Below are 251019 nucleotides of genomic sequence, written 5' to 3'. Positions count from 1 at the left end.
TTTTTTTTTTTTTTTTGTGATCGTTCGAGAAAAGCATGTCTAGTGGTGATAAAAATCGTTTCCTGCAGGATGTTGCATATCGTTATGTAAATCATCGGGAATAGAAGATTCGTGCGGAATAAATGAAGCGCACCCGAACTTTGAATAGAATCTGAGGGAATAATACCTGGAAATGCATTTATACACATTAAATGTTAAAAGAATTAGAAGATAATTACTTTTTTTGTGTTTAAATGTTTAAATTTAGAAATTTTATTTTTCAGGAAAACTATTTTATTTTCAAAACTGAAATTTTTTCTTTAAACGACTTTAAATTTGTTTGTTATTGCTGCTATAAATAATAGAGATTAAAGATAATCGCCAGTAAAACCCCTTTTACCATTTAGTGCACCGCAAAATTAACTGCGAACCACCCACCGAGACAGTAAAAACTACTACTTGATTTTCAGCAGAAAGGGAAACTGGACCAGAGTTTTAATCCGGACTTTAAAATATTATTAAGATAGTTCTCTCTCTTCCATTTTATTGCCATCGTTTTTGGACTACATGCGGCGAGGGTTCAAGAAAATCGCGTTTCCTTCTAACCCTTTCCTTTTAATTTTTCTACTCTTAAGCTTCTAATCCGATTGTAAAACGTTATATGTCTCTATTGAAAAGATTTTTTTTATATGCCATTAACATTCACACGAAAACATTTACATTCAATTTACATACAAATATTTTTACTTTGAATGAATACAATCCAGACATTTGTTCTTGGAAAATGTGAAAATATTTGTTACAGATAAATTTACATATTTTCAATTTCATTGCAATGAAAATCATAAGTTTATATTTGGATTAGATTAAAATGCTGAAAACGGATTTATTCAAACGACGTTTTAATTGTTGCGTAATGAAAAGCGGAGCGAAGTTTATTGGGGCAATATTCATGGTAAATTTGTATATTTTCATCGCTTAGTTTAAATTTGTATACATTTGTCGAAATTTATTGAAAATTGATCAAGTTTTTTTGAATTGTCCTAATTTGTAAGTTTTCATCATTTTGTTGAAATTTGTATAAATTTGTTGAAATTTATTGAAAATTGGGGAGACCAAGTTTTTATAGATTATTTTTAAAACTTTAATTGTTTAAGTAATTGTTACATCACAGTTTTTACGTATGTTGTGAATCATTGCATTATGGCATAAAATGACTCTTTTTCAGCGATTTCAGCAATTCTCAATTAAAAATTTATTTTTTTCGTTTCGGTTTTTCAATAGTTACTAAATTATATAAAAACAGAATTAGTTTAAAATTTATTAATCGTTCAAATTAAATTAAACTTTAAATTCATTAATTGATAATTTGAAGACTTGATTTATGTTGACTTCATGTCGAAAATGATTCCTCTTTCATTCTAATTTTGTTGTTAATTAAATTTCAATTGGATTTTTCTTCCAAGATGCGTGGATTAGTTTTCATGCGGGATTTCAATGAAGAAGATTATCTTAATATTGAGAAGTAAAGAGTTTTAGTTAAATCTTAAGAAAATTGAATTATCATTTTCAGTCACTTTTAGAAAACTAAAAGTTTCAGTTAAATTGAAAGTTTTCTTGGAAAAATCTTAAATTTTCATATAGACTTTTAAAATATTGAAAACAGTTCTTAATAATTGAATTATTTTAATTATCACAAACTGTTAACAAATTGAGATTTTCAATATGTCATCAATATTTATATTAGTTAAATCTTAAAAGGAACAAAAATCTAGAATATTTAAGAATAATTTTGATAGAAATACTAAACAAATTATAATAACATACATATATTTCTATTATACAATTAGAATCATTAGATTTGTGATATTTGTTAAAGTTTTTAACTAATTTTAAAAATAATAATTGCAGTATTTCATATTTTTTAAATTGTATTTATATAATTTAAACAGTATGTATTTAAAGGTAATTAAATTAATTTAATTAAATAATTGATAATTTGAAGACTTGATTTATGTTGACTTCACGTCGATAATGATTCCTCTTTCATTCTAATTTTGTTGTTAATTAAATTTCAATTGATTTTTTTTTTCCAAGATGCGTGGATTAGTTTTCATGCGGGATTTCAATGAAGAAGATTATCTTAATATTGAGAAGTAAAGAGTTTTAGTTAAATCTTAAGAAAATTGAATTGTCTTCAGTCATTATCATTTTCAGTCACTTTTAGAAAACTAAAAGTTTCAGTTAAATTAAAAGTTTTCTTGGAAAAATCTTAAATTTTCATATAGACTTTTAAAATATTGAAAACAGTTCTCTTTTTCAGCGATTTCAGCAATTCTCAATTAAAAATTTATTTTTTTTGTTTCGTTTTTTCAATAGTTACTAAATTATATAAAAACAGAATTAGTTTAAAATTTATTAATCGTTCAAATTAAATTAAACTTTAAATTTATTAATTGATAATTTGAAGACTTGATTTATGTTGACTTCATGTCGAAAATGATTCCTCTTTCATTCTAATTCTGTTGTTAATTAAATTTCAATTTGATTTTTTCCCAAGATGCGTGGATTAGTTTTCATGCGGGATTTCAATGAAGGAATTAATAAAAAAATCAATTATCGCCAGTTTCGTTAATTATATGAGTTTCTTTTAGAACTCTTTTTTTTTCTCTCTCTCTCTCTCTGTTGATGATGATGATGAAAGTTAAAGGGGGCTGGGTTTGGGAGAAAAAAGGGTTGGACCATTCGTGGCCTTTCGCACGATATTAATTAGGCATGTAATGATGCATCTATGCATGTGTGTGCTGTAACTTTGTATGTATGTGTGTGTGTATTTGTATGTATGAGGAGATCCGTGATTGCGCAGTTCGTACCTTGGAAATAACTCGATTTCAGGTGTATTTATTACGCACGTGATCGTCGTCCGGCCAATGGGAAAGTGCGTCCTGCGGCGTCGGGCGTGCTCATATTGGAAACTCTGTTACCTGGCCAACAAAGCACAAACACACTTATATAAATACATATATGTATATGGACACAAACACACATACATACATGTAGAGGAGATGCATGTGGGTTCGGTGGGAAGAGAGACGAGATGGATTAGCTCATTTGCTGGGCCGAGATGAGATGAGATTAGATGCGAGAGAGGACATTTTTAGCACTTTACGTAAGCCACGCGAGTTAATTACCATCTTCTTCTTCGCCCATCTTCTTTTTTGCGCAATAGCGCGCACGCTTCTTTTATTTTTAATTTTTTTCTTGGAACGGACAGATTTGGACTTTACTTCTTTTCATCCTCTTCGAATCCTTTTAGTAAGGATAATAGTGAAACAATTAAAAAGAACTGTGTGAAAGGTGCGTGCTGAGGATGGAGGAAGATGGATGGATGGTTGGAGAGATACGAGGAGGATTTTTGGCTCGTGTGCGCGGCGTTTGAAGTTTCCGGCAAAGGATGGATGGAGAAGAAGAGAGAGAGAGGAGAACTTCCTTGATAAGCTCCAGATAAAAGAGTCATAGTGGGTCATTTGATGAGATGCGAGACCTTTGACTATTAGTGTGTGTGTGGAGAGAGGAAGAGATGAAGAGACGACGAAGTTGAAGATGAGATGAGGTGGTGGAGGAGGAGGAAGTGAGTAGAAGAAGAAGAGAGACTTCACCTCGCGTGTACGCGGGCTCTTGACTCACGCTGACCTCTTCACCTCTCTCACATTACCATAGCCCAAGAGAGGTGCTGGACCAGACGGGTCACACGCATATTCCTTACCCGATCCCATCCACAGTCATGACCACTCCTTCACTTGGACCTACAGGACAACACACGTACCTCTGTTCGTTCACAATTAAAACACTTATACGTATAATTACAGCTTAGTTTTATGTATCTGCCCACGCGCGCTCTTCTCTCATCTCTGCTCTCTCATCCTCCTTCACCCCACATCATCATCCTCCTCTGATACTATTCCCTTTTACTATTTTTTTTCTCTTTATTGTTGTTGTTGCCTTTCTTATTAAATCATAATACACCAGATCGTTTTCTCCGTTCTTGTTTCACTCCTTCTCCTTTTTTTCACTCGCTCTGCACGCTTTAATCCATTAATGAGCAATCTCCACTCTCATTCACCCACATCTCGGACACACACACACAGGAACGGGGATCGTCTTCATCCTCATCCTAGTCGTGTCCTCTTCATCTTCATACTTTTGCATCGATCCAACAAGACCCATCCATTTAAAATATAAGATCTGAACGGGTTCAAAGTGAGCCATTAACGAAAACAATGGCGCATTAAGCTCGATTTCATTAGAATTGCTTTGAACCCACTTAAGTATTTATTCTTTATCTTCTTTCTATAATGCACAACTCATCAAACTAATTTTACTTTCGATCACAACTCCAGATACAAACGGTCGTTTTGTCTCACACAACTTAATTTAATGCTTGCTTGAGACAATATTAAGGAATATTATAGTTTAGAAAAGTTTTTGGTAATTTTAAAAACTTAGTACGAGTATATTTCATAATAATAACATTTCAGAATACGACTTTAACACGTTAAGGACGGCGCTTTACTTGTTGCCTGCCCCCAAAAAAATTTCGTGGACGCCTATGGACTGAGAGAAACGTCAAATATCTTACGTCAATTATAACCTTTAAACGTTTAAATTTTTCTTATACATTTTTTAATGATATTGAAGCAATTTATAACAATTGTGAGAAAAATATTGAAATTTTCACAAAGTTGTTACATATTGCGCACAGTGTTATGATCAACCGACACTGTCTAACAAATGTTTTGAAGATCATAAAAATAAATAAACATTTCTATTATTGAATGATCCTATTTTATTTTTGTTATATTCAATAAATATACTCAAAAGGGTTCAAATTTTATTGAAATACGGAAAAATTGCTATAAGTTTTATAATAAGCAATAATAATAATTGAGCATTGCAATTTCTATTCAAGTCGAATATATCATCTTGTGCTCTAAGCTTGTATTGTATTTGAATAAATTAGCAATGTTTTATTTAGAAACAGAAATAATATGTGCTTCTGATAATCATATTGTATTTTCAATGCCTTTGCGCTTCGATTACTTAGGAGCTGAGAAGCGGCAAGTAGCATTGAATGAAAATTTCAAATATGTTTCAAAAGTTAATTTGCAAAGTATGCCTAAATTATGTCACAATATCACGTATTGTTCTATTGTTGCTTCAAGAATTATTAAAATATGTATAAGAAATGTATTGGCGTTTGAAGTTTGTAATTGACTTAAGATATTTGAGGTTATTCTCAGTCAAAGTCAGTGGCGTACATAGCAACAAAACTATTATTTATAATTAATGACCCACCGGTGGGTCATGCCGTCGTCAATGTGTTAAGGATCCGGTAGATAAAAAGCTTATTAATTATTGTTTACGATTATAGTATTTTCTTCATTCTACCAAAACTGACATCTGTCAACTGTCATAGAAACGTATTGTATTGTTTACGAGGTTAATGTTTTCTTTGCATACGTTAATTATTACAAAATTGTGAACGTGATTCTACTTTTTGGACGTAATGTGGACTCATCTAATGTTTAAAGAGTATTTTACGTAACTTTAAGTTTAACAGTATTATGTCTTTAAGGATCCGGTAGATAAAAAGCTTATTAATTATTGTACCAAAACTGACATCTGTCAACTATCATAGAACGTCATTTTACGAGGTTAATGTTTTCTATGGATATCCTGATTATTACAAAACTGTGAGATTGGTAAAGGATAAAGTGTACACTCGTGTCTATGCTTTTCGGACATAGTGGATACACCTATTATGTAAAGAATAACTTATGTAACTTCAACTTAAACAGTATCTAGACGTGAATCATCTAGTTCGGTTATAGTAACCATCATGTTTAGTCATCTTTTGAAGGTCCTAAAAGGTTGAAACCTATTGTACTTAAGTTTTCCCTTGATTTCATTGATTATTACAAAACTGTGATCTTTTGCAATGTTTTGAAAGTAGTCTTGAAAGTTTCGTTCTGAACGCAATGGCTTTCAGTTTAATTAACGAAGTACGTCAATGTCTGCTCGCGTGAGCAGTCTTTTTCAGGCGCATTCTCGCACCGGAAAAACGGGCGAACTGTTTACACATTAATTAAGTCGCAACAGGCCGACCCCGTTTCTCTTTTTTATTTTTTTGGTCGTCCACCCTCAAGAGAAATACAGAGCACGCTTTATCATAAATACATGGCAGGGGACGGTTAGTTGCGAAACGAAACGGCCATTTCCATTCCGAACGTGGAATGCCGGCAGGAGAAATCGTGGAAACTTTTGTTGCTTTTTAATTAATGAAAACGAAAAATATTGTTGTTTACGCCAATCGGCGCGGCGGAAACGGAGCCCAGAAAATAGCGTACATGCAAATGGTCGATTTGCAAAAGAAAAATGCAACAAACCTGTTCTGATCCCGAGATCAAAACTGACTTCCCCTTCATCTCGCTACGAAGAAACGAAACTCGTGCAACAACAATAACTGCAGCAGCAACTATAATAATAATCAAGTAACTATTGTTCGGATTTAATTAACAGTCGTGTTTTAATTGATGCCGTCTTTTGAAACGGAAGCGAAGGCGAACGAACGTTTCATCAGAGCAATTGGAATGCTCCTCGAATCAATTCGTTCGCTTCGTCGCTCCCTGGAGTCCCCCAATTTTCGCCACCTTCTCCTTTTCTCTCCATTCCTTCTTTTATCTCAGCAAAGACTATTACTCTTCGCGCAACTTTCTTCCATGGAAAACGATCCCGGAATCGGCTCCACTTTAATTGAATCGCGTCGCGACCTATGAATGCTGATTACCCGACTGCCATTAATCTTTATTACAGTAATCAACAAAGACCGCCGGCCAAAATTCATTTCGTCGGCCTAAATAGAAACCGCGGGTATTCCAAATCCACAAACATCATTTTAGTATTTAACACTTGTACAATAAGATGAAGCACAATTCAAGGATCACTAACGCCAAGCTTCTTTATAAATAACACGATTTTGCGCTAACACGATCGCTTGTACTCTAATAACACGTTGCATATTAGCATAACACGGTATAGTATTGGTGGAAGATCTACATTTCTATTAATTTCTAATGGATTTATGGATATTTTCATGACTATAATACCAGCAACATTTACATGTGTCCTTATTATAACAAGATTTTACAGTTTACTTAAAACTTCCAAATTTTCAGTTATCTATAAAAGACTAATATCTATTTTGTACCAATATTATAAGTATTATTTTTTTCAATTATTTTATAAAACTGACAATTATAATGTCAATAAAAGTTGTTTCAAATTTTGATTTGTAACTAATCTTTATGAATGAAATTTTTCAATACTTTTGTTACTGTTTATTTAAATCGAACACACCGCCTACGTTTTGGCATTTCTTTTGTTTTTTTGTCCTTTTCAATTTAAATTACCCGCCATTTTAGGTTAATTGACTTGTATATCGAAAAAAGGAATTGGATGAAATTATTCGCGTAGGCACACTTGACCCATATTGCGAACAGCGGGCAGATCATTATTGCATAAGACTTTTGTGAGATTGTCGATTCGATTTTACAAAATAAACGACGATTAATTAGATCCGAGTCGGCGGCGTTAGTGTTGACGAGGTTGTTGACAAACCTTCTCTTCTGATTTCGGACCGACCGGCTATTTATTTTCGGAATCTCAATCTCTCTTGTACGCAGACACACACACACTTTTGATTGCATGGCGCCAGTCAGGTCCTTCAATTCTGCCGATGATAGTAAGATGCTGTCTCCTGCCGTCTTCGGTTTCCATCAGCTCACCAGATATTCTGTTACAAAAGCTGATTCAGGTGGTTTTGCAGCCGGCGAATAATAACTGCAATTATTGCTAAATTAATTATACTGATCCGAGAGCGCGCGGCTCCTATGCCTGCTAATTATTGATCGACATCGATTTTACCATAATTATTCTATCAATTATGGAAACTGGATTATATTCCAAGCACACAATCACCATTTATTATTTAAGCATTAAATCTTAAACACATGCCTCAAATCATTTAAGAAACATACTATTAAAATCCAATACTTTCTATATAACAAATTGTCACAGTGTCAAATGACACTTTTCAAATGACATATGTCAAATGGCACATGTCAATTAGAAAAAGTTACAAAAATGACATCATTGTAATGTTATTATTTATTTTTAGAGTTAGAAGAAAATCTGTAAAAAAAAAACTATAATTCACTTAAATCTTAATAAAGCAAAAATGTATCAAACAGAACTAGTGTATAAATCAAGTAACATTGGACTTTCTAAAAAAAACATGACATTTGACATTGACAAGTCAATAGATACTTACCAATTTGATCAGACTACCAAAATATGACATTGATACAAAATGCAAATAATATTTTAAACCTACAACAACGTGAAATTGAAGAAAGGAAACGTTGTATCTTAAATATTACAATAGCAAGATTTATGAAATGCAATTTTAAAATTCTTTAAGAGCATTGCGTAAATTTCAGAGGCGCAACAGCGCAGCGGAGTGAATATATTCCAAAAAAAGAAAAAGAACGTAATAAAAGCTGCAGGATCTCTCCCTTCACGTAATCTTCTTATCTTTAAACCATCGATGCGCAGTTTTCAGGCGGCAAAAAGACGACTGCGTATATTTCCACCGTGCATTTTCGTTACCGTGAGCTTTACATCATTAGTATTGAGTCTTCCAATTAAAGCTCTTCCTAATTATTTCTCACAAATACCTTCAACGTCAATATTTGCGTTTTTCAACTTCAGTAGGATTTAAACTTTACTTTGATCAAATACACAATTATAATATATAAGATTAAAAATCTTTTCCGTAATTTTCAAATCTAAATTATTAAAAAATGCGTAAATATAATTTATAAAAAGTATTGGCCCAATAGATGGCGCTGCAATAGAATTACTTTAATTCTATTATAAACTTATAAAAATGGTATATTATACATTACTATTTATGGTTATTTTGTGAAAATACTTTGGACATTATTGGAAAAAGGTAATTCCAATCATTTCTAATAAATAATCTATTGAATGTATATGAGTATATAGCTCAAATGTGATGATGTTTTTTTTTTTTTGAAATTTCGATATTGTGCATGGGAATTTTGTACCCGTTAGCAATAAATTCATAGTATAAATAGTTGCAGGGACGGAATATGCGCGCAATTTCAACTGATAAATTTGTTGGATGTGTATGTTCCGACAGCGTAAATAATTTCCGAGCGATTCGTCAAAGCGAATATAGTTTTTGTTTGTAATCACTGTGAAAATATCGCAATTAATTAGGAAAATGGAAAAAGCCCTTTGTGCGTCTCGACTTATGAGCGATTGCGGCATGTTTCATTCATCTTTATTTAGGCGTCGCATGAAAATTGGTAAACACAAACGATAAAGAATTTCAATTATTCTCTCTCTTCCAAGAGAAACCTGGAACGATTTTTGGGAGCGTCCGCCCGCACCTGTGCACGGTAATTTGATGATAAATGGGGCTGCGAATGAATCGACGAGAAGTTTCGTCTCTCCTCTCCTATTACTTTATAATATTGATTTGATTCCTCCAAAGCTTCTCTCCCTTGTTGTGTCCTATTCTGCTCTCCCACGAATCGGGGAATTACATTTCGCATACTGTACACATTCAATTCCAGTTTACGACGAAATGGAATTAGTTTGCATTTTGCACGTGCGTCGATGTTTTCTCATTACTTCTGATTCGCAAATCGAAAAACAATCATCTTCACGTTATTTTTTTTTCTTCTTTTTTTAAATTCTATTTCCTTCGGCGAAACTTGCGGAGGCTCGAATTAATTATATAGTGCGCGTTTCGGCGAATTTCTCCCATGCGAGCGCTGATTTATTAGGGCCTTTCATAATTGAGGTGGCATGTTAAAATTGGGGAGGCTGGTATTATGGAAGCGGGATGCAAAAATCCACGAGACTTTTTAATCAATTCATTATTCAAATTGGAAAAAAAAAATACCATTTTTTTTTCGCTGCGCAATAAATTCGCACTGAGTAATTGCATGCTCGCACTTTAAACTCAACAAACTTTAATCTAATTGCACCCACGAAGTATTTAATTATCTTAGTGAGGGAAAAAATCAACATTGTGTGTTTATACTACCAACATGAAAGTTATTTTTCAAGGTTAGATAAGTTAGGTTAAGTTAGATAAAATTATTCAAACTATTTTTAGTTTATAATAAATATAATAAAAATAAATAAATACAAAGAAAATATAAAGTAAACACATTAAAATTTGTAAAATTCTTCAGTTTAGACTAAATCTAGAATTTATCAATTTAGCAAAAAGTACTTAATTTTGTATTAACTAAATAAACGGTAAAACTCTATAGTTTTTAATTAAATACATATTTTTTTTATTCATATCAAATTTGGCACTTGTTTTAAATTTAAAAAAAAAAACGAATTTTATAAATTAATTATAAACCGGTTTTTTTTAAAGAATTTTTTAGAAATTTATTAAAAACCGACTAACAATGTAAGTAGTGATACCTGCCACAATTCAAATCGAAACAGCAATTGTTGTATTGTTGCTGCACTTCGGCAGATTTCGTATTTAGAAAGTTCCATTATTAAACTTTCGCGTTTCATTTACGCCATTATCATCATTACCTCCTTCCCGCCGAGTGTATATTCAAATGAAGATATCGATGCTTCTTCATAACATCAAATATACAACGAAAGATGTACAAACTTTCTCATATTCCCGATCGAAAACGTATGCATTTAACCACCGCTCACATCTCCTCCGACATTCTTCTCATCTGATTTTCAAATTCCTTGCAAAATAAAAAAAAATGGAATTCAGCGAATAATAATGCACGGGAAGGAGGATTTCGTGCCATTCAAATTGTCATCTCGATTTCGTTCCGCGTATTATTCTCGTCCGAAGAGGATTTCAAGCATTTTTATGTATGCAGAGGGTCCTTGAAAACAATCTTCCAACAACTAGATTATACGTAGAAACTATTTTATTTTTCATTTCCTTTCCACGACTTCTTGGTCTTCGGCTTTGCAAAAGCAGCACGCGTTTGGACAATATTGCATTCTTCGTGTCCGAAAGCAACATTACTTTATCTAAACCAGTGTTTTTTTTTCGTTGTTTTCATTGACGAATTCCAAATTCTGTTGGATTTGACCTGAATCGTCGGCCGGTCTAGAATGTAAACACGCGTAAAATTAGACCCGAAATATTTGCATTTCAAATTCATTCAAAAATCAAATTAAGTAAAAAATACATTATAATCGCTTAGTTTCGATCAGTCCGGATTCACTACAGTACGGTTTTATTGTTTCAAAACAAACTAAATTTTAATTGAATAAAGTAATTGGTTTTCCAAGTCTTCTTGCACGGTTTATTATTTAGTTCCTCGATTAGTCCGGTTTGAAACAATGATGGAATCGATTCAGCACTATGCGAGGTATTGTTGTAGTTAATGCGAGCGCAAAGTCCATAAATTTATTAGTAATATCTTTATAATTGTATACATTTTATACCTGTTATTCTAATTTTGTTTCATAAATTCACTTTTAACTGTAGTAATTAATACTTAAATATTGTTTGTTACATAAAATTTTTATGAATCAATTTATGAAACAGAAAAATTGTGAATAACAAAAATTTATACAAAAATATCGTATTAATCTGAGAACATAAAGAAATATTAGCATTCAGAAACTTCCATCGATTAAGTGAATAATTCTCCGTTGCTATGGAAGTAAATCCGAGCGCAAAGTCCAACAATTTGTTTATTCAAATTCTAACGATTTGCAGTAATCGCGATATCGATTTAGCATTGTTGCTAAATCGATTATGAATGAAATTTTACTTGAAAATTCAACTTATTTTTTTTTCTTTACACAATTTTGCAATCTTGACCTGTGATGCACTCAGATTAAGTGCCAAAGCCATCTGAAGACGCTTAATTTACATTAAATCGATTTAGAAGAAAAAAAATAGATCAAGGTCGTGTCGATTCCTGTATTCACAGGTCACTTGCAAAAGTCAATTTTCTTAATTTTTTTTATAATTTTCACGATAAGATTAACTTATTTTTTTTTTGTTTGTTTTAGGTGAGTCTTCTTCCAAAGTTAATCTGTCATCATCTTCCATTTCGAAAGAGTTACAGTAAGTTTATCTATTATTTGCGCGATGAGCGAACAGTGTAATTCGCTAATTGTTAGATAACGAAATCAAATTTCCAAGGTTTTCGCATCGGATTTTCGCGTGGATAAAAATGTTTGTATATGTGTGTAATATATTTAAATGCCAGTCGGTCGGTTTAATTGTGCGAATGGCATTGGGTAAACGTGTAAACAACACAAAGAATTTTACACTATTCAAAAGCTTTTTCCTGGCGACGCTTCAAAAAATCTTCTCTACACATTTCATTTTCTTGTAATTCTGTAATAAAATCGTGTTAAAAAACAAAATTATAAAAAAAAAATTCAATTAACATATTGTAAAGTTGTTTATGTTATAAATATGTTTACTTATATTTCTGAAAATATTCAATTAACTATTTCTACGCATTAACATTTAACGAGTAAATGTATCATTTTTTTTGTAATGAATGTTTCGAATAGATGAATTTGATTTCAATAAATTAATTGATTTGTATTGAATTTCGAATTTAAACTAACATCATTTGCTTTCACGTTTGACACAAGTATGTGTCATCTGTCACCATTAATATTATCCATGAAATATTTCTTTTTTTTGATGTTTTTATTCTTTATTATGAAACTCTCATTCATGCTTGTTTTGTGGGCATGCAGACAGAAGAAATGGACGAGTCTGGCTGGGGTCCGGTAAAAGAGGCGCTCCATAATGATGCTGGCTGAAAAATGATGAAATATGAGTGTTGTCACGGTAGATTATAGTTATTTTTCAAACGGCCTTCGTCTTCAGCAGGCGTCGAGGCCAGATTTTCTTTTCTCTTCAAATTTGTCTTCAACAAAAAAAAAATTAACACTTTACTTCAAGAATATTTATAACTAAAAGGTTTATAACTAAATTATTATACAATTACGCCTCCTGATTTTCAGGTTTTAAGTGTCTTTGCACGAACATTTTCAGACAATTAGAAACTTTATTCTCCGAGAAACGATTTTCAAATTTTGTTTCCTTAAACAATTTTTTTACTAAATTTTTAACACTTTTCTTCAAGAAGAATATAAACTGTTTGTACGTTTGACAATACAAAAAGGATCATTACTTTACTCCTGACATTGAAATCACATTTTGTTCTTTAAATGTGTCTTCTACAAACATTTCTTTTTAGAAGATTTTTAACACTTTTCTTAAAGTAAAAACTCGAAATTACAATTAGCATTTAATTATTGCGCTACGCTTACATAATGCAAACATATTTCAATCATCTTAAAGTGTTGAGGACACTTTTTTTTTAATTTGACACATTTCGCTTTGCAATTAAATTACAATTAACATTTGATTAATGCGTTACGCAATTCATTTTTTTTAATTCGATGTAATAAACTAATGACTCCGTTTTCTATTGGTTTCTTCCTTTGTCTCCCCGATGCAATTGGATGCAATCGCGCAACTTTAATTAGGAAATGAGTAATTCACCTTCTTCTCGTCCTGGCTTTTCAAGAGCGTCTCTTTTAAAATATTCTTTTTTTTTTCTGGTACTTTCTCTTCGAAAACCAAACATGTTTCAGACTGAATAAACATTCGTCAACTCTCCGCTTTATCTTTCCTACAAAAATAACAAACGAATGGTGAGGATAGATTTGATGGATCGATCATATAGACTGTCTGCGTTTTTATGACTTAACTTGATTTATTTGTGCGGAATGTTAAATGGGATCTTTAAACTCGACTTATCTACCCAAAAACACAGATACATATATCCATACAGCATTACTATTTATACCTTATCTACACGGAAACAACTTTTTCTGTTTTTGCTTTTCCTTCTTATCTTCATTTCTGAATTAATCTTTTCATAATTATACAAGTGCACATGACGTTCTGATGATATAACATTTTGATTCATTATTAATGTGCATTTGATTGTAGTAATTAAAGCTAAACCGATATGTTTTTCATAACAAAAATCCGGATTGATCGAAACCGGCCTATGCGAGGTAATGCTATATTTGTAATAAATCATCATAAATTAAGCTAATTGACGTAATCCGTTCAGAATTACATATTTATATACAGGCATTTGATGCAAATGGATTTTGGCAAATAATTTACATTAAAAAAAAAAGAAAATGAATTAAGAGCCAAAATGTATATTTGCCACTGTTTCTATGGTCTCTATACACGATTTCGCGCGTATGAAAATTTGATTGCAAATTGATGGATTTATTTCCTCCAAAAAAAAAATCCAATTTCCTAAAACCGTCACTATCTTCGCTCGCCTAGCGTCCATTATTGTATGTTCGAATTGCGTAACGTTGACAACCGTCGAAATTCGCATCCAATTGTTTTATATTGATAACAAAATCTCTACTGATCGATAAAAAAACTAAACCGTCGCGTAGCAACAAGGTTGTAATTGATAGTTTGATTAGTTCATTTAATAAATCGTCCTTGCAATCTAAAGTGTTGATAATGAACGAGAATTGCTGATAGAGTACAACATTGATTCATTGCAAAAACCCGAACATCGAATTTAAATGTTACAAAGTGATGTTTGCAACAAGTTTTTATTTTTTATTTGACCTGTAACTTCTACGGACAAATAAATGAAACTTGAATTTGAATAAATGAAAAATGTAAGAAATAACAATACTTTGTTTTTTGTTAAAACATTCAATAAATAATGAAAAATATGATAACTTTCATGAATATGAATACGAAAATTTCTTTGATTTTTTTTTTAAATTTAATTAGTTTTTTCCATTTAATTTGATTGAATTTTGATTGAATCGTTCTAAACATATGTTTTTGTTTTATATTAACGTTCATTTATAGTTACATAATTTTCAATAAACATTAAGTATTAGTTAGTATTAACCCTTTCCAGCCCAAATTTATTTTCAAAAAAAAATATTGTTTTATACAAATCTTTATAAAACTTAACATCTTACCTGTTTTTTTTTATTATTCAATATTACCTGCTATTAAAAATACATCTAGTTTCATTTTACATTAGTTGAATCCAAAAGTTTTAATCGTCGAAAGACAAAATTGCATTTAAAAATTAATTATCCCAATTAGAATCACTGGGTTAAAAGAAAATTGGAACATAAAGTGTTAAAAATTTTATTACACATTCGTTGAAAGTTTAATCTCTGCTCTATTTTAATATATTGTAAATAAAACCAAATGAGTAAATTTGAACGTGTTAATTAAAGTCTAAAAATACGTAATGTTTACTCGTTTATTAAATTTGCTAATGATAAAAAGATTTTTTTTAAATGAAGTTTTGATAGTAAATAATTAGTAAGCGTTTAATCTGTAAAGTAATTATAAAAAGTTCTGTTCTATTAATAGATTGAAATTTGTGACAATAAAATATTTTCACTTGAAGATACAAGGATTATGTTTATTTTTATGATCTTTGTGTGTATGTAAAATAGTTAGTAGCTATGGGATTTCGAAATCTTTTAGCATTAGTTTCGGTACGAGAATGTCTGAATTTTTTTTTTCTTCTTTTGAATCAATGCTTGAGGAGGAAATCGCGAAACCGAGCGTGAACGGTTCTCCTCCACCGTGCGGGTATTTGCGTGTACGAGAGAGATGGAGACTTTATGAAACGGTTAGGAGGTGCGAGCGAGTTGGAGGATAGTGTAGGATATAGGAGAGTGAGAAGGTAGTAAGAGTTTTATAACTGGATGTGTGCAAACATCATCGACGAGGTAAACAGTCCAAAGTCCACAGTTTGTTACCTACCCAGCGCTTCTAAACTAGTCCGCGCGCTCTGTGTGAGTCAGTCATGTAGGTACCACGTGCTCTCAGCCTCGGTCAAAGTCCAACACTCTCCATTCCTCTTTTTTTTTAACACACATACAAATACTTGTACACACACACACACTCTCTCGGCCAGAAATATACGTGAATGTGCACACACATATGGATGTGACATTCAGTCCATGTCTACTGCTGCCATGCTTTTATGCTATCTACGAAATTGGAGAAAATTAACTATTTATTCATTCCGCTCGTTCGTTATCTATTGTACTACCAATCCACAATACAAAAGTTGACTGGAATTAGATATGCGGCAGTTTGAGGAAACAACTGAATGCATTCGGTATTCCCAAACAACGCAAGCTGAGTTTTTTTTTGTAATATCGAGTAGTCATTAGATATACAGCATGCCTCGCATAGTGCTCTTTCAAATCGGACTAATCGAAGACTAAATATGTACATACAAAAACAGGAAAAAAACGATAATTTTTGTATAAAAAAATAGTTTTTACAATTTTACTTTGTATTGAAATTTTCAAAACTGGATTTTAGCGAATCAGGACTGATTGAAGCCGCACAATGCGAGGTATTACTTTAAATAAACCTATTCATTTTATGCAGTTAATACAAAATTTCGATTCAAATAAACCGATTTTATTATTCTGTAATTTGTGAATGCATTGAATATAGAAATAAGTAACATTTCTTTATTTATGAAATTAATAAACTTCTACCAATTTCGACTATTGTATTTGTCAATTCTTGCTTTGTTTTTTGTAGTCAATACAACAATACCTCGCATAATGCTGCTTTAAACCGGACTAATCGAGGACTAAATACATACATAAAAAGTGTCTGTTTAAAGAGAAAAAAAAACGATATTTTTTGTATAAAACAAAAACCTTTTACAATTTATTTGTATTTTGTTTAATTATAATTTTCAAAACCGGACTCTAGTGAATCAGGACTGATCGAAGCCGCACTATGCTAGGTATTCCTGTATTTGAAATAAACCTATTTATTTTATATAGTTAATGCGAAACTTCAATTCAAATCAACCTATTTTATTATGTAATTTGCGTATACAATGAATATTAGTAAGTAGAAAGAAATATTGTGTCATTATTTATGAAATTAATAAACTTCTACCAATTTCGACTATTATATTTGTCAATTCTTGCTTTGATTTTTTTGTAGTCAATACAACAATACCTCGCATAGTGCTGCTTTAAACCGGACTAATCGAGGACTAAATACATACATAAAAAGTGTCTGTTTAAAGAGAAAAAAAACGATAATTTTTGTATAAAACAAAAATCTTTTACAATTTATTTGTATTTTGTTTAATTATAATTTTCAAAACCGGACTCTAGTGAATCAGGACTGATCGAAGCCGCACTATGCGAGGTATTTCTGTATTTGAAATAAACCTATTTATTTTATACAGTTAATGCGAAACTTCAATTCAAATCAACCTATTTTATTATGTAATTTGCGTATACAATGAATATTAGTAAGTAGAAAGAAGTATTGTGTCATTATTTATGAAATTAATAAACTTCTACCAATTTCGACTATTATATTTGTCAATTCTTGCTTTGATTTTTTTGTAGTCAATACAACAATACCTCGCATAGTGCTGCTTTAAACCGGACTAATCGAGGACTAAATACATACATAAAAAGAGTCTGTTTAAAACAGGACTCTAGCGAATCTGGACTGATCTAAGCCGCACTATGCGAGGTATCGCGGTATTTGAAATAAACCTATTCATTTTATACAGTTAATACGAAACTTCGATTCAAATAAATAATTTCTAATAATAGACCTTTTCAAAGTAATAAAGTTTCATTAAAAAAAAAACAATAGTTTGAACTTTGTACATTAATAACAAAAACATCTAATTATATCAATTTGCAATGCCGATCATAATTATGCATATTAATCTAGTTATTCATTAATTTAAAAAAAAATCGTAATAATGATTATAATTATTTTTATTGCAACAATTACAGAAAATAATTGCGTGCAAATAGTATTTAGATAATAGAGATTAAATGAAAAGAAGTGTTATGTGGTTATGAAATAAATCATCTGCAGCTAAATTATTTACTTGCCAAGTAACATGTAAAGTGTATTCATTTGTCAAAATACTCGCTTATATACTCTTAACGTTACTTGACAAGTAAATTATGCAACCGTGTTACGTAACACAACAAATGAAAACACGATTTTGCTTGTCTTAAGTGGGCATTAGTATAAACATTGAAATGCTTTTAAATAACATAAAATATGTTAAATAAATTAAGACTTATTTTTTAATTTATGTAAGACAATTGAATCATATAAATTAATGAATAATGCAACACAATTAGTCTGTATTGCGTCGCCGTAGAAACGGCACGTGTCAATTGTTCTTAATAAACCAAGTGCAGGTAAATAGTAAAAAAAAAATACCAGTTGGCAATGAACGACCTATTTGTTTATTTGATCAAGTCTGGCCACTGAAAAGGTTCATCTGCTGTATTGTTTGTTTGTGTTTTTTTTTTGCTGTTACGTAAGTTCATTAAGTCCACGTACGTATATTTTTAGCATACAATGAATGCATGCGTTGGGTACGTTATTTCTGTAAATGTAGAGTAGAGAAAAATAGCAATTAGTTGCAATGGAAGACGTTGAAAGTCCATTTTTTTTACAAATATATTTTGATTAATTGATTATGTAAACATGACTTATACATATATATAATTAAATCTGTTAAACTGTATTATTTTCTTATTATCGAAGACATATTTTTGTTCTTATAAAATTGTTTGTAAATTCGTTTAGTCGATAAATTGAAGATTGATGATCAAATATTAAGTAGGAAACGTTTTTAATGTATAAATATTTGTCATGTAGAATGTTATCTATATTTTTTTGACATTGAAGTTTGTAAAGATATAATTCAATGTCAACAGCTACTGTTTGTTTTAGTTCAGAGATCATTAGTATGCTTTTATTTATGATTTATCATGGAGTGATTTGTCAACTTTTCTTGATATTTTTCGTGGATAAGTTCTCATTCAAACTGTGCGTCTGAGACACAACGAATCACAACTGCTTTGAACGTTCAAACAATACTTATTGGGCCACGAAAAAAAGGGAGTTTCGAACATTAGATAAGAGAGTAATAAAAACTTAGTTGCAGCTGCGAATCATGAGGCCGAATGCTAAACGACAAGCGGCTTTTTTCGTTCTTGACAATGTTATTGGTTCTATCGTTCGCAAAAACCATTGGTGGTTCATCACTAAACATTTTTTCATTGTAAACAGATATTTATTTTATAGAAATCTAAACCAATAGAGAAATGGCCACGAAATTTAGGGCGTTTCGTGTCAAATTTGTTGAGAATATAAGAAATATAAGTTATTTTAGAAATAATAAAAAAAACAAAACATTTTCTATAGTAAAATCACTTAACTAAGTATCATTAAAAATTGCATAAAGTGAATAATTTCTTGGTAATTAGGTGATTATTGCCCTTATTTGGGCAAGAAAACTTTAAACAATTGCGTCACTATGAATCATTTGCAGTTGCGCACATTTAAACTATCCTTATTTGGACATAAAAATTTGCGTTTCGCACACTCGATAAGTAATGAAAATTAGGCGATTGTTTTAAAAATCGCCTTATATGACGACGAAAACACGAATTGCCGCGAATCGTCACGAAGAATCAATTACAAACGATTGTAAAACCTAGTTCATTCAATATATTTTTCAAAGAAGTCCAAAGTGCTGGGAAAATTGTAGGTTCGAAGATACTGATTAAATAGTACGTTGTATTTTCTGTACAATAACAGATTGTTGATGTTTCTATTAAATAATATATATGAATAATAATTGTAAAATGTACAATGCGAAAGTGCAGGTATGAAAGGAATGTTTACGCATAAATGCATGGCTCAGTTTATTTAAACAAAACGAAAATTATATATTCGCGTCTCGCAAATGCAGCGAGTGAATGCAATGGAAGAAGCATAAATATAAGGAAGGTTATTGAATGTTATTCGAATGCTTCATAAAGAATAATTTTGTATTAAGATTTTAGTATTTTGTTAAATCTTTTCTGCTTAAATTTTTTGTTTCATTGATTAAGCAATAGGAATGTTGACGATTCATGATTTCTGTAGAAGTATATAACGTTACCTCGCATAGTGCGGGTAATCTGCTGTGGCCGGATCAATCGAGTATCATTTTGTGTGCTAATTAAAATTTAGTTTTTTTTTTGAAAATTTCAAACCGGACTGATTGAAGCCTAATTTGTATAATTTAATATGCAATTATTATGAAAAATCTGTAGTATTTTTGTTTGAAATTGGAAAACGTTTGAAATAAATTAATTTATTCGACGAGTCGACTAATTGAGAAAATGTGTAACAATTAAAATTTACAATGTTGTGTAAATATTTGCGTCGGCCATTTTGTTTGCACGGCTCTGTAGATTTAGCATTACAAATGAGAGGCGGCCAAAGTAAACACTTGCAAACCAATATCCTCCCTCCACCTCTTCGATCCTCTCCTTTTGTTATGCTTCCACGTACGTTTCAACCCCCATTTTTTTTGTTGTTGGTCTTGCTCTCTCACCAACCCCTATCTGTGTTTCATATTTAATTAATCTGTTCCATCTATTTGCGGTGTTTACACGCGAAATATTGACACGGTCATCCATCAAACGAAAAAAAAAAAACTATATATACCCGCACCAAATTTGTAACGCTCTTCCGGGTCCACGTTGTTTCGAACGTGTAATTGAAAATTACCATTTTCCTCAATCATCTTCACAGGCGTGAATTGGCCGTAATTAAACCTCATTCGAATTAAGTATTTTTTTATTGGCCACAATCACGATGATGGGAAATGTCATGATCATCATCTTAGAACAACTAAAAATAAATTATTTATTGCCCCTAACATCGTTTGTTTCAATTGTATTTAAATTTATCATATTTTCTGCATTAATAAAATTTTTATTAAATAAAATTCACACAATTTAAACGAAAACTCTTCTCTCTTTACAGAGTATACCAACTGATTGTGCTTTCATAAATATTGTTCAATAAAAAGCTTAAATTTATATTTTATGGTTATTGACACAATATCGAATATTTTAACGTAAGTTACTTTGTAAATGCTATGAATATAAATGCAAAGGTAATGGACAAAATACACATGCTGACCTCTTTCGTATACTTTTTGCAACAAACATAAAAATTGACAGGTAATTGTCACAAGTCATAAAATGAGGTTACGTTATGTAATGCGATTTGATTCAAAATGTCAATATCATAATGTCGTCTGTATCACAAAAATCTGATACGAAAGGTCATTGGTTCGATTCCGAAAAACCAACACAAATTTGTGGGAGCCGAAAAATCCAAAAAAATCCAAATCCGATACGAATGTGGCGAGTTCGAAACTAAGAACAAATATAAAAATAATCAAATAGGCAGTAGGAACGATTAAAAAAATATCATTACGAATACTATTTTTTTTTTTAGAAAACATATGAGTTGGTAACATGTAAAGACTGTTGATGTAAGAGGTAGCATCTGTTGTCAACAAGTTATTAGTTCTGAGCTTATTATCAAAGCCATTACGTACGACTCGTGACAACTTAAAACCTAGTGTACGTTTTCCCTTGAAACGCTCTCTCCCTCTGTAACGAAAATTAAATAACCGCTGAAATATGCTCGTGGAAACTGCTGTATGCAAATGGCGGTGCAGCGTTGCGAATTTCATTAGATAATTCTCACAGACAAAGTGCACTTTGTGTTGTTGTTTTTTTTTTGTGTTCTCCCATTCTTAATGGTCCATTCTCGTTTCGGGTGGAACATCGAAAAGCGAAACAATTCCCCCCTTAATAAAGAAGATGACATAAACAGTTGTTTGCTGCGGCAACCCCACGACGTGTTCGGCCTTTTAACTCCATATTCGCAGCCTCTTTGTTTCCTCGTTGCGAGCAAAATACTCCTCCGAAACTAATCCGTTTGAAATGTTCACATGCAAACACACACACATCCGACCTATAAAAACCATTCGACTCGTCTCATATTTCGGAGATGTTGTACCTTATTAAAATTTTATTGTGTAACTTTATATTCCTTCCTTCCACGCGAAGGGCCTAAACTTTGCCGGCGATAATAGGAGGCCTTTATTATTGACTACATAAACAAAACTTGCACGTATAATTTACCAATTGCTTTGTTAGAGTCTGCAAGAAGTTACGCGTTTCAGGAAACATCATTAAACTTTGAACGTAGATTAAATTGTACCGAGAAACGTTCTTAGTTATTATCGAGACTTCGGTCAGTAGCCTCATTGTTAACTCATTAAAGATAAGATTTTATTGGTAAATAGAACAATAGCATAACAATATGTCTCTCTATTAACAATGAACAATAAAAGTGTTTTTTTTAAGTAAAGTTTACTAATTTGTAAAGTGCAAGTAAACAGATTTTATAAACACAAATAATGCCATAAATCATTTGGAATTATATTTCGCAGTTGTTTTCAGTTTCATGTTTAATTAACAGATGATTGTTTAATTTAATTAATAAATTTACTAGTCATTTTTTTTTGCATTCACAACAATTAAGCTTATTATAATTGATAGCTGATAAATGTTTAAAAAAAACTAATTTAATTTTTATTAGTAAATATACAGAAGCAAAACTGGTAAAAATGTTGTTTGTAAATAAGCAAATAAACCTTCGTTGTTTACATGAACAAAATGTGTTTATTAAGTAAAGTTTACTAACTTTTTACTTGAAAAATCAAGAGTGTTGTTCATGGTTTGCAGTATTCATTCACTTTGTTTTATCATATGCAATACGAAACTGAATTGATTAATTAATAAAATACGATCGATAAACAATAGAATCTTTTGTTTACGTAATTAGATGGAATACGATTAATTAATAACAGTAATGCAATAATTAAAATTGAATTATCTTAAGAAATTTAAAGTTCATTGATCTTAGTGAAAAATTTATTTATTTAAAAAAAAAAGACAGATTTAGTTGATAAAGTTACTTTTTTTTATAAGTAGATTATCAATTTATGAAACAAAAGATTATCTACTTTGATATAAGCGTTGTATTTCAATCAACGCACTTTGTATATTAAAAAAAGAACAAAGAAATATGAGATAGTTTTCTGACAGTTATCTAAGAATATAGTGCGTAAATGTTGTTGTTGGTCATGTTTAAACCTACTATTTACGCGGTTGTTTGGAAGAAACACCTGCGTAAACCTGTTTATTGTTTGCAGTTTTGTTGCATGACTGAAACAACGATTATTTCCATGTGATTAAGGGCCAACTAGATGCAGTGCACATTCGTTAGGTCGGAACATTTGTCAAGTGTGTGCATGCGGGGGATGGATGAGGTGCACACACATGCGATACTCTCATCGGTGGGTGTAGCAGTATCTCATGCGGAAATGATACACGACTGTGGTTCTTGATGATGATGATGGTTCATTGGACCTAGTTCTTGGTCTCGGTGCAAGAACAACAACGCTGCTGCAACCGGTGGATCTGGCACAACGCACCTACCTACCATTACGAGTCCAAAGTCCGAAACCGTTCTCTCCTCCGGACACACGCTAAAAATTCCACTCCCATCCGCGTGTTTTCGTAACTCTGCATACGTTTAACCGCACGTTACGTCTGTGCATTGCGTTTACTTACATATTATACACCTATTGCAATTTCGGTTTCCTGCATCGAACGAACGGACTTTGCGCTTTAACACTCATCTTTGTTGTTAAATTTCTGCCAGAATTCGAAGAAAAGAGTAAATCGTTGTTTAAAAATACGCTGCGAATTTGCGCTGACACAAGACCCTTGGCAATAGGACTGGTGCGCGCTTTTGATTCTGTCCAGGCTGGAAGTTTATGGGCAATATTTATGGACAGACCCGGAGCTGCCTTGTGCTACTCGCAGTAATTTACACTTAAAACTTCGTGGCGGAACTTGCTGGGACCCTTAGCATTTTCTCCGTTTAATAATTCCTGAATTGAGACAAATGGAATTCGCAATTTCTTCTCTGGAGACACGCACCCAAGACAAAAAAAATCAACAACGAATTGCAATTGCTTACGGTCTTATAATAATATTTTCTATTTGCTAAATAATGCTAAATGAATATATGACGTTGACTAGCATTTCCAAAGCAGTCTAAATTTCTAACAGTTTGACTATAAATATTTATCTGTTTATTTACCTAAAATTTCTAACATTTTGTTCATCTCATTGTATTTTCAAATTATCTTAACATCTTACAATTAATTATTTTAAATATTTATTAATAGCATTCCTGGAAACATAAACAAAAAGTATATCTTGAGAATCTAAGATATAATGTGTGATATCATAAAATTCCATAATTTTCGTTAAGCCATTAATTCTAAGGTTAATAAACCCAAAGATTAAGTATTAAATAAAGATTAAATTAAATGTGCGAAATGAAAATACTAGTATTAAGTCATTTCTACATTATTGTTACTGAGAAACATGAAGTTTTCTACCAAATTTTAATTACTTATGTTTTTTTTAAATTATTTATGATATCTGTAGTTTCTAAATAAATGATTATATTTAAAAATAAACACGTTTCATTCAGTGTAGACTAAACAATTGTTGCAGGTATGACTTGGAATGAAGCAACTGGAAAACTGCTTTAGTTTCCTTGCCTGTACTCCCCTGTATACTTATAATCAAAAAATTTCTTACGTTACGCAACATTTTTTTTTTGATTATATGTTATGTTAATTCGCATTTATCATTGAACTAGTATATTTAACAGACCACTTTACATGTGTTTTAAATGAATAACGGTTTATGTTTTATCTTTCTACATTATAGGATTTAGTAAAGTAAAAAGTCAGATCTCTTCAGTTTAAGTCATTTTTATGCGATCGACTGTTCCGAATTAGAATTGAATAAGGTAACGTAGTTATTTCCGATCAGATCAGGCGTTCTACTGGGAAGTATACTGGGACCCCTTCTTTACACTATTTATACATCAGATTTAGCTACGACTGCAAAAACTACAGCTATCACTAGAAAAACAGCTTTGGGGAACAGTTATCACTCAAAGTGAAGGTACTCATCGTGCAAGCACCCTGTATTTGCCTAACAATGATCCACAATGACCTCCAAATGAATACCGTGAAAAGTGAAATCTCTATGTTTAGTGAGCGATATCAAAATCGGTTAGAAAAGCACCCCAATACACTAGCTATAAAGTCATTAGACAATAGTGAAACCCCCATAGACTAAAAAGGTATAACACCCTTGATCTCCCTTATAGATTATAAAATTAGAAGAATGTTTTTAGTTATTTGTTTTTATTGTTAAAATTAATATTTATTTATATTATATTAGATAATTGGAAGGTTTTCAATGGGAAACTATTCCGGTCAGTGTTATATTATGTTGTAGTTCCAAAACTATTAACACGTTGCCAGAATTTGGCAGATCGTGAATAATAAATTTATTAAAAAAAAGTCTACACAAATTGCTTCACGCTAATCGGTGAATTCTCATATAAATGTATAAATTTACGTTATTTGCATACACGTGTCACTTCATTCGCATCAACGTACTCTTTTTAGCCTTGTTTTTAATAGTAGTTTTATTAAATAATACGTGTTTATTGAAATATATGAGATTTATTTTTGGTACATTGGTATCACTTCGTTCGCATTAACGTACATTGTACATAATTTGATATCACTTAATTCGTATGAATGTACTTTATGTTCGTATTCATAAGAAATATTTCAATTTAGTTTGAGACATGTTTTTTTTTCCTGAAATAAGTTTATACGAATATGCTTATATTATTTAGATCAAAGTGAACGCTGACTATGGAATTGAATGAATGTTTCCTTATTTAAATACATTTATTTTTGATAAAGATGTTTTGTAATGTTGTGAACGTAATGATAAAAAAAATACATCAAATTTTCAAAGTCGATGTGCGTTATTTCGCATACTTTATGCCATGCACGAAAATATGAAACAAACGAAAAAAAATAAAATACGCACGCAATATCCGAGCGAAAGTATTTTTTGTTTGTTTGTTTGATGTTACCATGCGAGATAAGATTTGAGTAAGAAGGCAAGGGCATAGAAGATAAAAAAAAATAAGGAGAGAAGTAGGAAGATATATACAGTGCCGAATATATAAGCGAAAGCTCCGCTGAGGGTTGAACTTTATGTAATCTATCTTCCATATGACAACCTTAACTGAAATATATCCTCGGCTGTAGGAAAGCAGCAGCCAGAGCAAACAGACAAACACACACGGGGCACAGTCAGCTAGCTAGCAAGCAAGCAAGCTTCAAATTGATTTTCATTTAGGTACCCTCACCGGTACAAAGTGGCGTTTATTAAATCCTTGCAGTTCCTTTTCCCCCCAACAGCCATTTCATATTTGCTACGTCTCTCTGACATCCATAATTTGCATTTTGAACTAACTTAAATAACTAACTATGTGCCCCTTCCCCCCATCACCGGAAGCAAATTAACTGCGAGGATTTCTCCGATGCGTGAGCTTCTTTGCAGAGGGGAAGTTGAGAATCGTAATTAGTTGCAAGTGCGGAAATGCAGGATGGAATTTTTGAATGATTCACATTTTTGTGAATCATTCAAAACAATTAAAAGAGGACTAAACTCTGCCAAAAAATACAGATTTTTCAGCAATCCTTTTGTGCACGCGATGAATGAGGCCAAGGAAAGAAAAATCGAGAGCGAAACAATAGATGGAGAGAGAAAAGGAAAAAAAAGGGCGAATTTATCGCAATTTCCCTTCGAGAAAATGAAGCACATTTAGCCTTGACAAAGTGGACCAATCGTTTTCCCTCATCAAAATAATTGCTGAAGCACAAAAGCCTCTTTCGTTTCCACAGCCTACACTAGTCATTGAAACATCTATTTTAGTTCGCAAATGAAACAACTAATTTCTAGCTAACCATTAATTCTTAGTTTACAGATTACAGTTATAGTTTACACAAATTGATGCATTCTAACCGAATGTAATGAATTCTCATATAAATCTATGACTTCATTCGTACATTATTTGTTTTTTTTTTAAATAGTAATTGCATCATGGTTTAACCTATCTATTCAAATATTTAAGAAATAACTTATTTTTTTGATACACTAGTGTCACTTAATTCGCACTTTATGTTCATACTAATGATGATTAAAGCATAAAATCTCCTATTTTTCATTTTCCATCATTTAAATGAATATCAATTGATTATCGGTTTTCAAGAAAAGTTATCGATCAGTTGTGGAAATTGAGTCTTCCGCTTTTTTCGGTATACCAATATTTGTTTTTCAATACTTTTGTAAATACTTGGCTCGGGTCGCCGCAAGAATTCGGTGAAACGTTTTAGCTTATTAAATTCCGGCAGGAGTTGCTGATGCTGTATCATTAATACTTTATGAGATGAACGTGGATGGATGGAAAGAGCAAAAGCTCTCGTTTTATTGAAACAGAATTCTCCGAGTGGATCTCCGACGTTCACAAGAAAGTCTGTTCAAAGAGAAACGCATATTCAACGTTTGCATGATACAAATATACATGAATATATACCATTTTATCTGTATAGTAACGTATTTCAGATTTGTTAATTAGTTTAATTGTCGTTCTAATTATATTTAATTAACGATCAAGACTGGGTAATAAACGTGTCTGAAGTGGTCTGAATGCTATTTCTAAAATAGTGTAATAATCAAGTAAATAGAAAACTTTGGCAGATAGACTTCGGGCGTTATTAGTTCTTTGGCACTTAAGATTTAGAAATTAAATAGAAAACTTTGTATATTTTGTATATATACCATACTTTTCAATAATTAAAAAAATAATATATAGTTAAGTACTTTGTAACGAAATTTACTGAGATAATATACTTTATAGAATGTTTTAGTTACCGAAAAATATCTGTTTTTTCTCAGTTTTAAGTAACTTGAAGTAGTTTTTTTTTGAAATTATGTACGAAAATTAAAATACATTCAGGTTTTTAGTGAAAATCTGTGTGAAATCCGTGAAGTGCGAATTACTGAAATCCAATAAGTTTTTGTTCTCTGCGTCCTTCGATTCTCCACCAAACATGTAATCAACTAATCCTTACTGCGGTTGCCATGCAAACCGCAATTTCCATAATAAGGTGTAGTTTTATTATTAATTATGGTTAATTTTCCTAACTGATAAATTAATATATAGTTTTTTTTTAAGTTATTGCATGCAATTCATGTTTTTTCTATACTTCACTTAAAACTTCGTAGATAAATAATAGTTGTTTGCCTGTAGGAAATAAATAAGGAAAAATTGCTCTTCGTTTGGGTCAAGGAAAGACATCGATATTGTCCATCTCGCCGTGGATTGTAGGTCAGGAATTTTCCATTATCCTCACATATTAAAGTGGTGATATTTACTCTATATTTCTTAGACTATCGGGTTTAATTACGGTTCTGGGATGTAATGGGTTTTGTCGATATCCCGCGAATTCAGTCAATTAGCATTTCCGTAATGCCCGAAACGGACGGGCATTCCTTTGTGGGATTAATGTGCAGATGCGCTGCAGAACATGTGCAAATTATCCTTAATATCCTGTCTCGAGAGATATTACACTTGCAATGCACCGCATTATTCTGATAGAAACTGACTCATATCCTCAGTTCAAGTTTCCAACCCCTTTTCGCTGCGTAAGTGTTTACTCTTGGAATCGATCTTGGTATTAAAATGCGCTTCACTTTATGGTTTTCGTCGTGTCTAATATAGTTTAGATTGTAAATTATTCCCGTTGACCAGTTTTACGAGGCACGTTTAAAACTTTTAACATCAACTCCGTATACATGCATGCCCTATATACTATCCATGTCGTATACAATTATTACTTTCGAGCTTTTATAGTTCGTAAAAGTTGCACGAGGTGGAGAAAATTAACTGATAAGTGTTTACGACAACCGCAAAACTGTTTCAATAAATTTCATTGCTACGAATTTATTTTCTTTTCGAATAGTACAATTATATACCTTTGTTTTTGAAGTTTAAAGTTTGGTAAACAAATAAGATGACAATAATTCCTATTGAATGCAATCTAAATATGTTTCCGGTTTTGTTCGAAAGTTGAGCTAAACTTTTGAGCGCCGCAACATTTTATATATATATATATAAAATATTAAATGAAAGTTTTGTTGAGAGAATAATATCGAGGGATGCAATCTTTTCCAAGGCGGATTGAAATATAATATAAAGGATATTGTATTATAAGATGGGATAAAGAGGTTTCGGCGTGGAAAGGAAGGAAGGATATGCTCTAAATATAGAATCCCATCGATCCGCAAATAAATTTAACGTTCAAAGAAACAGCAACAATTATGATTACCGGTACAAAAGAGAAAACCACTGCGTGAAGACAACGTTAATAAATAAATGCACTATTAAAACTGAATTATTCTCGAAATGGAAATGGCGAGTTTCTATCCAGTTGGAATGAGATAAAGGCTGATGGTACGAAGTGTTAAACGCAATTAGCACAGTTTCTTGGCCGAAGTGCAAGCCAACAAAAAAAAAAGTTGCATGAAATTAAAATGGGACAGCCGTTAGGGAATGGGGTTTTTGCTCCCATTCGCATTTAAAAATACGGCCACTTGATACGACTTTTGTTGCATTTACGGTCGGGGATGGAATTAAAGCCATCGGAGGTGGCTGAAGGAAAGGCCGAAAGCAAAAAAAAGAGAATAAAGAGAAGACTGCAGGTTTAGAAATGCAAATTGGCATTCGATGCGAATGGCGGCTGACGCCGAGTGAGTGAGTGAGTGAGTGGCGGAGAGAGGAAGGAATGAGAGAAGAGAAGCGTGTATCGGTCGTGAGAGGAGATTCCGTGTGTGTTTCGCGGTTATTATTACTTTGCAAGTGGGCGCTCGGGTCCAAAGTCCTGCTGGTATTTTAGTCATTGGAAATCCTCCTTTCAATTATCTCCGAGCTTAATTGTTACGTGAATGTAAAAGGAGCAGCATGTACATCATCATCATCACTCGTCGTCCACGTGCTCGTACAATTGAACGTAACGATACATCCGAACATGAAATCAACCGTCACCTTCCTTATTCTACCAGTAGTTTACATTGAAAAAAAAGCATTGGTTATTATACTTGAATAATCTAGTTAAAGCTAATTGCCTTCGATTGAAATCAAAACTTTGTATTCATGTGTGTAATTTAAGAGAAAAGAGTTTAAATCTTAATATTTAAATATAACCAAACTTTAAATACACGATACTTGAGTTACACGAAGTCTCTAATAACACGCTCATTTTTTTTACACTTTAGAGAACAAATCCTGTACAGATAAGAACGTATGTATTAAACGCAAATTTGTATTGAATAGACAATCAAATAACACGATACTCGAGTTACACGGAATCCTAAATAACACGGTAATACAAAATACTTTTCGCCGATCAGAAGAAATCTTGCATTGTTAAGAAAACGTATGATTTGTTAAACCGGGGTATCTAATAACACGGTTTTGAATAGCACGGAATAGATTAATTGTGTTATTCAATATGTATCATACTTTAATCATAAAACTGTTACATACAACTGTTGACTATAGATGACGATTTTTTTTAGTTTTTTACTCATACATTTTAATATTTAAAAGAGCGCATTTCATCATTCATAATACAAATTGATGTAACAGGTAAAAGTTTGACTATTATTATATTAAAAATGATACATTTATATGATCTTTTTTTCGTTTAAATACTAGAAAAATTGGTTCGAATTTCATTACACAAACGAAGACAAATGTGAAAAAGGATACAAAGTGTGTGTGCACGAGGGTCGATGATTTATATTATTATCCTGATGTCGGTGGAGTTATTCCGTGGATGATATATCGGTTCCCGAAATGAAATTTATTTTTAATAAATTAGTTTCACGAGGTTGATCGATGGCGAGCGCGGAAATGCAATTTGATCTCGCGGTCTACGTTTTTTCTTCTTTTCTCTTCTTTTTTTTGTTTGTTTGATGAAGACGAATTCGCTATGGAATTTAATTCATTTCTCTCGCAAAGCAAATATTCCTTTCGATACCGCATTGTTTTCGCTTGCGGTCTGTTTACATTCGCTCGGTATCTGTTTCATCCATTGATTACTAATAACTATATTATATAGATCAGCGATTCTCAACATTTTAGACACAATATATTTGTTTGTAGTTGTACAGCGACCTAAATTCTAACAGTATTTTATCTGTTTCTCGCTGTGACACAAGGTGACAACTGTCATTTCGCGACCCATTACAAATGTAATTTGAGAATCGATAACAACTAGTTGATCATCATTGAAGTACTTAGTGTACGTTTCTTGTATTTGACAAGTACTTTTTGAAGGTGAACCCAGTTACTGCGAGTACTTCATCAGTATATTGCTTTGAAACAAGGTGACAGCTGTCATTTTCAAACCCATTATAAATTTAAGTCGACCCTATACCGTGAGTAATGCTGATATAGTTAACAATTAGTTGATTATCATTGAAGTATTTAGTGTGTTGGTAAACGTTTCTTGTATTTGACAAGTTGGACCCAATTGCTGCAAATATTTCATTAGTTTATCGGTTTGACATAAGGTGACAGCTGTCATTTTCCAACCCATTATAAATTTAAGTCGATCCTATACATTGAGATATGCTGATATACTTAATAATTAGTTGATTATCATTGTAGTAATTAGTGTATTGGCATACGTTTCTTGTATTGGACAAGTTGAACCTAATTGCTGCAAATATTTCATCAGTTTATCGCTTTGACATAAGGTGACAGCTGTCATTTTGCGACCCATTACAAGTCAAAGTCGATTGAGAAACGCTGTTTTTTGTACTGTCGTCTAGTATGTCTAATGACAAATTGCTAATTATGATGACACATGACCCTGAAGTGACAGTTTTAATAAATTAAAAAAAAAAGGCATAAAGATCTAAAACAAATTTGCAAAATTACAACTTCAAACTGTTTGAATGATGAATAAATAATTTATTGAGATGTGCAGATCATAATACATTTGGTTGAAACGAACTCTATAAGATCCTAAAGACGTTTGAACTTTCATCTTTGAATAAATTGCCCGCATGTTCTCAGGGATTTAGGAAGAATCATGTCCGGAACGCTCTTACAATGCGGATGACGGCGAAATTTGCTGGATATCAAAAAAAAAATAACACAAGATCAATGATGTCAGACTGTAATGTCAGCGTTAAACTAATGGCGAATATCCTGCAATCAACCTAACTTTACATAACCCACATTTATACATGATTTTTTTCGCTCATACTTTCCCATTTCCTACGGCCCCAATTACTATAACGCGCTTCTCTGCCCGCATTCGCAAACAATGGACTATTTTGCACATTGTTTTTTCTTTCTTTTTCATACGCTTCTAATTAAGGTTTGGCGAGTTTCGCTCGTTGAATGTTGGTTTCATTCTATTATATTTCTTTAGTTAAGAGAATAAGTCGTCATTGGAACCAATTAAACAACCTCGAGTGTCGTAACAAAAGACACTGCTGCAGTCTTAATACAGTAAAATAAAAGAAATGCAAGGATTACGGAGAGCTTTTATGACGTGGGTTTGCTTAAGTTTTGTGTGAAGCAAGAGATAATCCTGTCAGTGGAACAATGCGTGGTCACGTTTCACGTTTCGTCGTCGAAACCCACCCACGCCAAGATTATTTCGTCATTCAAAGAAGAAAACATAAATAAAAACGTATTAGATTAAAAGACTAGTTAAATTAATTGCAGCGCCGATCTTTATCTGTTGCATTTTTTTTTTATTAACAGAAGGAACGGAAATACAAAAAAAAAGATATTTACGCTCGTATTTCTCGCCGCGTTTATGATTATATCATGATATATGACTGAACTTGCCGTACTCTTGCTTGTAATTGAGACACTCGAGCCTCTTGAGAATTAATGGACTAAGTAGAGGAAAACTGGAAACAAGATGCTACTTCTTTAATTAAAGTTAAATTATGCTTAGTAGAATATTCAACGTACTTCTATAAAACTTCTTTGGCGCTCAAATTGTTAAAATTCAGTAGTTTTTTGTACTTTTGATTTGACAAGTAATATTTCAACATCAATGGAAATTATGATTAAAAAAAAACTAAGTAAATATAGAATATTTTTATTATATCATTTATATTATAGAATACAAATATACTTGTCAGATCTCCTATTTCTATATGTATAGAGGGAAAAAAACCTGTAATTAATCGCGAAAAAAATATGTAAAAAGGCCAATGACCGATTAATTTCAAGCCTTTTTTTAAACAGTTTTTTTGGTAACCACTTGAGTTTCTCTTCCACCGAAATTCCATTAAATATAAACTTGTTTATTTATATCCGTTTGCAATATTATATACAATTTCAAGTATAATTATAAGTTCAAAGTAAAGCTGCAAGAATAATCTAAATAACTTTGAAACTACATACATTTTCACATGTTTTTCAAAAGTTTACACAAATTTAAACTCGAGATTCTAAGTCAATACGTTTACATGTGTACAATTTTGTGTTTTACATGAAAATACATATAATATTGGAAATTTCTCATGTATTCATTATTTAGTAAGTGTGTAGATTTACTAGAAATGAAAAATTAAATTAAATATAAAATATCCGTTTGCAATTGTATATGCAATTTCACGTATAATTATAAGTTCAAATTAAAGCAGCCAAGATAATCTAAATAAACATATTTAATACATAAAGTACTAATAATTTGTTAAAAACCGGACTATAGTGAATCAGACGCGGTCGAAGCCGCACTATTCGAAGTATCGCTAGATACTTTACTCAATTTTGTTCTAGATTTTAAACAAGTTTATACAATTCTTTAGAATCAATATAAAAATTTCAACAAAAAATAGAAACGTTTATCTAATAATTAATTATTGTGTGTATACATTCTAACTTCTCAAGTGAATCGAATGTTGACTTTGAAATTACATACATTTTGACATGTTTTTCAAAAGTTTACACAATATAAAACTTGAGATTCTAAGTAAATACTTTTACCAATAGATTTGTACAATTTTGTGTTTTACTTGAAAATACAAACAATATTGGAAATTTCTCATAAATAATAATGATTAATAACATCTAAATTGTACTACTTACGTAAATATAATCATAGGAAATTCCATTAAATATAAACTTGTATATTTATATCCGTTTGCAATCTAATAAGAGTAAAATTAAAGCTGCAAGAATAATCTAAAAAACTTTGAAACTACATACATTTTCACATGTTTTTCAAAAGTTTACACAAATTTAAACTCGAGATTCTAAGTCAATACGTTTACGTGTGTACAACTTTGTGTTTTATATGAAAATACAAATAATATTGGACATTTCTCATAACTAATAATTATTAATAATTTACTAATTTTCGAAAATGTATTCATTATTTAGTAAGTGTATACATTTTCTAGGAATTGGAAATTCAATTAAATATAAACTTGTGTATTAATTTATCTAAATAAACATATTTAATACATAATTTGTTAAAAACCGGACTATTGTGAATCAGTCGAAGTCGCACTATTCGAGGTATTTTACTACTTTCGCAAATGTAATCATTATTTAGTAAATGTATACATTTACTAGGAATTGGAAATTCCATTAAATATGAACTTCTGTATTTATATCCGTTTGCAATTATATAGACAATTTCACGTATAATTATAAGTTCAAACTAAAGCTGCAAGAATAATCTAAATAAACACGTTTAATTCTATTTATTTTTACATAAAGTACCATTAATTTGTTAAAGTCGGAATAAATGAATGCCGGATTCGTAATAATAGTGGAGTTTTATTTATTTTCCACTGCGAAAATCCATTATCGCTCGTTTCCACTCTGTAGTCGTGTTTTGTTTGCATGGGGAATCGCTAGCTTATTTGCAAACCTGGGCTAATTTAAAGTTTTCCCTGTGCCGACGAACTCGAACTTCTGTGGCTTTTCAGTTTATTTCCTCTACGGATGCTTTCAACAACAAAAAAAAAACATATAACACACATTGACATTGGGATGGATTTGATGTTCTACTTGCACATCGCAAAAGCTCGTTCCATTATTAAAAATGTGTATTGAGAATCCGCATCATTCCAATCCGGAGCTGCAACTGAGTGTATTTGCTGGTATTGTGTGATACATTCACAAGTATTTCAAAGGAAAGGATTTTTCTTAAAGTTAGAATTGCTCACATGTGCTTGGTAGTTCAATTGACAATGCTGGGACCCAGCTGTGGGTGTTTTTGGTGCCGAAACCTGTTTCTTCACCTGGCCAGAACTCATTCTGCTTATATATATATATTGTTGTCCTTTGTGTACTCTCTGTCCATTATTTAAGGCTCACAGCTCAAATAAAGAGAACTAGTTTTTCTTTGAAGCTCACAAGTTTTTACTTATACATATATAAAAAGCTAATTTCTTATTAACATGTCAGGAAAACTTATTTTGAGATATTAAGTTATAGTTTTGATTAACGTATCTAAAGATAATCCTAAATTTGAGATCATAATTAAGGGATTAAAAATATTTATTTATTTCGTACTAAATCCCAAATCTAATTATTATATTGTATTATTTTTTCGTACTTTCATATAAATAACATTTATTTGTTTTACACTAAATTGAAGTTGGGATTAATATTACAAAAATAAAAACAACAAATAATAGGTGTATACTAATTGGATAAATTGGATGCACACGCAATGATACTGGCTGCGACTCGAAATTAAAACGATATTAGTAGCAGTAGAATTAATTTGGAAATATTTCATCGAAATCAATTACAAAATTTTCGCACATTCGTTCTCTCTTATCCGCACGGATAATAATTTGCGCAGCACATAAATTAATTCCTCTCCCAAATGGGAATCATTCAACACTCCCCAATTCCATACATTACATGAATAATTTTAATTGAATTTATGAAATAAACCAATTTTATTATCTTACAATCAGCTATTAATAATATACATATTCTTAGTAGTAGTAGAGTTATATGTACAGCAATACCTCGCATAGTGCGGGTAAATGGTTCAGACAATATCCTGTACTATTGGAAACCGTTTGATTCTATAAGAAAATTATTTTGTATTCTGTTTCTTTTTAGAGAATTTATTTGTATTTTGCTCAATTGAAATTTAGTATGTTTCAAAATTTTCAAGTGAATCCGGATTAATCGATGCCGCACTTTGCGACTAACTTTTTTACTAAATAATCTAGTCAGAGTTCTAGAGACAAATTCTAATTTAATAAAATGAATCAAATATTAACTTTGAAATTACTTACATACTCACATTTTTTTTTTTTCAAATAAAGTTGGAAATTTTTAAGTGAAGATTTTTACTTATAAATTTGTAAAATTTACTACTTTAGCAAATGTATTCATTATTTAGTAAATGTGAACATGTACTAGAAATAGTAAAAAAACGTATATTCATTTGATTCATTTACTAAATTTCTATGATAAATTTATATACTAGTTAATGTACACATTTACTACGCTTTAAGCTTTTTCATCAATATTTATAACAGTTGACAGTCATTTTTCAATCTTCTGGTAAAAGTTTTGAGAGTTCCATTTGATTCTTTCACTAAATTTATATGATAATTGTATATATTGACTAGTAAATGTACAAATTAACTTTGAAACACATGTTTTCAAAAGTTTACACAAAAAAAATGCGAGATTCTGGGTGAATACTTTTACAATTTTCTATTTCACATGAAAATACAAATAAAATTTTCAATATTTCATAAATAATAATTATCAATATCTTTGTTTTCTATTAACTTTTTCTACTGTAATAAAATAATTCATTATTTAGTAAATGTACACATCGACTAGAAATAGTAAAAAACGTATATTAATTTCATTCTTTTACTAAAATTCTATGATAAATGTATATATTGACTAGTAAATGTACACATTTACTACGCTTTAAGCTTTTACATCAAAATTAACTAACATATTTCAATTTTCTGGTTAAAGTTTTGAGAAAAAACAGAATGGGAATCAACAGAATTACAGAATATCTTTTATGTAAGTTAGCAAATTCAATATTATTGAATTTGACATCACTAATAAAAAAAAAAGAGAAATTTTGATTCCATGCGAAGCTGGTGGATTTAAAGGTCCGAGAGAGCCAATACTACATCCGGTAATCCCCGTAACTTTATATTTCCTTCACAAAACTCCTTATCGCTTCTGTGCTCCGTGCATGAGTCCCGGAGTAATCGGATGGAAGAAATGTAACGGTTCGTTCTCTTGTCATCTTCGATATGGAAACGTTCGTTCGGGGGTTTCATACAAACATACACATAAATATACATGCGTGAAGTTCGAAATGTTTGCCTAAACGACGACTTATCTCCGACCCAATTTTGTTCTCTCCTCATCCTTTATTTCTTTACGTTACTGTTGCGGTTGGAAAATCTCGAAATATGTGGGACGACTTTTCGATAAAAATAAAAAATAAATATTGAAGAAGGAAATACACACGATATATTTACTGTTGGCTACGTGACTGAATCCATGTCACCTGCAAGTTTCATTTGATCTATTCGTTAAAGGCCGCAGCATCCTTGATCATCATCTTTAATGGAGCAAGTAACCCCGCTGATAATAAAATTGCATACGTCTCGTGTTCATGACAGGTTTTCCTTAACAAACTTCAATAATTAATTTAAATCATTTGTATTACGTTTTTCAATATAATTATCAAAAAAAAAAACGAGAAATTTTATTCAGTAATTATATTGAAACAAACAAACATATTTATTCATTCGCATTATCGATTCGCACTTGAACTTATCAACAATTGTTATTCAGAGAGATCTGCGATTGAATGCAATACAAAACAAATGAACAAACAAAGCTTTTGTTTAATCCATTCAATCAACGAGGATTATCTTGTCTGGAATGACCATAATTCGCGGACAATCGATGCGCGATTTGTCATCTGCAACAAAGATCCCGTTTTCAGGCGGACATCACAAAAGGGTCCGAGAATATATATATACAAAACACTGCTCCATCATTTCAGTTGGTATTCATTAATTAATTCGGCGGAAATGAAATTTTGAACTGAAGCGACGCAAACAAACAAAAAATGTACATAATATCCACAGAGAGTTTTCGAATTATATCTAGAGGTCCTTTGTTTTTAAACAAAAGAAAATAATACGATAAAATGTTATAAAATTAAACAAACATCTAGTAAACTTTGTTTTTTTTTGCCTTTTTTTTAAACCAATTTTTTATCAATTTAATACCGGTTATTAAATTGGGTTTAGATACTAGAATTAAAATGCTTCAGTTAATTATTTATTTGGATTTGAAATCATTAAGAAAAATAAGTTGCATAAGTTTGTAATTGATTCTGTATACAGTACATTTTATTTTCTTATATAAAAAAACCGGTTATTTTTGGAAATTTTTTTCTTCTTCATGGGTAAATAAATATTTCATAGTTATATTTTTTAACACAAAAACCGGTTAATTCGTAATTCCAAAACCGGTACTTTCAAGTTGTTATTCAGCGTAAAACCTATAATAAACTCTTTTTTGAGCAATTTCAATTTGATTTCTATTGGAAACACACAGCAGTATCTTTCATTGTTACATTTTGATCAATCCAGTTTTCAATTCATTTGTATAACGTACAATATTTTACTCGCATCACTGCAACATTGCAGCCGAGTCACGCGGCTCAATATTTTCGGCGTAATTCAATGTCTGGCTAATTAATAATTACGTTCGAAATCCGCAATTGCATTACCATTGGGTTTATTAAACACAATGCATGATTAAAATTACAGTTGCATGGACGTGGATGAGCTAATTAACATGCATCATCCAATTAAATACTGCAGCTTGTGTATTGATCATTTGTTATTAATTGGAAATTATTATGATACCACATAATTTAAAAGTTAGTTTCTTTTCATATCTAATCGAAAGTTTTTTTTTTCGAGTTTGATCAATAAAAATAATTTAATTAAGTGCGATTTTTTTAATTGGAAATATGTATAGCAAAATGAATTGAAATGAAGTTATTCCAGTTTTTAATTAAAAAGGGGATGATTTCATTAAGTCCGTGGGATTAAGGATTATTTCCTCCGTCAACTCAGTCTTAAGTATAATCGATTTCTTCTGCAGTCGACCTGAATCAGTTCAAAGAAACTACAAACGTGCTTATCCTCATCATCTTGTGACGGCGTTTGGTAATTGCTATAATAGGATCTAAATCACCGTAAATCTTCAGGTCAACTTCTCTCGTTGTACAGCAATACCTCGCGTAGTGCGGATAATCGATTCCGACAATATCCCGGACTGTTTGAAACCAGACTAATTGAATTAAGTTATGCGTCTTAGCAATAAACAATTTCGCGAACCGTTTACATCGCAAATTCTCCTCGATAACAAATACTTTAAACGTAATTGTAACTTATCGTAAAAGTAATTATAACGCAGATTAATTGTGTATAAATCTTTGTGCATTGACAAATTGGTGGTAAACACATAAAGCTGGACACTAAATCTATAATTAGCATAAAAATATGAATTCTTGCATTATCTTCATTGGCTGCTAATGTTATGATATTTTTTTATATTATCATATCAGTGTTATGAGTAATTTTCAAGGAACATTGCAGATATGTTATTGGCGCGTCCAATAAATAAATTAATGTAACTTCTTTTTTTTAAGTACGATCAACAAGTACGCAGTTTTTATTATTATTAAATAATTTGTTTACACGTCTCTTTATCGCTGCATAATTGCAATGTTTATATAACATTTCGTCAGCGGATAAGTAATAATGATGCGATAATAGATGTCGGGGCAGAGGACATTCAATCAATTCGGAAAGATCCATTTATAAATGTTTATATTATATATTTTGTTATGTCAATCACTTATAAATCAACAAGAAATATAAAAAGTTAATATTTTGGAAGTATATTTTTATACAGGCCAGCGTTCCCCAAACGATGCATAGCGTTACATTTTTAATGACAGCTGTCACATTGTGTCAAATGGAGATCTGGTGAAGTACTGTCAGCAATTGAGTTGCAGTACAACTACAAATAAATACGTTAAATCGTAAAATGACAGCTGTCATTTAATGTCAAAACTTGGAATACTCTTAGCAATTGAGTTACAGCACAACTGCCAAATAAATATGTCGAATCGTGAAATGACAGCTGTCACCTTGTGTCAAAGCGAGGAATTCTTGAATTACTCTTAGCAATTGAGTCGCAGTACAACTAGAAACAAAGATGTTGTATCACGAAATGACAGCTGTCATTATCTGTCAAAGGGATGAACTGGTGAATTAATCTTACTTCTTAATATAATTACAACTTGTAATTCAATAATAAGATAAAATTGTTCAAATATCCATCAATATTTAGTTGAATTTCTAAAATAGTATATAAAAATCTCAATAATAAAGTAATTATTAAAGTTTAGAGCGGTTCGGTTTTGCGGCTTCTCTTTCGATTTTAGTTGTGATGAAACATGCATTAAGAGTACTTCTTTAATGTTTTGAGCAGTTTCATTATACAACACTTCACACAATGCAGATTTACTATAGTAGAGTTTAAAATTATCTCTTTGTGTGGTTTTAAAGTTCTCGGTTCACGGAATCGTTCAATCTTGTTTAGCAAGAAACTTTGGAACTTAAAGATTATATGTTTATCCAATATTTTCCATTAGAAAATTACGCATTTCTCTCAACTACCAGATACGAGTATCTTAGGTCATGGTTCAAAATGCATTTACCTTCTGAGAAAGTGCTGCACTTTCCTCCTCGCATGTTAACTAACAAAAAAAAGAAAATAAAGAAATTGTATAACATTAATAATAATAACAATAACTTCCTGGAATGAATGATGGAAAGTGAAAAGTAATTATCGGATAGAATGATCTTAACAAGCTGATACCTATCGGGGGGGAGAGAATAAGAAAAAGTTTCCTTATTGAATAAACCACCCATAAAATTGGGCTCCTATCCGTAACCCGTGTCAATCCTGTGAGAAATGGGTCCGTAGATCTAATTCTCGTCAATACATTTCACTTCTTCCGCACCAAGAAATCCGTTGAATGAGGAAGAAGAAGAAAGATTGGAAGTCAGCCCCAAATGTGGCGTCGACTAATTAGTGAATCTCATCGTTAGGCAATAACGGCTTTAATCAAGTCTATCTAAGAAAGGGGAAGACTGTATAAATAATAAGCTGCTAGTCAAATATTTATTGAGATTTGAATAAATCCAAGGGGGCCGCGCAAGTTACGATGCTCGCTTCTTGTTTATGTGCGAGAAACTTAAGAACTTTACACAACTTCTACGCCAAAGACATTTTCTGCTATTTGTTTAAGAAACTCCAAGCTTCTCTCTTTCTATCTCTCCGTGTCACTAAGCAGTCCATGCATAATAAAAACGGGGAATTTATTATTATTGTCTCGAGCTTTAAAGCACCGCCAGTCTCTTTGCAATTTGGACGCAAACAAATAAAATAAAAAGAGGCAAAATAGAGATTTGGATTGCTTTACGTTAATCAAAACCAATTACTCTTCTTTCGACCCTTTGTTAGTATCGATGGTACAAAGAGCTCGTAAATTCCGCACGCCGCTCTCTAATTAAATAGAATAGTTGCAATCCCTCCTTCTTCTCCTCCTCCATGGGTTAAGGAAATCCAATACAGAGGGCGTCGGAGGAAGTCTAAGTTCATTACGCGACCCTCGGAAATCCATCCCTTATTTACACTTCCATACTTTGTTTTCGAGTATTTCGAATTCAGGCATTTTTATTACGCTCGAGCGACGAACTTGAAGGTGCAAACCATCTACATAAAACGCTACCGGAATTTCTTCGTATAATCGCATTCATTAAGTTTAATTAAAACGGAAAATGCATCATTTGTTTGTTTACGATTTTCAATTTGTTTTTTGTTTTGTTTTCAGGTTTGCGAACAACTTGGTATATCGAAGGAGTCCGACTACTTCGGCCTGAAGTACGTGAGCAAGGGCGAAGAGCTTTGGCTTAACCTGAGGAATTCCATCGATAAGCAGGTGCCCATCCACAATTCGCTGCGTTTTGCGTTGCGCGTCAAATTCTGGGTTCCCCCGCACCTGCTCCTCCAGGAGACGACGAGGTAAACCATTTGTTTACTTAAGAATTAACTTTATTTGTTTATTCTTCTACGTGTAACCTTGGTAATTGCTGTCCAAGGTTACGTGATATTTGTCATACCAAATTGTGGTCAGTTAACCTCCTAAAATACCGACGAAGATTACTACCGTTAAGCAACTTGTATTTCATATTAAGTAATTCTACATAGCAAGTACATAAAATAAAAATAGTAATAAAACCGCATTAAATAAGTCCAACAAAAGACATATACATACAAGTACATATAAATTAAAGCATACAAATTGAAACTTATGCTTGTGACGAAATTTTATAATCTCGTAATTTTTTTAATGGATCGAAAAATGACATTTGACATTTGTCAAATCGAGGAAAACTGTTAGCAATTATATACAGACAGCAAATATATAAAATAGTTGAGAAACGCTGATTTTTTAAACATATATTTGACATTCATATAAATTATTTCAATCAATTATTAACAATAAAATTTAACAACTTTTTAATAAATATTAATTATATGTCTGTGTTGTTGTCATGAGTGAAGATGACTTTTATTTTGTTTATTGGTCTGCGTTTCTTTCTTACAGGCCACAACATTTCGTCTCGTTTATTTTAATTAATAGTTAGTGTGGCTTCGATGCGGCCTCATCAACGAAACACACGATGTACACAAATAATTAAGCAATTTATATTCAAGTCCATAAAGTCCCAGTTAATATTTAAAAGGCGACGCGAAAAAAAAAAAGGATTCGCATGCATCGCAATATTATTTGTTTATGTACACGTGGCAATATTCTAATCGTGACTCTTCGCTTCCGAACATGACAATTTTGCAAATAATGTTGTTTTTCAAGATTTAAATATCATTGATTGCAAATTGTTCATAATTTACATTTGATTTCTCTGAGTTTTCAAAAAACATAAACATAATAAATTTAAATTTGTATCTGATAATCTGTCAATGAAATGTCAAAATTTTATGGTCGAGGGATTTAATTTTCATTTACTAATTTCGCTGAGTTTTTTGAGAATACATGCAGAAAATTAACTTTACTTACGTGATTCTACAAAAAAAGATAATTGAGTACATCTTTGCAAGAAATATCGAATTTGCAGCTGATCAATGAAATGTCAAACTTCTAAAGTCGAGTCTCAACTTTTATAAACGAGGCTCACTTTGATAACATGATAAACCAAATAATTTAGTTTTAAACTAAAAGAAAAATATCATAGTAATATCTCAAAAGTAATTTGTTTGTGTCGTATAAATCACTTCTATAATGTATATCAAATGTGCTTTATAAAATTTCAACAATCCAAATTGAGCGATAAATTTGAAAAAATGGATTGTTGTAGGCAACATTATTTGTTTAGGTAACAGTTGCATGCATAATCATTCAAAAAAAAATGACAATTACGCGAGTCAAAAATCAGTATTTTATAGCTCAAACTATAGAATTATTACTAATAACTTAAATCAGCAATGATTAAATACGAGAACGACGGAAAACTCCTACATATTTATGATTATTCCATAAAGCAAATAAAAATAAAGTAAATTATATATTTGTATATGTGAACTGGTTTAATTGAAGCGATAAATTTCAATGATTGCGCGATCGTTTATACATTGTTCGCCATGTGTGTTTTTTTTTGTTTTTTGTTCCGAGTCCGTCGATGTCGTGTTATTATTTCGTTACTCGCTCAGTTTCATTCCATGTCGCTGTGATTTATCACGGGGAAGGTGGGAGCAATATCATAAAGCATTTATCCAATTTACATTCATAATGAAGTATAATTTAATTTAAAATTATCTCGGCCGCCGCTAAATGATTCCCAGCATTCGAGCTCTGTGTCTCGTGCAGCGAGCATTTATCAAATTACGTAATTACTATAGTTCGGAAACGAACAAGAAGCGGACGAGAGTAACAAAAGATTAAAAAGAAACCTTCGATGGATCCAACGAAATTTGCATGGTTTCTAAGTCTCTTGATGTTACAACAGTTTATTTATTAACAAAAGGATAAATCCGAACTTCATTTACGAACAAAAAAGACACAATTAATTTGATTCCATTGATTATTATTTATTCGTGAGTCACAAAGCGAATCGTTCTCTTTTTCTTTTGTTCTACGAGTTTTATTTCGTAATTGAATTTTGTTATCGAAAATGATGCAGATAATTTGTAACAAAGTGACAATGGCAATGCGAGAATCTATTTTCGCGGTGCTTCTTTTTTAATTGTCGTTTCGATAATGGCCGTCGGAGGAGGAGGAGGAGAATGGCATTTACGGGAGTGGATTTCTGGATCGATACAAACAAAAATAAGCGGCACATTTATTTCTGAACTCGCGAACTTGTTTTAATCAAGAGTGCGGATGGAATTTATTGCCACTGCCATAACGTAAATACGAAACGTTTGTTTGTTTGTTCCTCCACCCTCAACACATACACACACGTTTTATTTCTCGTTTCGATCGATGCACATAGCTCACATTCTTTGATTCGATAATCTACACTGTTTGAAATTTATTGAAGTATTTATTCAGTTTCCATTAAATATACAATCAAAACTATTTCCAAAATTATTTTTTCAACATTTGTTATCTACATTAACTTTTATTAATTAGTTATAAGTGTGCATATGAATAATTTACTACATTTAAATGCGTACATGCTTCAGATGTATCTGCTAAAGTGTAGGCGGATTTGGGTCAACTAAATTATTATCTAATAGTTTAACTCAATGTTTGTTTCGCATTAAACATTCAGTGCACTTACACAATCGCCATTTGCTTGAATCTCAATACAGTCCAAATAACATTATTCCATGATTAACTAAACCGGGGAAACGGTTAACATTAAAGTTTGTATTAAGGTGATACGCAATACTTGCCAAGTAAATAGTACAAGTCATTTAAAAATAACTTGGTTGTCATGGAGACTAAGCGCTTCTTGCAATGAATTAAATCACTATTGAGCCCAAATGTCATTGTGAAGAAACGTTTAACATTAAAGTTACTATTATGGTGATACGTGATACTTGCCAAGTAATATGTCATACTTAGGTAATATGGAGAATAGGTTAACAACAAAGTTATATGATAAGTAAATTGTACAAGTATTTTCGAAACAATGTGGTTGTCATGGAGATAACGCACATGACGTATTATTACGCAATATTTGATAATAATTTAAATCAAACTTTATATAGTTTCCATTAATTTGCTTTCAATAATAATTTACAACACATCCGTCAATTTGACAGTATTACCAAATGCAGATAGATTATGATGCTCATGAATATCTGTCGCATGTGACACTAAAATCCGAAATTCGAGACAAATAAAGACATTGAAATGAATCAATCAATTGGGAATGAAAAGGAAAAATACAACAATTTATTTTTATTGAAAAGGTTTTTCTAAGACTAAAACCGTATTTTGCTTCAAATTCTCTTTAATTTTTTTTCTCCTCCTCATGCAGAAAGCCCTTGAAAGTGGCCGTCCTGCAGAACTATTTGCAGCACGTGTGCGAACGAACATTTGGAACTCAATATCAATAAAATGTAGCGAATTGCCCTACAAAGAGGTTTTCGATTTCTCGGAGGTCAGCGATATCGTAAAATTGAATTACCACAACGCGATTTACAGATTTTCTTTTAGCACTGAAAATTACAAAATCTTCTACCAATAACATTTTTTATCCTTCATAGACTACTTTAATTGTTTTGTTTTTGTTAAGTCTTCTTCTTCTAAGTTTCATTTAGTTAAGTAAATAATGCAGTTGCAATAATGTTTGTCTTTTCGTTGTTGTTTTTGTTTTAAAACAAAATTGAAAGATCAAGGCTTTCTTAAAATAGCTGGCATTCAGCTTATGTTATTGTTTTTAATAATGATATGCACCTGCATTAGCATTCAATAACAACAAAATAATAATCATTGGAATAATCCGGACATCGACCAAATCAAATTTCATTCGTTTTGAAACATAATGTATTTAAAGAATCATATACTATGATAATTGATAAATGTATGGATTGAAATGTTAATTAGTTGTGCTATAATTAAATTGATTGAAGTAGGCGGTGTAATTATAGGGCAAATTGCATAACGGTTGGTAGTAGTAATATGCTTTGGTAACAAGGAATCAAGTAGCTTAGAGTAGAAACAATGTATTCCTTGCGGCTTTTTGCATAGAGCTTTTAAGCTGCCAGATGTTGGAGATGTGGTAGATGTGTAAGCCTGTGCTGGCAAGTATGAATCGATAGGTGTTACAGCGAATAGACGTTAGATGTAATCTAATTCCGTGTTTTCATTCTTATGTTTTCTTTTTGCAGGCATCATTTCTATCTGCATGCCAGATTGGATCTGATCGAGAAACGCTTAATAGCGTCTGACTGGGATACGGTAGCGAAGCTGAGAGCGTTGATAGCTCAAGTGGAGACCGGCGATTACGATCCCTTGCATGTGGCCAACTACAACCAGACCTCGACGATAACAAAGCTGGAGCCGGACGATAAGCCGCAGGATTTGGTGCAACGCGTCATCGCGCATCACAAGAACTGCAAGGACATGAAGGCGTCGACGGCTGAGTACTGGCTGCTGAAGGAAGTCGAGACTCTCGAGGGCTTCGGCCAGGAGATCTTCCAGAGCAAACCGACTGGTAGCGTCTTGGGCGTGGGGCCGCACGGCATCACCGTCTACGAGAACGACAAGAACAACCAGGTCATCCCGTTCACGGCCATCCAGAGCGCCTCCTCGCACAAGCGGATGTTCCGGCTGGAGTACACGGGCCAAGAGGGCGAAGTCACCATCCTCGAGACTAAATTCGATACGAACCACGTTGCGAGCAGCCTCTACCGGTCCATCACCGAGAAGCACGCCTTCTACAGCTGCGAGACAGTACGCAGCGCCGTCACCGACCAATTCATCAGAGATCTGAAGGGCACCATCGTGTCCATCTTCAATGAGGACTCTTCTTTAGGCAAGAAGTACGTGTTTGACATTAGGAGGACCTGCAGGGAGGTGTACGACAATGCTCGCAGGGCGCTCTACCAGGAAGACCAATTGCTCTCGCAGAATATCCACGACTTGGCCAACAGATGCGACGGAGAAAATTGCGAAGTAAGTCTCTTTTTTTTAATTTTTCCTCCGCACATATTATTTCTGCTCGAACATCTGTTTTTCTTTTTGTTCTGTTCTATTAATAGCGACTTCAAGTGCCTTCGCATTCTCTTGTTTATGTAAATAAGAAACTCCGTCGGTGACATTGCCTCATATCTTACATTAAATGCTTATCGTATATAGTGAAAAGTGGACAATTCAATGCCATTTTTTTAACGCATTCAAATTTACTAGAAAATTATAACTAAATTTTTCTAAATGAATACAAATCAGCCTCATTAGTATTAGTAATATAAAACTTAGTAAACAAAATCATTCAATGTTAAAATGGAAAACGGTTCTATATTAAGATTTGCTAAAGTTATAAAATTATCAAGTTTTTTTTTCTAATTTGATTTAATCATTAATTTGTTCGTTAAATTTCTATAATTTAATTGTTTCGTTAAATCTTTTTAATAAAATTTACGTCTTATGGTCCAAATTATAAAAACAAATGCATAAACGTCTTAATTTAACTAATAATGTATACATTCTGACATTGAGGTTAAATTTCATTGAAAATTCTAAATCATGATGCTGTAACCGAAAACGAAATTTAACGAGCCATTACCTTAGTTAACGGACCGGTTGCACTTAACGAGCAACGGAGCGCGAAACTTATGTAAAACGCAAATAATTGCTTACCAATGACATTTTCTGCTTGTTATTATTATGTAGTTTTAAAAAAAACAACAAAAAAAATGGAATAACAAACGAAATTTATGGTCGAAACGTGCCAACTACTTTTTACACAGTTTCTGAAAAAGAAGTATAAAACTGCACGAATCTAATAATATGAATGGAAAATTGTTTTTGTATCTACTGAAAGCGTAATTTATGTTTTTTTTTTGTTACTGAGTAATGAAACTTTACATAATTTTCTAAACTTTCAGTCTTGAAATCGGTGTAGCAATAATGGTCGTAAGATATAAGCGCTCTCTCGAATGGGGACGGCCGTATTTTATGGGTCAAGAAGAATTTATTAAAGAAACGCCCTCCCCACCCATTCTAACTAATTCCAAAGATTTACATAAGAATTCGATATAAACGCATATTCTCGTAAACAGAATCTTCCGTCTCTCAGAGCCAGCGAAAACATCTTCGCGCAGAAATCTATTTTCACGGCAAATATTTATATTTCGGTTTACTAAAAACATGCACGGGCCTGGCACTGCAATTGCCCCATGCACCGTCCAAACTATTCCTAAATCTGTTACATACTCACGCAATTTATCGCCGCTTATATATTTACCATTTTAAATTTCATTAAATAATGATCTCTTTATATCTATTTATATATATATTCTCTGCTTATGTAATGTTTGCATCAACAATTCGATTTGCATTTAATGGAAATTATTTTAATTGGACAACCTTTCAACTGCGGAAATAAACTCATACGATTTACGAGCGCTACATTTTAATTATGTGCGCTCGGATTAAGTTAATAACACGTTGTATAACTATTTAATTTGTTTTTTGAAGTTTGAAATATTTTTAACTTTGTCGCTTTGTGAGAGAGCTTTTCAATGCGAACCGAAAATTGCATTCGAATCAATAACAACATTATGCACTGCTCTTTGACCTCATGTCCAAACGTACACTAATTGAAATTCACAGTTTGAATTGTTAATATATTACTTTTTTTAATATTTTATTTGTATTGACTAATTTACTTTTGTCCTTAAATGGGTCGCGAAATGACAGCTGTCACCTTGCGTCAAAGTGTCAAAAATTTTGTAAAACAATGACTACTATAAACAAACATATTTGCGTAGCAAGGAGGTTGAGAAACGCTGATTTATATTATATTATATAAAAGAAAAATCATTAATTGGAAATCATTTATTTTGAAGAGCAAAATCTTGAAGCTAATTATTAATTAATGCTGTCTCATTATAATAACAACAATATATAAATTTCATTCAAGGTCGAAGTATGCGGATTCAGTTTGTTTATCTTGTATTGAAATAACTAATGATTTTCTTCTCTTTGATTGCAGGACTCCCAAAAATTGGCGCGTCTCTTGGACGCTCTGACCTGTAACATCTGTATGGACTGTCAAATTGACACCGCCTTCCTGCCGTGTTTCCACATGCTGGCCTGTTCCACGTGCGCCTCGAAATGCGAAAGATGTCCTTTGTGCAGAGCGGACATCACGCAGGCTCAAAAGATCTACTTTCCAGGAGAATTCAAACAAGTCTGTTAATTAAGAGCAAAAGATTATAGAGAGAGCAGGACGAGGATAGGAAGAAGAAGAAATAGTGTTTCTGTGCAACCTTTAAAAGGCAAAAAGCTTGATGATATGAAAAAAAAACTAAAACCAAAAACTTGAATTGGATATATACGCAAAAATTGTTCTTTTCGTAACGGCGTTTTCATCGAAGTGTGCATCATTATTATCAAAAAAACAAAATCTTTCTTTAAACATTATTATCTAAACAGACGCTACAACTTTATTATTTTTTTTCCCCTTTTTACTACTATTATTATTTTTATATATTTACCTGTACATTTATAAGAATTGGATCTCAAAATTTATGTTTATTTGTGATTATTATTATTATTTCTACTCTTATTTTGTTTTTGGTTAAATCTTTCTTAGTTTCTAACAAACAAAAAATTATGTAACAAAATGTATGTCTCACATTGAGACAAACCACTTTCATCCTCTTACGTGATTGTTAATTCATTATTTTTTTTTACTTTATTATACAAGATCAACAACAAGGTGAGAGATGGAAACAATATTGATAAGAATATTATTAATAACGACAATAGAAATATAGCTTGTACGATAGCTTGTAAGGAATGTGTTAAGAATTAAGTTTAACTGAAAAAAAAAATACAAACAAATATAGTCAGTATATCAATGCAAGAAAACTTTAGTGTTAGGTATGACGTTAAGTGTAAATAAGCTTAGAGAATATATATATATATTATAGAACGTATACAACAACAAGAAAAATGTAATTAGTATTAGCCGAGAATCGTCGAAGTGCGCCTTCGACGATTCTCGGTGTCTTTGGAAAATGCCTTGGTGATACAGGGAGCCCCTTGTGATAATTTTTTTTTTGTGTAGATGTAAAGAGAATGAAAAAAAAATGAATGATGATGACGAAGAAGAAGAAATATAACTCCCTTGTATTTTAAATGAAAAAATGAAAGAAAATTATGGATTGAATATGAATATATGAATGACAGCAGCCCACCTATCTGTTTAAGGAATTAAGTACATTGTATAAAAGTATAAAAAAAACTTATTATGGACCAAAATTGTTTGAATTTAGATATGGACACGACGTTAGGAAAACAAAGAGATATTTAAAGAATAGAAGACGATAAAAACAAATATGAATAAATAAATAAATAAACGAATACTATAAATATATATATGTCTTATACTATTATTATTATATTGTCATCTTTGTAAACACTCTTGATTTCTTTTCTCTCAGGCGTTCGTTTCTTCCCCCCTCAATATTGTCTTTATTTTATATACATATTGTATAATTTACGAACTGTCTTCGCCTGACAATGCTTAATCCTAAACTGGATACATAAATCTATATTATATATATACGATTAACTGTTGATAATAAATAAATAATAATATTAATAATAATAACAATGAATGTCAGAATTACATCTCTAGTATTTTATTGATAGTATTACGAATATTTTATTAAATAAATGTCTACATTATCAACTTGTTAAAACATGAATACTCCAAATTGTTTACTTTCATTTCTGCATTTCCCGCAACAAAACCTATCCTGAATTAAAGAATCAAAATATAACATTGAACCAGGGCCGTATTCTACTGTAGAAGATTATTCTACTGTTAAACGCCAATAAGATTTTGTAAGACCCATAAAAAATTGAATAAATAAAGATGACGCGAACGTATTAGGATTGGTACAAATGGCCTAAGACAACCTTAAAACGTCCTGTATTTATAACATCAAACATATTAACCCTTAAAAGCCTGATTTTCCAAATTAAATTTAGAAAATATCAATGCATCAATAGCAGTAGGACAATACATATTTTATATATAACTTTTGTTCATTTTATACAATTTAAATAATATTTAAATGTCCGGTATCAAATTTGAAACTTGGAGCATTTAAGCGCAAATGAAAAAAAAAAGCAGCAATTCTTTCTTATTTTTTTATCAATGAATGATAAAGTAATTATGCAAATATATTGTAATACACCAATTAAAGAAGTAATGTTAAAACTATTGCATGACTTTCTTTGATTACAATCGTCAAATTGTATTGGTAAGTCACGTAACTTATTTTATCTGTCAAGCAAATAACAGTCACATTGTTTTCCCACACGTGAGTTTGCTGTAACTGTTTTTCAGATACGTGACAAAAAAATAAGATATAAAGTTATTGGTATGTAATTATTATAATTCAGTTAATTCTTAAAATTTTATGTTTGTTGCTACATATTTTTTTTTCGAACAATGTATGTATTTCATTGAAGAAAAGTAGATGTCGCTAAGTACCAAATAATACAAATTGAAATTGAAATGTAATGAAATGATGGACAAAAATATTTATTAATAATAGTTAATTAAATAATTAACATTTATAAATGCGCATTAATTTACAAACTAATTCGAAATTAGTGATTTCTTAAACATGATTATTTGAAGATAAAACAATATTTGTATAAAAAGTATTACATTTATAAATGGTTGGGTTCTGTTTTTTTTTTTCTGAAAAAGAAAGTAAATAAAATTTTTAAATAATTAAAGTAATTGGTTTAATTTAACCAAATTTGGGGCTTAAACTTGCTTCTTAATTTTTAAAAGACAACTTTGTCTTCGTTATCAGAACATGAGTTTGTTTGAAATCCGAAATCTTCGTTAACCGAAAACTTACTGTATCTGTTTAATTGTTCCTTGTATTATTTGACTATGTGATGCTTTCACGTATCTTTGGTTGTCTACAGCTTGTATTCGTTTACAAAACTTTTGTATAGTTTGATTTTGTTGAATTCTTGAATGAAAATTTTATCTATGAAGGCACGAAGTAAAATTTTCTAATTCATAAATATGCCATGCATACGTAGGATATTTGAAATTTTGAAGTTTCTTTAAAGTTAAGTTTAAAATGTTGGTGTTTTTGAATTTCTCAATATATTGGTGAATTGTCGAATCGAAATAGAAAGTAGTTGCGTTAGCTCATGCTATTGGTAGGGATGGTGATGGTTGGGTTGGTTTGAATGGGGAGCGGTGGGGCAATGGTCGGTTTGGATGCGGATGGACGTCTTCGGAGCGTGTCGGCTGCGCTGGTAACATTTATCGTTAGTAGACTTGTGTTGGCAGCGCGACAGTGCATTGTTGGGAAATGAGGCAAGATGGCTGCTTCTAGTGAAGTAGTATGAAATGGTTACATTTTTACAATGTTTCTTTTATAATTTGTACATTTTAAGCAACCAATTATTTAAATGAAAACAAAGTGGTCGGTCTCCTGAAAAGATATTCACGCAGGTAGATAGTAAGTGTAGTGTGTACATAGTGCGTATTTTATATTTATAGGTAATGATATAGTTAGTGAAGAATATATAGTGAACGTATATAGTGTGCGGTTTATAAGAGGAGATAAGAGAGAACACAGAAGTTATATATTTGTATCTATATATCTCTACATATACACACACGCACACCAAAACGCTAAAGCACACACAGCAGCCACATATTCATTCATATATAGATATAAAATATATATACACATATATAAAACTAGCAATAGAGGAGAAGAAGGGCATTTCGTGTTGCTGTTGGATTCTGGGGAAGGGCAGGGACTACGCGTTTCCTGGATTCCGGTGGAGAAGGTCCGCCGTTGTCATTTCCAAAGGTAAGTTGATCATCAGCTCTCGACGAAACGCTTCAGACCCAAACCCAGAATTTTCGGGACTGTCCTTCCTCTCTTGAGAACGATGATTGGGGGGGCCGCACCGAAAAACCTGGAACGTCATCTGCAAAAGCGATGGCAAGCGTTCGCAGTTTCGAAATGTTATTTAAATTTCTCTTATTGCACACACACACATATCTATATATACATAAAACAGTCTCGGAACGTCGAAAGTTCTCTTTCATAACCAGAAATCAATTCGTAACGTTGCACAAAAACCGGCCACTGTTTACCCACATTCCAATCAGCCAACCCGATCATAAGGGCTTCCATTAACAGCTGTTTCTGGCCAGACTTTTAATTGTGCAATAATACGTCTATTGGTCAACGAATCCGCACTTCACACCTTCAATTTCGCTTTTCTTTAACCCAATTGCGAGTGTGAGGCCCACTTATCAAATCATTGCGAAACCTCTTCGTTTATTTTTTTTTTGGTTAATAATCAATTTCAACTTTTGACCTATTTAATATGTATTGCTCACCATATGATTATTAATGCTGCAAAAACAAGGTCCCAGCTAAAACGGTATTATTCATATTCATTCACCTCTCAAAAGTCTGCTTTCTGCAAAGTACCAAATCCAAAAGATCCACGTTTTCTATTTTGCTCAACCTTGGTTCATTCATATTACATGAAAATTGTACAATTCTGTCACCTATTTAGTAATTATTATAGCCTACCTAAAAAAAATAACAAGTATTGCAACACAAATACTTTATGATCTGTTAAAAAGAATTACAAAAAGCAGTTTTATCTAATTCAAATTCGCTTCCAATGTTAAAAATATCAAATCATTGTTAAGAAATGAATCATCAACAATTTAAAAGTACTTATATTTCTAAAACGAAATAAATATTTTATAATGATTAATTAAATTGACTTTAACTTTAATTAAAATAAAACTTTGCTATAATAAAATCGAGTAAATTATTTATTATTTGCCATACTATATTTAGAATTATATTTATAGAAGAAGAAAGCAATAAGTCTATGTTGATAAATAAATGTTTTAGCCTCAATATTAATCTCTAATGGAACTGAATATCTCCTATTGAAATTTGATTGGAATCTGTTGAACTTTAATAATTACATTTGAAATTTTTAAATTTATCTAGAAGAATATGAAACATTAACATTGCGATTTTTTATATATTTATCTCTGAAATTTATTAAATTTGCTTATTTGATATGTATGGTTTTTGAATCATTAATAACTCGCATAGTCCGGCTTCGATTAGTCCAGATTTACTATATAATAAATTCTAAAAAAATTGTTTCTTTTTATATGGAACTGATTAACCGCACTATACGGGGTATTGCTGTATATAGCATTTGCTTTTTTGCTGTTATTTCGCATTGTCGCTGCATTTCGATTAAATTACGCTTGCAATGGGGAAACACGGTAGGAATGCACGTGCAATTAACGCTAATGCAACTGATTGATTCCGATTGTTGTGATTATTCAGCGATGTCATTCAGGTGACCAGTGGGCACCAAACCGTGTCATAATTACGGACATCCGATAGAATTAATGCGGGAATCGTGCATTTTTAATTGCTTTGGACGAAAATCGATTGAAACGGCCGAACGAAACACATATATTTGTACCCCAATTACGGTAAATCGATGATCCATCTAAATTTAATTGATTTATTGGAAAATTATTTGTTTTTCTTTATTCGTCCTGCGTGAATCATTCAAGTTAGAAAATGTTATATAATTAACAAATCTTGTGGTTCTCGTATGTTATTTCGTAAATGCAGTTCTTAGGCGATACGATCATTAATTATATGTTGAAGTAAACACGTTTTAATTGTTTATAATTTATCAAGTAGAAACAAGTTCAAATGTTTTACAATGTATTTCAATTTTTAGGTGTATATAATCATTTTTTTATATACATCAATACATCGATTAGTCCGGGCTTTGATCTATCCGGATTCACTATAGTCCGGATTGAAAATTTTGAAACAAACTAAATATCAATTGATCAAAATGAAAGCAAAATCTAATTCAAATTAGTACACAAAATGATTTTGTTATACACAAACTTAACGTCTTTTGTATGTACAGTGGAACCTCGCTTAACGAGTAAAATGAATGGTTTAACGAGTGACGATGAGAAGAGATGAGATTGCGCACCCGCTACATCATATCACGTGTATTTTTGAATATGTTTCACTATACGAGTAAAAATGCGGAAATTTTGGAACGGATTAAACTGCGTTAAGCAAGGTTCCACTGTATTTAGTTAATCGATTAGTCCGGTTTCAAACAGTCCGGGATCTTGGTGTAATCATATCAAAACAAATTTCTGAATCGATTACAAATTTTTAGCTGAACCAAAATCTATTATTAACTTCATTGAATCACTTTTAGATATTTGTTGTTGTTGTTCCTAGGACATAGCTATTATTCACTTGAAAACAATGCCTTAAATAAATTGTGATTGTATAATGTCTTTGGCTGTTAAATACAGAGGCAAAAGGAGAGGACATACATATTATTCACTTGCAGAATTGAATTGATTTAAACATAACATAATTGCATAATCGGAAGTTATAAAGAAACATCCATTTATTTTGACCATCTTTTTGACTTTAAACTTCGTACATATTTTGGTTGTATATTTTCAGAAAACTGACGCACAAAACTTTTATTACAAGTCATTCTCTAGTTTGAGCAAAAAAAAAATGATATCATTGAAAGTCATTCAATCGTTACGAGGTTTGTGACCGTCGCTGATTCAATCGAAGATTATAAATTAATTCTGTGAATTCGAGGATTATATATTTTATACTTTCAAGTACATTTGCTTGAAAAACGTTGTATTTTTTGCATTTTGTAAATATTTTGTTTGAAATTAATGCATGAAATTAATGCAAGTTGCAAATTGTTAAAGTGATAAAGACAATAGAAAAAAGTTGAGAATACATGAAACAAACGGAAATAATTAATTACATGATTGTTATAAACGGAAGAGGAAGAAAAACAGAATTATGGAGGTAAATTAAGTAAATATTGTTATTTTACAATTACGTGGAACGCAAAAGAAAAGCTAAAGTTAACGGTGTATATACCGAAACTTGGTTTCCTCTAAATAAATTGAAACATCACCAAAGAGGTTCACTGACCTGAGCTGCTCCGCTAGTTTTTTTTTTGTGCGATAGAAAAAAAAAACCTGATACAATAGGATGAGTGTAATAGCTACCCCTCTTTTATATATATATTTTTTTAATTTCATCCCTTCTGCAGGGGATACACGTCAATGAAAAATAGTATTAACGAAATGAAAAAAAGAAGAGTACATAACCGGTATCGCCCCGAAAAGTATATAACTTATGTATGCACGCTCTTTTGTATATTCCGGCAAATTTCTCTTTTCAATTAAAACCTCCCAAGACCCATTGTTCATTACTATTGGTACATGGTTAACGTTATCCTTGCAGCGGAAAACGCGTGGCCCGACTGAAAAAAAAACAAACTATTTTCGTGTACGTCGAGCGTACAAAGAGAGGCTTTCGCGCACAAAGGCGGTCACGCATTCGACGTTATATTTGGTACGTGAGGTGTGGGTTACAACGTTCAGGTAAAGAGAAGAAAGAAAAAGTGCCTATTCGATACCAGGTGAAAATGATTTTCGTAACTAAGCCCTTCCGGTTCGTAAAAGTCGTCGGACGCACCTTGAATGCGTAGGAGGGTGCCGGCTGCGTTCCGTTTTGGAACCACTGCTTTAACTTCGTGGAATTTCTTTTTTTTTTTTGAAGCGGAAGAGAAGTTGCACAATCTTTCGGCCGTGTCTATATTTGGACTTCGTCGTTCTTGAATATCCAGATTGTAAAGCAACGATTATCGGTATGAATAATGTATATAATCAGGGCAAATATACAAGGTATTATATTTCACTGTTCTGCAACTATGGAGAGAAATTGTCTTTTTTGTGTCTATTTGACAAATTTCTAAACTTCTGGTCATTTCCGTTCCACTACAAATTTAAATATACAGCAATAGTGTGGAAAATTGGTTCAGCCACTGTTTGAACTGGATAAATCGAGGAACTGTAGTGAATCCGGACATTTGCAAATCTTTACAAAAACTATCCACTATGTTTTTTAGCCCGAATATAAATTTTAATAATTCCCGTTAAACGTGTATAACAACGTCACGTGAGTGTAGTCACGTAACAAAAATATGCATGAAATCAGCTTGTATATTTGTTTCATGTAAGAAGCATATGATGCCGAATATATAAAGTACGTTCGTGCGAACGAAAAGACGTATGTTTAAAAAAAATCGCTAATTCGTATTATTGATTGATGCAATTAAGTTCGCTTATATGATTTATGTACGTAAACCGAATTATTTGCTCTTTACTGTAAATTATTCATCATATTAACTGAAAAATTTGATGAAGAGATTTGCTTACACATTTTGTTATTAAATTTAGAATATTTATCTCGGTCAAAATTACGGCCATTGAATAATTACAAGTTTACATTCTGATTTATTTTTAAAACGTTTTCACTCGCAGATGGCTTAAAAAAAAACGCTTTCAAGAATTCCCGACACCTCATAGTAGTAATTCGATCGCAATTGCCTCAATTATCACAAGAAAACAGCAATTACATTCTTCGATTTCATCATTCATCAAATTAAGATGATTGTCTATATCATTAGATTACTGATTTAATGGAGATTTCCTGCATCTAGATGCGCTCGTATTTATAGTAATTACGGCTCGGAATTATCAGTGATCTCCGGTTCCCGTCTAATCTCCGAATTCAATTTACTGGTTTATACTCGAATATTTCGATATCGCGCCTACTACGTAAACAAAAAAAAAACACACACGAGGAAGCTTGCTTGACATCTCACAAAGTAATTACACAGTTTGCTGCAAACTTAATCGACATTTTAGTAACAATGTCCAATTATTTCCATTTTCAAATTAAACGATGGTTAAGAAGAGAAGAGGACTTCATCATCGTAAAGCGACTTCATCTATTGTTATTCCCCCTAAATTAGATTTCGCGAAGCGATTTCATTAATTCGTTGCGTAATTACAAAATTTCACATCCACAATTATTAGTTAATCCCAATTGGATTTCGTGTAGCGTTCTCGATTTAGTAATTTGTATTTATTTTAATTTAACTTAATTGCTAAACAATGTTTACACAATTCATGTAAAAATGTACGAAAAGTAGGGAAATAAAAATGCGCGTGGAATAATTGCCCAAGGTTTATCTGCTCTTGATGTTGACTTTTCGCCCGTACTTTTCCCCTCGGTCTCTCCTCGTAGGTCAGTATTATTTGCAAATGTTTTATGTTTGTATATAATAAACGCGGCCTGTTATCTTTCATTGCGCGCTTTTATACACACACACAATTGAGCAGAGTTCTTAATCTACTCTACTCTCTTGCGATATGTTCCACAATTATCGGCACGGTACAAGAAGTGCACGATCCGCGTGTTGCATGTTCAAGTTAATATTTGTCCCATTCGCCGTCTATTTGCGCATTACGCCGTAAATTCAATATACAAGATATTTTGTAATCATTTTACTGGGAAAATATGAATTATCAATATTTGCATTTAGTATTAATCGAGATCAACGTTACTTCATTTTATATAATTGCGAAAACTAAGCTGATAGTTGACGATTTCATGTAGAAGAAGTATAAAATTGTTAAATGTATATAGAATTTGAAGAATATGATACAAGGAAATTGATTGATTACGCTGATTTTTGTTTTGTGACAATTTCAAAGAAACACATTTTTCTTTGATAATACGCTCTGTGAGTGTGTGTCAGGCGTATGCAGTGAATATGCAGATTTTATCGAATAAGTGGCTTATAGAATATGATTTGCATACGATGAATAATCCCGAATAAATTACCTGTAAGCTGATTGAAGTTGGCGTGGATTAACAACTTCAATATCAGCGATGGATCGAATCGCGATCCGAGCTGACCTTTTGTAGTAGATGTATATATAGTATGTGAGTTGTGAGAGTGTGTATCGATGTTTCAATTTTGGAATTTTCTTGTTCTTGTTTTGCAGCGTGAAATGCAGGCAATGGACAAACTCCCGAAGGATACAGAATCATTCAAGTCAGAAGAAATTTGTTTCGTGTGCGGCAACAGGGGACACCCACAATCGTTTTGGCTCCACATCAAGCCGATACCCAACAAACCACGTGAACCGTACTTTCCGTTCCTCGAGACCCACGAACCTCCGAACGGGTACATCCCTAAAAGCGACTACGCCGTATCCGCCTGCAACCTCTGCTACTCCCTGCTTCTGCAGCAATGGGACGCCTACGAGAGGGCGTCTAGACCGCACGCGGAAAGGCTGTACTGGCTGAAGAGGGTCGACAATGGACCCTACACCGGAGCGGACATGGGCATCCAAGGGGAATACGCGGCCCAAGTTCTTGGTCTGAACAATGAGAGCGGCGTCGTCACGGTACGACCGCCCAGCAGGAGGGACGAGGTCAAATTCAAAGCATCCCCGAGACCATCTCAGGTAAGTTCAGCATTCGCTCATGCTCAATTTGGTTTGCTTGGGAGGAAATCGGTTTGGGTCGATTTTCCTCGCTCGCAATTTTCCCTAATTGCGCCTAGGAGAAAAAAAAACATATATTTTGCAATCTTACGAGAATTTCAACATTAATCATTGCCGCCTGGCGCCTTCCGAGAACATTTAATAAGCACCTGTTGAGCTTCAGGTCAGATTTTAATTTCGCAACTCCAAATTATATTAATGTTCGATATTATTACGCTATATATGTGTGATGTAATCGATCAGTACTCTTTGGCATCACGAGACAAATATTGAATCTCAAATACAGAAATACCTCGTATAGTGCGTGTAACGGGTTCGCAAATATGCTGTATAGACTGTTTGAAATCGGACTAAAAGAGGATCATACAAAAAGAATCGTCACTGTATAAAACAAAATGATTCGAACTGTATAAACAAGTCAAACGTTTGTCATGACTGAAAGACTAATAATAATTAGATATTGTTATTTTTACTCGTATACATTTATTGATTGTTTATTTTTATATGCTAATTACTAGTTGTTGATGCTTGACCACGAAGATTTATATCTTGTCGTGAATCTCTTTTTATTAGATTTATTAAATTATTTGTTTTGTATCTATAATTAGTGATGTAAACGACAAGTACTTTAATAAACATTTGATAGTTTGTCAAGATAATTATTTAGAAATCAAAATTAATAAACCATTCAATAAATGTCTTGTGGTTAAAAAAATTGCTCAACTTAAGATTTCAGTTTCATTTCCACACAATAATGTAAATTGCGAATTACTCCACAAATACATCGTGAACGCGATCGTTTCAACTGAAGCATGAAAATGAGTTAAGTTAAAGGTTTTGTCGATTCGAATCTGGAGGCGATTAGATCTGTATCACGATTATTTTCGTACTAATTGATGGATGTAGTCGAGGATGTTGTTGTAGAGTTGAAACTGTATCGAGCGAGTGCGGACGGCCCAGATGCAAAACCGATTTTCTTTTAATGTGCACGAAAATGTTGTAATATGCTTGGAGGCATTTCGCATGTGACGGTTGAATAATGGCGAGTTTCGTGTGCGTCGCGCAGTTTGACCAACTACTTACACAAGTTCCGAACATTATCGTCATTAAGTGCAAAACTACGTAAGTTAGCGACTCGACAGGCCCCAATATTTAATAACAATGTTAAACAATACATTCTTTCTTCGCAATCGTTCGGCATGGTTTATTATTTAAAATGTTTAGTACTTAAAACAAAAACGTATTTCAATCATTCATAAACTTAAAGCGTATTAATTTGATTAGTAATACTGATTTAATATATTAAGTATACTAAGTCTTTGTTGCAAGCAAGTATAAGAAAATCGAATGCGCTGCAAAACAATGAGCACATGTATAATTCATCGTACGTGTAAGACTTTCCGTTAAGAAAGTCGAACGAAATTGAAACCGTTATCAGTTTATTTCCGATTAATATATTTATGGCTGTTCTATATATATATATAAATACATTTTGTTCATAGTATTTTTTTATATATTACAATTACGAGAAAAAAAATCGTATCCTTGCGCGTTATACTTAAACCCATTGGAGTGTGTATGTGTGTGCTCCATGCTGATAGCCTAATTTTGTCAAGTGATTGCGTCACGCAAGGCCTTATCAAGTCACCCGATTTTGTTCCTAAATACCTTATGTAAACGGACGAATTATCGTGTTCTCTAAAAATGCCAAGAGAGCAGCGTTCTCGGCGTAGCAAGCATATTTTCTTATTCATCATCTTTCATAAATTTGTTTTATTTGTTCATTGAAAATAATTGTGCAAAGCATAGTTATATGCAAAAAAAAGGATGTATTAATGAGTCACGTTCATGTGGAGTTGTCCCAATTCGTCTGGTTACAGTCTCCACCATTTGTGGCAGATCGATGAGCTTGCATTCGTGAACTAAAAAGGAATATGGATAGAGAATATTTCACATTCACGTTATTAAATTAAATTAATAAATTTAACGATTCATTATTTATTTCTGATAAACTTGTTTTATTATGCAACTTGTGAAAGGGCTGTTGCGAAACAATAGTAAAAAAAAATTTAATATTTCAACATTATTGTATTCTTAAATACAATAATGATTTATTTTTTTCTAATCATTTGATTATAACTTGTTGGTAAATCTAATTTTCTAACTTGTTTATTGCGAAAACAGATTAATTCATATGGAAGTTGCGGTTAATGAAAGAAATAACAACAAACAATTACGGCGCTATTTTCGTGAATAATTTATGTTAATTGTTTCTGCTCGAAGAAGAAGTGGTATTATTCCCATAATATATTTTCCAACTTATTAACCGCACGCTAATTATTCAGCAAATATTTATTGCTCAATGTTTATTTATCTTTCGGCGATCTGCATATTTCCAGATTCTCTCATGCTTCGGAATAGATTGTTAAAGAAGAAGAAAAAAAAACAATTTTATTTTTGTCTTCGATCTTCGTTACTCTTTTTTTTTCTTGTATGTTTCGCATTCTCGGACATTCGTTCATCGACGCCCACGCGAGCCTTTTGTGTCCCGTCAAGTCACGGTGTCTGCCGGTCATGAAAAGGTCATAATTATGCTTACGCAATGGGAGAAAGAAAAGTTATCTTGGGTGGCCGTTCAGGTGTACGTAATGAATGCAGCGCTAATTTTAGAAAGGCGCTGGCTGCCATTGTCAGGGAGCTCCTTCTGTCAAGACGGAAGGATCATATTTTAATCGGGTGAAGGAAGGACCTGCTGCGGTTCATGCGACCATTAATCTGTTCGAGGTCGGGATAACTAATGAGATCAGCTCGCAAACCTTTTCAAAGAGTCCGGTTTAGACAAATTGCCCCGGGTTCGCTTCTTTCGCTGCTGCTGCTGTTGTTGTTACCCTACACTCTCTACCCGCACAGCTACAGATGTCATTGTCATATATCTTTGACGTTTTGATAAATACGCGGGCGAGGATCGTTTACATTCCTTTCTTCAGGATTCACCGAATGCTGGCGTTATCTGTGTGAGATATACAGATAATTGGCGAGCTGCTAGTCACGTTGTTTTATTGCTTTAGGACCCCGGGTTATTGTTATCAACTGAGCACTTTGATCTCTACTACATTAAAAGCAGCTTTGTTTTTGTAAATTCTGAACTAATTTATTTTTCGATAATATTTTGGTCAACTCCTCATACAAATATATATATATATATGTAAATGTATTTAGAGATAACACTGTTATGTTAATCTAAAGATCCTCCTGGTACTCTATCAAAAATAAATAAATACAGCTCTGTTTTTATATCAACGAGTTTATTATCAACGATTCAGTACGTCTTGTGTATTTGAACCCTCAAGTTGCTCTCCGTCCGTCCTCTGTATGTATGTATTCATACAAATTACAAATATTAATTCAAATTGAAATACACATTTATTGTATTTATTATAAATTGTATTTGTTTGGTTTCGTAATTAATTAGTTTCGATGCGATGATCCAATCTCATATAAAAAATACATGTATTTACGATTGATCATATAAATTGGTTGTTACAAATCAAAAATAAATATTGTCGATGTTGCATCGGTTAATTTTGGAATAAATATGTTTATCTTTTTATTTATTTAAGTTCCGATTCAATACTAATCTTGGTGGAAATCAAATAAACAATCTATAGATTGCGATTGGAAATGTAATTATAGAGTGCATTTTTTTTTTAAATATTATTTATAGTAAAGCGTTTTTGTGCGTATCATCGTTTATTGAGGTTGCAATTACGGTTATTGGGGAGATGTTAGATGTAAACTGTCTTTAGTTTAATGATGTGAATGATGAGATGGTAATGTTGAGTTTCAGGTATCGACGACTGAGCGAGAAGATCGCGATGTACAGGAGGCCTTAGATCTGCGAAACACATGCACGAGTACGCGCAGTTCGCCGGTAAATACATCAGTTCCTGTTTTTCACAATCAAAATTCCAATTCTTCAACGGGTACGGACATCTTAGACCTGAGTATGCCGGACAAGAATTCCGTGACGGAGGTTTGCTACGTGTGCGGCGATGAGTTCAAGCGCGGCAGCTTGAACTTCATCGCCGCCAAACAACTGCCAGAGACGCCGGGAACGCCTTTCTACCCCAGCCTGATGCTTCACCCCAGGCCGAGCCGTTCCAGACCGATGGACTCCTCGGGTAAGGTGCAGGGCTGCACCGAGTGTCAGCAGCACCTGGTGAAGCAGTGGCACACCTACCAGACTCAAGGAAAGCCTCACTACGAACGCAACTATACGCTTCGGAAGAGGCAGGCGCCCGCCATCGACACCACCACCTTCATATGCTATACCTGCGCCTTGGAGTATCCTTCCAGTAGCATACGGCTGCTCTATTGCTGCCCGAACCCGGAGAAGGAGCCGTATTTTCCATTCATCCAGACCTTAAAGCCTCCACCAGGAGCTAGTCCTATTAGTCCGCAGGGCATGGTTCAAGTGTGTTCAATCTGTTATAAGTCTATACCGCAAAAACATCAAGTGTTCGGTGGTGATCCTAGTGCTTTAGTTAATAACCACGTATCCATTAATGATGTGCAATATCACAACAGCAACTCGTCCAGGCCAAGTACTGTGAAATCGCCAGCGAATAGTGCAGGATCTGATATTAGGTATAAACCGTACGAGATCAATAAGTCTGCAATCGTTACCAGCAAGAAGAAGCAAGCCGCCAATGAACTACGACAATTAGCTAGGGTAAGAAGACACTACTACGATTTTACATCGATTTCCAAAACCCACTAATTACTTCAACATTCATAACCTTCCCTCTTACAACACTACAATATTCACCACAAATACAACACGAAACAAGTATTTATATAATTTTTTCTACCGAGGAAGTTAAAATATTCAAATAATAATAATAATTGGCACTAATTTCAGCCAAAAATCAAAGATATTTTATTTAGGTGATAAAATACAATTTTTACCTATTTAAGAAAAAATAAAATTAGAAATGCTGTAGTTCAACCTTCAAAGTTTTAGACTATGCTATAGCTTCTATTAAGTACTAATACCTTTATCTCAAAGCACTCATCGCTTCAGATAAATGAAATAAATCATTTTTTTTTTAGATATATCCATTGACTAAACTATTGCCCCATTGAGACTGATAGTGGTCTACGTGAAATAATGAAATCCAAATATTACGTTCAGATCATTTAGATTGGGAAATTGATGTTAGACATCAATCATATTAAGTAACACGCGTCTGAGATATACAAGAACCTCGCTTAACGAGTTTAATCCGATCCAAAATTTCCGTATTTTTACTCGTATAATGAAGCATATTCAAAAATACGTGTACATATACATATTCAAAAATATGTGTACACAAGTTTTAAAAATGATGTAGCAAGCGCGGGTTTGGGACTTCTCTTCTCATCGTCACTCGTTATGCGAAACATCGCTCGTTAAGCGAGTCATTTTTCTTACAATTAATTTTGCTCGTTAAGCGAAGTTCCACTGCATTTCTGAAGTCATTCCTTATCCGTCTATGCATACTTAGCACTGGAAAGTTTATTTGCACGTTATAATATGAGTAAAATCCCATTGAAAATATACATAAATCAATTCGTATAATTTTTTATAATTATTTAGAAAAAAATAAAGTAAATAATTTAGATAAAATATATTAAGATATACATCTAAAGATTGCAATAAATTAACGATATGCTTGTTATAAATTAAACGAAAAGTTCTGATTGTCAAGAAACTAATTAATTCAATGTCTTTATATCTAAATTGAATCATCGAAACCGTTAAGTTTTATAGATAGACCTGATTCAAATGATGTCGTTTTATTTTATTCATTACTTTTTTTTATATTTCTGTCTGATTAGATTCATTGACTCCACGAATATCATAATATTAATAGATTCGATTTGATTTTTATTCAAATGCGCGTTATCTATAACAGGCGGTACGGTATTTATCGGCAATAAAAATAATGTTTGGTTCTAAATTTAGGTAAATTGCGTTTCCAATATCGGTCGGCTCCCAGATAAACCGGTTTCAAGCGGAAAAGTTTCATTTGTTGAATCATACGTATCCTGATTATTTGTTGAATTTTTTTTATGTGTTTTAAAACAATGAATATAGGCCGTTTCGAACGTAATTCGGTAGTTAAAAGTTTTATGTATAATTCCCATTCCCTAGATCAAGAAGTTTATATTAGCATGTGGCAGACGATGGACGATATCTACTACATGAACCGTAAGGAAACTTTCATTATTTAAGTGTTTATTGTTCCTTATTCCACATTTCGAAGTTCTTCAATTACTAGCTTAATTGATACTATATTAAAGTCATCAGTGGCATATAAGTATTTCAATGCATAGAAATTCTTATCAATTCTATCATTTTATTACATAGTTTAGTATTATTTATTTCTATTTAAATCACACGTTTTCCAAGTAAAAGATGAAAAATATTTGATCTGTCATTTTTTGCTTAATATCTATTTATTTACGAACTAGTTCCGTTCCAAAGGGTAGTTCGTTAGTTGAATTTGTTCGTAAACCGGGAGAATTTTAAAGATTTCAAATATACTTTATTCACACTTTCTCATGGTTTTACTTTTATATATTAAACTAAATACTTACTTACAAATACTTTTCAATGTAGACATCACAATTATTTACGAGAAAAGAAACAAATACAACGAAACAGATAGTACACCTTCAAAAAATTAACTGTCCACACAAAAATTGATCATTTCTTTGATAAAATATAATCTTTTTGGAAGGTGTACTATCTGTTTTGTAACAAGTTAGAGCTTTTAGAATTTTGTTCGTAAGTCCGGGAGTTCGTAAGTCTGCGGATACCTATATATGATATAAGTGATTCATTTTAAAATTTAGAACATCTTGAGCAGTTTTTGTAGTTGTACTGCTACCCAATTGTTTTTAATATACAAGTTTTGTAGCTTTGACAAACGTGACAGCTGTCAAATCATGACCCATTAAATATTTAACGCGACTCATAGATTTAGAAACGCTGGTCTATTACAAACTTAATGTTTGATTACTAAATTAATATGCATAATATAAAATGCATAGATCAATTTATGTAGTAAACGTATTTATCTATATGCCAAGTTGTCACTTCATAAACAAAGCACACTTTAATTGTACACATAAATTGACACAAAATTATTAATCTGAATGTTACGACCTACTTGATGATTAATTTATAGATTACGATTATAGAATTGAAAAAAATTAAGATTCATGTCATATTAGTTTTCAGTTTAAAGCAATTTTCTAAAGATTTAAAGAAGAATTAATGTCGTAAGTAATCGAGTTTTAGGGCGTAACCGAACTATACATTTCAACATCAGACAAACGATATTGGAAAACGTAATTAGTAAACGCACAATGCGTATTGTAATTATAACAGAAACAATCGACGGCGACGCAAATAAATTAAAAGTTTAATTCTACATATATAATTAATAATAATGCACGCGTTCAAATGGTTTCCAAATAATATTTAGTTAATCACAGCTCATAGTTTAATTAATTTATTACAATTGTTTCAGTTGTAACTTTGTGTTTATGAAAACGATAATATATTATAATAATTATAATTATTATTAAATTAATTACAAATTAAAATATGTATGAAATAAATTACATATAAATTTGTACAAAATTAAGCTAAATGAAAGACGATTTAGTAATTATTTTGTTGTACTGTTGAAGTGCTGTTGTTGTTATATTTATAATTGAAGAAAAACAGAATTATACAAGCCGAGTGTAAAATGGAAGTTGCGTATACGGCGCCTCCGGTCTCAACTTCCTGGAAAGTTTAAATATTTAATGCGATAAATGCATCATTGTTAATTTGTTCGGGCTGTAAGCAAGAAACAAACATAGCAAAGCAAAAAAATAATGAGAGTAAATATTTCAACGCTTCCAGCTTAATGCACAATGATCTAATCGCATTACTTCAATCCTGACGCTGGGTGATCGTGCATGATCCACGTTTTCCTGTTTACTGTTTTCACATCGGCTGCGCATTATTCGTCGAAGGAAAAAAGTAATGGAAAATATGAGTTCGCATTCGAGCAAAGCTTCGAATTAAAAGGGGTCAACCAATTTGGACTTTATGCGGAAACGGAAACGGAGTATTTCGTCCGGGAGTTGTAAATATAGATGGAGCCATGCTATAAATGAAGACCAGTTTTATATGATTTAGATATGACTCTTTTTTTTTTATTAATGTACAAGAGTATAATAATGTACATCGGTCTTGCATTGAACATCGTTCGATCCGCCCTGAAAATACAATATTTAAATCCGAACAGTGCAGATGGTCGAGAATATTTATGAGCTCTTTGAATAGCAGCGCAGCACCAAAAGCAACGATCATGCGATTTAATTGTGGGCGGATTTTTCCGTTCACGATTTATGGGGAGCCAACCTCGACGTTCAGCGACCTCTTCTATTCACCAGGTGAAAGGAAAAACATAACACAATGGTGATAAATATCAATTTTCCGGATATTGTTTCAGAAAATTATTTTTTTTTTCTAAATCAAATTTGCAAATGAAGTGACTTTTCCAACACACGACAGTTGCATTTCTTCAGGCTATACGTTGCAATGTAATTAGTCTTCGTGATTGCAAGTTATTTGTGAATCAGGAAATATTAATTAGTATACCGTGATGAGGTGGTGGTGGACGGACAACGCGTGTAAGAGGAAATCGGGAATTAATCAGTCCTATTAAATCTTCATCGATGCAAATTCCGTGGCGTGGCCCATGTTTTAAGCGCATCAGCCTCTATGAATATGAATTAAGCGAGGACATGCACGATCTCCTAATGAGGCACGCGGCATTAATTATATACCGGGTGAACCAATTTTATCCAATGCTTACGTCAAACGCAGCTACCATATTTGAATTTGTTACCTTCTCACTTCTCCATTAATTTAGATATAAAATGACTCATAATATTGACATACTATTTTAACAGAGATGTCAACTTGAGACTTACAATTATTTTCGTAAAACATATTTTCCATGAAATAGATCGCATAATTCCGCCGATACCGGATTATTCGAGGACTTTAAAATGACACAAACAGAAAAAAAACGATAATTGTATACAAAAATATTTTTATTCAGAAATTTCTTTTTAATTTGCTCAATTTATGTAGCTTTAAACCGGACTATACTGAAGCCGCACTATAGTAGAATTTCCTTATACAAAGCAGTCAAACAATCTAATTGTATATTTTTTAAACTTTACTTTTTTTTGTATTTACTTAAAATAGAAGATGATTTGTTGCATATAAATAATAATGTTGTAATGTATTCGTATTTTACATGATGTTTTGGCACCGACAACTTTTTAGTTTCGGTAAACATATAATAAATATTTCGTCTGTTAAATTTAGTTATTTATAACAAATACTTTTACATTTAACTTGAGTTGAAATTGATAGCCGGTAATTCCATGTTTCCTAATTAACATTAAATTAAGACATCAAACTTATACATCTTCCACATTCTAGAAAACATTATGAAAAAAAAGTATATAGACAAAATCATCTGCAAGAAATTAGATTAATATTTTGCATTTGAAAAAAACAAACAACGTACAAAATAGCTCACACACTTGATTTGAAAGATTACATTTTATATTAATTTTTATATTATATGTTTTAATAGTTCTTAGAAATCGATTGGTTGCAAAAAAAGCACCAAAAGGTTTGAAAGCACATGCTATTTGAAAGATTTAATTAAATCTAATAATTTTTGATAATTTGCGAACATTTTATAGCTTTAAACGACAATATTTCGAGAGATGATGGTACTTTGATGATTTAAAAATTTCTTAATTGAGTAATTCGTGTTCTTATTTGGAAAAGAAAACTTTCAATCAGCGTTTCTCAACATGTTAGCCGCGCAACATATTCGTCTACAGTTGTAATTCCTTATTACATAAAATTGTGTTACAAGGTGACAGCTGTCATTTCGTGATCTGTAAGTTGAGAAAAGTTGTTCTCAAACATGATTCATTATAAATTGTCCGTAAATATGTTATAACTTTATAATTTATATCAACTATTTTTGTTGCAAGATGACTAATGCTTTTAGAAACTATAATTGTAATAGTTTATTCCGAACGTATTTCGTTTCTGCAAATGTTTGAATAATGGATGGGACTTACTGTGCACGTTTCAATGTTAAATAATAAATGTAACCGGCGAATCCACCAAAAAAAAAAAGTAAGAAAGAGAAGAGTTACAACAAACATGCATACATATGTATTGACCCTAGCCTTGTTTATTCCTTCTTGGTATAAGCAGTGATGGGAGAGGAGAGGAGTTTCGCTCGATATAGCCGCTCGCCCGGCGAGGCGATTTCGTTATATTGAGCATAATATAAGTTGCATGGAGGGTAAATGGCGGCAGCTATAAAAATATATTATATTTTTAGCCGAAAGAAAATGTTTGCCGAAAGGAAGTAGAAAGGAATAAGGAGAGGGAACGGCGAAACGAAAACGGGGAAAAAGAAATGCTTTACGCTGCTTTGAAGCTTACGATGGAAATAATAAAACAAAAATGAATAAAAAGAAACGAAACTTTGGCGTAACCGCATTTCCAGCGGGGAAAACGTACATATATAAATAAATACAGAAATAAGAAACGCGTTTGCTTTGCTGAATTAATGTGTTTGTTAAGACACTTTTAATTGCTCAATATCCCCCTTTCACCCATGATGGGTGTTCAAAGCGTCTGGTGCGTTGGGAAACAAAAGCAAGAAACAAGAGATTTCGATCTGTTACGCAAACGCGTTGATCCCAATTTGAATGGTGTTTGGATAGAGGAAGGAAGGAGACACGTTTCGGTTGCTACCGTCTCTATTTTCATTAAGTTCGTACATTTTTCAATCTGCTGATTATTAATTATTAGTCCAAACATTTGTTGTCCTGTCTCTTCCACGTAAATCCCTCCATAAACCCACAGATGTTTGTTCTTCTTCATAACATATTTTTATGTTTTTAATCGTTTGCAGGCGAGCACCTCTCAAATAAGTACGAGAACTTCTTCGCCCGCCCCGGAAGCGAACGGGCAGAGTATGGCCCCTCAGAACTACAGGTGCTACATCTGTGCGGGTCTGTTTCTTCGGACCCAGATGGAATGGTTGAGCACTAGTCCCGAGGGCATGAATTCGCATGCCATGCACTTCCCCATCCTGCGAACCGTCGCCAGGACTTCAGAGAACAGTTGCATGGATTCGCATGGGCGTGTGCTCAGCTGCACCAAATGCGTTAATCATTTGGCACAGCAATGGGACACGCTGGAGGCAGAGCGAGTTCCACTCGAGAGACGAAGGTAATTTATTTATGCGCACTACCATCACCAATCACACACCCATCCCCGCAGGATTCAACAATAAGTCTGCACATCTCCAATAAGTGATCATTTCAACTCTTATCTATCACAGTTAAATATATTAATTCTATCATGAAGAAACCATTATTTTTCAATTCCTATATGCATTTTAAATAAATTTATTTATACGATAAGAATATTAATAACGTTTATTGCATTAATCATACGAAAAAATACTTTTTTTATACAAACCTATATGAAATTACACTTACAGTAAGCGCTTAGAATGCGTTTGCATATAGTAAATATATACATTTAAGGTCTTCAAGTAGACTGCGTTATATGAAATCAATGGAGGAAGTGTTCAAATCTGAACTCACTTAACTCTTCATTTTTCAGTGCCATCAATTTACATGCTCCAATACACAAATATGTAACGATTTTTCATATACGTTGTCATAAACCGAGATATTAAAAATTTCCAGAATTATTTCACTTTAAATTATATTTATTTTTATAACTAAATTTTCGTCTACAAAATGACCATTTTTTTTTAAATAATAATATTTCTTGTTTAAAATTATATAAATAATTATATAATAAGAATATTACGATAATTAAACAAATAATTGTATGCAGCTTACATGCAATGCGTGTGAGCAAATAAAGATGTTTATTATTAATAATATACATTAAAGAGAAAAAAACAATAATTATCTGTTAAACTCCCATAACTAAAATCTGTTATTAGGTATTTTTTTTTTAAAACAGAGATTATTTAGTAATAAATATGTGAAAATTATAGTTTTAAGTCTTGTAAAAATTTCTAGTAAAAATATATTTGTTATTACAGTAAAGCACATTTTCACACTTGTAAATCTTTCATAAAAAGTAATGTATTTAGTGTTGTACGTAAGAAATATGATCAAAGAATAGAATTGTAGAGAGAGCCGTCGTAAGTTGATTTAATTATATACATAAAGAAAGAGATTATTCCATTAGAGGAAGATATCTCGTCTTTTCCATTAGGATAAATTACCTTCTCCGGTATCTTTCCTCTTTCTGGCGTTGAGGTAAATTGACCGTGACGGAGATACAGATGTCAATGTGAAAAAAGCGTCCACGAATGTAAAATCTCTCGCTAATTGAACAATAAATCAATAAAGAAAAGCAATTCGTGTCAGTGCTAATCAAGAACAACTGTTTTATTTATTTATAAAATTTATTAGTTCATTTCGATCAAAAGGGTAACAGTGATAAAAACTGATAAATGATAATAATTGATTGTTAAAATGTTGAAACTATTGCAATTTACGAAATCTTAACAGTTGTAAAAGAAAATCAATAAGACAACGTCATTGTTATTATTGACAGCGTTCTGGGTTGGGTCTCGTCGAGTATATTTATGAATGATGGTTAATAGCAGGTATTTCTACCCGTATATTTTTCTGAAGATTATTGAAATATTCAACTAAGACCATGTGATTTAACACAACAATCATCAGTTTTTTTTTTGGGTGTCATCTTTTTTATTTTGTTTCTCTTCTTCCAGATACGATGTGCCGGCACCAGTCACCGATCCGAATGCTTCTAATGGTGATAGATGCATTCCAACGCCGCCTAGTACAAGCAGTGAACGTACAATGGTTAGTAATCCCTCGGGGAGTAGTATATACTGCTTCCTGTGCGGATTACATTCGGAATTTACGTTAGCAAGAGTTGTTTATAGTAGGCCTCAAGGTAAGCCAATTTGTTCTTTACTTCCTCCTCCTCTTTCCGATACTACTCTTCCAACGAACGAAACAAAGAGCGCACCTCTCCGGCAATTTCGACTATCAAGAATAACGCACATTCCAATTACTATCACGAAAGTTAATTCCAATTCTAAGAGTTGCGGAAATCCAGTTTAATACTCTTAATCCGTTACTTAGGTAACGAACTTTAAACATTATATTTATTGGCCAACGTAGTTTGTGTATCAAAATTAATGAATCATTCAATTCTTATTCATAAGTGGAAACACGAATTTAGAACACAATTCAACTTAAATGTTCTCATAAGATATATTGCAAATATAAAATATTTTAGTTGCTTAATTTAAAGAGGACTTGAAAACAGATTTTATTTTATGTACTCATTTATTTTTCTCTATTAAAATGTAGTTAGTTTTGAATATTTTTAAACCGGATTGATCGAAGCCGGACTAACGACTTTCTGTGTTTTACAGATTTTAATGATTAAATTTTACAATCAATATCTTCAACGATTGATTCTCCTTTAAGTTGATTTATTTTTAATTAATCGAATAACAGCGCTCACTCTGAAAGTAATTACAAAAGTTACTTCCGATCGTGACGAACCGAAATCGGATTATCGTCTAATTAGAAAGCACTTAAAATGTAACAAGGTAACGCACGCATTAAACGACGGTCACATTCATTGTTTGATGTGAGCTGAGCGACTTTGATGCCTCTAATTTTGAGTAGAGTATTTTAATTATATCAAAACTCTGATTACAAATTACGAAAGTTACTTTCGATAGCCGTAACCGATGGGTTCGAGAGAGGTCACAGAATTGACGATATGATTTAAAAAAAAGTAACAGAAATATGTTTGCGTTTATGATATATCAAATTCGAATGTTTTCATTAGGTTTTTCGACTCTAGTAAATTTTAAAAGCATTTGGCTTCTGAAGGTGAAGAACGACGATGACGACGATGGGTGTATCACTATTTGAACTTTGAACGTAAAGTGTGTAATGTGTCAGCGTTTTAATAGGTCAACAATAAATGAAGATTTGTTATTTCTTTTGGAATTCGGGGGGACCTTAAATTATTCACCAATTCGTCGCTTGAGAATGATGGTGGCAAATATTGGTTGCTGCGTGGGTGGACAGTTCATTACACTCCACCATCTGGGTGTATCGCAGATGAACTTTACCTGGCGAGTATTAATCATCGCAAATGTGATTTTACGATTCATTTGATATTTAATGGAGAATACCACCATCATTATCTCATCATGTTTGTTTTTTTTTTTATTATAATATAACATTTGTTTACTTATTTTCCATTCGACAATCGCATTAACGTAAATTACCTCTCGTGGAAGTAAACCGACTGTGACGAGGATGCGAGATGTCCATTAGCGGTAATGGCTGATGGTACCTCATGAATATGAATCTGGAGTAATTGCGAACGCGCTCCGATAACAATCGAATAAACATTTATTACCATTAATGCCAAAGAGAAGGAAAGAAAAATGATATGACAAAATGATAACATTATATGTAAAATATTTGCAACTGTGTCGCTTATAACTATGTTTTGTGTTTTAGGTCGAAACGCGCCGTACTTTCCTGCTTTGCTAAAGCACAAGAGCCCTCCGAATGCTGAACAACTGAGAGAGGATGGCTCGGCGCTGGTCTGCACCTTTTGTTACCACACCTTAGTTAGCCAATACAGAAGATACGAGGGACAGGTGGCCTCCGCGCCTCCAGCTGATCGTAGGGAATACAACACACACGATTACTGTTGCTATGTGTGCGGCGTAACGACGTATCGAAGACGAGTTCGAGCCTTATTGATAAAGGTAAACTATATGTAGCCTTATTGTAAACCATAATCTCTCAATCATAGATTTGATGGTTCACAAAATGACAGTGTGAAAACTGGCAAAAGGATTAAGAAACGCTGATGTAGACAATAAGTTTAAATCCCCTTAGATTATTTAAAATCTATTAAGTATCATCATCAAGCTAAGCGGAATGTTAAACATAAAATTCTTCGATTAACGTGTTTATTTTTAGTATAAATTTATTATTAATGATAACAATTATTATGAAACAAATACTATCTAATTGCATTACTGACATATAGGTCGTAATATCTCGTTAATGCACTTCCATCTCCACGGTTACAACTGTTAATTCAAATTGTGATTATCAATTAAAATTTAGTTTATTTGAATCCGGACTGATTGAAGCCGAAATTAGATGAAAATCTTATATAATGTTATTGATATTATTTTCATCAGATGTAATAGTATCGAAGAGCGGATACATGTATCCAATATTTTCAAAATAATTGTTAACATTTGACCCGAGATAATCTACATGAACTTAGATGAAAGTTAGTTCTTGGTCAAACACATTTCTTTTACATAAATCGTTACGTATTTCTATTAAGATTTGCTCAACTTATTTACTAATATAAATGATATATATATACACATACATAAAAAATGAATATCATTTATCATCAATTAATAGTCTGTTAATTTTATAAATAACGTTCGTGTAAATCAGTTTATTTGTTTGAAATAGATATAGAAATTGCACGAGTTGATAGCGCGTTATTCAGTAATGTTCGATTAAATATTCGAAATAGTTTACATTTTCCGATGTGCCAGACACAACTGGAAGGAAGAGATAAATATTAGTCCACTTCGGTTAGGTTATCAAATACCCAAACGTGGATCGTCTCGTATGATTTTTTTTTGTTGTTTCAACCTACGTGATTCATAAGGTCACACGGGCTAAAGAGATACCGTTTCTTTTTCGCAGATTTGAACGGATGTTTGTTTTCGATGCATCTCCAAAATGTTGGTCCTTTTTTTTTGCAGGATTTTCCTTTTCTGAAATTCCATCCTCAGCCGGATATGTCGTTGCTGCTTGAGAATGGGGACTACTCGGTGGTGTGTTTAGACTGCTACGAGACGTTGCGCACCCAGAGCCTCGAATACGAGCGCTGGGGTCTTCCGCTTGATAAGAGACAGTACAACTGGATAACGCAGCCGCCGCCACCAGAGGATAGCCCCGAAGCGACCATCGCGAGACTGCCCAGCGGACAAAGAAGTGATAAAGTAGTAAGTGCTCTGGAATTCCGTACCAAAGTGTTGAATAATCGTTTTTCGTTTCCGCAGGTGCCTCAGACGTTCGTTTCCAGACCGGCCAGGAAGAACAACTCCCCAAAGACTGCCGATAGAAAACCGATCAATGCATCTACCTCCAACAAACCTGATCTTCCCGGTAAGTTTAAATAATCTAATCAATCTACCTCAATGTTACCGTCATATAAATTACTACTGTAATCAAAATATGCTTATACATTTATTATATCTGGTGCACGTATTATGAGCTTTTTCAGTCATATGTAATATTAATAATTTCAACTTTAATAATAGCGACATCTACTACAGTTTTTTGTGTTTGATAATTCCATTATCTATACAACTAAATACATTTAGTTAATTTAGTGAATTTCTTGTACATTCAATTTTGAAAAGAATTTAAAAAAATATTAATTTATCAAAAAGAATAAGTTAATTTTCAAGCTACTTTACACTCTATTCGTTTCACGGTTTTATTATCTCAATTTCTTTAATACTTGTAATCTTCTTGTATTTTCTTACTGATATTTGCAAAAATTAGCATAAATTATCAAAAATTTATTTATTTTTGATTTGGTAAATCTAATCTATATTAATTATCTTCTACCGATTACAATTTATCAATTAATTATGGAATGTTCAACTGAAATCGAAATTGTTTCTAAAACAGTAATATCTGTTTTATTATCTTAATCACAAGAAAATAATAACAAAAAAAAAAATACAAATGATCTGAAATTAATTAATCCAATAGTTATGGAAATTTCAAATAAAATTGGTAAATTCCAAACGGAAATAATAAAAATTGAAAAAAATACCATTTAGTTATTATCACAAATTTTTAAGAGGAAAATTTAATTTCGCTTGTCCACGAAGACTGCACTCTCGCTAATACGAAAACTACGGACGAATCAAAAGTATAAAAGAAATAAAATCCGAATAAATGCGAGTCGTTGAAACAACATCCGTTCCGTTCGTTTGTGCGAAAACAAAAAAAATCGGGACGCCCGTCGGTTGGTTGGAAATAGAATTGCGGAGGTTTCATCAATTATTCCGCGAGACCGGAACGCGCCATTTCCAAATTTGTTTCGATTCGTTGTTGAATACTTGCAATTCGTTTATGTATCAACAACAACAACAAAAAATAAACAATGCAGGATGAAAGCAGTGGCCTGAATTGATTTTCTTTCTCTCTTTCAAACAAACACTCTTTCAATAGTCTATGTCTGCATCCTAAGCAACTCAATTGTTTACGTAAGAATGTTCTTTGGTGAAAGGAAGTACACTTTGTATTTACAAATTTTCGAATGTTAAACAGGGAACAATGATTTTCCATATTGATTTTTGAAAAAGATATTTTTGGTTTCTATCTACCTCATGCGATGTATAGCAATTATATTTATTATTTTTATAAAAAAAAAACAGTTAATACCTCTTTTCTAATTTGTAAGTAGTTATAAGCAAAATGTTTACAAAAAAAAACAAGCATTATCGATTGTTGCTATTAATAACGTTAATGGCTTTTGTTTAATTAAAGAAATCACTTTAAATGTTTACGATTGATTGTATTTTGTTACTTTTTTAATTGAAGCACATGAAAACAAAAACATTGTATTGATATTGTTTAAATGAAGAAAACACGTTTATGTTTTAAGTGCAAATTTAAGGTTTTATGTACAGATATGTGCATTTTTACTAAATCGCTTTTTATTTGATAGATTGGACAATTTTTAGTGTTTTCAGGTTTATACAAATTGATGATTTATTATTATACATTGAAGATGTACATCGATCATTAAATAAATTTTAATAAATTGTTAAAAATATGATTCAAAATGTTGTGGACAAATAAATAATTGATTTAACTTAATGTTTCTTTATTTAACTAATCTCAATTAATCGATTTTAACTTTAAAAAAAAAAGGTGAAGGAAGTTTACGCATATCCTTTGTAAACATTAAATTAATTTCGAAACATTTTTAATGCAAAGTTTATAATGCTTGGTATTAATTTGCGAACCGTTTCATAAGTGATACATCCATTAGTTGTATATAGTAGGGAATTATGTTTATATTTCCATGGGTAACGTTCTCTACTTTTAGGTTTAATTGGAAATGTTAAATTAATAACGTTCCCAAATGGGAAATGCATTGCGATAAAATTTGATTACGTTGATAACTGGTACAGGGATGACATGAATTTCATATGGAGATATACACACGTACACGCTAGATTTCAGATCTGCTTCTAATTATTTATAAATGGATGCAGTCATGGTTTAATTGAATCGCACGGAGACAGAAAGTGAGTTAACGTTATGCTGAGGGAGGGATGGAGGTTGTTTGGTAACAACGTGCAAAAAAAGCGAAGGGAAATTGAGCCGCATTTGGATGCGGGAGGGCACTTTTTTTTAAATATGCAGAACGGTTTTATGTGGGTGTGCGGAAAGAGAGAGGATATGTGCGTGGAACGCGTTCGGATCCCCCCTTGGTAATAGTGTAGGAGTTTAGAAGAACACATGCGCCGTCACTACGTTACAAAAAGGGTAGATCCCTCCCCCGCGGCAGTCGAGTGCAGCGGTTTTTGGGGGGCGAAAGGCGCCGGCGGTTTGAGGGGTCAGGGGCAGAGTCAAAGCCACCCCCGTCGCAGCGGCGGCTCGAAATCAAGTATCGCCAGACGCGCGAGAGAGGGTAGATCCTGTCAATAAACGCCTTTTTGTGCTTCATCTGCTGCTGTTAGCGTCGCCGCCTCCGCCACTGATGTAGTCGTCGCCGCCTCTCACGCCCAGAACGTCATCGCTTTTGTTGTTTATAACATTGCTAACGGACGACATCGGACACAATCGTGGCAGAGCTCGCCACCAAAGTTGGCACTTCCTGTTGACATTAAGAACTTTGCCCAAAGCCCTCTTCCTCGGGACAGTTTGCTCGGTGGCCGTGAACGTCGCGCGCGCGTTGCTAAACCAATTCTCTCTCCTCTCTTCTTCAACTAATGTAATGTCATTCGACGTGTTACTGCGACATGGATTTTAAATATCCACCTTTCTTGCCGAACCATCAACATCCTCATCCCTACTACAACTACCCTTCTCTAGGTAAGGGCTTTACTTGCTTCTATTTACATTCCTACATACATCACAACACACATATATTACACAGTTCAAGCATGCTTGCACGAAGTATCAAACAGAAACAAAAAATATATAAACTTTCATTACATTTAACGAAATTAAAAATATTGTCACAATCTTCAAAATTACTCCTACAATGTTTTTTTTTCAGATTAAAGTAATTGCCTATAATATTGTTTACTAAATGAATTATTTTTGTATATTAATTAATATAACGATAATAATTACCTCAAGCATACTTTTATCAAGTTTAGTATAATATGCAAAAATTGTTTAGTTTTTACCAGAATAACGGTATTTTGCTCTTCCCATTCTCGAGTATCTCATTATATTCACGTTGTATAAAGTTGTTCTTTATATAATTAATGTTTTCAACTGAATATGATCAAACTTTGTAGCTAAACAAGAACTTTACAACGTTTAGACTAATTATTTTCAAATTTAGTTTTTCTTTCAAATTTTTTATTTTATTACCAAAAAACGTATTATATAATTCATATTAATAAAGTTAATAATAGAGTAAAACGAAATATTTTTACAATATGATACGTGTTTTATATTTTTTAAAGAATTACTTAGCAATAATTTGTAGTTTAAAATGTATAGTAAGAGACTATAAAAAATCTTAAGATTTTCACATATATTGTTTGAACATTAATTCTGTAAAATGCAACAAATTCTATACTATGTGTATTTTTTTGTAGATATCCCCTTTTAATATGTACGTTAAAAACGAAGTAATTTATATTCCGTTCCATATAAAAAAAAAAACAGATTTTTCCATCAATTATTTAAGCATATAATTTCGTCTGAAGGCTGCTCCAGATTTTGCAGGGCCTAAAGAGAAATTAATTTCGTTTTAATTGAAATGCCATTCGAAATGAATTAGTTTAGATGTCGACTAACAAAAAAAACTGTGCACCATCAACAAGAGAGAGAGAGAAAAATGAACGATTGTTAAACAAACGATCAATCAAAATTTAAATTTCATGTGCAAGGATTTCCCATTTACGCGATTCACATATTATTTTTTTCCTTCCTTCTTTTTTTTTATTACGTTTCTCCATTGGTTTTATGCGATGTGTGCACATTCGGGGGGAGGGTGAAAAAAAATCGATGGCCAATTTGAATGAAACGAATAGCGCGTGGGCGCAATACAGTTGGAAGAAATGAAAGGAATTTTTTTTTGTCTGATTCGTTTCCTTAAGATGTTTTCTGCATGTGTCTTTGACGTCATCCTCAGTGTTGGTTTCTATAACAACAGAAAATGATATGAAACTCTTTTGTTACCCAATATTTATGTACTTTAGATTATGATTACAATGTGAATTACATTTAAATGAAAAAGTAATAATAGTAATTTACACGAAAAACTTAATCGAAATGCTAGTAAATCTTGTTTTATTGGAGCGTTTTACAATATCTTAATGTGTAAAAGTTATATTTCCATTCCTCAGACTTGGTTGCGAAAACTTCTACTAATGGTTTTAATTGAAAAGTCTTTGAGTAATCTCTTATTTGCATAGTGCTTGAAAAATCTTTGACGTGGAACTGTTTAATCCAAGTTAAACTTGGTTTTAATATAATTGTAAACATTACTTACTTATTTACTGCATAGTAAACGTTAGTTTTTCAGTTTTATACTTCCTTTAGCTAAACATTAAAATATGGTAAATTTATAACGTTTACTCCAATTGCTTCGTATATAAATTGTGATACAACTATTGGATTTTCATCTAATATTAAAATATTTTCATATTCGCAATCTGTTTTGTAAATCGATTTTTTTTAGTTTTATTAGAAGGTAGTTTACTAGACTTTAAACTTTGTTTTCGCTCTTTGAAAATAATCGAATATTTCATATATTATTGGTTACAATTTATTTATAATTACAAATTATATTAAAAATAAGCTCTTTGATGTTATTTGTATTCATTATTTAGGAATTATTGCGTGAACAAGGCAATTTTCCATTGAATATTTATTAATATTCTCATATTATATTTATATGAATTCGCCAATTTTAATAACATGGTACAAGTATATAAAATTTCATAAATTATATTTTATATTTTAATTAAATATTTTCAACCGATTGAATAATTGGCTCAACGATTGATTTTCTTTACGAAATTTTTTGCATTTGTTGTTTTCTTTGTGTTAAAATCTACCATGCTTATGATGCGTATCAGACAAAATAAAGGTCTTTGTACAGTTTGTACCATTGTGTTAAGACTGAAAAACAAAACATAGTTTTCTTTCTTTCGAGCTTTCCCTTGCTCTCGTTTCTAAGAGGGCTTCAATCTTGAGTTCTTCCACGTGTTCTTCTTCAAAAACAAAAAGATGATTTACATCCGGTAGCAAGAAGCGAACGTTACGCTTCTGCATTCTATTTTCTAACTGTATTCTCACAAAACCATTCGAATTTGAAGTCAAAAGAAAGAATACACTTTGTTTCGAGTAAAAACAAAATTAAAATTCCCGTCGAGAGGATTCACGGAATTGGGAATGCGGAATTAAATGTTCGTTTCATGCTGATTTATGTGAATTCGAATTTTCTTACGTAGTTAAAATGTAAATTCCGGATTGATTTATCTTCCTTTGGCAAAGAAATATATATGTACCAATAACCGAGGCGAATGCAATATTTCTGCGATTTTTTTATTGCCTCGTAAATGCGAAACTCGAGCAGAAACTGTATGCGGAAGAGGAAAAATATGTTTCAGGCCAACACGGACATAACAACAACAACAAAACACGCGAAGAGATAAAATAAGAAATACTATAAGCTTTTAGTTTGTTTATTGGTTTCAATTCTTTAAAAACAAACTTGATTTTTGTAATTACTCTTTTTGAATGACAAAGCACTTCAAGCTCATTTCATATTTATATTAATAATATAATACCCCGTATAGTGCGGATAATTCAAATCTTGGTGTTTAAAACCGGACTAATTGAGGAAACAAAAATATTTATTTTACTCAATTATAATTTGATTTGTTTTGAAATTTTCAAACCGGACTATAGTGAATACGAACTCATCGAAGCCGCACTTTGCGAGGTATAAATACATAAGTCTTTATACATTTATGTTTTCATACATTTATATTATATACTTATCTTGTTTGCTGCAATCTTAACTTGATTGGAAAGATGCTGTTCGATATATAAACATAATATATGCTCTTAAATCTAAGCTCCATGTAATACGCTTCAAACTCGATGTAAAGTTTACTTCCTTTTTTTGCATTTGCATAATTATGATTGCAAGTATAACATCAATATTCGTGGATTGTCAAAGGTTTCTTTTTTTTTTCTAATTAATACCAGGAAATAAGAACTTGTGTTATAGCTCACTTTTTTTTAGATATAATTAATTAGACAGTCTAATTACGTGTAAGATGCAAAACGTAATGAGAAAATTATACGGCGAACGTTAATTAATATGTTTGTAAAGGAGCAACCGGTTTTTGGTTTGAAATTAAATCATAAATGCTGAAACGTTATACGCGTGTCGCAGCCGCCTTTGATATTATATAAATATATAGAGTATACCTAAAATGCAAATAGCCTGAAACATATATATATTTTCTTTTACCATTTCTTTCATTTCGATAGCCGTGGAAATGGATTCTTTTTATTTTTGCTTCACCATTCCGTGAACTGGAAAAAGCAAAGCGTGCAACGTCTATATTTTTTTCTTGCAATTCGATAGAAGCGATATTCTGGATCATGAATATTTGATACTTTGGCTTTGTGCGCCAATCCGCAAACACACGCATACCCTTTCCATGTACCACCACTCTTTGCCACACCATCAAAGAACTTGTCCCTAAAACCGCTTCGTTTCCATAGAAATGACGGTGTAAATGCGCTCGGCCCTGCAAATATTGGTAATGGAGGGTGGGTGATGGTGATGGTCGTAACTTTGTTATTCAAATGGCCAATGTATTTATTTTTATTTTGCGAGTATGGCCTATTACAGTCGACGCGCGGTAATGCGACGAGGGTGGAAAGTGATACGAACCGGATACCAGCTCAAACAGACATGTCGACCCCTCCAGCAGCTCGGTCTTTGAGGGTGAGCAGCAATACCACCCTCAACCGCATACGCTGATGGCAGCCACTTATACTACACTTTGGAAGACGCACTTTCAATATCTATATATAGACTAAGACCACAAGATCAAGAAGCCCACCTCTTAATATTTTAACACATTTTCTATCAATTTTCAATCAATATTATTAAATTATAGTAGAACAATTCTGTATCCACATACTTCGTTATTTGATTCATAAATGTCCATCAGGCGTACCAATTAGTAGAGACTACTAATATTAATTTGTACGTGGTTGTCATGGCAACCACAATAGTAATCTAGCTTATTTAGATTACTGTGGTTGCCATGGGATTTCGGATAATACTTAAAAAATACATGTGAATATACCGTTCAAGTATGATTTACCACCATAAAACAAATGTTAATGCTGTAACCACACTATTCGAGATCTGAAACTTTTGAAAATTTTAACGTACGTTATAGAAATCACGATTATTATAAGGCATTATTTTACAATAAAATAAATTGACTTGAAAAAATAAAGACTGTATTACTACAAAATATTAAGGCTTTAGTCGAAATTGCTCAATCGATTTTGTAAATAAAATATTGTGTAAAGTTTCGCCAGCAAATGTATTAATAAATTATGTTGAAAAGTCACACGGATTCTCGCTAAAAAAAATGGTTGCTGGGATTTCCATTTCTCATCAATTCCAAAACTAATCCTTTCTTTTTAACTGAATCACATGGATATGTAACGCACACGCTGCACTGCTATATTGGATTTGATGTGCGATTGCGGCGAACTTTCAAAGGATAGAAGAGAGAGAGAGAGAGAGTTCAATTACAATGTGCGAGGTCGTAAATTTTTCCGGTTTCCTTGCGGATCGATCGTTTTCCCTTACACGTCGCGTTGGCTTCTTCATCTTCCGCCGAGGACAACCCCTCTTGCATATTATCGACCGGCATCATCCTCCGAAAATTTGCAACTCTCAGCCGTTAACGAAACGTGAAGACCGTTCTTTTAATTCAGATATTCGGTTTGCAATTATATTTCATCAAAGGCTTTGCTCCTTATTCCACCGCGGTGACGTTTGCAGAAAATTGTGTTAAAGATCATTCGCATGTCAATGTTTGCATCACAGCTGATTCAATTATGCAGTGAATGTTTGTTATAGCGACATGTTTGTACTAATTATTAACAGATTTTTCTCTAATGCATAAATAACTTAACAATTATATGAATACATATGATAGCTGCTGTCAATACATTAAGTTTCAATTTAGTTTTTTTTTTAATTAAATGAAAATCGCATATTTTTGTTATTTAACATTGTTTACAAGATCTCTTTCTACTTTTTCTAGGTATAGATCTACGATGCTCTAGCCTAGGTATTTATAATTAATTATTTTTATTAACCTTTGAAGCTTTATACTAATACGATATGGCGAAATTAATTAATTTGATTTGCTCAATCCTTAATTGCAATTACATGTCTATAGAAAGATTTATATTTACCAAAGATAATTACGTTATATTCTTGTTAATTAAGATGTCGTAACATCAATGGATTGATGTTAATACGAGAGTTGTTGTTCAACTTTTAATGGTTTGATGAATATGTAATGCGCGCAGAAAGGTGACGTAACAAGATTGAATGAATTCCATACAGATAAACAGTTTCTTTTTGCTAAATATGATTAGTGTAAGTTGTCAACGTTGAGTAAGGTATTGCAATGATCAAATTCATTTATTTTATTGTAAGTTTAACGACTTGATGTATATAGGAAATTCGAAGAAGGTGATGTAACTAAATTGAATGTTCGCGAGGCGAGAATCTCATTGCATTTCGTACGTCACTTACGTTTGACTGGGGAGAAGAGCTGTATGAAGGAAATAAGGAAAAGAATGCACAAATGCCAGCGAAAATGAAGAAGCGAGGTGCTGAAAGAGCGATGACGCGTTGTATGCGAGCTTTCTGTAATTCCATTTCCGGGCAGTGCGGAAATGACGCAGGAATGAGTTGGGAAGGGTGCAAATAGAGATACATGTTTGCCACCCACTAGCAACGTGATGGACAGGTGCAAAACGAGATTCCATAGATTACATTTATAAAAAAAAAAATATATATATAAATCGAAATGAATCACGTATGAACACAAGCGCGCTCCAATTAAAGCCTTTAATTGCAAATCCCCGCATCTCCCTCGTTCCCACGTACTCATTAAATCATAACATCGAAAATGTATATGGTTTTAATTTAATTAATTAATTACTAGATTTACAGTGGTCGAATACAACTTCGGTTGAGATGATTTTAACAAAATCACAGTCTCTAGAATGAGTCTTATTATTAAGATAGTAAAGTTTAAATTAAGCATCTAGTGTATTAAATTGAAAACAATTTATAAAAAAAAGTAAAATTGGGGTTTTCTTACAAAACTTCGTACTTTTAGACTAAATAAAAGATGTCTGTATGCAAATAGTGAATGAAAATATTCAAATAGAGTTTAATAGCTTATGGAACAAAATCAATCAATTTGGAATTATTTATTATGTGGCAGTAATGATCTTTCCCAAGCTTTGCGCTTTGAACATTTGTAAAAATATTTATGTTTTTTCTTATTTGCATAAAGTGAGTGAGTATATGTGTAATCAGCACTGCCTGAGGGAATATAGCTTTTGTTTTAATGTCTATCGTTTGGTACGTTTTGGATTCCGTGCTTAATGATCCTTAACGACTTGTTTACTACATGCTGGGGAATTATCAATCCGCGATAGATCGCGCTCGCATTTCGCACAGAATCTGTACGAACCCGAAAACTCGTGCCGTTTATTTATTATCGATAATATTTATTAACACCGCGCATACCGCTCATGTTTATTGCACAAGTTTCAAATTAATTTTAGCAAAATATTTACTCCTTTTTATTTCATTCATTATTAGATCTAATTAATTAATTGCAGCTGCTTTAACATAATGAGTGTATAATTATAAACAAGATTTCAATAGCAAAATATGTACATTAATAATGGATATAAGGAAACAATGGGTCGTTGCGGTGATTTATGTTTTAGCGTTATTTAAGTTAGTAAAATGTATTAAATGAATGAAACAACGGCGAATAATAGTTTATAATTGATGTTTCATATGTGAAATTCATATGATTAAAACGATTGTGCACAAATATTTTGGTAATTAGAGGCGTTCCAATTAATTCCGCCTCACCAATCGAGGGTAATATAATTACGGATTATAATTTGAATGGGACAATTTAATTTCCTATTCGCTAATTATAGCCTATACCCATTAACGCTTAATTGGTTTTGCGTGTAGAGAGCGCGAATCAATTGTTTTGCGGAAGAAGAAAAAAAAAAGCGAAAGAAAGAAAAACGCAAACAGTGACTGCGATTTGTTGTGCATAATAATATTATTATTTTCGTGTCGTTATTATTTTTGTTGTTTTCTTTTCTTTTTTATTCATTCAACAACAATGAAATATAAATGACGAAGAATCTAGAGCCGGCGGCGAGATACCGAGTCCGGGGTTAACATTTTTAACGCCACTTGGCCGCGGGTTATCTGGACCGCCTTTAATGGACCTTTTATATGTATATGTGTGGAAATTGGTAACCTTGACTTCTGACCTTATTGACTTGTGATCTGGCCGTTGCGAGGGATCACGGGAGCGGGACCCGCGAGACCCCTGAGACCTGTTATATCATAAAACAGTCGACCCCGTAAAATTGAGTTCAACATGTAATAATAAAAACAAATTAATGTTTAGCTGTGCGTGCGTACGTTCGTTCGAACAAGTATCGGTGACGATCGAAACAACCAATTCCTACAGACTGATAAAGAAACACTAACCATCAGATTTCATTTATTCATTTTCCGGGAACGGAAATCGATTATTTTCTTTGATGTACAATAAAAAAATCCAATAACTCACGTATCCCGTATAAAAAAAAACATATCGATATTAAAATGTACAATTTTTGTATTCACGTCTATATTTACTACCGATTGACAAACCTTCATAATGCGTTTGAGCAATCAGGGAAATTGTAATCAATATAGCAGACGAGTTTGTAACTAACTTTCTCCATTGTTTGTATTATTTTGTTACATTGGTTGTTATGGAGAATTTTATTTATAATTGTAGTGAATAGCACAAAACCGAAACTATATTATTCACATCAATAAACAGGAATATACAAAACTTTATTGAATAAAGTTGCATGCATGCGTATCGTACCAAGTTAATAAATCATTTTCTCTTGCTTTGCAGGTTCATCTCAGAATGCGAAAATAGCGGGTTCTACAAATGGCAGTGCGAAGCAGAGGACAACGACGGGACATGCGGTCCCAGGTCCAGGACCCGGTGTTCAGGCTCAGGGCACGTCCCATTCTTTTGCGGCCGCCTTGAGGAATCTTGCGCAACAGTCGACTCCTGGGACCGTGGAACATACCTCCACTTCCGGCAATGACGCCCATCGTGCTGGTACTTTACAACACCAAATTCAGGACATTTGCGTTTATTGATCCTATGTTTTTCTCTCCACCTTTTCTTTTTTTTGGGGGGTTTCCCGATATCAACAGCGCCCGCAGTTAACGACAAATCCGGTAAAGTGTCCTCGGAGTTACCAATGTACGGAGCGAGCAGCAGTTCGGCGGTGCGATCCGCAGATGCACGGCTCGCCAATTCCTCGGCTGAGAGATATCAGCCTACTGATTTGCGTAGCGGATTTCAGCCCTATCGACCAGAAGATAGGTAACTAAGTGCAATACAAGCCTTATCTTTTGTGATTAAGAATTTCAATTTTATTGTTTCTATTTGCATAATACAAAACAATCATTTTATAAACAATTTCTATTATAGTCAAAATAAATTAAGATTAATTCGGGTCATTTGCAAAGGGCAAAGACAAAATGTATACATGAATTATATTTAGGATTATAAAATAATATGTTGAATTAAATTTAGTTGTAGAATTCCACAAATGGCTGTACCTTTGGATATACCTGGATATCCGCCGTACGCGTACTCTCATGTATCTCTGATGGACGAACAGATGTATTTCGAAAGGATGGGACTTTTGCGACCGCAATGGCCGCCAATGGGCCATGCCTATCTACCGTACATGTTACCAGGAGCAACGATGCCGCTGTATCTGCACGAACGGTGAGAATAGAAAAACGGAAATGGTTATATGATTACTAATTAAATATGCGTAGGTACAAATTGGAGGAAGAGCACAGAAGACTGGCGTCTCGCAAGGACGAGCACGTGGAGCGGGAGATCCTGGAGAAGAGAGAACTGCTGCAACATCAGAGGGAAATGGAGCAGAGAGAGAAGGAAAGAGCTCTACGCGATCGTGAGAAGGTCGCGATGTCTCGCATCTCTCCAGCGCATCCCTCGGTCCAGTCACCCATGATGTTGCCGATGGTACACGGAGGGGCGATGCTTCCGCCCCCTAAGGACATCTATCCCAACCCGTACGGCCTATCCAGTCGCCAATCTCCGATGAATGCTTCCCTCCTTCCGCCGAGTCCGCAACCTTATTCCACGATACCACGATCAAGTCCGCAGTCGCTCCAAAGACATTCGCCACATTCTAACATTCATAGCGCATCGATGTCCGGGAGTAACGCCTACTCGCTGAACCTGTCGCAGCCGCGCCAATCGCCGATCATTCAGCCATCGGGACCGCTCATCAACAACTCACTGGCTCCGCCCACCAGCACATCTCAGAGCAGGCAGTCCCCGAAACCGCCAACACCTAAACCTAGTCCCAAACCTATTCCATTGAATAGCACGCCAAGCCCGAGTCCAATAAACGCGGCAACGCCGACATCGCCTTCTTCATTGAGCGAGGTTTCGCCTGTCGTTACACCCATCATGCCTCCAACCTCGAGGCCAAACTCCACAATCGAGGAAGTCTCGAGCGCAGGTGAGGGGAATCGGGACAACGGAGAAAATGCCTGACATCTCCCCATTGCTTGTCGTTTGTCACTATCCCCAACTTTCGGTAATAATCGTGGTTTATGTTTATTATTTCTTTAAATTCACATATATACACATAAAAAAAAGTAACAACTAAAATGAAACATCCAATGATCGACGCAATGGCTATTAAATTTCTCTTGACTGCTTTCTGTGTTACACACATTCTGTCATTATCCATCATTTCCTCGATTGCTGGATTTTTGTATTCAAACAACAACAATAACAGAGCTGTAATCTGTTAAGCATATGTTACAATAGTATGATTGAATGTCTTTGTTTTAGCCAGGAAGCCTACTATAATAGATAAAGAGTTACCTCAATCCCAAAACAGTGCAATGTCAAATGAAAGTCCATCTTGCAGCGGTAGTCAACAGAACAAGAGCAACAATAGCATGAAACCATTATCGCTTAAAAGCAAATTATACAGTATTGATGCACTTGTGAATAGTGACAATAATAAGCAAGCAACTGCAAAGGACGATCCGCATGCAGATGCAGAACATCAACAACAGAAGCAGCAGCAAAACCGCTCCATTGATTACCATCCACAAGAAAGTATTCCAGTCATGCAGCAGGGACACAATGAATTGTTGATATCGCAAGAAGACTTGTACAGAGTCTCGAATAGTAATGGTGCTTCCAATAATAATAATAATGATGATGATCATCATAACCATGTTGATGGAGTTGTCGAGGATGATGATGTAGATAATGACATTGACGAAGTTGATAAATATGATGATGAATCGCCGCTGCCCATAACGAATCAAAATAATAATAATAATAGTAATCTGAATCAAAAGGTGGAAATGATGATGTACAACAACACGGATTTGAGCTCCGAAGTGAAACACGCCTGCACGCCACTGTTAGACGCAATCGAGCAGACCCACAGCCCTCAACTGCCCATCCCATCCCCTAATTATCCGATCCAAACGCAAATCAACACAGATTCCTTCAGCAACCCATCGAAACAAGAGTGTAAATCTGCTCCTAAAATGCGTAGCGTATCTACGCAAGTACCAAATAACTATGTTCCTACCATAATTAATAATTACATAAATACACCTCATACTACTAGTCAAATTGAGTTAAAATACCCACATTCCGCAATGAGCAGCTCCCTTGCTAATAATAATGATCAAGAACAATGTAACGAAGAGAGAAGAAGAAACACTGTTGTAAACAATAACCGCATAGACTATATCAATAATAATAATAAACATAAGAATAATAACGATAATATTAATGTGAACTCCGACTATGGGATAATTGTAATTGATAATAGTGAAAAAAGAACGAGTTTTGAGAATATATTAAGTGCCAACCATATTTTAAATATAAACGCGATAAATCAAATAGTGAATAATAACGAAATAACCTTTGAAGTCATGCCGCATGCGAATCCCAACGGGACGAACACTGCTTTTACCGTACTTAAAGTTCCAATGCCACCGAAGAAGAAGCAGAAATTCAGCAAAATCGATTTGGCCACAATCAAACGTAAAGTCAGAAGGCGGCGTCAGGAACGTCAACAGCAACGACACCTCCGCCAATCGTCTTCGCCGATTCCGCCACCGCCTCCTCCTTCTGCCATATCGCCACTCCCACTCCATCGCAGCAATAACGACAACCAACAACAAGAAGAGAAGACTAATAATACCGAATCTGTGATCATGGACTGCGGGGTACCCGTCTACGGTTACTCCGACAGTTCAGCTACGAGCAACTGCAGTTCAGACTCTGAAAGCGACTGCTGTGACATCGACACTTGGATCAAGTCCGGTCCGCCCTCGAAAACGGTCATCACTCCCGATAAATTGAGACTTCTACGAGCCATCGGATTAACCACACACGTAGGAAACAATGGTGAGAACGAAATTCTTTATAAATAATTCAACAATGTAATATATTTATTACTAATTATTATACTTTCAGTACTCGAGTTAAGTAAATTAGAAAAATCCATATGGAAACCGAAAGTCGACCTAATCATAACGGAAGAGAACTACGACAGTATTCCAATTGATTTACCAGTGCCTTCTGAATCACCATCCATTCTTAACTTTACGGATGACTTCCCACACAAGATGGGATTCTTACAATTACTAGGATTAAAAACTGTGCAAAAGAAACACAGACACGGTAAGATTAATACGTTCGTTAAAAAAAAATCATTTGCTAAAACAAAAAGTTTTCTGTAGAACTCGAAAACAACTGGATGAAAGTCGTGGAGCAACGGCTCAAGCGAAATTCGCTTCTCTCGTATTCGAGGTATTACATCGAGTCGCACAGCAAGTTCAAGAATTATCACGAGGATGAAAGCAATTTCGAGAACATAACTACGTTGGCGTGCCTGCAACCTCATCAGTTGTTGTACCCCAGGGTATCCGCGCAGAGGAGGTTCGACGAGTATTATCCGTCGCAGCAGGATTACGTGTACAGCAGAGAGATGCATTCCAGTCTCGAGAACTTCTTATTGGGAGAGGACAACAATAAGCTTGCAACCGTCAGCACGAATCCATTTCAATGGCCCGACATCGAGCAGGCCATGCTTTCCTATCAAACCTACGCCAATGGTAAGTTGGCTCGTGTAAGAGATTCTACGAGATAAATGCGTGTGGGTTTAACAGTTTTTCGGTTTCAGATAGGGATATGGAAATAGCTTCGCTGCGGAAGAAGTGCGAGGAGGAGAAACGCAAGATGTCCGAGCATCGAGCGGCCGTCCGGACGAATGCACACGCCGTGGAGAATCTGCGTTGCATCAGCATGACGTGCAAGCAGAACAAGATGCATCTCATCAAGAAGATCGATCATTTGACCAAAATTATTAACGACTTCAAGTCATATAGGTAGCATTTATTCTCATCCAATTTCTACACTGCGTTGAGAGTGTGTGTGTACTGCTGCTACGTCTGTTTTCTGTGTGCGAGATTTATTTATATTTGCGATTGGCTCAACAGATATTTTGTTTTCTTCGGAATATAATATTTTTTGTACGGGAAACAACGTCGTTTCCCCCCTTAGAGTTATTTTATACTCCTTACCATAATTCGATGAAAGAAAAGAAAAACAACATAAAGATCTACACTGTTATTATTATTATTATGAATACTACTTCAACAAATACTATTACTATTATTACTATTTCTGGGATGTACAACAAACAATCGATTGCCTTAATATTTAATTTATCCTTTATTTTATAAACGCAAAAAAAATGTATCGATTAACCTTTAGTATAATTTGTATCTAGGTTTTAATATTTATTTTAATATTTTATTTAGACCGAAAAGAAAAAAATGTAAAAAAAAATTATAACAAACTTTGATTTCACAGTCGAAAATAATTTAATTATGAGAGTGAAGCACTGTGATGGACATGAAGAAAAAAGGAACACAAAAATCTTGTTTTCTTCTAAAAACGCAAAATAAATAACAAAAACAAACAAAAAAATAAATGGTAATAACAGCTACAACAAAAAAGAATACACACGTTGATTAGTTTATTTAATTTTTCTTTATTTTCTAAAGACAAGTATTATTCGTTTAATGTTGATTATTAACGAGGATTACCTTTTACTGTTCGATTATAATATTATATTTTTTTTAGTCAATAATTTATTAAGGGGAAACGATTATTAATGAATTCATTACCATTCTCCCTTTGTTTCTTTATAATTTTATTTAATTTTTATTTTATTATTTTTTTTTTTTGTCATTTTATCATTACACTTTCGTTGTTTCGATGAAGCGTACATGTATATTTTATATTCATTTTACGGGTGATTAGATATTTAGAGAGTGGTGTTCACTGATTCTGTGATAAATACAATTTTAGTAACCCTGACATAAACATTGTTTCTAGCATATGACTACTTAATAAATGTACATAACAATTAAAACTAAACGACGAAAAAAAAAACAAACATTTTTAATCAATTTATTTTTATTTGTTCCCCTCCACTGTTCTAATATTCTATCATAGCAATCGCTAACTTTCTTTTTATCATACACAACCAATCAAAATCTGTTCCTAAAAACAATATATGTTACCTTGGTGATGATAACATTCCATGCAATCAATTTTAAATTCCGGTCGTGTTTTATTGTCGGTGCAAATTTATCGTTAGTGTGTACAAATTAAATTCATTTAAGAAATATTTTCAAACTCTAGTTTAATTATCAAACTATACAAAGAAATACGTAAAACTTTACGCGTGTGTGAAAAACATTTTATTAAAAAGTGTTAAGTGAAAATGAAGGGTTTTGACAACAATGACGTAAAATTCATGGCCGACTACAATAAAAGAAAATATATTAAGTAAGTGAAATTAATAGATAAAGTTTATTTAAAATGAAATAACACAATTTAAATTTTAAAAAATGCTTATTATAATGAATATTTAAAAGTTTGGGTTGTTTTCAATAAATTTATTCCAAAATATAAAAATTTCTTACAAAAATTTCGATTAGTTTTCAAACCTTACATGTCTCATACAAAGTTTTCATATATACTTATCACTCGTTTTACACGGTAATTTCTATACAAATTTTCTCTTTAACACGGTTTATTTTTTGCATACTTATACAGCAATTTCGATTTAGATCTGTTTCTGAAGAACCAATCTATAGTGTAAATTGGGAGATACGTGTACTTTTTATATCTTCAAATTGCTGTAAATCTTACATCACCGCGCATAATAATTTTGTCTTAATATAATATCAAATCCATTAAAACATACTTTTCAGTCAAAATGTAATTATGAATCAAATTTTATGCCATTTTCGAGTTCAGAGTCTGTAAGAATAAGCATCTTTCACAGTCACTTTTCATAATTGAGAACGCAATTATTCTAAAAACTATTTACGGAAATATGTTTTAATTGATATTTACAATACTCTACATTAAATTGAGTATAAATGATAGAATAAAATTATAAAACTGAACTAAATACATATTCATTCATTCATTAATTAAATATCCTTAATTACAATGTAAAAATGTAAGCGAATATAGTGTTTCGTTTTATGTCAGCCTCAAATTATTTTAACAATAAGTAATAATAAATATTTAGGCCAAAGTGTACATCAATAATATAAATACGTATTTGCTCTTCACAAATATACAATACAATTAAAATTGTTCTTATAAAAATATATGATATAAATATATATATATATATAATTGTATTTATTATCAATAAATAATACCGTTAATTATGATAAAAGCTAAAAGCAATACTTTTTTTCTGAAAAAAAAAGTTGTATACACCAATAAGACGCAATTAGGAGTCTTTATGCATTTTCAGATGCCTAACCAGATGAGCCTTCTGTGAAAATCTCTTGTTGCAATATTCGCAGAGAAAGGCCTTTTCCCCTGTATGGACTAGCATGTGCTGATAAAGCTGACCTTTGGTGGAGAACGCCTTTGCGCACTGATCGCAATGGTAGTTCTTCTCGCCGGTGTGAATTTTGATATGAGTATTTAGATTACTGGAACTTGCGAACCGTTTAGGACAGTATGTGCACCCGTACGGCCTCTCCGACGTGTGTATCGCAATGGTGTGTTTAGTCAACTGCTGGGCCGTCGCGAAAGCTTTGTTGCAGGCCGAACAAACGTGGTTCTTTTCGCCCGTGTGTGTCCTCATGTGAGTGTGCAGATGACCACCATTCATAAACCTCTTATCACACAAATGACACACGTACGGTCTCTCCCCGGTGTGTATTCTAATATGATGCACCAGTCCCGGCTTCGTCCTGAATATCTTTCCGCACGTATCGCACTGATGATCTTTCGGCGGCCGTCGCGTCTTCGTGCTGGCCGCATTCTCATCGATCATAAGATTTATATCCTCCGCTTTTAATGGAGTTTGCTCATCTAAATCAATCTTCAGTTCAGTCAACTGTGTCTTCTCCAGCACCTGCAATGAAGTCCCAGGTTCCAACTGATCCTTCTGCAATGGTTGCAACTCAATTTCCTCCAACTGATCATTTGTCTGTAGTATAGCACTGAACTGCACAGTGTGCACAGTCTCCACTGTATTTGTCTGCTGTATCTGAAGTGTTTCATGTCCATCTTGATTATCGCTCTGTAAAATAATAGAGGTCTCCCCTTTCTTGATCTCAATGTAGTTGGAGAGATCTGTTGTGTCTGATATCTCAGTCAACTTCCCCAAACATTCCCTCAGTTTTGCATCAGCCCTCTCAAACTGTGTCTTAAATTGATATGCTGAATTCAGTTTCTGAATGCACTTCGGGCATATGTACGATGGAAGTCCATCTCCTTCAACAACCTGCAAAGGTTATATAGCAGAATCTTATATGAAATCTGTTTGTAAACAAATGAATTACAAACCTGAACAGTGGAGCAGGCCATGATCAGTATAGAAAAGTGTGGTGGTTTTATTGGATCAAATATAGGCATCAGTTTGTTGTCTCTTTGCAGGCACAGCCTGCATATATCATTTATGTTGTTTATTATATAATAATCCAGAAGTTCCAGTGGTTCCATGTTCTTGATGTTGTATGCCATGTATCATAAAACTTGTTTCCACAACTATATAATTTAAGCAAACCTACTCTCCGTGCTTGACAACAAACATTTCGCGACCATTCCGACTTCTTATTATTCATCAGCTAACGCCAACTACCTGTCAGGGTCACTGGCTTTGATTGATCAAAATAAGAAAATTCATTAAAACATTTCTCAATTATTGGTAATCTAATTGAATGCACTTTATGCATACATATTATTATTTATTTATTAAAAAAAAATAACATAATTTCATCTATCTATTAGCTCCATCTACATTGCAAATGTTAGTTTCTTGAAAGCAGTGGTGTAACTAAAAAAAACTGTATTGATAGTAAATATAGTTAATACTCTATTAATACTAAATATAGTTAATTTATACAAAAAACAGGTCTTTACAAGAAATTTATAATTTTCTATACTGGATTTTGTTTTAATATGTGATTATGCCAAAATCAAATATTCTTAAATCAAAGTACCGCCTATGTCTTCTCTTTAAATGGCTTAAAGTAGTTCTTTCATCTGTCTGTGTTTTTGTAGTTAGCGCTTTTGGCGTTCGTTAATAATATTTACAAGATTTGTTTCCTTCCTTTGAATGTTGAATATCACAATTATAATTTGTGTGATTTCTAATGGACGCAAAAATCATTAAAGAACCGCTCCGAAACCTGGGCGTCTATCGTTTAAATAGGTTATGTGATGTGTTTGTTCTTTGTTTACTAAATAACAATGGAATTAACGTTGGATACCAACTCGAAGATGACTCGAAATGTGGTCGACGTTTTCTGCGATATGAACTCTATATGCAGATTATGCTTAGAAAAGAATGAACTGGATAAGAACCTTTACAACATATTTGAGGCTAAAATTCAATTGGATTTGATCAGCAATTTCATCATGGCCTGTGCTTCTGTACAGGTAATACCTATGACCTACTTAAGATCACCACATGAAGTGAACTTTTATTCTGTAGATTGCAGAAGGAGATGGTCTACCCATTTTCATATGCCAGCATTGCATGTCCAGGTTAACCAATGTGTGGGAATTTAGGATGCAATGCCAAGAGTCTGATGCAAAACTCAGAGAGATTTACAATTCACAATTGCAGCTCAATACATTTACTGAATTCAGTTTGGTTGTAAAGGATCAATTTGAGCTGAAGCAAATTGATGATAATGATGATGATAAACAGGTTGATGCAGCTATTGTTCAGATAGAAGTTGATGTATGTTTATAGAATTATGAATCAATTTTGTGCATTACAACAACAACTAGTATTAGATGATTTCAGGCTATTGAGAATGGCTCAGAGGAGAAGGCTGATAATGAGAGGAAGGAGTGCAATAAATTAGAGAAACCCAAGGAGGCAAAGTTGCACCAATGCCATACATGTGGGAAGACTTTTAATAGGAGGGAATATTTAACTCAGCACATTCGAATACACACTGGTACTTTTTAACGTGATTATTGTCATCTTAATTCTCTGCTTTCTTGCAGGAGAGAAACCGTATCATTGTCATCTGTGCGAGAAGAGGTTCGTGAATTCCGGTCATCTTACTACGCACATGAGGACGCACACTGGTGAGAAACCGCACGCTTGTAGTTTGTGTCCGAAAGCATTCAGCACCAGACAAGAACTGCACAAGCACACTATGGTAGAATCTAAAAGCTTCGAGTTCGGCAAAGGTGTCACCAATTGTAATTTTGCTTGTAGGTGCACAATGGCGAGAGGCCGTTCATATGCAAATTGTGCGAGAAGAGGTTCGGAAGTTCTAGCAATCTGTATTCGCATTTGAAGCACCATACCGGCGAGAAGAACTTCACCTGCGAAAATTGCGGAAAAGCGTTTTTCACAAAGCAGGAACTCAAGCAGCACCAAGTTGTACACACGGGAGAGAAAGCTTTTCTATGTGAATTCTGCAACAAACGATTTTCGCAGATTGCACATTTGAAAAGACATTCCAAACTACACAGAAGTTAACTGTTGCTTGTATAATTTGTTTGTGAACCAGATTATTATTTTTTGTTTACGGAAACTTAGAGAATTTAATGTAACTAGTGCAATAATCTTATATATTGTTGATGTATCACGCGCAAATGGTTCTAAACTTTATTTAGATTGAGATACATTCTGAACATATATCTAATAATTATTAGTAAAGTTCTTGAAATATGCATTAAATGTATGTGGATACGTGAAAGAATAGGAATCTGAATCTGATAATACTTTATATTCTTAATGTAATTTAACTGATGTGAATTTAAGTAAATAGGTCGTGGGCACAAAAATGAAGAGTTGAGAATCAAACCAGTCGTAGACTGCGTATACTAAAAGTTATTTGGATATTAGTACTAATTACATAAATAAAAGCTTTTATGTAATATTTGCATTTAATTTAAAGATTTCGTTATTACTTGGAGTTAATCAAATATTTTTGGACGTGTAAATGCATTTTCGAAAATCAAATTTCTACCATACAATAAAGGATTTGTTAAATAATAGTTTATTTTCTAAAATTGATTTTATTACCATGTAGATATAAACAAAAAAAAAAGTATAATATATATAATATACAAGTACTTCCAAAATACGTAAGAAAGTTTTACAATTTTAAGTACAAATTTTGTTGCCGGCCGAAATCTGTGTTCGCCGCAATAATAATACTTGTGCTCTAAATTTCTTAAAATGTATACATACAAACACAAACGAGTAAGGAAAGGGGGTCGGAGTTGGTCGGTGCAAAAATACATATTTCTCATTGAAGAGTCTCTCTATTTGGATAAGGCATAACATTTTGATCATTCCCATATATTCTCTAAATGTATATTAAGGCTTCTCTCTATTGCTTTAATTCCAATAATCGGAATTTGCATAACAGGTTTATCACACAGAACCGTTCTTCTTCCCATTTAGTTTTCCTTTCTTAGCTGCAGCTTTTTTGATGTTTAATTGTTGGTTAACAGAAGAAACGAAAACGGGAAGAATAAAGTAAATGGAGTTAATCGACAATAAATACATATTTATAATATATAAATAGGAATAAACACCGTTCGACGGTTTTGCTACGTGTTTTGGCACGATCGTGTGTGTGTGCGCGCATTCGAACAAAACGATCAATCGTAGTAATAATTGTCACAACAGATTGTTACATTGCAAATATAAGAGATAATTGGATATTATTTACATAATGGATATTTGTAAAAAATATATTTATATATAGATGACGAAAAAAAAGTACATTAAAAAACGGTATATAGTTATTATTAAAAGTACATATTCACAACAACAACAAAAGGAAAACGAATGCACGATATGAGCTAAAGCCGATATATACAAAAGGGCTCGATTATGACTTTGATTACATCTATAGTGTTCGGTGCGTATAACTTGATCAATTGTTCGCTAGTTGTGTGGGGGCACCTCAATAGTAATAAATATAAAACAAATGCTTCTTCTATTATTATTTTTTTGTAATTAAATAATTGTTCACTTGCAAATGCCAAGAAGAAAAAAATACTTAATACTTATTCTATATATATATGTAATATGTATAATATTTATAAATATTGTTAAAATGAATGAGCGATTCCTCCATTTCTTCCTATCAGTTGCACCAGTCTGGATCCTGAAACAAGACAAGAATACAAGATTAGTTATTAAGTATTTTCATAAGTGCAGGTTAACAAGTACGTGTAGTTTATAGTTTGACTTGTTCATGTACCTTACATATATACAGGCTACTTGAGAAGCTTTGTGTAATGTATTAATGTTCATTCAACAAAGTTCTACAGTTACATGTTGAAAAGTGCAGAGTAATTGAAGTGTGTTATTAGAATAATGAAGAGCAAAGAAACTGAAAGAATTCAGTAAACAACAGTATAAAAACAAACAGCGTAATTGAAGGAGTGCATTCGTTTAATTAGCTAAAAGAAACTTCAATGATTTCATGCTATAAAAGTCCAGTTTATTGCTGGTAAAAAAAACTATCTTAACGAGATGAAATATTTACAGACGAGCTATAAGATTTCGTTTTAATTGAAAATCTTAGATGTAGAATCCGTAAATGTCCGATATGAATAAGAATTTCTCTTGTAGATTCAATTATTAACGTAATTGATTTCGAACAGTGAAAAGAATGTGATGTGGAGGAAGGTATTATTTCGTTCAGTATCAAGACTAGCAAAATATAAGTATGTAAACAAGCGTATCTTAACCATTTTGCCACGCGATCGAACATATTTGTTTCTAGTTGTACTGCGACCCATTTGCTAATAGTATTTCGCTTTGGCACAAGGTGACAGTTGTCATTTCGACACCTAATTTTGGACTACGACCCATAGGTTGAGAAACGCTGATGTAGACTATTCTGGATATACTGAAAACGTTCATTATAGTCACAAATGGTCAACCGCTAGTTAATTGTAAAGAAAAATAAAATGCAACGAGCATAATAAAAACATGCTCGTATAATAGAATTTGGTATTGGAGAAAACAGGTTCTCCCCGAAGCCGCCTTCCTCCATATTTCCCTCAGCGTTGACGGAAGTCAAGGGAACGACTTTTTCTTTACTACAGAGAGACGTTCTAGTAAATTCGCAACATTTTTGCTTGTTTTCTTTGAGTTTTCAAGATTCCATTCAGATGCTCCGCACTGCAGTCCTTCAGACTTGAAACCGCAGCGTTGACGACGACGAAGAATAAATCAGTTCGGTCCGTCGCATACTCGATGCACGAAATGACGCAAATTTTAATCCTCAATTCAACTCTGCCTCTACGGAGGACGTGAATCATCATCATGATCGTCTTGATTTCTATGCGTCTCTCGGCGACACAAAGCTTCCACACTTAACTCAATTGAAGAACTGACATTAGAGTTGGCATTCGTTTAGTTCATCCTCGTCTTTTTCGTTCGCGTCGAGTATTTAACAACGCAAACTTATTTCTTTATTAATTAAAAATAATTTCATAAAGTCATCAACCCAAATTGCTTAACTTTTGTAAAATTCTTTTTAACGTAAAATTTAATATGAAGTAATTGTTACAATTTATAACAATATTTATCTAAATAAAAAGATAAATTAAAAAAATATTTGTTTGAACATTCGCAAATCAGGAAATGAAAAAACAAGTAAAATTTATTAAACAATACTGCTAAAATTGAGTCGTTAAAAAATTGTTTGTATATACATTTTGTTGTTACTTGTATAAACACTGTAACTTATATACATTAATACAATTTTTCGACAAATCATATTTTTCATAAAATTATGCAACTCGGCATACAGTATAATGATACTTCACTATTAGTCAAACTAACAAATCTCTATAGCATAAATAATTCTACAACATTACAATATGATTTGTAAAGGTCTAGCATAGAAAACAAACAATAAATCAGACTTGACATATTGCAACCACGCCGACATTGATTAAATTCTTCGGCGAAATTGATTTTCAGAAGAATTCCGACCACACGGTTAGTGATTGGATATTAATATCCAATTTTTTTTCTATATAATTGAAAATATCCACCCTAATAATGGGGTGCGAAACGTGAAACGACTCGCAAAAGCAATCTGGCCAAATGTCACATCGGATTCCGAGCCAACTGTGCACATTAATATAGGAAACAGATTATATCCTGAGCAAACATCTTTTTCGCCGTTAAACTAGATTAAGTCTGGAAACACAATAGACCTCAATTTTACAGCAAACTTCGCTCAGAACGACCTACAAATGAAATACGGCAATAAAATTATCGCATTGTTGCTCAGAAAGCGATCAATTTCGATCCGATTAATGGATCTTAGAACATTTGTCGCGAGACCGACAATTACAACTGAAATTCGCAATAAGCAGTTTAATTTAGTTTCACAAACAAGTCACGTATTTGCCAATAAAGTATCATCTTCTTATCTAATATTAATTTACACTGAATAATTTTTTTGTTTACAAATTTGAATGCAAATATATAAATTATACTGTTTTATTAACTTAATATAGAATTAATGTTAAGTTACTTAAGCTTAACTAATAATAATAATTCTAATGCACCTTTCTTCATCTTTTTTTGTAGCAACTAGATTGGAATTTGAATGCTTATTTATATATTGAATTTTCACGCATTTGCTAATTTTGTGCTATTGTTAGTTCGTATGTCTACTAAACAGAGCAGATAAATAATAAATGTATGAACGACAAAAGTCTTGATTTATAGTGCAAGTTTTAAAAAGTGGTTTTTAAGTTAACACAAATTTCTCAGGTCTTTGTCACCCTTTATAAGTTATAAAGCTGTTTTTGGAGATTGTGGCATGAATTATTGGATGATTAGATAACATAATTTATTAGATAACAATTTAGTGCTGTTTGTCATTAGAACGTTTATTGTGCACATGAGATAAACAATGGAACCTAATACATTTTCCTGCAGAATGCTTCATGTAATTTAACATTTTTCAACAAGTTTTAGAAAAAGAATCTTACTAGTTTTTTATAATATTTGTGCGTGATTTAGTTTGTACTTTTAAAGATTATTAATGAAATTTTAGTATTTTTCAGATAGTGTGTCCTAGTATCTTTAATTATTATACTAAGAAAGATTGAGTTATTTTCTAGCAATTTTTAATAAGCTTTTTTCATCTATTCTGAGGATTGATTCATCATTTTTGTAGTTATTTATGTATTCATTTCCTGTATTCGTGCAACATATAATTAATGTATAAACATTTTGGTGTAATTGGGTCAGCCATGGACCATGGATGGAAGAGATTAATTATAGTCGTAAGGTTTGCTATTGCGACCTTCCTCCGAAACTTTTAGATTTTCGTTTCAGGATTGCACACGTACAAAAATTACGAAATTAGATCAGGTGCGGACTTACTTTAAACGAAGATTCGTAGCCCCCTTTACTCCGCATCTGCATCTGCAGAGCCGTTAATTGATCGTTGGGCATTTCTACGTCTCTGCTCCCTATGTGTGCAGTGTGTTGGAAGTTCGTCGGTTCACCGATCATCGATCTAAAATTACAAGAAAAAAAAATATAGCAATTACTGGTTGTACAACAATTAACAAATCTACGCCGTCTATGACGGCAGTCGTAAACACTGCGATGATTATGAGCATGGAATCAGATTATGTTTCATATATAAGAAAGACAGCAAAAATGATGATGATCTGGCGATGATGTCATGCAAAACAATTAAAACTTAATCAAGCGAATCAGCTTACAAGATGCGTATTCAATTGAAAAATATGGTAACAAATTGTCCAAAACTCTAAGAGTAATGGAATAAATGATGTTATAAAATAGTGCTTTCAAATTGATGTAATCACTGAAATTCATGTGAAATAGCTTAAACATTTGCAGCAAAGAAGTTCAAAATATCTACATTAAGAAAAATATCTGACAATTTTGTTAATGAAATCATAATAACTTTTACAAGTACATGACAAGTATAAGACAATACATTTGAAACAAGATACTAGAAAAGTTACTTGGCAATTTTATATGAAATATTTCAATATTGTATAAATATGAGATGGAAGTCGTCCAAATAATAAAATTATATTAAAACTTTGCACAGAATACAACAACATTGTGCAATGGGTTTTCTTAAAGTTGGAAACGTTTCAAATTGAAAGAAATTCCAATAGTTCAAGTTTACATAATAACAAAAATCAACAAAAAAAAAACGTATACATTGTTCAATTGATGAAATATCTACAATTTTTGAGAGGCCTTGTTATTTACGATGGACGAATTGTTTACACTGTAAAATTTTACTCGGTAGAAACACGTGGACACTTAATCTCTGGCTCTTATCTTCCGTTTGAAAGATTTATCTAATTCTGTTTTTACAAGGAGCTGCACCATCGTGTAAATAAACATTGCGGTGCAAAGCTAGTAGCAGCAGCAGCGATATATATATAACAAAAAGAAAGAAGGGAATGTGTAATTGCCGAACGATGCTGGAAGATGAAACAAATAAAACTGTGGAGAAGCAACGCAAGAGTCAGCAGAATTCGGGTCAAATAAACAAATTCCAGAAAATTATTGGTTATTGCTCACTATAAATAGGATTTAATGTGTTTCAAGCATGATTTTTAGATGTGTTTCTTTTCTCCTTCTCACTTTTCCTTCTCGTGATTTACTGCATATTATATTTCGTATGCTTTCACAAAATTATCATTATCGGAGGAGGCGGGAAAAAGTATCTTGGGAACAGAAACGTATCAAATGTATTATAGAAAGCTTCACAATTTATTCCCTCAGTTTGCACCAAAAGCAAAATCGAAAATTTAGCTACAGTTTAAAACTAATCTGATATGGTAATTGTAATGTTACTGCTGTCAATACGTAAAAACAATTCATTGTTCATGATTAGTCAATAGTTGATAGTTGTAATATGCATGATACAAAATTACAAGGTATGATTTCACGTATGAATAAACTATTGATAAACATATCTTGATTTTCCTAAAAAATGATAATATTGGAACAGTGATTTATTGTTTACTCTACATTAAATGTAAATCCTGTTTAGATTTGTTAATTCTCATATTTTATAATTTCATTGCCCAGAATACTTGTATTCACTTTAAAACTCAATTGTAATGATATTTTTATGATACAAAATTAGTAAAAAAAATGACATAATTATCACTAACAAAATAATTACGGAAAACCTAAATTGATGGTTACAATTCGATAATGTTACATTTTCTATCTCAATAAATGCATTCAATGATATTTCATTGAACAATTTACAAAAACAAGTAAATATATTCATGTCATTTTGTAATTTAATATTCCTTGAATCAAAATAAAACGGCAAACAAGCAAGCGGAATTAATTTGCTTTTAGAAATTTCCATCTTTTAATACTAAATTTTTAGTTTATTTTTACATATCGAAAGTGCGTGGATCGATGGAAATGGCTTGTCTCACTTTCGGTTTTAGTTGTCCTTTATTCGCGCTTTCGCGAATCCGCGGAGCGAGTCCTTTATTCCTCCTCGCTCGATTAGCATTGCGGGCATGTTTCCACCGTTTGCGAGAGCAGGAAGATATTAAGATCGCAGTCCGAGTTTATACGCTCGACTCAGATGTGTGTACATATTTTATTGCCTTCCATCACATACAAAAACATGTTCTCCGAGCCTTTGGTTTTGGATCGCATTTGCATTTTTCGACTGCTTCAAACGGTTTAACGAGAAACAGTTCCAGCATATCGCTAGCTATTCAATGCAACAGTTTTAAATAAAATAATCATCTCAATGTGACACAGAAAAGATGCTTTCTATTCGATTGTAATTACAGTCGAACGTTAAATTTCTTTGAACAAACGTTAGATAACACCGCTCTGTCTAACGTACAATTTTTTTACGAACGTACAATGGTGTTAGTTATTGGTCGACTGAACTGTTCAAGCCGCTTTTTCAAGGAGATTCCATTTATTTAAGGAATTAAATTTGTTCAATATATTTTTGAACTGAAACAAACAAAATAGACAACTTTTAAATTGATTTAAAAAATACGTTTACATACCTCGAATTGCTTTAGTTTTGAGTAATTTTTTGTAATTTTATTTTTAGACTAAAAAACCTTAATATTTGTAGACAAGTTTTAAACATAACATTATTTATTAATAACACGTATACGTTTTACCGACTAACTTAATACCAATTTCAAAAATAGATTCAATAAAAGTCTTAACGACAGAGCTTTTTAGATTTATTACATGCACGCATTTGATCTCCACTGTGCATCTATTTCCACGTGCACTTCAGTGGATGATTCAGAACCACCGTAAAGCCCCTGAAATTCTAATTTATGATTATACGACGAGAGAATCCCTTAGAGGGGATGATTCGCATCATAAAAACCCCCAAAGCTTGTCGACTTTAAATCCTCTGCACTAAAGTAAAAAAAAATAAACCTCCAAATTGTAAATAATCATTTTAGCCTAGTTCCAACTGAGTTAAGATATAGAATTGAACCAAATAATATTTACAAATGTAAACTGATATTAAATAATATTAAGTCTTATTTGCAATGTCTAAAAGCGAAGATGAATGAATAACAATTATATTATAACGCAACACCTATTTTCTCCTTTTAGAAACGTAACGAAATTACAGTAAACAAGAAAACAATTGGATCGAACAACAACAACAAAAAAAAAACAAGAGAGCACATACACAACCTTTAATTAGAAACAATCGCCTTTTGCAACGATAAACGTTTGCAATTACTTAATCGAGAGTGCTTAGCCAGCGGAAAACGCTGAACGAAATTCAATTTTATTTAGCACGGACGTTTCCATTAATTACATTACTGAATGCGTTATGCGTATTTTTATTATTACGATTTACGGTTAGAGGTGGAAACGCACACGCGCCTCTTCTCACACTGGCTATGAAATGAAATTTGAATAAAATGCCGTGCAAAGAAGGTATGTGAAAATAGTCCGGTTCTTGCTTCTTGGTTCATTCGCTTGGGAACAATGTCATAATTATTTTGTAACACCTTCTTTATTTTCCTTATTTTTTTTTTCTTCCTCTTCGTTTGTATTAATTAACAAAGTCGGAACGAAAACATGAAGAGAGTGGAACAACTTCGAAGGTGTTTTTGACCGATTTATCCATGAAAATTGAAAATCAATGGTTGTGGATTAATTTAATTCATTTAAATTATCAAAGTTGACAGCGTTTATTATCTCAATGACTGGAAGCTTTCTTCTTTAATTTCCCGATGACTAAGGAGTTTGGCACCATGGAGATCGATGTCTAGACGATGTTACTATGCTAATAAAGCTCGTTTCATTCTTTTATAGATACAGCCTTTACTTTTTTTATTCAGACTCGCCAAACATATTCAAATATCGATTTTATTTTGTCTGCGCTGATTTCAACGATGATGCCTTTTCAATTCAAAAGTGATCTAAGATTACACATTGTGTTTGAAGGCCTTTAAACGCAATGAACTTTGAACCAGCAAAAATGCAAGAAAAATAATCTTTTCTTGCTGATAAGTTACTAAGATATATATATTCTAAAGAAAATTAAAATTTTCTAGTTAAAATAGATAACTTATCTATAGATACAATGCAATGAGCATAATTATAAAATGCGGATGCTTGTATGTATAATAATAATTATTATTAAATAATTAAAACATACAAACATGCATTTGTTTATATTATCTGCACGTGCCAGAGACAAACACGCGCACTTCGTTTTTTTTAAGGAATAAGGAACTTCTCCATGTATGCGAGTGAAACAAGACGAATGAATGCATGAACATTTAGGGCTTTGTCATATAAGTAGACTATTTGTTACTAATTATCTATGCGACAAAATGTTTGATAACAAGTTTGTAGTTAACATTACTGTTTCTAGAATTATATTAGGTTAATCAATATTGAATAGTAAACAAAAATAAATGCACAACATCAGTTTCATTGTCATTGATATCTTCAACTTGCATTATCTACTAACTGCAACATGTTGTATAAAATGTAACTACTTAAAATTGGTGCACCTGCCAAGTAATTGCACACGTGGTCACAGACAAAAAAAACTGCATGTCGATTATAGAGTATGCAGTAATTCTTGGACAAAAAACGTAATTTATTTTAAATCAAATTAATCTACTTTTTTTACAGTATAAACGTTTAAAAATTGCAAAATAATAATCAATGATCACTACAATCCTAAAAATTTAAATATTAGATGTGTTTTATATGAATAACATTAAGAATACATCAACAACAACAAAAAACTATTGTTCAGTATATGGAAATACCGATGAGGTGAACCCGCATTGCGGTAACGATTATTTCCATAACTTATTTCATGTCATATGGTGGTGGTAGTGAAGTTAACCCATTTTACGCACCTGCCACTTTTACCAGCACGAAATTCCTATTGAATTTCAGTTCTCCCCAAACTTATTCTCCCATAAATATTTCATTGGATGAACACGGCAGTAGTAAGTTATATAATTAGCTTTAAGCTTGCAAAAAAAAATGTTTTATAAGAATTTAAAACTTTCTTATACTATAACAAAATAAATATATCACTAGACAAGTCTACTTATTCATATGAAAAGTTGGCCTGTATTATTAATTACTAAAAATTTCTAATAAAAATTCTCACACTCACAAATGCAGTGTACATTTACAGCCTATTCTTTAAATAAAATGAAGACAAATAAATTTATATTAAATTTGATCATTATTTAAGTTCTTGTACTAGATTTCTTTTTAATGTTCACGGCTCTTTTTCGTCCCCCAATTACTTCTAATTTCACTAAGTTGTTATAATCTTTTATATTTTAGATTCTGATGAATATTGTCAAGAATAATTTCAAGAAAATAATAATAATTTTACACCAAAATGACATCTTCAACATCAACCTCCAAAGCAAATTCTGAAGCAATAGACCATCTCGATTTATGGAGGAGTGATCAAGTTTTTACTAAATATGAATAATGCGCCTTTTCTCATACAATATTATTTCGCAATCTTCAAACCCACGGTTTTCCAATAATCCTAACTGCATAAAAATCTCCAAAAAACCGTTCTCTTTGTTTACGTAATTACGTGGAAATATAATGAGCATATATAGTAAACGTATTTCGGGTCAAAAACAACAATTTTAACTAGATGATCAAGCCGTTATAGTTGTTCTACATGTTTTATAATCATATTCAATTAAATTTTATCGGTAATCAATTAATTACAACTAATGTTCGATATTGTAATGTGTTTATATATAGACATGTTGCAATCCCACAGTTTATAGCCGATTGCAAAATTATTTATTATTGTATTATGTTATTGTATTTTTTACATGTGCTATTTTTATTACATGTTTAGTTTAATTTTTCTCAGTTATGTTTAACTGGAGCTTCTAATTGCAAATTTGTATGATAGAAAGGAATTTTCCTTTACTGCAAGTAAAAACACTCTGACATTATTTAGCTGCACCTTAGAATCAAACGATTAAACATAAATGAAACCTTTTACTATACTGATTTTAATGTCTCTAATGGATTAAATTAGTGCTTTCTGATTATGATTTTCTTACACATTAATCGTTCAAACACATTTATAACTAAATTAAATAAATGTAAATTAGAAGTGAGTTAAATGGATTAAATTTATGTTAATTTACAAATATTAATTAATGTAATATAAATTAATATAAATTTTCTTTAATAATTTCCATTTTACTGGAGTTTTAACCATTGCGTTATAATTAACCGGTTAGTTAAATAAATTAACAAATAATTCTGCCTCATGGGAAATTAGTTGCAACGTATCAATTGTGGAGACAATGAGAACCCTTTGAAAGCGAATATTATCGCAACGATAATTTCCCTAATGATCATTATGATGATGATGTTAACGTTAACGAAAAGAGGTTTCGCACCGTTGCATTACACGTCCCGGAACCTTGAGGATATGCAAATAGTCCTGTGAACTCGAACGCCTTTTCACTACTTGTCTCTCTTTTTCTCACATACACACACACTCACTCTCTCGCACGTCACGATGCGGGTAACAATAGATAAAGCTTAAATACACAGACACACAGAATTACGAATCAAGATAAAAAGAAGCATTGCGAACGTGCAAAACGGTCCTGAAGGAAATCAGAATCGTAATCGAAAAAAAAAATAGCGGAGGAAGAAAGAAAGAATGATCGTCAAAAGACGACGGCTAATGGCAGCTTCGATAACGAAACTGAACTACTGCTTGTCGTGACTTTGAAATATGGATCAGGGTGTGCCTCTCGCCTCTGTGGTCATTACCACCGGTCAATTCGGATTTCAAGAAGGCAGGGAAACAAAAGAAAAATAAGACGAAAGTACGATCGACCTCATAAATAGTATATATATATATATATCTGCATGTATATAATGTAATAGATATGTCGTGTTTCGAGATTTTGAATCTAGGCAGAGACACCGTTATTTGTTACGTTGATCAACTCTACATCCCTTTGGTCATCTATAAAGGAATAGAGATCATAAATCATTATATTTATATAACGCGATTTCAATATTTTTTTATTATAAGTTTGCTCGATTATAAAATATAATACTTCCTCTATCCGAAAATATGGTATAAATTTGAAAGAAAATCTTAGATTATCTAGAGTTTCGAAAGCAACTGTCAATACTCATTATATTGGTATTGTTTACATTGATAACTAAATAAAATAACGTATTTGACAGTCCTAGCATTTGAGTTAAGTTGGAATTTGAAGAACAAAAATTAGTAACGTGAATTTACAACAAAGAGATGCCAAATCGAAGCAACTGACTAATGAACAACATTAGAAAATGATTCTACTGATGGTTGGATTATTCAATTTAAGTCAAAACCACTACCGATTTAAACGTTCTCGATTTGGGTTTTTTTACTCTATTTAATCACAACATGAAGCTTCGCCAAACACAATTGATGAATTGATTGAATGTGTTCCAGATGCATTTAGTAAATTAAAGAGAAATTCTCTTAATAACGTTTTTATAACATTATAAAAGTGTATGGAATCAATTATGTTAACAGGATGAGGAAATTCCAATTTCCTCATATAAATAAGGTAAAACTTCTTCGTGAGAGTCAATTAACTGAAATATATACAAAATGTATTTGGTCAAAATAAGCGTTCAACGAGGCTAAATCTCACTTTAACTAAATTTGGATTACACTCAAATTATTTGTATTTAGTTATATTGTGATAATAAAATGAATTTAATAATTTTTGTATTTAATTTTAGTTATATTTCATTTTTTTCGCAAATGTATACTATATTTTCGGACAGAGGAAGTATGAATTACAGCATTTACAAATTTCTAACATTTTGCATCTTTTTGAATAAAATTGATTCTGATATAAAGAAAATTCACTGTAATATTACATAAAACAGTTGTGAATCACGTTAAAACTATAAATAACAAAATTTTACATTTTTAAAATATGTGTCGATGAAACACGAGTGACTCATAAAATATGGAGAATGGGAATTTTATTTTGAACTGTGGATGAACAAAAATTTAAAATAATCTAGATTTGACGGTTCAAAATAAAATTCTAAGAGAGGAACTTGACTATCAAGTACGCACTGTAAGTTTATTGTAGATAAATAATGATTTCATATAGTAAATAAAATATAAAATATCAAGCTTTACTATCATATATAAGGATATGTAACTGATTGATGATCAAATTTATTTATTTAAAAGTTAACATTAATGAAAATATTGTTTATTTTCATAATATTTGTAACGTTTGCTTTATACGTATTGTTACATAAGTTATAAAGAAATGTTCATTGGTTTGGGAGGTTTCAGAATTTCAATAGTTTATAGTTTATGTTCTCTATATATAAACTCTCCATACTATTTGTATTTGTATTTTCCTTATAAATTCGATATTGATAATTGTTTCTCATAATGTGTACGTATATTGTTTATCAAAATAGGAAATTTGCTTTCACGTAATTCAAGACTCAATGCTATTGTTATTCTACATTACCATATAAATATTTGCATTGAATATGAAACGGTTTATGCATATGATAATAGTAATTATTATTATAAAATACAAATAAAATTTGTTGAAAAAAAAGAAATGTATAAATAATAATTATATGTAGATATTAATGAAACTGTATACAATTTAATACTGAAGAAAACGTAAATTACCACTATTTAACGAATTCTTGGCCGACATAGCTTGAAACACTACTCACAATACGAATATTGATTTACAAAGTGTTGTCACGAAAGGAGACCACAAACCCATTCTTGATTGCAATGACAAAAAAAAAACAAGAAACACACAAACTCGTTTCAATGGAAATTTCATTTCATGATTCGTGGAATAAAAATATTTTTCTTTAGAAATTCTATTTTATATTTTCTTTGCAAATGCAATCACTTCGAAGATCAAAGGAAACTCGGTCCTGGCATGAATGCTCTAAGCAAAATACATTTTCTTTAGAAATTCATTTCTCTGTTGGCATGAAACTTACGTTCACATTTTTTTTGTTTGATTCATTATTAAATGTACAAAGCTTGATTGATTATCAAAAATAATAGATTATTCCTTGATGAAATTAAAAAAAAAAACATATTTCATTTTATTACCTTGCATGGATTAGTGCAGTTACTAGTTCCTTTTACAGATAATTTTAATACCATACAATGTTAGATAACCTCTTGGTAGACATATACAGTGGAACCTCGCTTAACGAGTTTAATCCGTTCCAAACTCGTATAGTGAAACATATTCAACAATACAAATAATATGTGTACACAAGTTTTAAAAATGATGTAGCAAGGACTTCCCTTCTCATCGTCACTCGTTATGCGAAACGTCGCTCGTTAAGCGAGTCATTTTTCTTACAATTAATTTTGCTCGTTAAGCTAACTAATTTATTAAGAAAGAAAAAGAACATTTGTGAAAAAAAGTAAATGAAAACACATCAACAATTGTCTATATTTTTAGATCGTTCGGCTTCATTTTATAAACACATATTATTTGTTTTATTCAGAGCAGCGTGACGTTCAATGCCAATGCAGCTCATTTTATATATAATTTTTACATGCTATTATCATCTATTTTGTATTATTGCTGTGACGACTTTTGCGCCGAGCGAAATACACAAACGATTTATTTTTACATACACATTTACTTGACCCATTTGCTCCATACAGACGCATTTTTGTAGACTACCATCATATTTTTTAATCTGCAACTTTGTAATTATAGTTTTATTGAAGATGTACGTAAAAGGAACTGTATTCTCAGAAATAAGAAGCAAATAAATTTATATCAAAAAGTTAGTTGTCTTTAAAATATATTATAATAATATTACATTATTGCAATAAAAATATTTTTCACAATTAGTAATATGTAATTTAATTATCTCAGGACATAAAGACTAATTAATGTGGTTGTTAGCACTCTGTAAAGACTTGTTAACGTGTAAGCTTTCACTAATGTCTATATTATCTCTGAAGTAGTTTATATAAATAGTAACGTCTTGGTGCTTGGTACAATATGAGTGTTCTTTAGTACACGTATTAAACTGTAAAATTAAATAATTAAGAATAGAAAAATTGTTAAAATTACTTATTTTTTATTCAATATCGTAGAATGACTATGAATATCAACGCTATAAAACTTTAAATATTCTTGTTTTTATAGCGTGTTATTATATATCGACCGTTCAGTAATAAATATGCTACTAACTAAATAAAATACAAATTAAATTGATATAAAATCTTTACTGTGAAATACAGTAATATTTTTAATGTTTAATTAAAATGAAATTGTAAATGCAACATAAATATTCATTGTTCTGTAACAATTGAAAATCTCGAACGAAAAATTTAGGTCATAAACCTGTTCACTAGTTGCATTCTTCAATTTTTAATAATAATGTTACATTGCTATAAAGATCCAAGTGTGCTATTGACCCACCGCACCCTTAAAACTCATTACGTATTCTGGGTGGAGCATAACAGTAATCATACTAAGTGAATGCATAAAAATAATAAAAAAAAAATCATGTTTTCCAACATACAATTAATACATTTTAAGGTAAAATTAATGGAAGTATATCACTTTTTAGATAAAACTGGAGAAACAAAATTTTATTAGAAAACCGAATTTAAATAAACTAAACTAACTATTATATATTAATTATCCAATTAAATTGTAATTATTACTACTTTATGTAATTAGTACAAGATAAGTTAAAAACAGGGAACTTTCGTTATATTTGAATTGGAACCAAAGTCTTTAAATAATTTGACCATTATGTATAATTTAAGATAAATGCTTCGCAAAATCAAATAACAGTAGCGTAGATGAAAAGATAAGTTATTGTAATAAATTTGTTCTTTTTAAAATAACATAAAAATAAAAGTATGAAGTAATGCGTTGCCCAAGCATTTTAACTACATATACTTTACTACTATACGCATCACGTTGATTTATGAACGTGTTAGTCCATTAAACAAGATTGCAGATTTTTCTTTCCTACCGCCGATGGAAAACATTAAACAGGTGGACCTATTTTTATGATCTCCGGTTATCAACCGCAAGGTCTTTGCTAAAATCTTCACCACACGCGATTCTTTCTATGATATACTGATTGATATGTGCAAATTGAACGAGGTCATAAAAAAACATATAATAATTTCCAGTAGTCAAGTGCTTCAAGTGCTCGATTTACGTAACTATCTGAAAAAATAAAAATTAACGAGTCAGAAAATTCTTTATTATTCCATTCAAATCAATGATGTTTGGGTTATGGCTAATGCTTATACCATGTATATGAAGATTTCGAAGGTTACTCCTCGCAAAGGACAACAACCACAATTATATGTAATTATCTACCACGCGAACGGCACCACCTATTGTGCAATAATAATTCGCTCCTCATCGCAACACACATTACGCAACATTAAACGGTATTTATTTCAAGATCAATTGCATCCTAGAAACATAGTAAAAACATGAATGCAACTGATGAAATCGTGTTAAATCAATTGCATCTAGGATGATAGAACGTATTTGAAACATCTCACGCTGCGCTCGTTGTTTTCGTTGAATTTCTCAATTGACCTTTGGCCATAAAAAAAATACATCTTGTACGAATCGCACAAAAATAGTTTTATTTGTGTGTAACTCTTTTTTTTTTTTGCAACATCTTAAACACTCTCAGTTTGTAAGCGAAATGAGTTCTCGATCGATTGGTAATATTGCCTTAAAAGAAAAATAAATCGCGCATTTCTGTTTATTTTGATACGGTTGTACAACAATAAACCTTTTACGGGCCAACGAAAATAAACCATTTCGAAGTGGCCTATTTCAAGAAAGTCGCGGCCCCGTGATTCATTTAAAAAGTTCACTTTTTTGTACCAACGAGTAGATGTTAAAAAAAAGGTAGAGCAATTTAAGCGGATCGAAAAAAGGAAAAATAATATAAAGCGACAAACACATTTGGAGTTGACAATTTTAACTGTTTCTCGGCCATGGGTTTACAATGGATACAATGTGTAGTTTTGTCGAACACAAAAAAAAATTATACAATAATATGAAACTGGTCTGAATTGGCACAAAATGTAAAACGAAAATATAGGACGTTTTGCAAACGCCGCATTTCGTGTTTCCGTTCCATTCAAATGATTACTAATGTTGTTGCTTTCCTCCTGAAACTTGTCATTTCTTCATTATAGTAATTAAATTTTACATTTAGTTTCTAATTGTGTTCTAATTGAAGGAAAATATTTACAAAAAGTTATTATTTTTTTTATAAGAATTCATTCCAAAAACAATATTAAGGACAACATTTGTGAGTTTAGAATCATTCATAATTTTAATAAAACTCGTCATATTATTAAAATAAGAATTATAGATGAATGATTTAACTTATAAAAACAATAATTTTAACTTTTATTACATATTTTTTGTTTAATTCATCTTTCTAATAAGTTTAAAGCTTCAGTATTTCCCTAAACTTAATAGAAAGTTAAAAAAAAAAATATCAAAGTTTGAGCATGTGTTGTACGTATACCTGTGTCTATCTATATTTGCCAGAAATAACCGATATCAAGGCCACAGGAAGTTTAAAAAAGATTCACTGGAGGAACAAACAACCATGAAAACCATAATTAGATTTACATCCTTTGCTGATCAAAATGAACATCTTCCATCTATTAATAATTAAACTTATTTCTGTTCCAGTGTTAAAACCTTCAAAAGTCAATAGCTTTTCTGTAGTATTAATTGGTTTGTTATAACAAACTTGCTTTTTGTTCAGAACCTTCAAAAGTTAACAACTACACAATCAACATTATAATAAATTGCACAAAGTAACAGATATTTTCAAAGACAAAGGTTAAAAATTGAATCAACTTCGATTAATTAAAAAAACCTGTTTTTCCGCATGAAAAATCTTAGAAAGTCAATAAATAAAAGTAATCTGGTGCACCTAAATTGCAATGATTCATATGTTTTTGTAATTGTATAATTGCTGCAATAACAGTTGTTATTATTATGTAATTATAAACATCGTACAAAATAAGAATTCATAAATGAAGAAACGGAAAAAATATTCCAAAAATAAATGTTTAAGGGTTTAATATCTGTTTAAATACAGTTAAATGTACACAAAGTAATCAATCTAAATAAATATCAATTAGAAAATTAAAATGTAATTAATAAATGTCATTACCCCTTTATTTTGTCACGTTAATTTACTATATGAATTCCAATTAACGTCAATTCCGCTACTGTCCACCACACAATTAAAACAACACTATGTGTATATATTAATAGCACTGTTGAATTATTTCCATGCGACATTATAAAAATAAAACTAGTTTTCAATTAAACACGTAGACAATAATTACATTTCTAATTGTCCTTCGTGTTTTATTTCCGTTCATCAGGAACAATCAAATCAAAATTTTCTTTACTTTTTTCTTTCCTATTACAACTTTTATTGTGAAAACATAAAATAAGTTTATTAATTTTAAATCTCTAAAACTAGTCGTTACTACCTTTATTTCAACTTATTATTATATTAATATAATTTATTGTTTTCTTCACGTTTTCATAATAATGCATTTCTTAATTTTTTTTTCAACAGGTATTTTAACGCTTTTAATTCATTTCCAGAAATAAAAACACAAAAAAAAGTTAAAAATAATTAAATTTGTTTTTATTCCGGAGACAAATAAAACCAAATTATTTCAACTGACTCATACATATGTTTTCTCGCAAAGGTAGAAAAAAACTTAATTACATAATAGACTACAAACAAACATTATGTCTGGTAATTATTTAATTATTTCTATGTAACATTAATGGATTTTATTTAGACGTGAACAAAACTGAAAATAATTTCTTAGTAAAATAATTAATTACAATTATATTTTATAATTCATATAAAAAAAGAGTAAAATCCTTTACACTCTCTTCAGTTCAAGTTTATTGCAGTTCATGTTCACATTAATTATATTTCTTATACAATTTAATTATAACCATGTACGTAATGTTTATGATACAGTTAAAAGAAATTAAATACGATAAAACTCTTTATGTCTCTCATTTTTCTCATTTATTGTATTTTTTTTTTCTAAATAAAATATAAAGTTTCATACAATTACAATTCCGTGAATTGCGCGAGATTCATATGAAATTATGAAACGCTTAATACCGGCTTTACGAGTCCAATGGTTTTCGGAAAACCTATTAGCCACGTACCGCGTAATCCCGTCGATGGATTTTCGTGTTTCTCCACAGAGTTTTTCGTTATATAAATAGGTCTTAGTCCCAAAACACTCCTCACCCATACATCGCATTTTATTGCTGGAAAGTGTAAAGTACTCTCACCACTTAAGACTCACCACCATCTGCTTAGTTTTTCGTTGATATTTATCCACGAGCTTCTCATCCCGTTTAGATTTAATTTACTTATCACCCGTGCCATATAGAAGGAAAAGTTACACAAACAGAAGCGAGTCCACAACGTATCCATCCACCACTCTTCGTCTGCATTCGAAAATGCCTTGTGTATGTGTCGTAGGATTTGTTGGTGGTGAGGGGGAGAAGAGAGCGGCACCGACGAGGAATTCCGTGATATAAAAAGATCGCAAATGAAGAACATTCGGTGGTATGTGGCCTGCGTCTCTGCAAATAATCCGAGTGCCTTGCCGCTGACGTCGGGCACTAAAACTGCGACTTCCTCCTTTGCTGCATCAACAATTTACCTAATAAATCACATTACAATAGCGCTAGTGTAAACCGCGAAAAAGATGCAAACTAATTGAACCCAAAAAAAAATACAAATTTATTTTTCTTGCATGCGGATTAAATAACAATCTATTTTTAATTAAATTGTCTAAAAACAATGCATTTCAAATTATATAAAAAATTTAAAAATTTTGTATTTACGATGGAGTGGAACCTCGTTTAACGACAAAAATAAATTGTAAAAATGTGATTTTTTTTTGTAAAAAATTTAATAACACGAAAGCAAAAAAATAAAAATAACCATAGATTTTCATTTCTTCTGTTTCATTATTCAATAAAAATTTGTAATTTTGTAATTGTAAATAAATTACGAAAATCCATTGAAACAAATAAAGAATTCATTAGAAAAGTCGAAATCGTTATGAAAATTACTTACTTTTTATTATTAATTTAGTTCAAATGATCATTTTTTATTAATAAAATGGATAAATAATTATATTAAACAACAGTAAAAATAGAAATGTTTCTCATAGTCCGGTTTGAATTGAAATGTTCAGGAAACTAAATTTTAATTTAGCAAAATACAAAATAATCCAATTTCAAACAATCCGGAATATTTTGTCACTGTACAAAGTGTAAGTGTCGTAGTAAATATTCGTAAAATTGTATAAAATTAATATACTGAAGATTATCGTGCAAATATGCTTGAAAAAATGAAGGAGTTAAAAGGAAGTTGTATCAATATTTTTATAATGAAATCAAAAGTGTATTTTTAGTTATGATTTTTATAACATTATTATTTTTAATCAAGTAATTTTTTATACCGCAATAACAATACCAAAGCCGGTTTTACTATAGAACAATAAACAAAAAGGCTAATCAGTAAAAGTTTTGGGATAACTGATTTTTTGCATTTAACTTTAACATTTCCTTTCATATGCTACATTGTAGTGAATAGATTTAGTTTCTAAAACCTACAAATTAAATACAGTGAAACCTGTGACGATGAGAAGAGAAGACCCGGATTGCGCGCCTGCTACATCATTTTTAAAACTTGTGTACCCATATTATGTGTAGTTTTGAATATGTTTCACTATACGAGTAAAAATCTGGAAATTTTGGAACGGATTAAACTCGTTAAGTGCGGTTCGACTGTATATTTACATTGTCTGAAAATCGTCATATTTAAAAAATGATTAAAAAAAATGATTGACACTTTATAATCCAATACGAATTAAAACCTCATTTCACGAACCCAAAGGTCATATATTTATTTACTCTCTATAAATGTATTTATTAATGTTCACTCTGTATGTACATAATGTACCTCCCAATAATAATCATTATATAAAGAAAGAAAGAAAAACTGACCTTGGTCTTCCGGATTCAGTTATTGTAGCTTTTTATTCAGTACTCAAAAGTAGTGAATCAGTAGCATATGGAAACGGAAATCTAACCAAAACACTTATCATTTAAAGTTAAACGAACTAGTGTTTCCTTGAGTTCTTAATAGCAACAACGATCGTATCCAAAGTTTCGTTTCGAGTCACAATGGAAACGACGATTATAACAAATCTTATATAATGAGGTCAGCAAAAAAAAGGCAAAAAGTCTTCTCGTTAATCGTGCAGGTAATTTTTTATTTTGTTTTACGCTTAAATAATGGCCAATACGTAATGCCCACGACAGCCGAATGAGTCGTCACTGCATGGCCTGCATATAAAATAACAATTCTAATTATTCAATCGGATAACGCACTTCCGTTTGTACGATAAAAAAAAATACACACATATAAGTAGATATTCATATGGAAACAATAAAGAAATAAACTCAACATTGAATATTACGACAATATTATTTTAGACGAGTTTGTTCCTGGTCGATACTATAAGAAACGTCTCGTGTCGATTCATCCTACACCGAGAGGTGACCTGAATTTGTACACGCGAAAGATGATACATTTTTGCGAAAAATTGCAGGATTCATTACCCGACAGATCGATGTTTCAACGCTTCGCAGATGCTGCATATAATGTGCAGCAGAAACGTTTAAAATTTTGAAAAAATATACATTGCAATAGCAGATGTTGCATATAATTTGCAACAATATATACGTTTTTCTTTCTCTAAATAAAAATTGCGTGTTACAAGCAGTAAAAAATAAGGTGCAACGCGTTTACCCTTTACAAATACGATTAAATACGAAGCAAATTAGATTTGCAATTAAGTTTTGAGCAGTTGACGTCGCAAGAAAGTGAATGTCAAACAGGATCTACCTGCAAGTAAATGGCGTGCATTTGGATCCATGCTTTTACAACTAGAAGTTCTATTTACGAGTAAATCTTGGAAACTGTTTAGATTTTATAATCATCATTTAAATCGCTTAAATCCCGTATTTCCATATATATTTTAGCAAAAATTATTCACATAAATTTTATTTCTACTTTCATATACATTTATATGTGTTATAAAATTATACTGTTTTTAATATATTTCATAATAAAAATACATAGTTAGCTTTCAATTGTTTAATAATAATGGTTTATATAAAAAATTACCTGGAAATTATAGATACAACATATTCAATCTAGTGCTTTATGTTCGAAGATTGCCTCATGTATTTGATATTTTAGCGACCTAGTGCGAATTAGCAAAATTTTCAATTCTAGGAGGCAACGTCTTGTTATAATCTGGTCTAGAAATTCGTAGAATAGATTATGGATTAATTTAATCAAAACCTTTAATGCTGTTGTCAGCATCTAATAAATTCTGGAGCACGTTTTTTTTGTCAATAAAATAAAACGCAGCGTAGCACAAAAGTGAACAATAAAATTTTGTTGATATGCGTAATTTTTAGCTTAATGAGTATTTCTATCTAGTTGTTAATGGAATTGTTAGATCGTAAATTGTAGAAAATCATGCACAATCGAATAAAATGCGCATGTTCGAGTGTAAGCGAAAATTTCGAATAAAATTATAATACGCAATCATAACTGTTTGATTAAAACTGTGCGCATTATACTCGAGATTTTATGGTATTCACTATTGTCTTATAAAAATTATGAATTTACTTTCAAAAATAATAAATTCTCACTCACAAAAGAGAGTCGAAATATTAAAATAGATAGGGACCGCAAGAAATTGCACAAAAAAAATATTCGAAATTTTCATAAATTCTTACGTATAACAAATAACTTTTTATAATACATACTTTTTATGCGGACCGCATAAAAACAATCGCACATAGAAAATACGTCAAAGATTTACGAAATACATGAAAAAGTGCATCCAAATTAAATAAATAATTAAATTACACATGGAAACATTTTAAAAACATTTAATTTCTCATTGTACATTTGGAGAAATTTTCAAAATGCAACAAAATTCACTATTTCGTGTGATAAAAATCGACTAACAAAATCGTTTGAGCTGGTTTTACATATGCACACAGATAGAAAACATTACAATGGTGCAAACACCGTTGGAATTGGTTGGATTGCATTTACCGCATAAAAAGTACAGCATAAAATCAGGTTCTACTGTATTAATTATAAAATCATTACGTTTATAAAATAATTAGTTTCAAGAAAGACGTCTGCTTAGTATGTTACAGATTTCAAATGACATTACAAAGTTTTTATGAAATTCTGCAATTAAAAAGAAATAGGTTAATTGCGCATCTTCTTTAAGCTTATTTTCTCCGATGATCGGGGAGTGCAGATGGTAAATGTGTCAAAGATGATGTACATATGGCATTTGAAGAGTCCATTAAGCTTGAAGTAGCAAATATTAGGAGTGCGATCAATCCACTATATATTTGATTAACAAAACTGAACAAAGCGGCGCGTGAAAGAGAAACGAAATAAATGAAATAAAATAAAGTCAAGAAACGGTGCCTCATTAAAACCAATTGTAAATGTTTGATTAACAAAACGTGATTATTAATGGATGGAGAGAGAAAGAGAAAAACAGATTCGCACAATAGGTTTGCGTTCTCATTGTTACTTTCCTATGAGGGAAGTACAAAGTACATTCTTATAAGACTAAGAATTAATGTTAACAATTTTGTAATTGGCACTCACCTATCGATTCGAATCCGCCGCCTCTTTTGTGGCTGAGGAACGCAACATCCGAACCAGGATACCCAAATCTCACTAACTGCCGTCATCTGTAATTAAAGCAACAAGAAAACTACATTAATAATGAGAATACAATTAAATTATAAAAATAAATTCTTAATATAAAACGTATTATCAAATTAATATAGTAAAAGTATATTCAAGTTACTTCACTGATGTTTCGAATAAATTTGATTCAAAACATTAGTAAAGTACAAAAACAATCAAATGTCCTAAGCATAAGTTTCTTTGGTAGTTCTTATATCATTATTAAACTCTGTACTATTTTCAATATGAAAGGTTTAATATGAAAATCGATTAAAAATGAACTATGAAATTTATAAATTTCTTCCATTTGGAAAAGATTTTAACCTTAATCCGATCCTGTCTATACTAAACGCATGAAATTGAAATGAGTTTGTCATATATGTCATTATTATTCTCGATACACTTTCTTCATTACAAATACACATACATTTTTTTTACGTAACTGCGCGGTCAACAAGTTTTTTTCTCTCATAACAAACCCATTTTTTATGCAAGACTGCATGAAAATCAGATATTTATAATTGTAGACTTTAGCAGTGCAGGGACTACAAGGTAATCATTTAAATATTGAAAACTTGTTGCAGATCGAGAGAAAGAGTGACGAGAAATAAACGCACACACACACATAATCTATATACGTGTATATATAGTTGAGACACGCACAGAGAACCAACCATTCACAAATTAATATTCACATCGGATCCGGAATTGGACTTTCTAACCTACTGTGTATTCCGAACTTGGCGAGATCTTAATTTCACTTATTTTTTTTTTTTTGGTACGAATGCAAAAATAATAACATTGCACAATACGCCGCATCGATTTCAATAATAGAAAGTGAAGTGAATCTTAATAAATAAAAATTTACAGTGCATTTCCTGTAGGATTATCGATAAATTTTTGTTACGACAATCGTGAAACTTATCAATTCAACAATAATTATCTAATCTATATAAAAAAATATATATAATCAATCATTATTTTTATAAATATAATATTCATATTTTTGATAACAATAGTCCTGTCGTAAATTAAGTATTGATTCAATTCATTCAATGATTTGAATATTTTATTAAATAAACTAGTTAAAAAGTCGTGTTTTTTTGTTGAAAAAGAAATCTGTAAAAACAACACTCAATGAATTCACGCTCCGGAGATTTGAGTTCTTGCATTTCTTACGATATTCTGTTGTTTTATCCAAGAGGTTATCAAAGCAGAAAGATTTATTTTTTCACACAAATAATGTATTGCTTCGATCAGTCTGGATTCACTACAGTCCGTTTTGAAAATTTCTAAGAAACCGGGATATTGATGGAATAGATTACCAGCATTATTTGCAATTTCAAATTACATGAAAATATTGAAAAGTAAATCTAAATTATTCGATTTGCAATAATTCAGCTCTTATTTAAAATTGTGAAAGAATGTAAAAGTGTATTACAAATGAATAATCAATATAATAGCTGTAATCATCGAAACAAAGCAATTAAACATAAACTTTTCGTATAATTTAATAGATCGTTCGATTTGAAGTACAGAGTAAAAAAAAACAGTTAATTGTAGAGCTGAGAGATTGCTCCAGATTCTAGAAACCGATTATACCATTGTTCCAGCTAAAACCTAATAATAGGTGTTTAGCAAAATCGCGAATGGATCTTTGAAAGATCGATTTTGCATATAAACATAATGATGAATTGTAAATTGGAAATGATACAGGACAGATCGTTACTTTTTTTTCTTCTTCCTTCCTTAGAATGCATGCAATGACCGACAACTCTTCGGGACTTTCGAATCCTAATACTCGCGTGCACAGATATTTGAATAACAAACAAACAAGCATTTCCATTTCAATGGCATTTGGATGTGAAATTCATTTTTAAATTAAAGAAATTCTTCATTAATTAATCATTTGTTTTGTACAGTTAAAATTTTACTTTTATTTCGCGAACGAAATAATAATTTAGAAAACAGTTGGAGCAACAATCGCAATTACGTCTTACAAAGCAACAGCAGGATTTTCAACTTGTAACTGTATACGCATTCAAAATATAATAAGCAATATTGTTATACGTTATACAAATTTTATTTGCTTTTTTTCACTGAAATCTCTAATAATAATAATAAAATAACTAGTTATTTTATAATGAGTTTTAACCTTTTGTGACAAATTATACAATAAAAAGTTGATGAAAGTGGAGATATTCTAATATTTTAGAATTAACCATGAACTCTTTATTTATTAACTATTATTATCCTTCGAATGCGAATAACTGAAAACATCATCAAGTCTTTCCAATAACTTCGTGATATAAGTATAAATATGTAATTGCTAAATCTACCATTGCAAATGAAAGGTCAGATCGAATCGCTCAATTTATAAAAATAATAATATAAAAAAAAAATAGCATGCATAGCCTTGATTTAATAAATAACAAAAGAAAAATATGTCATTAAGATAATTTACAAAACTGAAAATAGTCTGGAAACAATCTCGGTTATCATATTTTCATAAGTAAAGACTTGCATACAGTCGAAAATGAAATGTGTAAACTATAGCGAATTGTACAAACTTGTTTATAGCAAACAAGGAATTATATTTGGACTACGCGAAAGAGAAATGATTCATATTGAAATAAAACTAATGATCTTTAGTACTCTCAAAAACAAGATACATGACTTATGCAGGGCCATTAATTCAAAAAGGGGGAAAGCGCGGTACGCGATGACTCACAGAGCTACAAGAAACGGGAGACTGCACGACCAACAGGATAATGCAAAAAAAATGACAAATTGAAAGATTACATCTCAGGCTTTTAGAATCAAATGGAAGCGATTTTCTACAAAACATATTCAATCCAATGCACACATTATGTATCGCTTTATGTAACGTTTCTAGTAACACGGAAAGTTTTATAGAAAATTAAATTGTAACTGATTTTACCCAGAGATTACCGTACAGTAAATTGTATGAATAAGTCTGTTGCTTAACTTTCAAGCTGCAAAATGTCAAGCAACTAATAGATGACATATGTCAGTATTTAAATTTACATTTCTATTCGTTTTCTTTGACTTTTTTTTTTAAATTAAATAAAAAGAGAAAACCTGATGGTAATTACAAAAACAAATATACTCTATAATTCTATTTATTTTTCGATTGCATAAGTTATTTATCTGAATAATTAATTGTAAAGCACGAATGTAAACGCCTTTTACTCCAGATCCAGCAACACTATTATAATACGGTAGCCCTGATTGCGGTGCTCCGTGAACGAGAATTTATAGAATTTACAGTTTACGAATTAGAGAGTGCAAGTGTATATAATTTATGTAAACAAAGAGCGCTCCCCGAGCGCCGAAAGCGAACGGTTCCGTTAAAAATAGACGTATCTTATCGGACGCAAACCGTAAAGTTCCATCGAAGATGAAGAAAAAGAGAAAAAGGGCGAAAGAAACGGAAACCTCGAGGATTCCCAGGTAGTTTTCTCTCTAGCACTTCGACATGTTTTTCCGATTGCGTACAATTTGTTTGTCTAAGCCAGAAGTCTCGAGCCGTTTATTTTCCCCCCCAAATCCTCACTTAGTTTTGTGTATATTCGTATACACTTACAATAAGCATAGTGGCAGTTGGAATACCTCAAGATTTAGATTCCCTTTTTAACTAACTGAAAGAAAAATCATACAATTTTTAGAATTAATTATTTATTATTTTTTTTATATTTTAATTAAAGCAACCATTTTATTTTTCAATTCGTTAACGGAAATTACTTACACTAATTTAAAAGATAATCAACTGGGCTTTAATAATACTTAACTACTGATAATTGCTAAGCAATTTCATAAAGCCTTTAACATAATGCGACATCGTCTACAGAAACATTCAATTATATTCTACTTCTTTCAATAATGACTAATTCATATTTGTCATTATATACAAGTAATAAACAAATACTTCAAATGAGTATTATAGGCGAATAAAAGTGTTTTTAACTAAAAATGTTTTTTGTCACTTCAAAAAGAAAATAAGGTCGAAACGACTGTCAATAAATATTATTATCATTATAATGAAAATAAATACATTATTAATACTACAAAGGTCGTTCGAATAAATGTGATTAAGTTTAATACTTTCTCACCTTATCCATTCCATGAATCACTCATTTGCTTATCAATGTTGTTACAAAACAATACAATTAACGATATTTTTTGCGGATATACACATAACAAACGGGTGGATTAAAACGAAACAACATTTAGAAAAAACGACAAACTTGTGTGTGACTGGGCTTTTGACGAAGAGCGAGTGACTAGTTGAAGAGGAATTCAAACAAAGATAAAAATCGTCGTTACATTCCTGTTATCTCCGTTGCACTCGTTCGGAAGGACTGCGGGGCTGTGGATGGATTGTGCTTTGGAATTGGAATACGAGTCAACAAATACGCAAATATCATCGAAGATCTATTGCACGCTGCTCTCTCAACAGATTCAAGGAATCGAGTCTATAAATATTTTGACAGTTAATTACAAGAACAATGCAGACACGAATATCGGGAAAAAAAAATGTAATTACGACCGGTGTGTGTACACAGACGTTGATGATAATTAGGATTTTGTAAAAATATTTACTAAATGATAAGGAAAGTCGGCCTAAGATTAAACAATGGCCTGGGGATCTCTTGAGGCCCTCCGAAAGGCCACAGGAGGATGACCGTATTTGGTACAAAAATAGCGTGTTAACATTTAAGGCATATCCATACACTGCACGAGTCCGGCGCGACTTCGTGAAGAGGAAGGAGGAGACGGCCGCAAGAACTTACCTTAAAATTATCCGAAAAGAGTGTACTGCTTCCCTCTTCACTAATAAAAATAAAACCAGAGCCCTTAGGACTACGTGCCACTACTAGTCAATGCAGAAGAGGAAGAAGTCTCATTGAGGTTGACTACTTTTCTAGTTGATGTGCATGTACGCTGAGAGCACCATCACAGAGGATCACCGACAACAGCCTTTCCCATATCACATTCACCAAACGACTGAAATGTAAATCCACTGTAATAAAATTTGCACACAAACGTCAAATGAAAATGTCACGAATGCTGCCAACCGTACGAACTAAAACCTATTGGATTTCACGTAATACCTAGGCAACCAAACATACGCTCATTTGAATTTTGAAATTTTCACACTTCCATTGCAGACTAAACAAATTATTTTAACATACAATCTAACAATTAATCCATATTATAGTATTAACTAACTAACACAAGTTTTTCTCTATTCACAAAAGCAAAGTATTTTCACGTCTTGTCATTTCTTTAATTTAATATATAATTAGTTTATGATAAAATTTTGTACATTCAATATTTGCTTAAGATAAAAATAAATCAATTAACGAAAATATGTAACCTTTGAGTTGACGGATATATGGTCAATAGCTAGTTGTTGCTAATAATTAAAATAATCTATATGTATCTATTTCTATTTACTTTTTGTATTATAAGCCTGTTTCTAATACAATATTATTATAATTTACGCAACCCATCGTTTCCAATGGATGTTGTTAATTATAAAATTAATACTGTATATATTAAAATAAATATTTAATAGTTAGTTAAATGAATATCTTTGTACATTAGATAATTAATTTAGAAAATGAAATTAACGAATTGACTCAATATTTTATTATTATTTGAAGTAATAAACTTGGATAATTATAATATTCTTGTTTTTGTCATTGTTTTACCATTAAATGTAATTTTTTTAGTTTGTAAATCTATTTTTTTTTAATGGTAAAATCTTCGAAATAGATTAAAAACTATCCAATTTGAAGATATTCACATGGTCCAATTCCTCGTTAATACCGCAGTAAAAAAAAGTTGGTGGTCTTGAACTCTTGTACCGTGTAAAAAGTAATTTCTAAGAGAAAAGTAACAGTTTTTCTTTCAATTTATATTTTTATATTGACAATAACTACAATAAATTATTATATCAGTTTAAAACTCAATACTTTTTTAAGAAAAAAAGACATTTTCGGAACTTTATACCATATTTTCCTGTCTTTTCAAATTATCCGTGCTTAACCGAAATTAATGACAAATTTATAACATTGATGTATTATACGTATTGTAATTAATATTTACAAATTGATTATATATTATTATATTGTTTTTATTTAAACATGAATATTTACATTCTGCTAACTTGCTGATTTCCACTAACCATACTAAACAGTAATTTGTATATAGAATTATTTGGCACTGCAAAATGAAATAGTTATTTCCGGTTTAGTGTTTAAAATTTATATTTTATTTAAATGAACAGTTGAATTTACAGGAAGACAATCGTAAGCTAATTAATTGTCCGATTGTCCTTAATAAGATGAATGTGCATCAATCTAAGAGAATTATGTAAACTTGATAGATAAAGTAAGTGAGATGAATTGTCCAATTGTTTCTGATTACCAGTGGCTTGTAGCCAATTGATCCATACATTTTGCTCAATTCCTTATTTAAATAGAAAATTAAGTTTGCTTGATAGTTTTATCGTTCAGCCAGTTCAAAATGTCGTTCCTTCCTTCTCCTGTTATCGCGCTCGCTTCGACAATTGTTATGTTCTGGGTAATTTCCCTCTTCAGCCTTCTCATTTGAAGCATTAGCAAAGCTTCGTTCCTCATCTGCCTGTAGCTCACGTCCATCTTGGTGAGGATGAGTAAAATCTGTAAATGTAGCTTTTAATGATGGAACTGCATTTGAGTTATCACCACCTTAGCTTTCTTCAATCTGGGATCGAGCAATATCGTGTATAAAAGGACTCCGGCTGCAGATATCTGACATAAGTTGGAAGTGTCCACCACGTACAGTACCTTCTTGATGCCGTCGAAGTACTTGGGCCAAAGAGGCGCCATCACGCCACCGACCTCCCGCACTACTATCTGCTTCTCCACATCGCCAGAGGAGATTTTAATGGTAAACATATCAGTTCCTACCGTGGAGACCGAAGTCGTGGTGTTGTCCACCGCTTTAACATTCTGCAGCTTCTTCAACAGAAGCGTTTTCCCCGACCCGGAGGGCCCCAAACAAATCGCCATGTCGTTTATTACTTCCGTTGCTAGGAGACAAACGAATGGAAACAATCGATGTCTGAAATTAGAAAATCATAGCGAAAGCACTCACTCGAATTCAGCAATAAAAATCTGCGGTTTTCCCCCCGAAAGGTTTTGTCCATTTACAAAACCGAAACACGCATCATTGGCTCCCTATAGAAAGTGAATGAAACAAAAGGCTGCGCGCGATACACAACTTCATCATGTATTTCTTTATAATTTTAATTTTATTTTCTTTTTCATTATTTCTTCTTTTTATTATCATTCCCATCCTCCTCGTACTCCTTTCCTCGACCGCAGCTTCTGTCGTCTCGGTTTTATTTCCTCGACGCGTATTCTCTCTATATAAGCAAAATCCACTTGCCAATTACGTATCATTCGTATTCGAAGCAGATCCGTTTCACCATTTAAATTTAAAATGTACTTCAGCATCAAGGTGAGTCCACGAATATTAATCCACTGATCCGAAGTATTATTAATAAATTCGGATGCACAATCACACGCAAATTCCTAATTTAGACTGCAAAACAACAATCGAACAAAAAAAAATACCGAATATATGCTTTAGTATTCCGGTCATGCCGTTTCTTTGAAATCAAATGAAGAAATTTTAAGGCTGCTAATTTAATACTTGCAATATTTCTTTCATTATGAAATTGCATAATTTTGAAAAAATGCACAAATAACTTTACAATTCTATTTTTTTTTATTAAAATAATTTTAAAATCCTTTTTCCTATCCCTATTTTTATTGAATTACACATTTTTAATGAAGCTTTGTCCTTTTGTACAATTTTTTCGAGAACTTGAGAAAACCTACATATTCACTCTTGAGTCAAATAATAAACATTTGAATGAATCGATTTTAAAAACAAATCGCGTTTGCACTTTCTCATTGTCTCACTTAGTTTTTTTTTTATGTAATTTGGTTATAATATAAATAAGTGAAAGTGCTTTTGAACGAAATTGAAAAACCGCGAAAGTTTGCATTTTCCTTTCAAACTTTACCAAACTTACTACCAAAACGTACTCGACCAAACTGTTAATTAAATATTACGTAAACAAACAATTTCTATTCATTTATTTACTCCTAGTATTATCAAATTATCAGAAAGTGAATGTAATCATAACATACATCTATTTTTATACAAAAATAGGAATAAAAAGTTGTTTAAATACTTAATTTTTACGTTTTATTAAATATTTCGAAAATATTGATTTTTAAAGCTAAAATTTAAAAAATTTCAAAAATTTAATTTTACTATTCGATTTTAATAATATTTCTATAGAATATTAGAAATCGTTGAAACGACTATCGAAACCTATAACATATACAAGATAAGGTGTAATAATGCCGAACAAACATTTTGATAACTCAACGTGCTTCTGCACTGTATGTTTAGTATTAATCTAGTACACTTTACATGTACATAAGTTGTCCGTTAAATATTTTTTTTTTTACATATGTATTATGTCTATGAAATTTAACTACAATTTTCATTACTAATATTATTTATTAAATATATTTATTTACAATTTTATTTTCAGATTGCTTTGTTATTCTTCTGTTTATGCTCAGCTGCCTTAGCAAGGCCTGTGTACGATGACTCACAGCAAGCTGCTTCTGGGGATGGTGAGTTTTTGCCACGTTTGATATTACTCATTCGATAATCAATGAATACGCCATTGTCTTCAAAGATTTTAGTCAAAATAGTTATAGAATAAATAAAATTTAGAAATCTTCAAACTTTTGAAATTCATAAATTCATTTGTTTGTATTTAACTGAAACTGTTTTCATATAGATCACCATGGTCGTGTGCAAATTAAAGTATACAGGGGACCAACCGACCATGATGGACTTCATCACTTCGCTCCATGGGGTTTCTGGGTGAAACAGCCGGCCGATGATGACCACTGAAAACCCTGTTTATTTTAATTTTGTTAATAATGTTTGTTGTTTTTTTTACAATATAAAATGAAAACAACATATGATTTATTTGAAACCAGTGACAGGTTTTATTCCCCAGATAATCAACTTTTATATACATCTAAAAGATACACATCGCAAATTACAGCCAAATGTATGAAACCACACCAATAATTGAATTCACATTTCCCAAAAATCGAACTTTCATATGCATCTTTTAAATCCATTTTATCTATTATATTTTCTGAGAAAATCACTAAAATGTGAAGACACTGCGTTAATTTTTCATTACTTCATTTTTGATCGCAACTTGGACTCAAATATCCATGGGTGCTTTCTATTATAGTTACTGAGAAAATCAATAAATTGTGAAAACGTAATCATTTGTACAAAAGAAAATTTAAGTTATTTTAATCGAATTTGGAAAAATTACAAGTTTTAGGAGTAGAATAGGAAAGTAAAGAAAAGCGAGAATAAAAAAACGTTTGGTTTTATTATAAAAAGTCTCATTTTGTAACTCGATATATATATATTTCTAAAATAGTAATAAGTATACATATGCAATCATCATCAATTAACATATGGTTACAATTATTTTGTTTTCTTCCCTTTCATTTTTTTTTTCTCAAATCTCGGAAAGTACTTGATATTCAATATTAAACATGATTGCAATATAAGTAACCTCCCAATCATTCCATAGAGAAAAACATTCAAGCTCAATCAACAGTTCTTGTAAATCAACTATTTCTTCCAACTAGAAATGATATTGATATGTTGTACAAAATATTATCGACTGCTTTAAAATTTTATTATCACTATTCGCATAGCAAAGGACGGAAATTTCTAAAAGTTTATAAATGTTTGCAATATTCGAATGTTAAAAGTCTTCCTAACAAGAAATATTTATGTATACATATATATATATATATATAAATATATAAAAGGCCACAGTAGTAATCAACGATTATTTGATTGTATTCTCTTCTTCCTAAACAGATCAAGGCACTCTAGACGCTGCTTTATACAAAAGAAAAGTATTATTGAAAAATAGTGTACAGTCGATGCTCGCTTAACGCACTTCGCTAAACGAGCGGCGCTGCCCGTAATTGTAAGAAGGTACTTATAGTAAAAAAATAATTTATATACAGAGAAAGGCGCGATTCTCTCGAGCTTATGGCTCGTCGATTAAAAAAGAAACAGAAAATAATAATAATAAAATCAATTACTGAGCCTATGCATATACATATATAAAAATCGATAAAATATTTCTATAAATTATAATGCTAATACTTAGAAACTAACAATAATAATAATAATAAAAAATAATAATAATACAACAATAAAACTTTCTGACAAATATATATAATAAATAAAATACCTTAAACTGTTGACGTGTCTTTATCAAGTATATAAGATAAAACAAAATTTAAGTATTTTCTGGAAGTTTCAAGTTTTAGAAATACTAATATATTATATTCTCCAAAGAAAGAAATAAAAAAAATACAGGCCGCTTTTCTCCGTGAGCGTATTACTAATACTTGTTTATATGGGAATGTTTCATAGTCTTATAAGTTACAAATAAAAAAAATGTTTAAGTACAAATAAATTTCGTGGGTATTCGTTTTTTTTTTAGTATTTTTTCTTCTCAATTTGTTTTGAATAAATTTTTTATTTTATAAATCACATGGTTTCGCGCACCCGATAGGCCGGAAATGAAACGGCGATCGGAAGCGGCCGCAATGGCCTATTTGATGAAGAGATAGATCGAAGGGCGTCGTCTCCTATCTGGATTGGCGCCGATTCACTTATTTTTTTGTCGAGGGAATGTTATAATGGTAGTTGCTTTGAACAGATTTGGAAGTGCGGAGGAGGATGCTTATCATCCTTCCTCTCACCCCCAAGCTCGACACCGCGATCATTGGTCCATAGTGATGCCGGTCAGGTCGACGATCTCGTCTTGATCGTCGGGATCGGATCCGGCCGTGGTGTGAGACTGCTGCGATCCGCTAGACAACAGCGAATTCCTGCTGAAACTGCCTCTCCTGACTGGGGCCACTGTGCGCTGATTGGCCGGCTTCACGGTCACTATTAAATTAGCACTATTTGCAACCATCATGTCCGTCACCTGGTCCAGGGTCTTCCCGCTGACCTCGATGCCGTTTACCTCCAGGACCTCGTCGTTAACCGCCAGCAGTCCGGTCGACTCGGCCAAACCACCGGGCACCAAGCGAGATATAAATATGCCAGGTATCTTTTCCAGTCCTAAAACATACGTAAACATACAATTAGCAAATACAGTAGTTTCATATACACAGGCCAAATAAGAAACACTTAATGTGTCCTGAAATAACAGTACATTTTGCAAGAAATTTATTTGTACCTTCATCTAAATATTTACCTTTTTGTGTAACCCGCACGCTCGTTCCATCTCTGATGTAAAAGCCGAGAGGCTTCTCCGTGCCGTGTTTCAGTAGTCTGACCCTCCTGCAAGTCTCTGGGACGATGTCCACATCGATGATGGCCGACACCTGTCGAAAGTCGTGTGGATTCGAGATGGCCAACGTTTTGGCCCTGCTCGGTGTTCCACCCAGGATTGTGGATATCAGGTTCTTCGGTTTTATCGTTCCATAACCATTCAGCTCTTCCAGACTATCACCTGCAATAAAAAAAAATATTTATAGACGACTTCCTTGTAAAGCAATTTGCAGTATGCAGATTGTTGATTTCTTTTTTTATTTATAAAAACAATTATCAACTTTCTACCTACCAGATTGACACATAAACAGTCAATCAAACTTATAAAATATCGTTATCATAGATACAATTTTTTTGTATTGTTTTAATAATATATAATCTCAATTATAATTTACTTTTTTATGTCAATATTTCCATGTTTAGTCACAGTAGTTATAAGTAGTTATATGAACAAAGAAAAGTAATAAAACAAACTTGTTTGAAAATTATTCAAACAGGCAATTTATTGTTGCTTTATTCATGATCATAAAGAAAACCATTACTTCTATTAACATGTGCACACAAATAAAACAATAAAAAAACAATTGCTAAGACAAATATGTCAATTTTGACTGAAACTAATCATTGATTACTAAAGTAACCAAAGAATAGTTAAACCTATGAGATATATTCATATATACTATAAAACGTTTTGTAATTTTTATTAATATCTTACTCTATTTGCTATAGCAACTTATATTTCTCATAATTTATTGTTTCAATATAAACAAGAAACAAATACGTGAAATGACAGTGACGAAAAGCATAATGACATTATACAACGGCCATATGGCTTTTGTAACAGATTAACATGTTTTTTTTCCGCACCAGCAATCACCATGCTACAGTTAGTTTTGCCCTTCCACATGTCCTACGATAAGCACAACTCAAGTACACATCAGAGTTCATCACACTCCACCAATTGTCCATTTATAATTTCAAGTGTTCCATTCCCTAATGAATTAAAAAAAACGAACCAATACATTTATTATATAATGAGAACACCGAAAAGTTAGGAAACGATGAGAATTTTCTAAAGTATAGTAGTTTTTACCTTTTCTTTGTATGATCACCCGCAGGACAGGTCTGGCATTCATGAGGGCCCTCCGCAGGTTTTCATCGTTGTTGATAGGCAACAGGTCCTGGTCACTGGGATCTATGTAGGATACTAGGAAGGCTATGTCTCCGAGACAGTGCAAACTCTCCAGAAGGGTTTTAAACTCTTCGAATCGGGCCTGTCCATCTCGCATCACGGAGCATCGCCTTAGTTCCGCATCAAACTAAAAGAAAATTAAAAAAAAATATTACTCCACGATAATATGGTACAAATAAGCAACGACTCAATTAATAGGTAATAAATACATTGCAATTAATCCATAATTATTGCAATTGCTGCAAGAAATGCAACCAATTAAGCAGCTATTTTCCAATCATAATAATAATATCATAGCGCTGCTATGGAGACGCTCCATTTGTATTAGACATTATTTTTTGTCGTGCTGGAAATGTAAAAGACAAATATAAATTAGTAATTCATATCCCCAGATCCGTGTATAATTACTATAGTTACGTAACGATAATCGCAGTCCTTGGACGACCGCAAAATAAAACAATTTCGATGCAATTTTAAGCAGACCATATTTCCAATCGTATTTTCTTTCCACGTGCATTGTCAATCGAATTAGTGGAAATTTGATCACGGCTCGTACATTTTTTTTTATAATTCCTCGACTTTCTAGCATCTTCTTTCGCAATTACCGACAATCGATAGATTTCATTATTGCTGTTTTTACCGCCTAATGATCATCATTAATTTTAATTATTTCGCGTGGAATAACGCCTTGATCGAGATTCATGTTTAGCCAACAAATTTAGAAATTGAATCACACGGCATTTCTAAAAACCGTTCTCTTTTTGGTATACTTCATATACAAATTATTATGGCAATTTTCCGATATTTATTTTATAAAAAAAAAACAGTAACTGTTTATTTATAAACATCGTTGGATTGAGACAAAGTTTCAAAGGTGTTGTTTAGTGTAAATTACAAACCGGTGCGGAATTTAACCGAGACAATCAGAGCTTAAACGGTATGAGAAAATCTCGTTAATTAAAGCTAACATTGAAGATCCAAGTGCGTATTACCGGCATGCGATTGACATTCAGCCGCGCCGTTGCAAATGATTCATGCATAATGCACATGCATATCTGCACTGAAACAAATCAACGTTCCGATTGCCAATCAAATAATACTATAAAACCTTCGTTCGGTCGCCCATTAATCCCTCGAGAACTGTACGCTTCGAATGGAAAGCAATGAAAGAGTTTGCACGCGATCATTGCCAGAGCTTAATGGACTCCACGTGAGAAACGTAATTTTCAATTGTGATCTTCGTTCTTTATTAATATTAATAGGAAATGAGCTCCATTTGGCAGTCAGAACCCTTTGTATTTTTGTTTAGGAGGCATTCCATGACTTGCATTATATTTACTTTTCCTCCCATCTAATAATTAATTATATAATATAAAAACTTCTATAGTATGATTAAAATGATTCAATTTCAAGTTTTCTTGACACCTGTAATGTGTCAAGTTGACATAAATAATACAATTTCATGATAAAAATAATAATGCAAGTTACACAATTGATTAAATTTCAATTGTGACAAATATTTTTATGATTATAAAATATAAAATTATATAAGAATTTTAATCTATAAAGCTTAATCTGTTAATCATTTCGTAAATTATGAACTAATTTTTCTATAACTGCATTAAAAGATTACAGGTATAGCTACATCCCGATAAAATAATTTAATCGAAGGAACTTATAACGGAAACTACCTGCATATGAAAACATAACTAATTTATAGCTTCATTCATTTGTAATAATATACACAAATTGTAGATAACAATTAATAAACGATATTTATAGTTTATTAATTGATAGTTTTCAGTTCGAAAGAAGAAAGTCTACGTATATTTCAGTGATGTTTATAAAAAAAATATAATGCTAGACGCAATTATACATAAGTAGCTTTGAAAAATGATAATTTAAAATCTAACTCCACCTGACTGCTGTTACTATCTGAGTAACGTATCAGCATATTAATGAGCTTCATTTAATAGACATGCGTCTGAAATAGTTGTTTCAAACAACAACGAAAAACGTAATATATATAGCCTGCATATGGAAACAATTGCACATCATTGGAAACGATAGGAAAATCGTAATTTGTAATAACAATGGAATGCAAATTAGTAATCAAAGTATATATAAATATTTCTGTTAAAATCAATATGTTAAAGAATAGAGACTTAATATCGTCATGGTCGATAGCCAAATACAAGGACGAGGTATACAAATTACTAAAATTGAAGAATAAAACGCACTCTAAACAAAAACTATTAACTTATTTTATTGTCTACTTGACTTAGACAAGGTGACTGACCTGCCGGTTAAGTGTTTATGAATTATATAAATGCAAAGCGATGCAGAATTTTAAGAACAAATTACAATACATCACGAAACGATAATTTTGTTGTTTCTAATCCTTTTCTTATAATTATTAACATTAATGAACGGAATGGATGCCACCAATAATAAGTAACAGATTAGAAATGTGGCAGATTCGTACGATTTAATTGGAAGCACTTTCGTTTTAGTTTCGCGTGTGCTGCAGCGCACATAAATTAATTTCAATAATCTCTTCAAATTTTTACGAACAACCGTCAAACTTTCCAAACGTAAATTTATTATAAAAAAAATATCTATAATAGTATTTAACAGATGGAAGATGTAAATCTAATTGAAAATAGTTGTTTATATTTTATTGCTTCATCTACTGCCCCAGTCGTTTTTCACGTGGGCGTAGAAATATGAGATGTAGTATAGATACTAATGTAAATGGTTTATAAATACCAGTAGTGTTCATTTTTATTACCATATACAATTTCCATGGGTGGAGCCAATTGTCTGATGTTAACTAAATAAATACGAAATTGAGATAATTCTACATTCCGCATGGAAATTGAGTTCTCACTTTACGAAAGAATGATAGAGTGGAATTAATTAGTAAAGTAGGGAATAGTTGTAATAATAACTGTATTGGTTAGGAGGTTTTCTTCATAAGTGTTTACCAACCAGCAGGTCAACGATGTGTATAATATGAAGAAGTCTTAAGAAATATTCCATCAACTCTTTCAGTAGGCTTTCAAAAAACAATGATTTCTTTTAATTGTCACTTTAGACTGCTATAATTTGAGGTGAAGTGCAAAATTTAGTATTTTTTTAAGAAGTGTATAAATTGCAGTAGTAATAAAATATTTAATTAAGAAATAAATCAAGTACCAACTTTATAGTTGGAAGTGTAATAAATATGGAAGGCAGAATAGTCGTATCAAATTACTGTTACCGTGCATAAACATATCAATAACAAATTAAATTGAAGGAAACGATAAAAATTATCATCAAAGTTCAAAATAAAATCTAAAAAGTAGGTATGTGTCTTTTATATAATTATACTTGTTTCATAATACTTCTAAATATAGACCAGGAAATGAAGGTATTAAAGTTAAATTATCACATTATCAACAAAACTAAAGTTCCATCAAATAAGACAATATAATTGGTCGTACCAAAGATTTAACTCAGTTTACTTGTTATTAATACTTATTCTTGTAAACTATTGTACTAGGATACTTCTTCACTAGATTTTTATCTATTATTTTCGGATTAGAAGAGGAAACTTTTAACGTAAAGAAATCGCAGAAATAAGATAAATAAACTTAACACAAAATCTACAATTTGTTTCAATGTATAGATGATTAATACTGTAAACGTTTAACAACATTGTTAATGAAATTCTTAAGCAATTTGAGCTGAAAATTAATCATTGCACCGGATTCCAAACATGCAGTTATTTGTTATTAATACTTATTCTCGTAAACTATTGCACTAGGATACTTTTTCACATACATTACTCGATTTTTATCTATTATTTTCGGACTATAAGACAAATCTTTTAACAAAATGTACAATTTGTTTCAATGTATAGATGATTAATACTGTAAACGTTTAACAAAATTGTTAATGAAAGTCTTAAGCAATTTGAGCTGAAAATTAATCATTGCACCGGATTCCAAACGTACAGTTTATTTGTTTTCTGTTTTTGCTGCTGCTGCTGTTGCCGCCGTATAGGAAGAACAGGTGGCCGGATCGTATTTGAACGGACAATTGAACTGTTACTCACAAAATAGAAATGCAATAGTCGCGAGTAGGCTGCGTTTATTGTTTGAGAGGGTTCGTGATTGTTAATATATGTTGTGTTGCTGGAAATTGTAATCAATTGGGTCAATAAGCAAACTAATAATAACAACTGCGGTTTAGTCGACTAGCAAATGCATGTTTAGAAACCGACCCGACAATCGGAATACATTAATAAATCACTTTGCAATCGATTATTATAACGTATCATTTACAATGAATTATCTAATTCAACAACAAAATATATGTCTATAACAAATGATTATTCTCGTGCACTAAGGCTAAAGTGTTTAAAAGTCGACAGATATATAAAAATGAGTACGTTACTTATCTCGTATATCTATTTGAATTACGAGGAACAACAGATAAAGGCTACAACAGAAAAGTTGGAATGCTTTAAACAAAGGCTCACGTTCACATGACACTTTTTATTGTAATTTCATTTTTAAATAGAAAACTTTCTGTTTTCTTTTGAACCAACTAATTTGTTCGCGACCGAAGAAGTCGCGGTTTCTCAATGCGTGCGAATCAATTGCGAATTCGTGGGCTTCGATTTTGGAATTGCATACATCATTTACATTCTAGAAATAAAAACAAGAAACGTTTCTTATTTTTTTCTTCGTAACGCGATTAATCATTCACTTAGTGATGACTGAATTATTATAATTTTAAACACAATTAAGTCAATTCCATTATCAATTATAGTTTGCGTAAGAGTTAATGGTTTTCATAATGATATAATTAATTAAAAATAAAATACGTAAATCTCAGGTATTAATCAAAATAATGTTGAAATTATATCTTGTACACAATTTTTATGTTAAATCGTACATTTTCACATTCCATGAGCCACGATTTCAATTTTTAAAGGACATCACAATGAATGTTCTACAACGTTGAATATGTATATCGCATATACGAGTTGTTACTGTAACAATTCTCATTCAGTATTTTATTTTTCATTGTAGTACTTCCCACAAGTCATCCACCCGCGCCAATTGTTGTTTAACTATCGGACATCCAAAGTCAGCCAGCTTCATCCACCCACTCACCTATGAAATTATAGTTTTTAAAGATTTCATTAGTTTTTATCATTTATTTATTTACACATTTTTATTAGTCCTAATTTAGGCTAAAAAGCTATCAATCTATTTATATATAAATTAAATATATATAATTTTAGAATTTGTACAAAGTATAATTGAATTTTATCTATTCCATGATTTTGATTTATTTGAATTTATCTTTAAGCAGTTTTATCTTGAAACATTAATTTGTAATACTGATTGTCGGAAATCATAGTTGATGAATGATTTTGGAAATCTGCACTTGTCGAAACAATAATTGATAGATTTGTATGATACTGGTGTAAATTGGATATGATTCGTGTGCATGCATTTATAGTATTTTGTTGTTATTTGTAGATGGCAATAGTGTATTTGTAATGAAACTGTTATCGCATACAGTTAGTTACACTGATAATGAATTCTAATTATTTATAAAATGGTAACCATGATAAAAGTGTATAGCATTGAATGGGTGGCATATGAATGTAAAATTGATTGCATTTGAATAGGTTTAGAGATAAAAGTGCGTTCACACAGAGCAGAGGAAATTAATTGAAAAGGCAGCAAATGATTCATGCTCTCTTTACCAAACAGGTGTAGAAAGTACAATTTTCGTGTGTGCACCAGGTTCGATAGATGAATGAATTTCGGTTGAGGAAAACCATAGCAACCCCTATCGACGAATACCAGGATTCGCCGGGATCACTCAGGAATCCCAGCTGAGCGGAAAAGTCGCCTACTTACTTTGCTTTTCAATTCAATTTTGCTACCGTCCAGTGTGTTTTTCATCACAATTTTATTTTTCGACATCTTCGCTGCGACTCTTCTCTTGCTGCTGGCGGCCGTTCAATTCGCGCTCACACTTTCGTTACACTTTTAAGGACACTTGGGACCCTCCGACGAACACAACAAACCAACATAAAACGGAATAAACAACAAAAAATCTAAGTTATTTACGTTTGTACTTCATTCTTTTAATGGTAGTCACCCAGGGTAGGGTTTGTCGACGGCGCGACGTTGCCACATCTAGCCGTTACCACCAAACAAAAACCGGAACGAAAACTTCCTGCTCTTTACCATTAAACAAATTAAATAATACTCCAAACTAATCGATTCATTCTATCAATATTATCCTAAAACATACACACAGCTTTGATATAATAATCAAATAATCCATTATCAACCTGCAAAATAAAACATGCAATAAAAATAACAACTCGTATTTCAATTATATCAAACCATAAGATATAATTATATCTATAAAGAACAAAACAATCATTAAATAAGTTTTAATTTAACAAAAGTAATTTGTATGAATTGTAATCAATGGCAACATTGCTGATGTTTCTGATGTCGACAGCACTGAAAAATATGAATCACCACTTGGCGCTTTTATAAGAATTATAAATACTTCTAAATCTACAATATTATAACAATTCCATATCAACATAATTAAAAAATAAATTATTAAATAATACCCAAACATTAAACTGTTAAATTTCTTTATACAAAAATATATAAATTTTGAGTTGTTATATAGGCTACCCCATTTACAACAAAATAATAAACATTATCTAACATCCGAGTAACCTATCTTTATTTGATCAAAATATTGAAGTTTGTTGCGACCCAAAACAGCTGATGCAAATGGCTTGAAGTATGTAACTATCTGTTATTTTATTTTGTATTTATATTGACTTTAATATTGTCAGGTTGTGATGAAGAGGATACAGAAACCCGATTTTGAGAAGGTTAATCCTTGCCAGAAGGAGCAGGAGATGACCTACAAGTGCATGAATGACAATAACTTCATTCGAGATAAATGTTTAGATTATATGGAAAACTACAAAACATGCAAGAAGTTTTGGGTAAGAGAACAGTCATGTCCTAGTATGCAATAAATTCATTGCTATTAATAAATAATTTCCAAAAAATATTGCATTCATTGTATTGCTTCTAAAATGCAATGAGATGGGTATTGAGATTCATAGTTAACAAACTACTTAGATTATGGTAGCAGCTTTTATAGCTAAAAGATCAACAGATTAATATATATTAAATATCTAACTGGTAGTTAACATTTCCTATATAAATTATTAATAATATAAGATAAACAAACCTAATTAACTGAATAGAATATCTGGTTTCATAAATATTAATAAATCAATGAGTGTTAATATCTATTTTAAGAGCTAATAATGTGGCTACTACCAAAATAAAGTTATTTATTTTGTTATCTTAAATACTGAATAAATATAACTGGGTAGTGTAGAATGTACGAAATATCAATAAAATGTATATAGTTATTGATAACAAAGTTATATCGTTGTGTAAATATTTGTTTTAGGGTAGGGTTCAAGCGTACAGAAGAAGGGAGGGTCTCCGTCCGATCCTACCGGAGGTAGCAGATCGTGAGGAGGTGAAAAAGGATTTTTTGAAGAACCATTACTTCACTTGATCAATCACGTTTCAAATCGACGTACAATTATAGATAAGCGATCCTGATTTTGAATCAGAAATATCTCATGTAACGTTTGTATAAATGTAAATAACCTTAACGATCGTCTCAATTATTTCCATCCACAGTACATAGCATAGTCATTATTAAAATTTAGTTTTATTTCAATTATCATTACACAACCGAACAGAACATATGATTCGAACAGTTCACAGCATCATATTAATAGTGAGAAGAGCAAATCGCAATTAATACTACACAATGAGAGAGAGAGAGAGAGAAATAAATACAGATCTTGATTATACATATATATCATTTGTGCTAATAATTGGAATGTTAATTATTAACTAGCTAAACTTTATCGATTATTTTCTTCTTCTCCTCTATTTTTTTTTAATATGTTATTCGCGCAAGCAGTAAAGTAACACACTAGTTGCGAACGTTTGATATTTTTCTTTTCTTCACTATCCAAATCAGTTATTTCTCTGATGGTAAAGGTGGGAGGGGGCAGACACGACAGATATGAACGTACAAACAAACAAATGGCACAAATAGAGAACACATATAGAGAGAAAGAAACATGTAAAATAAAAATAAATAAATTGATTGATGGTTCAATCCCTCCTGCCCCCGCGCATACATATTTATTATATAATCAGTGACAAAAACGTCGTAAATAAGATCCCTCGAATTAAAGAAAGAAGAAACAACTGAAACTAAGAACAAACGACACAACAGTATCTCCCTTACGAATATATATATAAAATTAAATTACTATGTCAATGGTGAGTTCGGATTGAAGGAAAGTCAGTCAAACCACAACAAAGATACTCCGTACATGCAACGAAATCGTAAATAAAACAAACAAAAATAAGACAACTTAATGTTAACGCAATCTTAATCCTACGTAAACTAGAAATTGCCTATATATATATAAATATATACAAAATAAGTTAGGATTAATCTTTGATCGAGATACAGCACTCTCGATTTTGCCTAGTGAAAACTACAAATAGGAAAATAAAAATCATACAAAATAAACTCGATAATGTACAAAAAGTTTACATCTTTGGACTTGCTGAAATTCTTAGGCTTCGTTAGAGGATAGTTTTTTTTTTTGCAGTGTATTATTTATATAATTTAAGCGAAATTTCTGACAGGTAAAAATAAAATAAAGAGAGCGCGAATGGAACGTAAAAATTTGCTTGGGAGTTATATAAATAAATAATAGGGAACACACACGTCGTAAGAGGATGGATGAGGTGGATTTTCGTTTCAGGAGGTCTTGGGCCGCATATTCCTGCGAACACAGAAACGAAACACAAAAAAAATAATTGTTTACGTGCAAAAAATATATGTATGGCGTCCGAGGGACAACACCTGACTTAATGAGATTCATGCGTTGTCGGCAAGCAGTCATTCTGAATGACTCTCATATGGTATCTTGAAGCATCTTATATGGAAATGTTTACACATCTGCTGAACCTGAAAGATCAAAACGAATTGTAAATACGAGGATCAATAACAAAATATGAATGAATCTTAATAACTCGACAGTTATATGTAAGTAAGCGGCCAAAACAATATATTGAATGCCGTAACACACTTTTTCAAGAAGTAGATATTGAAAATATCGAACATTCGGAACCTTAGATGAACTGACAAGGATTTGGTTTATAAATTCAAATTTCTTGAATGCAAAATTATTACAAATCTAATAACGAGAATTTTATAGAATCTTAGATATTATTTTTATATTGTAGAAAATAATTATTAATGATGGTAGCAGATGGTTCCAAATTATACAATTAAGTGCTAGTACAATAAAACTATCTGTATTGGCAGCTCTCCCTTTTGGCACTTGAAGTGCTTTGTACTGAAGTGTCTTTGTGCCAACAAGTATAGCTTACAATAACAGACTAGGAGAATATAATCACTTACCACACATGATCCATAATGTATATGCGTGAAGAATGCAATGAAGCAGAGGAAGTATATCAATAATAATTCCACTAGTTCGATTCCCACAATAAGCGAAACAGCGACGAACACAGCCGTGGGAGTTATCAGCGAATTATACAAATCGCATCTGGTGTTGCTCATTTGAGCTACGATCAATCGACACTAAAAATCATACGAATTAAATACACTGAAATAATAGAGAACGTTGGATGCATACACAGATATTCGAGAAAATAGTGCCGGTCAAGAAAAACAAAGCCCTTGGGTCCTTTTCCAAGAGCGTAGGAGAGGCGCAAGCCCAGAGCAACGTCAACAAGAAGAAAATGGTGACAGAAAATAAGGGCCTAGCAGCTTCAGCGAATGATCGCATGTGTCCGGTGCGAAGTTTGTAGGACATGTAAACATTGTAGAAGACAATGGGAACGTTCGATACCATCGAGGAAACATATAGTAAGATTTCGAAACATCCCCCAGCTGACATGCCACCCGGCAACGTGAATTGCCATATTTCATACCCGAAAATCTGAAATAAAAACATGTAATAATCCGCATCACAAGCGATTTGATTGGGGTCTTACACCGGCCAGCAGGAAGGTTAGGATGGTGCACCACATGGAGAAATCGTAGCCCCACGGTAGAAACAACAGACCAGTGTTGTATTTCTCCCAGTGGGTCAAGTAGAAATTGATAAGGACGTTCCAAACGATGAAGAACATTCGCATAGCGTTTATACTGTACACATCGCTTCTACCAAATATCGAGAACATCACGATCGGAATGATGGCCGCCGTGTACGAGTCTAATCCGTGATCGAAGAGCTCGCCCAAGGGCCCACTGGTCCCCGTCCTTCTTGCCTGCTTCCCATCGATGCCATCTACGAAATGTTGCAACGTTAGTATTTTAAAGCATTCAATCAAATATGGGTCGTGAAATAACTTACCTAAAGTATATGCTAAAAACAGGAAAATAGCCGACGTCATAAACACCCAGTTCGGAATGGGGTCGACCTCAGGGTGGTCCCTTGCATTTGCATAGAAATCGTAATCATAGTAACTTAGTAACAGCAAAGTGGCGAATGTGAACAGGAATCCACTGAATGTTAATAAGTTTGGAGCAATCCATCTTGGGCACAACTGAAATTATATAATATTTAGATTAGTAATTGTTAGGTTTCCATTTTAACTGAACATCTATCACAAAGACGTGTGTATTACATGGTATTAAGAATTGTTATTCTAAAAACATTGCTTTACTAGGGCTCCAATTAATACATCTCGACTTGGCTAATATTTCCGGTTACCCATCAATTATAGACGTTCCTGCTAAACTTTAGCAATAGTTTAACCTCATTTAATAATAAAGTAATAAGATAAAGAGGATTTCAACAAATAATATTTCAACCTTTGTAGTTATAAACAATATTGATTTATACAACTACAGTAAAGAAAAGTACTTAGCGCTAATAAAAAAGCGAATAATACTTGCTCGTCGATACGTCTTTTTAATTTTTTCAATATAAATTGCGTGAAATGATTCACGCCGATACGTTATTATAACTGTCGCATCAAATATAAATTTAGAAGTTGCATCACGTATATACATAGAAGAAATGAAAGAGACAATCAGGGTGGTCGACTGATGGCCAATTAATAGAATTGCATCAAAATTGAGGGAAAAACATTACTTAATATACATTCACTAGAATAATCAATACGTTGACTCAGAAGTTATCGATTCCTTTCTTACTACGTACATAAAAAGCACACGGAATCTCGAGTTTTTACGTTTTAATAGTTCGTAGAACTTTCACAACTGCGAATGACATCATTTAAAGCAAATTTAATAATCATCCACTTTATTGGGAAATTATTTGAAATAGAGCCACGATTTGCTTCACAACTAAAATATCTGATAAAATATATTCCTATTACATTACATTTACTGAATTGTGGATACCTTAGTATAAAAGATAATCCTGTTTACATTATATCTAATATTTATCTCTGGAAATGTTAACCTCTTTACTACTTCCGTTATTTTTTTTTCTACGAAATATCGCTTCTTTACAAATAAAATGTTTGTTTATAGTTACACATATTGAAATTATAGTTTATCTAATGTCAGCGAAAGGTTACTTCGTACATAGATCCATATTGGGACGAAAAATAACATAAAACAAAGAGATAACTTATGGACCTTAAGAAAATACTCACCAATATGATCTTGTTCCAAAATGGGTGCATCACATACTGGCTCAGTGGACTTGTATCCTTGCAACTGTACTGTAATCAAAGAAACATTTTATTAATTAAAATTCATAGTAAATACATATTTAGTAAATTAGATTCACGCAAAATAAAATATAATAAAGTGTTATTACCCATTACATTTTTCTTAACTATTTTTTTTTTTAAATTACAATTCAATTAAACACAGTCGCTACAATACCATTAATAGCTTATCAAGGATATTGTACTAATTCATAGTGTAAAATTGGAAAATCTGTATTTGCAACCATCTGGAAAGTTTTATTTAAAAAAATATAATTGTATTTTTTATTAATTGTTGCGAATAGAAAAACTTATTGTAGATTTTTTGGAAGATCACCTGCTCTTAGCAAGAATCGTAGTTTCCCAATGTCAGGCAAGCAGACAGGCAACATCAGAATATGGGAGGTCATATATATAATGTATTGGTATCAATAGGTTATCGAGATATTGCGAGTAATAAAATAACAATAGCAATACAGAAGGAAAGATAAATGGAATTCACATTCATATTTAGAAATATAAAAATTAATTAATTTAAAAAAGTTTTGAATAAATTTTTTGTCTTTGATTTAATGCCAGAAATATAGGGATTATGTAACAAAAATCTAAAGGTCTTATTTTCTATTATATATTTGATTCGATTGGAAACCTTACTACGACGTTTGTCCTTAATGCGACACAATTGTAATTTATTTTATAAGTAATGAAGTAAAAATCGACTAGAGTTGGAAAAGTGTAACAGTTCACCCAAACAAATACTACGTCGCTACATTTATACAAACACGTTGCAATTATGAAATGTTTTGAGTTATATAACGGGATTAAGTTATTATCCGTACTATATAATTAGTGTGCACGACATTTAACATGATTTGCTTAGCAGAAAAATAAATAAAATATGTCATTGGAAAATGCATTTTAAAAACGCACACAACCTTTCCGGCGTTTGCGGTTTGATAACGTTGATCAAACAAATTAACGCGTAAATAGTGCTTTTTAATTAACAAATCTAAACGTTTCACACACAATTATGTACAAATCCTTCGGTCCAAACCTCCGTCTGCAATAGCATTAGTTACTTATCTATTAACAAACTTTTTGAAGATTACTAGTAATTAATGGTTTCGTAGATAACGCACTTTATGTAATAAAAATCTTGATCCAAATATTAATTTTTTAGATAAAAATTGATTTATTTCGTATCTCTTTGTGTATTTTAATCACGTTAAACCAAATTTAGAACAAAATTTAACACGTAAAGTGATAAAACATGGACAAATAAAATATAAAACTATTATTTCTCAATTACTACTAAATAAATTTGAAATGCATGAAGAAAGGTAAATCGTTATCCAATTGCGTTTTAGATACAAAGTCCACTGTATTGAAAGGCCTATTCACAATTGACCCCCAATTTCCATATTAAAAAAAAAAACGCAGCTCATCTATACCAATTAACTTTCCTCAAACGTATTAAAGCCCCAACGTATTCATAAAAAAAAGCAACGAATGCATAAAGACCCGAAGCGCGTCGATCACAATTTAAAAGAGTTATACATACACATATTTTCTGTTCGTCTGGGCGGAAATAGTGATTGAAGATGAATTATATTTACATTTAATTTGGTTGTACATCGAGTTATGTGCGTGTATTACATAGTACTAGTTGTTGAAACGCTAGATTGAATTAGATTTGTTGATATTATCTGTATGACGATGTTGGAAAAAAATAATTGTAAGACAAGTATAAGTTAGTTCTTGATTGTAATATTATATAATTAATACATAATGTTGGTATGATTGCATAACAAATTTAATAACAGTATTGGCAGTATAATTTAGAAACAATGAAATAAATTGTAGTGTAATCTTGTAAAATCATTGATTATTTTAGTGCAAAAGTAATTGCAATTATAAAATTGTGGTTCCTATCAGAAGTTACATACCTCTTGATAGGTGGCTCGAAACTGATATAAATAAGATGATTCTGCCTGATAATCTCCTATCAGTTTATTTGTGTATAATAAAAATTGGAGCAATGTAATGCATTAAAATCCTGTTCCAAGCTACTAATGTAAAAATGTTATATGAAAAAATTGTGAGCAGTGATCCTTCCTGTTTACAAGCTTGATTGGTGTAAATTCAGGAAGGATCCATGCAATGGACAGGGAAATCAAGTGAACCCTGGATAGAACATCCTGTCTGTCAGAGCTTGATGAACCTAGCCTAGATCAATTCCGGTGCTTTCCTTACCTTGTAGTTTTCGAAACCGACCAGATGGTCATTGTTTAAATACTCCTTATTCATTTTCTGCCCTTCTTATTGGAATATTCCGATGGGGGATGATTGTAGCAACACGTGCGGTTCAATGGAGAATGTACACCCTTTTTTAGCTGTGCCTGCTGCTCACTGTTTTAACATAATTTTCCTGGAAAAGCCCTCGATGGAAATGCGTTTCGGAATTTTGCGCAAAAAAACCACACCACACTTCAATATTTCAGGCACCAAACTCGCATTACGCCATATTTGGACAAGCGAACTTCAATGTTTTCAAATGTTTGATCCTTATGACAGATCCCCGGCTTACTATCACATTTTATGTTTTCCCCACTACGTTTTTCCTATGAGAATGCCATGTTCGGTCTATCCAGACCAGCACAGATGGAGCCATCATCGTCACAATATTGATTTTACGAGTTTTCATTGCGTAATTTAGTAAAATTGAATAATTTCAATACGTATTATATATTTAATTAATGTATCTTAAATTTCATATTTCATTCTTGTAAAAAATATAAATATTCTGTATATTTTAAAGCACAAATTCAAAATTCATTAACGTTTGATCTTATAAGTATTTTCTAATTATTCATAACCAAGTAAACTGCACAATTAACATATAATTTGATTAATTTAAAAAATGTTCTTACCATAAATTCAGATATAAATAATTGATAATAAATTTTTATTATAGGCAACCAAAATAACATGGTATCAGATTTCATTTTTTTAAAAAATTGCAGCCCTTTTGATATATTTTACCCTTTTGATGCCATCAACTGATTTTTTTTTATTTAGTCTATATTTCGAACTTAGCACCTTCGCATAGGATTCTTAAAATACAGCCAAGTATAGTTTAGATTTATTTATTTTGTACATTGTTGAAATTTGAATCTAATTGCTTTTTTAAGCTTATGGCTCAATTGACACTTATAACTTCATAATTTAATATCATTATTTTATTATTTTGAATATACACTATTGAATTATAAAAATACTTAATAATAGTAAACAGTTTTATTTGTATGAACTAAACCGTTTTTTTCAATTTTCAATTTAAAAAAATGTTTTATTATGTGTAAGTGTAGATACAGGTATTTGTTACAAAGTAAACCGTTGAATTTGTTAAATAATATTTAACTAAAATTTAAATTTTTATTTCTTTTTACTTCTGATTCTGCGATCTAACGTTAACCTTTTAATTCACTTGATTCAATTGCTATGTTGGTTGTCTATGACTGTGGTCTGTGTTGTATTGGGTTATTAAAAATGAAAATGTTAGTTTCATTAAAGTTCTATTATTACATAATAATATAATATATATATATTATTAATAACATTAAAAATAATTTATTGTATATTGTAAATGTAATAAATATAATAAAACCCTTTTCTATGTACATTTGATATATTTATGTAATAATTCTTATATTACTTATTGTACAATTTATTTTAAATATAGGGATAATAATTAAAAACTTATGTTGATTTGAAATATTTTGTAGCATCAGTAAAGATTTTTGGGAAATGGTCTATAGATGACAAAGATTTATTTCCGTTTTGAAGATAAAATTTATGTTTACTGCAATTTTCCTCTCACAATTCAGGTTCTATATCTTTGGTAATTTGGATTCCTATAAAATTTGATCATGAATTGTCATTTATATCAGTTTTTTGTTTTAGGCTACTTGGAATAAGTGAAAACTCAATTAAAGTTAAATAATAATAATATTTTCAATTGTTTGAGAATTATGTGATGTAAGATGGGTTGATGGGGATGATGAAATGAGAAAATTATGAAGTTGACATAGAAAAAATAAACTTTGTGTATTTTTTATTTTTAATACCGAAAAGATACATTATTGGCACTGTTGAAAAAAATATATTTTATGTCAGAATAATTACAATAAAAAAATAAAAATAAAACAAACAAAAAAAAAAATGGAATAATACTTATATAACAGAGTCTTAAAACGAATATAATTTATAATGTAATACGTCACGAACACAAAAAACGTTTCAAACGCTTTTCGTTCATATTTATTTGATACTTTTTTTTGTTATGTTTTCCTCATTCGATAATTACATGATTACTTCATCATTTATTTTTTGTTGCTGTTGTTGTTGTTGATGTTTCGGAGAGAGAGAGCGTTCGTACATTTTATCAAAGTAGATTAGATCACAACACATACAATGTCAATGAGTAGCACACATTCTTTAAGAACGCATGTGGGTAAGATCACTTTTTGTCGTCCAGTTTGCCCTTGTCTAGGGACGACGTCACCAGCATCGGTTGTCCTTGGGCATTTTGGTTAGGATACACTTTGTCTAAATGCTTGAGAGACTCACTGAGGAAGTTCTGGATGGCAGTCAAGGCAGCGACGATGGCCGGACTGCCGAACCCGTGGGATATCAGCGAGAAGTGCGTCAGGTGCCTCTGGATGGAGGGGTCCAGAAGAATCTGGGGCCTGGTATTGCACAGCGGCGACCTATCCTGGTTCAGCAGGTCCATCAGCTCCTTCGTCACTTGCTTGGTGGCCTGCAGAAGTTCCTTCCTCCTGATCGACTCGCCGTGCTGCCTGAGCAAATACTCCGCCACTTGTCGGGCTGGGAACTCTGTCTCGCAGACGTATCCGAAGTCCCTGGCCAGATGGACGGCCTCGCCTTCCACCAAAGAAGTGAGCAACGTCACGTTCGCAGCTTTCCTCCGGCCTGCCGGCAGATTGAGCCCGATCTTCTCCAGCTTCTCCCTAAGTATCCTGCCTCCATTCTTGCTCTTCGCCCGCCTGAGAACCCCGCCCAGCAGCGATGCGTTGAGGCACTCCGGAGGCGACAGCCGTCGTTGCACCTCTCCAACTGTTACTTTGTACTTTGAGGTTGAGGAAAGTAGCGACAGGCGACCGGGAACCGAGCAGAAAACATCGCTCGGTGATACCATGGATCCTCCCGAATGGTCCTTTCCTTTTATACCTATAACAGAAGAAAAAAGCGAAAACTCTTATTAGAAAATGAAACGAGAAGCAAAAGCAATTTTTGTTGCCGCCGCCGCGATCCGGACAATGGCGCAACAGCAGGTTTAATCTGAAATATTTAGAAAGTTTAGCGTGTTGTACGTTGCCGAGGCAATTTGAAAACTGTAATTGTTTATTGGAGCTCTAATACTCTATCATTAGCATTAAGTTATCCAGTTATTATCAAGCCAGATCTTGGATTCTTCCATTTGGCTGCTCGCAAAGAGCAGAGGGGAGCCCGGAACTCAATGCGCCGGAAAATCGTTCATTACATGAGCAAGGGGGTAGAACAGATGTAGTCGCACCGCCCATCAAAACATTGCAATTACAAGATATATATAAATACAAATATCTCTATTATAACACGTTACTTTCTAAAATCAGTTTTGCTTTAACACGATTACAGAAGTATACACAATAGCATAGACCTACTTAACACGGTTTCGTACTACAAGATTTTTTTTGTAAACCTAGTAGTAACTAAAAAATATTTAAAAAAGATAACTTACTTTTAAGTAGAGGTAGATCGGATATGAAGCCCGTGTTGTCGTCTATGCCCGCTTGGGCCTCGTCGACTGCCTGTCCCAATGCTTGGTGAAGAGACAGCGGGTCGTCGTGGGGTCTTTGAGGTATTCCGTAATCCGGTCTGCCTCCTGGTGCACCGCTGTACGGGAAACTCGCGCCATGACCAAGCTGACCCTGGAAAAGAAAGCGAACGATCAATTAATGAGAATTCCTTTGGCGGCGGAAGAAGGTGAGGTATGTGTCCCAAATATGTTCATATATGGGAGTCTTCCGAGATTCGGCCGCTGTCGTAACTTAACAACTGCATGCATATAAGATGATGATAAGGACGGAATCCTGACATATTTGCGATGTCTTTACATAGTTGCAGCAGGAAATACTTGGGGTGGAGAATGCCAGCTATTCGACCAGAGAGCCGCTCCATTTCAATATGTATTTCGCAAGAAATGCACGCACGCACGCGACGACGATAAGGGCGCAAATATTTCTCTACCCCACTCATTCTTCCTACATCTAACCAACTTACGAGCGAGCACCCTAAATTCACCCCACCGCCGTCCTCCCCCAAAAACCAACATACATACATCAAATTATAATCTCTGGCAATACGTTTTCCTTTCCTTACATCATCATTATATTAACCGAGTAATTGAGTCTCACAAAACAAACAAATATAATACCCTGTATATTCACTAGAACCTTACAAAAAACAAATTAATAATTATTTGATACAATAAATTGCAATATCTCATAATCAATATTTCATTCATTATTTTCAAATGAATATATTTTTATATTGAATCTTAAACTTTTAAAAACAATGCTTGAATCCACAATATGTTAATAACATTATTTTTTTTGCTGCAAGAATAAAAACCTTTTAATTAATTATTTACCATTTTATTGCAACATCACTGTATATTTATTTCGGTAAATTCGAGATTTTAGCGTACCAATAAATCTTTTTCGCACAGCAATCGTCGGTCGTAAAAGAACAATTTTAGATATTTTTTTTTATAATCGTAAGAAATTAATTAAAAGAAAACCAGTTACATAAAGTAACTCTTCAATATAATAAAAAAATAAATTTCCAAACTGTTTTAGATGTAATTTAACAAAAAAATATATTATTATCACAAAAAAAACTAACAGTATCTTTGAACATTCGTTTGATGCAGCAATGTAATTTCTAAAATTATTAATATACTTAAAAGTTTTACTGCTTAGAAGAGAAAATATTCTTACTTAAAAATTGCTCAACATAATCAAAGATAAGTTACTTAACGTTTTAAATAAAATGTATTAAAGTCCGCATCAGATATATTAAGTAATAATAAATTTGCTTAGTTTAAAATCAAATGCATCTATTCTGAATAATATAATAGCATAGATAAATTATTTGCGGTGGAAGATCAAGGATACTAAGCAATGTTTTATTAATGAAGCTGGTTTGTAAGTGATTGATGAGAGTGAAATAAATTACAGCAAATCTTATTTGAATAAAAAAAATATATAATAATAATTTGCTTATTAAAAAAAATATGAGATATTTTCAAACATGCAATATTTTTAATGCATAAATTATATACATAAAAAAATGTACTTGATATTTAACCAAAACTTTAAATTTGTTTAACAAAATGTTAATTCCTATTGATGATAATGCTTCATAGTAATTAGCAAAATTATACACTGGAAATCGTGAAATAACAAAAAAGAAGTTATTTACAAATTAATCTTAAAAACAATCTAAAGACTGAAAGTGATTGAAATTTGTACCATAAAATTATAAATCAGTGGTTTTGTTAAAATATAAACTAAATTTATAAACAATCTATGGTTGTCATGGAAACTATGTATTTGTACAAGTTTTAACATTTATTCACATTCAATAATAACGCCAACTTTTCGTTCTCTACTAAAATAATCCATGGTTGTTATAGAAACGTGATTGGATATTTCAAGTGATTGGATCTATCTTTAATACTTGATTGACATTTGTATATTATTTTTTTATAGTTAATAAAACAATCCATGGTTGTTATGTAAACTTCGATGACCTGAAGCTGCTTTGATGGTCAAATTGAATAAATAATATTCTCATTTTATAAACAATTTAATTTGATTCAATACAACTTGAATTTAACAGATGACGTTGAGATCATTTATTTGAGTAATTGTGGTTCTTTAAGTGATACAATAGGTAAAAGATTAAAGTGTCTTTGATAGATAACAATACAAGTTTTTGTAGTTTGGAAGACAAAGGCGCAATATATGAAACAAGAGAGTGTTGAGACAGTTGAACGTATAGAAATTGGTACTTACGACGTGCGTGTGGTTCGGGTCGCCTTCTCGCCGAAGACCCAGCTGGTTGTAGTGATGGAGGCCGGAGAGTCCTCCATATGGATCGGTGAGGTATTCGAGGTGCTGCTGGGGCGGTGGACTCGGTGGATGGTGGAACGGCGGTGGGAAGTACGGGGGCTGAAAGTCTGGCTGGGGTAACTGGTGTTGCATCGCTGACCCGTGGTGGACGGAGCCGCGATGGTGTCCCCCGGAACCACCGGCACCGTACCCAGGTGAACTTCCGCTCAACGCCAAGGACCCGTGTCCTCCGGCTGTCAGGCGTTCCTGCAACAAGACAACAAACAAACATGTTAAAAAATCTCAATCAACAACGTCAATTGACGATTCCGTTACACAATAAAACAAAATATGGTTGTCATAGAAACAACGTAATTCTTAGCAAAAATTTTATCATTGAGATACATTGTTTCTAAGAAATAATTTGACACCTGTCATTCAATAACAACGCTAGCTTAAGTTTTTATTCTTCAATAAAACCAATATAAGGCTGTTATGGGAACTACGCATTTTCTGTATTAAGAAACTATTGTTTATTTACAAATTCTATTATTCCGAATCATGACACTTGTCAAATGAGGACTCATTTGACATTCAATAACAACGCCATCTTAATTTGTCATTAATTTGTCTTGAAACCATGAAAAATTTCATAAATTTTTGTGTCCCTTATTAAAAATGATATAATCCTCTTGATATTGATTTAAGTAAACATGTAAATATTGAATGTTGAGAAGATTTCTAATTCATCGGTTATCATTGCAAACGGAATACATTTCGTAATCCTCTAAAATCTTAAATGGAAATTTAATTATTGTCTAAGGTAAATGTCCGGCTAGCCACTAAACACAATTCAAGAATACTTATCGTATCTACAAAAAAAAAATGCTAATTACAAAATCAAATATAAAATTATATAAGAAGTTTCGAGAGGACGACGGCATTGCGCAACGAGAATACATGAATACCAATCATTTTAAGTTATGATAAATCGACGTTTCCGGTCCATATCTATAATTTAAACTCGGACAGAAAAAAAAACCCGTACCGCATTTCGTAATGAATAAATTATATTTAAAAAAAATATATATATCCGAAGGCAAAAGAAGACAGTTTTCCACTTAACAATTTATGAGAATTAGAGAATAAATAAGTCCATGTAAAGATTTACATATACAGCAATCCCTCGATTCCGACAAAACACCGCACTATTTGAAACCGGACTAATGGGGGATTAGAAATGAATATAAAGAAAAATAGGATAATTTATTTCCCGTTAATATCAATCAAGGTGTTCCATCAGATTATGTGTGTAGTAATTAAAATAGTCGTAAGGTAAAAAAATGTATCAATATGCAATGGAGGCGTCGTCCTTAAGCTGTCAACAATTTCGCTTTTGATAAAACAGATGTTAAAAAATCGCACCAAAAATGGTGCGCGCGAATTCAATCTTGGCAAGGAAAGGAACGTTAACAAAAAGAGAAGAAAAATGAAGGGAATGAAAAAAAATAACTAACAACATGATATAAATCATATAAAATGTATCATGCGGAGCGGCATAAATATTCAATATTCAAAATCGCGTACACGGTATCGAATTACTCTCTCCTCTCTCTATCTCGTTCTTTCTTTCTTTACCTTACGGTGCGAAAACACAACTAGATTGTCGTCTCTTTCAAGAAATGAATAATGCATGCATGCGAACTGTGTAAATATCAATTATGATACATTTTCATAGCGATAGAAGACAACCAAAAAGACATCATCATCGTGCAGGTTTGACTTGAACAGAAATATTTTGATGGTTGTTTTTTTTTTGCTGTATTACCAACTTTAATCATATTCAATGGACATGAGAACTAATTTCTCAGATTTACATATTGTAGTTAATTAAATCACATTTAAAAAATATAATTTAAAATATCGAAAATCAAGTTTTTTTTTCATATAATAAGACGAAAATAAATTTTAAAGACTATTTTTGTTTAGAAAAAAAATTAGAAAAAAATGCACCTCTAATTTAATTACTAAAATAAAAAGTTGCGTCTACGGTAGTAAAATTATATTTTGTTGCCGTATTAGTTCAATTATAATAAAAGACATTTTTAAATTTACTAAGATTACCTCATGTTACGTTAAATAATTTGTAGAATAATTTAGGAAATTAGTTAGAATAGTCATAGAAAGTATGCATAAGCGGTATTACGCGTTACAAACTTTACGCTGGAAGTTTTTTTTCTTTAATGAATGTAAAAGTACTACATGATGGATGTTTTCTAAGAAATTTTATTTTAAATCATGATAGATAAAATATTTAAAAAATACAAATTATTGTAATCACAAAAATTCTATTTTTTTTAACATATTTGTAAATTTTTCTAAATCATTTAAGTTTTTCAAACAGAATACATTCTTGAAATTTCTGTATTAAATAGGATATTAAAGGATATTTCCTTCATTAAGTGGATATTATTAACTCATAGAGAAATTTTCATAAAAATTAACTTCATTAAAGTTTTTTATGAATATTCAATATATAAATAAGTATAAAAACAAATATTTATTTATTTTTTTAAATTTTTACTTTCAAGTCATTAAACAATAAGTAAACATTTCGAGTTAGAGCTTTAAATAACTTTGAATTGATATTTGGAATGAAAATCTTCTAATGTTAAATTCTAACTTATAAACAGGTGAATACAAAATTTTACGTTTCTTTAGCCCAAAATGTTGGCCAATTAAAATTAATAAAAAATAGAATTATTGTAGATTTTTGGTTTTTCTTTTCACTATATGCTATCAAGTGTATCCAGATGTATAAAATTACGTACTTCAATGATTTCCACTTAAAAGGTTACACAGCACATAGGTAAACTACACAAGTGTCGTACACTATACAGGATGTTGTAGTAATCATCAATTTTTTCGCACTGGTAAAGTGTAGAACGAAAATAAAAACTTTATCCGGCGGCAGGACCATTCGCGAACTGAAGTATATTCAACAGTGAACTGGAGTAGAACTAGATGAAGTCAATCAACAGTCACCACCTCAAGTCATAGAATGAGGCATATGATGAAGTATCTGACGGACCCGGCCGCAGGCTAAAAGCACGTGTTCCGAAAGGCCGCGATCCTTGCCGAAAGCCAAAGGATCCTCGACGGTACACACAAGCATAACCACCGCACGTATTCAAGAGGAGGAGGTGGAGGAATGAACCGAAAAGTGCGGCCCACAAGAGAATATTTAATTCCTATTGAAGAACAAAACGAGGAATGCACGTGGTCAACCTAAGTGATGCAATCCTTAAGACTTAACCAGATTACATCTACAGATTCACAGATAACGAAGTGTGTAAATTTGAGGCAAGAATTGTTTTTAATATTTAACGAAACAAGAGAAAGAGAAAAAACAAAAAGAAGAATCGTTGCGTGTGAGCGCCGTGTAATTTAGTGGCGCTGCTGGATCCGGGCGTGTGTGTGTGTGTAATATGTCATTTCCGGTATTTCGCTATTGGTCGGCCGTCTAAATGCCGGCTTCCGGTCGCGCGGGTGGCACACGCATCCGAAAACCCAATCAGGCCCCAAAAGAGAGGGTGCAAATGAAAATGAAAAAAAAAATGAAGGAAGGTGGTGGTGGTTGCTCCCTGCACGCCGCACGCAGGTGACTTAATTACATCCAAAAAGCAATTAGCCCACGCGGCCCGATTGATTTTCGCATTAATTAATCATTCGGATTAATCAATCAAGTCGAAAGCGAAATACGATGGAGACGGAAGAAACGAAAATTGAAATAATCAATTCTCACATAACGTCTAGTCTACATGTGATCTACACAGAACGAGAAGAAAGAAAAAAAAACAACTTCTTGTGTATATAAGACATATCTAATCGAGGGAAGAAAAAAATAATGTGAACGTAATATCTAAGCCCGATTCTAATTATGTTTCGTTGAATAATTTCGTTTCAAATTGCATTGCTTAATTGAAATATTAACATTCGGAATTTATTAACTTTTGATCTCCAGCATAGATCCAACAGCGGGTTTCAATCTCAACCATCCTTCATTCCGAATTTAATCATACGCTTCTTATTTAAACTCTCTCTCTCCAGCTTCAATATCGTCAAATAATTTCAATTTTCTGTTTTCCAAACCAGTTAATTTTCGAAAATTGATTTTACTTTAACATAATCAAAATAACTGGATTAAATTAATAGTAATTTAACTATTAAGTTCATGCTAGAATTATTCATTAAATTACTTTACCAATTCCAAAGAAACACATCAATTTAACTAAAATCAAATATTTATATAGATTAAACAATTTATTATTAAAACATATAATTTGTCAATTGTCAGAATTAAATATTACACTAAAGTGAACTATTAGCTACTAATTTAAAAAGTATACAGATATATTTTTGAATTTGAATTCTCATCAGGATATAAAATAGAAAAAACAAGTTAATAGGCATAAAATTTGGGAGCAGATAGCAAATAAAAAAGCGATAAATTTTAATTATATATAAAATATCTGAACGTTACGATTTCAAATGAATGCGTTTATAATGAATTGCGACCGTTTTATGGAAACAAAAGCCCTGAGCAACGTTTTAATTAATGTGTGTCAATTAAAGTTGGCTATAGGTCGACGCATAAATCATCGTAATTGAAATGGACTTTCTTTATTTCACGTTGGCAGCGAAACTCCTGACAACTAATCCCGTTGAACTGTCATCCATTTAAGAATGTATTACTACTACTACTACTACTGTTCAGAATTTATTACAATTTTTACATTCATTTTTTTTATTACTTTTGATTGATGTTAAATAGACATACAATGTTTTGTATTTCTTCACTTTTAACTGTCTTTACACATATAGAATTTATTATATTTAACGCTTATTGATTTATTGTTAATTAATTCTCTTTCAACTGTTTTAAACATTTAGAATTCTTGATTTTAGTTAAAATTGGAATAAAATTACTAAAAATATTCGTGGGAACGAATTTTCGTTGAAAGGCATTTATATTAAATGACTTTACAAGTCGATTATTGTTTTTCTTTGTACCAAAAACAAAATAACAAGTTGGTCACAATAATTGCGTTCTCGTTCTTCTTCGTTAGTTAGTGAATTTTTTTCTCTTCTCGTTTTTGGCGCTCTCCGTTTCTGGTTTATTTATTAAAGTGGCGAGAAGTGGTTGCCATGGGTCCAGAGCGGATATTATTTTAGTTAATTAAGCGACGCGACCTGTAATTTCGTTTCTTAACATGCATGCTCACGTGCAATACACGAATAAGTCGATTTCAAAGAATTGCAAGTCGCTTTTTTTTTTGTTAATAGATGTAAATAATATTTACGGTTACGTTTATTTTTTTTTTAGTGCCCCGTATATGAAATTGCAGAAATTTAATACAAAACATCGTGTTCGGTTGTACGCATTGTATAACTTTCCATTCGGTTTGCGCAACCTGTCGGTTGTTGTTGTTGTTGTTTTAAAAGTGAGCCTCGATAAAAGCCATTATGTCGGTTTACCCATGTAATGACCCTTCAAGCCGATAATGATAGGCATAAAGATCCAGATCTTCGGGGTCCGGGACAGAAAAAGCTCTTTAAGTTGAGACCCCAGACCGAACGGGAACGGTTATGAAAAACCGCACACGCGCGCGCGCGCACGGATTTGCGTAATCGCGGTTTTCATGAAAACCAAATGGGTTCTGGTTCGGACGCGCATACAACACTATTTAGCATTAGATCGGAGCGCTCAAATTATACAGGTGTACGCAATGCGGAGGAACAGAGATGGAGATGTGTACTGAAATCGCGTGTGAGCAAAAGAGATAAAGAGAGAGAGTGAGTGAGAAAGGCACAGGCTGTATTCCGAAGGAGATCTCTACGTCCACTTGACGCAGTAATAACAGGTGTCGGTCAAGGTAGCCCACGTGAGAGAGACTGTAACACGTGTGGGCCAAGATTACCATTTCTTGCAACTCGAATAAATATACTCAAAGAGACTCTTCATTTCGCGCATTGTACAATCAAAGTGGACTTCATTGCACTAGAAAGACTGAAAAAGAGACGGAAAAGAAAATTGCTTGAGAAATGTTTAATAGATTATTACGGGCAGAACGACCTATGGCCTTTAAAGCAGTTTAATTTAATTTATTTTTTTGTTATGATATTGAGTTTATATTTTGATGATTAAAATTAATTATCTTTGGATAAAATATTCAATTTGCATTTTTAGACCACAAATTTATGAGAAAACTTTAAGAAAAAATAGATTATTATTAATTGTTGCTTATATTTATGCATTTTGCGGTAGAGATATCGACGCTAGGTGAGACAACGAACCCGGTTCACACTTGGGTCTTCATCAACGCCACCTTCGCCTTTGGCTTCTACATCAACATTTTTAATACCTCTAACAAAAATAATATTCAAATTTATCGTTTTCATTTTGATAAGCCACTTTTTAAAAAAATAAAATGTTGTTTCATAAATTTGTGAATTCTTCAAATAATTTCGATTTACGATTTCATAAGCAATTTACACTGTTATTTATGTAATTAGTAAACTAAGTGTTAATTTTTTGTATTTGCGAACATAAAATTGCCAATTTTTTATTTTACGTAAGTTTTTATATAGATAGATTCGTGTGTGTTATTGTAAACAAATGTTGCAATAAATTTTTGTTTTTCTTAATATTTTATTACATTAACATAAGCGTGACTTAATAAAATATAACGTTAATTTTATTTGATATTTATTATCGATATGTTAAAATTGAATTCGATTTAATTGAGAAGAATGTACACATCATTTTATAACACATGCATTCCGCGTTCTTCGACACATCAATAAATAATGAAATATCGCGTTAGAATTGGGCGACTTTTAATTTACGATCGAGAGAGAAAAAACGTTACAAATTTTATTACGACCATAAAACGGCGCTAGTGTGGATTAGAATGGACGTTTCCGGATAACACATTAAAAGTAAATAAAATAAACGCGATCCCAAAAACGAAAATACCATTAATTTATGATATTTTTGTTCGGCATTGCAGTGGAGATATCGAGGATGGGTCAAGAAACGAACCCGGCCCACAATGGGGGCCTCTTTCCTTCTCCACTTCATCATCATCATCTTAGACATGCACGCGTTGCGCAACGACTGCTATTATTGTTATTATTCCGTTCGTCATCCCTGTACGATTTATTAATTGCTTGCGATAATTTTAATAATAATAATGTTAATAACGCCACGTGTCGCTGTTCCTCTTACTTTTACAGTCTTCGGCTCAATCAGTGCATAACGTTCGGCAATTAAAAGTCCTAATATCCGATCGAAATGCGCAGCACATGTAATTATTGATAATAATAAATGTGGTGCACTTAAGTGGCCTGATTGAAAGATTGGGTTACAACGAGTAATCTTGTTCACATTGCAACACACCGCTAACATATAAAAAAAAACTATATTTTTTTTTCATCTTCTCTTTGCTTTTTTTTTGTTTTCGTGCTTGATATTCAATGCATTTTCATAATTACATTTATCAAATCGGCAATGAAGTTCGTGAATCTTGCATAAGCGTAAACAATCATTTTAAGACCATTAAGGCTACGTCGAGGTAATCTTTTAATAATGATACATTACGAATGATGTCACTGTTATTGACTGCTTGCCTGCCATTAGTTTCATCATCATAATTCACTTGTTACCTATTGAAAATTTTATATAATTTTTTTTTTGTATTAGCTATAATTAAAACGTTAATATTCATTACTACATTATTGCTATGTTACATATTAAAACGTTTCAGATAAAGCAATTGTTTCAACATCATAATTCACTTGATACTAATTAATAAAATATATATATATTTCATAATAATTCGATTAAAAATTAACGTTATAATTATAACGTTTATATTAATTATTAATTTATTGCTATGTTACGCATCTAAATATTACGTATTGAAATGTTTCGGTCGAAGCAATTGTAATCTATCATCGGAGGCGTCTTCTAAAGAAATACATAGAGATCTTAGAGCAGTTTGTTGATTAATTAATTAATGTGAGTTCATTTGCATTTACAATGGTCTTCCATGAATCACGGGCGTCGGAATAAATGTAATAAATTGAAATACGGACCGCCTGGGGGAAGAACCATCAGATACCATTCGTACCTATATACGAAGTTCAAAGTTTTCTTTCAGAATCATAAATCGAAATAATTCATTTCAATACGTATCAAAAGAACTATTATACTTTTCGTAGTAAATTTATTTAGAAAACAAGTGGAGCAAAACGCAATGTTGGAAACCGGACTAATCGAAGAGAAAGAGACTTGAATTGAAAGATAAATCGAAATTGTTCATTTTAATACGTATAAAAAGAATAAACTTATTTTTTCGTAGTATTAAACGCATTTATTAAAGAGAAGAAGAAAATATTTAGAAATCAAGTGAATCAATACTTCGCATAGTACGATAATCGGTTTCGCCAATATCCCGCACTGTTTGAAACCGGATCGAGAAAAAAATGTTCATTTATTTTGACAAGAAAAATTTAGTTTCATTTTAAATTTTTCTGTGTTATTATAAAAAAAATCAATTGTAACATAAGTTGTGTCTTGTGGTCCAAGAAGTAAATATGAAAACCGAACTGAAAAGAAATTTGCTGTAATTTTTTCATGTTACTTAGAATTAGTTACATTGCTTGATAATGAATTATACGTGTTAGATTATTAATCGGTGTGAATAATTGTTGAACACGTGGTTAATGAGTGGAAGATGATGAGAACAATGGGAAATGGATTGTAATATTGCATTGCATATTTGGGAAGTAATTAATTGGCAATTAGTGAAGCGCATATACCGGGCCGCTGTATAATTGAAGGCGAGGATTTCTTGTGGACGGGGCCTTTTTGGGGGCTTTAATGATGCGATTCGATATTCCGGTCGCGTTTTCAATGAGGGAGCAACAATAAAGAAAGGAAAAGAAGAAAGAAATAGCACGAGCAGCGACGAACCGTTGTTGCTCGATTTTCGGCCGATGTGGCATTAATTTATGACAATTACGCGTAATGATAATGTCCAGTCGGTTGCCAATAAACAATTTTCGAAAGAAGCTACTGAATCGAACCATTAAATATATATATTTACTATCATACTAATACGAAGAAGAGCGAACGAAGAAGAAAGAAAGAAAGAAAGAAAAAAATGAAGGGGACCGGGTTCAAGAGGGAAAGAGAGAGAGAGAGATGGAATGACTTGAGGCAGGTTGCCTCCAGCGAAGGAATGCCGTCAGGCTAGTGCACGCCCTGGGAGAGTTCTTGTCCCCTTCTTGGTCATGTGTGTACAACTGGAGACTTGCAGCGCGTACATTTGAATTCGATGGTACCAGAAGACCGTCCATCCATCCTCCTCCTCTTCATTCTCCTCCTTCACCACCAACGTATTACAGATTTAACAGTACATCTCCAAGTTATTGCCTTTTTATCTATGGACAAGTAGGTGTGCGTTCGAGCACATGCCGGACGTGCAGATAAAATTATTATTTTGTAACATTGTTCATGCAACCTCTTTACATGCCTATTTCACTCCTTTTTTTTTGTTTCCCTTGTTGTTCATCTTCCGAGATATTCTATGCACGCAATCCGCGTACACCGGAGCTCCTTCATTGACCAGTCCCACTCATTGATTATCCTTAACCTCAGCTGCTTAATCTCGAATTAATCCAACCTCATCATGTAACGATAGGCTTTATTGACTTTTTTAGAAAGAATACAGGTAATCACCGCTTATCCGCATACAGCACGCTCTCAAATTACATCATTTGAGACACATATTTTACAAAATGCAAATTAATATTATCAAATTCCTAAATTTAAACATTATAAACATGAGTAAATAGATTTAAAAAGTTACGTAAATTTGCAGAAATAATAATTATTAATGAATATAGAGGTGAGTAGAAATAAATCATTCCTTAATTGTTTTATTTAATAACAAAGAGAGATAGTAAACAAATTGCAAAAGTAGTCTTCATGACCCCAAAAAGTTATTTGGAAAAAAAAAGTTGATTAATTCGTTGTGGATTTGTTCAATGGTGCTTTGGTATTTCGCAAACATCGAGAGGCTAGAAGGAAATGATTAATCACCTTTTGAAATAACTTTAAACAATCATCGTTATTTCCATGTAGTAGATTTTTTCGTCTGTTTTTCTATATTATTATTTTTTGGTTGCATCTTTGTGAATGTTAAGAATCTTGGGTTAAGTGTACTCGAGTTTTTGATGGAATTGTCGGAGATATTTTCGGTAATTAGAAAATAATGCTTATTGATGGCGTTTTAACAAGGCAATTAGCTGGGTCACTTTCTTCGGAATTGCTTGATTTATAGAGCCACGAAATGTTCTTTTGCTGGGAATTGATCGTGTGGTCCGGGGCGCGATTGCAACAATAGAGGTGTTGATTGGTTTTTTGGCTAAAAAGCTATAGGTAATCGATTTCTTTTGAACCGGACTGCGGCCTCATCAACAATAAACCAATTTAGAAAACACACCCAAGGAGTGTGCATGTCCCGCAAGCCGTGCTCCACCTCGGATCACCGCGATCTCTACGAAGAGGTAAGTCATTAAAGCGGTATTCGTTGTGGCCGTGTATGTGAGAGTGCTCGAGGTGTTGAGCCTCCGGCCACGAAGTCTTCAGCCGGTAGCGAGTCTCGTGCTCCGAGACTGCAATGCACACTGCACCACCACCACCACCATCATCATCTCCGCCGCTACGGCCGTTGTACGTGTGGTAACTACGTCTTCTATGACCGGAGGCTGTGCGTGTAACTTTTGCCCCGCTTCCGGGACACTTCACCTGATGCCACAACAAAATTACCAAGCTACCAACTCGCATACATCATCTTATCACGCCTCCTACGACGGCTCTACTCCTTCATCAACAATCAAACACTTCACAACCTTTAGAAATCGTAACTGTTCTCTATTTCATTTCATTAATATACTGCAAGAAAATTAACGCAAAGATAAACCACACATTTGACAAATTACAAGATTCTCCAACAAATATAAGCAAATATAAATAAAAAAAAGCAAAAACATATATTTGAAATTTATAAAATAAATTACCAATTAATCTTAAGATCTGCAAATAATATCTATTAACAAAATAAAAATTATATCTGAGATCTAAATGTAAAATTATCATTTCATCCAGAAACTATAAATAAATTGGGATTAGATATTGCAAATTTAAAAAAAAAAATATTAAAAAAAAGAAATTTTGAAGATTATACCAAAATTTCTACAATTATTCGATTAGTTTAACTCGAAAAGCAATCAATTTATAATGAAATATAAGGTTACATAAGTTATTGTAAGAATTACCATAAGAAAGTATTTAATTATTGAGATTAATATTCAATGTGATATTGAAACAGGTTATTTGTAATCTCAATAGAAAGTCGCTCAACTGATAATTATTATAAAACCAGTAGTTTACAAATTCCTTCTATCACTAAAGATAACCTAAAGATCAGAAACATCTGTTCGGATTTCGAAGAAAACATACTTATTAGTTAGTCGGTTCAACAAAATATTATCATTAAAGATTTCTAAACACAAACGCCAACAGCGTTCCCAAAAAATTTGATTAATTATAATGTAGCAAATAGAAAAACTGTAATAAAATCTTAAAAAGAAATAGCAAAAATGAAATGTATTGCAAACATTACTAATAAATATAAATTTAACTAATTGTGAAGATTTTGTTAAGAGAATTAGAGTAAACAACAATAATTTTGTAGTTCAATATGTTGAAAGAGCAAATACAAGACCAAACCGAACTAATGGTGGACTTTAAAATCTCATCAAAATAAATATCACAATAATTTTTAGTTTTCTTAACTAAAATTAAGATTGTTTCGACATTTTCAATGAATACGACTATAGCAAACTTTGTTAATACATCGACCTTAAAAGCTGAGTTCAAAGTATGAAAGTGTCTGAGGTTTCATAGCTTTAATCTAAATCTAAACGCACCTTGAATAATACGATCGTGTATCTGTAATGCGTATTTTACAGATGATGACCACATTACGTTTTAAATGAAACGAAATAGCGCATGAAATTCATGAGGGTTTAGTCATCAAATGCTTTATATTTCTACTCTTTATATATATATTTTATTATTGAATTCGAAATGCCATCCACACATGTCCGACCGTTAATATCATTTTAACGGCCCAATAAAAAAAATCAACAAACAACAAGCGAATATGTTACTAAATCGAATGTATAATCTGTAATTGGATTTGGTTTAGCGCGTATAATAATGATGACTTCACAACCAGATAACTAGATTACTCTTAAGTACATTCGATTATAATCGTATTGCATCACATATTGTGCAAAACTATCGTATTTACGTCAGTAAGATGAAAGAAATAAAGAAAAGTAAAAAAAATGCATTCGATTATTATAAGCAAAGTCCTAATTGCGCTTACAGTTGCGGCCACCATTATATATATATAAATTATTTTTGCAAATGGACGTGTTGCATCCGTATGTATGACACAGCGTTGAACGTCTTAATATAAACAGTTGGATCGTAAAGTTTTGCGCGAAAGCCGTACAATAAATTCTTGCTCGTTTCTGCAGCATTTTCATAAACAACATTATTAATAATACAGCGCCGCAGCAGCGTTGTTATTGGATATTACCGAGCATCGAGAGGAGTCCAACCAACATCCTTTACCTGCTTGCGTATCTCTCTTAATGCCTTAACGGTATCAACTTAGAAATCATCGTAATGTATTTATTTATATTTACATTTATTTATATATATTTACGCGTATAATTTTTGTTTTTGTTTTTACGATCTCTTTTTATTGCCGCGTTCGTAATTTAAAATGCAAGTTTTACTGCGCTCTCGGACACTTCAAGGGAGGCACCTAAATGAAGAAAGGAAAAAAAGTAGCGTTGGATAACGAAGGCGAAACTTAACATTCAACAACGAACGTAATTGGATTACCTAAACTGTCCAAATAATCGCATCAACTTAGCTTAGTTACGATCGAAAACAGGAAGCATTGTTTATATTCTCAGAATAACTATGGAAACAGTATAAAATATATATGACCGGAGCGATTAAACGGGAATGTTAAATGCGCTCTCATCATCTAAATCGCTTTAAATTGCAACAGTTTAATTATTTAGTATTAATCAGCTTGAGCGCATTTGATAGTTTCCGAGAATTAGATTAAGACCTAAAACATTTTCATCATTCCAACAAGAATAATTAAGTTTATTTTAAGCATCCGTGCGAAAATTTATTTTTTTTAACTTCAAAATCTCGAATTAATTTAAATAAGCAATATTCAAATTTGTTAGCTATTAATTACGCCTGACTACGCTCATGCACACCATTATATTATAGTTATTTATTTATTTTTCTGCTTCCTCTCTCTGTATCTAATTCTAATTGTAAATTATTCAGGGAGTGTCCCGTTCCTCAATATCGGTATTATTGCATATATTTTATATATATTTTTTTCTTCTTTCCTGGTTTCCATTTCGTGAATATTTTATGGAAATGCCAGACAGATAAGCGCGAAGATGAAGAAACAATTTCTTTTTTGTGTCTGCTTTGTGTAGAACAGAGAGAATCGTGGTTACACAATTTGCGAATCAATGAATTCGATTAATAAACGCATGAAAAATTTACGTTTTAATTATCTATCGAAATCTTTTAGTTTCATGTTTATTTTCTAATATGCATGTTTCCATGTGTTTATATTATAATATTTTCTGTTGTAGTTTAACAAAATTATTTCTCAATCAATAAGTTTGATCAAATTGATGAAAAGGTTTTAGTTTTCTATTGAAATCCTCCCGTTTCTTCTGTTTATTTTCTAATATTATCTAATTTGTGTTATCATTGAGAAAATCGTTGTTACACAAAGTTATTTATTGATTTAATACATGAAAAGTTAGGAGGTTCACGTTTTAATCGTCTATCAAAATTTTTCGGTTTCTGGTTTTTCTTTTCTAATATTGTCCAAATTCTAAGATCATTGAAAAAATCGTAGTTACACAACGTTATTTGTGAATCAATTAGTTTGGTTCAAGAGATAAAAAGTTGGGAAGTTTACGTTTTAATTTTCTGTTGATTCTTTTCAGTTTCTTATGTATATTTTCTAGGATAATTGAGAGAATCGTAGTTATACAACGTTATTTGTTAATCAATGAGTTTGATTCAATAGATGAAAAGTTAGGAAGTTTACGTTTTAATTGTCTATCGAAATCATTCAGTTTCATGTGCTTGTTATCTAAAATCGTAGAATTTGTAAGGTTCTTAGAAATAATTGTAGTTATATAAAGTTATTTGTGAATGGATGAGTTTGATTGAATAGTTAGGTTTAAGTTTTAATTTTCCATCGAAATCATGCAGTTTCTTGTGCTTAATTTATTGGATTATTGAAGGAATTGCAGTTTTATTCAAATAGTTGAAAAGTTAGGAGGTTTAATTTGTAGAATCATTGAGAAAATCGTAAACCAATTTGATTTGATTTTAAATGTTTAATAGATGGAGGTTCAGATTTTAATTGTTCATCAAAAATCCTTCAGTTTTCATGGTTGCATCAAATTATCTAATTTTAAACAATACCTATAGAAAAGGTAACTATTTTCTATACCTGCAGATTCTTGGAATTTAAAAATTTGCTTTTCTAGCAAAAATTGAGGGTAAAATACTTCACCATGAATCGTATCCGTTTTGCAACAGTTTAAAAGAAAATAAATATGTATTTGTTTTTAAATTACTATTTATAAATGCATAACAAAAACTAATTGGTTTTAAACCTACAACAACGCAATTCTCTTGATTACCTTGAATTATTTCGAAGATTTGTCGATGAAATAACAATCCACATCCATAAATAGATGATTGAACAGAACCATTAATTTTATTTCAATAACACTTAAATCGATTACGAAGTGAAACAAAGATGAAGAGTTTAGTGTGGAGACGAAACGCAAACAAACGGATGAACCATATGGTCATGATTCAAACACATTTAGCGGACGGAATTAACATCGATCCGTGAATTATCTATCGTCTATTTATTTATATATTTATTTATTCGATGTTTCATCTTCGCTTCGCGTCTTCCTTTTCTTCGCTGCCGAGAGACGTGTTTACATTCAGTTACCTCGCATTATTGGAGTGATTCCCTGACCAAACAAACCGTCCATTCGGTGCCAATTAACACTTCCTCACGGATCGCCGCATTTCTTCGGAACAGCTGTGTAAATCCATACGTTTTCGGCATTTAGCGTTTCCTTTCGAGCTTCGTTAACTCTAAATTCGGACCGTTTAATCGTCCGTTGCCACCGAAATCCTTCTCAGTTTATATCTGTGTATTTGTTAAGCAAATAAAGTTAAATCAAACAAGTAATTCAATAATCGCATGATGTGTCTTTTGTGTATTATATTTCACCTCTTTTAATTAGTAATTATTAAAAAAAAAACTTACAATTTCTGAAGCAGGTGTTAATTAATCTATTAATTTATATTTCAATTCATGTTTTGTGTACTTTTTCCAGCTCTAAATTTGGAGATTAAACGTTGAAAAATCGCGAGATAAGCAAATAAAGCAGTTAATTCGATAATATATTTAAATTGCTCACTTAATTAGTTATTAAGGTAAGTCAACTACCTAAAATTTCATGTTTAATGTTAATATTTTTATTTAATCGAAGCAGACGTTAATTAAAAATTTTTAAATTATAATTCAATTTATTAAGTAATTAATTGATGTAGTAAAACAAATACATTATGTAGGTCAAAACTAAATAAATTTAGAACATAAAAAATACTGTTGTAATAATTAATTATATTATAGAATAAATTCGTATCATAACGATGCTGTCAATATAATCATAATTAACGTTGTAACCTGTATATTTGCATTAAATACAAATATGATATTTACTATATAATTAAAAAAATATTGTATCTCTTCGAGGAACGACTAATTAACTAAGAAAACTTGTTTGCAGAGAAATAACTCAAGTGAACATCTACATGAAATTCATTTGTTTTTTGTACAAGAACGTTAATTCGTTATGACTATGTATTTTTAATTATAAAGATGTATAATTGAAATAATATAATTTAATATTTTTCTATTTAGATACGTAAAGAATTAACCTTCAATTAAACTTGCTTTTAAGGAATTGCTATTTTTTGAATGTCATTTGCAGATTCTTTTTTCGCTTGATTGTTTTTTACACAAATTGATAAAATAAAGCCGAAATTGCATTAAGAAAACTACAAGAATAGATTAAAAAATGATAATGAAGGTAAATTTTTAATGGTCACGATCTGCGCAGATAAACTAACTTTAAATACTTTGGTTTCTTGACAGATCAGATTTACCTGGAAAGATCACGTTTATGTGAAAAGATAACAACTTGATTTTTTTTTCATATTTTTGTCTATAATCAAATTTAAATTGTTGTTCATACTGAATAAATACCATAATCAAAAAAAAAAGTTCAGTATTTAAGAATTTTGAACCTTCAAAAGAGATTATAGATTCCATTCAATACTATCAATACTACTATTCAATACTAAATTGTACATTTTTAATGGAAGAAGATTTTTACTTCAATAGATTTTTCATTAAGAAACAGAGAGTAAATGTTATTAGTAGTACCTTTAAAAATATTGCTTAATAAATAATTGATAAAGACGACAGTTTTTAAATTGAAAAATGTTGATACAATTAAATTTATAAATTGGAATAAAATTATTATAAATGTATGATGTTGAATATTGAGAATTGACTGTGTTTCAGGACGAAACAAGTTTGTTTGAATCGAGTGGAATGCGAGGATGACATGATATTTTGGGAGACTTAAGTGTTATTGACCAGATTCGGAGCAGTTTTTTTTTCACGTCGGCAAAGGCGGTTTAAAAGGCAACAACAAATGCCACAGGTGAATGCACAGCTAGAGGAGAGCCGTGGCTGCGATGTGCGAGCGAGAGACAGGAATGTACCCTGCGGGAGGGTTTCCTAGTTTACCCGGGGCAGCGTTCTACCTGTTGGCTCGGGTTCGCCGCGTGACCCACCGTCGCACTCGCTCCGCTCCGCACCGCACACACGTTCAAACGAACGGCAGCATTAGCAGCCGTCGCTGCCGCCACCACCGCAATGCAATGTGAACGATTCGCAATAGTTTGCTGCATTCAAACAATACGTACGTCGTCGTCGTTGTCGTCTGCACCGCCTCCGTTTTCCTGCTGCTGCTGCTGCTGTTGCTGATCATCTTCCATGAGGACGAAACCGACGTCGTTGTTGTTATTCGATTTTCCGTTGACGTCGGGCGTCGCGTTACTCTGATGTCTCTCGACGTCGTTCATCTCGTTGATGATCGCAGCGTCGCTATGAAGGATGCGACGTCGTTTCGCGCGCGGCGACAGCAAATCCACCGTCAACTGATCGCTGGATATCGAATCCGGCGAATCCGGATTAGCGTCCATCCTTATCTCTCTCTCTATGTCTCCAATCAATTACGCAAGATTACTCAATTCGTATATGTATCACACGTGAAGAAACAAAATAAAAACACTGCAGACGAAATCATGTAAGGCACACATGCATATCTTTCGATGGCAAAGGACTTGACTAGGTAGAAGGCTCGGGGCGACTGACGTCGCGTTTGGCCGCGAGCACTACTGTCCAATCATCATCGCGAGGGGGGACGAAGGGGGGCAGACGAGAAGGGGGACACACGAAGGTGGGTCCCCTCCCCCACTCGCGACTCGCCGCAACTATCCTCATCTCACTCCTCTACCTGTTCTGTTCAGCCGCTCCGACGACTCGTTATATAATCCCTCTCATCTCCTCTCTTTCTCTACTCATGCTGCATGTGTTTTAATACGGGTTTGATTGGAAATTGTTTTCTGATCCTGTACACACACACACACACACACATACATTGAAACACATACATACGTTTTCTTCCACTGTACGTACGATATAGCCGTGTAGCGGTTTTTAAGCCCTGCACTCATTTATAATAACCATCAGATCTTTAAATGATCGTTCATATATCATTTCGCAAGTGTGCATATACCTCTGAGGACATGCACGCATCCACGATTAAATGTGTTCTCTTGTTTCCTCATTTACCTCTCTGCACTTATGCACCCATAGACAAAGGAATAATTATTTCATACTGTCACGTTACATCATTCAATCTTAAATGTGAATACACTCAATTCTTACTCCTCCTCACCAATTCAATATTCAATCAAGATTACAACCAATTACGTAAATTATAAACGATCCCATTCGATTTCTAACATTAATTCTTAACCCTTATTGTAAATGTATTTTATATAACAGTATTTCAATTCGCAACTTCAAACGTAAGTCGAATTTCTTATAATGTTCATAACAATAAACTTATATGTTTCATTCTTCGTTTTAAAAGTGGTCCATTCTAGGCAACAGACATAAGATTTATTCTACATAAATTCGTTTTATGAGTTGTTATTACGGTTCTTAAATCAAATAAAGTGCCAAAGTTGCGGCCACTTAAAAATTAGGTTTCTCCCATTCCACATAATAGAACGCAGCACAATACGCTTTTCAACCATTCAGTGTGTTTGGAGGGTTATTCCAAGGTTTCATTTTTTCACGGTCTTGTAATTTTCTAATACCCGAGTTTCGCCCACTTATAAATTTCCCAAAGTCACTTTTACAACTGTTAACTAACAATTATTCTAAACCTTTTTCGCGCAAAAATATATTTTCAACATCCTTAATTTCTAAAAATGTATAAATAGGAAAGTAAAACTAATATGGGTATTTATTAAGTGGTTTTTCTGCTAACTGACTATTGACCAGAAATTCCTTCAACTTTGTTATAGCATTTAAACACAATTTCGTAGATTCTAATTATTTGTGGTTGTTTTCGGCTAAAAAATATAAATATACATAATTATTCGAATTTAATTTAACTTAATGAATATACTTCAGTTTATAGTTTCCCAACCTCTCGATTGATACATAAACTTTATCCGATTAAAAATCTGTTAGAGACGATGACTTTCTTAACTTTTACGATCGTATTTTTCGTTTTATCAGCGATTTAAAATTATTTTATGGTACATATTTCTTTCATACTTGAGCTCTCTATTAAGAAGCGAATTGACCAAACGTTATTCGAACTTAAAAATAACATAAACTATTGTTAAACTGAACCGGATTCTGTGATTAATAATAACTCGAGTCAGAAAACCGCTTATTGACTATTTTTTTTTCTAATAAAGCATTTCGATGGCACTCGAGTGTAGGCACAATTGTAAAACAAACACTGCGGTAAATGTGTCAAAAGCACACTCGTTAGATGAAGAAGAGAAACAACAACAATAATATGCAGAGAGAAAAAAAAAACCGTAAGGACTTCTTCTCCTTATATTTTTTTTTTGTACCGGCGACCTCATCGCAACTCCTACGCTTCCAACTAACATGCATAACAGTAGGATTCCAGATAAAATCCAACAGGTCAAGTAATTTATGTACCGTGTAATACCTTTTTCTGTAATTAAAAGCCATTTCCCGGTGAGCTCAATCCACGGCCAACATAGAAAATTCAAAACATGAACGTAAATTTTATGTTTTAGAAATGTATCTTTTTTATATTTTTTTTTAAAATTGCGAAAACAATAACGATTTTCGAAAGTTGGAAATTTCTTTTTTAAAGTTTAATTTAATGAAAGAATTAACTAAATATTAGAAAATGTGATAAATTTGTTTTAAATAAATGTAAATACAATACTGATTCTCAGAAAATTGCTTTGGAAGTATAGAAAATACCTCGCATAGATCGGCTTCAATCAGTCCTTATAGTAGTATGTTTTGAAATGAACTAAATTTTAATTTAACAAAATATTAAATTCTAAAAATTAGTCAATAAATTTGTTTATACAGAAATTATCGGTTTTTTTTTACTTTATACAGTGAAATCTCATTCTGTGCTTTTATGAGGTTTTAAAGTCCTCGATTAGTCCGGTTTCAAATATTGCCAGAACTGATTACTCGCACTATGTGACGTATTTCTGTAATGAAATTACAACATTAAAATTCCCGAAAGTTGGAATCTTGCTTATTGTGAGTAACCTTTAATTTAATTTAATGAATGAATGGTAAGGAATAATGTAATTTATGTATTATTTCATTACGACGATGTACATATTTATGAGTGTGGATGGATGGAAAAGCTGAGCTTTCGACGGAGGCCTGTAATTACTGGGCACTGATGTTATTGTAGTTTTGACACTTTTATTTTCGCCGTTTCACTCGTGCCGACTTGCGAAACATCAAATTGGCAAACAACAAAGGACAATTTGCATAAGCTATATCGGCTGAATATGCATTTATAGCAAATAAATAAATTAACGTCAAATTATGTTTCCCATTACAATCATAATAGAATACACGTCTCGTTTTAGTACTGAAAAAAAAATCCTAAAAGTGATTAATTTCACAGTTTCATGCTTTAAATTTTATTTCTTTTTATATATATTGAAACAGTTTGTTTTTTTATAATAAAACTAAAGACAAAATTGAGAATGACGAATATTTATAAAATGAATAAGAATTATAGAATTTTACTTACTTCTTTCTGGATTTAATGTCTCAATGATTGAGTATTTTCATTAGTGAACAATTTTGGAAAAAAATAATATAAGAATGATTGTTTAATTTGTTAATATTTTATAATACAGTAATAATTCGCAGAGTTCGCAGTAGTTTTCATGTATTATTCAATAAATAAAATAAAAAAGAATAAATAAAATTAAATAAAAATTTGAATTGAACATAAATATTGTTGTTTGTGTACGACCGTTTTTTTTTGTCGACTTAGTTCAACGGTTAGTCTAGTTTCAAACAGTCCGGGATATTGGCGGAACCGGACTAAGCGAGGAATTGCTTTAATTTGTATATACATTTTTAGTACTATCGAAATGTAAAAACGCAATTATGAAACAATTTCTATTTTTTTTTCGCTTTCTTTTCTTTAAATTCACATTTATATTAAAAGAAAGCAAACATATAGTGAAATTTAAACTGAGATTTTGATATATACAAATAATAAGAAGAAATAGTTAGTTTTTATTCTTCCTATGGTATTATGTGAATGTATTAGAAGATAAAACATAAATACAAATTGCGCCTCTAAATGGCTCCGATGCTTACCTCCGGAGAGGCCATTGAAAATAATAAAAGCTTAGGCAATTACATGGAGTTAATAATGTTGCGGGACAGAAGATGAAGGAAGAAAAGAATGATAATAATGAAGAAAAAAAAATAATAATAAATAAACGAATAACAGACAACGAATTTCGTTTCCCACAAGAATAATCCCAAAGAGATAAATTGCGACAAGTGATATTCTTTTCTATTTTCGTTTGTTTCTTATTTCGTTCGTTTGTTTGTTGCCTAAACGACGCGCATTGATATTAATCAGAGAAACGCGCACTGCACCACTATATAAATAGTTCTTTGATAAATTGGACCTCTTAAAAAACCATGTTTCATGGCTCACATTTACTTCGGACGAGGCCCCTCTTCTTCCGTGTTGTAATAAATATCACAGCCTCATCCTGTGAACTCTTTCCCCTCCCCACTTCCTTGATTAATTATCCACGATCTACTTAGGCGCCTTCGAATGATCACACAACATCATTAGGCTTAATGTGATTGGATTGGAAGCTGCGATGATGATGAAGATCGAAACGTAAATCGAGAGCGATATATGTAAACAAAATCCAGGCGTAACTATGGTAATGTTTCTCTCACTTATTATTATCTCTTTCTCTCTCTTGTTTTTAATTAAGAAAACAATTGCTTAACAATCCGAGCGATATACATCCTTGATACAGATTTTTCGATTTTTTTTTTAAATAACTATTTCAACTATTTCAGCCATGCGCTGCCTTCTATACAATTTCTTTTATGATCGTTACGTATCAATCCTCCAGCTAATTATAACACTATTTTGTATTATCATCGCTTCTTGAGCGAAAGGTTGAGGTTGATTTAAAACCTCGAGCACTCGTAACCATCATTATTCTATATAATAGCATAAGTATTACATTAAAGCGTAATGAAAATAAATGCAGATTAGCATTAGTTAACAACAATTTATTATCTCAAAAACATTAAAAATCCGCATTTCATTTGATGTTATAAATGGACTCTTTATTTTATCGATAAAAGCTATTATTTTTAATTGAGAATAACAATAAATTTATAAAAAAAAATACGATTTGCGTGGGCGTCGTTGATGGAAATCGCGAATAAGTTTTTTTTTTGTATTATTGTATCTCTTTTTGTTGTTGGTGTTTTAAAAAATGGCCGCAACCGTTATTGGTATTTGCATATTGGAATCATAAATAGTCGATGTCACACACCTGCATCTCGAACGGCAATGGGAAAAGGCGAAAGAACAAGACGAGGCGAAAGAACATACATGAAAGCAGCCGAAGAGATTTGTTAACAAATTTATTTATGGCCCATCGACTTGCCTTTCGTAATCGCGCACTTTCTAGCTGTACAATTCGTAACTGAAAACTATTTGTTTCCATTTCGGTCATGCAATCGAGGACAAGAGCTGTTAAGAACTAATTAAACAATTAACAAAATAAACAAAACAATAGTGCAATAGTTCATTTACGTGCCTTCAAAATCTGTTTGGAATAGAACTACAGTAATACCTCGCATTGTGCGGTCTATTTGAAACCGATCTAATTAGTTTTGCGCCGGTTCGATTTACGCCGATTCACAATAACGCCGCTGCTAAATAACGCTTATTAATTGCTGATTTTACACTTATATAGAATTAAACCCTTTAGTAAATATGAATTCATTTTACGCCGATTCGATTTGCGACGGCCTTTGTAAGAACGGAACTGCGGCGTAAGCTGTTTTCATTATTTAGAATTTTTTTATTTTGCTCAATTTATTTTGAAATTTTCATACCGGACTATAGTGAATCCGGACCGATCGAAGCCTAATCTCATTGGAAAATAGCACTAATACAAAAAAAAGTTTCTTTTTCTAGCAAAAGTTATACTTAATTAATATATATTTATAGAATTTAATGAATCAATTTACATTAATTTTTCAACAAAACTGTCTTAGTATGTAAATTTCCTTCAAAAATCGATCGTTATAAAATTAGGCGATATTTTGTAGATAATTGGCGGACTTTGCTAAATGGGATCGACGAACTTGATTTATTAATATATTCGTTTGATGACGAATTACAATTTTATTTTATTTAAAAACACACGTTTTTTTTGTATATTTCGAGTTTATTTATTTCTAATTTTAATTTGTTGAAAATATTAGTTCACCTTGGACGGAAAGACTTGAATCGAATTTTATATTTTGTAATACTGCACGACTTTTATTAGTGCGGATTCACTATAGTACGGTTCGAAAATTAATAAAAAAAAAAAAGAAAAATGTTTTTAAAGTCCTTGATTAGTCCGGTTTTAAACAGTACGGCTTATTTTAGTGCGGGTAGTGTTTAAAAGCACAAAAGAATTGTATATTTTCAACTTCTTCATTTATTTTGTTGAAATTATTATTTAATAAATATTTTCATTTTTCTAAATTAAATTAGTTTAAAAACTGTTACCAAACACAACAATAAAATAAATCGCACAGTTTAAGTTTTAATTAGAATTAAACTAAGCAGTATAAAATTTATTGACTTAATTCTAAACTCCTTAAGTTTATATATATATATACAAGTAACATATTGATTTCCATGAGATCTTATACAACACTTCACAATCACAGTATGTACCCGACCATAGTGTGATGGTAATTGTCCGATTAGAATCGCTGAAGTATTTCAATGTTGGAATTGCTTGTTGAATCCCGTAACTGTATTCCTTACAACAACAACGCTTCGAGAATAGCGCGTTTTAAATATGTTAAGTTTTGTTATCCAAGGACAATTCAAAGAGAATTTAATTGAAAAAATATTTTAGGCACGTTTTTAGATATGTTTTTATTTAGGAACTTTTTTTATCTATTAACCCCAAATGTATTCGTTTAAGTCGGAATTGCCCCATTATGAAGAATTTTAATTACCCCAAAGAATTAATTTTTACTCCAATTGGGGTAATTTACCCCGTGTTTGTTTACTACTCTTTTAATTGAATAATTTAATACAAATGTTTTCTTTCTTCAGTATACATTGTGTTTTTTTTTTAAATCAAACTTTTTTCTATGTAATTATTTATGAAATTGTAAAATATTATTATTACGTAATGAAAAATTAAACATTTAAATAAAAAACCCTAAGGTTTAATAATTTATTTCAGTAATAAATTTGAGACTTAAATAAAATAGACTCGAGTTTGTTAATTTACTGTGAGATTTCTCGTCTGTCACAGTATATTTCTCAATCGATTGCCGGCGACTTTTAAGTTCTAAAAAGTTGACTCGAGATTCCATCCTTAAGAACATTTCCTCTTGAGACCATTTTATCGGTCAGATTTAAGTACTCTAGTGAGATCAAATGCGCTCCTTTTTTTTATTGCTATTTAACTGAAACGTTTAAAGGAATAAATAGCTTCTATTAGTTATTGCTAAACATCTATTAGTTCTTTGCAAAATTGCAAATTTAAACTAATAAATACACACATTTTGTTGATTTTATTGATATCCTTCTGAAAACAACTTTTTTTTTTGTAATAATTACACAAATATGTAAATAATTAAAGATGATATAAAGTATATTTAATGTAGATTTCAGATGGTCTCAATTTGAAGTTAAATTAGATCTAGATAATTTCAGTAGTCAATAAGATTTGTAGATAAAATGAGGCGTTCGAATTTATCGTGGCATGTGCTTCTGTTTCTTTCCGTTGATTTTTGTCTACCGTTTCCATTTGAAGGTTCAATACACTTTCAAAATATTTTCGAATTAAATAATATCTTTGTATATTTCATTGAAAGTTTACGATTTTATATATAAATTTATTGATTTTTCGTCTAAATATTCTTTGTTGCATCCACTGAAAAACCACCATCTTCATTATATATCAAAGCTTCGTTAACAGCAGTAACGTTAATCGAAGTATGACTGTACAAAATAACATGCTTTGAGGCATTACAAGATTTATATACTACGAAATTAGTTTTATTTTCAGAATTTAATTTAACTGCAGATAAAATGCTATACAGTACATGTATCAACCGACTTACGAACTCCCGGACTTGCGAACAAAATTGTAAAAGCTGTAACTTGTTATAAGGAGATATATAGTGTCTACATTGAAAAGTATTTGTAAGTCAGTCAGTAATAGAGAATTTATCATTTATACAAGTAAAAACTATGATAAAGTAGGATTTTTTTTTAAATTCCTCCGACTTACGAACAACTCTTTGGAACGGAACTAGTTCGTAAGTCGGGGGATACATGTATAATGATTTAGTTATTAAGCTGTTGAGAGAAATAATTATGTCAAGTCTATTACTAAATATATAAAAAAAAATAAACACACAATAAAAATAATGCGAAATTTAAAAATCAGCTGTGAAATTTGTATATACTTCGAAATGAGTTCTCCTGTGTTTGTTTTTTCGCAAATAATCGCTCATCTCGTATTAACTTTAACTGCAGATGTATCAAGGAGCTTAGAAATCTATAGTTTAATGCGCACTTGATGCGCACACTTCGATGCGGAATGCGTGCCAAATAAATTACATAGCAAGAGGAATTATTATCCATATTATTGTTGTTGCTGCTGCTGGTGCAAATGCGCATAAAAACACTCCCCATCGCATAGTTATATTTATTTAATTATTACCTTTAAGGTAAACATTCATTTGTTGGTTTCGCGGAAAACGATACTAAATATTTTAATTATTCGTCTATTTATTGTTGTTCGACTCGACTCAACTCGAGAGGTGTACAGGTAAAACGGCGGACAATTATTACGCACGCAAATGGATATTAACAGTACGATAAAATCTTTAATTAAGTTTATTATTTTCGTTCACGGTGGAAACGAAGATATTCATTCTCCTCCGATGGTTCCGAGAAACTTGAAACGTCAAATTTATCGTTCGTTTTTGTACAAAAATTTCGTGCGGAAACTTTAACAAATATATTTCTTTTATACAAATACCTTTGGATGGATGAACAATTAATCACGTTAATATTAATTTAATTATTTTTTTCTTGCGAAACACTTCAAAAGGTGTCTTTAATAATTGACAAGGTTAATTATAATGGTGTTTTTTTCTCTCGATTTGGGATTTCATCATATTTTACGAATTACTGAAATGGTACTTAATTTTTTTTATGTCGTGTAATTTTATTCACAATTTGTTCATCAATGTGAACATTGAGTAAATTTTTAATCTTTCCCGGTGGATAGTTACCATTATGATGATCTGCTGCTATCCTTAACAATGTCATTGTCCATCGACTTATCCATATGCTGAACCTCATTCATTTCACTGTTTATCTGTGATGAACGATGACCCTATTGCTGCAAGCACCAAGAGGGCTCACAAAGAGCATGGCTTGACCAGGATTTGAACCTGCGCCCACTAGCTCGTGGGTAGGGCGACTTAATGATACTTAATAAACACATTTGTTAAAAAGCATAATTTCGGTTATGTGAAATGATTTTATCGTTGTTCATACACATTTATTTTCGTGTCCATCGTTGCTTTTCCACGTAATTTAGTAATTAAAAAAGGAACGCACTGAAATGTCACACTGGTATTTTGATAAATTTATTCTTGGGTTTATTATGAAGCTGTCTGCTAAGTCATTCTTGCGACAAGGCAAGAACATCAAACGTCTGGCGTGTTGTAACATTACGCATTGAGATATCAGTCTTCATTTAGAAAGGTATGCCCGATTTGGTTGTAAGTCCCCAAAACGCAAATTTCTTATTAGAAATACGAGTTAAGTTTGGAATTTAATGAATGCGTTTGAAGACCCTTGTTTTTATACTTCAATTGTCATCGTGCAAGTGATGTCATGACACCCTCGACTGATCCGAAGAATTGATTTATGGCCGCTCGTGCTAAACCGTAAAGGTTGCGCCTCGTCGACGACAAATTGAAGACTTTTCGAAGCAACAGGATTTCGATATTTTATTGCATCTGTCACAGTCGTGCTCACTTCTCGTTCTTATATATATATATATATATTGTTTTGTTTTTTTTTCGTACATGTATAAATATATATATTTATAAGCGAAATGTAATTGAATGGTTTGTGTGTAGTGCAGTTAATCGAAAAGAAAAATGAGTCGGCCAACTGTCGACGATTTCACGGCTTATTTCATTCATTTGCGCAAACAAAATATCACATTAGGGGGACGCGACGGGGGTTCTGCTCGTTGTAAGCATTTGATCTCTTTGTTGTTTTTTTTGCTTGTCCGTTTATCCCTTGATCTAAATTTGATAACTAGTTATTTCACTTAGATTATCTCTGTTAATATACTATACTATAAAAGTTAGTGTTTACAATTTTATTTAATTTCTTAGAAGAAAAAAAACTAAATTTCAGTTAATTCTTTGATCCAAATGTGAATTTAATATATATTTCCACCGGACTGTTTGAATCCGAACAATAGAATTGAAACTGCTTAAAATTGGAATATACAAATTAATATTTAGTTAGTTTTGAAATTTACAAACTGGACTATTGTGAATCCGAACTGACTGAAGCCACACAACCAAAAGTATTGCTATAACTACATACTAATTATTTTTATTTAGATTATCTTTATTTTTTTTGTAAACAAAAGTAAAATTTAGTTGTGTAATTAAACAACTAAATTAATGAGTGTAATTCAGATTAAATGTTTACTTTGCATATTTAAATGTGTAAATAAATGTATTGTTTGTAAAATAAGCTCATGTTTTCTTTCAGTTAAATCTCATATATAGTCTTATTTATTTATTTTTTAATAAGACCTAATTAATATCATTTTTTTTAAAGAACTAACTTTTAGCTACTTTTCAATGAATATAATAAATAATAATTATTGGAATATATAAATATATGTTGGATATTTCTTTAAAATGAAATAAAAGTCAAATGTTTTCAATTGAAAGAGAATCCATAAGTATTATGAGTAGTCCCAAGGGAAAAAAGTGTAAGTGGTCGCATTAATAAAGTGTCCAGTAGTATTTATTAGTGATCTCTGCGGGGGAGACGGCGACGGTCAAAATAAGCTATAATCAGATAAATTCTATAGCCGGGTCCAAGGTTTCCTTGAAACTTTGAAACGAGACAAAAAAAAAAGAACTTAGAGAGTGAGAAAATGAACAGATATCCCGTGTACTTGGGTATTTGTTTACAGTCCGAGAAATATGCCCGTCGATTTGTCGTCGCACCGTATCAATGACAAGCTATCTCTGCAAAAGTCTCTGCAAAGAAAATCCGAACTCCTATTTAGCGAGCTTCGATGAGGGATAAAGAAAATGAAGACCCTAGCTAGATGCGATGAAGACCTGGTGGACCTCATGCAGAGATTCGAACGCGCGAACACAAAACCGATTTCTGTAGCTCGGAAATCGTTTATTTTTTTTAGCATTTCGCGCCGACCTATTCCCATCGTACAGAATCCATGTTTCTTAGCGGAGCAACAACACACCAAGAAGAGTGCCGGGCCCCAACTTATATGGAACTAAAAATCGCGTTTACTGTTACACAATCTAATCCGCCATCGTCTCCATTAATTTATTTATTAATTTCCTTGAGAATGCGCTCGTATCACGGCAGCCGAGCGAAGGAGACGGGATACATATACATATATTAAAGAAGAAAGAAACAGAAACTAAAAAAAAATCAATTATTTCGTAACCTTCGAAGTAAAAATTAACAATTAATCCGAACCCCAAACGCACGAGATTGTTTCGATGTTCTCAATCTCTCGGTACAATCAACTGCGAAACTTGCAAATTCACCACAGTTAATATGCTGAAATCATGTCGAATGTGTAAAGAGAAATAAACAAAATGAAACATAATAATATGTAACGATAAGTTGTAAGGCGAGTTGTGCTCTTCATCATTCACCTCCTCTCATTTTTCCTGCACCGCTCCTTTCGTATTCAAATCATAATAATAAGACAATGAAATCAATTAAAATACTTCTCTCAAATTAGTTCAAGATAATTCCGCAATAAACTCACGACATCTCGTGATAAATTAATAAAAAAATAATTGAACAACATATTTAAATAAACGTAACTCGTTGAAAAGTTATTAACTAATCATTACGCAACGAGCGGAATCATTGCTTCGAAATCATGGCCGGCTGCGAGGAAGTCAACAAAAAAAAATTAATAAAACAATTTGCGAAAAACAAAAAAAAAAACGGTTCGATAACATCGCACCTTGGCGGATCGGTCATTTAAAATGCAGATCTCGCTCTAAGCCAAGTCCAGGTGAATTATGTTAAGTAACTCGTTAAATGTAAATTTCGATAAATCGAGGTGACAAATTGCTCCGGATGAAGCGATAAAATGTTGATAACAGACGCATCGACATTTCTTTGCCCCCACGATCAGTTCGGTTTCGATGAATAATGCAATGCGGTACTTGATTTATTTCGCATTATTATGTTTTTTTTTTCATAAAAAAGCATTATATAATAATATATGTACAAATTGGAAATGAGTGTAATTCAGATTAAATGCTTAATTTTATTAAAATAACTGATGAATTATGAAAATCGATCGAGTTTAAGATGATAAAATTCAACGAATATTTGTGTTTATTTTCATGCTCGAGTTCCTCAAGGCACGCGCCTTGGTATTTCATGTCTTTATGTAAGATTTCACGAGCGTCGAATGAAACTAAATATTAGTACTAAAGATTAGTGGATGTTAGAGCCTAATTGATAATCCTTTAAAGAGGCGTAAAAGTCGATTTTTTTGTATTAGTTGTTGTTGGTTCTTGTCTCTTTCTGTTCATTTCTTAATCTGTTGATCTGAACAACGAATGCGTGATTCGACGAAGAATGGAACGGGGAGGTTTGGTGTTCGGTGCGTAGAGCAAACAGTTTTCTATGTTTCAAATTTGTATTATAAATGGCCATTTAGAATCGATTGACACACCTTTTTGAGTAAGTACATGTTTTTGCACCTGCAGTGTTCAGGTAGCCGCAGGCAGCCTTGAGATGCCTTTCTCTGTGTGTTGTTGCTTTGCCGATGAGGGCGATGCGACCGTCTCTCTTCTGCACGCGCTGCCGACTTCTATCTTCATCTCCGTCTCCTCATTAGTCGCAACTAACGGTTTTGCATCGGGCTTTTCTCGGAAAGGATTGCCAAAGATTTTGGCCGGAGAGTCGCACACTCCGAAACTGCCCATTTTCTGTTTTATCGATGAAACTAAGCAGAATAAAAGTGCATCTCTGTAACTCAGCTTAACTTTAAATTGAAAAACCACTCTAATTGGCTCTTAAAATACTAGTAGATACTCTAACACAATTGAGTTATACTGAAAAATATTTCAGGTATTGCAGAAAATACAAGGGATCAAAGAACAAAAGTTAAAAACAATCCATTTTTCTCATAAATATTGTAAATTGAATTTGCATTTTAGACTATATTTTGGTAATAATTTTCACAACATAAAAATGGTCATAACATATAAAGTTTGTAATTCTACAGCGAAGAAAATGAAGTTTTTGGATTAACCTTTGGATTCGCAATTGATGTAATTATAAATTTAAAAAAAAAAGTGTTACGTGCATTGGGAAAACCGAAACGTCCGAATATTAAACATTGTTTTTTTACTCGCGGGAATTTCCATCAATCAGAGTAACCCCAACCGAAATCAATGATTCATTAAAACAATTACCTCAATTAAATTAGATATTATCATTTAATTTAAATAACTTGTAGCTTCTTCACTCATTGGCATTTCATTTTGTATAAGGAAAATTTAAAAAATCCAAACCGGACTGTAGAGAATGCGGACTAATCGAAGCCGCACTACGCGAGGTACTGTTGTACTTGATTTCATTTAAAACATAGAACAATTTAGTTTTGGTTGCAGTTTTACTTCGACTCAGTTTTTCACCAGTTCCTTAATCTTCAGGAAAATGACAGCTGTCACCCTGTGTTAATGGTGAGATCTGTCATTTTCGCAACTCATAAGTTGAGAAACGCTGTTTTTTAATTGTTTAATTAGTGTTTTTTTTAGTAATTTTTACAATTATTCAATAAAACAAATAAGAAGGGACAATAATAAAAAAAATTCATTGAATTTAGTGTTAAAATATAGAAGTAATTATGGATTATTTCGTAGAAATTTGTTGAATGAGTTATATGAATGTGATTATATCACTATATATCAGTTACAAATGACGGTAGACCAGTTATAAGGTTAGTAATATTTAAGAATCTCCAATAAATCATAGTTGATAATTAAATAAATTGTATTGGATAATTGAAATGTTATTAGATCGGGTGGAGGCGGTTGTAGATCCATGCGAGATGGATAAAATTTATGGATGCATGTGCATCTTAACAATTACCTTCCTCCTATGAGTTCAATTTAGCCATTCCCACGTTCCATATGCACACACCGGCAGAGAAGAGTTCAAGTTATTCCAATATTGCAGTGCCATTTATCAAAATACATCCTTTGGCTCAAACAGAACCGTGTTCTCTCCTCTACGAAGCGTTTCAAAATATATTTACATCGGGAGGAAAGAGAAACGAGATGAAACGAGGATGTCGGAGAGGAAAGGGGACACGTACACACACTCTCAACAACAACAAAAAAAATGCGTGCACCTCTCGGATTGGAAAGTAAAGTAAACATCAGCGACGACGAAATCATACGGTTCGAAGAACGGAATCCTCTCATCCTCAAACCACGGCATTATTATCATTATTGTTATTATTGTTACCAATTTTTGTTTCTTCCTCCTCCGCGGACCGGTCTTAAACGACTCCTAATCACGTGAAGAAAACAAAAATCGATTTAAAGAAAAACACGAATAGATTAGGAAGAACAGAAGAAAAAAAATAACCAATCGGTATAGGAGGATTATTACAGAGTACGTCTATAATTTCCGTACCCATTAGTTTAAACTTCATTTCAATTTTTCCATGCAACAACGAGTATAACTAATTACAACAATGGCCCATTGCGAAACGTGGCTGATAAACTTTTATGGAAATAATTATCCTTCGAAATTGCTTCAATCTATCTCTATATATGTATAATATAATACAGTTTTTTTTTGCTTCATCGCGAGCGCACGCATAATACGTAATCAATCAAATTATTCATAGTTATAAGGAATATAATTTGCGGTTTTAAAAAAAGGATTCAAAGCAGATGATAATTATATTTAAATTTAACGCGAGGGCGGTGAAAAAAGCCTCTTTTTTTTTAAATTTGAGTCCAGACTGCGCGTAGCAAATTAAGTGCGCTTTCGGTTATGCGTTTAATATGTGTAATACTTTTTACGGCGTTGGTCTGCCCATAAACGGCCAAATACTAATTATCTTGCCGAAGACATCTAATAACTCACGCAAGAGGGACACGACAAATTATAATACGATATTTTAACATTTCAGTTCGCTTCTTCTTCATCATTTTCTTCTTTTTCTCTTATCATTGCGTATGGAATCCTATAATTGCTTACGAGAATTTCTTAATTCCCAAGAATTTTTACCATTCTCTGTCTCTCTGTCTGTCACTAGTTATCATCATCCTTCACTCAGCAAATAGTATTATGATACTTTTTACGGACCCGAATCCCGTAATAAAAAATTAAAACGTCTCCACGCGCGTATTTCGTAAAGCGTGAACTCTATACAAAACGCACCTTTAATTATCAGATTCGAAAACTGAAATTCAAGGAAGAAAAAATAAACATCATTGCCACACGTTCACAGCTTAACCACTTTTAATCTACCAATTATTTTAGTGATCCTTAATAATCTGTTTATACTAGTATAGCAATACCTCACATAGTGCAGGTAATTGATTCAAGTAAGTGCGAGGATTTTATACAAGAAAGAAAATAATGATTTATTAAAAAAATAATGAGTGTATGTTTTAATAAATACAATTCCCATAACTATAATCAAATTCATACAAAATTGGCATCCATAATTGTAATTTTGAATCAATATTCTTCTCTAATAGCATTACAAATGAGTTCTCACTTTACACAATTTCGCTTTACGAACATTTTATATCAAATTTCTGAAAATAATAGTATAAAACTAAATAAAAATTAGAATTTTTGCATATTTATACAAAAATATTTTAAAAGCATGGAAAATGTATAGAAAATGATGTCGTACTTTACAAAATTGACGAAACATAAAATATCAAATTAATTCCATTCTGTTTAAAAATAGCACGAAGTAGAAATATTTCAGTCATTTATTTTGTTCTCTACTACGAAGGAAAGTAGAAGAGTTTTGCGTACATTTTGTTGAGGAAGAGTTAGTTGTTCATAATATGGAGGATTTCGTCAATAGCAATAATTTAATTAATTTGAAATAATTACTTTTTCTATTATAATACTGTACAGTATTGAATTCTCAAAACTTTGGAAATATTTATTTCAGAAATCTATCACAAAAATGAGAATTTTTCTTTCAAAAGAAGTTTTTTTTAACTTTTAAGTGTTTAAAGATCATTTGACAATTATGCAATGTAAGAATGCAACTAATGATTTTAATTAAAACATGTAGAATGTAAAGAACGGAAATTCCAAGCAATATTAAAACACATTTGAAGAAAAGGCTCTTCCTGTTGTAAATGTAGTCAGATTTAGAAGAAATTATGAAACAATGAATCAGTTAATTTTTAGAAATTTACCAAACCATGTATTATACAACTAAAACTCATTAGTTTAAGGACTATTTGAAATAAATGTGTAATTTATAACTTCCAGTTGCCTGTATAAATAAAGATTCAATGTGATTATAGATGAACCGTATTAATTTCGGTACCCAATATTCCGTAATTTATGTGGACAAGAGCAAACAATAATTAACAAAAGGCAAGTCAATATTTATTAATTTCGGCTCGCAAATACTCTGTAATTACTCTCGGCATTGTCTCTCTCTCATTCTCTCTTTTTGCTCATATTCTTTACTTTGGCTCCTTCATTCCTCCTTTGTACATGGCAGCTGGTGTTCTTTAAAAAAAGCTGGGCGTACGAAGCCTATAAATTATTGCTCGTATCGTCATCATTATTATTTTTTATATACACATATATCGACACATGATTTGTAGTCGGGCGATAACTAGTGTACTTACATCGAGATAATTAAATATATAAATGTTAGCAAATAAATATCGTTTAGATCGCCAGATAGCGTATGCATAATCTCATTGTCTACAATGGAAATTGTTATTAGATACTTTAACGGTTCCAGAACATTATTTATGATTTATTTTATAACACCGTTTAATTTGATTGCGTTTAAATCTCGATATCTAGAAATCTTAATCTGTTGAATTTTGGCCTAGTTTCCATACATAATTAATGTTGAATATATATATATTTTTTAAATAAATCATTATTTTATTTTCGTATTACCACGTTAACAAACTTGTATCTAATAAAAGTAAGTTTTCCGCAAGGAATTGTATTATGTAAATTGTATCATGAGAAAATTCAAATTCTCAAAAAGAGAACAAGTTTAATTAATACAAAAAATAAAACATACATAAAGTTCTATAACTTATGGAATATCATTGACTACTGAAAATATTATATTGTTTGTTAAAGTTATATAATTTTTGTTTAAAATTTATCAAAAATTTAACTTTTTTAGTTGTTTACAATGAAAAATATCTGGATTTATCAAAAATTTAACTTTTTTAGTGGTTTACAATGAAAAATATTGAGGTTTTTGTACATTTACACATACTTCGAGGGGTCCTTGAAATTTTTTATGTACAAAAGGGAGTCTCGAACCAAAAAGTTTGAGAAACAATGGTTTACAAAATTCATTTAAAATTAATTAAAAAATCAATTAAATTTAATATTTTTTACACAAATATAGCATATAATTGTCTAATAACAAATAATGAATAATGCAGGCACTCGCACTTAAAAAATAATGCACAATAGAAAATGCATCAGTAAAGTATTTATTTCGTTACGTTTGCGTGTTTTTAATTTTTTTTGTTAATCGAACGTCGATTATTTGCACGCAAAGCCCACCAGATTATTTTTGTTGTTGTAGTTGTTGTTTTCTGTTAATATTTATATAATTTTTTCGACGCAAATTCCGCTTTTGCAAAACCGCAAATGCTATTTACGTTTGCATGCTTCGAACGTTATTTTTTGTTTGCTTCGTGTGTGTGTGTTTCCTCTCTCATGTTCGTAACCAATTTCACTCTCTATGTAATCCCATGTAAAATGTCAAAATTAATTGATTTATAAAATCAAAAACTCCAATTTCAATTGCGCAACGTTCGCTTCGGTGTTGATTTTTCAAATCACATTGTTATGACACCTGCATTTATTTATTTTATTTTTTTCATTTCATATTTGTTTGCTTGCAGATAGAAAAATAAGAACGAACTGTTAATTTATTTTCATTATCCTGAGCTATAATTAAGCACTAAATCACTTTGTGCCTTTTACACGTGATAATTAGAGTTGTAGTGTCTATTTTTTTTGTATTTATTTCGAGATACAGGAGACTAGAAAAAAATTATAAATTTACTTTCTAATATTTGCGAGTATTTTCAACCAACCACATTTATCCTTCAAAACTATTCATTTTCATAAGTAGTTTAGTTATTTTATGTTTGCTATGTTAACTATTTCATCTTAATTTGTAGTAAATCTTAAACATTATGCAAAATATTCTAGATTTGTGACCCAATTGTTTATAAGATATTTATTTTGACGTTTTGACGTAAGGTGACAGCTGTCATTTCGCAATTCATTAAAAATTTGATCTGCGTTAAACAAGTTGAAAAATGCTGGTCTAGACAATTAACCCTTTCCATTCCAGTGATTCCCAATGGAATCATTAATATTTAAATTCAAATTTGTTTTTCGACGATTATAACTGTTGGAAGCAACTAAAGTGAATTGAAGCTAGATATATTTTTAACAGCAGGCAATATTGAATAACAAAAAAAACAGGTAATTTTTTTTTATTTGGGTTGGATTAAATATTTTAGAGAATTATTACTGAAATAAATAATTTTCAGTATAAAAGTAAAGGCAATCTTCTAGGTCAGGTTAGCATTATTCAACCTTTTTGCATTGATTATAACATACTATTTTTAGACGTTTTTATAGACGTTGACAGCTGACACTTCGAGATCCATTACAAATTTAATGCAACACATAGGTTGAGAAACCCATAAAATTATTACTGAAATGAATAAACACTATATTTTCAGTATAAAAGTAAAGATAATCAAATTCTTTGAAAGATGTTCTGCAACAATGACAATAATAGTTTCTACAACAACAAAATGTTATATCATCATCAATATATTCATGCTGAGAGATTATAGCCGAAAGTATTATGTTTATATTTTGAACATTATTAAAAAAAAAACAAATCATAAAAGTCACATTTCATATAATATTATTATATGATAGATAATTAAGTTTAATTGGAATTATTACTTGTATTTGTTTATAAATTAGTCATTAAGACTGTTAACTAATTTATGTAACACGTTTTTAGACGTTTATATTAATAATCATGTAATAAGATATTTGTTTACAAGGATCGAATTGACTGGAATTAAGTAGTTAGGATGAATTAGTAAAATTTGAAACATGGAATATTGTTTAAATGAGAATTTGAAATAAAATTTGATATTATAGTATGTTATAACAAATTTAGTATTTAATCAAGATCTGAGCGGAACGGTTAAGAAATACGTTTGTGGTTAGGAATACAAATTGACTTCTTATAGGAAATCAAGATAAAATCCGCAGATAAGAAGAAATCGCTTTAATATATTGTTTCTGTAAATCAATTAACATATTTTCGATCTCGACAGTTAGAACGAGATGTTTCTCTAATTCGTGGTTTTTATTGGTTCCAGGTATAATCGTAAATGTAAAATTGGAATTATGAATGAAGAATGCAACGAACGGGTTGAAATGCATTCTTACATGAAAGCGGACATTGTTTTGTTTTATTTTTGTTGTTTTCGGTGAAGAATGGTGTTAGTGAAGTAGCCCAGCGGGAATTTACGGCTGCCGGATGTACACGAGATCAAACAGACAGAGTAAACTTGAACGAGCGGACACGAACCGACGACTGTCTGACTGCCTGGTTGTTAAAAGCCAATAATGCATGCACAAAACCCGAAAGAGCAAATACGTTTGTTAAAGAATAAATAGAATAGCAGTGAAAATTGTACATGGATGGTTTAAAAAGCGGATGAGATGCAGTAGTAGTTGTAGGTAGCCACTTATGAATTCAAGTAGTAAGCATGTGTATGTGCAGGAGGAGGTGAAATATCAAAAAAATAAAAGTAAGCGAAGTAGGAGGAACTGACTCTCTTACTGCGGAGCTCCTGGGTCCCGTGTTTGTAATCATCTGCATGTATGTTAATTATAAATTAAGAATACTTAGTATAATAAAGTCGGGCTAATATCGGTGATCAGGCGGGATGCGAGATGGATAATGTGCGGTTAAGGGGCCCCAGCAATGCAATCCTTTAATTATACGACACGAAAACCAGAAGAGACGAAGAAGAAAAAGAAAAAAAATAAAAGGAGAGCAAGAAGGCAGCAGCAAGAGAGGCGCATGAATAAAATTATGATTGATCGTAACGACTTTCTATCTCTCTAATGAGTGTGAAATGAAAGAAGGAGAGGTCCAACATAAAAAAAAAATGAAGAAGATTATTTGTGGTGCGCAGGAAAAAGAGTCTCCGACGTCCGTGAATAATGTTACAAATTAAGAAGTGCATTAAATTGTGCTGGATTCTTCAAACGCACGCGATGATGACATTTCATCAACGATATTAATGAGGCACGCAAAGAAGCGACGTCAAGTTAATTCAAGTTTTCTTTCCTTTGTCAACCGAAAATATAGCCTTCTTCTGATATCAGACAAAACATAGTCTCGGCAATAAATTTCAACCGCTAATAAAAAAATATACAAATTTTTAGCTTAATTAAGACGAAAGAAGAGGAACGCGTTTCCCTTATTTAGCGTTCATTAAACTTCTTAAAAACAATCGTTGTTAATACAGAACCCGATGATTACGAGACGCAACATTTTTTTTTTGGTTTTTGCAATTTTCGAGGAATGGAAATTTAATGCTCTCCCCTCGTCGTCCCATAATTATTTTCCCCATTCCGGGACGTAACGTAACGTAATTGGCTTTTTCATTTCCTGCCAAAAACGTGGCACGCATTTACATATTTTGACCTATGCATATACATTAAAACTGAATTAATTGTAAATTGCAAACCAAATTATAAACAAATATATAATACATCGCTTTCAGATCATATTTATTCATAGGATGTGTCAATTAAAAATCACCAATTTTTGTTGTTGTTGTTGTTGATGGATTGAAATTCAAGCGAAAATCGTTAAAATAGATACGTTCGTTGCTGTGTGTGTGTTTTTTTATTACGCAAGATAAGATTGAGAGGCAGGAAATTATACGATCCTTCAATAAAGATCGATATGTTGATTAGTTACGCTCAAGGTTGTTTCTGTTACGATTTCCTTGTTTATGCTCCATCAATTTATTTAATCAATATGTAAGATTTCTTAACTCACATTTGAAAAATCATCTATATTTACTTATAAATTACAATTGTACTTATTTCAAACAATTTTATAAATATAATTTTGAAATTACTAATCTAATCAAGAAACTAAATATATCTAATAATAATAAACCGTACAAAAAGAGACTTAACTATAGAAAAATTTAAAATTTAGTTTGTTTTCGAAATTTTCAATTATAAATCCGGATTGATCGAATAAATTGTACTGTGTGAAGAGTATGTAATATTTATATCAATGAAATTATACTTAAAATTAAATAGATCTAAATGATAACAATAATAATTAGTTTAATTAAAATAAATGATCATTTCTAATAACGTGGTTAAATTGATCGTTAATTTATACTGTTCTTTATTGTTTTATAATTGTTAAATATAACTGTGAGTTAGATTGTGGATAAATTTTAATGTATTTTGTAAAGAAAAGAAGTTAATCGACGATGGAAATATTCTTATATAGTATTTTACAGGTTCAATAAAATAGATGTACTAATATGGACGGTTGAATGAGGTAAAGGTTGATCTCGCTTCGAGCAGAATAGTGATATTGAATCCGAACAAAGGTGCATACACTCCGATGGATAAACGTGCGGTTTATCAGACAGAAGACTCGCTAAGTTAGTTAATCGGACGGCATTCGACGAGACGAAAGTGCTAATGATATGAATTACAAGTGAAAGTGCGTCTCGACGAGGAGAATCATTAACGAAATTTCCAATTTTTCGTAGTCGTTATCACAGTTGATGGCCATACACATAATCGATTCGATTGGGTTATTTGAATGCAATCGTAAAGCAGCAATCGTTGTTGATTGGTCATTGTTCGATTGTGGACTGTGCTCGATTTTAATTTGGGATCCGTCGAGTGCGTGTGGAATGCGTTGAATTGTAGTGTGTGTGTCTGTATGTAAGTATGTTGGCTGATTGGAGGAGAGGCTGGGTCCAGCGTGTGTAGATACTGTTAGGCCTGGCGCAAAAACTATACGTATGTGGGTCATCTGAAGACACCAACGCGGGCCGCGGCGATTTGGCCGGTTGTTGACCGCAAGCACGGTCAGCCCGCCGCACACACACACACATTTATACACATACGTACACACGTATAAAATATGTTTTCTCTTTGCGTGTGTATGTGTAATGTACCTACCTATATATATATATATACATACATACACATACTTATATTGTGTATATGGGTATGCCGGAGTGCGGTCTTTTTTGATCGAAAATCGACCGCACCTCTCGATATATTCAATTTATACATTATACATGCTCCTCAGTATGTACACACTTTAATAACTTCCTAACGCAAATTGCCTTGTTACGAACGCACAACATGAGCAGCACACACCACTTTTCGTCTTTGGAGAAGAACACGGCCATCCATGATGTATCGTAATCCTAGCTCATTCGACCAACCATTATTGTATACTTCAACTCAATACAATCGTCCATATCTAATACCCAACATTTGTTGTTTCAAAGATATTAATAAATTGTTCATATAATTTGCAATAGAATTAATAAATGATTTATTTAGAACTAAATCAAATATAAACTTTAACTAGTTAACGCATGCATTTTCTCGTATGTTTTAATAAAATTGTGAATGAATTACTTTCATCACACCGAAATTATCATGAATTACACGCGAATGTATATAAATTAATATTTAAAGTATACCCAATCTACATTATATATATTTTTTTATTTAATAAAGTATTCCTCTATTTAGTCCTTAATCTGAAGGAATATTTCTAAATTTATTAATTTAAGATTTGTGAATTCTGGATTATCAAATATGTAAGCAAAATATAAGTAATTTGACAAATTTGTTTGAAAATGAAAATAATCTCGATAATTTTGTCTACATTCTAATTTTATTATTTTATTTTTTTTAAATCCATTTTTATACTTAATTGATACTAATACTGAATTGATGTAGCAAATATATAGATTTTCTTCTAATTGTGTATATTTACAAGAAATAGTAAACATTTATTTAATTAACTTGATCTTAATTTCAACTAGACTTATTTCTTTTAATTGGTATTAATTCGAATTAGTTGCAATATACAAATATTAAACTTTTACTCTGTCTTAAAACAGTAAGGAAACCTGTTTTACTACATATAACAATGTTGCAATTTTATATGTCAATAATATACTTCTTATATAACTGTTATTACATAACTATTACTATATTAGGATGTAAATAATAAATAGTTTCAATTTTCTTTTCATTTCTAATAATTAAATAATTTCAACCATCAAATTTTATATAAATATTATAATTAAATATTCCTTGTATGGATGAAAACTATCAAAAAGTAGTTTCCTTTATTATCAAAACTCATAATCGAAGTTTTAAATAATTATTTCCATAGCTTCTTTGTACAAGAAATTATTTATAACTAAATATTCTTGATAAGTTCTGGCTAATTTGTATAATATTATGAAAAAGAATATGCAAATCATACTAAGATTTTCAAAAAAGATTAAATGAAATTAGTTGAAATACAATACAGATCGTTAGTGTTCGATACAGTTTGCCATACAATTAAAATCCTAAATAATCCTAAGAAATATAAAGCATAATTAAATTAAATTTAAAGTAAATATTTAATTACTAACGCACGCGAGAATAAGAAAAAATGAACATCTATTATTTACTGAACGCAATGTTTCTATTACCTAAATGTAGAAAGTTACCTCACATCAATAACAACCAAAAAATATAAATTAAAAAAAATAAATAATAGAGCGAAACCTATTATTATCAACGTGTAAAATTAACATCTAAATTTCCCTCGTAGTAGCAGCAGTTTACCGTTCTTGTGCAGGTCCTAATTATAATCTCTTATTTTTGTGTGTGTGTGTTGAATATACTTCATGTAAGATAGATCTTGGAATTGGAAAGCGATCAACGTCGTACAACTTAATCTCGGGCGGCCATAAAAATACCGAAACCCGTGTAAAACCACGAGAAAACGAGTGGGTCCTGGTGTCAATTAAAATGTTCGGATGCAGCAAATAATAAAAATGTGTGTTCTTTCTTTTGAACAAATTCTTAATTTGTGCATTCTTTCGTTTAATCTTAAATGTATTTCCGTTTAGTGTAAATTGTATGAGTTTATATGAGCGAGTATTGCGAACGTAACAGTTGCGGGGGGTTCCACCAAATTGTATATAAATAAATAAGGGAAAACGCAGTTCTCGATGGGGCGCGGGGGTAATTGGGCCGATCGATGGGGGGATTCCCGCTGATTGCCGTGCCCCTGAGGGCGGATAGGCGACCTGGGGGTCCAGGGTAAACGCTCCCCCATAGCCTGTGTACAAATAAACACATTTCCGATTGTTGCCTCTTGCAGAACGGTAATTACTCCTGCGACCATTGTCGCCTGAGGTGGCGAAAAAGGAAAAGGGATGAATGGGAACGGGCGCAGCCAGCGACGTGTGAAAACGTTGTCGCTGTTACCTTCTTCATTCTTCTACTACCGCCACTACCTCTATTTTCTTTTCAATCTCGTGTATTAAATCGAGAACGATGGGTGAAAAAGTTGATGTACGATGTACGTTCCCCCGAACCCCCTGCCGCCACCGTCGTCACCGTTCCTCGCGCGATTGCATAACCGCACAAAACGCATAAAGTAGGTCCTTTTTTGTTGAGCGCATAAAGGACGAGGAGCTGCTTTTCTATCTTCGCGGCGTTAGCATTGAAAGGGACGTTAAAGTACATTCGGAAATTGGAATATCCATAAGGCAGGCCACGATAAAGCCCCATATGAATGGGACAGATAGACAGATACTGTGTATAAATGCGCGAACCGAGATAAAAACCAGCCAATGCAACGGCGACGAGCGTTCAACGAGCAGTGATTTATACGGCGGCACTGACGACAACGGTTCCAGAGGAATAAGAAGCGAAAAAAAAAGAGAAACAGGACGACGGAAAATAAACCGAGGACGAAGGAGAGGAATAGCAACAACGACGACGAACAAAAAAAAAATATATATAGACATACAGAGAGAGGCACGAGAGGAAGAAGGAAGAGCGGTGCTTTTTGCGAAGGAGAGTGGCGAGAGGGAGGATGACTTTTGTTGGAAAAGCTGCATTACGCAACAACGGCTTCGCCATTTTAATGACCGCGGAAACTTCAAAAGAGCCACCAACCGTTTGCCTGCAATCCGTATACCCCAATTTACAACCGAGAGATAGAAAAGTCCGCCATGGCGCGTGTCTCGCATACCGGATCAAAGTCGCGGACATTCCAATAAGAAATTTCGAATTGTGTGTGTGTGTCGAGCAAGCAAAACGATATGTTCCAGTCAATCATCAAGATTACATCCGATTGTAAAAAAAAAAACAAACATACAAACCAAATAAGAACATCCAATTAAATTTGAAACATTTCATAACTTAGTACTGTTCTATCAATAGCTAAAAATATTACTTGTTACATAACAATTTCCAAGTACGAAATATGTTAACAACATTTGTAACTACTTATACTTATACAACTCAAGTACTTATTTATAATATAAAAAATCTAAAGAATTATACAAAATTATTTTATATTCATAAATGATCCTTTTTTAATTTCATCTACACAATAAAGTCTCTTTTTCTGCTGTTTATTTATATGCGGTTTTTAAACAGTGTGGTGGAATCGATAACCCGGACTGTGCGAGGTATCAATATTTATTAGCATATAAAGAAGCATCAAACTATTGATCCTGATGTAGAATCATGTCAAGAATCATTTGCAATATTTAAAATAATAGAAAAGTATTTGAAACTTGCGAAAATACTTGTATTATATATAAACAGTACATGTACTTTACAAGTATTAAGAAATAAGAATGCACTAAATTCAAAGATTATAACTGTAAATCATACTGATTTCATACAACTTTTCCTGGAATTGCGTGAAATTTAAATTAAATGTTCTCTGGAATCCTGGGAATAAAAAAAATAGTTAAATTTGTAGATAAGTGTTATAAAACCAGATTAAATTAGAAATTAATGTAAATCAATCAATTTATAGCAGTATTTACGAATTACGCAATGGTTACCAAAAAACAGGCGTATGTGTAACATTTATCACCTAAAATTATATGTATTTTCATGTTCACACTTATTTGGATTTGCTTCAATTTGTTATAATGCAATTATAAACGTTGTTGCAATTATAAACGTTGAGCTTGCATTGCATTAATTATTAAAACACAGCTAATTAATTAAATTAAAACCTAAGGTTTATAACTGAAAAGAAAACTAATCGTTTTAGCTAAATCTCGATGTTCGCTAATGTTTACTTACACCCTAATTTAGATAAATTTTACTTAATTAAAGATTAAGTATAATTCAATTAAAATTGCATGTTTATATATTACACATTTGTTTATTAATAACAAATGAATAATACTTATTTTACAAGTAGTAAATTAATTAGAAACTGATGATTTATTAAAACTCTTCTCATTTAGCTTGTAAATAGAGATCTGTGAGTTAAAAGAAAACGAAGATTGCATTGTTAATGAAACCGTGTTCTACGATGCACAAATGAATAACCAATTTAGTGAAATGATAAAGATTAATGAATCGATATCTTAAACATTCGAGATAATTTCGTTTCGAAATCGCCTCAGTAATGCTTCGAATTCTCGGACACACGGGAGCAACACTCGCCCGAAACGATTTATACATTTTCTAGATGCATATGCAACACAAATCAACGATAGCAATAAATTGCTTGCAAATCCTCAATTGATAATGCAACAACAACAAAAAATAATGATAGTTTGTTGATACTTGTGAAATGATACATATTGAGCGAAGAATGAACGAGAACGGGATGTGACTAATTTAAATCGCGCCGTTCGTATAAGGAGGAGGAATGGGACGGATTCGCTTCATCTTTGATCGCTGCCCAAGATGGTAACGGTACCAGGACCACATGAAAAATAATATACGTTAATTATTTAGATAACGTTTATACATTATTGCCTTTCGGCCTGTCCATCAGACGCGATACAAAACGAGCTCAACTCTTTACAGCTGCAATAAAACAAAAAGATATATAACTTGAAACACAATTACATTTGTATTTAAATCAGCGGAACAACCTGCTCAGTAAATACCTTGCAATAAACATGCCGCAATATAAAATATGAAAAATATGTTTTGTATTACTTGGAACAACAAAAGCTGCACGATTTTAATTCTTTCATTTAAACGTTTCTTAATTATCAAATTATTTAATCAAACATGAAATTTCTTACATTAGTTTATTTTTTGTAAGAATCTAAACCAATTTAATTAAAATCTTTGAAAATAAATAATTCTATTATTATTTTTTATCTATATAGTTAAATTCTATTTGGAATAATAACATTAATATATGCAATTAGTGAATAATTGGGTCGTTTCTAATTAATGCAGGTAAATATTTGTTTCTAACGAAAATAGTTTTAAAAACAAAAATATTTTAAGAAGAATTTACTTTTACTCAAAAGTATTTCCTATTAATATAGACATAAAATCATAATATAACATGAGTTTCCTTTTTCAGAAGAATAATTAATAATAATAATATTGAATTTATTTAAAAATAACAGAATTGTTAAGAAATAGGTAGTTAATTAAATTTTATTAACATCAATTAAACGGATTTAATTCGCTCAAAGTTATTTGAATCCGTTTAAATCGAATCTCTCGGTTTGTATAATTAATTCCACAACGAAGCGGAAAAAATGTTAATTGTTTGCGTTCGTACGATAATTATGTTAAAAATGCGGCAAGGAAATGCGAACAATTTCATAAATCGTAATTGGCGTTCCCAATTAGTGGCACGCGAAAGAAGATGATGATGATGATGCTAAGATCCGAAAAAATATTTTTCTCGCGAGATGAAATCTGCGCGGACGCGGTGGTTCCCTCTGTCGACGAACGGCGGAGGCGCAAAAGATGTTACGAGTTGCAGCATCCCGAAGGATCGCTCAACGGACGCCATCTGTCGTCTAAATCTAGCTACTAAAAACGTGCAGAAATTTACACAAGAGTTTGTGTGCTCACCCATGAGTTATTGTAGTCGGCTGATTGCAAGGACGTGACTCCTTTGTAAGACATTTTTTTTGGGATTCTTTTTTTTTTCTAGTTTCTTTACGTCGCTGTCGTCCCGGACAGTTTGGTGGCTTTTATTGCGTTTTGCGTGTGGATTCTCGGTGACTCTTCCTTTTTTGCGGAAAATTATTCACTTACCTGAAACAAAGAGAGAAAAATATATAAATTATGAATGAAAATGCGATCGTTTACATGCGTGTATCGGTAACGTTTGAAGAACGTAAATTCATCTGGACACCCTCTGCAGGGGGGCTGCGTGTACCTGTGGTGAGAGTTAATTATGACCACCATAAAAAATCTATAACGCCTGCCGCCTCCGCACAGGATTCTCAATATGCTATTAATTCCAATAATGGTTTCACATTTACACAATATCCAATCGGTGAAATTGTATAACATAAATTCGTATCGTTGCTTCAAAAGAAGTGACTTCGAAGATTGTAATATGATATTGGATTTACGTAATAAATCAGGGATTTCGAAGCCGCATCACAAACAAGTTGTTGTTTAACTCATTTTTTTTAATAGCATTATGGAATTTTACCAAAGACTCACAACATCCAACAAATAATTTGATGGAATTAAATAAATTCTTAATAAAAATTCTTATACAGCAAATTTTTTATGAAAAACATTCTGATCACAATAGTTTCTGTAATACTTTTGAAGTAAGTAAATACTTGTTAAGTAGAATATAGTTAGATATATCTTAAGGGCAGTTACTTCTACTATTGATGTTGTTGATAATTATGTGTGTAATACTTTCTAAGTAACCAAATACTTGACAAGCACTTATTTTGTGTTGTAGTTTATAATGATTTGTGTAAGTTAAATGGAATTATCTAAATACTTGTCAAGTATCAAAGCAAAATTTGAAAGAAAAATATTCTGTTGACAAAAAAAAGCTTCTAATATCGTTGATATTCCGCAAATTTTGGTATTTTTAATTAATACAAAACATGTAAATATTCTAGTTTAAAGCACAATTAAATTAATTGTTAATCAACTAATTTTGTGATATTTACAGTCAAAACACTCTATTTGATTGATCGCAAGTACTTGTAGATTTATCAAGTATTTAATAAATACTTTTGAAGTATTTCTTTAAGATTTAATACAAGTAAATAGATCTACATTACTTGAGGATTATCCAGCGATTATTCAAATGTGGATATTGAAATGCGAATTGTCTTACCGACAAGATCAATTGCCGCCGCTCATTGTTTGCCTAGCAATTAGAAGCGCGGCTATTGTTCCTCCATTAGCGGGAATTTGCTTTTCTAATGATGCTGTCGTAACAGAATAATTATTCTTCGTATTAGAAATAAATCATCTTGAAATTGTTAACTTGCAACAAAATCCGGCGATGATTGAAGGAAAAAAACATAGAGATAAAGAAATTAAGGCAATTGCGACTGAGTTATTAGCAGGAATTTGTTGTTCTAATAATTATATTGTAACAGAATAATAATTCTTCGAATAAATCATCCTAAAATTGTTAATTTATTTCAAAATCCGGCGATGATTGCAGACAAAAATCTGTAGATAAAACTATAAGTCATTATACTCGTAGACAATTAACAAGAATGAAGTATAAAATCATAGCAAACTTTAGTGCCTCGAGTTGATTGTTGCGGGCTTCTTCGTTTTCTCGTTTTGCACTCGTTCGCCGTTTCCGTCATAAACTAAATCAGAGTGGGTCATAAAACAGTCAATTATGAGTGTTGCTCGTGGAAAGCCACGGACAGAACGAACGCCAGTTTGTCTACGTGTATTCTACGGGTAGCATTTAGATTAAACGTCGGACATTACTTACATTAATATGGCACGGAGCGGAGCTCCGATTTATGTCCGGCATAATTCTTCTATGCGTTCCGCGAAAATCCAATATTAAGTAATTTACTATATTTATTTGAAACAACTGTAAATAGTAATGAGAATCTTGTATAGCCCTGAAGGGACACATAGTTTTATAACCTTGATTCATTATTGTACTACATTTCAGAACTCATCTGAAATTAGAGTGAATTTTATAATGAAATTCCTCATTGATGTACACACCACGCGATACAAGTCAACTGTCAGTATTACGTCAGGGTTGTGCGTGTTACTTGTCAAATTAATAATTTAAGTTGGTATACGTGACACAAGTTGTCAAAAACATGTACTTGACATGTTAAAAAATATGTACAGTAATACTTAGTACGGGTAAATAGTTTTATTAATATTCCGGACTGTTTGAAATCGGACTAATCGAGGAACTAAATGTGTACAAAAAGAGACTTGACTATATAAATAATAATTTTTGTACAAAAAAAAAATAAAATTCAGTTTGTTTTGAAATCTTCAAACTGAACTATAGTGAATCCGGACTGATCAAAGCCATCAGGACTATGCGAGTTATTGCAGTATACTAAACCGATTTTTTAAACTTTAAAGAAAATGTGACATCTACTAGACTTATTATAAACTGAAGTAAATTATCCAAATATTGTGGAAATGTTATCACAAAACTTTATTTAGGAAAAGTTTATGTTCAATGAAATTTTCCACAAAACTAGTTTTTATATACTAGTTATGAAAATGAAAGCTCTTTTGGAAAATTGTTGATTCAATTTAAAGAAGATGTTATTTTAACGCAAACTTTAATTTTATAAAGTAAATGATGAAATGTTACGATTTCTATCCTGTAAATAAAATTAACTACGTTGTATAAAATTGTATCAAGTACTTGTCTTGTACTTTGTTACTTTTCAATGAAATTGTCCACAAAACAATCTTTTAAATTCTAGTTTAAGTTCTTTTACAAAATTGTTATTATATATTATTTAATTTAGAGAAGACGTTATTTATTTTAATGTGCACTTTAATTTTATAATGTAGATGTGAAACATGAGATTTAATGGTTCTTTCTTAAAATTGTACAAAGTGCATAAAACAAGTACTTGTCAAGTAATCGTAATTTTTTATGCGATAAAACACCTTGCGTGTAATAAAATTTCTGCAACAAACACGATTGTTTCGCAATATGGTAATTCTTCGCTATAAAAATAAAAAAATAAAATTTACGTAATTAATTTCAAGCGCGTTTGGAATTATGCAAAATTACACATTTTGCCTCGTTCCGACGAGATCTTTAATTAATTTCTGTATTTCCATGCGACAGATTGGCTTATTAAAGTGATTTAAAGCCGCGTTAACATATGTACGTATTATATACACGATAAATTCTGCATTTGAGAAACTTCGATTAAAAATAAATTATTCTTCGATTCGAATTAATTGATTAATTATATCCGAGCGATCGGCGTCGCCTTTGAGGATACGTTACAAAATACAATTAAAGCGAACGCAATAAATTAATATATGCAAAAATTGACATTTACGTCAAAACTCCCAAAATGGCCGACGATCGTAAAATTGAAATGTCATTTAATAAATTATTTCATTAGTAGCAACAGCAACAACAACAAAAAAATGAATTATTTGTTAAAGATGTGAGCACGAAAGACGAATTACATAATGATCTTTTCCCCGCAATGCGATTGCCCGATAATGAGGAAAATAACAGTGATCGTCTCGATCCTAATTCCTCATCATCGGGGCCCACCAAATCACATAAACGTTCCTTACCCATTTCGTAATGGTCAGTTTGGCAACGTAATAAATTGCGAAATGATTGAGGGTGTCGGGAAAACCGAGGAATTTCAGAAACGTATACTATTTTGTTTTTTTCTCTCTCCTTCTCACCGGTCCGGGCCGAGGTCAGAATACCAAGGGGGATTATATCCTGTGAACCCTAATTATATTTTTGATCTAAGCAGAAACAAAAAAAAATAACAGAAAAAAAAATAAATACAACCTTTTTCTTTTCCCTCTTAATTGCTTTGTGTAAAAGTAACACCAATATAATTGAATTTAATTAAAAAAAATGGAAAATTGAACTGTTTTCGTTTTGTATGAGTTTCATTTCATTTTTGATGAATTAACTATAAAATTATTATTATATAGATAATATTTATTTGATTAATATATCACCTTCATTACGCAATACTTTCCAAGTAAATAAATACTTCTTAAATATCACGTAGTAAGACATGTCTTAAGGCATTCACATTTATGTTTTGTAGTAGATGATAATGATTTGTGTAATACTTTACTTTCAAGTAACTAAATATTTGTCAAGTATCATGTACTAAGGCATTATGAGCATTTACTTCAATTTTTTGTTGTACTTGATAACGGGTTTGTGTAATACTTTCTGAGAAACAAAATACTTGTCAAGTATCACGTAGTAATTCATGTCTTGTAGACACTCATATTTGCTTTTTTTACTAGTTTTGATAATATTTTTTATAATCCTTACAAGTAACTAAATACTTATCAAGTATCATGTTGAAAGACATATCTTGGCATATTCACCTGTATTTTTTATAGTAGTTTGTGTAATACTTTCTAAGTAACCAAATACTTGTCAAGTATCACTTAGTAAATACATTTATAGTTACTTGGCAAGTATAGAAAGTTAAGCATTTTTTTGTCATTTCTAAAGAAATAGAATAAATCTGTTTACAAATTAGGAAATGACAGTAATTTAAACTGCACATTGCCACGTGTGAAGGATCAGGACGTAAACTCCTTAGCAAATCCCTGAAATAATTCCAACCACTTTATGGTAAGTGGTAAAGTTCAGTTAATTAAACGAAACGTTAAGTAATTTCGTCTCGCAATTAACCTGTGAAGAGAGAATGTAATCAAAGTGTAGAAAACGCGTAACGCAGATCCGTAATTAAACATTTTTCATGCTTAATTATAAGACAACGATCTGACGAAATGCATCCAGAAATCTGTCTATCTGTCCGCTTTAATTCCAGGACTCCGCAGCGTCGTTTTCGTTAACGATTCTCCTCCTTTTCTCTTCATTTTTCTTTTCTATATACATTTTTGTTTTGTTTATGGACATGTACCATCATCCATCCATGGCTACTTTAATTATTCCTTCTCATCTCTGGTCCAGCAACGTGCGTGCACTCGCAGACCAGGAATGCATTAATTATAGACTCTCCAAAAAGTGACTTCCACTTTTATGACTCCCAATTAAAAAAGCGAACAACATACACACACACACAACGTTTCTTCGCTTACTATTAACCATTGCTACACGGTAGCAAATAAAATTTTATTTATTTGCTCCTCACCAATTGGAATTTCGGTCGTGTGCTCCGATAATAAATACATATTTTCGGTTTTCTTTTTTTATTGGAGGACATAAATTTCCATGTGGACCGAGCGTTTCGATTTTTTATCGTCGGAATATTCATTAGGAAACGGCCGTAAACGCGCATTATATCTCAATTTAATACATTTTCTATTGAAACTAATTTTAACGATTCTGGTGAACCAATGATGATGATATTAAAAGTTCGGTAGCCGAAGGAAACATTAAATGTTGATGATGGTTCGATGATTGGGAAATCAAAGATCTTGGCTCTCCATTTCTCAGATCGATTTCAATTAAGTGCAATTTAATTGCTTATTATCACTATTCTTAAAACTTGATAAAATTTCAATAAAAAAAATAAAAACAGGATATATCACAATGTTATAGATTTAGTACCACAACCGTAAACTTTGTATAGCAGATACACATAAAACGTTATTTTTATGTAATAAACTAATAAATTAATTAAAATATATATTTGCATTTTTTTTTTATATTGAATTACATTATTTAAAGCCACAAGATCTTTGATCAATTTTATTATTTGTAATTCATACTTTTTTAATAATTAAAATATAAATTTAAATGTATAATTTAACTACTTTTCTATAAAAATAAAAGTAAGCAAAAGTGTTTCAGCATTTGCGAATTTCTCAATAAGAATGTACAATAAAATACTAAATGATTTGTTGACTTTTAGTGATACAAAAACTTAATTCAAAATTGTAAAATTTTAAATTCCTAAATTTAATATATCTATATTAGATCTCATTTTCGGCAAGCATTCTTAAAAATCATTTGTAAAAAAAATCAAAATTTGAAAGCAGAAACAAATTAAGACTATATATTTAAAATAATATTTGTTATAAATAAAAAAAAATATATAAAATTGTTGCCATTACTTGTTGATTGAATAATAATAATACGTTTCTTCATTTTCCATCCTGTCAAACATCAAATATTCAAGCGTACAAGAAAATGCTAAAATATTCTTAAATTAATAATACACAAATTTTCTGAAATTCAACTACAGGTATCCTCCGACTTACGAATTAGTTCCGTTCCAAAGGGAATTGTTGGTAAGTCAATTTCAAAAATTTCAAAATATACTTATCTTACCACACATATTACTTTTATATATGTTCAATTCCGTATTTCTGACTTACTTACAAACTTTTCAATTTAGACATTACAATTATTTAATAAAAAATGACAAATGTATCAAAAGAGATAGTATCACAATATATCTCCTTGTAATAAGTTTAGAGCTTTTTGAATTTTGTTCGTAAGTCGGGAGATACCTGTATTAGATTTCAGTTTGTCACGAAGAATCATGAGGAAATTCTTGACTCATTTTTATTTCAACGCATTTAATAAAGCAATATTTTTATATGAGTGTGTAATTTAAGTTCTATTAGTTTATTAGTTAAATATGTTATATAAATTTAATGGTACTCAGATAGGATTGATAATATGATGTTTGTATAACAAAATATTTTTCTGTCTTTTCTATAGACTGTGTAATACAATTGCTTTATATTATTGGTAAACATTAATTATCTAATTAATAAAAAAACAACATGTGTTGGTTCTTATTCGACTGTTCTACTGTTGCAAGTAATGAAGTTAATTATGAAGTTGAATAATTGGACAATGAAATATGTTTCAAATTAAATGAAGTTGTATAATAAATGTGCATAAGTATGCATTACTTTTATTTTCTTTTCATTGTTTCTATTTTTCAGGTAATGCAATTAATAATATCCAATATTTGGACAATTTATTTTCATTTTAATGACATATAATAATTGTGCAAGTGTCCGTTGCTAATAACCGTTTATGAAGTTGATTAAATGAATAAACAGTTCGTTAGAGAATAAAGATATTAAAGATAATATATAAGGAGTTGCATCTGTATTGGGGTGAAAATTGTACGCGTTTTTGGTGCGTTTCGATACCGAAGACCAAACGTGTATATGAAACGTGTACGAAAAAAAAAAGAAAGAAAGGGAGCAAGGAGCAAGCAGCAGCAGCAAAAAAGAAATGATAATAGCTACCGCGTATGGAATGTCAGTACCTCCATATTTAATTGATGATGCCTGATAGAGGAATGTAGATAATTACCGAGTCCCAACATCAGACATCAGTTTCAAAACAGGTGTGTATATGCATCAGTGTATGTGTGTGTGTTTGAGCGCGGTTCGGTCGTTCCTTCTTCTTCTCCATTCCGAAAATCCATTATACCTTTATTTCTTGTTTGCATATTTTAAAATTAGATTATACCGAAACCGATTTTAATAACTAATAATAACTCCCCACGGACTTATAAATATTTCATACCGAACGGAACACCGCACATTACATTGCGTTACGTACACCTTCGGAAATGATCCGTCTTTATTCCTCCCTTCCTCCTCCCACCGTCATTACGTGTACATCTTCCACTTGTTGTTATTATTATTACGTAATTAATTTCCTATACGATCGATTCGTTACATTTTACATTGTTCCGAGGCTAAGGATATTATATATTGTAATGTAACTGGAGAGTAAGAGCGTTATCATTAAGAGCACTTCTAAAAACTGCCAATTTCAGAACATTTATTTTTATCGTTTCCTTTATTACGTAATACGCCGTTAAAACCATCGCTCCTCTTGTTTATTATTAATCATTAAATTTGGTTCAATCGGTTCCAAAGTAATGAATAAAAATAAGACGAACAAAAAAAACCGCGCAAACAAAAATAATAATAACGACCTGCTATTGATTTAATGTCTTTCGAATCCATTAAACCATTACGGAATGATGCACGATGATTCGCGCAGACGGCACTGATCAAAACCGCAGGCATTACCATTTAAATATGTATAATAAATTTGTAATTTATTGCTTCCATTTTTTTTCTTCTGACTGTGCATTAAATAAGACTTTATAATTTAATCATAAGAGAGTTAAGAAGTCTCTTTCTTGATTCAACTGAATCAATATACTTAACATTACATCATTTCACTATTGTAAACGTTCATAAAATACACATTGAAACTATTTATTTTTGGAATAAAACTACTTATATTAATATCTAACTTCTAATACACTTTATAATGATATAAAGTGTATGATTCATAATTTCATCATAAAACTGCTTGAAACATAATGACTTCTTTTGAATGTTTTATTTGGTTCATAGTTTCTTATAAATGTTTTGTATAGTTTATAAACCGACGTCTACATTTATAATAATTAACAAATAAGCAAAATCCTTCAACAGACAAGGAAATATGAGATAAATTATAATTTGAATGGAAAGAAAAAATGTCCACTTATTTTGATTAATATGTTACATAATATAATTAAATTTGGGATTTATTAACTACATAAATCCATGTTAATTGTAATTGCAATAGAAAATGTAGAATGTAAAAATGTATGATTTTACTTTATATAAAAACATGACATTTATGCTTATGTTTAAAAATTATTAAAATTTATATAAAAAATAACTTTCATCATTGTTATATAAAACTTCTGATGACAAAAAATTTCGTAAATTTTAATTATTATAATTTATTTAAATCAAATTGATTCTTATAGAAATACAAAGGTCTCAAAGCTCATTATAATTATATTATTAGTTTTTTTTTTAAATAAAATTATTAAAGAAATATTGCTGGTGACTTGTAGAAATTCAATCAATAGTGACAAAGGATAGAGTTACAACACGTTTTCGTAGATGGCGCTCCAAGTCTGGCTTCAGCATTTTTACAGTTACTCTTTGCTTGCGCATCACCCCAACCCCAAATCTTTTACAGTTTCATTAACAATTTAGGAATAGTAATATCAAAATTATTACAGATTACTTCACCTTTCTTGTTTTCTAACGTTTTTCTAACAGTAAAATCAATTAGACATACCTATTATTTTCATCAGCAATTAACACGAAACGTATAAATTATCACTTGACACTTCACATTAATTAAATGTCAAATAAAACAATGCATTTGTTGTTTCACATAATTCAAAGCCTCCCAATAAAAATATGAAATAACAAAATTGCACGATTAAAATCAGGCTGATTACAATTAAATTTAATTAACAAAATATTTGAAATTAATTTGTTTTTTAAAATATTTTTTTGTTGTAATTATTTTGTTAATTTAACTGTTTTCTCGTAGTTCTGTTTCTACTTTTTCTTCCGATTTGAAGAATTAATTACTGACACTTTGATTTTGTACCTAATTATATGTGTTGTAAATACACGTATTTAACAAGAGGAAATAAATTAGTAAATGATCAAAAATGCACGTAATAAAGTAATTTGAAAGTATTACATTAAAAAGTTCATTGTATTCAAATTTTACTTGTTAGATTCATTAGAATCTACTATATATTCAGTCGAGTGCAATGAAGACATAAATAACAATTACACATTATTTAACCATATTTATTCTACATTAATTACTACGTTTAGCATAGTTTAACAGTTTAAGCAAAGAGTAATAAAACAAAGAATGATAATAAATAATTAATTAATTAACAATAAATTACTAATAAATGTCAACTACAAAAACTGTCAAATTTATTTTGATCTTTGATTTAGTTTATTGCCAATTAGAGATGTAAAATCTATATATTTTTTTTTATTACAATGAAATGTTAGGAACGGTTATTTGGATCGGATTCGGTTTTATTGATTAATTTAATCGATTTTAACAGCGCTTACATTCTCTTAAATCGAATATTAATTCAGTTTATCGGAAATAATAGTAATACATTTTCTTGTTATTTTTGTTATAAAGGTTAAATGAAACTGTAAATGATATTTATGTAGATAGTTTTAATGTGTATGTTTTACAATGTACGTGTTTTTGCTCTTATTTTGGAATATCTGTTTTTATGCATTGAAACATTGAATCTTGTACGTAGAAACAATAACTGTAACAGTTAGTAATAGATAATCCAGTTATTTTTACTTCTTGAAAGTTAGAATGCAAAATTTTCATTTCTTGTTATACTTTGCTTTAATATATAGTAAGTATGTAAATTATTTTATAATAAATTTAAGTAAAACAAGCTGGATTCAGTAAATTATGTTGTTTGCACCAATTTCCATAGCTTATATTTCCAAATAACTTTACCTCCGAATTTCTTCAGGATGTTTTCTTTATTTCGATATAAAGTAATAATTTTCAGCAAAATATAGAAGAAAAATCAGAAAAAGCACATAAATTACATAATACAGTCTTTTTCTCATATTTATTGCTCTTCTATTAATATTTATTTGTATTTAACACAAAATATTTTTTTTTTAAATATTGAATTTATGACGATTTTTGTTAGTAAAATTTAAAGAATGTTATATAATAATTTTTTTATTTAACTATATGTTATTTTAATTACAAATTTGATACAAATATTTTGTTTTCTTAAATTTATTATTACAGAGTAATATACTGTAATATTCCTATTAGATTAACATAGATTAAATTGGATCTGACAGATTCTATTGCTTTAAGCTACGGATTTTACTTAAAAATTATATTTATTTGTCACTATTATCTATTTTTTAGTTAAAAACTACATTTATCATATTATTTATTTAATCACAAGAGAATTACATTTTTTAGGTTTATTTTATACTTAGACGAATTATCTTCAAATAATCAAATGCTTTCTGAACAAAAACAATGTCAAATTTTCCATTACTTTAGAACTGTTAACTCAATATAATATAATTTTCAATTTATTTTGTTATTTAGATAAATTCAGTTATTATTTAGTGAATGTAACAAGAAAATATATAACTATATTAAATACGTTTTATAATAGATTTGAGAATTTGTATTCGAAGAAAGAGTTTACTTTAATTTCAGTGTATTTTTATTTAAGAAAAGAATTAATTCAATAAAATTCAGATAAATTTAATATGATTAATTTCGTTTAGAAAGAAAATTCATATATTTAAACAAAATTCGTTTTTATTAATTTATTTTTTTTTATGTGAATTAATTGGATTTACTTACTTCATATTGTTGGTAATTAGCTAGCGAGGAATTAGAATTTAGGTAAAACCTTGACATCATTCCATATCCGTGGGTATCGGTTGTAGAAAAAAAAGTTGTAGATGTTCCAGTTGAGAATGGAAACAGAAAAAAATCACGTATCGCAGCCCCCGGGATGCACAAGCAATCAGCACAAACAAATCAATCAATCGGTATATAGTATAAATGTAATATATCACAATGTGGCGCATGCGGTTCTTTTCTTTTCTCTTCAACTTAGATGTTTCACTTTGAAGAAAAATGTATATATATAAAACAATAAAATAAAGTCCTCTCGTGTCGTCAATTTTATTTAAATATAAATCACAGCCTTGTTGATGAAATTTTGTTGTTGTTGTTGTTGAGATGATGATGCACTTGTGGGTTTTTTTGGTGATGTGTGGAGATTTTTCGGGGGTCTCGTTTCGCACACGCGTAAGCGGAGTATTTTCGAGATACGCCGGTGTGCGTATAACGCGATATGTTGTTAGTGGTTCTAGGCACTGTGTGTGTGATGTAGTATAGTGAACAAGACCTTTGGCTAGTGAACAAGTCTGCCGGGGGTAAGACTAGCGGCCATTGGCCAGAGTCAATCGAGACGAGAGCTCGCTATTGGCCCACCGAGTTACGTGCCGCAGGGGACGACGATTATATTATAACAAAACCTGCAATTTCATCTCTTTTGATTTACTTCTCTCGGCGAGTCAGCCAGAGTGGGTGTACTCTATGCAACTTGTAATAACTTACAAAGAAGGAATAGTTAGATCCAAACATACATACATACATACACACACACGCACCTCCTTCAATCTCTCTCTCTTTCTCTCCTTCTTTCCATCCAATCCACCTCTTATTTCAATGTTGTTTTCTTTTATTTTTCGTCCACTTCGTAAAGACCGAAAAATAAATGATTTATTTTCATTGGAACCAAACGAAATAATTAATTGCAATTAAACGCGCGCGCGGGACGGAGATGGCTGTATTTATATTGAGTGAGAGAGCGAGTGAGCGAGAGGATGAGGGACGGAGAGAGAGCGAGGAAGAGAGTGCAAGGCGACCGAGAGGGAAAGGGAAATAGTAGTCGGCGGCTGCGGTGTACCCGCCATATTGCATTTGTAGATTATTCACAAACACCCAGGGCTGCCATATAAAGCTTTTAGATTCAGATCAATAGTGAGACAGAGGCACAAAGCTCTCTCCCTGTGCGGATCTGTTGTATGTGTAGTATTTCGGGGTGTTCCTATCCTGCCACCCCCTCTAGCTTCCAACCACATTAACAACAAAATTAAAAATATGCCACAGTTAGCACTTTTTCATTGCCGACGACCCATATTTAATCACTTAAACCCAATTATCTAACTCTAGATGAAAAGATATTCTTTGCATTATCATCATCAAAAATAAATATGAGCAAATACAGAACCAACATACAAAATAATGAATTAATAGAAGTTTCGTAAATTTAATTTTAAACTAATAATATTTATTTAAACACTAAAAAATCATGACCCTAAGTATTTTCTGTCCTATTTTATTTGATACTAAAAGCATAAATTCATGTTAAATTATAACTGAATACAGAACTAATACTAAAAGATACATTATATCAATTTACTAATAATGATCACTTAGTGCTTTTACTAAGCGATCATTATTATATAAAACGTATTTTACCTATGTTTTCGAATACTTTTAAAATTGAATTTTCATCTTTTAGACTCATAAAAATATATGAAATAACTATACAAGTACAGAGATTATGAACAATATTATAATAATAACAACATTTATTGTAACAAATCGTGTAGTATGAAATATAACAAGAAAATTAAAAAAAAGAAACAAATTGTTTTGCTACAATTATTATATGCAGTGCATGCTTGATAAAACCGATTCTATAGCCTTTCCAAACTTTCCATAAAAATGCATACCCATTTCTGTTTATAGTTGAAATTTTTAGACTTTTCGCCCTTTTTAATTTTAATTAGTTAACAAAATAATTTTAATATTTGTAAGGTTACTAACTACAAAAAGACTACAGAATATAGCACTTTGTATATTAACTTGTTTCGTATTATAAATACTACTTTCAATTAACTAAAGTTTAAAAATGAATTTCCAAAACCAGTTTTGATATAATTATCTATTATCAGATAGAAACATTTCTAAAACTAAAATTTTTTCCAAGTAAATTAGAAATTTGTATTTCCAAGTATTTGAATTACGAATTTTACTTTAAAAGGATTCTTATTTTATAAAATTCATTTAAAGTAGGCTTCAAAAAAATGTGAAACCGACAAATGTCAAAAATCTGTCAATTTATTTAATGTAATAATGCCAATATATATGATATTTAACGTTTAACTATTCTTTATTTCTTTGAATTTCTTTTAAAAAACATTAAAGTTAAGTTGGCTTTTATTCATTTTCAGTAATATTTTCAATGAAAAAAATTCGGTAATTTTTGGTAAATTTTGATTTAGATTACAAAAACGGATCAATTTTTATATATATTTAGTAACAATAACCTATACAGAAGTGACAAGCATTACTTGAATGTAGTTTTATACTCACTTGGTGTTACCAACTGCAAAACAAATCATTTTGTATACAGGTATACGTCTCTGTTTTGCGTCTCTGTATAATTTAAATTTATCTCATTAAATGTGCCTGTAGTTACAAATACCGTCAGACGACAAAAGGTTAAAATTATATTGAACTGCATCAACAACTTATCAAATATTCAAAATCCAAATTACGCTACAATTTATGAACTAACACAAATTACAACTCACTTTTAAAACAATGTATGTTTCTACTGTTTTACATTGATCGATGTAGAAATCGCTATAAGTAGTGTTAGGTAATATGGTTTAAGTAGTTAAATACGGATTATTATTGTTTAATGTTTACACCTCTGGCTTACTAATAAATAATAATCATTTATATTTCCTTTATTAAACTTCCATTATTTAATCATTTAAAATCTTTTGCATTGGTAACATATATTCTTATAAATCAATTGATTTATGAATGCAACGAGGAAATTACATAATAACATAGTTACATTAGTTTTTCTTTTAAAATACGTTAAGTATAAATTTACTTGAGTAACTGATCAAACCAAACCATTGGTAGATAAAGGCAGATGTTGATGTAATTAAATATGTGATAATAAACAAATATGAATTCTAACATGTTGATGTTAAAGAAAAATTTTATATAGATTTAAGTTAACAAATTTACTTTATGTCCTTTAAATGTTAGTAAAAAGTTTGATGATGATTTTAATTATAAAGTTAACAAAAAATTAAGTACTCAAACAATTGTCTTAAGTTGAATGATTGAAACATAAGTTCAACGAAAGTTTTGTTGTCGATTGTATTGAATTGGAAGTTCGGAAGTTCGTCTATTGAAATACCGTTTTCGGTCGACACCGATCGAAACACAACAAAAGGTAAAAGCGCTCCTCGATGTAAAAGGGCCAGAGGATATTTAACTGATGAATATGCGAAGCATACTGTACGGGCAGCAGATGAGACAGAAAGTAATGCACATTAAAAATTTCATGCTTAACATTTTATAGGCTTTAAATGCACAGGCAGCGTATCCTGCGAGTATCCTTGGATGCGCGCACTGAATGCGTATGGCCCATAAATACCCTGCAATAAAAAACCCCAACTGCACATAACGTCCCTATATTCTTTTGTTTGGAAAAAAAAACAACCTTAACCGGAAATTACCGTAAAAAATGCGTAATGCCAAAGTGTGCTCTTTAATGCATTACATTTATTAGGAGCATCCACGAAGAGAAACAAAAAAAATCGTCTCTAATCATACGTCTATGTGATTGATGATCTACGATTTCCTTTCAGCGTGCCGTTGTTGTTGTTGTTCTCGTTCTTTTTTTATGCGGCGCGCGATTTCCATCGTGATCGGTTTGCATTGCATATTATGGTTGGTATTCTCCGACCTGCAGAAGGGCAATCATCCACTAATCGGAAATAACATGGATTACACGTGGATAATTCAAATAATATCTTCTTTATAACGATTTATACCGCGCATTGTTTCGTGCTAAATAACATGCAATGAAACGCATATGGAAGACCATCACTTTCACGCGCTTACGGGAAACGCGATGATCGATGGAGATGAAAAAGTCACTTTTCAATATTGTTTTTCTTTTTCCATTTTACAGTTAGTTTTTTGATAAAATGATTAATCTATATATTTGTTTTTATTATATCTAGAACAATTTAATTTCAAAATATTCTAAATGCAAAATTGTAGTAAAACTCATTTTCCTTGAGAAAAAAACATTATTGATCAATAATAGATGGAGTAATCCTTTTCCAAATCAAAGCAATTATTAAAATTTATCCTTTAATGCAAAGTTTCTCAAACTTTTCCAACAATGGAACACTTAGCAAATCCTGAAATTTTCATGGAACACATAATCAAAAAAAAAAAATTAAAAAATCGAAGAAAACTTCAATATTTATTTAGTAATTTTCAAACAAAAATGATCAATTTACTTTTATTATTTACAAAACTTTGTATTTTCATAAAATTCTGAAAGAATTTTTACAATTTTCCATTAACTATGTGTGATACAATACTTTTACTATTTATATAATTTTACATGTATATGACACAGTTTACGAAGCAATAAATGAAATTCAATCATTGAATGAGTTTTAAAGTAAAGTTTGTTAGTACAGTAAAATTTCATATGATATTTGACGGATCAAACGTCAAGTGGATATAGTTTCTTATCTTAACCCTATTATAATAACAAAAAAGAAATTAATTATGAATGGAAAAAGGTGAAATATTAATTAAATTAGAAGATAATTTAACACGTTAAGGACGTCGCAAATCGGTTTGCCCCATGCGAGAACATTTTTCGTGGACGCCTATCGACTGAGTGAAAAGACAAATATCTTACGTCAATTACGAACTTAAACTTTTCTTATACATTTTTGAATCATTTTTAAACAATTTAGAACAATTGTAAGAAATGTATTTTGTAAAGTATTCATAAATTATGTCACAATATTATACTAAATTACTTCAAGAATTATTAAAATATGTATAAGAAATGTATTGGCATTTAAGCTTTGTAATTGACGTAAAATATTTGAGGTTATACTCAGTCATAATCAGTGACATACATAGTGACAAATCTATTATACATAATTTATGACCCACCGGTGGGTCATGCCGTCATCAACGTGTTAGAGTTAGTGCAAATATATTGAGAGAACGTGGTAAAAACTTAAATTTATCAATAAGAAACATTTTGATATTGAGCAATATAAGAGAAATACTAGTTGTAAGCAAAATTTAAAAAATAACTAATTTGCTAGTTACAACTGTGATACTTTTTCTTGTATTTTATTTTATGTTGAAATTATTTTTTCTATAGATAGTTTTAATAAATTAAACTTTAACTACGATAAAAAAAATGTCATAAATAATCAATAAACAAAACCAAACAATATTAAATTGGGTAAAAAGCATAGTTACTAGTTTTATAATCTATTATTTGTATAAGAAATTATGTTTGTATAAGAAAGCTGCAATATTATAACAAAAATAAAACTATATGTTCAATTTTGCTTTAAATCATTTCATACATTTAGATTGTAGCCGTTTTACACTCGTTATTCGAAGAAAATTAACGAAAAACGAGACGTGTCATTAAAATATTACATATGTACGGCGACTGATAAATAATGTATAAAGTGGCTGAAACACACTTTCACGTACTTCAAATTTGCGACGCGTGTGTTTTTTTCTTTTGGTAAATAAATATTATTTTGGAAAAAAGTACGCGGTTTTTTCTCGCTCTGATAATCATTTTTATTCCCGAAAAACGTTTATGATAATTAATAAATTACTTAATAATCCGTATTGGAGAGCAATTTTCGGCGGTTATGTAAGTATTAAACATACAATATTTGCTCGAACATCGCACTCACCGACAATGCCTGACCGGCATATAAAATGACGAATTATGCGAAGAATGAAACATGAATGTTAATTATTGTAATTTCGTTTAATTACTTCAGAATATGTAAATATTATTATTTTTTAATTTAAAAAAGAAATACATTTTAATTACTTTGTTTGTGTTTCATACATTTTATTGGATTCATACTTTTTTCTCACTTTCTTTATAAATTAAAAGGAAAACAATATTACATTGTTATATATTGAAAAATTTAAATATAATTTATTATATAATAAATAAAAATATCCAATTATAAAAAATAAATATACTTATTTTTTCATAATTTTAAAATTGTAAATTTCTTGAAAAAACTCTACTGAATATTTGTATGTGTATTGAATATAAAAATGGTATAGTCTTGTCTTTAGATTTATATATTTATTATTATAGCTTGAATATAATTAGTATTGTCTGCAAATATTTCAAATTTTTTGAATAGAAATTTAATGGGGAAGATATAAATTAATAAGGACATTTAATGAAATTTGTGTGTGTTGTTTGGTGTATAGCAATTTAGGTGAATGAATCAATGAGTGAGTGAATTAATTTGTAGGGGAAGGAACGTTTCGTTTCGAGAAATTGGTGTGAGTGTGTGTTTGTGTGTATGCGGTTTGCAGAAGAAGGAACCACTCGCTACACTTTTTTGTTCTTAAGATATTCAAGAAACTCGTTTCTAAGGAGTCATCTGTCATACGGAGGTACCGCATAATGATATATTTGTGTGCCTTTTTTTCACATAGCAGATGGGTCCATGAATATATGTGTGTGTGCATATATATATATTATATACATGCTATGTTTATGTATGTATATATATATAAAAAATATAAATCCTGTACCCCTTTTACAAGTTTGGAAGTGTAACAATGAGTAGTCGGCCATATTGACTACTCAAGAAGCCATGTTTTTACCTTAGGCGGATCGAGTTCGACGCCCACGACAAGTATATACTTGATCACAAAGATCTTACCGCGTATGTACCGGTAAATGTTTCACGGTCACTGTCTCCCCAGCATCCATCCGCCGCATATACCGGCACCAATACCCAGTGGCGTTACAAAACTAATTCCTCCCACAGACGCCGCAGAAGATCGGCCGCGCTGTTCTCTACACGATCACAATATTTATACCAATTCCGGATCGCAGCTGGCTTCCATCGACAATTATATAACCATAACTGAAACCTGTCAGTTTCTTTTGCTTTCTTTTAACCAACAATGATAAATTCTAGTCTTCGAGCATGTCTACGGAATCTTACGCAAAATGGTGGATAAAGACAAAGAAGGGGTTGGAGAATGTGCGGGAATACGACGAGGCCATGAAGAAGATGGAGTCGGTGAAGGATCGGAGCATAGCTTCTCGTCTGATCGGCGGACTATACGCTAGATACTGCATGATCATTCAAGACATAGATGCGTGTTTGGATCAGATGTGCCAGGTGCAAAAGAGCTTCACCATCAGGAAGCTCATGGACGCAGCCGCGACTCGTCTGAACGAGCTTAAAGACGAGATGACGAAGATCGATTTATCCGAATACCACTACATAGATGGAGCTTTGGTCGAGTTGAAAGTGATACCGCACTCTGTCGAGATCCTTCATCCGGCCATAATGTTTCCCAGGATGGGAAACATTGAAGATATTATCATTAAATTCAGGGTACGTTAAATAATTCAATACAAATGATCATCCAATACCCAATTATTTCAGAAAGGTGACATAGTGGAAAGTCCGTCGCGCGTTAAGAAGAAACCAAGCGCCATCGACAATTTGGTAGCCAGTGGTAAAGCTTCTTTGCACGCCATGCAATCGCAGTCGAATGTAACTGGAAGCAATCAAAATATCAACGCGTCTCCATCGAAAAAGTCGTTGAAAGCTAAATCGATAGTGCGTATGAACGCATCCAAAGCTGGATTAAAGGGAGCAGCATCCAAAGGCAAAGTTGATGGTAGGGCTTCAAAAGCAGATATAAACAAGAAACAGTCTAGGGTTCAAATTATGGAGACACCAGCCCAGGATGCTCAAACTCAGAAGGACGAGAAAGAAATCAAACCGGATGAACAAAAGAAGAAGCGTAAAAGGTGGAATTACATTAACGTTTAATTTAAATTATAAATAATTGTGCTTTTTAGAACGAGACCGAAGACCTACATGCTGGATACTCCGGTTTTGACTGATGAAGAGGCTGAAGCTAAAAGGAGGAAGGACGAGATGATCAGTTTCCTGAAGGTGATACAAACCCACGAAAGGGGACGCCAGGCGAGGCTCTATTACACGGATTTGGAACAAGCTAATAAAGCGCGGAAGACAACGACCAGCAACAAAGGTGGCGGTAGTGATCAAGATGATAAGGATATTAAAGAGAAAGCTGCTACAAAGATTCAAGCAACGTGGAGAGGTTACAAAGTCAGGTCTTATTTAAAGAAGAGAGAATTGGAGAAGCGCTTGCTGATTGGTAAATTGTCCGTGTTAATTTGATTAGTAATATTAATAAGTATGACGTTAGGGATGGATGAATCGAGTTGGAAGTCTAAAGAGGAATTCCAGAAGTTTCGGTCGAATCTCGAGAAGCGGAGGGCTATCCGCGATAAAAACTTTCGGGATTACTTGCAGGCTAATATCGATGAAAAGGATAGAGTGTTGAGGGTAATAGGGCCCGGTTTGTTCGAGGACATTGGCGACGAGATCAGAGAGTGGTTCAGGGATTGGTACGACGGTGCAAAGACCTTTATGGAAATTCCCGGTGAAGAAAAGGGCGGATCCATACTGATCGTCCGAGGTGAGACTTTAACGCCGGCGGAATTCTTGATCGATCAGGAAATGAAAAAGAAATCCAAGAAGAAGGCTAAGACCAAAGAGCAGATTGCGAAGGAGAAGAAGGCGGCGAAGGAGAAGCTGAAGAAGGAAGCGAAGGCGAAAAAGGAGAAGGAGCGAGCGGAGAGGAGGAAAAGAGCCAAGGAGTTCGAGATTAAGTTCGATGAGCCGACGGTGGCTGTTCAGAAATTCAAGACGGGATTCGATGAGTACAGGGAGATTTGGGATCCCATCAACGACGCGGATAATCCACTGGACAAACATTACATGCACATGATCACGGACGAGAAATGCTACGAGATGCAATTGGAAGTAAGGGAGCAAGTCGACATACTGATGCGTATCGAACTGGAGATATTGGATGAGGCTTTGCAGAAGGATAAATGGCTGAAGAAAAAGAAACGTAAAGGTAAGTTCAAACCGAAGAAGAAGAAAAAAAAGAAGAAGAAAGGCAAGAAGAAAAGGGGCAAGAAGGATCCGACGGCCTCCCGCACCGCCGAGGATTTGTTCCAGGAATTGGTGGATTACGGTATCATACGAAATTATCCGCCGGTGCGTATAAGCGATTTCAAAGGGGACTTCAGCTACCAGAACTGCGAGAAGCGGGAGCTCACCTTTGATCCTCCACCAACTCTGGGAGATGTCCGGCAGGCGGTCACGTTGAACTGTATCATGCCGTTGGGCGTCGAAACTTTGAACAAGCCCAAATCTGTGCTTATAGCAGGACCAAGGAAAAGCGGTAAACATTTACTGGCGAACGCAATATTCAATGAGACCCAGTGCGTGCTCTTCGACTTATCGCCAACGGTAATTGCAGGCAAATACGAAGGGAAAAAGGTGATGAAACTTGCAAAAAAAAAGTTATTTAAATACAGAACTGATTATAATGTTGCTTCAGGAAACGCAAATGTTGATACATCTAATCACTAAGATGTCTCGGATGCTGCAACCGTCGATCATATACATTGACGGAGCGGAGAAGAATTTTTATAAAAAGATACCAAAGAATGAAAAGGAACTGGATCCCAGACGAGTCGGGAAGTTTTTGCTGAAGAAAATAATTAAACCCATCACACCTGATGATCGTGTACTTGTGTTAGGCATCACTGGGCAGCCGTGGGCTGCTAAGGCGAACGGTATAAAGAAGGCCTATCAACGTGTAAGTAGTTTTGCTATCAAATTTTGAATCTGTCGGTGTTATATAGTTGGTGATAGGTGATACTGATCCCTCCGACCGATTACGGTAGCGTATTTTTGTACTGGAGGGAAATCCTGATGCCGTACCACGGTGTCGACAGAAGTATCAACTTGAGCGCCATCAGCAAGCTGACCGAAAAGTATCCGCTCGTCGAGTTAAACAAAGCCGTGAAGGAAGCTCTGTATCCGAAGAGAATAGTCCAATTGAGTTATCAGCCTCTGCAGCAAAGCGAGTTACTAGCGCCGCTGCTCGAAGGCCCCGGTCCCCTAACCGACAAAGAGCTCCAGAAGTTCCAGAAGTGGTACACGAAGACGGTGCTGGGCAAGCAGAGGAATAAGCTCAACAAGTTCAACGAGGTTATGAGGGAGAAACTGGCGAAGGCCAATGAGAAGAAGAACAAAAAGAAGAAGTAGTTATACGTTTGTTACTCTGCTGGTTCGGTTATGTTGTTGGATGGAAGGTGAGTACATAGGAAATCAATCAGAGCCGAGAGTGCAGTCTGGTGTTACGATCAGGGGGAGGCCGTGGCCCCCACATGTGATGCGAATCGGCGGCTGCATTCTCTGCTCTCTGTAAATAGCCCCGGGACTCAATAACAATTCCCCGCATAAGTTGCGCAGAGATAGAGAAGGGCCGCGAACGTCCCGGACCGTATAAAGCCATGGAACTCTGTTCAAGAACCGCCGAAGGGCCTTAACACTTTCTGTAATGGGAAAGGGAGAGGACAGGCTGGATCTGGGAGACACTCTTCAATCCTTCCTTTTTTTCAGTCCTTCCTTTTCCTTCGTCTTTCGCACTAAAGCACCCCAATAAATTTCACCATTGTAACGATTTAAAAAAAAAAGATATTTTTATTCCATTCCATTTTGAAGCATAAAATCAGTTAGACAAAAATGAACTACAAATACTAATTTACGTAACACAAACATCAAATAATTCTATAATTAGAGAGAAATAATAAAATACAAATTACAGTAAAAGTTTTTGTTAAGAGAACAATCATATGAATGAACTAAAATGTCTAAATTGCATCATCACAGATTTAATCAATTTAAATGTCTCCTATTGTAAATTCAAAGTTATTACGTGTGCATGTTCATCATAATAAGTTTGAATTACTCAGAGAAAGAGCAAAATTGATCTGAGTCAATTTAATTGCAGATACGTCTTTTGATTTCCGCCGCGGATGGCATTCGAATCCAATTAACAACGCGCGCCTTGAACATAAAATTGACGATGATGTCAAAATCGGCAAGATTCTAGGTATTCCATTTATTTTCGGTTTCCTAGTAACAAATTCACGATTTAAGGTCAGAGAACTTTAAATATGATCGAAAAAAACCTAAATTGAGATTTTTTGACATTTCTGGGTCAGTTCTGTATACAGTTTTCGTAGAAGCAACTCAAGACAAACGAAATAAAAAATAGAATTTAAATACTTGATAAACATTGTTCTAAGTTCAACAGAATTGCGTCAGAATTTATGATTTTTTTCTAAAATAATTGTATTTATTCATAAATAATAATTTTTAACATTATTTTAAGTTTTAATCAAAAAGATTAAAACACGATACTTTTTTTTTGAAAGGAAATGCATGAATTTTAATGTGATTAATATTTAAAACACGTTTTATGATTGATGTATTTCTTATAATAATTAATTCAAAAATAACGCCAACTTCAATTACTTTGCGAATAAATCGATACCACGTTTTATCTGACTATCTAATAATTATGATTATTATTAATACTAGTGAAACGCAAAATAAATAAAATTTTTGACCATAATTTATGCGAAATAAATGATTCATTTGCAGGAAACATTAATAAATCTTGTGTTACGAGATTGGCCTTCACCAGTTAACTGAAATTGACGTTTAATTGTTTAATTCCACTTAAAACCAAATAAAATTATAATTTTTGTATTTTTTCTTTTGAATCTTTGTAATTAATTTTAAATGTAAGTTTCATCACGCAACGATTTATTAAGTTTATATTAGATATAATTCCATATAAAACCAATAATTATAATTACAGAAATGCCTCGCATAGTGCTAATATACCGGACTGTTTGAAACAATACTAATGAACAAACTAAATACATACATAAATAAACTTAAAAATAAGTAGCCTAGGCTGGTTTGAGCAATAGAATCAAATTAAATCTGTGTTTATTGTAAAAACATAATAGTTTTCTCTATTTATTTTTATATTTAATAATAGGGTCGTCAAAATGACCCTAGGTGGTATTTGTGTTTTATTTATTTGTCCGTAGTAGTTACGAGTTAATTGAGATGTTTAATTAAAATGTAAGCTTTATTTAGCAACGGTTTATTAAGTTTATAGTAGATATAATTCCATACAAAACTAATAATTAGAATTACAGAAATGCCTCGCATAGTGCGGGTAATCGCCAATATGCCGGACTGTTTGAAACAATACAAATGAAGGAAATAAATACATACATAAATAAATAAACTTAAAAATAAGTAGCCTAGGCTGGTTTTAGCAATAAAATCAAATTTAATCTGTGTTTATTGTAAAAACATAATAGTTTTCTCTATTTATTTTTATATTTAATAATAGAGTCATTTTGACTCATAGGTGGTATTTGCGTTTTATTTATTTGTCCGTAGTAGTTTCTAGTTAATTGAGATGTTTAATTAAAATTTAAGCTTTATTTAGCAACGGTTTATTAAGTTTACAGTAGATATAATTCCATACAAAACTAATAATTATAATTACAGAAATGCCTCGCATAGTGCGGGTAATCGCAAATATGCCGGACTGTTTGAAACAATACTAATGAAGAAAATAAATACATACATAAATAAATAAATAAAGCTAAAAATAAGTAGCTTAATCTGGTTTGAGCAATAAAATCAAATTTAATCTGCGTTTATTGTAAAAACATAATAGTTTGCTCTATTTATTTGTATATTTAATAATGGAGTCATTTTGACCCATAGGTGGTATTTGTGTATTATTTATTTGTCCGTAGTAGTTTCTAGTTAATTGAGATGTTTAATTAAAATTTAAGCTTTATTTAGCAACGGTTTATTAAGTTTATAGTAGATATAATTCCATACAAAACTAATAATTCTAGTAACAGAAATGCCTCGCATAATGCGGGTAATCGCCAATATGCCGGACTGTTAGAAAAAATACAAATGAAGGAAATAGATACATACATAAATAAATAAATTTAAAAATAAGTAAGGTTTGAGAAATAAAATCAAATTTAATCTGTGTTTATTGTAAAAACATAATAGTTTTCTCTATTTATTTTTTAATAATAGGGTCATTTTGACCCCTAGGTGGTATTTGTGTTTTATTTATTTGTCCGTAGTAGTTACGAGTTAATTGAGATGTTTAATTAAAATGTAAGCTTTATTTAGCAACGGTTTATTAAGTTTATAGTATATATAATTCCATACAAAACTAATAATTAGAATTACAGAAATGCCTCGCATAGTGCGGGTAATCGCCAATATGCCAGACTGTTTGAAACAATACAAATGAAGGAAATAAATACATACATAAATAAATAAATCTAAAAATAAGTAGCTTAAACTGGTTTGAGCAATAAAATCAAATTTAATCTGTGTTTATTGTAAAAACATAATAGTTTGCTCTATTTCTTTTTATATTTAATAATGGCGTCATTTTGACCCATAGGTGGTATTTGTGTTTTATTTATTTGTCCGTAGTAGTAACGAGTTAATTGAGATGTTTAATTAAAATGTAAGCTTTTAATAATTCTAGTTACAGAAATGCCTCGCATAATGCGGGTAATCGCCAATATGCCGGACTGTTAGAAACAATACAAATGAAGGAAATAAATACATACATAAATAAATAAAGCTAAAAATAAGTAGCCTAGACTGGTTGTGGTATTTGTGTATTATTTATTTGTCCGTAGTAGTTTCTAGTTAATTGAGATGTTTAATTAAAATTTAAGCTTTATTTAGCAACTGTTTATTAAGTTTATAGTAGATATAATTCCATACAAAACTAATAATTCTAGTTACAGAAATACCTCGCATAATGCGGGTAATCGCCAATAAGCCGGACTGTTAGAAACAATACAAATGAAGGAAATAAATACATACATAAATAAATAAAGCTAAAAATAAGTAGCCTAGACTGGTTTGAGCAATAAAATCAAATTTAATCTGTGTTTATTGTAAAAACATAATAGTTTGCTCTATTTCTTTTTATATTTGATAATAGGGTCATTTTGACCCATAGGTGGTATTTGTGTTTTATTTATTTGTCCGTAGTAGTTACGAGTTAATTGAGATGTTTAATTAAAATGTAAGCTTTATTTAGCAACAGTTTGCAAGTTTGTATCGGAGCCTACTTTGTTGTAACATTTATTGCGTGGTTTCATTGCAAATTGATTTAAAGTGTCCATAAAGTGAGTAATTGTTTCGTCGGGAAATGGCAGCAATTAAGTATATATATCATACGTTAAATGCCTCGCAGCTATTTCGAGAACTATATCGGCCGATTGATTTCAGGAAGTTGATTATTATTATCATTATCATCATCATGATGTTGGTACGTCAAATATTTACAGGGTGCCCATAACGTCATGTCGAACTGCAAACATTGCGCAGCAATAATAAACTTCTCGTCATGCCGAAACAAAGGATTGCCAAAGTGGAGGTGCACCCTACACACACACGTGATCATAACCTGCAGATATATTTGCAGATACCTGTTATTAATTATCGTGATCGTGCCCGGTTCCGCAAACGAATCGGTAATGCAAATAATTAACCTTGTTTCTCTCCACTGTTATATTCTCGTGCATTATTTTTGATTTTAATTGGTGTCCACCGCCGTTCGGTTTTTTGCATATTTCGGAAAACATAAAGGATAATTACAATATTTAAGCGCGCCTTGCGAAACACCTGTATTCGCGTTCGTGATATTCGCGCTCCAGTAATAATTACCACTACGGTGGCGGTGGCGAAATTCTTTGCATCGATGGTAAGAAGCATTCGGAAAAAAAGGATTCGCAATTGCGAGCTCTGTATTGGCCATCGAATTAACGTCCGTTGAGGCCCCAGAGCCAATCGGATTACAATCTTCTTCGTATCTTACATTAACTTTAATGTCCATAAAATACAACAGAAGAAATAAAAAAAGATGCAACAGGAACGGAATATTCATGCGTTTCTCTTCGCTCATCAATGGCCATTCAGGTATTTCAGGTGTACCAACTTAGATGGAGTTAATGTGTTTTTAAACGAACTCATTAATCTCTCTAAAAAAGTTTATTTATGATGCTCGAGATGGAACTAATTACGATTGATTTTATTCAAGATAACAAACATATTTCACTTTATAATAATTTTCAAATTTCCCGTTTCCCGGGAACAAAACACATTTCCATACGTTTCTTTTAGCTTGGCAATGGATATTTCAGGTGTACCAACTTAGATTTATGATAAAAAACATCTCTGTCTTTATATTTTACATTCTTATCTATTTTTATTCAATTTCAATTTTCCGTTTCCCGGGAACAAAAGCAACTCGTAAAAAGAGTTCAGTCCATATGACAGAAATTCTACAAAATTCTCCTTCCTTTGAAATAGGTGTTTCAGGTGTACCAACTTAAATACACCTTCATAATAAGAAATTCCAAAACAAGTTTTTAATTAGACAAATTGTAAAATGTTTATGTTCAAATTCTATTTTTTTAATAATTAAGGTTAGTATTCAAATAATCAACAAAGTATTTCTACTATTGTACTAATTGCTATTCCATTCATTGAGAAGATAGGAAACTGATCTGCAGCAGAGCGTGAGCAATAAAAAGTAACAGTTCATTGACAATACTTGCTGGATCTTTGGAATTGCGGCTTCATTAAAGTTATCGCCGGGCAATTCCCATTCGATGTCGCAATTTGTGTTTACTGTACTTTATGTAATCGCACACTTTGCGATCGTTTATCTCCATTCAGAATGTCATTTAACTGGTTTAAACTTTGGTATTAGTTTGCAACAAATCACATTAAGTTTTATTACCAGATTTATTTTGAAGCTGTAATCTGTAATTTTCTATAGTCTACAAAACAACTTAACCTATACTTTATTTTAATCTGAATTATATTCACTAATACTGAATAATGTATTATTATATTATATCCTGTAGTATTTCGTACTCTGGTTATTATTAATTTAAATGATTCTAAATTTCAATGTTTAATTTTTCGATTCAATTCTTTTTTAATACAGTAATAACAGTGCGGATTCACTATAGTTTAGTGTAGATATTCTCGATTAGTCCGGTTTCAAACATTGCGCGGTTAACTGCATTATAACATATCGACTTTGTCTTCTTGATATTTAATGAATTGTTATTAAAGTGATTTCAGTCAAATTCAATTACTTTTGTCTAGTTTTTATTTTTTGTTTAATTTTTGTAAAATGGAGGGGATGAAGTCTTAATTAAACAATTGACAAAGCACGTGATCAATGAGGTTAACCTCATAACAAAATTACGGTTAATCTAACAATGGATGTTAATTATTGATAATGTTGTTTTCGAAGAAGAAATGATATGGGAATTACATTTGATGTTGAATATGTTTGTGCTGTGTTTAACGGTGATGGGGGGTAGCATGTAATACATTTGGCGTTAGGTTGGAAATATCAGTGACAATGGTTAAACTGTAAATAAAGGGTTTTCAGTAAATGAAAAGGTTTTTGTGGGGAGAGGATTTTGGGTGGTGAGCAGATATGGAGAGGGTTGATGGCAGTCGAGGTTTGTCACGAGTGGGGGGCGGCGGTAAACATATTGTAACATTTGCATGAGACCCCTTCGCTTCTAGTTGTGCACGATCGGGACCGGAGCTAGGCTACATAGAGAGGAGAGGGCATTATAGATTCGTAGCCGCCGGGCATTCCACATTAAAGCCCAACATTAACCCTTTACCCAACATTTATCAATTCAAACCCTCTGGAAACTGGTCGTGCGCGAGGGTGGTGGAGGCGGGGGGGACACCACCACCACCCCACGTCACACGCACTTTCCGGACGACACGGCAGCCGCCGCCTCCCAAACCCCACTCCCCGCTCTGCACCCCCACTACTTCATCTCTCACGATCGTACGTAACGTGACCCCCTCCTCACGGGCACCCAATTTCCCCTTGAACCCGAGCGTCACCCGAATCTCAGGTATAAACCGTCACGGTAACAACCCTTGAGATTTGGACGTAATTTGCATAAGACTTGTAACTGAGATACTACAATAAGCAGGGGGGATTTACATGCACGTGTATGTGTATACGTATAAACCGTGCAGATGCATGTGTGTGTGTACGTATATCGAGCAAAGATCTTTGAGGTCGTGAGGTATGGGCGTGCCGCGGTGGGAACGCCCTCCGGCCACGCCCACGGAAAGCATGCCGATATCAAGGCACCCTGTGATTAGGTTAATAAATAGACGCTTAACGGCGCCGACTGACTTGACCGCCTAATCACAGATCAAAAACGCTCGAAATTATACACACTTCATTTAAAGTTATAGCGCCAATGTGAGGGTGGCCTCGCACAATCCGTCTTTCAACAGCTGAGCCTCCCCCGAACCAACCGCAACAACAAGAAAAAAAACACACGAAACGAAAATCTTCCCGAAATAGAAAAACAAAATTAATCAAAACAGACGCAAAGTAATTGTAGACAATTTCAACCCCCTAAGCATGACAACATGAAAGAACCCAATTAGTCATCTAATATTTTGTTTTTTTTTTATCTTTGAACTATAATACATTTTTTATTCTCGTAATGTTAGTAGTTATAAAACTTATAGAAAATTATAAACCAAATTTTGAATATATATCGGACAGAGAGAGAAATTTAAGTTAAAGTCGTTATAAACAATACTGCAGATAATACCCAAATACTTTGGTTAATTAATAATTAATAGGAAATAGTCTCTTTTATATGACACAACCGAACACTGGTGAGCTTACCTAAACAATAAAGTCTTGGAGACTCACTGTTCCTCTATGTTGCTAGTATTGTTTCCTTCGCATACACCTAGTTAAAGGATTCCTCAAGAAGTTAAGAATGTGCATATCCTTGATATAATATATGTGTTTGCATTTACATTGACACCTCGCTTAACGAGTTTAATCCGTTGCAAAATTTACGGATTTTTACTCGTAAAGTGAAACATTTTCAAAAATACACATAATAATGTACACAAGTTTCAAAAATGATGTAGTAAGCGTGTAATCCGGGACTTCTCTTCTCATCGTCACTAGTTATTCGAAAAGCGCTCGTTATGCGATGAATGCTTATTAATCGCATTATTTTTTTAATTATTAATATTTAATCACAATTAATCATCAAACATCAGAAATTATAAAATATTTATATAATAAATTTATGTAATATTAATTAATTATAAACTATACAATACTAAAATACTATCTGGTAATAAATTGTAAAATGCCAATAAGGACGAGATAAAAAATATAATTCTCTGGTAAATTTTGCATTATGTTCTATTTGCTTCTTAGAGCTTCTTTGTAGTTTAATAGGAGATTATATAGGATTATGCTCGAGTCTTTTAAAGCTTTAATTTAAGACTACTACAAAAAGCAATTTAGATATTAATGTTGGAATATCTAATGATTCAATAATATTTTTATATAATTTATAGAAAAAAAAGAAAGAAAAAACACAAAAATAAAATGAATTAGAATTGGAACAATTTTATCAACATAAATCTACATTAAATTAAACCAGAACATAACATAATTCAATATTTGTTGAAGTAAATATAGACATGTATAATGATTATAGAAGTTAGCTATACCTCTACGTTTTAGGACGAGCGGCGGAAATATTCGCCCAACAATTGTATGGGTAATTTGCATGGATACTGCAATGATCATCGAATCTTAGTTCTTAGCGTGATGTCTTAGGAGCGTCATGTTTTTGATTAATCTTTGACGTAAGTTCTGTAGAGGTGATACTTAAGTAATCAAAACACACCGCTACATTTTGACCGCGCACAGTTAAATCATTTAGTGTAACAATAATTTACGATTCATTCATAGTACAAGACTTTAAAATTGATGGGATAAATAAATATTGTATATATATATATAATTCCTCATTGTTTTTCTTTCAATAAATTCATAATTACTTGTAGTGGCGACAAAATTAAGGTAATTTAGATTAGTGTGTTTTTAATCCAAATTAATTATTACTGGAAAATTTGTAAAACGTTTCGGACATTTAACTGTGTCATTAATTTCCCATTTTAGGACGTTAATTATTTAAAAAACTTTATTATTTCACAACGGATCCGAACCAGCATTTAATCAATCACACGCACTCAATCAATGTGACTTTACTTAACGATGTGTCGCACTTTGTCTTCCTCAGCGACACGTTGATTAACATAAGTAATTTATAGCTTCATTCGCAAAAGCTGTGTACCATCATTGTCTCTGCGCGTATTTATTTATTTATGTTTTAATGCAATTTTTTTATGCGCTGTCGGCTAACGGACAATTTGTCCTGCGCCTAAGAGGTGGGAAGGAAGGAGTGGTAATTAGCCGCGATATGAATCATCGCGAGTCAAGTAAATCGAGCAGGTGGAGCTGATCCGCCGATGAGCAAGCTGAAAGCTCACTCAAAGAGAGAGAGATAGAGAGTGAGAGACGCTGAATAAACATTGACGGACATGACAAATTGCACCTAATTCAACGCCGCCTTGTATCTGTAACGCCTTCCGACGAAATATAAAGAATGATGCAGATGGAGACGGCCCAAGGATATTACCTTCTTCATCCATGCAAATACTCGGAGACCTACTGTATCACTGATTTAAGGTATATTTACATAGTCACACTTCATTTAATGTTACCTCAGCTAACGAAGTTCTGATATAACGAAGTTCACAATTTCAAGCACAACTTATATATATACAATGTTAAAATTTTCAATTTATTTAATTTAATGAACATTTTTGATAGATTTTAATGAATTAATTGTGTGAAGAAAATAGGAAATCTCTTCTTTGTGAGATTACTTTTACATATTTGGATGTTCTTTCATAAATTATCCATGTTAAAATTATCAATTTCTTAAAAAACAAATGGTTGGAAAAACTTAATTGCGTGAAGAAAATAGAAATGCTTTTGTCTGAATTATATTTTTTTGCTTGATTATCAAATTTTCAAATTAATTGGCTGGAAAGAATTTGAAGATTTCTGTTCGTTGGATTAATTTTACAAAAAATGTCTTTCACAAATTATTAATTTTAGTATTTTCAATTTATTAAGAAGCGATTTTTGTAACTGAATGAATTGAGTGATGAAATTTGGAAGATTTTTGTTTGTACATTTCAATCTTAATAGGAAAATTTTCATATGTAACATTTTCGTTGAAATTAATTAATTGTTTGTTGAAAATATGAAGATTTTGGTTAGATGGAAAAATCTTATCTATTTGTATTTTTTATAAATTAAGAAGTTGTACAAGAAAAATAAGTCATAAATGAAGTTTAAGTCATCCTGATAACTTCATATCGATATTTTTCGAAAAGGTAGATGAAGAGAAATATATTGAATGCAGAAGATGATGATTTTTCAGTGGAAGATTTAGAAAACTTGGAGACATAATGTTAACAATCAAAGATATTAAACGAAAGAGAAAGAATCAACTCATACTTTAAAATGTTATTTCACTTTGTATGTATGTTGACCGTTTTCTTTTAACTAAAACTTTCGAAAAAATAAAACTTTTCATTGTCTTTCTCAGAGAGCAATGTTTAGCTTAACGAAGTAATTTCGTTAAGTGAGGTATGTTTGTGTTTCATTTTCAAGAAAAAGCATATTGTTTCTTGGAGTGCAAACAAGATTCACAATGTAATTTGCAACTAAGGTGGTCCTCGCATGCGATGAAGGCCTCAACACTCCTCCAGAGAAATCTTTGACCAATTAATCATTGCCATCAATTCCATCAAGAGATCATCAGCATAAACAAATTCATTAAATCGAAAGTGCGCTTTGCTCAAAGCCTAACGCAATCATGTTAATAATTGATTGAATAACAATAAAAAATAATCAATGAGAAATAAATCACGATTATTTTTTTGAGATATTTCTTAATGGGACGATTACATAAGTGTATGGTAGAAGCAGCACGGTAGTCGGTTAACTGTTAGGGATATAATTGAAACTAATAAAATTGCGTATAGGAATGTATAGATGCGAAGACGTGGGATGAAGATGCGAGTGTATAATTTTCTTGTAGAAAATATTTTGCGGTGGAGAGTTTGGTCGTGAGATTTGATGCGAGAACGTGTGGTTAAAAAAAGTGGTCGAAATAAGATATTATGGGAGCAATCAAGGTGGAATGCTTTTAATGTTTGTTGGCGAATTTGGTTCCTTCTTCTTCTACAACAAAAAAAAAAAACAAAAAACAGATCTTGTTGTTTCAGATGTGCGGTGAGGTAAGAAGGTAGAGAGAGGCAAATATGTCTGGGTTATTCTTTTGATTTACCCTTTCGTGGATTCCCACCGGGAACAGGAATTAATCATGTTTCCACGAATCCACCTAATGATAGGCCCTCGCGTGCCTAATGAAACGTTTATAAGCTATTTATAATGTTAAAGTAACGTAAAACGGGGCGCGCAGGACCAAAAAGGGGGCTATCCTACACTACACCCACTGCGAGTCAGAAACATCTAGACACACAGGGAAAAAAATATAAATATAAAGGAACCATAAATACACACTGGCCAAAAAATCATCCACTAATATAATAACACGTTTACGGTACAAGAAACGTGTGGTTAGGAGTTAGGGGACGTTCGTCGCGGCGGCGTCTCTAACCTTTCTTTCTTTCTATCTATCTTTCCTTCATTCCTTTACATATAGCTCTGGCCAGTGTTTCGTTTTCCTTGTTGGAGGTGTAACGCCGGATCGCACCAATATTTATTGTGCATCGGAAAATTCATTCCACGGCCTGTTTAATATTTATATCGATATTACTGATAATGATGGGGAAAAAAGTATCATGTCCATTATTTTAATACGCAGATCACCGCCTTCTACAAGCTTTACACTATAAAAACTTAAAGAACAACTGAGTTTAAATTACCGTACTTAAAAACCCTTGACCATTTTCTATCTTTGACACTTTATTATATCGTACAAGAATGTTAACCTTTTCATCTTCAAATTGTCACATTCACTATAATCACACAAAAACGCATTAGATTTTTTTTTAAATTGGCAGTTATTGTCCACTTCTTAAACAATATTTTAATATAATTAAATTGAACTATTTAATTAGTAAATAAAAAGCCAATGATTGTAATAATCCTGTAATTTAAAGAATTGTTTAAGATAATTTTGAAAATTAATTGAAGAAAGGTTTTTTAATTATATCCAATTCTTCAACAATATTTGAGTATAATTCAATTAAGGAATTCAACGATCAAAATAAGTTTAATTAAAATGAACAAACACAAGAACATAATTATTTTTGTTTTAAGTAATTGAAGCAGTATAGGATTTTAGTTAATTCATTAAGTAATTCGTAATTGATTATAGAAAAGAAATTCCCTTAGACCAGCGCGGACTAGTCTGAGGGGAGGCGTAAATATTAGTCACAGTGAGCAATTTTTCTAATGACTGCTAAAGTTTTATCAATTTTATGAAATGGAGGGGGAGGGGAACAGTAACATCAAGATTGGTATCCACTGCCTTAGACTGAAGGTTACAATTATATGAATATTATATACTTATAAGTAATTTTCTTCTAGTTTTATTTACTTTCTTTGTATTTACTTCATGTAAAGTTATTTAATTCTAGATTTGTTAAATTTGTTTAAAAAAAAAGATCTTTCAAAAGTATATTATAATTATTAAAGATACGAACTGTTTGAATTCTGTCTTTGATGTTGCTTTTTAGATTAGGAAATTCATAACAATAAGACTACAATTATATCATTTTTGTGTAGTTAACATCAATTTTCGCAATTGTTTTTAAGTTTGTATACATGAAATAACTGATAAATGCTTCCGTTTGTAAAATATTTTTATAGTAAACATAATTAAATGAAATATATCTGATATTTTTTTTATCTTAAATCATAAAAATATTAACATAATATTATTTTAATTTAACTTTACCTTAACAAAGTTTACACTAGTTGCATTAATACTGACAACAGAAAGTTTTAATTAATTTGTGACAATTAAAGGCAATAAACAAAAAAAAAATAGTTAATTATGTTAACTTTAACAGTTTATTACTTAAAAATGAAGTCAAATTTGTATATCTTCAAAATTTAGACATTTTTATCTAAAGTTTTTACAGCTAAGAAAAACTTAATTACAATTTCATAGCATCTTTTTCTTGGGATTACAAATAAAGTAATTTTTTTTATATTGAACTTTGTTGACAATAAAACGAAAATATTTCTGATATAACAATATAAATTTCGAAAGCTAGTGTCGAACTTTTGAGAGAACTTGCAAACTTTTCAAATATGTAAGAAATAAACATTTAATTTTTAGTATTTTATAGAAATTGATGTTTTTTTAATTTCTAGAAATAATTGCACCTTGCACCGTACACTTAACACCTCACTCAATAAGTTCGGATCATGACTGATAAAACAACAAGTTTTGGGCAATATTCGACTTTATTCATCAACATAGTTTCCTTCAAGAGTGATACATTTATTCCAACGCTTCTCTAACATTTCGATACCTTTCTTGTAGGATGTTTTATCAATACACGAAATTCAGATTTGTCCATTGTTTCCAAAGTAGCGTCACTGAAACTACTGTAACTTGTGAACTAATCGTCAGATAGCCAATTTTGACATACGTCGTCTGAAGGTTGGTACTTCCTAAATCAGATGGATTTGTCGATAGAGGCCATCTATACGTCTTCCTACGAACTTATTGAGTGAGGTGTTAATACTAATATTGGAAAATTTTAATAATTTAAAAATAAAATATGCAATAAGAGCAGAAATTATTTGTTACTAAATATATAAAGTAAAAATTAAGGGATTTTAACAGAAACAGATATATTAATTAGTTAAATAAAATCCCATTTAATTAGTGTGCATACTAACTCAGGAAATTGCTTATAATTAAGTGAAAACTCGTTGTATAATATTTCTGGTTACCTAGGTAATGAATCATTAAATACATTGTGTCTACTTTTTTCTTCTACTGACGTTGACGTTAAAATAAACGAATCATTAGTTGAGCGCTGCCGGTTTTCTTCTCTATGTCTAGACCGGAAGTGTCGCAGCATATATTTTTTTGTTCGTATTCTGTCGGTGGATTTGTGTGTCGGTCGTCATCATCCAGCGACCGACACCGGCGCACATACTTACAGAACGTGCACAAACTGTGAGATTTTAATGCAGTTTGTTTACAATCTGCGCTCGAGCAATACCTGTACGATCTCTAATTACCACCGATCGATTTTCACCTGTAATTAGCACGTGAATAAACGCGAAAGTGCCGCATGCATATTAAACAGTGCGTTCTCTTTGCCCGAGCGTCAGTGCAGTCTCGATTCGAGTGAAGTGAAGGTGTGAGAGAGAGAGAATTACAAATTATTACAATTTTTCACTTTGTTCCTTGGTAATTAATGGAATTTCATTAGTAGCTCCAGTAAATTGTGTTTACATTCACCCAACACGCAATTCATTGATGTTAATTATTGGTTTTTCGTGATTTTGTTACATTTTTTGATAAGTTTATTTTTTTCTTAACCTTTATATAATTTGTGATGTAATTCAATTTTAAATGTTCGTTTTTTTTTTATATAATTTTACTGAATCTAGAATAAAAACTTAGCTTAGAGCGTGAATCCCCTAGGCCTAATTCTGCTTGAATAAATTAATATTGCTTTATTTACTTTACACAAATACTTATTAAGTTATTACGTTTTATGTATCACTTAATCATCGTCTCAGCAAATAAATCATTTATTTTAATTAACATTAGGATTGTCGGAGTTTCTTAACCATTGCTTTGGAGGCATTAATGTTTCGATTAATCATCGACTTTGTAAGTAATACATTTAATTATAATTTACTAAAATAATGGATTTATTTATACTTGAGTACATAATGTACTCACGCTAAATAATTTATCATTTAGTAATAATTATTTTTTCATTAATTACTGTTTTTTTTATTTCCAATTAATATCTTTTACTGCTAAATTTGATAAAATATTGTATTTTTTTTTTCAGATCAAAGAGGGCAAAAATCATTGATTTATGTTACATAATGAACTAAATATTTAATTGCGATATGAAATGATCAATTTCCTATATTTTTTTGTTTAATTCATTGGTTGAAATGAATAAAATAATTAAAATCGAAGGGATTTATTAGTGTTTGATGCATTGCTTCGGTCCGTGCATTACAGATAGATATAAATAATGTTTTGGAAGTTGTTTAAAGCAAAAAATAATTACCATTTGCAATTATTGCGGGTATTAATGGGTACGGTTCGTTTAATTTACGTCGGTTCAGTAAAAATAAATAACTATATTTTTTCATTATATTCGATCAACAAAAAGCAAAATGTTTTCAGTTTTCATCATTCCATACATAAATTGTATTTACATATTTATAAATTTGGTATTTTTTTATTACGTAATATTTTATTTAAATGTTAAATAGTGTGGAAATTAATTTACCTTTGAAATGACATGAAAATTAAATACAACACGATTGTTTTGTTGGAAGAAAATCTATTATGAACTTGATTTAAAACTAATTTATTATTATTTTTTATTAAACTAAAAGTTTATATTTAATAGGATGCATAGAGACATGAGAAAATTTGAATGAATAGTTTTTTTTTATGAAATTATATTCGAGAAACCAAAAAAAAATAGTTTTAACACGTTTTACTAATGTTGCAATTATTCTTATAATATCAACTAATTAGGAGCTATCTACGAATTTTAATTAATATTGTAAGTAATTAAGTGATCTTAATCGAATGATTTATTGAAAGTTACGTGTTCTTAGTTGTGTGAATTTTGTTTATTAGAATGTATACTTGATTGTTTTTTCTTAATAATCAACGAACTCATGACATAAATTTGCATCATATAATTTCACGTGTTCTAACTTACATGTTTTTTTCAAAGAAACAATAGTAAAACTAAGCCCTTTTGTTTGCCATATTGACATATCTAACTTGTTAGATAGTAACCAAGGAAACTTATTGAGTAAAAACAATGTCAATTATAACAAATTATGTAATGATTATAGTGAATATTAATAATTGTAACAGTGATGTTTCATTTTTGTTTACAAGGTTTGAATAAAAGTATAAAGGCAAATCATGTTTTTTTTTTCAATTGCTTGAGATTGAGATTGTTCTTTATTTGATGTAATACAAGTAGTAAACAAGTACTTGCCAAGATCTTATACAAGTACGGTGAAATATAATTTACTTGACAAGTATCGTACTATGTTTTTGACGTAGTATAGATAATTGATTTTGACATTGTAGGTTAGTTTTATGGCTAATGTCATCGGAGTAAATGGGTTGATGAAATGTAGGAGAACGAAAAGAATTAATGGAAAAATGATCGTAATTAGTAAATAATGCTTATAATATAGGTAAGTACGTTGAAATAAGAGTATTGTGCAATGGATAATAGTATTGATAAAAGGATTAGGAATTGTAGGTTATTTTATTGGCTAATGTCATCGGGGTACGAGATATGATAAAATGTAGAAGAATGTAAATAATTAATACATAATGGTTGAAATATAAGTTACTTGGCACGTATTACGCAGTAGAAGGTGTTATTGATATTGAATTTTAAATTATAGGTTAGTTTTGTGGCTAATGTCATTAGAATAGTGAAACGATTGATGAATAGTGGTAGTAATTAGTAAATAATTCTCGTGTAATATAGGTAATTGCGTTCAAATATAAGTTACTTGGCAAGTATTAAGCATTGAGTAGAAGGTAGTATTGATCATTGAAATTATAGGTTAGTTTTATGGCAAATGTCATTAGGGTAGTGAAATGATTGATGAATAGTGGTTGTAATTAGTAAATAATTCTCATGTAATAAAGGTAATAGCATTGAAATATAAGTTACTTGGCAAGTATTAAGCATTGAGTAGAAGGTAGTATTGATCATTGAATTTGAAATTATAAGTTAGTATTATGGCTAATGTTATTATGGTAGTGAAAGGATTGATGAATGTTAGTAGTAATTAGTAAATAATTCTCGTGTAATATAGGTAATTGCGTTGAAATATAAGTTACTTGGCAAGTATTAAGCATTGAGTAGAAGGTAGTATTGATCATTGAATTTGAGATTATAGATTTGTTTTGTGGCTAATGTCATTAGGGTAGTGAAATGATTGATGAATAGTGGTTGTAATTAGTAAATAATTCTCATGTAATAAATGTAATAGCGTTGAAATATAAGTTACTTGGCAAGTATTAAGCATTGAATAGAAAGTAGTATTGATCATTGAATTTGAAATTATAAGTTAGTATTATGGCTAATGTTATTATTGTAGTGAAAGGATTGATGAATGGTAGTAGTAATTAGTAAATAATTCTAGTGTAATATAGGTAATTGCGTTGAAATATAAGTTACTTGGCAAGTATTAAGCATTGAGTAGAAGGTAGTATTGATCATTGAATTTGAAATTATAGGTTAGTTTTGTGGCTAATGTCATTAGGGTAGGTGGTATGTAGTAGAGTGAAAAGAATTGATGGACAGTGGTGGTAATTAGTGAAGAATGCGTATAACGTAGGTAGTTAGCGTCGGTGATGATGGGAGAGAGTCGGTGTAATGGGTGTTTAATGGAATACGAATTGGGATGGATGGGATGTGGTTACTGCGGTCCGTGACCGTCCGCGGCGGCACGGCGAGACTAGTAGCCGGGAGTCCTGTGGCGAAGTGGTGCGATGTCCTGCTGCGACAGTGGCGACCCCCTACTGCCACCCCCCCAGGACTTCCATCCCGTGATGTGCCTGCACACACGCCGCATCATCGATCGCACCAGCGGCAGCAGCAGCAGAACCGTAACCAGCCTCCCCCCAGCCGCTTCCACGGCCGCCGCTCCCCGCGGCCATATCATATCACACGGCATACCCTTCCTGCCACAAAATGGTCGACACAATTGTCTGTCTGTCTGTCTCCCTCTCTGTCGCGCCAAAACTAATCGCACATCCCTGTCGCATCCACATATCTCCACCAAAATAATAATAATCATAAAAAGGAACGACCCCATTCCAAATATTGCGTACGTCCTGACATTTGCTATTTTTTTTTGTGCTTCTCCGTCACATTTTTTTATCTTCAAATCAACACTTTTCTGATACGACCCACATTTACGACGTCTTTACGACTATAGCCAACTCTCACACAAACCACAATTTATTTACTTTTTTTTTATTATTATTATTATTTACCGTTGAGAATAGCAAAAAAATAAATCTTCTGGACATTTTCTGTAGTTATATAATAATTTAGTAGTTTTGCTGTAATTTTTAGAATAGTGAACTCATGACCTTCGTATTGGATTTTGTAATACAATCCAATATGGAGGTCATGAGTTATAACAAATAAAATAAATACAATAATTGTAACACAATTATATTAAAAAGAAATTACATTAAAACATTTTTTGCGATCTTAAGTCAATTGAGAAGAAGTATAGTTAACAATTTGGTTTTTCTACATAGAAACCGCAATCTTTTCGCTTCTTCTAACATTTCTCACAAGAAAATCATTATATAACTTCTAGTTTGTATACGAACGAATTCATTATGATTTTCCGATGAAAGCTTTGAATACTTTTTCTGTTCGAATCACTAATTGTTACCCATATTATTATTGTAAATCACATGGTCTTAGATTCGATGACTGTGTCATAATAGTGGCCTTGCGTACAATTGTATATAGATGACGTCTCCTGTGACAGTCTTTTGACAATTACGTAATTATTTGCTAAGTTTAATTTCATGTTTCCTTTTACTATGTCAATCTTCTTTGAATGTTTCTTTCAAGATTTTTTAATTAACCAAAATTAGAATTTTCTTTATTAATGTTAACTGATGAAAATTACATCATTTTCATTAAATCTAACGAATATTTTCATTCTCTTCATAAATAGATTTTTTGTTGTATCAAATTCGAACTTCAAATACTATCGTTCAAGACTTTTTTTATTTTAGAGTGATTTGTTTTTAATTAGTTATGTAATTGTATACTTATGAAAGGTAGATATTTATTTGGATTATGCATATTTTTTTTATCTTGGTTATGAATATATTTGTGTGTTAAGTTTTAGTAATTTATTAAAGATGCATGAATGTTTTGACACGTTCTATCAGTCTTCGGAGAAAATGGGCGAAATTCAAAATAGTTCAGTTAACGACTGTTATGATTTTCTCATGACAGTCGTTAAAGGAATTATTATTTAGTATGGTTTTCCATTGAAAGCAGAAATATTCAGTTCCAAGAATTGCATTAACAAAATAATGAATATCGTCCCTTTCTTCGGCAGTCAGTTGGATGGGTCCGAAAATGTGTGTAATTTATAAATTTTGGGGCTGATATGTCCACGTCGTCTCTGGGTCTTCCACACACACTAAATACGTTTGAGCGAGCGAGCGAGCGTATGCGTATATATATAATAATATTCTTGAAGCCATGTAATGTTAATGCTTTCGGCTGAGTCCGTAAGATGTTGTTTATAGGTTACTTCTTGTTGTGTTTTACTTATTTTCACGTTTCATTTTATTTTGTAGTGCGTCCAGTTTGCGACCACGTGTATAATTAGGTATGGTAATGGTCGGCAGGCGGCGAGGGCGAAGTCCTAATGAAGGGGGGGCCTCGGCCTTTAGGGCCCCGAGGCCCGGCGTGCAAGCACGCGATCTCGAGGGGCCCCATCAAATAGCTTCATGTTGTTCGAACTCGGATTGCACGAAACATACCTAATATGCCTACATGTACCCACTTACATATATAAATAATCGCTTACACCGGTCATGGTTATGGAATTATTATCTCTGTCTCGCTCATTTATTTATATATTTATTAACGAAAGCAACGAGCAGGAACAGTAACAACATAAAAAAAACACCTATATAGTATACACTTCCATTTCGAAACGATCCTCAATCCTACAATTTTTGTATTTCCTTCTTTAGTTTTTTTTTTTAAATTATTTGTTTATTCGCTATATGCAAATAGTAATTGCGCTAATTCAATCTTTAATTATTGGGTCTACGCACCTACAGCAAACCAACTCCAATGACTTAATTGATTTGGTTTACAAACACCTTAATTATTACTAATTATTTCATTATTATTTATTTGCTTCGCCGTGCGCAATCTTAGAATATTAATATGCTAATTGATTCAACGTTCCACTAGAATTTACAATTAGAACAACCACATGTTCAACTAATAATCATGTTTATAAACGAAATCTGGAACTTAAATATATAATCAATTTACGAATTATTTTTTAACATGTATGCCTACGTAAATTTAATGTGTACAATTAAATAATTATTTGATAACATAAATTTATTATTCGTCATCAATATTACAAATCATGTTAATTTTGTAGTTTATACTTACAAATATTTGTCAATATTTTGAAATCAATTTATTAAGAAAATTTATTATTTCATTTGACTTGAAATACTCAATTTTTCGATTTGAAATCCAAAATCTTTGAAGAGAAAACAATGAAATTTTTTTATAATTTTCTTCGAAAACCGATGTGTTTTTTGTTTGATTTAGCTTTGTATAGTACGGTTTCAATCAGTCCGGATTTACTATAGTCCGGTTTGAATATTTCAAAACAAACTACATTTTTATTGAGCAATATTACAATGAATTCTAAAAAAATAGTACACAAACATTCATATACTATATAGTTTCTCTTTTTGTGTGGTTTATTTCTATTTTATTTAGTTCTTCTATTAGTCCGGTTTCCCGTATTATCTGAAATATTTTTACTTCTACTCGTATCTTTGTCAATTATGCAATGAACGTATTCTTTATGTACTACAAACGGGAATGAAGTGATCTAAAGATGTATTAAATAAATATGGATATGCAGCACTTCAATAAATATGCCAGAGTGTTAGAGCGACGTTGTAAATCTTCCAAGTTAATTTCTTCATCTACAAGAACCGATCATATTACCAAACGAAATGCGTTAGTGTCATTGATCCAATTTATTGAATTTATTATGTCGGTGAACGAACGTGTGTATGCGTTTATAAATCGCGAATGCAAATGAAGGATAATAATAAATAATAATAATACATTCGTTATCTGTTACTTAGCAACGTTCCATTACTATAAACTGTTCAAAGCTTCAAAAACAAATAGTAAGCCACTTAAGTTTAGATTTTATTGTTAACTTCTTGCTTTAAATTATTGAAATAACAAAAAATGTTAAATAAAATATTTATGATCGATTTTTGCAATTACTCAAAACGTTCCATTATTATCACTATGTAAAGTGTTATAAGTTATACAATATAAAGCAATAATCAAGGAAACCAATACAAATTTAAAAGATTTACTTTTTAATGCTTTAAAATATTTAAATAATAAGAAAGTAATTACTACAGCAGCGTTTCTCAACCTATTCGGCACGACGTAAAATTCGATCACGTCAAATTCTTAATGACAGCTGTCATCTTACGCCAAAGTGTCTAAATAGTTTGTTATAAACAAATGAGTTTTCCATCAGGACAATCCGGCTCAAAATAACTCTGCATGTTATTTACGTTTAAGGATTAAAGATTACTTTGCCGATTGTAATTCATGCATTCAAATCATTAAACCAAAATTCTATTAAGTTTAATTATTAATGGATCGCAAAATGACAGCTGTCATCTTGTGTTAAAGTGTCAAAATTGTATGATATAAACCAGGATTTTGCAAACCTTTCCAGTAATGAAACAATTCATAAATCCTGAAATTACATATAATAAATCAAATTTAAGAAATGAGAAAAAAAACATTCATTATTTTATACCAGGTTTTCACAGAACACCTATTGACACTGGTGTTCCGTGGAACATAGTTTGAGAAACCCTTTTACAAACAATTGGGTCGCAGTAGAACTATAAATCAATATGTTGAGTCAAAAAGATTAAGAAACGTTGCTATATAGTTGTACACGTTGGTAATTCTTGTGGATACCGAATTATGACGATTTCCGAAGTGAAAATCATACAAAAATTTTCAAATATACCTTTTACCATCGATTTTATTATATTCAAATTGAAACATATTGAAATTATAAATGCAGTTTTTACTACAAAAGACAATTTTTGTGACAGATAATTTACTTAAAAGAGTCATTTTGAATCAAAATGTTTAAAATAAACATATACAATTTAAACACAATTACAGACAATAATTTTACATTATTTTAACTTATATTAGAAACCTTAGAAATTGTATAATTTTATATAAAATGAGTCATAATTATTTGCTGAAGAATGTATGTGCTGTTTGCTTAAGTATGTTTCTATAATTAGTATCTAATTTGGCCATAAAATATAACAATCTTTTTATATTTCTTTATATAGAATTTTGATTTATTATAATATGTAATTACTTTAATTTCAACCATAATAAGACAGTTTTTGTATATGTAGAAACAAGCTTAAATCTTGTTTAAATTAACTAAGTAACGCCAAAATCAAAGGATTTGTATTATATTGTTTAAAAATAATTTAAATTATTGGAAAAAAAAAAAATATTTTCACTTAATTTTTTATGTTAAATTTATTTGTTTGTTATTTTTTGTGTGTATTATTTCTCATTTCTTCCTCTACAATATTATAATAAAACGTTGTTATTTACATAAGTTTTGCATTCCATACATTTCTGAATGTAAATAATTATGTAATTGTAACAATTATGATTTCATTTAAATAGTTTGTTGCTTCAGTATTTGCTTAATACTATACCATTTTTATATAACAATAACAAAAAAAACTTAGTACTCATATTGTACATTACGGATGCGCATATTTTACAGTTTCGTTGAATATTAATTAACAAATACGATTTTCATATTCCTCCTCAACGGTGGGCGTGAATTTAGAAAACCACTGCTGCTATTACATCGAATTTCCTCCCCTCCTCTTTTACATGATGCGAGTAAAATAATTACACGCATCTGATACGCAACTATTTTAACGTCTCTATCCGAGATTCGAAATGAGAGAAGGGAGAAGCACGATTCATACATTATTGTTATTAACTCCAAATTGCAATTCTCAGTATATCCACAGATGGACGTTTGACTATCAAACAAAAAGAGATAATCACCCTTCGACAGATTTTATTTTAGATAAATTAAAAATGCTCGCATTTGGTCTCCGAAACTACAAAGCGGAGTGGATATTAATAATTATTTAAAGTTTGCACGAATTATCCGGTGAAGGGGACGAATCGATTTAGGGATGAAGAGGAAAGGGTGTACAACACATAGAGAGAAGAGAATAAAAAAAAAATAGAGTAGAGAAGTGTTTGGTGTTTGAACTAAACCCTATCTGCACCCCCGCGCATCGCCGATTCAATATGTGATTATTGAACCCCGCTCTTTCTCTCTCTATATCGTTCATTACACGTACGTTGTGGGGTTGTTTTATTTTTTTGTGAGCTCCGTTCTTTCTCGCTACAAAACTAATACGGACATCACACAAAACGATATTTGGAGGGTGGCCGGAGCACAAAGAGACTCCCCAGTTCAATTACAAATGACAGTATTAACCGGGACGCCACCTCTTCCATCTCCTCCTCTTCTCCACCACCACCAACATCATCATCATCCCATTCAGGATCATTTACATTTTCTTTGCCCCGCAAAAATACGCCATGGGGACAGGGCTATTAGCGATCGGGCGTGACAGGTGTTTTTTTTTTAGTTCGAGGGTTTCATTGTTGGCGTATGTGTATACTCTGCGTGGCATTTGGTAGCCGCCGCTCGTAAGCGGTTTAAAATACGTTTTTTTTTTTTTAATTTTCCATCTGGACCATCCGGCTCAAAATAACATGCAGAGAGACGTGTTTAAGGATTAAGGATTATCATGCCGAATGTAATTCGTATACAGTTCTTGCATTCAAATCCTTGAACAAACCTTATTATATATTCGTCATTTAGAATACAAAAAATAACTAAAATGTATCCTTTTAATTAATAGTTAATGTAATTGATTTTCCAGTAGCAAATTTCTTGTCCTAATACAGGTATCCCCGACTTACGAACTTCAGTTCCAAAGGGTTGTACATAAGTTAAATTTATTTAAATTTGTTTGTAAGTCAGACTACTTACAAATACTTTTCAATGTAGACAACATAATTATTTAATATAAAAATGACAAATGAAACAAATCCAACAAAACAGAAGAAATTGACAATGTGTTTGGACAGTTAATTTTAGAATTTTGTTCGTAAGTCAGGGAGTTCGTAAGGGGATACCTGTATTCCGTATTCATGAAACATTTGTCTAACAATAAGTTTAGCAATGAAATAAAATTTATTATTTTTTTATTGTATCTCGAGAATAACGACTTTAGTAGCTTCAATTTGCTCTAAATACGAGTAAAAGTATAATCATCATCTTGCGATATTGTTCAAAGCATAGAAATGTGTTTAATGATTAAGCCATCGTTACTCGCGCGGCGTATGTGAGAGCCCAATGGGTATAAAACAACCATATTTTTTAAGACTGGAACCTATTTTTTAAAAGAGTTTCTCCGATGCCACGCGACTAACTGAGGGTTACTAGTAACAACACTATTTTGATGTTTTTTTTTTAATTTCAATTGTGATTGTGATAAACTGGATCAAAATCTTTGAAAGAAACAGACTATTATTATCAACGTAAAATTTTAGGACAGTTTCAATGAAATTATTTATTTACAAATTTTACTTAATGTCAAAAAGCAATGGAACAAAGTCCTTCAGCTTTTTATCTTAATATCAATGATTACTTTCCTATCCTAGTTGAGTTTAAGGATTTGAGGAGGTTGAGGAAATTAATTTAAGGATTAAAAAATTGTATGATTTTGATGCTTTTTTATATAAAAATTAGAAATCAAAATCGAAATTCTTAACAAACTTTATTATAATAATTATATGAAAATATCAAAAAAAAGCATCTAAAATTTCATTGATTACTCAATTACTTCCTTAGTATCAACTGTATTTTAAATTCTATATAGTTAATTAATTAATTTGTTGCAAATACAAATATTAACTTTGAGATATTATTGGAAACGTATTTTAACGTTCAATTTAAACGTTGAGATGTATTTCGATACTTTGTCATGAGGCACGTTCGAAAAACCAGTTTTTTTTTTCTCTCGTTCAAGTGCACCGGTAATTACTTTAACTACTCGGTGAGCTTGTTTTGCGGCGACAAGTTTTCCGCTAAATCTGCCTGCGATTGCTTTGCATTCTGCATCAATTACTTCAAACAAAAAGAAACCTTGAATTTAATTGTTAATAAACTGATTGTATGATAATTTTTAACAATTTAAGTTTTACCGTGAAATTATTATATTATTTTTTGTTCTTTTCTGCAAATATGAAAAGATAAGTTATAGTAAAACTACTATTAACCTTTTGATGACAGAGATTTTTTGAAGTCGTAATGTAAAGGATAGGGCGGATAAATCCGTTGCTTGTCTGAAAAAGGTTAATCAATGTATAAGTATGTAAATATGGAATATTGTGAAAATGTGATAGATAAGTAAACTTAAAGAGGAAAGTGTAGTGGAAATACCAAAAGATAGTAACAAATTAAGCTTTCTAAACTATTCAATTTAATTACATTTGCAACAAAATGAGTTCTAATTTTTGAAAAAAAAATCATCAAAATATTTTCCCAATTTATGAACAAAATCGTATTTTACACGAAAAATACTATAGTTGTTAACATTTTTTAAAATTAAAGAATTCTTGCTGAAATTCATCTTCATTTACTTTGTCTTCGTTGCTAACAAAATTTTCTAAATCTTCCACTGAAAAATCATCATCTTATGCATTCTATAAATGTGTTCTTCGTCAGTATTTTCAAAACCCATTGATTGAATTATCCGGATAACTTCATTTCTTTTTCTACAACAATTACATATTTTGAAATTGCAGACTTCGTTATATTGAAGCTTCGTTATCAGAGGTAAGGTAATATAATATTCTGCATGTAAAAAAACTGATTGACAATAATTCTTTTCTGTAATTTATAATTTCAGGAAAAAAAAAATACGTTTCCTTGTTGGATGTTTTCGCTTAAAAGAGAATGGGTCCAAGTGTGAAGCTGAGAGGGTCTCCTTCTCATTGTGTTGCTTGACACCTCGTCAGATAATTGGGGCCGAAATGCGGTAACAGCAATTACCGAAACGAGAAAATAAGAGAAAAAAAAAGTATAGAGGGAATCCAACTAATAACAATAATATATAGGAAAAGGAAACCCGACACGAATGACACAAAATAGTGGGATTAAATTTTTTAGAAAATTGGATATCACCTGACAAAATGCGCATTGCCTGTGCGTCAGTATTGCTTTAAATAAATAAATGTCCCTTCATTAAGGATAATAAGTGAAGCGGAGCACGCAACGAAAATATGTGTAAATACACACATCGCGCGGCGGAATGCGAGAAGGTCCAAATGTCGAGAAAAAGAGAAAAAAGAAATGTATGGTTGAAAAAAAAAGGTAACAGGAGAAGACAGTGATGCGAGTGTGCTTCGTTTCGGAATGCGGGTTACGTTTTTGGGAGCATTCCGTGGTAATAACAGTCCAACAAGGAGCGTTGATTTGGTTCTGTTTTTATTTTCAGTCTTCTTTCAGTACGAACAGAAGAGAGAGAAAATAAGAACAAAGACGAACGGAATTTCCATTTGAATAATTCGATATCACGAGACGTGAGGACGGAACGGATCACGCGAAATTGCGCCCCGGTCAATCGTTCACGCTTTAATTTTATGTGTGAAAGTCTCATACGCTCATTTGCATAATAAACCAGAACGAGAAGAAGTCAAGAATACTTACTTACTTACTTACTTACCATTCTGCTCTGCTAACGCTGCTCCTAATAGATTGCTGCTGCTGCAGCAGTTCTGAGATGATGGGTCAAAAAATAAGGTAAATGCTTGTGAAAGCTAGGTTCCCACATAATTTAATTGATGTCTTTTCGGTCTCGCCGCATTGTATTTTATGTCATCTGCTTTAGAAAATTAGACACGAATGTTGCAAACTTATAAACCCAAATAATAAATGCAATAAGCACAAATTGGGAATAGTAATATGAAACTTAAAAAAATATAATTTTCGAAAACTGAATTTGTTTGTTGACAATTCCAAATTCTGTTTAAACGCTATTGAAAACAAAAAGTGTTACCTTTTTACATAAAAAATAAATAACTTGTATTTCTTGTATGTTAAAATATAGTCAAAATTTGTCATTGATGTCACATGTCTTGCAAAATTGATAAGCACAAATTAGGATTACAAAAACTAAATTTGTTCGTAAACCGAAACTATTGCTACATACCAGATTGCTGTTGAGAAACCAATTTGCTTTTTACAAGCCAGTTATCCCAGCCAATATCCCAGACTGTTTGAAACCGGACTAATCGAGGACTTTAAAACAATATAAACCGAAACATGAGTTAAAGAAAAATAACGTTAATTTATGTATAAAAACATAATTTTGTGTGCTATCTTTATGAAATTTCGAAATTTTGAAACCGAGCAAATCAGGCTGAATCCGGATTAATCGAAACCGCACTATACGAAGTATTGCTGTATGAAAAACTCAGTTTAAATTAGACTACACTATCACATGTCACACAAAATCCGACACAAAGATTGCAAGTTCCAAACTCACTAACTAAAGAAGAAATTCAATAAGTACAATAAGCACCGAAATTTAGTTCAAAGAAACCGCATCCATTCATTAGTCTAAGATGTCACCTATCTCAAAGGATCCGATACAAAGGTTGCAAGTTCCAAACTTAGGAAATTGTTCGAAAACCGAAACTATTATCACATTAGATTTTCATTTTTTTCTGTTGAGGTACCCAAGTACAGTTTAGATGTATTTTTTCAGAATTTGTATTCGAGAATCGAGTATTTATCAAATCTTACCTCAATCTAATTACTTCAAACATGCACATTTACTTGTAATACATAAAGTAGATAATTTGTATACAAACGGCTAAAAATATACACTTAAAGCACAAAATTATTAATTTTTTTTGTATAAAAATATATAAATATAAAAGTGTACTTTCTACATTTAAATAAATATATCATAATATTCATATACACGGATAAAAATCAAAATTACTCAAGGAAGGAAAATAAAAATTGTAAACCATCAATAAAATTCGTATAAACTTCGCAAGTGTTGGTAAGCAATAAACTTTTTACACTATCGGCCAGATCTTGGAACATTTGGATTACGTAAGAAGATAAAAATCAAACGAAAAAAAAAATAAGAAAATGTATTCTGGAAATGAAACGTGTCCACTTTGCGTGTGGTTTATGGTCATTACCTGCAAAAACGAAGCACCTTGCGTTGAGTAACAAAAAGAAGAGAAGAAAAGAAAACAGTTTACATTTCCGAACAAGAGCAGCAGCGAGTCCTTAATCTGTTTGTTTTGTGGTAATAACGTGCGCGTTCGCCTATTTAAAATGTAAATTACGTTTCGAAGAAAAATAAACAATAATCGTATGCAATAACGTTTCATTAGCAAATCCCAATTAGCGACAGGTAGGTGAGTTTTAATGAAGGCTTGGGATCAGCTATCACGTGTGTACGATTGCGTGAATTAATTTTAAACGAGAAAATTAAAATGAAACATTATGAAAAATAAATATTATATGCTTATATAAATGTGGCAGAATGCACACGAGGCATATGCCAATGGCAAATTGCTCGTTTCCCGTTCACTTTTTATTTCGTTTCTCTTCCTCCTTCTTCTTCATCATCATCGTAATCATTAGTTGTGTGTGTGTGTGACTTGTTTATTT

The 251019-nt window shown here is 31.8% G+C and overlaps 11 protein-coding genes across 16 annotated transcripts; 5 read left to right on the top strand and 6 right to left on the bottom strand.

The window, feature by feature from the left end:
- The first annotated feature begins 15876 nt into the window (after positions 1-15876).
- LOC108558237 (E3 ubiquitin-protein ligase MYLIP) lies at positions 15877-49894 on the top strand. The gene is made up of 4 exons (XM_017915081.1): positions 15877-15915; positions 42072-42262; positions 46601-47387; positions 49429-49894. Exons 1-4 carry the CDS (start codon positions 15892-15894, stop codon positions 49633-49635), a joined length of 1209 nt encoding a protein of 402 aa, XP_017770570.1. The 5' UTR covers positions 15877-15891; the 3' UTR covers positions 49636-49894.
- Positions 49895-52744: 2850 nt separating this feature from the next.
- Positions 52745-92621, top strand: LOC108558232. Of its 4 annotated transcripts, none has more exons than XM_017915076.1 (17): positions 52745-53302; positions 59425-59889; positions 63776-64660; positions 70995-71314; positions 72867-73054; positions 74653-74906; positions 75939-76181; positions 76239-76344; positions 84762-84788; positions 87690-87902; positions 88001-88172; positions 88386-88583; positions 88637-89352; positions 89691-91277; positions 91347-91553; positions 91613-91987; positions 92042-92153. In XM_017915076.1, the coding sequence occupies exons 2-17, from the start codon at positions 59431-59433 to the stop codon at positions 92071-92073; spliced, it is 5982 nt and encodes a 1993-aa protein (XP_017770565.1). In that variant the 5' UTR covers positions 52745-53302; positions 59425-59430; the 3' UTR covers positions 92074-92153. The 4 variants fall into 4 exon arrangements, with proteins under 4 accessions (XP_017770565.1, XP_017770563.1, XP_017770562.1 ...); XM_017915074.1 differs by having other exon boundaries at positions 52746-53302; positions 75939-76178; positions 92056-92621; XM_017915073.1 differs by having other exon boundaries at positions 52747-53302; positions 92056-92621.
- A 2004-nt stretch (positions 92622-94625) lies between these two features.
- On the bottom strand, positions 94626-96138 carry LOC108558225 (zinc finger protein 613-like). The gene is made up of 2 exons (XM_017915063.1): positions 95766-96138; positions 94626-95703 (listed from the first exon to the last, which is right to left on the bottom strand). The coding sequence occupies exons 1-2, from the start codon at positions 95940-95942 to the stop codon at positions 94696-94698; spliced, it is 1185 nt and encodes a 394-aa protein (XP_017770552.1). The 5' UTR covers positions 95943-96138; the 3' UTR covers positions 94626-94695.
- A 327-nt stretch (positions 96139-96465) lies between these two features.
- On the top strand, positions 96466-98357 carry LOC108558228 (zinc finger protein 345-like). The gene is made up of 5 exons (XM_017915065.1): positions 96466-96860; positions 96916-97167; positions 97234-97390; positions 97440-97597; positions 97657-98357. The coding sequence occupies exons 1-5, from the start codon at positions 96672-96674 to the stop codon at positions 97921-97923; spliced, it is 1023 nt and encodes a 340-aa protein (XP_017770554.1). The 5' UTR covers positions 96466-96671; the 3' UTR covers positions 97924-98357.
- Positions 98358-99447: 1090 nt separating this feature from the next.
- Positions 99448-126950, bottom strand: LOC108558236 (CDC42 small effector protein homolog). The gene is made up of 4 exons (XM_017915079.1): positions 126708-126950; positions 121810-121895; positions 102823-102958; positions 99448-99568 (listed from the first exon to the last, which is right to left on the bottom strand). Exons 2-4 carry the CDS (start codon positions 121893-121895, stop codon positions 99548-99550), a joined length of 243 nt encoding a protein of 80 aa, XP_017770568.1. The 5' UTR covers positions 126708-126950; the 3' UTR covers positions 99448-99547.
- A 1302-nt stretch (positions 126951-128252) lies between these two features.
- Positions 128253-129201, bottom strand: LOC108558235 (ADP-ribosylation factor-like protein 16). Its single transcript, XM_017915078.1, has 3 exons — positions 129061-129201; positions 128652-128995; positions 128253-128603 (listed from the first exon to the last, which is right to left on the bottom strand). Exons 1-3 carry the CDS (start codon positions 129110-129112, stop codon positions 128409-128411), a joined length of 591 nt encoding a protein of 196 aa, XP_017770567.1. The 5' UTR covers positions 129113-129201; the 3' UTR covers positions 128253-128408.
- A 3351-nt stretch (positions 129202-132552) lies between these two features.
- On the bottom strand, positions 132553-140812 carry LOC108558234 (partitioning defective 6 homolog beta). Its single transcript, XM_017915077.1, has 4 exons — positions 140509-140812; positions 134486-134711; positions 133316-133573; positions 132553-133179 (listed from the first exon to the last, which is right to left on the bottom strand). Exons 1-4 carry the CDS (start codon positions 140572-140574, stop codon positions 132833-132835), a joined length of 897 nt encoding a protein of 298 aa, XP_017770566.1. The 5' UTR covers positions 140575-140812; the 3' UTR covers positions 132553-132832.
- Positions 140813-141282: 470 nt separating this feature from the next.
- Positions 141283-142322, top strand: LOC108558239 (coiled-coil-helix-coiled-coil-helix domain-containing protein 7). The gene is made up of 3 exons (XM_017915083.1): positions 141283-141421; positions 141477-141632; positions 142112-142322. The coding sequence occupies exons 2-3, from the start codon at positions 141483-141485 to the stop codon at positions 142220-142222; spliced, it is 261 nt and encodes an 86-aa protein (XP_017770572.1). The 5' UTR covers positions 141283-141421; positions 141477-141482; the 3' UTR covers positions 142223-142322.
- Positions 142323-142828: 506 nt separating this feature from the next.
- LOC108558238 (ethanolaminephosphotransferase 1-like) lies at positions 142829-149074 on the bottom strand. The gene is made up of 7 exons (XM_017915082.1): positions 148708-149074; positions 146398-146466; positions 145125-145317; positions 144763-145058; positions 144402-144707; positions 144164-144346; positions 142829-143707 (listed from the first exon to the last, which is right to left on the bottom strand). Exons 1-7 carry the CDS (start codon positions 148759-148761, stop codon positions 143639-143641), a joined length of 1170 nt encoding a protein of 389 aa, XP_017770571.1. The 5' UTR covers positions 148762-149074; the 3' UTR covers positions 142829-143638.
- A 1646-nt stretch (positions 149075-150720) lies between these two features.
- LOC108558224 (transcription factor AP-2-epsilon) lies at positions 150721-212108 on the bottom strand. Of its 3 annotated transcripts, XM_017915062.1 has the most exons (5): positions 211873-211944; positions 200583-200768; positions 154596-154898; positions 152255-152444; positions 150721-151704 (listed from the first exon to the last, which is right to left on the bottom strand). In XM_017915062.1, the coding sequence occupies exons 2-5, from the start codon at positions 200634-200636 to the stop codon at positions 150974-150976; spliced, it is 1278 nt and encodes a 425-aa protein (XP_017770551.1). In that variant the 5' UTR covers positions 200637-200768; positions 211873-211944; the 3' UTR covers positions 150721-150973. The 3 variants fall into 3 exon arrangements, with proteins under 3 accessions (XP_017770551.1, XP_017770549.1, XP_017770550.1); XM_017915060.1 differs by lacking the exons at positions 200583-200768; positions 211873-211944 and adding an exon at positions 171922-172372; XM_017915061.1 differs by lacking the exon at positions 200583-200768 and having other exon boundaries at positions 150722-151704; positions 211873-212108.
- A 7041-nt stretch (positions 212109-219149) lies between these two features.
- Positions 219150-222332, top strand: LOC108558221 (IQ and AAA domain-containing protein 1-like). The gene is made up of 6 exons (XM_017915057.1): positions 219150-219566; positions 219618-219988; positions 220040-220362; positions 220414-221558; positions 221620-221880; positions 221937-222332. Exons 1-6 carry the CDS (start codon positions 219150-219152, stop codon positions 222330-222332), a joined length of 2913 nt encoding a protein of 970 aa, XP_017770546.1.
- The last annotated feature ends 28687 nt before the right edge of the window (positions 222333-251019 follow it).

This window comes from Nicrophorus vespilloides, unplaced genomic scaffold, assembly GCF_001412225.1.
Source record: "Nicrophorus vespilloides isolate i.1.1-1 unplaced genomic scaffold, Nicve_v1.0, whole genome shotgun sequence".
NCBI lineage: Eukaryota > Metazoa > Arthropoda > Insecta > Coleoptera > Silphidae > Nicrophorus > Nicrophorus vespilloides.
Note: the sequence above shows the minus strand (reverse complement) of the source record. Positions and strands in the feature narration are given on the sequence as shown.

What these genes read in the sequence shown, in the direction of transcription:
- LOC108558236 (XM_017915079.1), bottom strand. Translation starts at nt 121,895, where the DNA reads ATGACGGCAGTTAGTGAGATTTGGGTATCCTGGTTCGGATGTTGCGTT. An exon ending in CGGCGGATTCGAATCGATAG is followed by an intron (nt 102,959 to 121,809) that starts GTGAGTGCCAAT and finishes TTGTAATTTTAG; the next exon opens with ATCGATGATCGGTGAACCGA. An exon ending in GCTACGAATCTTCGTTTAAA is followed by an intron (nt 99,569 to 102,822) that starts GTAAGTCCGCAC and finishes GTCTTGTTTCAG; the next exon opens with GATCCAGACTGGTGCAACTG.
- LOC108558235 (XM_017915078.1), bottom strand. Translation starts at nt 129,112, where the DNA reads ATGGACAAAACCTTTCGGGGGGAAAACCGCAGATTTTTATTGCTGAAT. An exon ending in ATTTTTATTGCTGAATTCGA is followed by an intron (nt 128,996 to 129,060) that starts GTGAGTGCTTTC and finishes TTTGTCTCCTAG; the next exon opens with CAACGGAAGTAATAAACGAC. An exon ending in CCAGATTGAAGAAAGCTAAG is followed by an intron (nt 128,604 to 128,651) that starts GTGGTGATAACT and finishes CTACATTTACAG; the next exon opens with ATTTTACTCATCCTCACCAA.
- LOC108558221 (XM_017915057.1), top strand. Translation starts at nt 219,150, where the DNA reads ATGTCTACGGAATCTTACGCAAAATGGTGGATAAAGACAAAGAAGGGG. An exon ending in GGAGAAGCGCTTGCTGATTG is followed by an intron (nt 220,363 to 220,413) that starts GTAAATTGTCCG and finishes GTATGACGTTAG; the next exon opens with GGATGGATGAATCGAGTTGG. An exon ending in TAAAGAAGGCCTATCAACGT is followed by an intron (nt 221,881 to 221,936) that starts GTAAGTAGTTTT and finishes AGTTGGTGATAG; the next exon opens with GTGATACTGATCCCTCCGAC.
- LOC108558239 (XM_017915083.1), top strand. Translation starts at nt 141,483, where the DNA reads ATGAAGAGGATACAGAAACCCGATTTTGAGAAGGTTAATCCTTGCCAG. An exon ending in AAACATGCAAGAAGTTTTGG is followed by an intron (nt 141,633 to 142,111) that starts GTAAGAGAACAG and finishes TATTTGTTTTAG; the next exon opens with GGTAGGGTTCAAGCGTACAG.
- LOC108558238 (XM_017915082.1), bottom strand. Translation starts at nt 148,761, where the DNA reads ATGAATAAGGAGTATTTAAACAATGACCATCTGGTCGGTTTCGAAAAC. An exon ending in TTTGGAACAAGATCATATTG is followed by an intron (nt 145,318 to 146,397) that starts GTGAGTATTTTC and finishes ATATAATTTCAG; the next exon opens with TTGTGCCCAAGATGGATTGC. An exon ending in TACATTATGGATCATGTGTG is followed by an intron (nt 143,708 to 144,163) that starts GTAAGTGATTAT and finishes TTGATCTTTCAG; the next exon opens with GTTCAGCAGATGTGTAAACA.
- LOC108558228 (XM_017915065.1), top strand. Translation starts at nt 96,672, where the DNA reads ATGGAATTAACGTTGGATACCAACTCGAAGATGACTCGAAATGTGGTC. An exon ending in TTGTTCAGATAGAAGTTGAT is followed by an intron (nt 97,168 to 97,233) that starts GTATGTTTATAG and finishes AGATGATTTCAG; the next exon opens with GCTATTGAGAATGGCTCAGA. An exon ending in GCACATTCGAATACACACTG is followed by an intron (nt 97,391 to 97,439) that starts GTACTTTTTAAC and finishes GCTTTCTTGCAG; the next exon opens with GAGAGAAACCGTATCATTGT.
- LOC108558232 (XM_017915073.1), top strand. Translation starts at nt 59,431, where the DNA reads ATGCAGGCAATGGACAAACTCCCGAAGGATACAGAATCATTCAAGTCA. An exon ending in TCTACGATGCTCTAGCCTAG is followed by an intron (nt 84,789 to 87,689) that starts GTATTTATAATT and finishes CTTGCTTTGCAG; the next exon opens with GTTCATCTCAGAATGCGAAA. An exon ending in CGAGGAAGTCTCGAGCGCAG is followed by an intron (nt 89,353 to 89,690) that starts GTGAGGGGAATC and finishes TCTTTGTTTTAG; the next exon opens with CCAGGAAGCCTACTATAATA.
- LOC108558234 (XM_017915077.1), bottom strand. Translation starts at nt 140,574, where the DNA reads ATGTCGAAAAATAAAATTGTGATGAAAAACACACTGGACGGTAGCAAA. An exon ending in AAATTGAATTGAAAAGCAAA is followed by an intron (nt 134,712 to 140,508) that starts GTAAGTAGGCGA and finishes ATTTTCTTTTAG; the next exon opens with TTTGATGCGGAACTAAGGCG. An exon ending in GGTGATCATACAAAGAAAAG is followed by an intron (nt 133,574 to 134,485) that starts GTAAAAACTACT and finishes TTTTTATTGCAG; the next exon opens with GTGATAGTCTGGAAGAGCTG.
- LOC108558225 (XM_017915063.1), bottom strand. Translation starts at nt 95,942, where the DNA reads ATGGCATACAACATCAAGAACATGGAACCACTGGAACTTCTGGATTAT. An exon ending in TGGCCTGCTCCACTGTTCAG is followed by an intron (nt 95,704 to 95,765) that starts GTTTGTAATTCA and finishes TAACCTTTGCAG; the next exon opens with GTTGTTGAAGGAGATGGACT.
- LOC108558224 (XM_017915060.1), bottom strand. Translation starts at nt 172,200, where the DNA reads ATGGACGCTAATCCGGATTCGCCGGATTCGATATCCAGCGATCAGTTG. An exon ending in CAGACGACAACGACGACGAC is followed by an intron (nt 154,899 to 171,921) that starts GTACGTATTGTT and finishes GTCTTGTTGCAG; the next exon opens with GAACGCCTGACAGCCGGAGG. An exon ending in ACCCGAACCACACGCACGTC is followed by an intron (nt 152,445 to 154,595) that starts GTAAGTACCAAT and finishes TTTCTTTTCCAG; the next exon opens with GGTCAGCTTGGTCATGGCGC.
- LOC108558237 (XM_017915081.1), top strand. Translation starts at nt 15,892, where the DNA reads ATGTGTGCAAACATCATCGACGAG. An exon ending in GTGCAAACATCATCGACGAG is followed by an intron (nt 15,916 to 42,071) that starts GTAAACAGTCCA and finishes TTTTGTTTTCAG; the next exon opens with GTTTGCGAACAACTTGGTAT. An exon ending in CTCCTCCAGGAGACGACGAG is followed by an intron (nt 42,263 to 46,600) that starts GTAAACCATTTG and finishes TTCTTTTTGCAG; the next exon opens with GCATCATTTCTATCTGCATG.